This window comes from Lutra lutra, chromosome 12 (assembly GCF_902655055.1).
Source record: "Lutra lutra chromosome 12, mLutLut1.2, whole genome shotgun sequence".
In the NCBI taxonomy this organism is placed as follows: domain Eukaryota; kingdom Metazoa; phylum Chordata; class Mammalia; order Carnivora; family Mustelidae; genus Lutra; species Lutra lutra.
Window position 1 is genome coordinate 85,700,112 of NC_062289.1, and position 286,445 is coordinate 85,986,556.

Below are 286,445 nucleotides of genomic sequence, written 5' to 3' on the forward strand. Positions count from 1 at the left end.
TCATGAAAATTAAATGGTAAATTTTGAGTAATTTTTAAATTTTTATTTATTTATTTTTAAAGATTTTATTTATTTGAGAGCAAGAGTGAGAGATTACAAGCAGTGGGGAGCAGCAGGGGGAGAGGGAGAAGTAGGCTCCTTACCAAGCAGGGAGCCCAATGTGGGGCTCAAGCCCAGGACCCTGAGATCATGACTGGAGCTGAAGGCAGACGCCTAACTGACTGAGCCACCCAGGCACCTCTAGAACAATTTTTTTTTTTAAAGATTTTATTTATTTGAGTGTGAGAGCATGAGAGGGAAGAGGGCAAGAGGGAAAAGCAGACTCTCTGCTGAAGAGGGAGCCCAAAGCGGGACTCGATCCCAGGACTCCAGGATCATGACCAGAAGCTGAAGGCAGTCACTTAGCCAATTGAGCCACCCAGGTGCCCTTGAGCAATTTTTAGAATATTTTTATTTATTTAAGTAACCTCTACACCCCACGCGGGGCTCAAACTCAATAGCCCTGAGATCAAGAGTTGCATGTTCTTCCACCTGAGCCTGGCAGGTGCCCCAAATTTTGAGGAATTTTGACAAATTTTGAGGCAAGCTGGTTGTTAAATGCAACCATTACTAAAAATTAAATTATATAAACTTGCAACTAAGTAGATTATATTAAAAACATGGTAATAAATACCCAAAATCCATTATCTCATTTTATTTTTATTTATTTTTTTTTTAAAGATTTTATTTTTATTTATTTGACAGAGAGATCACAAGCGGGCAGAGAGGCAGGCAGAGAGAGAGGAGGAAGCAGGCTCCCCGCTGAGCAGAGAGCCCGACGTGGGGCTCGATCCCAGGACCCTGAGATCATGACCTGAGCCGAAGGCAGCGACTTAACCCACTGAGCCACCCAGGCGCCCCCCCCCCTTTTTTTAAAGATTTTATTTTTAAATGATGTACCAAAGCTAAGGCAATTTTTTTTTTTTTTTTTTTTGACAGATCACAAGTGGGCAGAGAGGCAGGCAGAGAGAGACAGGAGGAGGAGGCAGGCTCCCTGCTGAGCAGAGAGCCCGATGTGGGACTCGATCCCAGGACCCTGAGATCATGACCTGAGCTGAAGGCAGAGGCTTTAACCACTGAGCCACCCAGGCGCCCCCCATTATCTCCTATTTTAAAAAATTACTTCATATCATTTATGATCTTAAGGTTACTTATCACTTTTGTATCTTTGTGCCAAAAATACTATGTAGGGGTGTGCTACTGTGCATCTTCCAATTTCATGTTCAGTGACATCACATTGGTAACTGGTGGGAGTTATTTATGCTACAAAAATAAGCAGACACCATATTCATCAGGGGTATACCGCCCCCCCCAAGCTATTGTTACGCCAGAACCCAAGCACTAGATTTTCAGTTTTGCCACTTCCTGGCTGTGTTTGACCAAGACATCACTTTTCTTCTCTTAGCCTGTTTCCAATTTTATAAAATGAAGAGGTATCTATTGCTCTTAGTGGGTAGGTGTGAGTTAAAGGGGCAGGGGAAATCACATTTATGAGAGCAATTTGTATGTGGATTCCTAGTTCTGCTTTTTATAAGATGTCTGGCTTTTAGTAACACATGAAGCATATCTGTGCTTCTTTCATATATTCATATACATATATATATTCACATACTCATTCACCCACCAAACAATTAGCAAGCACCTTCTCTGTGCAAGGCATGGTGATAGAATGGTATGCAAGACCAGTATGATCACTGCCCTTGAAGAACCTTCAAGCTAATGGAAGAGGCAGGTATTAAACAAGAAATCACAGGGAAGTCCAGGAATGAGTCCAGAACTTTTTTAAAATCTAGCTTAAAATCTGGCTTTACTTACCACGAGTTACTGAAACCTTGGGTAAGTTACTATACTTCCCTGAGCCTCAACTTCCTCCTCTGCAAAATGGGAACAATAAGTATCTACTTCACAGGGTCACTGTGAGGATTAAATGGGATAATTCACATGCAGTGTGTATACAGCTCAGGGCCTGTCTGGCAGACAGCAGGAACTGAACGGTACCGACAGGATTCATCAAGTAAGCATCTCTATCTAGGGCTTGGTCCTTTTGGTCACAGGAATGCTTCATCTAAAGCAGCCTCCGCCTGCCCCTTCGCCAGCTGTCTTGATATCCATCTATTTCCTCCATCGCATTTGCCACTATCTGAAACTATCTTCTGGGAGCCTGGGTGGTTCAGACTCTTGATTTCAGCTCAGGTCATGATCCCAGGGTCCTGGGATGGAGGGAGTCCGGCATCATGCTCCTTGCTCAGCGGGGAGCCTCCTTCTCTCTCCACCTCTGCCTGCCACTCTGCTTGCTTGTGCTCTCTCTCTCTCTGACAAATAAATAAATAAATCTTAAAAAACAAACAAACAAACCTCTTTCTTTCTTTTTTTTTTTTTTAAAGATTTTATTCATTTATTTGACAGAGAGAGATCACAAACAGGCAGAGAGAGAGGAGGAAGCAGGCTCCCTGCTGAGCAGAGAGCCCGATGCGGGGCTCGATCCCAGGACCCTGAGATCATGACCTGAGCCGAAGGCAGCGGCTTAACCCACTGAGCCACCCAGGCGCCCCAACAAACCTCTTTCTTTATTTACATTTACATGTTTGTCTCCCGGTTAGAAGGTAAGCTCCTTGAGTATAGGGATGTGTTGGCCTTATTCATTGCTGTAACAGTACTTGGCATGCAGCAGGCGCTCAGTAATGTTTTTTGTGTGTGAGTAATCACGTTATTGAACCTCTTTTCCTCATCTGCAAAATGGAGACCATGATGGCGATAACGACAGCCACCAGACTGGCTGTCAGAAATGAAGGACAACCAGACCACCACCAATTTTACTCCTACCCTGAGGCACACGAAAACAGAAACACCTGGAAACCAGGAGCGGACCCTGCGTCTGCTCTGACGGCCCTACACCCGGCAGCTAAGGGTAGCCACCACTGCCGGGGCGACAAAGGAGTCCGGGAAGTGGGGTATGACAGTGAAAAGCAGCGGGAGGGACCCGCCCCCTAGGGCTGAAGAGGAAGTGGGCCTGCCAGAGGGAGAAAAAGAAGTCGGACCCTACCTAGACTTGAGAAATGAAAAATAAAAAGCACAGCCCTTCGCTTCTCGGCTTTACTGAATCTTTAGGGATCCCGCCGGAGTCGGGGAGTACAGAAAGAGCAAGAGAAGGGGTCGGCACTGGAGCGAAGGGGGCGAGAGGGGCCGAGACAGCCTCCTCTGCACATTCAGGGTCTCTGGCCCACTCTGCTGCGGCCCCGTCCCCCCTGCCCTACACCTCCCCCCGCCAACTCATTCCTACAGCGACCGGCCCCCTTTTGTCGCTTCTTCCCCACTCAAGCCCCGCTTTTTCTTTGCCCTCCTCGGCCCGCTTCTCTCAGCTCATGCACGATTTCTCGCCGCTCTCCCCCCAAGCTCTCGCCATCTTCCCACACCGCGAACTGTTTCCCCTACCGGCATCTTGAAGGCGCCCGGGTTTCAAGCTAGACGAGGAGGATGGGGTTCGAGCTCGGCGCTTCCGGTTCGGCGGCCCGGGCGGGGTAAGCGGAAGTTAGCCGGAAGGGGAGGGTGAGGGGAGGACGCTGCACTTCCGGTCTTGCTGTCCCGCCGCAGGCTGCTGCGGCTGTGCGCGGTCGAAGGGACACTAGAGGGCGCCCGAGGATAGGGGGCTGTGAGTGCTGCGCATGCGTAAAGTGTGCGCGCGAAGTGGGGCTAGATCTTGGGTTCCAGAAGCCTTGGTTTTTTTCTGAGTTCATCTTTTCAGTGAAGCATTCCCTGGATCACAATATTTTAAATTCAACCCACTCCAGTCCCCTGTGTCATCCTTATTTCCCTCTTCCTTCCTTATGATTCTTTTATTATTTAGCTTGTTTTGCTATTTGTTTTCCCGTTCATGTGAATGTCAAAAAGGCTGGGTTTTTGTCTGTTTGGTACACTATTGCATCCCCTGCACCTGTAATAGTGACGTACATAGTAAGCGTCAATAAGTATTTGATAAGTGAATAAATGTACCCAACTGGTTTGTTCTGCATTTAACAATGCATAAAGAGGCGTGCTCTAGAAGGAATTTATGTATTACTCTGTCTCCAATTTTTCTTGTGTAAAAACTATGAAAGTGGACTCTGGGTTTGAATCCCAGCTCCAACATTTCCTAGCAGTGTAATTCTGGGCAACTTAATTAACCTCTCTGTGCCTCTATTTCCCGAAAATGGAAATACTACTTACCTCATAGATTCCTGAGGATAAAATGAACTACATGTAAAATGCTTAAAACTCACAAGCCTGGAACATCCTAAAAGTGCAGTTTTTTACCTATTGCTAGAAAGCACTTCATGTGTTAGTTTGCAAACTGGCCCCTGTACAGAGGGTAAGGACAGACTGAAGAGGCAGACCAATCCAATGTACAGGTGGTGGTTTTAGTAAGCGAGGGAACTTACTTGTGAGGCTTACTGTAAAAGGATTTTGTGTCCCCTTAGTGCCTGCAGTTCTTGGTCATGCTACTTCAAAGAATGAAGAGGTAGATCAGATGAAGAGTGGTGGGCAGCAAAGCAAAGTTTATTGAGCAAGACAGTACAAAGCTCCTGGAGAGGGAGGGGGATGCAAGTGGGTTACCCTCAGAGTTTCTAAGTTTAGGGGTTTTTACGAGCTCTTTTGCATCTGCCTATTAGTTGATGTCTACGTGTTGATGGTCTTTTTATTTTTTGCTGACATTTGGGAGCTTATGTCTTACTTGCCCCTTGCCTATGGTATTGACAAATGCTTTTGTGGTTAATTGTCTTATTTTAGGATGCTTTGCATAAGTCATTTCTGCAAAGGCTGCAAAGCAGAATGTCAGTGCGGTCCTGTCTAAGCTGCAAACAGGATGTCCGTGCTGTTTTATTTTAGCTGTCCTGACTGCATCATATTTTCTTGTTAGGGACCCTAGCCCTGACTACCTAACTGGCCAGCTAACTCCTTAACATTATCTCTGGAGAGACAAGAGTAGATCTCTTCACCCACCTACTGCCAGAATATTTTAAGTTTGTACAGAGGCCTTAACTGGGTTCAGTCACGTCCAATGGTCTCAACACCTTATTCCCTCCAGTCTTTGTCTCTAGAACATCTCTCATAGTGAAGGGTAGGAGGGGTGAAGAATCTCCCATTGTCTGGGCCCAGTTCAAAGGTCAACCAGTGGTCACATCCTCTTGATTATCTTCTTCAACATCACCTTAAGAGCCAAGTTCATTGCTGTCTCAGGCTATTTCTTCAGCTAGTCCCTCAGACGGAATACTCTGTTCAATGTTCCTACAATTGATTTCTCATTCAGGTTTCTGGGCAAATAGTACCATTCAGGAACCTTCGTTGACAATGAGCTCAAAGAAGTCCCTTAGTCACTATCCATTTCATTACTGTTTTCATTTCTACCCACATTCCTTATCAAGGTTTCCTTGATTATGGTCTCAAGAGCCCCTCATGTCAGCTCCAAAAGAGTAAGGCCTTGTCTGCCCTGAGTGTTCCCATTTTATCCCCAGTGCCTAGCACCCACCAGTAAATTTTTCCACAGAATCACATTAGGCTCTCTGCCAAGACAATGAAATCCTTGAGGACGGAATGGACATACTTGTCTTTGAAACCTGTGTCCAGAGGGGAAGGAAATTCAATCTGGCCCTTCACTTCTTGCTCAGAGGCACACACTGGATTCTCCAAAGCCTGAACCATGAAGAATAGCTCAAGGAGCAGTGAGGGCAAATGAAGTTGCCTTTCCTTTCTTCCATAAAAATAAAATTTCTAAGAATTAGCAACACCAGTACTCGGCCATAGGGAGAAGCCCCAAGCGGGACAGCACATTCTCAAGATGCCCACTCATGTTCTCTCTTGACTGCCCCCATGACAATAGCTTGTACCAATGGACCATGATGTAAACACCTAACTTTTGCCCTTAGCCTAAGCTCCCACAATACAAGTTACCACTAATAGCTATGACTCCTCACACTTGGCACCATCTTTAATTAAAATGTGATCAGTGACACTATAGGTGTACTCCTGCTATCTAGTCCAAGAGTGATTAAAAATTTAACCTCAGTTGTGGGTTTTTTTAAGGGCTTAATTTGTATTAGCTGGACCATCCAGGGCCAAATGGCCAATGAAGCCGGTCCCATTATTAAATGGAAGAGATTATGTAAAATGTTTCTTAGCATAAGGTCTGGCAGAACTCAGATTCTACTTTGCTTTAGTAGGGCCTGGCCATGGCATGCTAGAGAAATATCTGTTGACTTTCCATGCTTTCACACCCAACGCTACTGAACTTAAAAACACTGAAAACAAAACACTTCAACCAATGCGCACATTTAAAAGAAAAAAATGTCTTTTGCATTTTTTGTGTGCATCTGTTATTATTCCAAGAAAGTATAAATTTTTAAATGCTCAGCAACTACAAACTGTATTTTTAAAGAAATCATGAACTATGTTTTGAAACTAGGGCAAATTTATTCATTCAAAAACTTGCCCAGGCTGAGTGTTTCAAATTCTGACTGGAAAACAAAAGTATAGTAAAAGGTTAGTGCTACCTTTCTATTTCTTTTATTTATATACATATATATATATTTTAAAACATTTACTTTTCATTTTTTAATTACATAAACTATACATTTTCAATGTAGGAAAACTAAGACCTACAGATAAGCAATGGTCTTAACTATATCCTTCCAGATTTTTTCCTTGGGACACAGATGTGTGTATTTTGTTATAGTAATTCCTGCCTCTCCAAATAAACCTTCAAAAACAATAAAAATCAAATTGTAAAAGTAAAGGTAGACTGGGTCCTAACTGTATCACAAATGCTCATTTATATTATATACAAATCTATGTGCATTCATGTCAATTTCAACATTTAAGATCTAAATTGATGCTGTTAAAATAATACTAAAAGATTCCACTTGAAACACCAGCCATTTCAGAATAACTAGAATTTGATTCAGGCATGCTGCTGAGAAAGAGCCAAGTATTACTTTTTTCATTAAAGCAAGTAGCCTTCTGGTATTGCATCCTTTGAAGAGAAGAATGTCTTGCTGATTCAGTCGCAGGTGCTTCACATATATATAGTTACTCATAAATTTTTCACTCATTCTGGTGTCCTTGAAAATATTCATCAAACATAGAAGAAGAGTCATCTTCATGTTCCTGACACAAAGGAAACACAAAACAGAAAATATTCATTTCCCCTAAGTTAAACCGAGTATGTGCTGACCTATTTTTCAGATAATGCTCTCCCAGGAGATAATGCCCAGCTGCAATGTAGGTGTCTCTTAACAGTGGCAAAAGGCATGATTGATAGAATTTTTCCAGCTTCGTGGTAAATTAAAGCACTTATATCTCATTGGAAGCATTTTTACTTGAGTTTACACTTGCTCTTGGCTAATGTGCTTGAGATAGTCGTGTATGACAGCCACCATCAGGCTTTGCGCAGACAAATGTGAGGGCGGCCCAAGTTCAACGGGCCTTCATCTACTCTCTGCACATACCCCCAAGCCCTGAGCACAAAGAAACTGGGTAACAGTGCCTCAATAACAGGTAGAATAAAACTGATACTGCTTGTTGAGGACAGATGTCAATTTCAGACACCCCCTCAACATGCCCAGGTTACTACTGCTGCTAAGACAAAATCTGAGGAGTTGCTGGGATTACGCAGGAGGCCACTGAGTGCTGGTAAACACGGTTACCAAAAATCAATGATTAAAAATTACCTTTGGTTCTTTGAATTCTAAGTCTTCTCCATACTGAATGGCAAAATCAATATGCTGTAACACAATGTTCATGCTTTCTTCGTCCGACTGATCGTAAGGCAAAAATCGAACCATGCTGTAGTCATCAATCTGCACGTTGGGAATTTCATAAAGGGTCATTCTGAAGCTGTACAAAATACTTAATTTTCAACTTACATTTTAGTTTATAACCAGTTGTACTTCTGATTAAAAACATTTGTGTGTGGAAGGAGGAGGGAGGCGGGAGAGAGAACAAAACCAAGTCATCATTGATTTTCCTGACCTCTAACCTCCCAGTACACTCATTAACTTATTACTTAACTAGACACCTACTCTTTCATAGATATTTATCTGAATTCAACAACCATTGGAAGTTTCAAAAGGGTACAGACAGTTCTGAACTCCCCAAATGGTCTGGAATAATAGACATGTCAGTTAACTTATCAGCTACCAATAATAACCGCTTCTAAATTAAACTACTGACACGCCAGTCCATAGCCTGCCCCCACCTTCCTCCCCTCTTCAAGGAAATAGGATTGGACTGTGCTTTCCATAACGGTGGCCACTGTCTGGCTATGGGTAAACAGCTGACCAGGCCATTGAAAAAAACTTGAAAAACTTACCAGTCCACATATAGCTTTAGTCAATTTTTTGAATTTTTTGCTTCGTAAGCCACTTGCGGAATCATCTAATAAAGAATACATGTCTGGGTCTAGAAACCTTCGAAAGTGAGAAAGAAGACTGATGAATAAAAGGAAGAATAAATCAGGAAACTAGTATTTGTAGACTAATAGATAATAGATAATCACATCTCTGCAATTAAGATTTGATGATAATGGAAGACGTGAACTCACTTTTCAATTTCCTTTTTAGCTTTCTTGCTCAGCAGATCCATTTTTGTCATGATGTTAACTTGTGGAATTTCTAGAGAGATCATAGCACTCAGCGCTGCCAAAATGCCAGAAATAAACTGAAGGAGGGAACAAAAAAGGAAAGAGGAACTGTTGCGAAGAAAATTCGCTGGTCTCCACATAAAAGAGAGGCTTTTGCTCCTCACAGAAACAAAACTGGCCTTAGTAAAAGAAATGCTCATCCTAAAGAAAAGCAGTCTACTAATCAGATGGTTGACCCTTGGCTTCCAAAGGTAGTTACTGAATAAGGAGGGAAGAGGTAGATTTAATTTACAGTAATCATGGGGCACCAGAATGGCTTGGTTGGCAGAGCAAATGACTCTTGATCTCTGGGTTGTAAGTTCGAGCCCCATGTTAGATATAGAGATTACTAAAAAATAAAATCTTTTAAGCAGGGGTAGGGGGGTAGGGGGAATGCCTGGGTGGTTTAGTCGTTTAAGTGCCCAACTCTTGATTTCAACTCAGGTCATGATCTCAGGGTTGTGGGTTGGAACCCCACATCGGGCTCCGTGCTGGGAATGGGGCTGGCTTAAGATTCTTTCTCTCCTTTTCCCTCGGCTTCTCCCTTCACTCTAAAATAAAAAATTTTACAGTGATCACAAATCTCAATTTAGATGGTATCTTAACCTCTTTTCCACTGAATATTCCTTAAGGGCAATTAATGGGAAATAGAGTTCATAAACTAGACAAAAGGCTCTCAGAGAATTAAAAATACTTATAAAATATGCATCTGCCTCATTTTTCTTGGTAAGTAGTTCCCCCAAATCTATATGATATCATAACATCATTTTTGAGATAAAAATGTGTCATTGTAATAATTGAATAATAAAGGATACTAAATTATTCTGGAATATAGTTTCTGAAATGTCCAGAGTGCTGCAATCACAGAGTCCTTAAAGGAGACCATCACCTCCTTGTACCCACAACTAAAAAAATCAATAAGACTGATCTTCAAACCTTGAATGACTCCACCATGAACTGAGAATCAACGAGAAAAACTCCGCAGACTCGGAACTCCCATTGTTCCAGCTGCTGGACCAGCTGTTTCATCACAGGCAGGTGTGTATACAACTCAATCTGACCTACATGAAGAACATGACAAGACTAATACAAACAGGAAATAGGTAGTCGTCAAACTACACGAAAAGAATTTTCCTATAAGATGGTTAAAAAAAAGGGAACCAAAAGCGAATGCTACAAAGGTGTTGTGTTTTTTGGGAATATTCATCAAGCTGTATGCTTAGGATGTATGTGCTTTTCTATGGGTTCAACTAAAATCAAGGGAAAATATTCTCTCTTCTCTAAAACAAAGGGGGGACACCGGGTAGTTCAGTCGGTTAAGTGTCCGACTCTTCATTTTGGCTGAGGTCATGATCTCAGGGTCGTGAGAACGAGACCCATGTTGGGCTCCAATGGAGCCTGCTGAAGATTCTCTCTCTCTCTCCCTCTATCTCCCCCAACCCTTGTACACACATACACTTTCTCTCTAAAAATAAAAAAAATAAAAAATAAGGTGAAGTGAAATACTAAGTGAGGGAAAATAAAGTGAGGGCCATAAATGATCACAGCTAGGTCAGCTCAAGTCTAAAACCCACAAGCTGGCTTAAGAGGTTGTGTGTGTGCGGGGGCCTGGGTGGCTCAGTGGGTTAAAGCCTCTGCCTTCGGCTCAGGTCATGATCCCAGGGTCCTGGGACCAAGCCCTGCATCGGGCTCTCTGCTCGGTAGGGAGCCTGCTTCTCCCCTCTCTCTCTCTGCCTGCCTCTCTGCCTACTTGTGATCTCTGTCTGTCAAATAAATAAAATCTTAAAAAAAAAAAAAAAAAAAGAAGTTTTGTGTGTGATTATCTGTCCCCTGCAAGCCTCACCGCATGACATTTCCCTGGGTTTCCAGCACTCGGGCCACACTGGCCTTCTTGGGGCCCTAAACCTGCCTTACTCCTTCCTGCGTCAAGGTTTCTGGCACGCTGTGCCTCTGCCTGGACCACGGACTCCTTCACCTTCACCCCACAGCCCAGCTTACAGGCCACGTGATCAGAAGCCTCCTAACCTTGTTGCTATGTGATGCTCCTCCTACTCCTGGGGAGCACCTGTCACAAATTAATATTAAGTGATAATCTGGGTGATTTTGTTCATTCTGTCTAGCACTCCCACTTGACCGTGAGCTCTGCGAGGGCAAAGACCATGGCTGCCTGGGTCTCTGTGGTATTCCCAGCATACAAAATGAGCACTCAGTAAACTCAGTGGAATGAGTGAGAGCCAGTAAATAAGAGCTTTGCATCTCACTGTAGTGTAGTTAAGAGCTACGAAGGCTCAGTCCACTTTCTCTCATTCGGGACAGAATTAGCACAACTTCAAGGAACATGGCACATTCAAATTGCTGACTTACCTGGACAGTCAAAAAGAATATAGTCATCCTCTACGTGGCCAAGACAGCTCTCGAGCCAGTCAAAATTATTGGCAAAGTACTCCATGCAAAATACCAATCCTCCGTTGGGACCAAACCGCAGAGAGTCATCCTCCATGACGTCATCCACCTCAATCAGTTCCCGGATGTCTGCAAAAGATAGACAGGGCCCAGAATATAAGACTATCCATTCTACCCCAGGATATATATCCTTCAACCCCAGGATATATGATTTGTCCCTCATTTTTTAAATAAAGTGAGGTGTGAAGAGGTTAAGTAGCTTCCCTGAGGTCGTGTTAAGAAACAGCAATTGGGGGGGGGGGCGCCTGGGTGGCTCAGTGGGTTAAAGCCTCTGCCTTCAGCTCAGGTCATGATCTCAGAGTCCTGGGATCAAGCCCCATGTCGGGCTCTCTGCTTGGTGGGGAGCCTGCTTCCCTTCCTCTCCCTCTGCCTGCCTCTCTGCCTACCTGTGATCTCTGTCTGTCAAATAAACAAATAAAATCTTTAAAACAAACAAACAAAAAACAGCAATTGGGGGAATGCCTAGGTATTACCCTTGTTAGTGATAGTTAATAATTATATAAAAACTCACATGTGTAAAACTATTCCTGTATATGATTATTCACTGTAGTAGTGTTTGTGGGAACCAATTAAATTACTGTACAGCCAGACAATGGAATCCTATGTAACCATTAAAAGGAGAGGCTCTTTTTTTTATTTTTTAAAGATTTTATTTATTTATTTGACAGACAGAGATCACAAGTAGGCAGAGAGGCAGGCAGAGAGATAGAGGAGGAAGCAGGCTCCCCGCCGAGCAGACAGCCTGTATGGGGCTCAATCGAGGACCCTGAGATCATGACCTGAGCCACAGGCAGAGGCTTTAACCCACAGAGCCACCTAGGCTCCCCAAGAAGCTCTTTAAATATGGATGTGATAGGGGTGTCTGGGTGGCTCAGTGGGTTAAGCCTGTACCTTCAGCTCAGGTCACGATCCCAGGGTCCTGGGATCGAGCCCCGCATCGGGCTCCCTGCTCAGCAGGGAGCCTGCTTCCCCCTCTCTCTCTCTGCCTGTCTCTCTGTCTACTTGTGATCTCTCTCTGTCAAACAAATAAATAAAAATCTTTTTTAAAAAAGCCATCACTTGTATTAACAACAGCAGCAACAACAAAATATATATATAATATATATTACTATATATATATTATATATATCAGATATATAATAATACATATATCTGATTTTATATTCATAGATTCTCTATGGAAAGACACCCTAGAAACTGGCAACACTGGGTGCCTGCAGGGAGGGGAGGCAGTTACTGGGACATAGACCTAGATATAGACATAGACCTGTATACTTACTCTTCTGTACCTTTTGCATTTTAAACCACATCAATATACACTACCTATTCTAAAATAATTAAAACCAAACCAAACCAAGAAAACCAATTGCTGTTTTTTGGTTTGTTTGTTTGTTTTTTTTTTTTTTTTTTTTTTTTAGGATTTTATTTGTCAGAGAGAGAGTACAAGCAGGGGGAACAAAAGAGCGAGAGACAGAGAAAGAAGCAGACTCCCTGCTGAGCAAGGAGCCAGATGTGGGACTCAATCCCAGGACTCTGGAATCATAACCTGAGCCAAAGGCAGATGCTTAACCCACTGAGCCTCCTAGGCATTCCCCCAATTGCTGTTTCTTAACACGACCTCAGGGAAGCTACTTAACCTCTTCACACCTCACTTTATTTATAAAATGAGGGACAAATCATATATCCTGGGGTCGAAGGATGAAGGCTCTATGAGATAACGTAGCTTAATCACCTACAGCAGGGGCTTAAAGATTCAGGTATATGCATAGTTCTCTTCTACTATTAATTTTGGAAATCTGTATTTACAACGTTCTCCCATAGGTTTTTAATGTTTGTGCACAAACCTACAATATCTGTTCACAGAGAACTGCCTCACTCATAGCCACATTTAGGTGGCTAATACCTTATGCACTTCCTCTCCCTATCTGAGGGGTAAATCTCTGACTCAAGTGGGGACGATGAAACTGGATTTTCTAAAAGGATGACTCAAGGACACAAGTCAGTCATTAAGACATCTGGACCAGAAAGTGATGGGAACCTGAGGTTCGTGGCACCTTGCTGGGGCCCCGGAAGCCGAGAAGGCTGGTCTGTAAGAGGGAGAAAAAGGCAGAGACAGTGAAAGCCAGCTTCAGTTTGTTAGTTGTTTTTTGTTTTTTTTTAATTTTTGTTTATAAAAAAAGATTTTATTTATTTATTTGACAGAGAGAGACACAGCAAGAGAGGGAACACAAGCGGGAGGAGTGGGAGAGGGAGAAGCAGACTTCCCGCTGAGCAGGGAGACTGACATGGGGCTTGATCCCAGGAGCCTGGAATCACGACCGGAGCAGAAGGCAGACACTAAACAACTGAGCCACCAGGTGCCCCAGTTTGTTAGTTTTTGTTTTGGGTTTTAGTCTCTCATTAAGCCTTGTTCTTGGGTTTTGGGAGATCCTTCTTTTTTTTAAAGATTTTATTTATTAATTTAACAGAGAGAGACACAGCGAGAGAGGGAACATAGCAGGGGGAGCAGGACACAAGGCAGGGGCGGGGAATGGGAGAGGGAGAAGCAGGCTTCCCATGGAGCAGGGAGCCTGATGGGGGGCTCGATCTCAGGACCCTGGGATCATGACCTGAGCCCAAGGCAGATACTAAATGACTGAGCCACCCAGCACCCGCCCCCAATTCCTTCTAAAAAAAAAAAAAATCCTCCTTGGGGCGCCTGTGTGGCTCAGTCACTAAGCACCTGCCTTCAGCTCAGGTCATGATCCTGGGGTCCTGGGATGGAGTACCACGTTGGGCTTCCTGCTCAGTGGGAAGTGTGCTTCTCCTTCTCCCCTAGCTTGTGTTCCCTCTCTTGCTGCAACTCTGTCAATTAATAAATAAATAAAATCTTCAATAAATAAATAAAAATCAGTCAATCAATCAATGAATATCCTCACTTTACATAAGCTGGCTTCAGTGCTTTTTGTTGGGTGCGACCAAATGATCCCAAAGAAAAGCAAAGCTTTTTTTTTTTTGAGAGGCAGAGGGTGAGGGAGAGAGAATTTTAAGCAGACTCTATGCTTGGTGTGGAGCCCAACACGGGGCTCAATTTCCCGGCCCTGAGATCATGACCTGACCCAAAATCAAGAGTTGGATGCTTAACTGACTGAGCCACCCAGGTGCCCCAGCAATCCCTTTCCCTACAGAAGAGGACTCTTTCATACCTCCTCCTCTTCTTTTAGCCCCTGCCTCCCCAACCTCATGTGCGCCCACCTCCAGCCACTCTGATGCCCTGATGGCACACATGTCATTAACAGAAATCAGAAGCCAACAAAAGCGCGTTTCCTGTGTTCTCACCAGTATTACGGTATCACACAGTATCTTCCACCCTGCCTTCCCTTTAGTTACAAAAGAAGCATCCCACTCCTGGGGCACCTGGTGGCTCAGTCCGTGGTGCGTGCGACTCTTGATCTTAGAGCTGTGAGTTCAAGCCCCGTGCTGGGTATAGAGATTACTTAAAAATAAAACTTTGAAGAAAAAAAAAAAAAACCACCCTACTCCTAGTGAAGGGAAAACTCCTCACTTGTTTGGGATCTCCCTCCCCTTTCTCGCTCTTGAAGTTATTCCCACTGTCTGGCATTTTCAGTTTCTCTTTTTCTACCGGATCTTTCTGTTCACAAATCAAGCCCGTTCCGGTTAGCATCTCCAATGTTAAAAGGCAACCTCCCTTGACCCTCCTACCCCCTCCGGTTCTCCCTCCACTTCTCTGCTCCTTTCACACCGAAACTTCCCCATCTCCTCCGCGGATGCTGCCATCACTCTTCAAACCACTCCACGGAAACTGCTAGGCAAAGTCGCCTCCATCTCCATGCCCCCACATCTAACAGCCACTTCTCCGTCCTCATCTTCCACAACTTCACAGCCATGCCTGACATAACCAAGCCCACAAGCCATTTCTTCAGTCTCTCCTCCTGGCTTCTGCAATGCCACATGTTCCTGGCTTTCCTCCGACCTTACTGACTCCGCCACCCCCTCCAGACCTCTGATGATTAGACAACTTCAAGGCTTGGTTTTGGGTTCTCTTCTCTCAGCATATTTCCTTCTAAAATGATCTCACCCAGTCCTTGAGTGTTATGTCCTGTCTATATGCTGCTGACTCGCAAATTTATTTATTTATTTATTTTTAAAAGATTTTATTTATTTATTTGACAGACAGAGATCACAAGTAGGCAGAGAGGCAGGCAGAGAGAGAGAGAGGGAAGCAGGCTCCTTGCTGAGCAGAGAGCCCGATGAGGGACTTGATCCCAGGACCCTGAGATATGACCTGAGCCGAAGGCAGCAGCTTAACCCACTGAAACACCCAGGCGCCCCTGACTCGCAAATTTATACCTCCAAACCAGATCTTGTCCCAGACTACAGTATCCAAATGGTTCCTTGACATCACCTTTTAGATATCTATCAGACATCTCAAGCCTAGTAAGTGAAAAGAGAATGGCCCAACCCTGAACAGACTTATCTTCCCTCCTGATAAATGCTATCACACACTCTCTTTAGCAATTAAAGTCAGATATCTAGTATGACAGTCACAGTCTAGTAAGAGCCACCCTTGGTGTTTCCTCCCTTTCTTACACCCTTCTGGTTCAGTCTCCCACAAAATGCTGCTAATTCTACTTGCAAAGTAGACACTGAATCCATCTGCTTCCATCTCCACCGTGACCACACTAATCCAAGCTTCTCGGACGTGTGCAATAGCCAGCCTGCTCGTCCCTGCTTCTACTCTCGACATCCTAGAGTCCATTTTTCATTGGAGAGCCAGTTAGCTTTATTTTTTTTTTAAGTAGTTCTTTTTTTCTTTTTTTAAGATTTTACTTATTTATTAATGTCAGGTAGGGAGAGTAGCAGGCAGAGGGAGAGGGAGAAGCAGGCTCCCCGCTGGGCAAGGAGACCGATCTGGGACTTGATCCCAGGACACTGGGATCATGACCTGAGCAAAAGGCAAATACCTAACCGACTAAGCCACCTAGGCGCCCTGAGAGACGGTTATCTTTAAAATAATCAGATATCAATCTTCTCCCTGGTTTCAACCCTCCAATGGCATTCTCCTGTTCAATGCTACAGATTGAATGTCTGTGTTCCCTCAAAATTTTGATGTTTAGAACCGAATACCCAAGGTGATACTAATAGGAGGTGGGGCTTTTGGGAGGCAACTGGGTCATGAGGATGGTGCCTCATAAATGAGATTAGTGCTCTAATAAAAGAGGCCCCAGAGAGATCCCTTGCCCCCTTCCATCATGTGATGACACAGTGGGGAGTTGGCAGTCTGCCACCTAGAAGAGGACCTTCACCAGAACCTGACTATGTTGATGCCCTGGTCTTGGGCATCCAACCTCCAGGACCATGAGAAATACATTTCTGTTGTTTATAAGCTGCCCCATCTGTGGTATTTTGTTCAAACAGACTAACAAAACAGGACAGAACCCAAAATTCTCCTGTCCTACTAGCACCTACCTGCTGCTTTCCTTCACTCCTGATGCTCCAGCACATTGACATGTTTGCTTTTTCTGAAACATACCAAACCCCTTCCTATCTCAAGGCTATTTATTGACCTGATGTCCCCTCATCTTGGAAGGCCTCTCCCCAGCTTGGTGAGGACATTACTATCTTCGGGTCTGGGCCCAAATCTCTCTTCTTAAGATTTCTTCTCAACTATCCTTCCTAAAGCAACCTCCCCAATTACTCCTTCTCATCGGCCAATTTGCGGTCCTTACCACAATCTGTAATGTTTATCCCTTTGCTCATCTTCCTGCTAAAAAGTCCATGAAAGCCAGGATAATGACTGCCTTGTTCTCTGCTAGAACCCTGGTGTCTGGCAAAAAGTAGGTGTTCAAAAGACATCTGAATGAATAAATTAAAAGAATTTTATTTGAGGGACGCCTGAGTGGCTCAGTCAGCTAAGTGTCCAACTATTGAATTTTGGCTCAGGACATGATCTCACAGTTGTGAGATCAAGCCCCAAGGTGGGCTCTGCACTAGGCGTGGACCCTGCTTAAGATTCTCTCTCTCTCTCTCCCTCTGCCCCTCTAAAAAAATTAAATAAATAAAATTCTTTTTTTTTTAGGGACGCCTGGGTGGCTCAGTTGGTTGAGCGGCTGCCTTCGGCTCAGGTCATGATCCCAGCGTCCTGGGATCGAGTCCCACATTGGGCTCCTTGCTCGGCAAGGAGCCTGCTTCTCGCTCTGCCTCTGCCTGCCACTCTGTCTGCCTGTGCTCGCTCTCTCTCTCTCTCTCTCTGACAAATAAATAAATAAAAAATCTTTTTAAAAAAATTCTTTTAAAAAATTTTTTATTTTTTATTTTTTTAAAGATTTTAATTTATTTATTTGACAGAGAGATCACAAGTAGACAGACAGAGACAGGCAGAGACAGAGAGTGGGGAAGCAGGCTCCCCAGTGGAGCAGAGAGCCCGATGTGGGGCTCGATCCCAGGACCCTGAGATCATGACCTGAGCCAAAGGCTGAGGCTTTAACCCACTGAGCCACCTAGGTCCCTTCTTTTTTTTTAGAGAGAAAGAGCAGGAGGTGCCCCTAAAAGAATTTTTAAAAACTTGAAAGAGTTAAGCTGCTCACTTATACTACAATTTGCAGTAAACCCGATTCACCACAGCAGAACTAAGCATGGAAGGGGATAGAAGGGAAGTATGATGAGGGAGGAGGGAGGAGTCTACTCACTTAATTCCTAATCTAAAAACCAAGAAAGGATACTGTCACACATGTCATCATGAGTGGATGTCACCAAATGACATTCTGCCTCATATTGTTCACCATGGAATAGGGCAGCAGACTATAATAATTAAGTTTTCAGCTTCTGTGCCAAGCAGCCAGCACTCATGGCCTCTCCACACCCTTCTCCTGAAGGAGTGGGGAGACTCTGCTCAGGACTCACCAGCCATCACGGAGTAGTTGAAGTGTTCTGCTGCAGGATCTAGGTTCACAACTTGCACGGACCGATTGAGGGCTTCACAGTGCTGGACCATGGTGGCACAGTAGGTGCTCTGTAATGTCACAAGGCACGAGGGGGTCAAAGCGACAGGCAGTGTAGTGCTACCCCCTGCATCCCCAAAGGGATACCCTATCCCTTGGTCAGGGTCCACAAAGGCCAAAACTATGCCTTCACTGACCAAGAAGCGGACTGAAAACAGGAAAGGTACCAGGCTGGGAGTCGGGACACCTAACTGGGCTGCAGATCCTGACGTGGCTGGGACTCACGAGTAACTTTAGCCAAAGTGCTTCTCTACTTTGCCCCTCAGTTTCCTCTTCTTTCTTTTTTTTTTAAAAAGATTTTATTTTTAAGTAATCTCTACACCCAACGTGGGGCTCACACGTAACCCCAAGATCAAGGATCAGTCATGGGATCCACCAAATGAACCAGCCAGGTGCTGCACAACCCCCCTCCGCCCCCGCACTTTTCTTGTCTCTAACTGGGATGGCCTCCACGACCACTAAGGTTCCTTGCTGCTCTAACGTGCAACACATGGAATTTAAAGGGAAGACTTCTGATCATACCATGCAGCACCTAACACACAATGTCTCCACCAAGATGATTACAGTCCAAACAAAGCTTTAAGTAGGATAGTCAGGGACGTTTCAGTGGGTGCAGAGAGAGGGGGGTATGTTTAAGCCAAGAGATGTGAATGTGCTTGCCAAGCAAGGGGAGGTATTTCCAAATGAGAGCACACTGAGGTCAATAAATAGTCTAGAGGTGGGCTATCAGTTTGCAACTTTTGGTTTAGCGAATTCCTTATCCCTCATTTAGTCCTTAACATACTATGTTAAAATTTCTAGGCTGTCTGTCTTTCCCACTTTCTGTTTAAAGGCAGGGCTGTCTTTTACTCAGTTTTATAAGCCTAGGACTAGCATGGTACCTGGTACATAATAAATGCTTGATAATTATTTCTAATTCACTTAATATGTTTGGATATAAACTCTACAAGAGCAGAGATTTGTGTGCGTGTGCGCTTTTTTTTTGTTGTTGTTCACTATACGATCCCTAGGGTCCAGAACAGTGACTAGCACAGAGAACACGTCAGTGATACTTCTAAAAGTAGGCATCAAAAATCTGTAGGAAAGTACTTGTCTAACACAATCAGTCTGAAAATTCATCTGGAATATAGAAAATAACTTCTATCATGCTCAGTGACCTTTTTTTTTTTTAATTTTTAATTTATTTGACAGAGAGAGATCAGAAGTAGGCAGAGAGGCAGGCAGAGAGAGAGGAGGAAGCAAGGCTCCTTGCTGAGCAGAGAGCCCGATGCGGGACTCGATCCCAGGACCCTGAGATCATGACCTGAGCTGAAGGCAGAGGCTTAACCCACTGAGCCACCCAGGTGCCCCCTCAGTGACCTTTTTGACATACTATTCTCTCTGCCGAAGAGGAGGCCCTCTCCATGCAATCACACTACGTTTTATTTATTTATTTTTAAGATTTTATTTATTTGACAGAGATCACAAGTAGGCAGAGAGGCAGGCAGAGAGAGAAGGGAAGCAGGCTCCCCACTGAGCAGAGAGCCCGACGCAGGGCTTGATCCCAGGACTCTGGGATCATGACCTGAGCTGAAGGCAGAGGCTTTAACCCACCGAGCCACCCAGGCGCCCCTCACACTATGTTTTAATTGGCAAGGCATCTATCAATCTTCCCAAGTAGACTATAGACTTTGGGTAGGCAAGGGCTAGATTAAAGTCACATGTGGATCTCCTACACTCAGAATAGGTCAAGCCTTAGAACAATGCGTTCAACACTGAAGGGAGGGGCGTCTGGGAGGCTCAGTGGGTTAAAGCCCCTGCCTTCGGCTCAGGTCATGATCCCAGGGTCCTGGAATCAAGCCCTGCATGGGGCTGTCTGCTCAGTGATTTAATGAGACCTCACTTGAACTTTCTATGAGGGGGACAGGGACGGATTCTGGAATTACACAAAACTGGATGCAAATTCCAGCCATCACTTAGTAGCTCTGGGATCTGGGCAAAGAACTTAACCTTTCTGTGTCTCATTTTCTGTAAAATTCCCATCCGTAAAAATGAGAATAACAGGAGTTCTCTCACAGCGTTGTTCTGAAAATGAATTAGGAGTTTAAAAAGCAGTATCTGGGGCATAAGTAGAATATAAACGTTAGCACCACGGTTAGTTACTCCACTTTCAATACCACAACGACGAGCACTGAAGCCCAGACTGAAGAAGCCAAGAGCACGCATCGGTCCCCCAGTCTGGACCAGAACGTCCCTGCTTGATCCCAGGATCCCCTCCCTGCCTCCCACGAGCTCTCCGACTTTTCTCTTCTCCGACCAAATCCTCACCTTCCCGCTGCCGGCCGGGCCCATGACCAGCTGCGCATACCGAGGCATGACTGCGGGCCCGGTGGCCGGTGCCGCCCGCCGCACAACAGAAGCTGACCGCCCCACTCCCTTCAGCCTTCGCGCGGCGCTCACTGAGTTCCGGGCACCCCACGTGCGAACCAATCGCAGTCCAAAGTCCTTTTGTGCCTTCTGTTCTAGCACGTCCCTGACTACGGAGCGTCCCGCAGGTCAAATCTCGTGTGAAACGCCTTCTCAGGAAACTTCAGCGCGGGGGCGGAGGGCGAGCGGGGAGGTGGGCAGGGAAGGCGGTGTGCGCGTGCGCAGAAGTAGCTGGCGGAAATTGGCAGTTGGAATGCTAGAGACGCCTGGTTGCCTTGGTGATAACGGATAACGGCTAACATTCTGCATCCCTGCGCTGGGGACTTCGGTCCTTGATTTGCGTCCTGGTCTTTGACCTTTATGGTGACACTCAAGATTTGCAAATTTGTAGAGGGTCTGGAATACTAAAGGTCTGGAAGGCACCTCCTGTTTTAGAGGGCATGTACTAATCCCTTCCACAAACTGTGCAAGCGCGCAATCAACTAAAGAACTCCTGCCCCTCCCCCAACTTATTCCAGCGTCGTGCATCTGCCCTCCCCGCTCTCCCGAAGCTATTCGGGCAGTGTCCGAAGCACATCGGAGGGGGCTAGAATACGGCGTCCGCCTCTTCACCCCCAATATCGCCCGGCCTGACGCACGCGTGCTGACGGGGGAGGGGAGAGGGGAAAGCTGCTTCCGCACTCCGCTCGAGGTCCGGGCACCGGGGAGGAGATGCCCGGCCAGGGTCCGGTGTCCGACTGGACAGAATGCAGCTCTTCCGCAGAGCCTCCCGCAGTGGCCGGGACCGAGGGTGGCGGCGGCGGGTGAGGCTGAGGGGCCCTGAAGGGTTAGGGAGGACGATGACCGGCTCCGGGTCGTGATCCCCTGTGGAGGAGGGGGTGGGAGCTGGCTGCTCCAAAGGACTCGTCCCCGGTGGACTGAAGTGAGAGGAGGGGACAACCTTTGTTGTGCTCAGGGTAGGACAGATGGAAGCCGACTCACTGTTTAGGGGAAGGGCTTGTGAGGTAGGATTGAGTGTTGGCGCAATGACTAAACGCGGTGACTGCGACAATTGCTTGGGTGCATTTTTCTGCCTCGAGGGGGCGCTGCGAAACCTCCTGGAAAACATGCAGTCTCCCACAGGATCTCTATAAAATTATAAAGAAGGGGTTGAGGGCCCAGCAGAAACAGGTTCAACCCAGGGTTTCCAAGTCAATAAATCAGTTCCGTGTGTGCCACATTAGCCACCTTTAGGTCCAGGGAATTCATAATGCTGATGTGACATAATTATGAATATTAGAGGCACCTTGATTTGACATTTTCTATCCCCTGAAGTTTTTCTTCATAAATCCATTTTATTTTGAGCAGGTTTTTTTACTATTATTTCCTGGATGCTGATGACAACTAGTCTTCAGGACCTCATGGCTTCCATCAGTTATTCCCTAAGAGTGAAAGCTGCAGGGTGTTTCTCCAAAAGCTCACAGTCATGGCTCCTGCTGCACCCATGACCACTTTATATATATATATATATATAGTGGATCGAGGACTTTCTTAAAAACATTATTTATTTGGGAGAGAGAGTGCGGAGGCCGCGGGAGGGGGAGGGGTAGAGGGAGAGAGAGAATCTTTAAGCGGTCTTCCCACTGAGTGAGGACCCCGAGATCATCATCATGACCTGAGCCCCGATCAAGAGTCAGCTGCTTAACTAACTGAGCCACCCAGGGGCCCCTGGAAGGCTGTTAAAGATGGGGTCTTGGCTTTCTTTTCTGTTCATTATTGTGTTTGACTAAGTGCTGGATCCTCATATACCAGGAGATCAATGAACACTTGGTCACTGAATAAATTGAAGGAAGCAGGAAGGATGTGTGTTTTGTCTTAATTTGAAAGAAGAAAAAAGAACTTGTACAAAAATAGAAACATTCCAGACCAATTTATCAATTCCAGTATACCTTAATTACATACAGTAAAGAACAAGATAGTCTTTTCCATATCCAAGTTACTTTATTAAAAATAAAAAGAGCCAGGAAATACCACAGATAACACAGAAGCCCAAATTCTTTATTGAGCTCAATGCAGGAATTAGATTAAAAGGCCTTAAAAATAAGACCAAATCTGGCTTAAGGTAAATCCTTTCTAGTATAGTAAAAACCTCAGATAACCCACTTTGAAAAAGCCTGGGGCCATTAGGATAGAACCAGGGTTACAGGAGAAAATTTGCAAGATATTCCATCTGATAGAAACATGAGAAGTAAAAAGCATATGCAATACTGTCTTTTTTCATTTGAAATACTTTCTTTAATGCTTATAAAGCTGTCAATTATTACATATTATTTAAATCCTTTTTTCCTTCCAACAGATCAGCTGGACATTCTTATTATCAGAATTCCAAAGGTATTGGTAAGTAGAACATATAAAGCAGATAATACCTACCAAAAAACATGGTTCAGAGATGCTAATTTTGCTATAACTACAAACATAATGGAGTTTTAAAAATAGACTTTATTAGCATCCTGGTGACCTTAGTCATTAAGATTTTCAAAGAACAATCCAGCAGGTTCTTTCTCTCTTGTTAAGACATTTCACATCAAGCATTTTAAAAAGAGTGCTTCAAAATAGCAATGAATCTGAAAAGAACTGTATTTGAAAAGCATGGAGTATGGCCTGGGGTTTATAAATTGAAGGAAAAAATTCTAACTTGAACAACTTCAAAGAATATAAAATATTTCTCAATGCTGCTATTTTCCTCTCACTTAAAGGATAAAGCTGATGGAATTAAGAGTAAGACAAACCCCCAAAGGCAGATCACTATTTTTTTCTTTTGAGGGGGGAACAATTTCTTTTCTTTTTATTTTTTTTAAAGATTTTATTTATTTATTTGACAGACAGAGATCACAAGTAGGCAGAGAGCCAGGGCAGAGAGAGGGAGGGAAGCAGGATTCCTGCTGAGCAGAGAGCCCAATGTGGGGCTCCATCCCAGGACCCTGAGATCATGACCCAAGCCAAAGGCAGAGGCTTAACCCACTGAGCCACCCAGGTGCCCCAAGGGGGGAGCAATTTCAATTCAATGATCTATAAACCTGGATTCATTCTCTTCCTTGGAAAATGTATAGTCCTTACAGAACCTGAGAAAAACACACAGACACATATCTATGTGTATACACATACCTAAAAATGCATATAAACATATAAATACTGTGGTTTTTAAATGGAATTGTTGGACCATATGGTGATCATTGTTTAATTTTTTGAGGAACCACCACACTGTTTCCACAGTAGCTGTACCATTTTACATTCTTACCAGCAATGCACACAGTCTGAGTTTCTCCACATGCTAGCTTACACTTGTTTTCATTTTTCTTAAATGATAGTTATCCTTATGAGTATGAAATGGGACTTCATCGTTGTTTTATTTATATTTCCCTAATGAGTGGCGATAGTGAGCATCTTTTCATGTGCTTATTGGCCATTTGTACTTTCTCCCTTGGAGACATCCAAAGTCTATTCAAGTCCTTTGCCCATTTTTCAGTTGGGTGTTTCTCTTTAACTATTATTTTTTTTAAAGATTTATTTATTTGAGAGGGGGAGGGGCAGAGGGAAAGAGAATCTCCAGGAGGCCCCCTGCTGCTGCTGGGATGTGGGGCTCACTCTCAAGACCCCGAGATCAGGACCTGATCCTAAATCAAGAGTCAGCTGCTTACCTGACTGAATCACCCAGGAGCCCTTAATACTTTTAAATGTTTCATGTTCTGTAAAGAAATGCTATCAAGGTTTTGAGAAGTTGAATTTCAGTCCAGGCTTCAATAACGCATCTCAGAAATATTGATTTGCAGGGACATAAAGATATATTCTTAGATAATTAGTCCACATTTATGACTTGAAAAGGGATTTTTAAAAAAATTTAACTTTTATTATTATAGACTCCAAATTATATCTTAAAGGTTGTAATAACATAATTTCCAGATGATTTTCCATCTGTTGGCAAACGAGTTAGTCTTCAGTAAAGCACATATAACCCTTACTTATCTGAATTAACTCTCCCAATTTGTCAAAATCTGGAAGAAATAAATAAAGTTTAATATGTAAAACTGTAGTGACCTTTGCTGTCAGTACTGAAACAAAACCGTGGCTATTTAATTTGACTTCCTAAATGCAAGCTTTTAACTTAAAAATCTGTTCTGCCAGCTTTATTTGTACTAGCGTAAAACTGGAAACAATCCAGATGTCCATCAACAGGTGGATAGATAATCAAATTGTGATATATTGGAATATAACCCAACAATAAAAAGAAATGAACTATTGTTACATATCACACACTGATTGATTTCAGTATAATTATGTTGAGAGAAAGAAGCCAGACAAACAGAATATATACTGTATGTTTCCACTTATATCAAACTCAAGAAAATGCAAACTGATTTACAGTGATCCTAACCATAGTGGTAGAAAGCCGTCTGGAGGGAGGCGAGTATGTGAGAAGAACGGGAGTGTTATAGTTATTTACTAGTTAAGTTTTCCCAGATATTGTTTTTCCCCAAAGTGCTACTGAAGTTTATACCCTAAATTAAGTTCCTGGTTGGAATATCTGAAACTGAAAACTAGTTTCATTCTTCGAGATATGCCTCAACTTTTATTTTTATTAAATGACTGTTCTTCTTTCAATCTACCTACATCAGTATTAAAAACATTGAAATAACTGAAACTGTGTAAAAATAAGTTTTAGTAAAATTCTGCAAAGCCCTTTTAACACTGTCTCACTAAAGATATAAAATTTGTGTTATTCTATCTTGACTTTAATACTATATGCTCAAGTCAAATGAATGATAAAATATTGCTGTAAATCTTTACAGTGCAACTTCTGCATGTATATTCCTATTTAATGTGGTCTGACATACAGTCAGCTAACAAAAATAAGCTGCCGTCAACAGTTTGCATCTCAGCTGAGCTCAAAATAATGTAGTCTATATATAATGATATATATGTAGTAAATGTTCATAAATATCTTTAGAGTTTTGTATGCTCTAAAACCAAATGGCCATATCATACAGTCTCTTCAAATTTAATAGAATGACTCATACTCCTACTCCAGGATAATCACAGACCCGTGTAAATATATAGATATTAATAATCAGTTTATTGAGCTGATGTTTGTTCATGCAATTCACATAATATGTCCTTGCCTACAGACAGAATCAAAGATGGACACAAAGTGAACACACACATAGCCAAGCTGCAAGAGTTGTGGAAAACTCCTCAAATTCAAGCAATTCACATCCCTAAATCAATGACAGATGCGTCCTTTCTAAAGGTATGCTAACTAAATACCAATATTTTGTTGAAGTACCAAATTCTTTGTATTCAGAGATGAACTTATTATTGAAGATGAGCTACTCAGAGGGTAAGGCACTTCAGAAGATAAGGTACACTCAGCATACATCCAGGAGTCCATAACTATCTGCTGAGTAAACTCATGAAATGAATACAAGGATTTTTATCATTATAGATTCTTTTTTTTTTAAAGATTTTATTTATTTATTTGACAGGGAAAGAGATCACAAGTAGGCAGAGAGGCAGGCAGAGAGAGAGGGGGAAGCAGGCACCCCGCCGAGCAGAGAGTCCGATTCGGGGCTTGATCCCAGGACCCTGGGATCATGACCTGAGCCGAAGGCAGAGGCTTTAACCCACTGAGCCACCCAGGTGCCCCTAGATTCTTTATCCTAAGAGTTCTTTGAGGGCTTTATGATAAGGAAAGTTACATTCCAGAGATGGAAACCCAGACTCATTTTCATTCAGATTCCACTGAAGGTCTGCAAAATTAGAAGCAAGCAAATAAAGAAAATGGCTGTCAGCATTTTAAGACGGTCGAACCTCTATTACCCATTATTAAAGGTCATAACTGCCAGAAGTATCGTTGTGAGAGCAGTGCAAATGAAGATTACAATAGATCTGTGCAAATTGGTCAATTTATCTGACCAACATTTTGACTTTTCCCTGGATTTACCTATTCAGTTCAGTAAATCCTGTGTATACACACATACATATACATTTTTTTAAAAGATTTTATTTATTTATTTGACAGACGGAGATCACAAGTAGGCAGAGAGGCATGCAGAGAAAGAGAGAGAGGAGGAAGCAGGCTCCCCGCGGAGCAGAGAGCCCCATGCAGGGCTCCATCCCAGGACCCTGGGACCATGACCCAAGCCGAAGGCAGAGGCTTTAACCTCTGAGCCACCCAGGCGCCCCCATACATATACATTTTAAGTGAGTGTTACCTTCTAAAATCAGCAAGTGAAAATCTTAGTTAAAATTACTTTTACCAAAGACCCATAGACTATCCCTCAGTATGTTCAACACAGACAGTTATTCTTCTGGTGCTAGAAAAGACTGTTTCTTTAGTTAAGACCAAGTAGAGTAGTTGAGTCGCTTTCAGATGCCACAGGATACCTCAAAAATTGTATTTGAGGTAGATGCCTACACTCACTGAGGCACACAGGAACTAAGACTCATGGACAGAGCAGCATATCCCTGCTCTCCTTACTCTTCTAGGGCAGTGGTTCTCACCCCTCAGACACATCTGAATCACTTGAGTGGAAACGGCAGGCAGACCCATGTGTGCTGTTTAAATGGCCATTTCTTTCTCTTTTCGGCCAGATTAGCATAGTTGAATTTGAATAAGCAAAATGTACGCTTGGTGCAGCTCTCCTGAACATTCACCCTTTCAGATGAGGAATTTTGCCAACCTCTTGTTCTACAGTGCCTATAAATCTTGTCTTTTAGCATCCAGACCTCACCACAGGCCAGAAGCGTTATCTATGTAGCATCGCTAAGATCTATAACGCCAACTATCTGCGGACGTTAATGAAGAGGCAGTACATGCACGTGATCCAGCACAGCTCACAAAAGCCAGGCAGGTGCACCTCGTTCGTTTCTCACTAGTTCTCACAAGAAACCAGAGGGTCTTCTAACAGAGGTGATCTGTATGACAGGTATCCTCACTCATCACAGGAGCCACCTCGGTTCTCGTTACTCACAAAAGCAGCATTACCCCTGCACCACATGGCGACACCAACTGGAGAGAGTGGACTCGGGGCCCCTTGACATGGCCGCTGCACCCTCACCGGAAATGATCCTACAGCATTCCCTTTGGCGACCAGTGAGAAACAAAGAAGGGTCTGTTTCTTGTTGTTTAAAAAGAGGAAAATACACCCCAATTTTATTGGAACGGTAGCTAAATGAGATTAAAGCTTGTTTCCTAGTAGGTTCATTTGGCTAAATTCAGAAGAGGTTAGACGAAAAGCACAAAAGGATCTTATAGTCTCTTTACTGATCTCACTGGGATATGCCACTCTTTTTAGAACACATTTTGTGGAATTGTAAAAATTTCTTGATCAGCTAGAGATAGGCAAGACTGGCCTTTTCAGTAATTCCCACTTAAATTCAAAATAGTACAAACACTTCCAGAAGGAGCATATGGTTGCTTCTGCACAGGAGAAAACTATAAACAAAAAAGGAAATAAGAAAAAAGAGAAGAAGAAGACTGATTATTCAACCTGCACTAAAATAGTTAGCTTTGTGTTTCAGGGTTAATTACTCCTAGGAGACTGAAAGAGTCTTTTTGGTGATGCTGGCAGCTTAATAAAAAGAATTTGTATGGTCCTCCACATGCATTAGACAGCTGTTGATTTTGCTGATTCCAATTAAGATGCTTCTCTTTCTTATAGTTTAAAAATTGGATATGCATCTAAAACAAGATGTAAGTCACTGAAGATTTTTAGAAAACCAGGCAAACTGTTCATGCAATCAGGTAAATGTGGAATTTTAAAAATATGCATTTTGAAAGATCTTATGCTTAAAAAATATTAAGCCCATTAATTTCATTTCTATTAAATGAAGACATTAAAATTTAGAATGTGATTTGCTTATAATTCTCCAAGTGAGTATGAAATACAGTTTCTGCTTTCATTTAAAAGAACATACTCACCTCAGGGGAGTAAGATTCAAGGTACTTCTAAACAAAGGTATTTACAATATCAAGGTCAGAGACTTTAACAGAATGAGTTTGTTAGAACCCAGAGCCATAAACATGACTTTTTCAAGCCATAGCACTTTTATGAGATAGTGCCATTTTTGGATGGGACAAAGCATTTTGTATGGCATCATAGAGGGCTGTATCACCTATATAAATTTTGTTTAATATTCAACACACACCAGTGGAAGCAAGGCAACCAAGTGGTATCAAAATTTTGCAGAGCAACTCAGATAAGTCCAGAGTTGGTAAGTATCAGCATAAAGGATCCTAAAAGTTCATCAGCATTAAAAAAAAAAAAATTATTTATTTATTTGACAGATGACAAGTAGGCAAAGAGGCAGGTAGGCATAGAGGGGGGGGGGGGAAGCAGGCTCCCTGCTGAGCAGAGAGCCCGATTCGGGGCTCGATCCCAGGACCCTGAGATCATAACCTGAGCCAAAGGCAGAGGCTTAACCTACTGAGCCACCCAGGTGCCCAAGGATCCTTCAAGTTCAGAAGACCACAAAATGAAAAGGGCCAAAGGGGAAGAAAGAATGTTCAGAAGGATTCCTCAGAATTGATAAAGTGGGAAGGATGAAGTGGAAGTTAAACAATGTTGTAGTTGTTCCTACAGTGAGTAGGAAGAAAATACAAAGTAGGGAAGTTAGGCCTTCAGAACCCCTATCCCAATGCTGTGTGACAGTCCAAGAAATGAGGGTTATGGCGGGGGAAAAAGTAAGTCTAGGTCCCAAAATAATACCTGGAGGTACCCCAGGTAGGGGGAAAGTCCCTATAATCCCTGAGAGAGAAAGGAATAGGAACTTAATGCTTACAGAGAGGAGAATGCTGAAGCTATGACTTTCCTGTAACCAGAAGATTTTGACAAGTGAAGACAAAATAGGACTTAGTGACAGAAAATGTGCTATACAATAACTTTGCTGAATACAGTACTTACTGAGAAAGTAAGGGATTTGGGGGGAGGAAGTGGTTAAGTTTTGAAAATTGCAGGCCATTTGTTTTTGTGAAAGGGTTACTACTAAGGTCATTTTGAAGGTTGTTCTTATATACAAATCTGCATTTTCAGGAAATACACCTGTATTTTCAAAACAGACATTATAAACTTATTTTTCTTACAGTTTCTACAAATGATTCTGAATCATACATGAATGAAGAAAAAAAGGAAGAAGATTTACTAAATAAATGTATGCAATCGATGTCAATTGAAGAACAAGGAGAACACCTGATGTGAACTTGACAGTCTTGTGAATTGATGAGGTGCCAAAAGGGGGGGGGGGGGAGATTGTGAATTTTGTCCTCTTTCTACATTTAGGATAGTATTGTTACTCACCGTGAAGTCATAAGTAATTTTAGTTTGTTCAGAAATGTTTACAACAGTGTAATTAACTGGTTGATGTAGTTCCATGTACTAATGATATTTGTGTAACAAAAGTTATGTGTAATATATGCTTGTATTTCTAGCTAGATACAATTAAAAATTTTCTTGTCGCTTAAAACTGTATTATTTTTCTTTTAATCTGTCCAATAATTGCTAAATTCTTTTTCTCCATATAGTAAGTCCTAGAACAAAAACATGAGAATCCCCTATAACTATTTTCTTTTTTTTTAAATATTTGATTTATTTGACAGAAATCACAAGCAGGCAGACAGGCAGGCAGAAAGAGAGGGGGAAGTAGTCTCCCCGCTAAGCAGAGAGCCTGATGAGGGGTTCGATCCCAGGACCCTGGGATCATGACCCACACCGAAGGCAGAAGGTTAACCCACTAAGCCACCCAGGGGCCCCAAGTATTTTCTTGATCTGGCTAAGGAAAGCTCTGAAATAGTCTGATACAAAATAGCACTTGATATTTATTGCTTGAATATAACTTAAAAATGGGAAGTATCAACTTGCCCTATTTTATGAAAATTGCCAAACGCTTGGACTCTCAAACCAGAGTAAGTTGGAAGTAATTGTACCAAGAAGACTCTTTACATTAAATATTCACCCTACTGTGCTTCCTTTCTAAACACTGGTTTAAAAATATATATGTGTGTGTGTGTGTGTTTGTGTGTGTACATACACAATTAAAACTTGAAATACAGGAATAGGGCAATTTAAAGCAACAGTTTGAGGAATTATTGCTAATATGTCAATATAGTATATTTTTTAGAAAATCAAATCTGAGCCCAACATATGACCTCTAGAGCATTGTAAGAAATGAGAGAGCCCCAAAAGTCAACCCATCTACCTCATCACTTTAATGCTTAGGCGCAGTTTCATATGGTCTCTCGTTTTCATGATTTTTAAAAATTAAAACACAGCTTATCAAGGAAGTATAAATGAAAGGTAACTGTTTATTACTGGAGAGAAAAACGTATACAAGGAAATCTAGATTCATTTTCCTCATGCACTACTTTTGTAATAAAGTTCCAGATAATCAACTTTGAAGATATTTACAAGGATAAATTTTTCTTAACGCATGACCATTTACTGTATGATGGACATTTTTTCATAGAAATCAAATATGGAAACAGAATATATTCTTATAGTTTACAAGAAGCTTAGAACATTGTATTAACAGAAGATATATTTTACTGCAAAATATTACAAAAGTGATACAATTTTGTGGCTCATATGTTTAATTACTTGATTTGAACAGGGGAATGAAAAAAAAAAACCAGCCAGACAGGCCTGGCTTTTTAAGATTTTTTGTATTCAATTCGTTCTACTTTCACATCATCTCCAATTAGCTGATACACGTAAGTGACAACTGTAGAAGCCTGGATGTCCATCAACACAAATGAAGGAATAATGTTTCTGGAAAAAAATATAAATAATGTCAGTGTTTTGTACTAAAAAGCACCAGCACTAAAAATGTCAATTTATAACAATTTGGACTCAAGGAGAATTCTAGTTGTTATATATTGAAAATAACCCCCAAAGAAGATTGCCCAAAAGGCTGTAATTATTGAAATAGTTGCATTCCTCCTTCATGAAATGTCACACATGCAATTATTAACTTTACAAAATTCCCGAATTACTACTCACGTTTCCAAGGCATTATATGCTCCAGTGGCAGAACCTGGGTTAATGTAGAATTTATTCTCATGCTCAAATGCTTCAAATTTGTGTGTGTGTCCCGAGATAAGAATGTCCACATCAAACTGCCTCTGCAACAGGGCTAAGCTGGCCATATCTCCCCAGGGAATAACTTGATGCCCATGGATCAAACCAATTTTGAACTGCCCAACAGTCACAACTTTCTGTTCTGGATAATTCAGATTCTAGAATAAGAAACAGACATTATATACATATATACATATATATATATTTTTAAGAGATACTGATGTTTAAGAACAACCGATTTAGTACTTAACCTGGTTAAGTATTTAATCCCATGTGAATATTTTGATACAGTGCTCCACAACCAACACATTTTAAATATATGATTACTCTTCAGTCTCTAAGGGTACAACTATGCTCAAAACATACCTTATTTCAGGTAAACTGGAATTTTTTTTTTTTTAAAGATTTTATTTATTTATTTGAGAGAGAGACAGTGAGAGAGAGCATGAGTGAGGAGAAGGTCAGAGGGAGAAGCAGACTTCCCATGGAGCTGGGAGCCCGATATGGGACTCGATCCCAGGACCCCGGGATCATGACCTGAGCCGAAGGCAGTTGTCCAACCAACTGAGCCACCCAGGCGTCCCGGTAAACTGGAATTTATCACGCAATCCCTGCCTCGTGTTTATCTTTTTTTTTTTTTTTTTTAAACAGAATCTGGGTTCTTTAGGGAAAGCTATAGAGAATAATTATTCCCCTAAAGTTGTTAATGTCCTCTAAGAATCCTAGGTATATGACCTATAAGCTAGGTGTGTTCAAATTATATCCCAGACTTTAATAATTATATAGATGGCTTCAAATAATAATGACACATAACACTCATACAGCACTTAGTATGAAGCAGGCACTAAAGGTTTTATAAATATCAACCTATTTAATACTGACAATCCTAAGAGGTAGCTTCTATTTTGACTCCCACTTTATGGATGAGGAAACTGAGGCAAAGAAAGGTTAAAATAACTTGCGCAAGGTCACACATTAGTAAGTCGTTAAGCTAAATCAGAAGCAAAAAATGTTAATTCTTACTACCCAACTTGTCTTTAGCATAATATAAACAGAACCCCAAATAGGTTTTTAACAAACCAAACCTATATTGTTTATTGACAAGAAATCTGCCTTTTCCTTTCTCATCTCCCTGTCTTTCGCCCCCAGGTGAAAGGTTATCTGAATTCTTTTTTAAAATCCACTAAAGGGCGCCTGGGTGGCTCAGCGGGTTAAAGCCTCTGCCTTCGGCTCAGGTCATGATCCCAGGGTCCTGGGATCGAGCCCCACATCAGGCTCTCTGATCAGCAGGGAGCCTGCTTCCCTTCTTCTCTCTGCCTGCCTCTCTGCCTGCCTGTGATCTCTGTCTGTCGAATGAATAAATAAAATCTTTTAAAAAAATAAATAAATAAATAAAATCCACTAAAAAAAAAAAAAAGACACTATGCTTATTCAGTTTTGTATTAAGGAACACCAATAAACAGCACCAATGAAGTTAAATGATTTGTGAAAAAGCTTATATTCTCAGAAATGCAAAAAAATTCTTCACACATCAGATTTATCATGTTGAATAATATGTTAGTATGGGCTGAGGGTCTTAAAAATCATCTACTCCAATCATATTTACATAAGAGGAAACTGAGGCCAGAAAGATGTAATTTGCCTAAAATCTCATTATTAACTAATGAACAAAGCTGCAATCTCAGAACTTCTGTTCTTTAAAGTCAGGTTTAGGGGCGCCTGGGTGGCTCAGTGGGTTAAAGCCTCTGCCTTCTGCTCAGGTCATGATCCTGAGGTCCTGGGATCGAGCTCCGCAGCGGAAGCAGGGAAGCCTGCTTCCCCCCTCTCTCTCTGCCTGCCTCTCTGCCTACTTGTGATCTCTGTCAAATAAATAAATAAAATCTTAAAAAAAAAAAAAAATAAAGTCAGGTTTATTGTGGTATAATTCATATATACTAAAATTACTCTTTTTAGTGTATAATTTAAGGGGTTTTGACAAATGCATACAATTATGTAAGCTCTGCCACAACCAAGACCCAGAACAGTTTTATCACCTTCTCAAACTTCCTCATGCCCTTTCGTAATTAACCCTGGAGTTAGAGACCCACAGCAGGGTTTTCAGCATAGTCGTGATGTGATCTTACTTCACCTAAAAAGGATCACACTGGTTGCTACTTGGAGAACTAACTATGAAGGGAGGAAGGGTAGAATGAGGAAGCTGGAACACAGGAAAGTGATATGGTGGCTTGGAACAGGGTAGTAAAGGCAGTGGTGAAAAGTCTGAAATAAAAACTTTATGAACTAAGTGATAGTACTATAAAAAAGTGACAAAATCACTTTTAGTCCCTATCAATCAGTTTAGAACAAGTATGGTAATATGTTTAGTCTAACGTGGTGATTTTTAAAGAGTAAGGAAAAAGTAGTGTAAGTAAATTTGTATTGGGGAAGTTAACAACAACAAAAAGACCATGACAGGGCGCCTGGGTGGCTCAGTGGGTTAAAGCCTCTGCCTTCGGCTCAGGTCATGATCCCAGGGTCCTGGGATCGAGCCCTGCATCGGGCTCTCTGCTCTGCAGGGAGCCTGCTTCCTCCTCTCTCTCTCTGCCTGCCTCTCTGCTTACTTGTGATCTCTGTCTGTCAAATAAATAAATAAAATCTTAAAAAAAAAAAAAAAGTTAAAAAAAAAAAAAAAAAGACCATGACAGGTGAGAAACTCAGGTGTAAAGGATAAAGCTTATACATGTAGGTATCAAGAAAAGAAATATTTGTGAATGAAAAGAGAAATACATCACCTCATCGAAGTCTCCTCTCACAATATGAACATCACCGGCCAGCGTCTTGAGATAGTCATAACTCTCTTTGGTGCAAAGGTTTCCAGTACAGAGAATGTGCTGAATCTTTCCTGGCACCAGCAGTTTTTTGAATTTGGCCGGCAAACTGTTGCATCGGTGTGGGATGTGCAGGTCTCCTAGTACCAACACCAACTTTAAAGTGTCAAGGTGAGACAAGGGTAATGTCAAACATGACGTCAAAACAAGATGTCCTCCTTAACTTTAACTCCCCTTGTAAATCAAACTAAGCAGACATTCCAGAACCCAAAAGAGTAGAAGTTACCTGTATAGTTATCATGACCATTTAAACAAAGACACATATGGTATGTTACATATTGTGTTCTAATCAGCCTTATTCTGGTCATAAACAGTGTGCATACACAATACAGGTCATCATTCTACTTACCAAGAATAAAATCAGGCTTTCTTAAGCAATTCATTTAGAGACCTATAAATGACACTGAATTTTAAAAATTGCAAAATGAAAAATATACTGTGGGGTCCTATGGAATTTGGCATTTTTGAATGATATGGTCATTCATATTTCTGCAGCTATAATGTCAAACATAATGTACTGATTCCAGTGTTCCAGGAACATTAATGAAGAGAATTGTTAAAAATGTAGTGACAGAGAAAAAACTTAATTCTGTAATTTATGTTTACTAGACTGAAACTATTTAGAGGAAAAGCAGCCAAAAGTTACAATATTTGTCACTAAAAACTATTAGCTATATAGTACAAAGGAATAAAAACAGACTATGTGGGGCGCCTGGGTGGCTCAGTGGGTTAAGCCTCTGCCTTCGGCTCAGGTCATGGTCTCAGGGTTCCGAGATCGAGCCCCGCATCGGGCTCTCTGCTCAGCAGGGAGCCTGCTTCCCTTCCTCCTCTCTCTCTGCCTGCCTCTCTGCCTACTTGTGATCTCTGTCAAATAAATAAATAAAATCTTAAAAAAAAAAAAACAGCCTATGTTTCAAAGAGTTTCAATAGGACAAACACATGCTTTTGAATTATGATCTCTGTTCTCTCTTCTAATTAGAAATCCTCGCTGTCATATTTTTACTGCCTAGATTAAACGGCCTATGTATCCTCAGTTTGGTTCCCAAACTTAAAATAACATTTTAAGTCTTTCGTGTGCATTAGAGCATTAGAGAGAGAGAGAAAGAAATCAGCTAAATAAGTGATGAATTTAGCAGGAGGTGGTTTAGAGTTGCAATACAGTCTCAGATGACAAAAATAAATTTTGTACTTAAGTATAACAGAATAAAAAACTTCAATCCTGTAAAATCTTAATTATACAATTTCAAAAGTTGACACATTAACATCACTTAATTCAGTCATTTAATGGAATATTGTCAAAGGTCATTTTAAATATTTGTCATCCAAGGGACAATAATCAATTTCTTCCTGTTGATTAGTACAGACACCTTCATTCTGTAACAGGATGTTTTCCCATAAAGACATCCCATCCATAAATGTACATGCCCTTTAACTCCTTTTAAAGAAGGCATGACTATTCCTTAATATCATCCAAGAAAACATTAAATATCTAAAGTAGAATAAAAACAAAATAGTTTTGCCACCATAGACTTTGTGAACTGAAATTAATCAAAAACAAAATGTGTGAAACTATAATTATTACTAAAACAAACTTGACTCATCTTGCAACAAATATCAACATGATTACAAAGGAAAGGAACTGTTATCAGGACACAGAGTAACTGAAGTAACGCAAGATTACAAAATTAGCATACTTTAAAAAGAAATTGTTAAATAAGTTTCTTCTTTTTAAAGAGCAGTTTCAGCTAGTATTTGTTCAGTGACTTAATTATTTCAATCCAGGGGCGCCTGGGTGGCTCAGACCTTAAGCACCTGCCTTTCTGCCTTTGGTTCAGGTCATGATGCCAAGGTCCTGGGATCGAGTCCCACATCGGGCTCCCTGCTCCACAAGCAGCCTGCTTCTTCCTCTCCTACTCCCCCTGCTTGTGTTCCCTCTCTCGCTGTGTCTCTTTCTGTCAAATAAATAAGATCTTTAAAAAAAAAAATGGTTTCAATCCAGATCTTCGCGGATAAGACATCTTACTGTAAAACTAAAAACAACTACGAAGTTTCAACTCTCATGGGTAATCAATGCAAAAGTACCTGGAGAGAGAACAGTCTTCATCTTTAGAGGGGGATCCCTTCGGATATGGACTGAAGTACATAGTTAATGTGGGAAGCTGGCATTTGAGAAAAAGGTAAAAAAAATATATTTCTATAGTTTAAAAAAAAAAAAAAAAGAACCTCAAACTCATAAAGGGCGTATGTCTACCGCAGGATGAAAATCTTTGGAACTGATAATGAATGAGCTGTTCAATCTGAATGTGCTCAAAAAGATATTAGTATGACATGATACTTCATAATGATCAATGACCTCAATTCTATCATGTATTCTGGATTATGCCCAAGTGTACCCAGATTATTAGCAGTTTAAAGATATAACTATAGGAATGACCAAACAAAAATTATTTCAAACTAGTAAAGATTCTTACTAAGACTCTTGTTTCATGTAGGTGACTAAATTATAGTGTCACATAACAAATGTCATACTCTGAGGAATTTCCTCGCCCAAACTCCACACTTTGTGGACAGTTCAGGTTAGACAAAGTTTATAGTCTTTTGAGACACCAAAAGATCCTGAACTGGCAGTCTTATTAAATTCAAGTAAGAACCAACCCAATCAAAGCATAGGAAGTTGGCTACTTCCTATTGGAGAGACTGTAAAAGGGTGAAAATCCCAGTAATCAGCCACCCAACCACCGTTGTTAGTATGAGCTAAGAGAAGAAACTTACTCTGTGCCCAGCCTTAGTGGAATGAAGAAGTTGATTGCAGACAGGGGAATGAAAAAAAAGGGTGAAACATGACCAATGTTAAAAGAAAGCAACGAAAAGAAACAAACCAAAAACAGAGCAACAAAAAAGTCGTATCAAATGAATACGCAAACAATTGTTAATGATTTCTGGGTGTTATGAGAGAAAATGTTAAAAATTGGCTTTGCTCAAAACATCACCAAAAGAACCATTTGCTGTATTTTTAAACATGACACACACATACACACACTGTAAAAAAAGAAAAAGGAAAACTGCCTTGTCAATTTTTTCTGCTTCTCATCTTATTCTCTATATTGCCTTCCTCCCCTTTCATTTCCTGTTGTCTAGAATTTTATAAGACAATTTGGAAAATTCATCAGTAACAATGTAAATGAAAGCTAACATTTTGTGGATTCTTAAAGACTAATTATTCCTCAAGTATACTCATTTTAATTCTCTTATGCTCAAAATTCTAGCAGGTGGAAAATTTATGCCACAGCTAGACCCTTGTTTTGTATAGATCTAACACAGCATTTTGAATAAATTATCAGATGGTGAAGTCACCAACTAAAGATGATAAAAGAGCAAAAACATTCCTCCAGCCAAAATTGGACCCTCTCCACACCTGAATTTGCTGCCCACTGACACTGGACATTACTAAGTGTTGAACATTTCTAGTCTACTTTTCCAAGTGAAAGGTTTTTAATCATAAAAGAATCAGCTAATGCTAAATTTTGCCCAATTCTATCTCAGGTGACAAGTTATGTTCCAGTATAACTACCCTAAAAGAGTGTTCATCTTTCAAAAAAACTTTAGAAACATGAGTATGGAATCATGTCATCTTCTCAAAACTGTCTCAAAATTCCTGTAAACCAGATCACTCTGAACTGGAGTCTGTTTAGAAGCAAAAATCAAAAACGGGATTAACGCCTTTAACGTATACAGACACCAAAGAAGCATGTACCATAAATCTTTGGCTGTCACATCTATAAGCCACCTTAAAGGATATGCTTGTCATAGAACCGTGATAATCTTAAAAATACCATGGATGCGGGGCGCCTGGGTGGCTCAGTGGGTTAAGCCTCTGCCTTTGGCTCAGGTCATGATCCCGGTGTCCTGGGATCGAGCCCCGCATTGGGCTCTCTGCTCAGCAGGGAGCCTGCTTCCCTTCCTCTCTCTCTGCCTGCCTCTCTGCCTACTTGTGATCTCTGTCAAATAAATAAATGAAAATCTTAAAAAAAAAAAAATACCATGGATGCTTATCAGAAAGAGAAGTCCCTTTAGAGTTACCCTCAGCAACACAAATAGCAAAAATACTGATAATCGGAGCTCTTTTTGAACACGTTCTTAACTTTTTAGGGGGTGAAAGGCACCTCTGAAAATCTGATTACAGTTATGGGCCCTCTTCAGTAGCAGCTCCTGAGTTTTTAGGTAGGACGGTCTTAGGGGCAGAAACCTACTGGAGGTCAGCGCGTGGGGGGCCAGCCCTGAAGCTGGCTGGGCAATCTGATGAACGACTGAGGTAAAACTCCCCAAAGTACCCTCTTGGCGCCAGCACTGGCTCTTTACCTGAAAAAACATACATATTCACAAAATTTTCTAATTTCAGGGAGCTCATAAACCCTTTAGAAAACAACAGTTCCAGCCATTCTAAGAGCCAAATCCAGTCCCCTGGGGACTCACTACCACATTTCAATGGCAGTTGCACTTTATTTCAAGGGCGAAAGGGATAGTTTGTACCCCTTTTCCCCAGATGGCAAATTAAAATGGATAGGGGATTATGCTCGTTACTTCCCGTTTTGCATCCCAAAAGCCAGCTTCCAACACAGGCGGTGGCAACCAGCATACCCCAAGCAGCCGGAGGTGCCTTTTGAGGGAAAGGAGTAGGGAAACATCTGGAAACGGAGGGGATGCTATGCCCCTCTCTCGGGGACGCTGGAGGCCCAGGCCTAGAGGCCTTTCCCGGATCGGGCGTGCGGGTCTCGTGACTGGACGAGCCGCTGAGACGGGCCCTTTCCCAACCACGGACGTCCTCTGGCCCCCGGGTCGGGATGCGAGGCCAGAGCAGGCCGCACCCAGAGGCGGCTGCTCCTTATCCTCTCCTGCCCTCCCCCGGGCCTTCTCCAGGCCTGGTCCTGGGCTGCGCGCCACCAACTCCGAAATGGCCCACGCCCTCGCCTAGAGACTCCCAGTTGCTCCCAACGACGCTAGCACCGCGGCCAAGAGCTAGGCCTCGGTCGCCGCATCTGCCGTCCTCACCATCCTGTCACTGGGCTCCGCTCAGTTACCAGAACCGCCGCCGCCTTCTTCCTCCGGCTCCTCGGCGACCCGCCCACTTCGCTCTCAACCAATGACAGATGAAGTCGGCGGAAGCCGGCCTACGAAGGCCCGCAGAGGCCCTTCCCCGCCGTAAAACGTAGCTGCTCCTTGGGAAATGGTGGCGGGGTGGGGGGAGGGGAGGGGGGAAGGAGTAAGAGCTCGAAGCTTCGAAAAGAGCGGGCGACATCCGGGCATCTGGGGGCCGTCGAGCAGAGGCGTGCCTTGGAGCGCGGCTTGTTAGGGCCCGCGGCCATGCTGAAGTGCGGGATGAGCGGCAGTCAGGTGAAAGGTGGAGGACTTTTCTTGCCTTCCTGTGTAGAAAAGGGAAAGAAAAAAAAAGGGCGATTGAGAGAGAGAGAGAGACTAAGGTTCATGGTGGCGATTTCCCTTTTGTCCGTTATGCGTAGGGGTTGGCGACACAAGGCCTGACCATGAACCGCCGCCACCCACCCAGGCTCCTAGTAGCTTCCGAGGGGAGGAAGAGGGCCTGTCTGCTTTGATTAATGCATAGTATTTATTGTCTTCAGTGTCCGTGAAATGAACCTGCACCATTGGAACAGAGATTTGGAATGCGGGCCTCAAACTCAGAATGATAAGGACTGCGTGAGGAGGAGTTGGGGGGAGGGGGAAGATGTTTGAACAGTTCAAGTATTTTAGTCCCACGAGGAAAGCATCAAGGTTTTTATTTTAGCATTTTATTTTTTATTTAGCATTTAGCATAGTTTTTATTTAAAGCATCAATGGTTTTTATTCCGGATTCTACCATTTTTCGATGTAGGACCTGGGACAATTCACTGAATCACTGGGGGGCTCCGTTTCCTCGTCTGTAAAAATGAGAATAATGACAGAATTTTCGTCATAAATTCTGTGTAGGGATGTAGGGATGAAACAGAGGCATGTAAAGAGCTCAGTAATAGGATGGCGCAGGAACTGCTCTATGTTATCAATGGTACTTACACATCAGTTACTCCAGAAAGTCTCTGTTTAAGAGAAGACCGGTTTCCTACAGATTGTAACATGGAAATGACCGTAGAAGGGCGTCTTGTGTCGTGGTTAGCTTCCTCTGGGTTGAGGCCATCCGTGGAACGGTAGTAATGAACAGGAAAGGGAAGCACAAGTTCCCGGCTGTTACAGGTTCTCAGTGTTCTAGAACTTCTCTAGCAGGGTATAGCTCAGTTCTCAATAAACAAATATTTGTATGATTGTTTTGCTTTTCCTCCTGGACAGGGCTCAAGGCACTGGGAGGGCAGGATCCATTCCTGTCCTGTTCATTGCACTGCCCTCATGGCGGTAGGTTGTACTCGGAACATAGTAGGGGCTCAAAAACTATTCATTGGATGAGTGAAAGGTCTGCATCAGGTAGCTCCAGGAAAAAGTGTCGAATAGGAAGTGGTAAAAAGGGAGAAATGCCTCTAACCTCCCCCTCTCCCCCGGGCCCCCTTCATTCTACCTCAGTTTCAGGCTGGCATCCCCAATTCACACGCTTCTGATTCTTAAGCATTATAATTTGATTTTATGTTCTGGAATTTTTTCTTTTTTCTACTGTTCTGTGGATTGATGTGGCCATCCATTTTATCTATCTATTTGGGAGACAGAGAGGCAGGGTTCATGCTGAGCATAGAGCCCAACATGGGGCTTGCATAGTATCCTCTATCTGCCCCATTTTGTACTTACTCATAATTGTTAAGAATATTAAAACTGTCATATCAGATTAGACAGATATGTCACCCAGCCTAGCCTCTCTTCCTTACACGGCATCTGAGTGTGTTTGGTGGGAAGATCTGGCATCTTGCACGCTAACCTCAAATATCAGAGATGCATCTTGAATGTCTCTAATTTCTCTGTGTTGACCTTGCCACTCGTGAAGTTATAAAATTCCTTCAAATTCCTCCATGCCCTGTTTTCACACTTCTTTTTTGGGAGGGGAGAGGAGGCAGGTAATATATGTATTTAAACCAAGTCTAAAAATACGTTAGTATGGAAATTGGCTTGCCATAGTAGCTCCATGCAAATATACAGAAAGGAAGAGTGTGCAGTTTATCATTTTGCACACACTGTAAATTTATTGAGCTCTTACTATATGTCTCACATTTTGTCAAGAGTATTATTATGTATGTATGTATTTATTTATTTATTTTTAAAGATTTATTTATTTATTTATTTATTTGACAGACAGAGATTACAAGTAGGCAGAGAGTCAGGCAGAGAGTCAGGCAGAGAGAGAGGGGTAAGCAGGCTCCCTGCCGAGCAGAGAGCCCTACTCGGGGCTCAATCCCAGGACCCTGGGATCATGACCTGAGCCGAAGGCAGAGGCTTTAACCCACTGAGCCACCCAGATGCCCCTATTATTATGTATTTAAAGCAATTTTTAGCATTGGTCTATAAAACACTGTTCTTTGTGCATTAAAACTTGAGTCCTGTGAATGCTGAAGTAGTCCTATGATTTGTATTTATTGTTTGAGGAAAGAATGTAATGTAAGCATTAAGAGTGTAAGAATGTAAGCAGTACCTTTCTTTTTCTCCGTAGTATTTGGAAAAGCAATCCAAGCTCTATCACGAATCAGTGACGAGCTGTGGCTAGACCCATCTGAAAAAGGTGTAAGTAAGATATACCATCTATTAAGGCAAAAGAAGATGTTTAAAGATCCCAGTCCAGACTGAATGTTAATTTGGAAACCCAGAAATTGTAATTATTCCTTTCACTGTTCATCTTTATTTTACATATCTGAATACACTGAAAGCATATTATAAAAATCATGCGGAGAAACACACGAGATTTAAATCAGATCTTGCAAACTGATGGTCAAGAGGCTAGATATGTTTTGTGGGATTGCACTCATTTTTAAAATTTTTTATTTTTTTTTTTAAGATTTTATTTATTTGTTTGACAGACTGAGATCACAAGTAGGCAGAGAAGCAAGCAGAGAGAGGAGGAAGCGGGCTCCCTGCTGGGCAGAGGAGCCCGGGGCTCCATCCTAGGACTCTGGGATCATGACCTGAACCATAGGCAGAGGCTTAACCCACTGAGCCACCCAGGAGCCCCATGCACTCATTTTTTTTTTTTTTAAGATTTTATTTATTTATTTAACAGAGAGAGAAAGAGAGAGAGAAACAGTGAGAGAGGGAACAAAGCAAGGGGAGTGGGAGAGGGAGAAGCAGGCTTCCCGTTGAGCAGGGAGCCTGATGCCGGACTTGATCCTAGGACCCTGAGATCATGACCTGAGCCGAAGGCAGACGCTTAATGACTGAGCCACCCAGGCGCCCCAAATGAAAAAATTTCCTAAGCTTAAAAATTGGGAAGGTCCACATAAAGATCTGAGTTTCTTTCTTCTCTTTAAAACTTAGAAGATCTGACAGTTTGAGGCCAGCATTCCCAGGTGGCAGTAGTTGGCTGGCACTGACTGATGGTTTCTCACTTTAGATGAGGCAAGGGATTGTCATTTTGCTGCCATTTTTTACAATTTCAACATGCAAGATTTTAGAGTTAATACTTACATGTTTTCAATATAGATGTGTATCCATGTATGGATATGTATGCGAGTTCAATATACAATGATGACACAACCCATTTAATATTTATAATAATTCATATGTATAAAGTAGTCCATATAATGCAGTTACCATCCCACAGCCTTATGTGAACACATTTAATTGCAGTCTTAAACAAAATAGAATTTTTAAAATTAATCATTTAAAGAAAGTTTTTTCCTTAATACCTCTTATTTTTCAGCTTGCTTTAAGATCTGTGAATTCTTGTCGGTCAGCATACGGATGTGTCCTCTTCTCTCCTCTGTTTTTTCAACATTATCAATGGTCAACCTCAGTGAAAGTAAATGAGAATGATTCGACAACATCAAATTTAAATTGCAAATTGGGAATGAAGGTAAATCTAAGTGGCTGGTTTTCTCTGGTATTGTGGAAATTTTTTATTACACAGGACATAACATCTATTCTGCATTTAATACATGGTTTAAAAGGCATGCAGGACCCCCCAACGTTTATAGCAGCTATGTCCACAATAGCCCAACTACGGAAAGAGCCCAGATGTCCATTGACAGATGAATTGGTAAAGAAGATGTGGTATATATGTACAATGGAATATTGGAATATTGTTCAGCCATCAAAAAATTAAATCTGGGGTACCTCAGTGGCTCAGTGGGTTAAGCCTCTGCCTTTGGCTCAGGTCATGATCTCAGGGTCCTGGGATTGAGCCCCCCATCGGGCTCTCTGCTCAGCAGGAAGCCTGCTTCCCCCTGTCTCTCTGCCTACTCGTGATCTTTCTCTCTGCCAAAGAAATAAATAAAATCTTTAAAAAAAAATGAAATCTTGGGGCACCTGGGTGTCTCAGTGGGTTAAGCCTCTGCCTTCGGCCCAGGTCATGATCTCAGGGTCCTGGGATCGAGCCCCACATCGGGCTCTCTGCTCAGCAGGGAGCCTGCTTCCCCCCCCCCACCGCCTGCCTCCCTGCCTACTTGTGATCTCTCTCTCTCAAATAAATAAATAAATAAATAAATAAATAAAAAGAAATCTTACCATTTGCAATGACATGGATGGGACCAGAGGGTATTATGCTAAGTGAAATAAGTCAACCACAGAAAGACAATTATATGATTTCGCTCATATGTAGAATTTAAGAAATGAAACGGGATCAAAGGGGAAAGAATGAAAAAATAAAATAAGATGAAATCAGGGAGACAAACCATGGGGCGCCTGGGTGGCTCAGTGGGTTAAAGCCTCCGCCTTCAGCTCAGGTCATGATCTCAGGGTCCTGAGATCGAGCCCCGCATTGGGCTCTCTGCTCAGTAGAGAGACTGCTTCCCCCTCTCTCTCTGCCTGCCTCTCTGCCTACTTGTGATCTCTCTCTGTCAAATAAATAAATAAAATCTTTGAAAAAAAAAAAAAAGAAATCAGGGAGACAAACCATAAAGGACTCTCTCTCTCTCTTTTCTTTTAAAGATTTTATTTATTTGAGAGAGAGAGCACGAGCATGAGCAGGGTGAGGGTCAGAGGGAGAAGCAGACTCCTTGCTGAGCAGGGAGCCCAATGCAGGGCTCCACCCCAGGACCCTGGGATCATGACCTGAGGCAAAAGCAGATGCTTAACTGATGGAGCCATCCAGGCGCCCCAGGAGACTCTTAACTATAGGAAACAAATAGGGTTGATGGAGGGGAGGTGGCTGGGAGTTTGTGGTAACTGGGTGATGGGCATTAAGGAGGGCACATGATATAATGAGCACTGGGTGTTACATGTAACTAACTGATGACTCATTAAACTCTACCTCTGAAATTCATATTATACTATGTTAATTAATTGAATTTATTTAAAAATTTTTTTGAAAGATTCTATTTATTTATATGACAGAGAGAGATCACAAGTAGGCAGAGAGGCAGGCAGAGAGAGAGGGGGAAGCAGGCTCCCTGCTGAGCAGAGAGCCCGATGCGGAACTCCATCCCAGGACCCTAAGACCATGACCTGAGCCGAAGGCAGACGCTTGACCATCTGAGCCACCCAGCCACCCCTAATTAATTGAATTTAATTTAAAAAAAGAGAGAGAAAAAATACAGTGTTAAAAGAAGGGGAAAATACCTTCTTAACCCAGAAAAGAAATTAATATTGGCTATTCTCTTTTTCTTTTTTTTTTTTTTTAAAGATTTTATTTATTTATTTGACAGACAGAGATCACAAGTAGGCAGAGAGGCAGGCAGAGAGAGGAGGAAGCAGGCTCCATGCTGAGCAGAGAGCCCGATATGGGGCTTGATCCCAGGACCCTGGGATCATGACCTGAGCCGAAAGCAGAGGCTTTAACCCACTGACCCACCCAAGCCGCCCCATAGGCTATTTTATTTTTAAGGTTGACATTACATAGTCACATAGTTCAAAACAGAAATAAAAATTTAAAAATATTTTTTTTTTAAAGATTTTATTTATTTATTTGACAGAGAGAAATCACAAGTAAGCAGAGAGGCAGGCAGAGAGAGAGGAGGAAGCAGGCTCCCTGCTGAGCAGAAAGCCCGATGCGGGGCTCGAACCCAGGACCTGGGATCATGACCTGAGCCGAAGGCAGCGGCTTAACCCACTGAGCCACCCAGGCGCCCCTGAAATTTAAAAATATTTTTTAAAAAAGCACGTAGGCCAAACCTATTCACTTACGAATATACATACTCTTCTTTTGTTAGTTAAACTAACCAAAACTGTATTAAGTATGTGCTGTTCTATGTTGTATTTATGTTACAGTCAATTCTGCCCATCTTTAGATGTCTGAATTCCCTCGAAAGAAATGTAGAGAATTGCAGAATTTTCACCAGATCTGATCAATGCAAAGTCATCATTCAGTTCTTTTGCAGACATGGTAGGTGTCATTAAAGCTAGTTTAAAGCACTGTGTGTTTTTTGTTAGTATTTTTTATGTTTAGAGTATTCAAACTGCAAATTAAGATTTCTCACTGCATTCCTGCTTAGAATCTGGTTTTGTGGTAGAACCGTTGTAAGTACTTGAAAAGTATTATCTTATGTCTCCATAGAAGTATTACGAAGTAATTGGTAATAATTTTTTCCTTTTCCGACTTGTCAGCGGCACAAGCTTTGCCTGCATACAAACCACTTTTTTTTTTAATGTCTACTTTAATTCAAACAATAGGTGTTTCTAAAATTATCTGGCTGCTTGACGATATTCTGTGAGAGTGCCTTGGTGACAGTGTTCTTTGGTAAGAACAGAAAGGAATAATGGCAGCCTGTATTGGAAGTCAGATAGTCAGATAGTCCTGGATCTGGGAGGCAGATAGTCCCGTATCTGGGATCGAAAGAAGTGTGTTAACACCCCCAGGGTCACAGAACTAGTAAGTCGCCGAGCCTGGCTTTGAGTCGAGCCCCACTAATAGGAGCCAAAACCTTTATACATTCTCTCTGTCACACCAAACTGTAAAACACATTTCCTGCCTCATAGCCTTGCCAGGTAGATATTCAAATATTTTACTCACAAGACATTTACATGCTTGAGTATCTTTAGCATGATGGTTAAGAGCATGAATTCTGGAGGGCACAAGGTCTGGGGCAGAATCCTGCCCTGTCCTTTCCTTGCTGCTACTTTGGGCAGATTATTTAACCTCTGCGTGCCTCATTTGCCCCAGATGTAAAATGGGGATCATGTTAGTCTCGGCATTCTTGGGTTTTTGTAAGGATTCAGTGAGTTATAGGAAGTTAGAGTTGTACAGTGTTTAAAAAAATGCCTGGCACATTCTCTAAGTGTTCGCTCTAGTTACAACTTTTATAACTGCTGCTATTTTATTTGAAGTTAGCAAGTAGAATTAAATGCTTTAAAAAAGCCCATTCCTGGAGCGCCTTGCTGGCTCAGTCGTTAAACATCTGCCTTTGGCTTAGGTCATGGTCCCATGGTCCTGGGATTGAGCCCTGCGTTGGGCTCTCTGCTCAGTGAGAAGTTTGCTTCTCTCTCTCCCATTCCCCCTGCTTGTGTTCCCTCTCTCGTTATGTCTCTCTCTGTCAAATAAATAAAATCTTAAAAAAAAAAAAGCTCATGCTTGTGATATTATAAGTCCAAATCTTTTTTTGTATGGAACCGTCTTCTGGAAGGTTATGATAGTGTCACAATTATCTTACATCTGTTACTTTGCCTGACATTTATCTTAATATTTTAAGCTCATATTCTATTATATTCTTCAATTTTTTTCCCTGCAAAATATCAATGATTTAACATGATTTCCCCCCTTCTTTGAATTTTAGTTCACATAATAGCAGAATCACATAAAGAGCATAATTAAAAGCTCAGCAGGCCTTGACATCACAGACTTGGGTGTCGATTCGTCTATATTTCTTTCTTTTCTTTTTTTAAGATTTTATTTATTTGGGGTGCCTGGGTGGCTCAGTCATTCAGCATCTGCCTTTGGCTCAGGTCATGATCCCAGGGTCCTGGGATGGAGCCCCCCATTGGGCTCCCTGTTTGGTAGGGAGCCTGCTTCTCCCTCTACCATTCCCTTGCTTGTGTTCCCTCTCTCACTCTCTCTCTCTCTCTCTGTAAAAACAAAAACAAACAAACAAAAAAACAAAAAAATCCTTAAAAAAATAAAGATTTTATTTATTTATTTGATAGAATACAAACAAGGGAGCAGCAAGGGGAGGGAGAAGCAAGCTCCTGTGGAACAAGGAGCCCGATGTGGGGCTTGATCCCAGGAACCTGGGATCATGACCTGAGCTGAAGATAGTTGCTTGACCGACTGAGCCCCCCAGGTGCCCCTCTTCTATATTTCTTATTTGCTTGTGAAAGTACATAAGCTTTGTCAAAGCAAATTGAACAAACTTTTTAGGATCTCAGAAAGTAAGAGAGTTTTATTTGAGCCCAAGTTAGGACAACTGCTGAGGAAACACACTTTTCACAGGGAAGAAAGTGCTCCAGAGGATGAACAGTTTCTACAGGCTTATGTACATTTTTACATCTTGTAAAAGCTGAGAAGATGACAGATGAGCATGTAGGCAGGCATCACGAGTTTCCTCGTAAAGGAGTGCGGGGTGCAGGAGCATTGATTGAGATGCCACAGGGACAAGATGGTTTTCCTTGAGGTTACTCACTCACAAAGCAGATGGACTTTGCACATGTGGCGGGCAATACATCAGGCTTTTGGTTCGAACAAAGTTTACATACAGTCATGCGAACTTAGGAAGAAATCTAAGATGGCCTCCCTCGTGTATCAGGCCTTTAGAGAGTTTTTCTCTCATGAGTTCTCTGAACTCACATTTTCTTTTCTGGAAATAGGGATAATCTTACCCGCCCTCACCTTCCGGGGTTGTTGTGAACGGGAAGCAGGATTGTCAGTGCGAAGCAGAGCGTGGTGTCTGGCTCGGAGAGAGGACTACGTCATTGGTGTTTGCTGCTGTTACAGTGACCCTCATCGTTTATTTCCAGTTAGATTTTAAACAGCCCATTTTTCAGTTTCTGAAGACTCTCTCAAGTGCCTTGATGATGTCTAATGTCTGATACATATTTGTGATTGGTTGATTTTTAATAGCTTTTGTAGGCAAGCTGTAGGAGTTCGGATGCTTTGAGTTGCAAGTAACAGAAAAAAAAAAAACACAAAGGGGGGCGCCTGGGTGGCTCAGTTGGTTAGGCAACTGCCTTCAGCTCAGGTCATGATTCTGGAGTCCCGGGATCGAGTCCCACATCGGGCTCCCTGCTCAGCAGGGAGTCTGCTTCTCCCACTGACCTCTCTCCTCTCATGCTCTCTCTCAAATAATTAAATAAAATCTTAAAAAAACATGTAAAAAAAAACACACAGAAAACCCAACTCAAACTGACTTTAATAATTAGGAGGAATATCGGCTCGTGTAATGAAAAGTTCGAAATTAGGTCATAGACATGGTTTGACCCAGGCTGCCACAGCTGCTACTGCTTTTCCTCCTTCCTCTCTCTCTCTCCCTCCCTCCCTTCCAAGATTTTATTTATTTACTTGAGAGAGAGAGAGAGAGATCACAAGCAGGCAGAGAGGCAGGCAGAGAAAGAGAGAGAAGCAGACTCCCCACTGAGCAGAGAGCCCGACGCAGGGCTCGATCCCATGACCCCGGGGTCATGACCTGAGCTGAAGGCAGAGGCTTAACCGACTGAGTCATCCATGTGCCTCTTTCCTTTTCTTTTTAAAATTCACTCAGTTCTACTTTCCTCCATGTGATTTACCCTGAGGCCAGTTTCTGTTATAAACTTTCAATGCTAAGGCTTTCTGCAGCAGCAGCCAGTGGGAGTGAGAGCCTTACCTCACGTATCCAGTGAACAAAAGCACTTGGCTTTGCTCTAACTGCACCAACTTATATTAATCCTAGTGGACAGGGCATTCCCATCTCTAAGTGCAGTGTCTGGTCCAGATTTAATTGCAGGGGGGATAAGATTACCCCAATTTGATTTGCACCAATGAGGGCCTATTAGGGATGCTGGAAGTAGAGTTAGTCCCCCCCAAAACTCAGGGTTGCTACGAAATGGGGAAGGGCCAGTTCAGGAGGGAAGGGGACCAGAGGACATGGATGCTGGTATGTAATTGGTGTGGTTATAGTTTCCAAAACTGTATGCACACGGCAGATTATGCTTGTGATTTTGTATCTATAACCTGGTGGGGAAACACGGTTCAAATTTAGTTGAGAAAAATCACCTGGGTAGAGAGAGCTCATAAGCTGCTAGAAATACATGTTTGGGATTTGGGAAGGAATTAAGGACAGTGATGTAAATTTGGCACTCGTTACTGATAGAAAACAATTGAAAAAACACGAGCTACTAAAAAAGACTAACGTCTCTAAATCTGACCACGAAAAGTTTCCAGAACAGTGATTTCTTTAATTATTTAGCATCTGCGAATAGGAGACAACAATTGGTATCATCAAGAACCAAGATGGATCTGAAATATTTATTTTACTAATAATTCCACCAATTCTCCATACTTTTTTGCGCTGGCCCTAGAGTTGGTACAGATGAGTTCCTGAGCTCCTGAAGAACACTCTTGGATATAACGCCACATGCTAACGTGTCCCATGTCCTGTCCTGGCTCAAGGGGACAGCACCCCCGCAGAGGGGTGCTTCTGTAAGAGGAGAAGAGAGCCCTGGGCTACTGAGTGAAAATAAAACTTTGATTTATATGCTTGTGTTAATGAAGTGATGTCAAGAAGGCTGGCCTCCCACTTCAGGGTTTCAAGTTTTTGTCAAAGGGCCTTCTACAGATGCGCTAATGACTCTAAACTCGCTTAACAGTGAACTTAGAGGGATCGGGTCCTATTTGAATAACTTACAAGATTTTTGAAGGATCACTCACCTCCACAATTCTAAACCCTGCAAATGTCACATCTCCAAAATAATGGTTGTTCCTTAGCCGTACCCCTTCAGGTTTGCAAGAGTTCTCTGGACCCATTGAGGGAAGTTTCAAATTGAGCTCATGAAATGGCAAGTAGAATTCTCTCCTAGCATCAGGAGTCCCATGGCCGGGAGCAGATGGCGTGAGACATTACTACTCAGAATGATCCGTGACCTGGCTGCTGGGCCCCAAACTGTTGTTACCGGTCTGTGAGATGATAAGGAGCTTATGCCAGAATTTAAGCCAAACATATGACTAAGCATTTGCTTTAGTTCAGCTGTTGTTGTTTTTATCTTTTTTTCCTTCTTCTTCTTCTTTTTTTCTTTTTGAGAGGGAGGGAGGGAGAAAGAGACAATGAACAAGTGGGTAGGAGGGTCAGAGAGAGAGAGAAAGGTGGGCAGACTCTGTTGAATAGGGACTCCGATGTGGAGCTCGATCCCAGGACCCTGAGATCACAGCCTGAGCCAAAGGCAGATGCTTAACCAACTGAGCCACCCAGGCGCCCCTTTTTTTCTTCTTTTTAAAGTGGCCTCCACTCCCAGCATGGAGCCCAGTGTGGGGCTTGAACTCACAACTTTGACATCAAGATCTGAGCTGAGATCAATTTGGACGCTTAACAGACTGAGCCACCAAGCACCCCAGTTGTTGTTCTTAACAGTGAGATTTTCTCAATGAAAATCATTTCTCATTCTAACGCAAAACTCCTTATCTCATTACAATCCAGTATTTTGCACAGCACAAGATAAAGTTCATAAATGACCCGGGGAGAAAACAGGACTTCTAAATGTTTACCCCACTTGCAGCCTATCAAGGAAAATTGTTATTAAACTAGAAGACTAGAAAAACCGCAGTGAAGAGGTACATGCTTTAAAAAGAGTACAGTGGGGACACCTGGGTGGCTCAGTGGGTTAAAGCCTCTGTCTTCAGCTCAGGTCATGATTCCAGGGTTCTGGGATCGAGCCCCACATTGGGAATCTCTGCTCAGCAGGGAGCCTGCTTCCCCGCCCCCTGCCTGCCTCTCTGCCTATTTGTGATCTCTATCAAATAAATAAATAAAATATTTTTAAAAAAAAGTATAGTGGATGGCTTCTGGGGGGGCTCAGTCGGTTAAGTGTCTGACTCTTGATCTCAGCTCAGGGTCTTGATCTCAGGGTCATGAGTTCAAGCCCCATGTGGGCTCTGTGGCCAGCGTGGAACCTACTTAAAAAAATAAGATAAAATAAAGAGGGTACAGTGGATGTTCTTTGGACCAGAGATTCAAAGGAGAGAAAGGTGGAGAGGGAAGGCATTGTGGTTAGGGGCACCACAACTGGGTGAGTTTCTAGTAGGTGGAAACTCCTGTGAGGAGGGAGCAGGACAGAGCAATGTGAGCAAAGGTATAGGTTGAAAGTGTTTGGCACTTGTCTATAAGGAAAAAGGAGAAGACAGCAAGTGGCAAGAAAAGGAGCATCAGGAATGACAAAGAAATTAGATATTCTCTGCTTGGACATCTTTGACAATGCCAGTATTCACTTCAATGAAATATTTTGAGGTATGTTCTAGAGGTATGATCGTGCTGTATATACCAAGGCTGTGTTTGAAGAATACTGGAGAAACTGGTAACAGTGGTTCTCTCTGTGGAGGATACAGGGGGTGGCAGGAGTCAGGGGCTGGGGGTGACTTACTTTCCACTGTCTGCTCTTTGGTATCTTTTGAAATTTAGACCACAAGCATCTAATATCCGTTGCTCCAAAAGTAGCTTGAAAATAGTTTTTAAAACAGGGTAAGTTGTGCCAACTTTTGAGCTTTATGTCTTCCCAAAATCGAAATCACAGTAATTCCTCACAGTGCCATGCTCTTTGTAGTATATCCAAAAATTTATGGAGGAGTGCAAAGATGTAATAGGTTGGATATGTCATTCCAGTGTTCCAAATTCCTATCCCCACCCTGCAAATCCTCCCCATTTATCCAGGGTAAAAGCCAGAGATCTTACAATGGTCAGTAAGGTCCTACACGGGTTGGAAGCCCTCTGCCTAGCAAGCTTCTTCTGCAGATATCATATTGCTTGCTCCTCCTCCAAGTCTTTACTCAGATGGCTTCGTTTCCATGAGGTCTTCCTTGACCTATTTAAAATTGCTATCTATCGGGGCGCCTGGGTGGTTCAGTTGGTTGAATGACTGCCTTCAGCTCAGGTCATGATCCTGGAGTCCCATGATCGAGTCCCACATCGAGCTCCCTGCTTGGCAGGGAGCCTCCTTCTCCCTTCGACCCTCTCCCTTCTCATGCTCTCTCTCTCTCATTCTCTCTCTCTCTCTCAAATAAATAAAATAAATAGATAAATAAGAAATTTTAAAAAACTTTGCTATCTACCATGACTGGCACCCCCTAATGCCCTTTCTGCTTTGCTTTTTTCCTGTGGCCTTTATTATGACATGACCTATCAATTATTATAATTATTTATTTTCTTATTGTCCGTCTCCCCTCCCTAGAAGGTAAGCTCTGTGAGGATAGAGATTTTTGTCTAATTGGTGCTTTGCTAATCCCTAGCTCTTAAAATTGTTCCCGTGTAGTAGATTACCAAACAAGTGCTCACAAATTATTTGCTGCTCCCCACCCTTCGAAAGCCGGAGTCTGTTCCCCCAGCTGGAATCTTGGCTGGCCATGGGCTTGCTTTATCAATTAAATAGAAGCGATTTTGTGTGAGTTCCAAGCCTAGGCCTTAAGAGGCCTGGCAGCTTCCCCCGTGAAGGCAGGAGCCTTTCCCTCAGCATGAGAACAAGTGCTGCACAGTAGACTTCTGGAGAATTAAGACCATGTGGTGGGAGGCCTCAGCCTTCCCAGCAGTCTCAGCTGTGCCAGTTGTCCCACTGAGGCCCTAGACATGAAAGTGAAGCCATCCAAGATTTCCAGCCACCGCTAAGCCAGCTGAAACCAGAACTACTCAGCTGAATTGTGAGAAATAACAAATATTTGTTATTTCAAGCCACTAAGTTTTGGAGTGGGTTGTTTTCCAGCAAAAGCTAACTAATGCAGCTTTGTGCATAGTAGTTGGTGAGTAAATACTTACAAAATTAATAAATGTTGCCATTATTAATTTTGTGTCAAAAAAAATAATCCAGGAGTACCTGGGTGGCTCAGCTGCTTAGGCGTCCAACTCTTGATTTCAGCTCAGATCATGATCTTGGGGTCGTGGGATTGAGCCTTGGGTTGGGCTCATGCACTGGGCATGGAGCCTGCTTGGGATTCTCTCTCTCTCCCTCTCCTCTTCCTCCCCAAAAGAAAAAAAAAATCCAAGTTAGATGAGAAATATTTCTAGTGAGTCCTTTTGATTCCCACCACAACATTAATATGCTGTAGAAAGTTACAGCCCACTTGGATTTTATTACATGGGCTATATATTCAAACTTAGACTCACATTCTGCCGACCCTTGTTAAAATAGCTTTGTAAAAGTCAGCCTCACCGAGCTACAGGTTCCTTTTCTGAGACTAAGTGCCTACCCCATAGGGATATTGTGATGACCATAGGTAATGTGTGTAGAATGCATACTACGGTTGCTGGCACGTAGAGCCTTAGCTGCTATGACTATGCACTCTTCCCCTCATCCTCCCCTCTGAGGAAAAGAATTCACAGATCAGATGTTCGTTCATCATTACCAGAAATCCAGATATAGCAGATCTGGATGAAAGGTAGTGAAAGAGAATGATAGCTACATGAACTGTAGTGGGCAATCACTATTTTACATACAGTTTAAGAAATAACCGTATTTCAGAAGAACTTGGGAGCTCTACTGCCCGATTGGTCCAGGGATATGGCATGTTGCATGGTGTCCACTAGGGGGCGATAAACACATTTCATAAAATAGTGCTCCTTCAAGCTAAAGGCACCTGCCAGACAGGAAATGTTTCTTTAATTTTATTATTTTAACGTGGCTGTGAAACTTAGACTTTTTAAATAGTTCACATCTCACTTAAAATGATTAACGGATTGCTTTATTCTTTTTAAGGTATTAGAAGAACTCATAATGTGTGTTTTCAGGAAAGTCAGCCCTTGCAAGTTATTTTTGAAAAGAATATGTGTTCTAATACACTAGTTATTCAACCAAGGTAATGAATTTTCTGGTGTTTCTTCTTCTTTTTTTGAGTATAATGTGGGAGCAGAGTAAATAATTAATGCATTTAATTAAAATTTGAAGTCAGTTACATTTTTTTTTAAAGTTAACATTAAAAAAAAAAAGCTAACATTTGACTTGGAAAAATCTCCCTACAAGGTCAAGAGGAAACCCCGAGAAAGATAATAGTAGATAATGTAATTGATCAGTGGTAGCAATATGATTTAGTAGCAAGAAGGTTCTAAAAATATCCCATTAGTGGCTTTCTACATTAAGTGATGCCAAGAGAAAAATATATTACCTAATAATACTTTGCATTTATATATTGCCTTCTGTCTGAGTCATAAAACACACAACGCAAGGAAACATTAACATTTTTTATGTAAACTGATTTTATCCCAAGTGTTTGCATTTTTTCTTTAGAGAGTGAGTTAGGTACATTTGTCAGTAAAAGTGCACCCAATTATTTAGTTAAGCTGTAGCATTAAACATTAATTACTTTGTGAACCAAAGATATTTTATCCTTATTGTGTTTTAAGTTACATAAGCCATACATGCTCCTTGTAATACATCTAGAGGTTATAGAGGGTTGTAAAGATAAAAAATGAAAAGTTTTTCTCCTCTACCTGTCTTTCTCTATCCCACTTGGCAGAGGTAACATCAATCAGCAATTTGGTGTATATCCTTGTGGATCTTCTTCCATATATAGCCAATTTCTCTGGAACTCACCCTCTCCTATAGCTATGGGTAGCTTTCTTTCTCTCTCTTCCTTCTTCTCCCCTCTCATATTTATATTATTTATGAGACGCATACTTGTCATTTTTTCACAGAAAATGTTCTACTATTATTTGGCAACTTGCTTTTTTAAGTTTCTGTGTCAGTTCACTTAAATCAATCTTATAGTTTTTAATGGTTGCATAATTTTTCATTGTATGAACCATAATTTAGTTACCCATTATCCTATTAGTGAAAAAGTAGGTTGTTTCCAGCTTTTTGCCACACACAAAAAGTGTATTAGTTGCCTATTTTTGTGGAAAAATTTCCCCCAAACTCAGAGCTTTAAGAAACCAGACATTGATTACTTCATGGTTATATGTATGGCTTAACTGGGTATATCTGGCTCAAGGTGTCTCGTGAAGTTGAAGTCAAGCTGTCAGCCAGGCCTGTGGTCTCATCTGAAGGCTGGACTTGGTGGGGGGATTTGCTCCCACACTCACTGACATGGCTGTAGAAAGGTCTCAGAAGATTAACTTCCAAGCTCACTAGTCAGGTTGGTGGTAGGCCTCAGTTCCTCACCACACAGGCCTCTCTGTGTACTATCTGATTATCATCACAAAATGGCCACTGGATCAAAAGAGAGTTGACTGAGATGACTGATTGAGAGAGAGAATTCACAAATGGAAGCCAAAGTCTTTTTATTTATTTTTAAAGATTTTATTTATTTATTTGACAGAGAGAGAAATCACAAGTAGGCAGACAGGAGGCAGGCAGAGAGGGGGGCGGGGAGCAGGCTCCCTGCTGAGCAGAGAGGCCAATGTGGGGCTCGATCCCAGGACCCTGAGATCATGACCTGAGCCGAAGGCAGAGGCTTAACCCACTGAGCCACACAGGTGCCCCTAAGCCAAAGTCTTTTTATAACCTAATCTCGGAACTGACCTATCATCACTTCTGCCATTTTCACTGTTAGAAGTGACTTGGTAAATTAAGCCCACACTCAGGGGCAGAGGATTGTAGGAAGGCATGAGTACCAGGAGGTGGGGATCACTATGGGGTCACCTTATAGGCTTAACACAGAGTCCTAGAAATGAAATCACTGGGTCAAAGACTTACCAAATTTTCAATTTGCATACATACTGACTACCAAATTACTATCTTAAATGTGCCCATTTACATTCCCACCAGAAGTGTAGGGGAGTCCTTTCAAGTAACATACATGATCAGTCTTTAAAATTTCCGTTAACTTGATAGGTAGAAAATTGAATTATTAGATGTCCATTTTGTTGTGTTGATTCCTTGGGAGCTTGAACATCTTTTCATATATTTATTAGTGATTGTATTTTTCTTCCTTTTTGAATTGTACATTTATGTTGTAATTTTTTTGTATCAGGTTATTTGGTATCTTATAAAACACCACCTCCGTAACACTGGAAAAGCTCCTAGATGAATCTGGTAGGTGTTCCTGACATTTTGGCCTCAAGAAACACTACTGAGCTAATGTCTAGCATCAGGTTAACGTCAATATTACGTACATTCTAAGAATCTCATTTTTATCTGACAACACTTCGATTTCATAAGTAGCCCAGATCTTGTAATAAAGATAAGCTAATTAAAAATGGGCATGGGGCGCCTGTGTGGCTCAATTGTTGGGCATCTGCCTTTGGCTTGGGTTGTGATCTCAGGGTCCTGGGATCAAGACCCGCATCTGGCTCTGCACTCAGCGGGGAGCCTGCTTCTCGCTCTCCCACTCCCTTGTGTTCCCTTTCTCGCTGTGTCTCTCTCTGTCAAATAAATAAAAATAAAATCTTTTAAAAAACGGGCAAAGGATTTGAATGGATCATTTGCCAAAGAAGATATACAAATGGTTGAAAAGCACGTGAAAATGCGCTCAACTTATTTAGTAGTTAGGGAAATACAAGTTAAAAAAACTTTAAATCTGTGAAGTACAGTATGTGAATTCTTTATCAATACAACTATTTTGAAAAAGGGAGTCCAGGATAAAAGGGCATTCGGGAGGTCAAGACAACCTTGAAAGTAATAGGTAATAATCTAGGGCAAGTGACAAATGGAAAGAAAATATAAGTAGCAGGCTGCTCATAAACCTCTACCCCTCACCCGCGCCTCCAGCTTGGTTCCACCTGGTTCTCTCTGAACAGCAATGTTTTCTAGTACCTCCCTCAGGAGTGTGATTGCAGGCCATTACAAATATTTATGGGGTATATAAAACCATAGAATTGAAGACATTGCTTCCAGTGTCTGGTTTATTCCATAGCTTTCACATGTCTTACTAAGAATATATTTTGCTATTCTCTTGGCCTTCAAATGAATTTTAAAATATGCTAAAAATATTGCAGCTCACATAGAAAAAAGAAGATAGGTTTTTTGGGGGGTAAATTTTTAAAAAATCTCGGCTGATTAACCTTGTTTATTTCCAGATTAAAGATCCAAGTCCCAATTAATAAGGTTCTTTCTTCTTGTTTTTCAAGCAACATAATACTTTCATTACGTTTGTAGAGTGCTCGCTGAGGCCGTTGTTCTTTTTACATCAAGTCAAGAAGAAGTTACTCTTGCTGTTACCCCACTCAGTGTTTGCCTTAAGAGTTCCAGTGACGAACCAATGGGTAAGGACTACATCTGTTGTGGCTCTTGAATAGCATGTCACTCCCCGGGTTTCTTGATGACTGACCATACAGGGAACATTGGTGGCATAACATTTATTCTTGTCTAAAGAGCAGTAAAGGGGTGTCTGGGTGGCTCAGTGGGTTAAGCCTCTGCTTTCGGCTCAGGTCATGATCCTCAGGTCCTGGGATCGTGCCCCACATTGGGCTCTCTGCTCAGTGGGGAGCCTGCTTCCCCCTCTCTCTGCCTGCCTCTCTGTCTGCTTGTGATCTCTCTCTCTCTGTGTAAAATAAATAAGTAAAATCTTTAAAAAAAATAAAGAGCAGTAAGATGTAGAAAGATCGTTAAAATTTCTAAGAGGTCCAGGAAATGGAATATAATCAATAATTAAAATATTTAGCTTTGAAATTCAGGTTATTTTAAAATTAGGAGAATCGTTACTGAGAAAAGTATATTTTCAGTTAAGATTTTTAAGGTCTGGTTTTCATCTTTTTAAGTTTATGTATTTGTATTTTAATAATCTCTACACCGACATGGGGCTTGAACTCATGACCCCAAGATCAAGAGTTGCATGCTCTTCCAACTGAGCCAGGCAGACACCCGTTTTTCATCTTTTATCACCCTTTGTTTTTATCATAAAGAAAAATTAAGAGGCCAGCAATCCAATTGGGATTATCTTTAATTACATAAGAAAAAGTAGCTTTGAACTAGAGATGTAAGATATTCCAGATGGCAAATACACATGGCAGAAAATCCGAATACTTCTTAAGTCAGCTCTTCCAAGAGTTACCTAGATTGAGTGGAGATAAGACATGATTAAATTTTTTAACTTTTTAAAAGGAGCTTTATTTTGAGAGAGAAGGAGAGAGTGAGCAGGGGGATGGGCAGAAGGAGATGGGGAGAGAGAGAATTTCAGGCAGACTCCCGACTGACTGGGGAGTCTGATGCAGGGCTCGATCCCAGGACCCCAAGATCATGACCCAAACCAAAATCAAGAGTTGACTTTTCAACCAACTGAACCGTCCGGGTGTCCCTCCATGTTTTGTTTGTTCTTTTCTAAATGGTTTCCATTTATGAATTCATGTGATCTTTGTAACAACTCTGCGATTTAGGTACTATTATTATGACCAGTTTCTGTGTGAGGCACGAAGAGACTCAGTGACTTGTCTGGTGTCACACACTAAGTGTGGATTATCTGAACATAGGCTCCAAGGCACAGGCTCATTACCACTGTGCCGTTATTGCTTCTTTCTGGTCTTATCTAACATTGTATTTTAACACTGAGAAGTGCATGATCTAGAAAATATATACATGGCTAGTGAAAGGGTCTGTTTTGTGTTCCATAATGCCATCTCTGAATAAAGATGGCCATTTAGTAACCAGAAGACATTGTCCCTTGTGAGCAGCTTTTTTTTTTTTTTTTTTTTTTAGATTTTATTTATTTGACAGAGATCACAAGTAGGCAGAAAGGCAGGCAGAGAGAGAAAGGGGAAAGCAGGGTCCCTGCCTAACAGAGAGGCCGATGCAGGGCTTGATCCCAGGACCCTGAGATCATGACCTGAGCTGAAGGCAGAGGCTTAACCCACTGAGCCACCCAGGCGCCCCTGTGAGCAGCTTTCTAATGAGTAGTTATAGTTATGGTTGACTGGGGACCCAATGTTTATTTTTGAAACTCCTCTATGACAGTACACTAGAAGTGACATGAGCCTCCTTGTTTGATAGGAATGATTTCTGGGGTAGTGTTTGGTCCTTAAAAAATATATACTGCTTATCTTTTTTTTATTTGACACAGAGAGAGAGATCACAAGTAGGCAGAGAGGCAGGCAGAGAGAGAGAGAGATGGAAGCAGGCTCCCTGCTGAGCAGAGAGCCCAATGTGGGGCTCGATCTCAGGACCCTGAGATCATGACCTGAGCTGAAGGCAGAGGCTTTAACCCACTGAGCCACCCAGGCGCCCCTATACTGTTTATCCTTTGTTCTTATACTTACATTAATCCATGTTCATTGAAGAAAATAAAGACACAAAATAAGCACTAATTTTAAAAAAAGTCTCCTGAAATCCCACTATCCAGAGGTAAGGTCTTTTAATAGTTTGGGACATCTTCTGTACTTCAGATCTAGTACCAGAAGATTGGTAGAGTAAAGATAATGAAATACTATGAAGCTATTAAAAGTAATTCAGTTTTAAAAATGGGCAGATTGGGATGCCTCGGTGGTGCAGTCGGTTAGCATCTAACTCTTGATTTCGGCTCAGGTTGTAATCTCAAGGTCATGGGATTGAGACCATGTCAGGCACTCAGGGCGGAGTCTGCTTAAGATTCTCTTTCCCTCTGATCCTGCCTCCAGCTCTTTTCTCTCTCTCTCTCTCTCTCTCTCTCTCAAATCAATCAATCAATAAATTTTTTAAAATGGGCAGAGTACTTGAATATTCATTTTTCCAAAGAATGTATACAGATGGGCACAGATGCATGAAAAGATGCTCAACATCATTCAGCAGCAGGGAAATGCAAATCAAAACCACAAGGAAGATGTGAGGGCAATGTGGCTGAAACATCAGTCATCCCATAGACCACCAGGATTGATTCAGCTGATCTGGCTGCTAGGCGGGTGTCCCCCAGTGAGGGGGAACCTCACCACTTCATGTGTGTCCCTCCCAAAGCTGTGCCCTCAGAGGACAACCTTCCCAATAGGGGAGGACTGTTCTTTGGTCAAGGGTATATGAATAGCTGTGCTTTCCTGCTAGGTCTTCAAGCAAACTCTCAAGGTCCATTTGCAGGAGATTGTAGGGTAGCCAAGCATCCAAGAATCCAGACATATCCAAGTGAGGTGCTGCATGTGGTAGTCTGCCTTTCTTTAAAGAGAAAAAAAAAACCCACAACAAGATATCATCTTATACCTGTCAGAATGGCTAAGGTCAAAAACGCAAGAAATAATGAGTGTTGGCGAGAATGTGGAGAAAAAGGAACCCTTGTGTACTATTGAAGGGAATGTAAATTGGTGTAGCCACTATGGAAAACAGTATAGAGGTTCCTCAAAAAATTAAAAATAGAAATATCATATGATCCAATAATTCCACTACTGCGTGTTTACCCAGAGAAAATGAAAACACTGATTTGAAAAGATATATGCACCCCTGTGTTCACTACAGTATCATTTACAATAGACAGGATATGGAAGCAACCCAAACCCATCATAGACAAATGGATAAAGAAGATGTGGTATATATATAATGTAATATTACTCAGTCATAAAAAAGAATGAAACCTTGCCATTTGCAACAACATGGATGGACCTAAAGGACATAATGCTAGGGGCACCTGGGTGGCTCAGTTCGTCTGACTTTGGCTCAGGTCATGATCTCAGGATCCTGGGATAGAGCCTGCATCAGTCTCCCCCTGCTCAAGGGGGAGTCAGCTTGTCTTTCTCCCTCTGCCCACCCCCGCTCGTTTGCACATGCCCTCTCTTTCTCTCTCAAATAAATAAATAAAATCTTTTTTAAAAAGAATATAATGCTAAATGCAATAAGTCAATCAGAAAAAGACAGACACCTTATGATTTCACTCATATGTGGAATTTAAGAAACAAAACAAATGAACAAAGAAAAAGACAAGCATTCTCTTAAATACAGAGAACAAACTAGTGGTTGTCAGAGGGGGGATGGATGAAATAGATAAAGGGGATTAAGAGCAATTTATCTTGATGAATACTGAGAAATATAAAGAGTTGTTGAGTTTTTATATTAAATACCTGAAACCAATATAACACTGTATGTGAACTACACTTCAATCAGAAAAGAAAGAAAATGAGAAAAAGGAAGAAAAGTTAGAGTGTGTGTGTGTGTGTGTGTTTCTGAGTGTGTATACCAGACATTTTTATAGTGAAAAACTCCAAATAATTTATTCTTATCTCTTATGTTTCCGTGGGTTGATGGGGCTCAGCTAGACAGATTGTACTTGGAGTCTCATACAATTGCAGTTAGATAGTGGCTGGGTCTGGAATCATCTGAATCCATCCATGGCACACTGACATGGCTGATAATTGATGCTGGGAGCACAGCTGGGCTGTTAGCTGGAGTGACTGCACACATATGGCTTCTTCATTAACCTGGCCTTCCTATAGCATGAACTCGGCCTGGTGGCCAAGTTCTAAGGGTGAGTGTTATAGGATAGAGGAAGTGGATGGAGGGTAGAGGAAGTGGAAGTTGCCAGTCTCTTAAGGCCTGGGCTCAGAAACCAGTCCCAGGTCATTTATAGCACCATATCTTAGCAGTCAAAGAACCCAACTACCCAAATTTAAGGGGAGGGGACACAGACAAAGACCCCATTTCTCAGGGAAGGAGTGTCAAATTTTTTTTAATCTACCACTTACAGTTATATTTTCATATAAAAATTTAACAAGTACCCCTGGAACTAATTCTATTCCTTCTTTTCCTAAAATGTGGAACAGATTTGACCAATTCTGTGTACAGTGAAATGTTTGTTGGCCCGGAAGAGTTTGACTTCTTTCAAATTGGAGTTGATACTGAAATAACATTCTGCTTCAAAGAATTGAAGGTAAACAAAAATTTGTGTCACACTTTCGCTGGTAGTTTTTTAAATGAAGATTCCAACTATTTTTCTTCTTTTTCTCTTTCAGGGAATGCTGACATTTTCAGAAGCTACACATGCTCCTATAGCCATTCATTTTGATTTTCCTGGGAAGTAAGTCCTTGGGAACTTTTCTGAGTTCCTTCCTTCCTCCCTTCCTTCCTTTTGTTGTATATCAATAATAAAACCCTTTGGATCACTTTGAAATTAATTCATACCTCAAGAATTCCTTAACTTTACTAGCAACACTTACCAAATGGAAATTTTGAAGGATGCCACACGTGACATTTTTAAATTGGTAATTGAGAAAGATACATTCTGCAGAGTGAAAACATTTATAAAATTTGACATGGTGCTAAGTTAATTGCCTAATTAGAAAATTAAACATGACTTAAACGAGTCTAATTTTTATGAAACTATGATATTTCATTTCAGAACTAAAATTTCAGAGATTGGGTTAGGATAGATGCACTTTTTGAAATTGGATCTGATGATGTCTAAGGACCTTTTCAGCTCTTAGGACTATGTTACTTTGTGAAAAGACAAATAGGACTTTGACTTTTACTGTCTCTTTTTACTCCTGAAGTGTCATTTTCTAATTTTCCTAATGTCCCTCAGAAAACGTGTATGATGCTTGCTCTTACTTTGCCTGTTTTTAGACCTATGGCTTTAAGTATCGATGATATGTTATTGGAAGCTAACTTTATTTTGGCTACATTAGCTGATGAGCCAAGTAGAGCATCTTCTCCGCAATCACTGTGTCTTTCACAAAAACAAAAAAGGTAAGGCCAATATTTTAACATCTTTATTAGAGAAAGCCACTGCAATCCTATTCTGAAAGAGTTCATTGGCGTTCATATGGGAAACAATGGAGGAGTAAAACATGAGAAGATCAGAAATAGTGACTGAGTCAGGAAGAGCTGCAGTAGGACCTAACTAGCATAGGAATATCACCAGTCACACACTAGACATTTGCTTTTTCTCTTCTGATCAGAATTTGACGGGACTGTCTGGTTTATCTTTGTTATTACCCAAACCTCATTTCCAGTTTTGGCAGTCGTTTTTTAGGAGGGATACAGTGTTAAGCTTCACGGGTAAGTTTCTATTCACTGCCTAGAACTCTTTCTCGGACAAGGGGACAGCCTTTGTTTTTCCTTCTTTTGTCTCGATAACTTCTTTTTTAATAATTTTTTTTTAAAGACTTTATCCATTTACCTGACAGACAGAGATCACAAGTAGGCAGAGAGGCAGGCAGAGAGAGAGAGAGAGGAGGAAGCAGGCTCCCTGCAGAGCAGAGAGCCCGATGCGGAGCTCGATCCCAGGACCTCAGGATCATGACCTGAGCCGAAGGCAGAGGCTTTAACCCACTGAGCCACCCAGGCGCCCCTTAAATAATTTTTTAAAAGATTTTACTTATTTATTTGACAGACAGAGATCACAAGTAGACAGAGAGAGAGGAGGAAGCAGGCTCCCTGCTGAGATGGAGCAGCCTGACTTATGGGCTGTCAGTACAAGAAATATGTGCTAATATGTGCAGGGAGCCTGATGCAGGGCTTGATCCCAGGACTCAGGGATCATGACCTGAACTGAAGGCAGAGGCTTTAACCCACTGAGCCACCCAGGCACCACCCCCCTCCTTTTTTTTCTTTTGGTGCAGGGTGCTTCCCTGTAAAAGTACCTTAAAGGTACTATGGGAAATTTGGAAGACAGAGGAAAGTACAAAGGAGATAAATTGCACCACCTGGAGATAGCCACAGTTAACATTTGGCTCACTGTTTTTTCTTTCAGACTTTTTATTTTGCATAAGGTTTTAAGAAAAGATCAGGATCATATAGGATATGTAGTTTTCTATCCTGTTTGTCTCTCACAAAATATATTGTGAACATGTCCCATTATCACTGATTATGACTTAGAAACATGATTTTTAACAACTGTATAGAATTTTATCGTATAGATGTATAATGATTTGACTTTTTTTCCTAACCCAGGCCCTGTTACTATATCACAGGTTTGTCACATGCACACTGGGTTGCTTTACTGAAAAATTTGAATCTGTAGAGAAAATTTCTAAGTAATCATATATGTAAATTTTAGCTTTATTTTTTAAATTTTTTTTATTTAAATTCTAGTTAGTAAAAATAGAGTGCAATATTGGTTTCAGGAGTAGAATTCAGTGATTCATCACTTACATATAACACCTACTGCTCATCATACAAGTGCCCTTCTTAATGCCCATCCCCCATCTAGCCCACACCTCCCCCCACACCTCCCTCCATCAACCCTCAGATTGTACTCTATTGCTAAGTCTCTTATGGTTTGGGCAGAAGACATAAACAGACATTTCTGCAAAGCAGACATCCATATGGCCAACAGACACATAAAAAAGTGCTCCACGTCACTCGGCATCAGGGAAACACAAATCAAAACCACAATGAGATACCATCTCACACCAGTCAGAATGGCTAAAATTAACAAGTCAGGAAACAACAGATGTTGGCAAGGATGCGGAGAAAGGGGAACCCTCCTACACTGTTGGTGGGAATGCAAGCTGGTGCAGCCACTCTGGAGAACAGTTTGGAGGTTCCTCAAAAAGTTGAAAATAGAGCTACCCTACGACCCAGCAATCACACTACTGGGTATTTACCCTAAAGATACAAATGTAGTGATCCAAAGGGGCACCTGCAGCCCAATGTTTATAGCAGCAATGTCCATGATAGCCAAACTATGTAAAGAGCCCAGATGTCCATCAACAGATGAGTGGATAAAGGTCACACACACACACACACACACACACACACACACGCTAGAATATTGTGCAGCTATCAGAAATTGAAATCTTGCCATTTGCAATAACGTGGTTGGAACTAGAGGGTATTATGCTAAGTGAAGTAAGTTAGTCAGAGAAAGTTATCATATGATCTCACTGAAACAAGGCAGGGGCTCATAGAGGAAGAGAGGAAAAAATGAAATGAGACAAAACCAGAGAGGGAGACAAACCAGAAGAGACGCTTAGGAAACAAATTGAGGGTTGCTAGAGGGGAGGGGGTTTAGGGGATGAGATGGCTGCATCCCATCTCCTAAACATTGGGGAGGGTATGTGCTATGGTGTGTGTTCTGTACTGTGTAAGACTGATGAATCACAGATCTGTACCCCTGAAACAAATAATATATTATATGTTAATAAAAAAGTCTCTTATGGTTTGTTTCCCTCTCTCTCTCTTTTTTCCCCCTCCCATATGATCTTCTGTTTTGTTTCTTAAATTTCACATAAGAGTGAAATCATATGGCATTTATCTCTGACTGATGTATTTCGCTTAGTGTAATACACTCTAGTTCTATTTACCTGGTTGCAAATGGCAGGATTTCATTCTTCTTGATGGCTGAGTAATATTCCATTATATACACCACATCTTCTTCACTTGATCTTAGCCAAAAGGCCGAGAAGCGATACACCGCATCTTCTTTATCCATTCATCAGTCAATGGACATTGGGCTCTTTTCATGGTTTGGCTATTGTTGATAATGCTGCTATAAACATAGGGGTGCATGTACCCCTTCAAATCTGTATTTTTGTATCCTTGTGTAAATCCCTAGTAGCGCAATTGCTGGATTGTAGGGTAGTTCTATTTTCAACTTTTTTGAGGTAAATTTTAAACTTTCAACAATCAGTTCTGTGTTGTTTCAGTATCTTCTCTAAACTAGTGTTCTCATTGTCATCCCATATTGTTTCATTAGTTACATAAAAATACACATTTCCAGGCAAAAATTTCATTCATTTAATCCGTTAATACCTCAGGTCAGATCTGATGTGTTCACCAAACAACAATTCAAAGACTGGTAAAACTGTAACTAGCAAGGCCCCAGGATGTATCTTGAGAAAGACAGCACCCAAAAGGCTTTATCCTAATGAGACTCAAACAGAAGTCCCTGCGCTGGAAAACTGTGGCAGCCCTATAATGAAAAGAGTGAATGGAGACATTAGTGAAGTGCCAGAAAGCAGCGTCAGCGACACGGAGGAGATGCCAGGCTCTTCATATCTGAGGAAGGTAAAGGGAAAACGTTGAGGCATGACCACGTTTCAGTCAAGAATTATCATCTGTCTCCCTTGGCAGCCTCCCTGCCCAAGCCCACCCCAATGTCCTGAAAATAGTTTCCTTACTTTTTGATAGGTGAAACCAGTCTGAAATGGAGCAGCCTGACTTATGGGCTGTCAGTACAAGAGTTTAAATTGCTCTTTGAGCAACAAAGTATATTCAAGTAGATATTTGGGTCATTTGTATTAAAGAATAAATTATGATTGCTTACAGGATAATCTTTGAATACAAATGGTATGCTAAAGTCATATAATCCACTTTCTAAGATAAGTGCCCTCATTTTATTTTTCAAATTGGGTTGGGAAATCCTTTACTCATCGTAGTACAAATATAAATTTCATCCCAACAAGTATTACCAGTTACTTCATAGTGGAGTCCCAGTTAGTAACCTATTCTAATACCAACATTTTACTGGCTGGATGATAAGCTTTACAGAATGCTATTGTGTTAACCCTTATGATATCTATTGAACAGAAGAGAACTATGATTTATTAGAGTCTGAAGTATCTCAAATAATAAGTCCCAATTTAACATGTTTATGTTAATGTTCTATTCAAGCTTGTTTTACTGTTGCTATTATTATTGGTTTCAAAATATGTTTCTTAGAAATTTGAAGGGAGACATAGTATATATTGGGGTGCCTGAGTGGCTCAGTTGTTAAGCATCTGCCTTCAGCTCAGGTCATGATCCTGGGGTCCTAAGATCGAGCCCCACATCGGTCTCCCTGCTCAGCAGGAGGACTGCTTCTCCCTCTAACCGCCTCTCCCCCTGCTTGTGTTCCCTCTCTCACTGTGTCTCTCTCTGTGTGTCAAATAAATAAAATCTTTTAAAAAAAATGTCATTATCTTACACTGTATAAAAGACTTTTAGCCCAGTAAAATTGGGTAGTAAACGCCATTCGTTATTCAGTTTGATGCTGTTTATTGAATACCTATTATATGCCTAGCAGTTACAGCAATTTTCTCTTGTGTATTACTAGCTTGGTCATAAGGTGAAAACTGAAATTTGTCCTTCATTATACAGAAGCATTTTTCTCCTCCTGTGCTTTTGGTCACACATAATGTGCTTACTTTTTCAAAGGTAACAACACAAAAACATTTTCTGACCATTTCGCTTCCCTGAAGTTCACTAAGATTTCCATTTCCTTACTAGGGAAAGTGACATTTATAAAGAACTGGAAGCTCCATGAGCACCATTGTAGGACTCTTCTTCAACTTTCCCATCATGCCACTTCAATTCTTAAAAACAAAGCTCTATTTTTAAAAAAGATTTTATTTATTTATTAGAGAGAGAGAGCACAAGCAGGGGGAGCAGCAGGCAGAGGGAGAAGGAGAAGCAGGTTCCCCACTCTGCGCTGAGCAAGGAGCCCGGTATGGGACTCGATCCCAGGACCCTCGGATCATGATCTGAGCCGAAGGTAGACACTTGATAGACTGAGCCACCCAGGCGCCCCAACACAGTTCTATTTTAAAGGGTATTATTTACTTTAATGTGGCAAACTCCTGCAAAACCGAAATTACAATATGGTTGTTATTTAGAGCCTTATCATCTTCCACCCAAACTATTGGGAGCCTTCCCATGGCCTCCGTGCCTCCATTCCCCATTTTGTCCAAATTATATTTACAGTGAAGTACAGAGGTTTAGTACAGAGAGGGTAGCAAAGACTATTTACCCTAATAGCAAATTCAGGGCAATTTTCAAAAACCAAAGTAAATGTAAGCTTTCTAGTCTACTATATTGCACCATAAACATTATGAAGAGCTATGTGCATGTGATATACACTGAATGGACGCAGGTGCTATCTTTAGGTCATTTCCAGCCTTAGAACCTTGACCTTGGTCCAAGCTAAATTCTTTTTTTTTTTTAAGATATTATTTATTTATTAGACAGAGATCACAGGTAGGCAGAGAGGCAGGCAGAGAAAGAGGAGGAAGCAGGCTCTTCGCTGAGCAGAGAGCCCAACTAGATCCCAAGACCCTGAGGTCATGAACTAAGCTGAAGACAGAGGCTTTAACCCACTGAGCCACCCAGGCACCCCCAAGCTAATTCTTTAGATGCAAATGAGACTATGCCTCTAGTTAAAATCAAAGCCAATACTGCATTAATTTCCTATTACTGCTAGAACAAATAACCACAAATTTAGAGCCTTAAAATACGAGTTTATTGTCTTAAGGATCTGAAGGTCAGAAGTCCAAAAATGGGTCTTTATTGGGCTAAAATCTAGGTGTTGACAGGGGTATGTTCCTTTCTGGAGCTTCTAGGGAACAATGTTTTCTTGCCTTTCCTACTTTCTTGAGGTCACCTGCATTCTTTGGCTTGTGGTTTTCTTCCATCTTCAAAACCAGCAGTGGGGGCACCTGGGTGGCTCAGTCGGTTAAGCATCTGCCTTTGGCTCAGGTCATGATCCCAGAGTCCTATAATTGAGCCCCGTGTTGGGCTTTCTGCTCAGCGAGGAGCTTGCTTCTTCCTCCCCGTCTACTCCTCTCCCCTGCTCATGCTCTCTCAAATAAATAAAATCTTTTTTAAAAGTTTAATAAAATTATGAAATGTGCTCATAAAATTAAAGAAAAAAACAAATAAACAAACCCACAGGCAATGGCTGGTCAAGTCTTTTTCACATCACTTTACCATGACCTTTATTCTTCCTCTCCCTCCTTCACCTTAAGGATCCTTGTAATCCCATTGGGCCCACTTGGATGGTCCAAGTCTGCTGCTTAGCAACTTAAATTTCATCTACTATCTTTAATCTCCCTCTTCCACATGACATAACATATTCAGAAGTTCTTGGGATTAAGATGTACACACCATTGGGGGGGCATTCTATCTATCACAGCTAATTTGGGGTGTTCCATCTGAAATAGAATTCCACAACTGCTGTCAGACTGCCACTCTGCAGAGAGCATCTTCACTCTCTGATATGTGAGAATGAGCCAGAACAGGGGTCAATCATTTATTTATTCAGCCAACTACCATGGAATTCCCATAAGTATCTATTAAGGGTCATGTGTCTTAGATGTGGGGAATACAATGGAGAGCAAAATAAACAAGAATTCCTAAACTTGATTATAGACCTGGGGGGAGATACACATTAAAGAAATAGTCACATGACTAAATATGTGCTAATTTAAAAAATTGTGATGAGTTCAATAAAGGAAAAGTTCAGGGTGCTTTGAGAGGATTTAAGATGTGACTGACCGATGGGGTGCCTGGGTGGCTCAGTGGGTTAAAGCCTCTGCCTTGGGCTCAGGTCATGATCCCAGGGTCCTGGGATCGAGCTCCGCATCGGGCTCTCTGCTCAGCAGGGAGCCTGCTTCCTCCTCTTTCTCTCTCTGCCTGCCTCTCTGCCTACTTGTGATCTGTCTGTCAAATAAATAAATAAAATCTTAAAAAAAAAAAAAAAAAGATGTGACTGACCGAATTTAGGTCAGAAAGCCTTCTCCCTGAAACTGGTGTTTGGGCTGAGCTAGAAAGATTAAAGTAGTGGAATTGGGTGCATGTATGGCATGTGCAAAGGCCCTGTGCTGAAGGAAGTGTGGTGGTTTTAAGGAAGTGAAGGCTGGCTGAGCAGAGAGCAGAGAGCCAAGGGGAAACAATGGCACAGGGTGAAGTTAGAGCAGTTGTTGAGGACCAGATCATGCCTCATGAGTCCTGGAAGCTACATAAATGGCCATTTAAGTACCTTGGCATTTAAAGTTTTTGAAGAACTTTAACAGGGAGGGCTGACAAAATTGGATTTTCATTTAAAAAAAAATTTTTTTAAAGATTTTATTTATTTATTTGACAGAGAGGGGGTACAAGCAGGGGGAGTGGTGGGCAGAGAAAGAGGGAGAAGCAGACTCCCCACTGAGGAAGGGGGATGCAGGCCTTGATGCCAGGCCCCTGGGATCATGACCTGAGCTGATGGCAGACGCTTAACTGACTGAGCCACCCAGGTACCTTATTTTATTTAAATTAAAAAAAAATTTTTTTTTTAGTGTCTGTTAAATACTATTTTTTAGTCTTAGTTTTAGTTTTGCAGTGAGGTTTTCCCTTCTGCCTCTGACTTTTTTTTTTTTTTTTTTTTTAGGTTTTAATTCGTTTGTCTACAGTGTTATATTAGCTTTAGGTGTACAATAATGATTCAACACTTCCATACATCACCCTGTCTGTGGTCATCACTAAGTGTGCTTCTTAATCCCCATCACCCATTTCACTTACCCCCTGGTCCCCTTCCCTTCTGGTAACCATCAGTGTGTTCTCTGTAGTTAAGAGTCTGTTTTTTGTTGTTGTTGTTGTTTGTTTGTTTTTTGTTTTTATAGATTTGAGAGAGACAGAGAAAGAATGAGTGGGGCAAAGAGAAGCAGAGGCAGAGGGAGAAGCAGACTCCCCACTGAGCAGGGAGCCCAATGTGGGGCTTGATCCCAGGACCCTGGGATCATGACCTCAGCCAAAGGCAGACACTTAACCAACTGAGCCACCCAGATGCCCTCAGTCTATTTTTTGTTTCTCTCTCTCTCCCTTATTTTTCTCCTGTTTTGTTTCTTAAATTCCACATGAGTGAAATCATTGGGAATTTGTCTTTCTCTGACTTACTTCGTTAAGCTTTATACTCTCTACATGTATCCATGTTGTTGCAAGTAGCAAGACTTCATTCTTTGTTATGGTCAAATAATACTCCATTGTATATATATACATCTTCTTACTCCATTTATCAATTGATGGATACATGGGCTTTTCTGTATTTTGACTATTGTAAATAATGCTGCTGTAAACATAGAGGTGCATGTATCACTTTGAATTAGTGTTCTTACATTCTTTGAGTAAATATCCAGTAGTGCCATTGCTGGATCATGAGGTAATTCTATTTTAACTTTTTGGGGAAGTGGTGCACTAGTGGTTGCACTAGTTTGCATTTCCACCAGCAGTGCACAAGGGTTCCTTTTTCTCCACATCCTCACCAACACCTGTTGTTTCTTGTGTTGTTGATTTTAGCCATCCTGACAGGTGTGAAGTAATATTGTAGTTTTGATTTACAATTCCCTGATGTTAAGTGATGATGAGCATCTTCATGTGTCTGTTGGCCATCTGTAAGTCTTCTTTGGAAAAATATGTTTTCATGTCTTCTATTTTTTTTTTAAAGATTTTATTTCTTTCAGAGAGAGAGAGAGCAAGAGAGAGAGTGAGTGCCCACACAGGGGGGAGGAGCAGGGGAAGAGGGACAAGCAGACTCTGCACAGAGCCTGACTTGGGGCTTGCTCTCATGACCCCGAGATCATGTTCTGAGCTGAAATCAAGAGTGGGATGCTTTACTAACTGAGCTACCCAGGTGCCCTTTTCATCCATTTTAAAAATTGGTTTCTTTTTTGGGTGTTGGGTTCTATAAGTTCTTTATGTATGTTGGATACTAACCCTTTAATCGCTCTGTCATTTGCAAATATCTTCTCCCATTCTGTAGGTTTCCTTTCAGTTTGTTGATTGCTCCCCTTGCTGTAGAACAGTTTTTTGTTTGTTTGTTTGTTTGTTTGTTTTTTGGTGGGGGGGGATGTAGTCCCAATAGTTTATTTTTGCTTTTGTTTCCTTTGCCTCAGGAGACATACCAAGAAAGAAGTTGCTACAGCCAGTGTTGAAGAAGTTACTGCCTGTGTTTTCTTCTAGGATTTTTATGGTTTCAGGTCTCACATTTAGGTCTTTAATCCATTTTTAATCTATTTTTGTGTATGGTGTAAAAAGTGGTCCAGTTTCATTCTTCTGCATGTTGTTGTCCAGTCTTCCCAACTCCATTTGTTGAAGAGACATTCTTTTTCTCATTGGATAGTCTTCCTTGTTTTGTTAAAGATTAACTGACCATATAATTGTGGGTTATTTCTGGATTTTCTGTTTGGTTCCATTGATCTTTGTGTCTGTTTTTGTGCTAGTACCATACTGTCTTCATCACTACAGCTTTGTAATATAACTTAAAGTCTGAAATTGTGATGCCTCCAGCCTTTGCTTTTCTTTTTCAAGATGGCTTTGGCTATTTGGGTTCTTTTGTGGTTCCAGATAAATTTTAGGATTGTTTTTTCTAGTACTGCCAAAATGCTGTTGGTATTTTGATAGAGTTTGCATTAAGTGTGTAGATTGCTTTGGGTGGTAAAGATATTTTAACAATATTTGTTCTTCCAGTCCATGAGTATGGAATGTCTTTCCATTTCTTTGTGTCATCTTCAATTTCTTTCATCTTTTTTATATAGTTTTCAGAGAACAGGTCTTTCACCTCTTTAGTTAGGTTTATTCCTAGATATCTTCTTATTTTGGGTGCACTGTACAGAGTTGGATTTTTAAAAGGTAACTGTAGAACAAAGCAGCTACCATGTGAAGAATGGGATACAGTGAGACAAGAGTGGAAGCTCAGTTGTAGCATCTGAGATGGTGATCCCTTAGAGTAGAGATGGAGGGGCTTGGCCAAAGATGACAACCAACTGTGGAGGTAAAAGTAACAGGATTTGGTTATGGTTATAGAGGTTAAAGGAAAAAGGTTTCAGAAAGACTTAGGTTTGGAGAAACAGGTTCACTGCTCACTTAGATCACAAAGTCAGTTTTGGATATGTTAAGTTGCAGAAATCAAGTAAGTGGCAGGATATATGGATTGAAGTTCAAATTCTAACTTTGAGACTCCCTGGCATATATAGGTGGTAATTTCAGCCAGGGGTATGAATGGAATCTCCTAGAGAGAGGGTACAGAAGAGAGGACTACCATCACAAAAAGCAGTGGTTCTTAACCTGGGGCAATTATGCTCCCCAGGGGATATTGAGCAATGTCTGGACACATTTTTGGATGGTGCTGTTTGGGATGGGGGGTGATACTTGACGTCCAGTGAGTAGAGGCCAGGGACGCTGCTCAGGAACCCTCTGCTGGGCAGCACAGCCCCTGCAACAAAGACTCATCAGACCCAAAATGTCAGTAGTGCTGGGATGGAGAAACCTTAATTCAAAGGGTGGGCAGAAGATGGCCAGCCAGGTGAGAAGTCTAAAAGCAACCAGGAGAGTGTGGCTTGAGGAAGGGATAAGAAGAAAGTATCTGAGTAACAACTGGGATGAAGACTGAAAATGGGGGCACCTGGGTGGCTCAGTTGTTAAGTGTCTGCCTTCGGCTCTGGTCATGATCCCAAGGTCCTGGAATTGAGTCCCTCGTCTGGCTCCCTGCTCAGCAGAGAGCCTGCTTCTCCCTCTGCCTTTGCCTCTCTCTCTCTCTCATGAATAAATAAAATCTTAAAAAAAAAAAGACAGAAAATGGTCATTGCCTTAAGGATGTGGTGATTTGGGGTGACCATAAGAACAGTTTGTGAAGTGGTATTTCTTGTATCAGCAAGAAACAGGACTAAGGAATCAGAGAATGAGAAAATGGAGACAGTCAAAGTAGACAGTTTGACAGCAGAGGTAAAGCAATAGTTGAGGCAGGGGGCAGGATGGGATAAGGCTATTTGTATTTTATTTTATTTTTTTTAAAGATTTTATTTATTTATTTGACAGAGATAACAAGTAGGCAGAGAGGCAGGCAGAGAGAGAGGGGGAAGCAGGCTCCCTGCTGAGCAGAGAGCCCGATGTGGGGCTCGTTCCCAGGACCCTGGGATCGTGACATGAGCCAAAGACAGGGGCTTTAATCCACTGAGCCACCCAGGCGCCCAAGGCTATTGTATTTTAAAGATGAGAGACACTTAATTGCTGATATTCCTTTTTTTTTTTTTTTTTTTTAAGATTTTATTTATTTGACAGAGACACAGCAAGAGAGGGAACACAGCAGGGGGAGTGGGAGAAGGAGAAGCAAGGCTTCCAGGCTCGGGACCCCAGGACCATGACCTGAGCCAAAGACAGATGCCCAATGACTGAGCCACCCAGGCACCCTAAGTGCTAGTATTCCTATTCAACAGAGAAGCAGTCTGGGTAGGCCTGAGAGACGGGGAGGGAAGGATTGGCTGTAGCTGGGAGTGGTAGCTTCAGCTGCAGTAGGAGGGAAAGGGGAGAAGATGGATTAGTCAAGTAGGATTGCCTGCAGAGGGTCCCTTTGTCTATCATTCCCTTGGTGTGAGTTTTAATGGCTCCAGCAGAGGAGTCAGAAGATCACTGATCCCAAACTGTTCCTTTTAGGCAGGGAAGGGTTTTGTTTTAGGATGTGCTGTACCAGTCATGAAGGTTTGGTTCCATGAACCATGACCATCAAAGTTAGGGAGACCACATGGGCCAAGTTTCTGAAAATGGGCTTTTACCTGGAGCATCTAATGAGCACTGACTTTCACTCAAATGAGCAGTGGAGTTACTTTTTTCCCTCCAGTTTTCTTGCATGTTCTTTGGAGCAGTTTCTTCTGACCAGCAAGAACACTTCAACCACCGTTTTGACAGTCTGGCAACAGCAAGTGACACTGAAGAGGACATGAATAATGGCCGATCTTCCACATTCTAACACTTAATGATAGCTGAATTGGCCCCCAGCCCATTTGTTAGTTCACTCGCACCTCAAACATGTTTTCACATTTAGTCTATAGAGATGCTGTCTTGGACTTCCTTGAAATGGGAGGATGGGCTGCTGCTTTGCTAAACATCATCATCTTGTGTAACAGCCATATCTAGAAATAGCTGCTTGTTAAGTGTACATATTTGCTTAAAACCCATTATGCTGCTTGGAGGCAGAAGTCTTCTGTGCAGGGAAAAAGCTCATTAGAATTCTTCAATTCAACGCACGTTCACACTAGAGCTTTTAGCGTTTTCTTTGCCAGTTTTATAAAGGTATTTAGACTTTTTTCAGCGCTACTTAGAGTGCGTCAATATGGCTTATAGTTCTGTGACTCGTAGGTAGCTTTTGTATTTGATTGCAAACATTTGAGTTTTGGTGCTTTGAGACATATTTAAAAGCTATGCAGTCTTTTCCCACGTAATGCCATGACTTTCTGTCCGTCGCTTTTTATATTTTGTTAAGATTTTAAGTAAAAATAATCCCTGAAAAAAAGGTCAAGAATAAAATATATAGCTACCCCCCTCACTTTGGAGTCTTTTAATAAATTGTGAAATTTTATTTTACAGCCTTAAATTGTTCTGGTTTTCACATGTGATATATATTTCACACGTTTTATATATATATATATATATATATATATATATATATATATATATATATACACACACACACACACACACACACACTTTGCAGTGGGATGCAGAAAATAATTTAATGGAACTGCTGCTTAAATTATTTCTGTATTATCTAACAGAGCAGCAACCTCCACTGTAAAAGCCTAGGTTTGGAGTAAAATGAGGTAGATGATGAATGTCTCTGTCCTTTGCCCCTTTAAGAATTAGCTTCTTGGGCGCCTGGGTGGCTCAGTGGGTTAAGCCGCTGCCTTCAGCTCAGGTCATGATCTCAGGGTCCTGGGATCGAGTCCCGCATTGGGCTCTGCTCAGCAGGGAGCCTGCTTCCCTTCCTCTCTCTCTGCCTGCCTCTCTGCCTACTTGTGATCTCTGTCTGTCAGATAAATAAATAAAATCTTTAAAAAAAAAAAAAAAAAGAATTAGCTTCTTACCTGAACAAACAGACTAAAGAAATCTGGCACAAACCCATTATTACATAATATGATGCATGCCTCTCCCTCCCCCGAACCTGTTTACAGTCAGTTATAACCTGACAAACTCTTGACTTCCACAATGTCTTACTGTGAAGTCTTTGTGAAACCAACAAATCACAAGGAAATGTTAACTGGCAAGCAGTTGTACTTTACATTTTGTGAGGAATTCATACACAAAGGTGGCTGAGTGAATTAGTAAACTTTAGAACTGTGAATACAGTTCTAACTAAAACCAGAATGAATTTGGCTCTTGTAGCTTAGTAATGAGTCAGAGCTACCCACAATAACCTAATAAAAACTCAAGTTTGTCCCAAAATGTTCCTCAATGAATGAAAATGGCTTTCACCAAGCTTTTTGTGGAAATTGGCAATGCCCACATAATTTCAAGTCCTTTCACACTGTAGGCTAAAGATTTACATATCTTATGCTTACAGTGATGATTAACACTGAATTTCACATATTCCTGACAGATGCAGATGACGACAAAGAGAGCATTTATACTCGAGTAACTATAGAGCTTGCAGAGGGTGAAGTTTCTGGTTCACTCACCGAAACAGGCCGAGGGTTATAGGCTGTGAGGGCACCATCATCAGTAATTGCCTGGGTGCAGCACCAGTCTGGGAAAGATAGTTACACTATTAAATTATCTATAATTTGGGTTTTAGAATTTGCATACAGAATGTTAAGTTTAAATGACACCAGATTTTTTTGTGGCTTCATTCCACACCATTTGGAAGATGCAGAAGGCTTCTCAGTTGGGGAAACATCTATATTTTCATTCAATTATCAGTCCATTTTGATGGAATTTTTGAGGCAGCTAAACTGATGTAGTAAACCAGCTGGTGAAAAAGAGCTCAGGGGGATAAACTAGTAAAAGAGAGAAAATGACAGATACAAATTAAGGAGTTCCTGTTAGAATGACTAAGAGGCTTGGAAATGAGGACTTGATATAGAAACCAACAAAATGCCAAGGACTGGTGTCTTACTCTGTAACAGTTCAAATTAAGAGGAGTTACACAGGTTAGTATAAATACTATATTTATTAAATATCTTTACAGTTTATTTAAATGTATTTACAGAACTATTCCTGCATAAGTTATATTTCAGACATCCAATTCAGGTCATTGCCTCTTGGGTAAGACAAATAATGATAGTCTCAACAGAAAAAAGCAGCTCATTAGTATACACAAATTCAAATTTGTTTCAGTATTTAGCCATCTTTGCCACAAACTACCTGCTAACAGTTAAAATTTTGACATGGACACTGTCGCTTTTTAGTTGAGAAATTCAATTTTGCAAAGAATTTTTTTTTTAATGAATAGAATCCAAATGCTTTTCTGCTTCATATTTTCAATTTTATAAGCAGATTTGGGGGATTTTTTTGATCTTGTGAAATTTGTTAACTGCAAAAATGTGATAGTTTCTAGGGAAATTGGATGCTGTAGCTTCTAACAAAGATAGCTGGTATAAGGTGACAAGGAACCATGAACTTATTCAAAAGTACAAACATTTACAGTTCTAGCCAATCTTGTTTACAATCTCCAAAATGCTCAAAACTGACTCCATGAATTCCCAAAATTCTGCCTTGTTGCTCGATGTGGTAGGTTGGTGGTACTAAAGGTGGTCCTGAAGGTGACTTCTATCTGGAACAAATGCCGCTGATAGAAGAGGACACTCTCCTATCATGCAAAGCTTGAAATCTAGTTTCTACTCTAGACACAGCCCACCCCCCAGACATGCATACCTGGAATGGATTCTTCTGTGATTTAGTACCTATCAACCATGTCAAGCCAGTACAGTAATTCAGGACAAATAACGTGTTTCCCCCACCCCCATTTCTTCTTTCAGTTTTTAAGAGCCTAATGGACTCTACTGCATTATCCATTCAGTGAATTTTTTTTTGTGCGCAGGCAGCTTAAGTTCACAGGAAGAAATAAGGTTCTGATATGTTTAGAGTGCACATTTTAAAACAGAATAAAATAAAAATTTCAAGCATGTGATAAAAATATTGATTTTTATAATACAGTATTGCTTTATAAATATAGATGGAAAAGCTATAAACTTTACTGGTCTTTGGTGCATCCAGAGAGGGATAAATAATTTGCCATTTGTAAATTAGAAATCCAAATTCTCTTTGTTATAAAAGTCCATTACATGAGGCAAATGTGTGTGTTTTCTTCTGCTTGATTTTAAAATGCAATTAACACACATCAAGTTCAGAATCAGACCCACCAACTGGTATATCGCAGTCACACCCCACACAGACTTGGGTTCTGTGACCTGGAAAATTCCAGTATGGGTCCAGCAGAGCCTCTAACTACTGGGAGTGGAAGGAGTGTTACTTGTTAAGCAGCACTCCAACTGATCACCCCCCCATCACTCCCTGGCAGTCATAAAATTAACTGTGTCACACACAAAGGACAGGGCAAAAAGAAAAGAGAGAAAATATTCTGTGTCACTAATCTCTAGGCCAGGTCCAAAGTCAGCTCCATTGTGAAACTCAAATTCTTTTCCAACTATTTTCATATCACTGACACCAACATTGTCAATTTCTAATGGTCATTTCTCAAAAAAGATGAAGTTGATTAAATGAGTCATGTAAAACATCACCAATCTAGCTTTAAAGAGATTGTGTTTGATGGGTTAAATGAGAGCAGAGAAAAGCCAGTGACTTGACCAGCACCGCTCTTACAAGGAATTAAATGTAGGCATTGGAAAATTAATGCAAAATATATCCAGATCATAAGGCGACATACCTCTGACCAGAAATAATTAAAAACCCAAACAAAAGAACCGAAATTGTCAGCCCAAATGTAAATGTATTCCTTCTAACAAAACCCTTCTGGATGCAACTTTCTTTACTTTTTAAATACACAGAGACTGCAAACAGTTTGTGCAAAATAAATACCCGCCACTTGCCGCTCACGCTTCCATGTTTTATCGCAGCACGACGGGTACTCTGTATTTAAACAGAATGTAACTCCACCCACCCCTCCCTGCCCAGTCCCCTATCTTTTCTACCAAAGAATTCTGTTTCGTCAAGTTAGGGTAGTTAAGGCATTCTGACATGTAATTAAAGGTGATTCAAAATAGATATCTAACATTATGCCAATTTAGGAATAGTAGATAAATTACTGAACGGCTTACAAATGAATAACTCATTCTTATTATAAATGAAATGCCTGTTACAAGCATGATGCATTGAAATATAGTAATGACATGTACATGGTACATGTTAAACAATTTTAAATAAAACAAAAGCTTGACAGTTACTCAAATATACAGTACAAATTCACAAAACAAAATCTTTTAAAACAAGTTGAGGTAACCTCAAACGTAAGTTTTAATGCAATAAACCAGGGAATAAGTATCTCCTTTAGAGAAAGACACTTTCCGTATTCTCCTCCAGTAGATCCTCATCAGGTTTAATTGCATTCTCATCTATACACCAATGTTACCTGACTTATATATAAAACATGGCTTTAATTTAAGGATTTCTAAGTATATATATTTTTCTACCACCAAGTTAATGAAGGAAAAAAAACTGACCCAAAAATATAGATCTTTACAGCAGTTGACTTGTACACAAACCTTAAAAATAAGTTTGAGCTTGCAGATAAAGGGAAAACTGAATGCAGGGTAGTTTTATAAGGAAACTATACACTGCAAGATGGCTATTCGGAAACTGTAAACATTAAGCTTGATTCGGACCCCTAAATTTCTGTGTAGGGCAAATGCAATGTCAGATCATCACCGGGAGTTTTCCTCGTGGGCTCTTGTGCTGCTGCCACTGCCCACAGTGCTCTTGTTACACGGACTCCCTGAATTTGGTGCATGCTCTACGGAAAGCAAGGCTAGTAATGAAAGGTCTGAGAGGGAGACTAGGAGTAGCATGAACATCAAAACCCAACCAAATTCAAAGTTACAGCTGTCCACTCTCAACATATTAGGCCTGTGGGCCTAGTGCTCCCACATAGGGATCTCCTATCAGAAAGCTGGGAGGAATTTCAGCCATAACATTAAAATTCCTAGGCTTTGAGGAGTTTTATAATCTTGGGTAGTATTTCCATTGAAAAAATCTGGTAGGGAGGCTCCCCAAGGCCTCCTGCACATCAGGCCACAAGCCTATAATTTGGACTAATCAATGAACTGCCGGAACTTTCCTCATAGGAGCACAATTAAGCATCTTTTAAAAACCAGAAAAACATTTGCATCCATAGAACTAAACTAAATTTTTCTTCCAATTTTTAACGAAAAAGCTCCTGGGAAGATGACTTCATAATCCAGAGCAATGTTTTAGAGAATTCTAAGCCCCTGAAAAATAGGAGTTTATAATGAAAACATAAAGCCACACCAATCATCATAACAAAAACTGTATAGTACACATGTAACATTTCTTTTGATGACAATGTATGTTTCTAGTAGATGTACCATAACATACAATTTGTGTTAGACTTTTAAAATCCCTTTTACACATTGTAATTTTGAATTCACTTCACTAACATCACTCATTTTCAATACTTAAACCATTTTTAAAACATAATAGCCATTCTGGCATTGAAAACCTTCATTCCATCATAGAAAGGACAGTAAGAAGTGAAGGTCAATCTTCAAATCTTGATTCTCTTCAAAGTTGCTGGCAGATACAAGCTAGTGAACGACAGTAGTGGTTCTCCACAAAGATCTCAACCAGATCTCAAAAAGACAGGCAAAGGCTTACATCACTGGCCATCAAGATCAGTGGCAAAGAAACAGTCCTGCCAGCAGGATCAGCACACATGGCAGGGGAGAATTTGGGAAGATGAAAGGAAAGGCCAGTTGACACCTAGGCGAGTCAGTCTGTATACTCAGCCACTATTGAAAGAAGGACGGTGATGTCATCAGGCTTTCCACCTAAAATGAAAATGAAAATGTCTTTATAGATCTTAAAAGGAAAAGTCAATTAGAAATATAAGCCTAAGAAAGTACTAAGAGACAAATGCTTGCAATTCAGGCAGGTTTGGTTGTGTTCTAGCAAAAAAAGAAAACACTTGATAAAGAGAATTGTTTTTAAAAAATTACATGTAACTTAATTGTAGTTTTTGTTTTGTGTTTTTTTTTAAAAACAAAAACCTTCACTGCCTCTTTACAACAGGCGCTCTATTAAAATGGCCACCACATCCTCTGTTTATAGCAATCACAGTAAAGACAAAATCTGGTTAAGATAAATTCTGCCTGACGAGAAAGTTACATGCTTCTACTCACAATCCTAATTTGGACAAACATATCTAATGTTTTGAAACTAGGAATAGTCTTATATTCTAATCTGCCAAACAGCTATGGCATGTGCTTTTTTCTATTTTAATACTTCCTGGAGGGCTAAGAAATGCTTTACATGTCATAATATTGTATCAGCAAGAAACTGACCAAATCCATGAGTTCTGATATAGCAGCACCAACATGTCATCCCAGCCCTAAGACTGAGCTACTGGCCTGTTCCCAAAGTTACATATTGTTCAGTAGATAGAAGGACTCTTTAGGCAAGGACAGTTTAACATTGCTTCCCTCTTCAAAATCTGCTGTGGTAATTTGGCAGGCAAATATTGTCAACGAGTCCCACAAAGCCAGAGGGAAGGAAGAAGTGAAATGTCAGACCCGTGAAGGGCAGAATGTTAAACTGTTAGGAATGTCCAGGGCCTCTAGGCGGACTTGGAGGCCTTCTGGGCTCAGGTCCAAGCAGTGCTGTGGTGGCAATAAAGGGCTTCAGGTTCTGCCTGCCTCTACAGCCAACAAAGTGCAGTTCTGGAGGATATCCTCGGTGGGGAAGACATGATGACATGCACTTGCTCTTGACCTCCAGTGTTAGGGCCTGCTGACCTTGCTCAAAGCCATGGGCTCACAGCTGGAAAAGGACACCTCACCAGTCGCACCCCAGTGCTCTAGTTTACCTCACCCCACAGCCAAGAATGCTCCCATCCCACTATGTCCTCAGTCAGTCCCTATGACCTTCCTAAAGAATGCTTACCTCTCACATTCAATCCGTTGTCACATGCAAACTGTGCAAAAGGTGACATATAATTTGGGTCATAGGCCAGCTCATGGGCTTGCTCAGCAATGCTTCTTGCCGTCTGCTGTATACTTTCATAATTTGAATTCTAAGATGAAAGGATGATGGAATTATTTTTACCATAATGCCTCACATGATTTCAGCGTGCAAGTGTACTACTTGCAAATATCACTTCTTGAGACAGTAACATTTATCTAACCACAGTTTACACCATTTAAGTTTTATCACAGTTAGAGAAGACTTTACAACATTACATCTTCAGTAAATGAACAGGACCACTAGTGAGTCTGCACAAGATGTCAATCAGATGTCACCCTTTGCTAGGGTGGCCTTGGGCTCTAAAGTCTGGATTTTCATTTTTGCGGTTTTTCTCATTTGGAATTCTTAAGGTATTCTTGCTAAAATTGGATGGGACTAAAAAGGCAGATTTTGATAGCACTTTAGGTTGACCTCAAAAGACTCCTTGCTTAGGAATGCAACCCTGGCCAACCACGGTTTGCTCTCCCAGTAAGAGCTGCCAGTTGTCCTACTGAAAATACCTTTAGAATTTTATATCATGATGAAAGATTCTTGTTTAGCTGTGTAATCTTGAGTCATACCCTTATCCTTGCTGCTTCAACTTCCTCATCTGTAAAATGGGGGTGGGAAACAAGGTCCATTTTAGCTCGACCATTCTAAGATTTGGAATAGTTTCAGTATAAATAATAAAAGGCCTCTGCTTCAATGTCCCCTCCTCAAAGAGGCCTTCTCTGACCAATCTTTCTTAAAAAGTAGCCCTCTTTATTCTCTATTCCTTTACCCCGCTTTATTTTTCTTATCTACCACCAACATTTATCATATATTTTTCTTTGTATTATCTGTCTTCCTCCACTAGAAATATAAGCTCCATATGGGGAGGGAATGTGACGTTTCTGCTACTCCCCCCTTACCACACAGAGCACAGTGCTAGCTAGCACCATCTAAGCACCTGACCTTTACTGCACCCCACAGATGAGGCATGGCACTAAGGATTTTGTACACATGGTCTTAGGTAATCCTCACGACTCTATAAAATAGGACCTTTGGTACCCCCCACTTTAAAGGTGAGGAAAATACTGCTTAAAAAGTTTAGAAACTTACTCACAGTTAATACTGCTTAGTGTTAAGAACATATAGGAAAAGACTAATTTCCCCCAGAGTTAGTGCTTTTTCAAAGCCAGGAAAATATGGAAAAACTGGTTTTCACTTCCTTCTAATTTCTGTATGGGCCAAATCTGAACTGTTTCGTTACTGGTGACAGGTCAGGTGATATTAAGGCCCCTAGCTGCCTGCTGCCCTCATCTGGCTCTAGTACCGCGATTTCCTGTCTTTCCCAACTTTAACACCTGCTGGGTTTGTTAAAAGAATAAGAGGATTAAGGCAGCCAGGAGCTAAAACCATTAAAAATACAAGAAATTTCTCATCTGGGCTTTCCAGCCTTTACCACTTTACTAAAGGTGTGGATGAGAAACTTCTTTTTCCCTCAAGTTCTGCAATTGTGAAAATTCCCCTTACAATTGCTTGAAAGACCAGAACCATTGTCTTCCTAAATTTTCAATATAGCTTTTCCCAAAAACTACAAAAAGAGATAATACAATTGGACCAGTAAAACTTAGCTGCCCAGAGAGGGCCAGTGTTTCCATCAACCAACCTTTGAGTTAATTACCTTTAATTTTTTTAGCTCCTGAAGAATCATATAATCAGGCATGTTGTCAAAAAGTCCATCTGTTGCCGTCAGAATAATGTCTCCTAACTGGACATCAAAAGATGTGCTATCAGCAGCATCCGGGCTGTGACAAGGACAGGGTAGGGGCAAAGTTACGAGAGGCCTTCAGAGATAAGGTTCAAAGTTTTCAACAGGCACTATGTTATAATGCAATGAGCCTTTAAGAAAAACTAATTTATAATAACAGAATCAATAATAAAAACCATTTTGAAATTTCCTAACCTTGAAAAAAATTAATTGAAAAATCTGATATAACTATTTCAAAAGCTTAACTGACTCTACCAAGTAAAACTGAGTTTGATGATTAGTCACAGATGGTTTAAAAGAAAGGGTTATTTTCTGAGTCAGAACTAACATGCAAACTCCTAGTAGAAATGAGTCTTTATTTCCTAAATCTTTATAGCCAAATTCCATCCTCTCTTACTCATTTTCTACTCATCAGTTCCCTGCAGGCTTGACTCTGGCTCTCAGGAGGCTGCCGTACAGTGGAACACAGAGCACTATGGATAAGAACGTGCAAATCCCGTAAGAATTAATTCACACGAAATACCTACAATGGTATTTCTTACTACAATGGTATTCCGTACATGCTAGCAAGCTGTCCATACTAGTATGGACTACTATGGACTAGTAAGGCAGAGTAAGAACTGTGTGTCTCTCAGGGCTTAAAGAGTGCTCACCACAGTAAGTATTTAATTATTAATGTGTCTGGCACATAGCAGGTCTTCAAGAAATATCTAATAAATGAAGAAACAAAGTAACTTACCCTCCGAATGGGGGAGGGGTGGGGTGGGTGGGATCTCCTTAATATATTGCTAATGAAGGAAGGAACCTACAGAGAGTGGTGTGTGGGTGTGTTTGGCGGGGAGGGGTGGGCAGGGGGAAGACCCATAGATACAGATGCTTCTATATGCAGAGAATAAATCTGGAAGGACGCAAAGAAACAGATAATAGTGGCTGTCTCTGAGGAGAGAAACTGTGTTGGGATGGGATAGGAGGTAGATTTTTCGCTACATCTTTTTGTATAAAACTTTAAAAAGGATAGAAGGAAGGCTTTTTTTCTGATAACACCTGATGAAAACATACAAGAACTGGGTGTAGGGGATGTACACCCAGTGGGGAGAAAAGATCATACAGTCAAAGAATTAATGGCCCTCTCAAAGGCTGGTTTGCAGCCATTTCCAGAGGCCAGCTTCACTGAATCCAAGCCTCCAAGGTGAGGGAATGGTGAAATGCCTAATAGTCTGCCTTAACCTGTAATTAGGGAACAAGTACAAAGAAAAAATTTACACACTGACCCAGAAAGGAGGAGCCAGAACCAAAGCACCCTAAGCTTGACAGAAAGACCCCAAAACTTGTGTCACTGACGTGTTATAAAATATGTAAAATATGTGAAGAGAAAACATAAAAACAAACAGCCCACCAATGCCTGCTGGGGATTTACACAAAGTACATTGAGAAAATTTCAGGTTCATCCTCTCCTGACTGAGCAAAGAAGGGGCACGTTTAACAGTGCTGTGATGGGCTTTGGCCAGGAACTTCCACTTACACATTTACACCACAAACACTTTATATAAAAGGCTACTAAAGGAAAACCTGTAATTTAAGGTTAAAATTCTATTTTATAGATAAGAGGAACTAAGTAAAAAAGGAAGTAAATACTTTCATGCAGCAGGGGAAAAAAGCTAAAACTGGTGGAAACCAGGTCGATTCCCTCTGCGGAATAAAGAAAAACAATACAAGACACTTCACAGTTGCTCAGACTTTGGAAACAAATCAGATTCTAGAAGTTTAGATTAATGACCAGACTGGCAGCAAAGCTCTATTTTATGCTGAGGTTTTTCTTCCTCAGGAGTGTCCTTTGCTATCCTGCCCGTGCGAGACTCACTACCATTGGACAGTTCGTCCTCTTCTCCCAACACTCCCACCCATGAGCTTGGTGTTCCGCCAGCTGCAGATTTGCCCATTTTGATTGAACATACTGTGCCGTTGGAAACTTTTGACTGCACTGAAACACGAGCTGAAGTCACATGCTAGCAAACTGTCTGTGGGCTCCAGGGGAAGCAACCTCTACCTCGCTGGCAGGCCAGGCAGAGTGCTGCCCTAACCACACAGTCCCAAAGATAGGGTGTGAGATATGGCAGAGCAGCTCTAGCAGTTAGACGCCAAAACAAGAATCAAATAAAAGAAAATTAAAACACTGCTCTCTACAACTGTTAGCTGAGCTTGCTATCTACCAAGCCCTTGGGGTTTTGCTTTCTCCTCACTCCAGTGTAGCTAATATGGATAGATATATATTACGGCCAACTGGAGAAGGGCCTATAATGAAATATTGTTCCAATTATGGTAACATACCTAATCTGACAGTAAAAAATGCTTCCCTCTAGCTAAGAGTCAGCAATAGACTTTAGATGGACAATCCTGAATAACTAATTATATAATATACTTATTTCAGTTTAAAAATGGCAGTAATAATCATTTTATCTTAGTTTGTACTCAAGATCTGGCTTAATGAGAACTATTAAGTAGAGACAATAGACACTTGCAAGACTACTTCTATTTTTACAAAAGGTTCATTACGCATTTAACGACACTTATGAATCACCAGCACTGTTTGTGCCAGGTCCTATAAAATTGTTACAGGCAGAGGAATCTGAAACTGCTTAGCCTCACTCTGTATTTTCATCTTAGAAAAAATAAACTGTAAAAGTTGATTAAAAAAAAGTAGTTATTGTCTTGGAAAGGTCTTGACAATTTAAAAGTTCTGTTTGATGCATATAATAGAAGGCCCCGAGAATCAAGAAGTTATTCTGATAAATAAAGCAGATGTCTGTTTGAACTTTTCCCTAACATATGCAAAATCTTGTACAGGCGGTGGCATGCATGGATAATGACTCATTTCTGCAGCACAATTTAACAACTATAACCATATGTACCATGTTGGTCTTGGTATGAAAAACTGATATTCTATAAGCTTGAAGAGTGTTTTCAGTCTTGTCAAATTATTGGGTATTTGAATTGAACTTGGCTGCAAGAGCCAGCAAAATATCTTCTGAAGTCAAACTAAGAGGTCCTTTTGATAAGAATATTCTCTTTGGACCTATGACAACTGAAAATGCCTATCTTTACTGTAGTTAAAGGGGACAGGAGGAGGAGCAGCCATGCCCCGCTCACTCATAATGGCCAAGAGGGGAGATTACCTGTCACTCAGGACGACTCCTTCGGCTTCAGGTGGTGCAATTGAGAGCTGGAATGGAGTGTTGAAGTAATGCTGCTGCTCATCTGATCGGTGCACAACCTCACCACCCCTGACAACCAGAAAGCCTGAATCACCCAGGTTTGCTGTGTGTAAGCGGTGGCTAGTTCTGTCCAGCACCACGATGCAGGCTGTACTGCTACCTAGAACCAAAAATGATCTCCCATTTATTTTTTCTTCCAAGACTATCTTTGCATCCACATTTTTTATCCCATCACTTCAAAAAGCCACATCGGAATCTCCTTTGCTTATCTTATTCATGCTGGTACCTCTAACAACTAGCAATAGTAAACTGATCAGGGTCAACATGATGGGGAAAGAAAAAGGGATTTATATTACATATAGGAAGCAGGCCCCTGAAATCTGAATTCTTCCGTTTGCAGAGATAGAAAACAATAAAAATGGCTGGTATTTAATCACACTATTTCATTTCAGTAGTACTATAATCTATGCCAAATGCTCAAAAGCATGTTGTTGAGATATTAAGTTTTAATACTTAAATGCCAGAATAAGAATGTTATGTTTTCCTGACATTTCTCATTAGTCATTGGCAGGAAGCCTTCTCCATGAAATTCACTAAAATTTAAGACAGGGCACATAACTACAATTTTTAACCAGATTTCCATCTGTTGAGGTCATGAAGAACCTTCACTGGAGACTGAGTCACTATTGACAAAACCAATTTTCCCAGGTAGCCTGTGCAATCATCCTGTTCAATTTACAGAGACTATTAATGTTCAGAGGGAAGAGACCACATTCCACGCAGAGAGCAAAAAGCTTCTGTGTACCTTTGCAGCCCACAACTCACGTGACCTTCCTGAGACTGAAAAGCTGATGTACACAACCTGTAACACTACTTTCAAGTACTAAAATTTAAACCTATACCTACAGAGAAAAAAAAAGGCAAAATAGAAAAATAAACAGTTCACTACAAAGTAAATGTAAACAATCTGTAAATATATGAAAAAATCATCATCGAACTAGTAGCCATTTTGCCCATTAGTTTAACAAGATTCAAAAAAAGATACCGCATGGTATTGGCAAGAATGCAGGGAACATGGTCATTCTTATTCCATGGTGACAACATAGTAAAACTACACAACTTTTTTTCTTTTCTTTTTTTTTAAGATTTTATTTATTTATTTGACACAGAGACACAGAGAGAGAGATCACAAGTAGACAGAGAGGCTGGCAGAGAGAGTGGGTGAAGCAGGCTCCCTGCTGAGCAGAGAGCCCAATGCGGGGCTCAATCCCAGGACCCTGGGATCATGACCTGAGCTGAAGGCAGAGGCTTAAATCACTGGGCCACCCAGGCGCCCCACTACACAACTTTCTAAAGGGCAACATAACCTTAAAAAATGTGCTTACCCTTTGATTTAGCAATTCCTAAGAAACAACTAGAGATGTAAACAAAATAAGTACAGAAACATTGTTTAAGATCAAAAGATCAAGAACTAGAAACAACCTCACTCCTAAAATTAAGGAATCAGCTAAATAAATTACAGTACATCCATATAGTAGAAAGCTACACATTGTCATATAATAAATACTTAGGAGTACAGACCTCTGCAGTCAGCCTCCCTGCCTCTGAATGCTGGCCTGTTACTTACTAACTGTGTGACCTGGGCAAATTACTTAACCTCTTTGGACCTGTTTCCTCATTTACAAAATAGGGAGATCATAACTACCTCTTAGTGTTGTGAGGATAAAATTAGTTAAATCATATCAAACACTTATATCACATAGTAAGTGTTAGCTATTTGGTGGCCACTAAGATTATTAGAGAAATATATTTGAAAATGAAAGATAATGGGGCGCCTGGGTGGCTCAGTGGGTTAAGCCGCTGCCTTCGGCTCAGGTCATGATCCCAGGTCCTGGGTTCGAGCCCCGCATCGGGCTTTCTGCTCAGCGGGGAGCCTGCTTCCTCCTCTCTCTCTGCCTGCCTCTCTGCCTACTTGTGATTTCTCTCTGTCGGATAAATAAATAAAATCTTTAAAAAAAAGAAAAAAAAGAAAATGAAAGATAAGTGAAACAAGTAGATTTCAAGCTAGTATTTAAGTTTTTAAGTATTTAAGTCTCCTTCAATAAAAAATGTTATCAAACTTAAATTATACATCAAAAAAAGTGAAATTAATGTAATTAAAAAATAAACCAATAGTAGGCCAAAAAGCTAAACTGTTAAGATGACGGTTAAAAGCAAAACAAAAGAAAAAGGCTGTGGAGCCAGCTGTGCTAAATCCCAGGGTCCCATTGTTTTCTAGCTGTGTGACTGTGGGAAAGTCACTTATTCTCTCTATGCCACAGTTTTTTCCTAACAAAATAGGAAATAAAAGCAAAAGAACCTACCCCATGGGGCTGCTGTAAGCACACAGTATATTCACAATTCCTATTACCATTATTCTACACACAAACATACATAGAAAAAAATCAGGGCGCATAATCACTAAAATAATAATAGTTTTCTGGGTGGGATTATGGATAATTTAATTTCTGATATTCTTCCATGATGAAAATGTATAACATAATATAAAAAACCTGAAATTTAAGCATTTATCTCATCATAATGTTCAGAAATTCCATTTCCTTGTTATCTAACCTGACGCCCTAACGCTAAGCTATCTAGTCTCCACCCATCAAACATCAGAGGAGGGCTGCCCGGGTGGCTCACTGGGTTGAGCCTTTGCCTTCCGCTCAGGTCATATCTCAGGGTCTTGGGATCGAGTCCCAGCGTTGCGCTCCCTGCTGGGCGGGGAGCCTGCTTCCTCCTCCCTCTCTCTGTCTCCCTCTTTGCCTACTTGTGATCTCTCTCTGTTAAATAAATAAAATCTTTAAAAAAAAAAATCAGAGGAAAAAGGCGCTGTAACTAACTGGCAGTTCTGCCAGATAACCTACTGCACAGCTTATGGTACAGTTACAATCACCAATTACCCTTCCTCCTTAACTCAGTGCACACTTCAATAGAATCACCACACAAAAGATCTTCTTTTTTTTTTTTTTTTTTTTTTTTTTTTTTAAAGTTTTGTTTTTTTTTTTAATTTTTATTTATTTATTTGACAGACAGAGGTCACAAGTGGGCAGAGAAGCAGGCAGAGAGACAGGAGGAAGCAGGCTCCCTGCTGAGCAGAGAGCCCCGATGTGGGGCTCGATCCCAGGACCCTGGGATCATGACCTGAGCCGAAGGCAGAGGCTTTAACCCACTGAGCCACCCAGGCGCCCCCACAAAAGATCTTCTGAAAGCTGATGGGATTAATCTGAGAAGGAAAAATGACAGATGAGTAGTAGAGCCTTGAAAATCCTGGGGCAGGAAGGACTCGTGTTGACTCATTATTACTCACTGACAGACCCAGGCTATCATTTTGCTACCTTGGTGGCTGTCACCCGCTGAGTTAGAGTCAAAATGGTCCTTGTGAGTGACAGAGCTTTAATATGCAAAGCAGCACCAACGAAGACAAGCCCAGCCTTACAGAATCATGTAGGCTTGGAGTGTATACTCCTCCTCTGCCTCTTCATATAACTGATGTGTGCACATGGCTCAGGCCCTGAGAACCTAATACTGGGAGAAGAGCTCATTATTCGTATGTATTTGGAGAGGAACAAGCAGGAAAAGAAGAAAAGAAGTGCTGAGAACAACAGCATCCCATGTTCAGACCACCGACAAACCCAGACAGGCACCCAAACAAATCATTCATGCTAAAACGGAAATATTTTTATCCTAATAATATATATCCCCTAATTTTGTAAACTACTATGAAACATTTTGTGCAGCAAAGAAAGAACCTTTTTAGGACTGATCCCTCAAAAAAAATTTTTTTTAATTTGTTTATTTGACAGATGGAGATCACAAGTAGGCAGAGAGGCAGGCAGAGAGAGAGGGGGAAGCAGACTCCCCGCTGAGCAGAGAGCCTGATACGGGGCTCGATCCCAGGACCCTGAGATCATGACCCAAGCCGAAGGCAGAGGCTTAACCCACTGAGCCACCCAGGCGCCCCACTGACCCCTCAAATTCTTAAGATATGCTGGCTCCCTAAGACTTAACTCCACTTAAGAGTTTCTGAGGAAATACATATTAACAATTAGCCTGTGATGTCAACCCAGATCTAAAAGCAGCTAGAAATTCTCAAGAAATAGGTGTTTGACCTTTATATTGGATTGTGTTATAGGCTTTTTAGCAATTACTGGATTAAAAAAGAAAAAGGATTGGGATGCCTGGGCGGCTCAGTTTTTCAAGTGTCTGCCTTCACCTCAGGTCATGATTCCAGGGTCCTGGGGTCAAGCCCCGCATCAGACTCCCTGCTCAGTGGAAGTCTGCTTCTTCCTCTCCCACTTCCCCTGCTTGTGTTCCCTCTCTTGCTGTCTCTCTGTCAAATAAATAAAATCTTAAAAAAAAAAAAAAAAAAAAGATTACCTAATCTTGTAAAGTTATCATTATTTGCAATGATATCTGAGGTTCAGTAAAATTCAGTAGGCTGTCTTTGCCAAAAAATGCTTGAGCTTAGTTACAAAAGCTTAGAGGTATGTATGTAGATTAGGTGAGAGAAGTATCTATGTGTCAAACATAGTAATGAAGGATTATTTCAACATGTCTTTTACGAGAAAAGTGATTATAATATTCAGTGTAAGAAAACTTCTAAGAAGTCCTTAAATTTATTTTAAGATCTTCAAACTGTATGACAGTAAACAGGAAAGGAAGGAGGGATAAGGAAGAAACACAGCAAAAAACCCCGAAGCTTTCAAAGTACAAAATCAGGGCAGGTGTTTTCCAAATGCTTATTCTAAGTCATAGTAAATGGATAGGGGGATGTTGGCAGAGGACTCACGGGAACAGGCAGGAGTTGGGACCTGGAATCTCTATCTATAGGCTCTTTGTTAGATGTCAGACTATCAGATAGTATTCTGCAATGTCCCCTTTCCCTCAACATGTTTCTGAGTATTGCATGAAGCTTTGAGCCATTCCTTTTCACAAAAAAAGATCTCTCCATTTAACAAACGAAGCAAGAGGGTCAGAGGTTGAGTAGTTTGCCCAAAGTTATATGGCAAGTTGACAGAGAGGTGCTAGAAACAGAATCTAGGATGTTTCACTGTGCCAGGCAAGCTCCAGATTGCATGTCCAAAATAGCGGATTAAGACAAAGCAGTATATTGAAACCTCAAGACAAGGTTTCTCTTCAGTTAGAAGGAAAACAAGCTGATTAGTCACAGCACAAAGACAGAAGATGGCAGCGTGATGAAAAGAACCACTTCTTATAAAAGATTTAAATTGAAGGCAAAGGGCGCCTGGGTGGCTCAGTGGGTTAAGCCGCTGCCTTCGGCTCAGGTCATGATCTCAGGGTCCTGGGATCGAGTCCTGCATCGGACTCTCTGCTCAGCGGAAAGCCTGCTTCCCTCTCTCTCTCTCTGCCTGCCTCTCTGTCTACTTGTGACCTCTCTCTGTCAAATAAATAAATAAAATCTTAAAAAAAAAAAAATTGAAGGCAAAATTTTACAATATGGAAAACTCCGTAACAGAGGTTGATTTTTAATATGGACAGTGACTTGGGGGGAGGCTACTTCTAGTAATCAGAAAGATCCTGGCAACTAGCAGAAACTTAATAACACCCTTCTGAGAGCTTGCTCAGAAAGCTGGGTAAGTTGTTGGGTTAAGTTCCCAGGAAACCATTTAACAAACAAATGTAGAAGCTTGGCCAAAAGATGCTCCATTAGCATATCAGATAAACACACACTAGGTATTTGTTAACTTTTCTTTCTTTTTTTTTTTTAGATTTTATTTATTTATTTGATAGAGACAGCAAGAGAGGGAACAGGAGCGGGAGAGGGAGAAGCAGGCCTTCTGCTGAGCAAGGAGCCCGATGTGGGACTCGATCCCAGGACTCTGGGATCACGACCTGAGCTGAAGGCAGACGCTTAACAACTGAGCCACCCAGGCACCCTGGAAGTTTTCTAGTACAAGATTAATGGGGATTTATTTTGTGCCATGCTATTTCACAGACTAATCAGCTACCTGCTAGTAGTCTGGGGTGCCAATCTGCAACTTGAACTCCCCAACTTAATTTTACATACCAGATCCCATTCCCTTTCTTCCACCCCTGAAGAGAACCACTATCCTAAATTATACAATCACTTACTTTTCTTTCTTCTTTTATCCTATTTTGGAGTCCCTGAACAAAATGGTTTTACTTTTTTATGTTTTTGAATTTGAAATATGGAATCAGACTGTTAGGTGGTATTCTGCAATGTTCTATTTTCCCTCAACAACATGTTCCTGAGTATTGAATGCAGCTTTAAGTTGCTCCTTTTCTTTCTGTATTTGAGAGAGAGGGAGAAAGAACACAAGCTGCGGGGAGGAGCAGAAGGAGAGAAGCAGACTCTCCACCGAACAGGAAGCCCGACACAGGGCTCAATCCCAGGACCCCAAGATCATGAACTGAGCGGAAGACAGATGCTTAACTGACTGAGCCACTAGCACCCCAAGCTGTTCCTTTTTAAAATGCATTTTTCTACAATAAGTGGACTTTTAGGTCGTTCTCAGTTTTCTGCTATTATAAGCAATGTTACCATGAACATTCTTATACCCATCTCTTAATACACAGATGTGAAAGAGTTTCTTTAATCTAAGGTGTAGACCTAGAAGTGGAATTGCTAGGGCATACCACCTTTTTACATTTAACTTTATTCCATAATTCCAAACTGTTTTCCAAAATGGCCATACCTATTTATATTCCCTCGGAGCAGTAGTATATATTCTGGTGAGCTCATAGCTTCTCTATCAAACTCTGCTGAGTAAAGAACTTCAGAAAAAAAGCTGGGCTGCTAAGTGGTTTTCTTAGTTTTGTTAACCATCTGATGTGCTTCTTTACTGAGGAAAACACAGTATATCTACTTACCAAGCAAAGGTACTTTATTTTGCAGCAACTCACAGTAGCTTGTGGTGAGGATTCCGATGGGATTACTTGGGACGAACCGTCCTTCTTTTACTAACCGTTCACACGTCCGCATTAAAGTCCCTGAGAACTGGGATGGATCAACTCCATAGTCTCTCCACCCTCCTACACCATCTGCAACCCCTAAAAACAAAACAGAACAAAAATTATATTGAAAGAATATTCTTACCAACTTCTCAAATTCTTATCCCTGTCTCCTCTTAACAGTTCATTTTATTACATACTAGTACATACATCTACCCTGAAATTCAGAATGAAAAGTGTTGAAATTTAACTACACACTAATACTCTTATTCCCCATTTTCTTCTTTGAATCTGATCTTTCATATATTGATAAATAAATACGTGAGCTACCACAGGGTGGCATTGCAGGATTATCATCTTCGTGTGGAAGTGTTTATATTATTCATCTTTGTTCTATAAGAATGAAAATTGTTTTTTTAAAAATGTGCTGAAAGTAGTGACAATAAAACGGAGCCAGAGCTGGCAATCATTCAGAATATCAAAAACAGCAAACTCTAACTTCAAATTTTGGTCAGTAACTATGAAATAAAGAAAGAAAATTAAGAACATACATCATCCTCTTTCCTCCTCCCTCAGAGACAACCACTATTCTTTCTGTACAGGCCTGTACTGTCTAATACAACAGCCACTACCAAACTTGACGACTGAGCCTTTGAAATGGTGCTGATTCAAAGTGAGAAGTCCTCAAAGAGTAAAATACACACTGGATTTTGAAAACTTAGTACAAAATATTTTGGATGTAATGTGCTAAAGATTAAAATTAATTTTACCTGTTTATTTTTAACTAATGCAAATACTAGGAAATTTAAAATGACATGTGTAGTTCATATTATATTTCTATTGGAGAGCAATGATATAGAGATTTTCATGGGTCCCTAGAGCTGTTGATGAGTTCAGAGTCTCTACAAGACTCCTTCATCAAGAGGAAACTAGTGTTCAAGAAAGTCAGTAAGAGGGGCGCCTTGGTCGCTCAGTGGTTAGACCTCTGCCTTCGGCTCAGGTTATGATCTCAGGGTCCTGGGATAGAGCCCTGCATCGGGCTCTCTGCTCAGTGGGGACCCTGCTTCCCCCACTCCTGGCTTGCCTCTCTGTCCACTTGTGATCTCTGTCAAATAAATAAAATCTAAAAAAAAAAAAAAAAAAAAGTCAATAAGACACCAAAGTCAAAATCATACTATATCCTATTCAACTCCTTGCAAAACACTAATTGTTCAACATTAAAATAAATTTCTGTCTACCAAATTCTAACAAACTGAGGGAAGAGCTCCTGGGTGGCTCAGTCAGTTGGGCAGCTGCCTTCGGCTCAGGTCATGATCCCAGGGTCCTGGGATCGAGTCCCACATCGGGCTTCCTGCTCCATGGGGAGCCTACTCCTCCCTCTCCCTCTGCCTGCTGCTCTGCCTGCTTGTAGGCTCTCTCTCTTTCAAATAAACAAAATCTTAAAAAAAAAAAAACAAAACTGAGGGAACTAAAGATCATATATATATATATATATATATATATATATGTAATATTAAGGATTTAAGTGACTATAAATGAGCCTTTCTGGAAGGATCTGTAAGAAGTATTAATGGTAGTTTTAGAAATAAGAGACTGCAAGTGATCAGTGGACAAACAGGGAGATTTTAGCTTTTTCCCTCATACTATTCTATAGTTTGAAATCTAATGTTATAATGATCATGTATTGATTTCATAATAAAAATATTTAGGAATTTTATAATTTTTAAGGCTTGCTGAGCATTAAACATCCTCCCTACATACATATTTGCATTTTTTATATGTTCAACTTTCATACACATTTTATTAAATTTTTTTCACACACATTTTAAAGAACATATATGGTACAAAAGTAGGAGAATGCCTATATAATGCATCCCAGAAAAACATGAAAGGAACACATGAAACATGTTTTCTGGTGATGGCATTTCTCAGCAGAAATAGAATATATTCTGAAAAACATGAGAGAACATAATTGGCAAAAAGTATAAAGAAGGTGACAGACAACATCACTGTTGGGGCAGCAACTTTCCCTACCTTTTGTGACCAACCAGTAAGCAAAATTTCATTATGGGGCAGTTCCAAATCAGTTGATTAAATGATATGATGTCTGGGGACACCTGGGTGGCACAGTTGGTTAAGCACCCCACTCTCGGTTTCAGCTCTGGTCATGATCTGAGGGTCGTGAAATTGAGCCCTGAGTGGGACTCTGTGCTCAACATGAAGTCTGTTTTAAACTTGTTCTCCCTCTCCCTTTGCAAGAACCCCCTCACCGGGCACTTGCACTTCGCTCTAAAATAAATCTAGGGGCACCTGGGTGGCTCAGTGGGGTAAAGCCTTCAACTCAGGTCATGATCCCAGAGTCCTGGGATCGAGCGCCCCTAGGGTTCTCTCTCTGCTCGGTGGGGAGCCCACTTCCCTTCCTCTCTCTCTGCCTGCCTCTCTGCCTACTTGTGATCTCTCTGCCAAATAAATAAATAAAATCTTTAAAAATAAATAAATAGGGGCGCCTGGGTGGCTCAGTGGGTTAAAGCCTCTGCCTTCGGCTCGGGTCGTGGTCCCGGGGTCCTAGGATCGAGCCCCATATCGGGTTCTCTGCTCAACAGGGAGCCTGCTTCCTCCTCTCTCTCTTGTCTGCCACTCTGCCTACTTGTGATCTCTGTCTGTCAGAAAAATTAAATCTTTAAAATAAATAAATAAATAAATATAAATAAATAAATCTTTTTAAAAAATGATACGATGCCTGGGATTTATTGCAAAATAGCGGGGAGGAGTGATGGAGGAGTGGATAAAACAAGATTGGCCATGAATGGAACTGAAGTGGAATGAGAAGTGCTACATATTTGAAATTTGCCATTACACAAAGTTTAAACAGAACTAATAATAATAAGAAAGAAAAAAGATTCTTCTGCTGGCTGTGTGGAGAGCAAGAGCAGAAAAAGGGGACGAGTCAGGAGTCTATCTTAGTAGCTTGGTCATGAAATGGTGGCAGTACAGTCAGAGTGCAGGGATTTGAGATCCTGTGAAACAGAAGGACTAACTGGCATACTGGACAGGGGTGTAGCAGTGGTGGGGAGAGAGAAGTATAAGGAATGACTAAGGTCTACCCTACCAGGAAGAAGCATTACTTTTTTCTGTTTTTCAAGCAGTTTTGAGGATATCTGGAAATTTTAAGAGAATTTAAGGTAGTTTAATAGGAGGTTCTTTACCCCTTTCATTAGGGGTAAGAGCTCACCATTATTTATTTTATTTTTTAAAGATTTAATTTTTAAGTAATTTCTACACCCAATGTGGGGCTTGAACTCACAATCAAGAGCCTCATGCTTCACCAACTGAGCCAGCCAAGCAACTAGTCCCCACCATTATTTTAAATGCAACAATTTGTGTTAAAATACAGAATGCAATTATAAACCTTGCAATTCCATGTGATGAATCATTCATTCTTTCCAAATTACTGCCTGCTTGAGAAAAGAATTTCTCTTTAACCAGTGTCTGATCTAAGAGCCACAATTAATTTTAAATACAAAGTGGTTTCACCTACAAATGCCCTTCACAAGAAAACCATTAAAATCTGAGATAACGTTGAGAGTTGATCCTGGCACTCACTAAATAATCTGTCAGCAGGTTATAGAGTCTGACCTGACACAGCCCTTCAACATTAATCAGATTTCTCCCAGAATAGAGTGCAACCTTTCAAGCACCTGTTTGCTTTTCTATGGGAAAAAGATACCATGCAAAGCTCCACTGGTGAAATCTCTTTAGGGAAAAAAGGAGATTCAAAAAGCACATAAAGTGTTCAATAAAGCTGTGGGGTAAAAAGGCCTTAGTATACATAAATAATTTACTTACAAAGAACAAGTTATGTAAGAGGAAGAGTCATATTTGGGATTAGAATCAGGCTAAAACCAGAATAACCTACCACAGGTACATGTGAAACCTAGTTTAATTCATATTAGTTGGTTATTTCTACAAGGAAATGAGTATTTCCTCTCATGAACAAGCAAAAACTTCCATCCACAAAGGGAGAACACCTTTTAAACAGTGGAATTAATCCAGATACAAAGAGAAATTTCACTCAGAATACATTTCAAAGGGAAAGAAAACTGTTAAAGGAGAGATTGCTTAAGATACCAAAGATACGAAACAGCAAAGAATAAGAACATCTCTAAGAGCAAATGGAGGGTAGAGTAAATATTAGGAAATAGAGAACTGAGGGAGACACATCCTGCCTATGAAAAGCTCGCCTTCTACTGGGCAGCGACTACTCACTCGCACAGAACTAGACAAACAGCTCCCAGAAATGCTGCTATGGGGGGTGGGAGGTTAAGAGCAAATGGTTAATGCTCACGGGGCACTGTGGGGATGGAGCAAGCCTTTGCTTAGGAAATAGCATTCACATTAGGCCCTGCAAGATAAGTCAGATTTCCACAGGCAAGGGAGAATAGTAACAGGAAACAAATGGAGGGCAATTAGGTGTGCCTGGGGGTTTGGGTTAAGTGCTGAGAAGCTGAAAAATGCAGGGCAGGAGCTGAAGCTGTGGAGGGCCAAGAATTGTTATCCAAGAATTTTTTTTTCTTTTTTAGATTTTATTTATTTATTTGACAGAGACCACAGGTAGGCAGAGAGGCAGGCAGAAAGGCGGGGGGGGGGGGGGGAGCAGGCTCCCTGCTAAGCAGAGAGCCCGATGCCGGGCTTGATCCCAGGACCCTGAGATCATGACCTGAGCCGAAGGCAGAGGCTTTAACCCACTGAGCCACCCAGGCGCCCCCAAGAGCTTAATTTTTTAAAAAAAGATTTACTTATTTTAGAGAAAGAGAGCATGAACAGGGGGAGGGGCAGAGGGAGAGGGAAATCTTCAAACCGACTCCCTGCTAAGCACGTGAGCCCAATTGTGGGGGAATCAATCCCAGGACCCTGAGATCATGACCTGAGCCGAAATCAAGAGTCTGAAGCTCAACCGACTGAGCCACCCAAGCGCCCCTATAATCTGTACTTTGGAAAAATAATCCTGATAGCAATGGAGAGAATGGGTTGGGAAGAGGTTGGAGGTCAGGCATCAGCTGCAAGATTTTAGGTTAGAGGTAAGAAGAAAAATAAAATAATCACTGGAAATACAAAGGAATGAATACATAAAGGCACCTGGACTCGTTATCAATGTATTTTATATCAGTAGATTTCTGGACTTAGGAACGAGTATTGATTAGATGATTCCCCAGTTGGGAAAGGGGTGGAAATGCCTTTGGAAGACATTTAATTTTGTCTCGCGGTATGCGGAGTTTTAGGTGCCAGGAGGACATTTTTAGGGAAATGTTCTGTATGAAGTCAGGAACTATGAGTCTGCAACTGGGAAGGCAATCAGGGCCACCAAATCTTTGACAAAGATCGGGAACTGAAACCACTGGGGTAGATGACATGGTCAAAGAAAGCATAGACAGTAATAAATTCAAGTGGGGATCTTAGGAATGAGAATTCCTGGCCAAAGAGCTCACTTGTGAATTGCACCTTACTCTAGACATCAAATTACAATCACAAATATGATAGCTGATTAAGTTCAAGGAAGTATCCAGTTTGGCAGAATGATAGAATTTCTTTAGAGATGAAAAGAGGTGAAGCTGAAAAGGTAGGCGGAGTTTATAACTGGGAAGTCTTTGAACGCCAAGAGTTTATACTGAATATAGAAGTTATTTCCTTTAACTCACTGTAATCATCTTATGTCTCCATTAATGACATTCTGTCAGCATACCTTTAGCTTAAGTGTTTCCTTTGACCCAAAAATCCAATTAAAACCATTATTAGATTAAGATAATGGTTATATATCTGAAATAGCCAAGCAGAAGGCTGAGAGGAGACTACAGAATGTAGATAATTCCTTTAGGTACTATTTGCATGGAAATATCAGTTTTGTGAAGTCAGAGATAATCAATTAGAAAATATATATGATAATTACAATTTTTCACAGAATATTTTGGTTAAGCTTCCCAGAGACTGTTTTTCTAAAGTGAAGACTTAAGAGAAAAGGAGAAAGGGTAATTCTGGTGTGTTTCCCATCATTTAAGTCTATCTTTCTATTAAAAAATTCTTAAAGGAGGGGCGCCTGGGTGGCTCAGTGGGTTAAGCCTCTGCCTTCAGCTCAGGTCATGATCTCAGGGTCCTGGGATCGAGTCCTGCATCAGGCTCTCTGCTCAGCAGGGAGCCTGCTTCCCCCCCCCCTCTCTCTGCCTGCCTATTTGTGATCTCTCTCTGTCAAATAAATCTTTAAAAAAAAAATTCTTAAAGGAATACCAATTTTCATTTTTCTAACACATTTTTGTCTTTGCTTTAGTTATAAACATCCAAAAACAAAATTTTACTGTACTTTAAAAATCATTCAACTTTTTATTAAACGGAGAATTTTAATTAATACCTTTGTTCTATGCCAAAAAGTGAAGGAAAATAGATTCGGTAAGCTGAAATTGTGGAACCTTAAAAACCCCAATTTTCCAATTACTTATGGTCACCTAACTGTGTAGCTGCAAAAGGCTCAACTCACCCTGAAAAAGACTTTGAACTAAGCCCGTTTCTCTCTAGCACTGTCCTCCATTATTAGCCATGGTCATGAGGTTGCTATTCTTCTTAAGCCCTTCTACTACAATCATCTTCAGACTGACATGCAATTAGTTACAAAGCAAACATTTTCCACAAGATAGTGATGCCTAGAGAATAAACACTAAATTTCAATTTTAATGCAGGTATCAGTGAAAAAAAAAAGGCAATTTTATTTTATCCAAAAAAAGACTGGCAGAATTTCAAATATTAAATAGTACCCAAAGGTTAGAGCTTTATTTCTTGCATCTTTGATGATCTCGAGGCATTTAACATTGAGCCTCACACTCTAATAAAGTAAGACAGTTCTATAGGGATTGTTTTTCCATTAGCAAAACATCTCCTATCTACTAGGATGGGTACTTGATAGTGAACTGAAATTCCAGAACAGAAACTGAGTAAGAATCTGGCTCAATCACAAGAGTTGAATAAGGAGGGATAATGATATCTGGTTTTATATTTTCTGCAGCAAGTAGTCATCTAATGAGGCACTGGTGAGGTGGTATTTATTGCAGTACTATAGCCAGCTTCTTTTCAGATCAAGAGGTTTTTCTTCAAATACTATAATCTAGTATTCTCAGAGCCAAACTTCTTTGTCTAGAGACATCACAACATGAAGCATTATAACTAAAGAAAAATGAGATCAGAGTATAAGCTTAATATCTATCAAATAGAACAGATCATATTTGTATCAACATTGCTGAAGCCTCAACTATTTGGGCATTAAGAACACTCCCCTGTGATTCAGGACTGTGAAATGTTGTATCTGCAAATAATTATCCCAAAGGGAACAAAAAGGATTACTGGAAAAAAAAATTCAACAGTTGAGTTATTCAGAAAAGTACAATTTGCTTTGACTAATAGTCCTTTCAGTTCTCTAGAGGTGAAATCATATAGATTATGATGTTCTTCCTGCTTTAACAAGCAAGTGATATATTCCCATTGCAAAAAGTTTCCCCAAAGCAACCACTCTGCATTAATCACAACGAAACCTGCTTCTTCTGATTCTCCAGAGACAAGTCTACGTCAAGAACTCAAGATCTCTAAGCAGAACAGATAACTCAAAAGCTGAGGCAACGAAGCTGAAAGAATGAAAAGGAAGAAAGGTTCAATCCCATAATAAAACGTGCTAAAGTGGAACCTATAAGCAAAACTCAAATTCTGCTAAAGAAATGAAACTGTCTGAGGCAGTTAACAGAACTCCAATAAGGACCCCAACGCAGGAATAAATGGTCCATTTTATGTTTTAGAATTCCAAACAAAATAGCTATTCCTTTCCAGTTTAGTAAACACAAAATTACTTCATAATTAATCAAATTAAAATGTACACACACATATTCATACTTACTGCCCAGAATACTTCATTATCTAGAGAAAGCAACTTCCAGACTATTCTGGGCAGCTACCTTGCCTTAAAAAAGCAGTGAAAAATGCTGGAAAGAAGTTAAGGAAATGACAGTGTGAAGGCAAAGAAACTCAAGAAACTCAGTCAAACTTTTTTTTTTTTTTTTTTTAAGATTTTATTTTAGAGAGAGGAGTATTTTAGAGCAGGGGGAGGAGTAGAGTGGGCGAGGGGGAGGGGGAAGGAATCCCAAACAGATTCCAAGCTAAGCACTGAGCCCAATGCAGGGCTCAAACTCACAACCCCAAGGTAATGACCTAAACCAAAACCAAGAGTCAGATGCTTAACTGACTGAGCCACCCAGGTGCCCCTAAAGCCAACCTTTTTAAAATAAAATATTCTTCCTTTAACTTTAGCTCTTCTGTTTAAATACCAAACACTTAATGTGGAATATTTGGCTCCATGTGGCCTGGGGACCTTGGGTATCTTACAGACTTGGGTAGGAATCACTACCTTCTCACCACACAAACTGAAGAGTTGAAGGTGAAGTCACAGAAAAGGTAATTGCACTCCTCTATGAGCTGCAACATATGTTTCCCAAATGCTAAATGCTGTTAGCAATACTTTCGAAATAGAAAAAAGCAACAGGCAAATCACAGGCTCACACTTAGAGTGAACTATGGACGGTATGGGCAGGGCTCTTACTGTGTTATTGAATTAAGGGCTTCTATTAAAGCTGAGACTCCTGTTAGTTTCTAGATATTAGAAAATGTTATATAACACCTAATAATTTGACATTTAAATAAGAAAATAGCAGCAATTAAAGTCTACCTATTTGATGTGTGCCTACTTGTACTGGCCTGTTAGGCTAAGAATTTTTCCTTCTGTTTATAATTTATAAGATTAGATCTAGAATTCTGGTCTTAGAGGTTAACCTAATGTTTATGACAATTAAGCTATATGTCCTTGACCTAACCCCAAAGAGGTTACTACTTACCTCCCTGGTTTTCTCACCCCTCTATAAAAGTAAGAGCTGGCCTTTACTGAAATACTACCCTCTGGGAGAGGTCAAGAGTCACATGTAGCTCTGGCACAAACACTCTTTTATAAAAAAAATGAGAACATAATTCCTGTGAAAAACCCTGCCAAGTGGAGAACTGTCCCTTAATTTCTAAACACTAATTCATTTTTTTTCCCCTACATGCTGTTTAATTAAGTAATGATCTTTGGGTGATAGGACCAGTAATTGTTTTTCTTCTTTTTTATTTTCCACATTTTCCAATGAGTATGTATATTACCGTTATGGGAGGGATCAAGAAAACTATATAAATCCAGTTAGAGCTACATTTTACACTTACACACAATATTAAAGTTACTCAACACTTTTTTACTGAAAAATTTTGTTTAAAAAATTTTTATTGTGGGGCGCCTGGGTGGCTCAGTGGGTTAAGCCGCTGCCTTCGGCTCAGGTCATGATCCCAGGTCCTGGGTTCGAGCCCCACATAGGGCTTTCTGCTCAGCAGGGAGCCTGCTTCCTCCTCTCTCTCTGCCTGCCTCTCTGCTTACTTGTGATTTCTCTCTGTCAAATAAATAAATAAAATCTTTAAAAAAAAATTTTTTTATTGAAAGGTTTATTGAACTTTTTCTATATACATGACATTGTACTGAAAAACAGCTAAAGGAATTTACATATAACAAAAGATTTCCTCCCCACGGAGCTTAAAATCAAATGGTAGTGACTATGGCAGGGGAGAGGGGTTTGGAGAGGTTTATTTGTATTTGTATGAAAGTATTGCTAAACTAAAGCAAGAAGACCAGATTACACCTAGCTAAAGGAATCAGGAAAAATATTCATGGAGAAAAGAAGTGGCTGATCGGAGCCCTGAAGGATGAAACCATGAGTCATGAGGGAGGAAGCTGAGAATAGAGGCAATTTGGTCAGTTCCTGAAGATTCTGACTAATACGGATAAAGTGCAGTAATAAAGGTGAGGTTAGAGCTCTAAGAGCAGAGAAACCTGACCTCCAGGTAAATGCCTATTACATTCCTCCAGGAACCTCTGACCAGCAATCAGCCCAAAACGACATATACTGCAGGAATTCAGGCATAAAGGAGGTACCCAGAAATCAAGGGCTGGCCTAAAGCCACCCAAGTCCCCGTGGTCCACTGAACTAGTTCAACTGAGGCCTTTATTTGCTTTAATGAAGGGGCTTTGCTCAACTGTTAGCCTACGAATAGCTAATATCAAAGTACTATTCAGACTCAGTAAAGATCACTTCAGTAAAACCAAGTTTTAAATGATCATTTGACTTGAAAAGCAGAGTATACACACTAGGCAAGGGCACAGGCTTTGGAGTCAGATTTGGGTTCAAACTGCAGCTCCAGGACTAGAGTTAAGTGTACCAAAGGTGACCTTTGGTAGCTCTCTGAGGCTTAGTATCTTCACCTGTAAATGGGTATAATAATGGAAATCACAAGGCTGATGTGAGGAACAGGGATAATGTGTTAAAGAAAACCTGCCACACTGGGGCGCCTGGGTGGCTCAGTGGGTTAAAGCCTCTGCCTTCGGCTCAGGTCATGATCTCAGGGTCCTGGGATCTAAGCCCCGCATCGGGCTCTCTGCTCAGCGGGGAGCCTGCTTCCCTCTCTCTCTGCCTGCCTCTCTGCCTACTTGTGATCTCTGTCAAATAAATAAAATCTTAAAAAAAAAGAAAACCTGCCACAATGCTCAGTTCCCAGTCAACATGCAATAAGAGAGTTATGCCTCTCTTTAAGATTAAATAACAGCACAGAGAATAGTCTGGCCTGTGGTAATCAGAAAAAACAATCTTTGATTAGGTGTTTGTAGTCTACAAAAACTGTTCTGTGGTCACAACCAAAAGATAATTCCCACTCGCAGATAATGTATAAAAGATGAGTGGTCCATTCAGTTTTTCCCATCAGACATCCACCACCATTCAATATCTCATTAAACATTTAAACATTAAACATTTAACAGTAAGAAACAAACTTGTCTAAAAAATACACAAGGAAAAACAGATCCACCTGCACTTTGAAGAAGTTAGTTTTCTTTTTTCCAGAAATGGTTATGAAATAATCTTATTTAACAAATCTCTCTCTCTTTTTTTTTTAACAAATCTCTTTTTTTAAAAAAACAATTATTTCTTAATTGCCTGCTGCCTGCTAGGTGCCAGGGTTCTGACTTAGATATTCTTTATTTTAAATGGAAAATCTTGTAACAACTAGTGATACATAAATTAGCCTAAACCACTTCCTTAGATAATTACAATAATTACAGAACCTCTATCACAGCTTTCCTATATCCTTTCCCCTTCTCTATATTGTGACTCCTCTTCAGGGCTGAGTCTCTTCCCATTGCTAACCAACCATCTTTTTCATCTCTGGAGGCTGGCCTAGTACATGGCACCAGAGTTCTCGATTCTTGCCCACGGAGATTACCCAAGCACCACCTCCTGAGTCAGTTTGTCCAGTTTGTCCAGGCCTGGACCTTCTAGCAAAGGATCAAAACCAAATTGCACAGGTGCTCCCAATGAGAATCACTGCAGAACTCAGTAAAGACCAGCTGGACTTAACCATTACATGAGCCAGATGATTCCATCTCCGAAATGCCTCTTCCACCAAGCAATCCTGTTTTTCCATTCCCAAATTTGATCCTTCTCTTGCATATCCTAACCTGAATTAATGGCAGCCAACCCACCTACACCCGTAGGCTAGAAACTTAAGGAGGCTTCCAGATGCAAAACCTCAAAAACCAACTTCAATTTCTCTTTTCTCTTTCACCCTCTTTGTCTAATTATCACTAAGTCCTATTGATTCTGCAATATTTCTGAAGCCCGACTACTCTGAACTGCCCTAGTTAAAGCCTTTTCTAGCTCAGACTATTTTAGTAGCTTCCTAACTGGTCTTTTGCTTTCCTCTTCTCCCATTACACTCTGTATCATTTTCTTTTCTTTCTTTCTTTTTTGCTTTTTATAAGATTACTATGTCCCTATTACTCTTGTCAAATACCTTCCACGTATATACACTTTTCTACTTTTATAGGTAAAAACATCCTCGGTGGGGAGAGGGGGAGGGGGGAGCGGGGTGCGCCAGAGTGGCTCAGTTGGTTAAACATCTGCCTTCGGCTCAAGTCATGATCCTAGCGTCCTGCGATCAAGCCCCACATTGGGCTCTCTGCTCAGCAGGAAGCCTGCTTCACTCTCTCTCCCTCTGCCTGCCGTTCCCTATGCTTGTACTCTCTGTCAAATAAATAAAATCTTTAAAAAAAATTCTCTGGAAGGATACACAAGAAACTGATAACATTAGTTCCTTCCCGGAGAGGAACCTGCAGCTAGAAGTCAAGAGTGAGAGACTTTTCTCAGCACCCTTTTAAATTCAGAATATACCTTTTGAATTTTGTACCATTTCAATGTGGTGCCTCTTCCAAAGCCACCAAAGCAAACCCAAAACAAAGGCAAAAACATCTTCTATAGCTTCCTAACAAACCTCCCCCCCCAAAATGAAACCTAGTTATTTAACATGGCAATTGTGACCTTCAACAGCTTGGTCTCAACCTATTTTCTAACAATTCTCAACCGTCCTCCCAAAGCCACTTGGTCAGCCCAAACTACTCTCTAGCCATAAAGCAGCTGTAGTTTGAAGAATCTTAATCTTCCGTATCTGCTGATCCCTCAACCTGGAAAGCTTGACCATTCTTCTCACTTGCCTCAATTACTGAAAAGCCTATCTATTAAGACCTGACTCCATGCTTCCACAACACCTGATGTGTGTGTATTCTTCGTACTGTTCCTGTGGCCTTCCCTGCCAGACTTCAGAGCTTAAGTCTCTCTTATTCTTGGTCTTCTTCATAGCACCCATCAGGGACTTACAGGAAACAACCAGTAAACAATGAATTCAGTTGACTGTACTGAAAAGTTAGAATACCAACACTCTGATGTACAAACTTTCATCTGAGAACTCCAAAACGAGAAAGCATCCAGTATTTCAACCTAGAGTTGCACGAGATGGTGTGCCCTGGGTTGGAGCTAGCTACAGGATGCTCCTCTCACAGAACATGTAAGAAAGTTTGATGGAAAGAACCCTGAAAAAGAGTCAGGGGATGACACCACTCCCAGCCTACTTTGCCACTAACTGGTTGTAGGACACTAGCCAAATGACTTCTCCAAGCTTTAGTTTTGACACCTGTGAACTAAGGGGCAGGAGGACAAATTCTCCCAAGAGTTCCTTTTTCTAAGATCTAAGATTCTGGGATTCTAAGTCATATGGCAAGAAAAGGGAACCTGTTTTAGAAACTATAAAATAAAGGTTAACATATAGCTATATTTTATCTTTCACACACAACATTACATTTATTACATGACCTAGTTTTAAAGGAAAGACTCCATTTTAGCCTTCCCAAATTTTCCTTTCTCCTTATTACACCAACACATGTATGTTTTCAGAGAAGTTTCAATAATGATTCAGAGAGTAAAAATATTGCCCCATATCCTTCTACTTTGGTTCTAACCACCTGAAAAGTTGGAGAATATGCTTCTTCTTTAAGCCTAACTAACTAAAGTCTAATAAACTAAGCCTAACTAACAAAAAGTCCAGCCAACCATTTTTCGATTTGAAATTCTGATAAAAGAATAAAAGATGGTTATGGATTAGCATTAATTTACTTCACTGAATTCAGATGATCTGTAAATAAATATGCGTACATGGAATGTATTCACAAAACACACTTTGTTATCCAAAGACCACTGACTGTTCAGTGCATTTAGTGTACAAGAACAAAAAAAGCAACGATAAGATCAAGGTTGTTGCTCAAGAACCAAGAGAAGTGAATTCCTTTTTTTTTTTTTTTTTTTTGGTTTGAAGATTTATTTATTTGACAGAGAGAGAGAGAGAGAGAGAAATCACAAATAGGCAGAGGGGCTGGCAGGGAGAGATGGAAGCAGGCTCCTTGCTGAGCAAAGAGCCCGATGCCAGACTTCGCACCCCGAGAAGTGAATTCTTAAAAAACAGTGTGTGCATGGGTGCCTGGGTGGCTCAGTTGGTTAAGCATCTGACTTCAGGTCAGGTCATGATCCCAGGGTCCTAGGATTGAGCCCCTCATCAATCAGGCTCCTTGCTCAGTGGGGAGCCTGCTTCTCCCTCTGCCTGCCACTCCCCCTGCTTGTGCTGTCAAATAAATACATAAAATCTTTTTTAAAAATGTATGCATAAGACATCCTTGTCTAGACTTCATTTCATAGCAACACTGATGACCATATTACCAATCAGTGGTTAACTTAGAGGCCATGAACAGTTTTCTACCTCTTATGCAAATAGCTCACATCTATTTTCTTATCCAAAAGTGCTATATCCAAACACTGATGTGAAAACAGAAGCACTTTTTGTTTCATTCAGCACAGCTAATCTTTTTCATCTACATCAAATGACAGCAGAGACTAATTCTGATAAGCCAAAAAACTTCCTGGATGATAGCATCCTTGAAAGGTCAAAATGTACAGTCAAAGCAGCACACATACACACACACAAAGAAATTCCCTTTCTTTTCAAAATAGTCTGTTAATGAGTAAAAGAAAAACCGGTACAAAAATGTGTTGGAATTGGCCTGAGTCAAAATAATACTGGGTCTTTCAACAGAAAGCACTCTTTGTAGTAAGTCACTTTTGTAGTCTCTGGCAAAGTTTTTGCAGTCATTTTGTAGTCCGTGGGATTCATACCAACAATCCAATCAATTCTAGAACTATTCACCAAACTTATTCACCACAAAAACAACTATTTAAGAACCTGGTAAATTTATAAAATTGTTAAATGTGACAGACTCAAGATCAACAATAAGCTTTTGATGACAGCGATTTCATAACAACTGGAAGGTATAAATTAGCATAACCTTTCTGGAGAGATCCATGCTAATAGTCCTATCAGAGGCCTTGCAAATGTTCACAGCCTTTGACTCAAGAACTCTTTGAGGAATTTATTCTAAGGAAGTAATCAGGTGCAGAGATACTCATTCACTCTAATGTTACTCAAAACAAAAAAAAACTGGAAATTGGGGCACCTGGCTGGCCCAGTAGGTAAAGCATGTGTTTGTTTGTTTGTGTTTTTTAAGATTTTATTTATTTACTTGAGAGAGAGAGAGAGAGACAGAGAGAGAGCATAAGAGGGTAGAAGGTCAGAGATAGAAGCAGACTCCCTGCTGAGCTGGGAGCCTGATGCAGGACATGATCCCGGGACTCCAGGATGATGACCCTAGCGAAGGCAGCTGTTTACCCAGCTGAGCCATCCAGGTGCCCAAGCACGCAGTTCTTGATCTTGGGGTTGTGAGTTCAAGCTCCACACTGGGTGTAGAGATTAGTTAAATAAGCAAGACTTTAAAAAAATAAATAAAGGGACGCCTGGGTGGCTCAGTCGGTTAAGCCGCTGCCTTCAGCTCAGGTCATGCTCCTGGGGTCCTGGGATTGAGTCCCGCATCGGGCTCCTTGCTCAGCAGGAAGCCTGCTTTTCTCTCTGCCTCTGCCTGCCACACTGCCTGGTTGTATGTGCTCTCTCTCTCTCACAAATAAATAAATAAATAAATAAAATCTTTTAAATAAATAAATCTTAAAAAGAAAAAGAAAACTGGAAATAATCTAAATAACTAAAAATAGAGAACTGGTTATTAAACAAATCATGGGTTATATGTGCAGAAAAATACTATGCAGTTATGCATGGAAATATGCTCAGTTTTCATTAAATAAAAATAACACTATAGAGCAGAATATATATATTAACTCAACTTCATTTAATAGTATGTATACATGCAATTCTATATACACAAAAGCTGAAGGAAACCACACTGACTATAGCTCAGTTATGAGTTACAGGTGTTTTATACTGCGCTCTTCTGAACATGTGTTATTTTTACAACCAAAAAACAAAAGCATTTACTTAAAACACTAGACACACAAGCAGGAAACTTAGGTCCAAGTTCCAGCTATGATACTAGCTATACTGACTTATACATAAAGAAACAGATGCAAATTAAGTGGAGATAAATAAGCAGCTATTCATAATTAAAAGATTAAACAATGTAAAACACAAAACACACTGTTAAATCTAAATCACTATATACAAAGCACTGATAAGATGAATCATATTTTAGGTCAAGATGCTGAATAAATGCTCAGGAAAAAAAGTGAAGCACTTTCACTCTTTAAGGAAAAGTTTTATACACCCACCTCTCAATCCACCCAAAATTATATTCAGGATCTTATTCAAAAGAACTAAGCATCTTTTTTTCCTCAAAATTTTAAACTAAATTGAAAGAGCTATACCACTCGCCAAGTCAAATTTAGATGATTAAGTATGTGTTTTCAGTCCAATGCCCTCTGCAGTGAGTCAGTTTTTGCAAAAAGTCTTGATTTATGATGCAATTCTATAAAATTGTGTGTATTGTTTAATAGGAAACAAATGATTTTAGCTCCCAAGGAGATTGAAAACTACTGTATTTTTTAAATATTTGACAACTCCCAAACAGATCACTAAATTTTATTACTAATGACAAAAATTAGGATTCAGTACTTTGTTATTATTTTACTACTTTATTTATTATTTTACTATTATTTATTATTTATTTACTTGAGAGAGACAGAGAGAGAGAGACAGAGAGACAGAGAGAGCACCACTTCTTAAAATGAGACCAAGAATTAACACTAATTTTGAAAGACAAACTCACAAGGTACACTGTTTTCAATTAACTAGAACTTCTTGTTTGAAAAGTCAAATTTCTTCAGGAACGAAATACTAATGTTAACTTACTTTTCTAAAGCATTTTTCTGAAAATTCTGAACCTGAAGTCCCAAGTAAGACCTCTCTAAAAGGCACGGGGACCTACATAAAGTGCATTTGGCATTTAGCTTGAACTTGACATAAGCGTCTACTCAAAGAACACAGTAGTAAGTCAAATACTGTGGCCTGAGTATAATGCTTCCTGAGTCACACTTGAGTACAAACTCCATTTGGATACTGTTGCAGCTATTCAAGTTTTGGTATTGCCCAGTTTCATAAGGCAATGCTAAAGATAAAGTTCAGGGAAGAGCTTCCTCTGATCCAGTCCCTCCCCGCCCCCCAATAAAACCCCACTACAACCAACTAAAGCGTTGTCTCTTACCTCCTGCTACAATTTAAAACCTTTTAACAAAAAAGTATTTTCGAGAAAGTATAAACAGTCATGCTTTCAAAGTTCAATTCCTTGCTCTACAAAAAATTCATTCAAAATTCTTTAAAAAGATTAACACACTGAGAAGCTGAAAATTAGGGAAATTTAAAACTAAGCTTGAGAATTTCTAAAGACTAAAAAAAGGAAAACAAGTTTTGACAGTTTAACAAATGAGGAAATGACTTTAAAAATATTGTGCCTTATAAGAACCTCTGAAAAGTATAATATATCTGTATAGCAAAATGAGAAAAATATCAGGGAGCAAGAATTCAAAAATCAAACAGCAAAATTCCTCTAACCATCAACCTTGTAATCTTATTTATTACACAATGACAGAACACTCAGAAAAGTCAGATAGCAGCTAGTCAAATTTGTGGCTTTTTCTTTCTTTTTTTGAGGCGGGGGGGAGTTAGTGGCTTCTTAGGCTTTGCTGTTTCTATGAGACCTAGAAAGCTCTTTCACTGAACCCACAACCCTCCATTTCCTTTAATAGTCCACAATTTTCTCTTGAAAGCACATAGATTATGAAATCAGGCATAGTTAAAGTACTGAAAAGGACACCTGGGTGGCTCAGTAGGTTAAATGTCTGCCTTCAGCTCAGGTCATGATCCCAGGGTCCGTGGATGAGTCAAGCATCAAGACCCTCGCTTAGTGGGGAGGCTGCTTCTCCTCCTCCCTCTGCCTGCTACTCCCATTGCTTGTGCTTACTCACTAATGGTGCTCTCTCTTTCTCTGACAAATAAAATCTTTAGAAAGTAAAAAAAATTAAAAAAAAAAATTAAGTACTGGGCGCCTGGGTGGCTCAGTTGTTAAACGTCTGCCTTCCACTCAGGTCATGATCCAGCGGCTGAGCCCCATATCGCATTCCCTGCTCCTCGGGAAGCCTGCTTCTCCCTCTGCTGCTTCCCCTGCTTGTATTCCCTCTCTGTCTCTCACTCTGTGTCAAATAAATAAAATCTTTAAAAAAAATAATAACAAAGTACTGATTAATCTTAGAACTTACATTTGTTACCTTTAAAAAAATATTTTCGTTGCTCGATTATAAGTATATAAAAATAATTATATAAAAAACAGCTATATTCCTCATAAAGTTATAGTAAGACCCAACAATTCCATTTTTGGGTATATATCCAAGAAAATGAAAAATATATGTTCCACCAAAGCCTGTACATGGATATGTCATAACAGCACTATTCCAACAGCTAAAAGTACCTGCGGAAACAACCCAATATCATAGATGAATGGATAAGAAACATGGTATATCCATACAATTGGAATATTATTCAGCCACAAAAAGGAGCAAAGCACTGAGACAAACTACAATGTGGGTCGACCTTAAAATATATTAAGTGAAAAAACCCAGATACAAAAGACCACATTTTATATGATTCCATTTATATGAAATGTCCATAATAGGCAAATCTCTAGTCAGCCTATACTCTCTCTTGCCAGCGGTTGAGGGAGGGAAGACTGAGAGTGACTGCTAGTGCATAGGGGTTTCTTCTGAGGTGGTGAATATGTTCTGGAACTAGTCAGTGGTGGTGGCTGGACAACCCTGTGAACATACTAAATGCCACCATTTTTTTTTTTTTTTAACTTTAAAAGCTAAATGTTCTGAAAGATGAATTCTGTATCTCATTTTTTTTTTCCTGTATCTCAATTTTTAAAAATTCAACCAGGGTCATGTCTGCTGTCAAGAGGTAAAGCCGGCTAAAATTTGACTTTCAGAAAATTATTACTATATAAAAATGAAACTAGTTTCCTGACACAGCTTAAAATCTAGCTGAGGGACATTCCAAAGATGACTTCTTCAAAGGCTTAAATTAGCACACATAAACACTCTCCCAATGTGACTACTTTGTTATTAAAAGGATAATTCACTTTCAGCTACTGAGGTTCTACCAAATATGTTAAAATTATCATGACTGTTGGAAAATATAAAATTCTAAATAATCTACTCACTTCCTAAATAAACTTTTAATCCTTATATTGTTCACATAATTCTTATACCTTAAGACAACTACTTTTAAGACTAGCATTACTCACAAAAACACTTCAAAAATCCTGGCCACAATCAAAATCATATCCAAAGGCTAGAATATGAAATTGTTTTCATTTCTTTTTAAGGTTTCAAGTTAAATCAAGCTTCAATAAACACCGGCAGTTTTATAAGAATTACTTTACAACTCTATTCCGAGGTTAGATTTTACATGGCATAGATCATGCTGCCATTTCTTAAAGAAGTGGTTTCAGTAAACTGTGGTTTAGCATGCAGAGGAACTTTTGTTGCATTTTAATTATGAGTCATTGTGTGAACACAGAAGTTGTAAATATATACACACACACACCCTCAAGCAGGAAAAGCAGTAGAAGGACAAACTGTACCTGAAGAGACTGGTTTTGAATTCACCCAAGTTATCAGGAAAACTTAACTAGTGATGCTACAGAAAGTGGACTGTACGTAATGGGCACTCTTGGTGCTGGTCCTAGTTCGGCCATACTAGTGGAATAACCTTAGCAAAATCATTTGACCCTCTGGGGCGCCTGGGTAGCTCAGTGGGTTAAAGCCTCTGCCTTCGGCTCAGGTCATGATCCCAGGGTCCTGGGATCGAGCCCCACATCAGGCTCTCTGCTCAGCAGGGAGCCTGCTTCCTTCCTCTCTATCTCTGCCTGCCTCTCTGCCTACTTGTGATCTCTGTCAAATAAATAAATAAAATCTTAAAAAAAAAAAATCATTTGATCCTCTGTAGGCCTCCATTTCCTCACTGGCGTCCAGGGTGAAACGTCTTACAACTCTCACCAGCCTTTGATTCTGCTGTTAAGCAGCTTAGAGCTGTGGGAGGCCTAGCAATTACACACTAGGCAGCTCTCATATTTTTGTGTACTTAGGCATCCATGCCATATAGAGTAATGAGAGAACTCGGGGTTAGCCACAATGAAGAAGAAAAAAAGAAAAGTGCACATAGCTCCTGATGGTATTGGTTTACTCCAGTTGGACCTAATAAAGAGAAAGCACCTTTGCCAGTTTCCCAGGGGATAGGAGTGGTGCCTATGTCTCACCACACCCACTATAGTCGGTTTTTCCTAAAAGAAATCCAGTGGGGATGCTACAAAAATGCTGTAAAGCACCAAGTACTTTTAGTCACTGTATACTAATAGAACAGATCAATTCTAAATTAAAGAAATAAAACAGCTTTCTCTTTCTCAGAAAAAAGAAATAAACAGCTTTTGTTCCAAACATTCAAGGAATTGTAGATGAGCACAGTGAGTTGTACATATATTTAGCAACAAACACAGTGTTAACCCAAAGAAAATGAATTATCTGTAGAACTAGGAGGTTCAAAGCACTGAAGTTCAACATAACATTATTCAACACAGTCCTTTAATGCTTTTCAGTTTACAACTCCAGCTTCCAGAGGAAAAGCTTCACTAAGGACTTGCTGAGATGCTACACCTCTTTCATAGCAAGAAATAATCAGATCTGCCTGTGATGGGGTAGTGTCAATAAAATAGAAGTCACTATCACACAAACTGGTTTATAGAAGCCAAAGTTCAAATGAGGCCTACTCAAAAGTTGTTTCAGGTGGACCCCAAGATGACTTTCTGGAAGAGCTCCTCCAAAACAGGACAGTCCTAGAGAACCTGTCACCCCTGATTTGTACATCATACACACACATACACACATTCTCCCTTTCTCTCTCTCAAAATGGATCTTTGTCAAATATGGCCAAAGACCAACCCTAGGTCACCTAAGCAATACCTGTCTGGTTACGTCTGGCAGTATTCCTTTCGGAGGGGTTACAGAGCTGTGGTTCCTAATCTAGTCCCTGTGGAGGGACCACTAAGTGGTACACAGATGGACTTTGTTGGGGGGGGGGGTGGAGTGAAGTTCCTGAATGCCTATGGAAAATTTTGTCTCTGTGCACATTTTTCCGGGGAGAGAGCCCTTGGGCAGTCAAAACTCCTGGGGCTGTGAACCAAGGAAAGTTAAGAACCACTGGTTTGGCGCCAAATATAAAAGAGGAGAAATACACTGAAGGTACCCATGTGAATACAATAGGAAGTAATGCCTGCTATTTGAGGTGCAAAATAACAAAGGGTGAGGTTTTTTCAAAACACAAAGAAAATATGATATGATGGTCAGAAGTCCCTAAGGGTCAGTCCACTCCCTTCATCCTCTAGTCTAGATGAGGAAAATGAGCCGAGAGGCTCTTGCCCAAAACCACGTATCATAGAGACAGGTTGACAAAGCTGAGAACCAGGTTTGGCAGGGTTTCTGCCAAGATGGTAGGTTTATACTTTTTTCAAAATGGGTTTGACCAAAATTCCCCATATCCTTATAAATACCCTACTTTATTAAGAAGGTAGCCTTCAGAAAATTTAAAATCAAGCTTAAGCATAGGGATTTGATTCATTAAAATGTCCCCAAATCATTAATCAAATTGCAAATCTTTCACAAAAGCCAGCACACAGATTTGTAAGGGGGAATGTTAGTGGCTCATTATCACCTATTCTGTTGCACTGACTCCAATTTTGAAAAAGCAGCACAGGTCCCAAGCTCATTAAATGAAGCTTCTAAATGTAATGGGAAAAGACAGCTATTGACAGCCTCTTAAAAAAGATACTAAGTCAGGGTCAAGCTGACTTCAAAGTGAATTTGTATGATTTCTATGTACAAGCTCCTTCTGAATCCTACTGAACTCCTACTGAATCCTCCCCTACCCTCTTAAGGTTAACATCAAGAGTGCTGCCTAAACACTAAATGATTTTTTTCAACACAGCTAATGGGGTCATTCATAAACTGAGAACAACATTTCCAGTGACCATGTTCACAAACACTACATGTAGTAGAAACAAAGATAATAGGCAGTTATTCCGAAATCAAATTAAAAAATAATTATTGTCATAAAAAGTTACAGGACCATTTGTTCCAATGCCAAACTGTGCCTCAGCATATGAAATTTAAAGCAGTCAAAAACTCAACCTCACCTGAGAAGTGCAACCAAAGTGACATTTGAACCCAAGTTCAATGACAGCATGCCCTTCAATTTCAAAGGAAGTGCTTTACTCATTAAAAGAGATTTAATGGCATATGCTTCTAAGGCATACACACAGTCTCCAAAGACATGCATTATGATAAACTTTCTGACTGCTTGTGAATTATATTTAGCCCTTTCTATAAGCTCATACGCAAGTCTCCCAGCCAAAGGTGTAACTGGCATAGGCCTCTGGAAGCACCTGTGGCCTGAAAACGCTTTTTTTAAAAAGATTTTATTTATTTATTTGACAGAGAGAGATCACAATAGGCAGAGAGGCAGGCAGAGAGAGAGAGGGAAGCAGGCTCCCCACCGAGCAGAGAACCCAATGCGGGGCTCGATGCGGGGCTCAATCCCAGTACCCTGAGATCATGACCTGAGCCGAAGGCAGAGGCTTAATCCACTGAGCCATCCAGGCGCCCCGGCCTGAAAACGCTTTAACCAATTCTCAAGGTTTTCTTTGCGGCAGTTTGAAGAAGGTTCGACCATTCTATTTTGGGTCAAGGAGACTCCCTTCCACCCCAAGTGACCTCAAGTGGGCCAGAGCAGTTTGGGAGAGTGCACTGCGAGTGCTTTTTCACCAGGCCACCGCCTGCGAGACTCCGAAAAGGATGGAGATCTGGTCACCATCGAGGCGGCGAAAGAATGCGGCTGGGCTGTCTGGGGCTCACGACAGTCAGTCCGCTCTGGATCCCGCAGCCTGTGGTCAGGCTGTGGCGTCAGGAGCACGCGAAGAATCAGATCTCCGGGGCACGCAGAGGGAGGAGGCGGGGAGGGAACAAGTGCGAGGTTAGGTGTCTGCAGGTGTCTCCGGGGGGAGGGACGAGGTCGTCGGGACCGGCACAGCCGAGTGACTAACAGTGCGGTTTTGGACTCGGACAAACTGGTCACATTGTCAGGCTGTGTGACCTTGAGCACAAAGCTCGACCGCTCTGCGGCTCAGTTTCCTCATCTCTAAAATGGGGGTTGTTGCAACGGAAAACGCACCTTGGAGCGCTTGGCACGGCGCCTGGCACATAGTAAGCGCTCCCTCCCTACAGCTACTACTGGCTCTCGGGCTCCTCTCACCGCCAGGAGGAACTGGGGAAAACTGGGGAAGCCCCGAGCAGGGGAGTCCCCAGGAGGCGGATCCGGGGCTGGGGCGGGGGGACCCGGGCCGGGGACTCACCGAGCACGTCTGCCGAGCGGTGCCGGGCCACGAAGCACGCGTCGTCCCCGTAGCACGCGCCCTTCTTGAGAAGGCCCTTGCGGAAGTCTTTGCCGAACCCGCAGCCGGCCGTCACCAGCCCGTAGTCACCGCCACCGCCGCCACCGGCCCTGGGGTCGGTCTGCGAGAGGCCGCCGAGCACAGCGCGGGCCACCAGCCGCCCGTACGAGAGGACCGAGAACATCGCCGCCGCCGCCCCCCCGAGGAGGCGGGGGGCCCGGGGAACAGGAGGACGCGGAGGCCCGGAGCCGGCTCTCTCCTCAGCCGCAGCAGCGCCGCCGCCGGGGCGCTCCTCAGGGCGGCGCAGAGTCGCCGCCGCCGCCCTTGCCCGACGCGCGGGGCCTCGCACACGCTCCGCCGCGCGCACCGGAGCCAGAGCGAGGTCAGAGCCGGCGGCTCCTCCACCTCAGCCCAAGTGGGGTCCCGGCTGCAGCCACCGCTGCCGCCGCCATCTTCCGCTCCACTAGCGTGTTCCGGGCCGCGCCGGCAGCACCGCCCCCTCTATGGCCACGCCTGTGACTCCGCCCACAGTTCGCGGCTCAGGCCCAAGCCACGCCCCCTCAGGCTCGTGCCTTATATAGCCTCCGAGGTCGAGCGTGCGCAGAGGGTGTGGACGCAATTTCGCCTGGGAGTTGTAGTTTCTTCACTTCACGGTTTAGCATCCAGAACCTGGGAGGATTCCCCGCACACGGAACCTAAATTAAGTTATTGAAAATCACAGACGGGCTGTTTGAAAGTTTCCTCCCAGTTTTAGCCATATATTTTAAAGGCTATTGTTTTAAATAACCCCACCATCCCTTCAAAGAAAAACCCAAAAGAAACCAGGGTCAGGTCATGTAGTATTACTCCAGAGTACATACCTTGAGAAACTGAAGTACACAACTTTAGAGACATCTCCAGAATTTATATACTGGAAGGGTTTAGAGGGGGCAATCTGGAAAGAAGAGCCATTTTACATAATATTTAGGAGAATTTGAGGAACTATTACTGTCCGTATTAGACTGGGGGGTGAACAGGCAGATAGTGATGGAGATAAAGAAATGGCCACTATAGATATATCATATAGAAGTGTTTCAGACTTTGCAAATGATTCTGACAATCTGGGGATAAACAATTCCAGAACCCAAATTTCTTTGCCCTAAATCTTAAATTTCCTGAGGGTCCACCTGTCTAAGCAGGTTTTCTGACTTCTGGCTTGAGTGCCCAGACAAGTCATGCAGTGGCAAAGACTTGAAAAGATGAGGCCCCTGGTTCTCTCCTTCCATGGCTGACACCTCTTCTTTTCAGAAGGACAGCCGCTGACAAGAAAGGCAGTTCCTTTGCTTTTTTGTTCAGCTCTCATCCCACCCCTAACAAAGACATCACAATAGCCTTCTCCAGATTTTGATTGTTATTAACACACTTTCTCTGAAATTACTTAGGTTAAATAGCTAAATTTAACAAGGAGTTTGTATTCTAATGGAAAGATTAGTTCACCAAATATGTGTAATATGTTTGTATGTGTGTATGAATGTACAGATTGCATACCATCCCTGATGGGGCTTTACATAATCTAGCCCCTGCATACCTCTCCATCTCATCTGGTGCCATGTCCTTTCACTAACTGGGCTCCAGCCATGTTCACAGATGCTTCAGGGCCTATCTTCTCGCTCTTCCTTCTACTCACTAGAAAGTAATTTTGTTACCTCAGGGTCCTATGTTCTTTGTTGCTGTATCCCCAGAACGCATGGGCCCACATAAATACTTTACTAAATGAATGAAAGAATGAATGAATAGTTCACTAGATCCTAAACTCCCTAAGGGCAAAACATCATTTGCCATTGTATTATTAGAATCCAGTGTACTGTCTGGCACATGGTAAGGGAGTTAGTAAGTGCATGTTGAATAAAAGAAGGAATAACTGAATAAGAACAATAAATAATATTAAAAAATCACATTTGTTGGATAAAAGAATGATTGGATGAAGAGTAGTTACAAATAAAAGAAAACTGAGATTTGAGACAAGTGATCCAATTTGGAATAATTTTTAGTTTTTTTTAAAACAAACATTTATAACCCAGATGTGTTGGTCCTTTTCCAGTTCACTATCTTTTTAAAGATTTTATTTAGTTGTTTAAGCGAGAGAGAGAGAGAGAGAGAGAGAGAGAGCTAAAGAGCACGAGATGGGGAGGGTCAGAGCAGGGTGCCTGATACCGGGCTCCATCCCAGGAGTCCGGAATCATGACCTGAGTCAAAGGCAGTTGCTTAACCAACTGAGCCACCCAGGCGCCCTCCAGTTCACTTTTGACATTAGTGTAGCTACTCTGGGGATTCCCATTTCATTCTTCAAATGATTCTTTCTTATACCTTTCTTAATATATCGGAAGTCCTGCCAAACATTCACTCAAAGTGCATTGTTCCATTATCCTAATTACTATCATCATCAAACACTTCTGTGTTTCACAGTGTGCTAAGTGCTCTATATGTTTCTATCCCTAAGGATTTTCATAAAAATTGGATGGAATAAATCACTTTGCATAGTGAGCGGCATTTTGTCAAGTATGTGGACTAAGAAAAAGTTCACTTATGGTTGATTCCAAGATCGCAGCCACACCTTGCTATTTTTTATGACCCACAAGAATTGGGAGCACGCCCAGAAGAGGGGGCGGAGGCTTGCGGATCCTCTGCTTGGCATTTATGTCTATGCCAGCTGTGCTAAAGGTTGTTCTTTTAAGCACACACACCACTACCAAATCCCAGCCAGGACGTCAGGTAATTCTACCCCAAGGACAAACTTTTTAAAATAGCATGTCAACCCCTATTCCTTGCCTTGTCAAACTTCTTCAGACTGCTCCTACCTTTCATTTTCAGGGCATATATTATTTAATTTCCATGTCATTCATAAGAACTGGTCGGATGAGACGAGCAGGAATCTAAGATGTGACTCTGAAGTTGGTAACCTCTGCTCTAATGGGGCTGCTGTTTCCAGTTAAATGATACCGGTGCCTTGAGTTTCCTGCAAATGAGTTGTTCACCCACAGCACAATGTGAACAGAATCCTTTCTTAAAGCTCCTTTGCAGTTTTTGGAAAGAAGAGGAGACAGGGCCTCAGGTTCCCTTGAATCATTTATTCCAGAGACAGATCTGAAAAGTTTCACCATCCGTGGGGAAGTAAGAAGAGGGTACTTTGGGGAAAAAAAGCACCTTCTCCTGCCCTCCCCCAGAAGCACAAATCCCTTTTGACATTTGGATAGATTTAAAAAGCCCCAAGAGTTTTCTTCCTTAACAGAATTACATTCCTAGCACTTCAAAGATTCCTGGGAGGTCAGTTGTCACTCTCAAAGGCGAACAAGTGGTGAAAATACCATCTGTGCTCCCAGGGCACCTCTGTGGCATTAGGAAAGAGCTTTGCACTGGAGTCACCCCCAGCTCCTAAAAAAAGAAGAAAAAAAAATTCCCTAATATGATTTTCTGCCAGAGTGGTGCACTGATCTCTCCTAATTTCTTTTTGCTAACCTATTCAAAAGGAGCACTAATTAGTTTATGGCAATGTTTCTCAACCTTGGCACTATTGACATTTGAGGCCAGATAATTTTTTATCATAAAGCCCTGTTCTGTGCGTTGGAGGGGGCTTAGCCAGTTTCTCTGGCTTCTACCTACTAGATGCCAGTAGCACACCTCACCCCCTAGTTAGGACAACCAAAAATGTCTCCAGATATTGCTAAATGGCCCCTGGGGAACAAAATTGCCCCCCCCCTTTAGAACTACTGGGTAGATGGGATGCCTGGATGGCTCAATCGGTTAAGGTTAAGTGTTTGCCTTTGGCTAAGGTCATGATGGATTGAGACCCGCATTGGGCTCCCTGCTCAGCAGGAAGCCTGCTTCTCCCTCTCCCTCTGTCTGCAGCTCCCTCCTTGTGATCTCTCTCTCTCTTTGTCTCTCTGACAAAACAAAAAACAAACAAACAAACAAACAAAAAAACCCCAAACCCCCCAAATACTACTGACTGGGTGATAACAATGCAATGCAAGTTAGCAAATACTTGAAGAGCACTTTGTGATGTCTGAGGCTGTGGGATAAGGACAAAAGACATTGGTACCTTCATGGCAATTACAGTGGAGCAGGAGGGTTAAAGTTAAGTAAATATATAGAAAAAATAAGCATCATCGGTTGAAATAAAAAAGGAGCATGAGGAGGAGAAATGGGACCCGTTGGGGTGGGAGAAGTACTAAGCGTACTTTACGAAGAGGTGACATTTAGAAGAGACCTGAATGCACAGATAGAGGTCTGAGGCAGGGGGACAAGGGGATGGCCAGTGTGAGAGGAAGATATAGAAACTAAACAAACGCAGAGTGTGACCGGAGAAGAACAAGGATGTACTGTTCCACATTAGAGTCTGAATGAAGAATAATGAGGGACAGGGCTAGGAAAGTAGTCTAGGAGCTATTTGGCCATAAAAAGGAGTGAAGCAGTGACACATGCCTCAACATGGATGACCCTCGAAAACGTGATGCTCGATTAAAGAAACCAGTCCCCAAAGACCACATGTTGTATGCTTCTATTTTTATATAAAATGTCTGGAATAGGCAAACCCATAGAGACAGAAAGCAGATTAGGGGTTGCCAGAAGTTGGGTGTGGGGGGATGGAAAGTGACTCTTAGTGGGTGTGGAGTTTCTTCTTGGGGTAATAAAAACGTTCTGGAATTAGATAGTGGAGAGGGTTGCACAACCTTATACAAAAAATATTAAGCTGTGCACTTTAAAGGGCAAATGTTATAGTGCATGAATTGCATCTAAGGTTAAAAAATAGTTGAAGGGGCGCCTAGGTGACTCAGTGGGTTAAAGCCTCTGCCTTCTGCTCAGGTCATGATCCCAGGGACCCAGGATCGAGCCCCGCATTCGGCTCTCTGTTCAGCAGGGAGTCTGCTTCCCCCACCCTCTCTCTGCCTGCCTCTCGGCCTGCTTGTGATCGCTGTCAAATAAATAAATAAATAATCTTTTAATAAAATAAATAAATAAAAATAGTTGAGGACCTACTGCAGAGATCATTATTTGCTAAGCTTACCTGCACTAAGCTGGAAACACGAAGGGGTCACCAAATGCTTTTAATATGCCAGTGACAATAATAAAGTAATAAGTTTTAATACAATTATAATAAAATAATAAACAATAGCAATGAGAAGAAGAATGAGAGTGAGAACGATGGATACCATAGACTGGGCACTTGCCACCTGCTTTACCTGTTCCATCCGCTCTGACCACCTAATCATGTGACTACCCAACAGTCCCACCTGCTGTTTCCTTCACAGCCTGTAGGACTCATCTATTTTGTCAATTGTTTGGCTCCTCCCTGGCTAAAACTTAAGTTCTACGAGAGCAGGGAATTTTTGTCTATTTTATTCACTACTTTATCTCAAGTCTCCAGAACACTTCATGGCAAGTCTAGGCGCTGAATAAATCTAGGACATGAGTGCTGTTGAACAAAAGAACTTTAGAGATCACACAGAACAAGTAATTTATTCTACAGCTGAAGAAACATGTTCATCCCCTACAAAGTTCATGGGTGGAGCTGGGCTGAACTGGAGAGGTCTCTAGGAAGCTCCTGGTGCCTGCCCGGCCAATCCCTTTTGAAGGAACTAGCCACAGGTTGTTCTTTTCATCCAACTTATCTTGCTTTGCATTGTGTGTGATGGTCACGTTTTTTCCCACCTAGCATCCATTTCCCCCCATTGTCTGATAATAGTATTTTGATTTTCCTTGCAGGTGTAATCCAACACCCGAGGTGGACACATGGCCCTGGTCTGACCAATCAGAGCACGGCATTCTCTTCGTCACCGTGATTGGTCCAGAGTGAGGGCACGTGACCCAAGGTAGGCCAGTGAAACTCCACCATGCAATTTGCTAAAAGCATTAAGAATTTCTTCTCACCAGGGTTTGTAAGCTGGTAGACTACAAGCCTGGAGCTGCTGATGGCGATTTTTGCCAGTACTCGGGAAGAGCTGGCCTGAGAATAAAGGCAATACAAAGAGAAGCAGAGCCTACAGAGGGTAAGAAAGAGAGGCCTGGTGACACCGACCACACGCCTGAAACCAACTTTACCTGCAAAAGGAACAGTCCCTGAAGGTCGATTATTTCCCTTTTTTGCTCAAGTCTGTTTGAGTTTGGCTTGCAATACTGTGAATCCTGACAAACACGTCATGTGACCCAGGTACCATGGTTACATTTATTGAACCAAGAATAAGTCCCCAAACCAAAGGCAGCTGTGAGGAGGGAAATTATCCTCTGCTTATTCACATAGGGGAGGAGGAGCTCCCAATCCTCATTAGAAAAACAAGTGAAGGCAAACTTCTGGGCTCTTCCTTTTGTACCTCCATGAGATGAGGAGTGCTTTGTCTGATTCGTGGGTTTGGGACAAGATTCTAAACATGTTGCCCAGTCCCTTTCTCTTTTTTTTTCTCGCTGTGGTCTGACCATGGGGTACTCATGTTTCCTCCTCCAACTTGGGGAGCCTGTCCCTATGGAGGAGGCTTGCAGTAACCCAGCCGACATGAGGATCTCTGTAATCCAGAAGGGGGAACTGAGAGCACACAGAAGCCATGATCTCCAAGCAGCCTTATCCATAAAGCTGATACTTTTGAGCCCCGGCTGCCCGATTCATACATCAACTTCTCAGTGGGTTTAGAATTTGGAAAGACTGAGGAGGGTGTAATTAATGATCACCCCATACCTTTACCCCCAACGTGTTCATTTTCTCTTCAGAAAGCTTTGAGAGGCAGGCAGGAGGACTGACATTTGGGGGCTAAAATAGCACAGGGAGATCCAGTTTCTGTCGCAGTCAGGGCCCTAGGCTCAAAGGTAATTGTGGGTCAAGTGGGCTTTGACCTGCATTTTGTTACAGCTACAGTTGTTTGGCGGGATTTGAACTGGCAGTGGCCTGAGTACAAGGGCCTCTTGGGCAGGCCTTGACCTTACCCCTGTGAGCACAGCTTTGACCTCAGCAGGTGGTGGGGGCAGGGATTAGGTTATTGGGGGAAAAAAAATCTTTTTGTCCCAGGAAAGCCTTACTCTAAAGAGGGCAGAATTTTGGTCTCCAAATATTTAGGCTCTGGAGGACAGGTTTTTTGCTTCTTGTGGAATGTCTTTCAGCAAAACTTTAGGCTAGACTTTAAAACAGCCACGGCAGCTAAATTATACAGGGTCTGCAGAGCTCTTTGTGAGATTGTAGCCTCTTTGCAGCAGGAACACAGAGTGTAGGTGGATGCCACAAAGTTAACAACCTCAAATCCATTCTTCTGTGGACTATTCTGAGCTTCCTTTGGGGCCGTGAGCCAGACCCATGGAGGGGCTGATTTCTTAACATTTATTTGGTCTGTCACATGCTGGTAAGGCTCATTTCACCACTGCGATCCCAGGATGGCTTTGTTCTGCTAACTGAGTAAACCTTGATCATGGCTTTGGATTTAGGGAGCTCAGACTCTGACTTTACTCACAGAATGAGGTATATTTTATTAATGAAAACAAAGGAAAAGAATAGAACCCTTTTATACAGGAGGCAGTGTTTCTTTATGAGTTGAGGTAGAGAAATCTAAGAGGGCAGTTAATGATGCTTATACCCAGAAGACTTTGTCTCTGGAAAACATGTTTGCTGAGGAAATCAGAGAGGGATGAAGATTTTTTTTATTTTTTATTTTTAAAATATGCTTCTGCCATGCTACAGAACAGAACCAGCGGAAAGATGGAAGACAAAGAAGGGATTGGCTTACTAAACTGGAGGGGAGGAGGCAGGGTTTTTTTGTTTTTTGTTTTTTCTTTTTTAAAAGCTAGAACTGTGATATTAGTAGACCAACCAGACAGATAGGACAAGGGAAATAAATGAGTTTCTGAAAGCTCAGCTAGGCAGATATTAAGAGGGAGAAGAGACACATGCATCTATGGAAACTTGAGAGGAATCCAAGGTAATATTACAGATTAATGGAAACAATTATTATTAATTATTATTTTTTAAAGATTTATTCATTCAGAGTACAAGCAGGAGAGGAGCAGAGGGAGAGGGAGAGAATCTTGAGACGACTCTGAGCTGAGTGTGGAGTCCGATGCAAGACCACTACCTGAGCTGCAACCAAGAGTTGGATGCTCAACCAACTAAGACATCCAGGTGCCCCTATTATTATTATTTTTAAAGATTTTATTTTTAAGTAATCTTTTAAGTAATTTTAAGTAATCAGCATGGGTCTCAAACCCATAACCCCAAGATCAAGAGTTGCATGCTCCTCCTACCTAGCCAGCCAGTCACCCTGGGGAAAAAATTATTTTTGAATGGTGTGAGGACATTGGTTATCCCTCTGGAGAAAAAACCTAAACTGAACCCCTAACTCACACAATATACAAGAGTACATTCCAGGGGTCAAAAACATTGGGAAGAGAAATGATGGCTTCAATTATAAAAGAGTACATGTTGTTAAGAATAATTTTGATCTTGGGGTGCCTGGGTGGCTCAGTGGGTTAAAGCCTCTGCCTTCGGCTCAAGTCATGATCTCAGGGTCCTGGGATCAAGCCCCACATTGGGCTCTCTGCTCAGCGGGGAGCCTGCTTCCCCCTCTCTCTCTGCTTGCCTCTCTGCCTACTTGTGATCTCTCACTCTCTGTCCAATAAATAAATAAAATCTTTTTTAAAAAAAGAATCATTTTGATCAATTTGATTACATTTAAAGCTCCTCAAAATAAATCAAAGGACTGCATATGAGAGCTAAAACTATAAACCTCTTAGAAGAAAATACAGAGAAGAAGCTTCATGACATAGGATTTGGCAATAATTTTTGGTCATGACTGCAAAAACACATGCAACAGAAGAAAAAAATAGATAAGTCAGACTAAATCAAAACTTAAAACTTCTGTTCATCCAAGATTATAATCAACAGAGTGAAAAGGCAATCATGAAATGGGAGAAAATGTATGGAAATGATATATCTGATACGGAATTAATATCAGAATATGTTAAAAAAAAAACCCTCACAACTCAACAACAGGAAAAAAAAAAGGATAAAAAATAAGCAAAGGACTTGAATAGAAATTTCCAAAGAAGATACACAAATGGCCAATAAGCACAGGCAAAGATACTCAACATCACTAATCATTAGGGATATGAAAATCAAAACCACACAGATGGCACCTCACATACATTAGGATGGTTACTGTATAATATAATAAGTATCATTTTTATTATAGTAATAATAATAATAAACCAGAAAATAACAAATGTTACCAAGGATGTGGAGAACTTGGAACCCTTGTGCACTGTTGGTGGGAATGTAAACTGGTGGAGCTGCTGTGGAAATTGGTATGATGGTTCCTCCAAAATTAAACGTATGATCCAGCAATTCCACTTCTGGGCATACACCCAAAAAAACTGAAAGCTGGAACTTGAACTGTTATTTGTTCATGGCGGTATTAGTCACAATAGCCAAAAGGAGGAAGCAACACCAGTGTTCAGCTATGGGTGAATAGATACATAAAATGTGGGATCTACTATCCATGCAATAAAAATATTAGCCTTAGAAAGGAAGGATATTCTGATGCCTCCTCAAACATGGATGAATTTTTTTTTAAAGATTTTATTTGTTTATTTGACAGACAGAGATCACAAGTAGACAGAGAGGCAGGCAGAGAGAGAGAGAGAGAGAGAGGAAGGGAAGCAGGCTCCCTGCTGAGCAGAGAGCCAGATACGGAACTCAATCCCAGGACCCTGAGATCATGACCTGAGCCGAAGGCAGCGGCTTAACCCACTGAGCCACCCAGGTGTGTCATGGATGAATTTTGAAGATATTATGCTAAATGAAATAAGCCAGACACAAAAAGGTAAATACTATAGGATTCCACTTGTATGAGGTACGTAGAGTAGTCACCTTTATAGAGACAGAAAGCAGAATGGTGGTTACTGTGGACTGAAGGGTAGAGGGAATGCAGAGTTATTTTTTTCATGTGTATGGAGTTTCAGTTTTGGAAGACAAAAAGAGTTCTAGAGATGGACGGGGTGATGGCTGCAGAGCAATATGAATGTACTTAATGCCACTGAACTGGGGAGTCTGGGTGGCTCAATCCTTAAGCATCTGCCTTCTGCTCAGGTCATGATCCCAGGGTCCTGGGATAGAGCCCCCTATCAGACTCCCTGCTCGGCAGGAAGCCTGCTTTCTCCCGCTCCTACTCCCCCTGCTTGTGTTCCCTCTCTCGTTTTGTCTCTCTGTCAAATAAATAAATAAAATCTTTTTTTAAAATGCCGCTGAACTCAAAAAGGGCATCTTAAATTTTATGTTATGCATATTTTACCACAGGTAACATTTTTAAAAGCTTCTGCACAACAAAAGGCATCATAAAAATAGTTTTTTAGGGGCGCCTGGGTGGCTCAGTGGGTTAAGCCGCTGCCTTTGGCTCAGGTCATGATCCCAGGTCCTGGGTTCGAGCCCCACATTGGGCTTTCTGCTCAGCGGGGAGCCTGCTTCCTCCTCTCTCTCTGCCTGACTCTCTGCTTACTTGTGATTTCTCTCTGTCAAATAAATAAATAAAATCTTTAAAAAAAATAGTTTTTTAAAAAAAGATAATCTATAGACCAAGAGAAGATATTTATAATGCATAAAGTCGAAAAGGATTAGTATCCAGAGTACATAAAGAACTTCTTCACAATAGTAAAGAAAATGAGCTCAATAGAAAAGTAGAAAAATATGACAAATGACCAACAGGGTATTAAATTAATTATACATAGAGGCTGTTAGAGTGAGGTGGCTTAGTGCCCTAACAGCCTACATAAGCAAACCCAAAGATAAGCCTGTAGGTGCCTCAAGGTTATGAAATTCAAACCTAAGGACAACCTGTCACAAAGAGCCAACTGGGCTCTCTCACATAAGGCAATCACTTATCATAGAGCTGATCAAGTGATTTCCTTGCTTTGCCTCCTGGTCTTCCTGGAACTCTTGCTCTTAGTTCCTGTTGGTGCTCCTAACCACTTCTGGTTTGGCACTACCTCAAATGATTTGTGCTCAAGGAAACTCCTAAAATTTTTAATATGCCTCAGTTTAGCTGTTAACGAGGGCATTTCTGAAGAGAAACCCAGTTGTCCAACAGACATGTGAAGAGATAGGTGATCTCACTAGTGATCAGGTACATGACTACAGTGAGAGGCTCCATTAGGGTAAGCAGAGAAGGACTCTGAAAGATGTCATTTGATCTGAAACCTAAATGAAAAGTTGAGAAAAAAAACCGCTAGCCATTTATAGTTCTGGAAGAAGGACATTCCACACACAGGGAACAGCCAGTGCAAATGCCCTGGGGTGGGAATAGGTTTGGCCTTGTCTTAGCTTGGGCTGTCATAACAAAATACCATAACTGGGCGGCTTAAACAACAGAAATTTATTTTCTCATAGTTCTGGAAGTCTGAGATCAGGGTGTCAGTGTGGCTGGGTTCTTCTGACGCCTCTCTTTCTGGCTTGCCTATTTTACCTCATCCATAATCCCCTTCCTTATGATCTCATTGAACTTTAATTATCTCCTAAAACTCCTGTTTCCAATTATGGTCACTGAGAATTAGGGCTTTGACATATGAATTTTGAGGAATGTCAACATTTAATTTATAACACTTTGGTGAGGTGCTTATTTTAAAAAAGTGGATTTAAGGAGGCCAGGATTTGGGGACTAAAATGTGGAAGTGAGAGCCCAGAGAGTGCCTGAGACTGGATAAGATGAATGACTCTTCCTGTAGTGTATTGTTTAGAAATATAAAGAATTGTAACTTATTCGTGCCAAGGGACTTGTGGGAGAAATGATATGGGCTTTAAAAAAAATTCCTTGCCAAAAGCACAAAATCTCTGTCCCTACTACAGGGGGTTTCTGTCCTCTGAGTTTGACAACAGATTGGAATGCAATTCCTAAGTTCTTTTTTTTTTTTTTTTTGCTACCTCCATGGTAACACAGGGTTCGAAGGTAATGGGTTTTACTAATTACTGGGGAACAATAAAAGTATAACAAACAATGTCAAAAGTTACAACATGACTCATTCAAACAGAGGATAAACATGTGAAAAATTTATTCCACTTGTTAAAAAGGAAACAGCTGGGTCAGAGAGCATTTTGAGAAGTAGGAAACGTAAATAAAAAACTGATTAATCTCCACAGGGTAATAAAGACTATACATTTCAGGGTTCTTCCCCCCGCCACCACCACTGGACAGGAATGATTTGAAACTCTCTCAGACAAAAAACCTGAGCTTTTAACCAATAGTAGATAACTTGGCAAACAAAGGTACATTCCTTGGCTTGTATCTACACCAGGGGGCCAAATCTGGCCCTGATGCTTACATTTGTAATAAAGTTTTATTGGAACACAGTCACAGCCATTTGTTTACATGTTGTCTAAGGCTGCGTTTGCTCTACAACAAGAGAAAGTGCTAAGACAACAGAGTTGAATAGTTGAGCATATAGCCTGAGAGCCTGAAATATTTTGCTATATGGACCTTTACAGGAAAAGTTTCCAGACCCCTGCCAGAGAATTCATCCTTAGGTGGGCTTGTTCGACAATGTCTTAGATAACATTGAAAGAACTATGCTGCCCTCTCTTGGTCTTATTTCCAAATTCTGGATAAGTTTTCTTCAAAAGGAGATATATGGCTTAAAAATTGGGGGGACATTTGAGAATTGTTATCTATGGCCTGTAATTCCTAAATCCTCCCATCCACCCACTCCAACACCCCAATGCCCCTTTCTATGTTGGTAACTATCTCAATGTCCCTTAGCCTCCCAACCCTTTCCTTGGAGGGTGGGGCGTATGAAAATCTTTAAGTACCAGTAGGCCTGAAAAATTATTGGTGATAAGTAATGTCCTTTATAGCATCATTTTCGTTCAAGAGGGCCTTCTGTTTCTTAGTAGGACTCCAGTTAGGGCTTGTGCCTCATACTTGCATAGTCACGTGGAAGGTTTTTTTGGGGAGAGGAATGTGGGAGAAGAAGGGTCCTTTCAGCTTCTTTGAATTGAATTCCACAGCTGTTGCAAACTCTTAAGTTCTGAGAAGGCAGCGATGGTATGTACTTGACCACTGTTGTTTCCGTGGTTCCTGGCACACAGTAGGTACTCAGTAAATACTGAGTAAATGATTAAACCAAAGGAGGAATGAAGATAGAGGGTATGTTTTTCCCCTCAGGGTCAGCTCTGGCTGAGAACAAAGTTTTGGTGACAAAGGTTGCCACCTGCAGGACAAATATGAAACTGCAAGATTCACAGCTGCTAAACCTTGAGAATACAGTCAACTTGAGGACAAGATGATCAGAGAATCAAGTGTTCTTCCTTAGCTTTTGGCAGAGTTAATCAATATCACTTTGTCCTCTCCTTTTTTTTTTAAGATTTTATTTATTTATTTGACAGAGAGAGATCACAAGCAGGCAGAGAGGCAGGCAGAGAGGCAGGCAGAGAGAGAGGAGGAAGCAGGCTCCCTGCGGAGCAGAGAGCCCGATGTGGGGCTCGATCCCAGGACCCTGGGATCATGACCCGAGCCAAAGGCAGAGGCTTAACCCACCGAGCCACCCAGGTGCCCCCCCCCCCCTTTTAAAGTAAGCTGTACATCAAACGTGGGTTTTTTCATGACCTAGAGATTCATAAATTCATGACCTAGAGATCAGGAGTTGCATGTGACCTAGGAAAGAATGTTAGGGTTTGAGGCCAACAGCCAAGAGAGCATTCTTGAGACATCTTTGGTGCAAAAAGGTGGTTTTATTAAAGCATGGGGACAAGACCTGTGGGCAGAAAGAGTTGCACTGTGGTCAAGAGGAGTGACCCATTATATCCTTTCAAGTTGGGAGGGGGTTAGGGATAGCATAAGTCTCTAAGGAATTTTGGAAGCAAGGTTTCCAGGACCTTGAGGGGGCTAGCTATTGTTGAGGGAAGGTCATTTATTACCGGCTAATAAAACCTGAGTCATGAGACCGTTCAGATGTATATCGGTGAGTGATATGCTTGGGGAGATGATTACCAACATGTATCTTGGGGATTTAGAGATAAAGGAAATTCCTAAAGGAATTTTTATATGTTAAAGTAGACTTACAGGATCCTGGGTGGGGGGCGGTGCGGGGCGGTGGCTAGGATTGCCTTTTGCCCTTAGCAAACGGTCAACATTGAGGCAGTTGAGTCCCTAGAAGAATGTCACTCTGTTTCAAAGACTTGTCAGAGGGCTCTAGGTAGTAAGGAAATTTAATAATTTTTCTTCTGCCTTTGTTTCCCACATCAGTATGCTTTACTGACTGAGCCCACTAGGCACTCCATTTTTGTCCTTTCCAGTTAAGGAACCCTACACCCTTTCTTTAATAACATTTTTTTTTTAAAGATTTTTTTTTTTTTTAATTTGACAGAGAGATCACAAGCAGGCAGAGAGGCAGGCAGAGAGAGAGGAGGAAGCAGGCTCCCCGAGAGAGCAGAGAGCCCGATGCGGGGCTCGATCCCAGGACTCCGAGATCATGACCTGAGCCGAAGGCAGCGGCTTAACCCACTGAGCCACCCAGGCGCCCCTCTTTAATAACATTTTTAAACCTTCAGAGTGCTTAGTAAGTGTCTAGTACCATGTCACACACTCACACAATTTTGCGACCAGTGTCGCTATTATCCCCATTTTATATATGAGGAATGTGAGCACAGGACACATGCCCAAGATTACATAGCTTGCAAGTAGCAGAACCAGAGATCTGGACCCAAACACCGTGAGTGTACTTTTCATCATTCAGTCTGCTACCTCTATACTCCTGATATGGAACACATTTACATGAAACAGAGAAACATGGTGGATAAGACCCGTCCACTTACCTCTGCACTTTCCCGAAACACTACTAACATGATGGAAGAGGGAGGGAAAAGGTCCAAACCCACACGGAACGGGAGAGATGATGACTGCTCCTGAGAGTTGTCAAATCCTTTTTGGAGGCTAGAAAGTGGATGGATGATTTGGGTGAATGGAGAAGCCCTAGATCTTGCAGAAGGAGTTGCCTGGGAGAAGCAAGCCGATTGCAGCTGCAGAGCCCCAGAAAGGCTCAGGGATTGAAGGTCTCAGGTACTGGTGTTCAGGGGGAGGGGTGGGGTGCAGAGACGGGGAAAGGTGAGAGTCAAAGCAGACCATTAATTGTACCAGTAACATATCCTAGGATTCCAATAGCATAACCTCAGACTCTCCTCCTGTGACACCTTGCCTTGATCCTTGCAGAAGATTAGCTGTTTATTCTCTGGAGAACATCAAACAAAACAGCTCTAAGTTCAGAGATAGCATCCAGAGAAAAGAGTGGAGGCAACATGATAAAAACAGAGGAATTAAATGAAAGCGTGCAGCTACAAAGAAGTCTCTTGTTTCTTTTTTCCTTTCTTTTTTTTTTTTTAAGATTTTATTTATTTATTTGACAGAGAGAGAGGAACACAAGCACAGGGAGTGGGAGAGGGAGAAGCAGGCTTCTCAGGATCGATCCCAGGACCCTGGGGTCATGACCTGAGCCAGAGGCAGATGCTTAACCACTGAGCCACCCAGGCGTCCCTCCTGTCTTTTCAATACCCATGCGTTTGCTGATAGTGATGACATTGTTATTCTGAGACTTAGCCCTGTGCTAAATGTGTATTTTGGGATAAATCAAGTAATAAATTATGTTGGCGTTATCGAGAACTGACCTTTATGGTGTGGGAGAAAAGAAATACATATATAAAATCAATATGTTTAAGTAAAACCCCTCTAGTCTTGGGGCACTTGGGTGGCTCAGTCATTAAGCCTCTGCCTTGGGCTCAGGTCATGATCTCAGGGTGTTGGGAATGAGTCCCACATTGGGCTCCCTGCTTCGGTCATAATCTCAGGGTCCTTGGCTGGAGCCCCACATTGGGCTCCCTGCTCAGCAGAGAGTCTGCTTCTCCCTCTGACCCTTCTCCCTACTTGTGCTCTTTCTGTCTGTCTCAAATAAATAAAATCTCTTTTAAAAAACCCTCTAGTCTTGATTTTATTTATTTATTTATTTATTTTATATTTTATTTATTTATTTGACAGACAGAGATCACAAGTAGGCAGAGAGGCAGGCAGAGAGAGAGAGAGAGAGAGAGAGGAGGAAGCAGGCTTCCTGCCGAGCAGAGAGCCCGATGCGGGGCCCGATCCCAGGACCCTGGGATCATGACCTGAGCCGAAGGCAGAGGCTTTAACCCACTGAGCCACCCAGGCGCCCCTTATTTTTATTTTTTAAGTAGATTTTATTTATTTATTTTTTTAAAGATTTTATTTATTTGTCAGAGAGAGAGAGAGAGGGAGAGAGAACACAAGCAGGCAGAGAGGCAGGCAGAGGCAGAGAGAGAAGCAGGCTCCCCGCTGAACAAGGAGCCTGATGTAGGACTCGATCCCAGGACCCTGGGATCATGACCTGAGCCAAAGGCAGCGGCTTAACCAACTGAGCGACCCAGGCGTCCCAAAGTAGATTTTATTTTTAAGTAATCTCTACACTCAACATGGGGCTCGAACTCACAACATGGCCACTGATTGAGCCAGCTGGGTGCCCCATAATCTTGATTTTTTTTTTTTTAGATTTTTTATTTATTTATTTGACAGAGAGAGAGCATAAGTAGGCAGAGAGACAGGCAGAGAGAGAGAGGAGGAAGCAGGCTGCTTGCCAAGCAGAGAGCCCGATGTGGGGCTCGATCCCAGGATCCTGAGATCATGACCTGAGCCGAAGGCAGCGGGCTTAACCCACTGAGCCACCCAGGTGCCCCCCCATAATCTTGATTTTAATTGGAACTGTCAGTATGGTAGATCTCATCAGAAAAGTTAAGTACCCAGTTAATAAGAGATGGAACTAGATTAACTGAGACTGGCCTTGCTCTGAAATTTGTGAGACTCTGTTTCTTTGGTAGGTCAGGGCCGAGGGCCTCCTGGAGGAGGTGAAATCTGGAGGATAAATAGGAGTAATAAATGGACAATTCTTCTCCTGATGAGCTCTGGAAGATCTGCTTATCATGGCCCAGTAATGCTGAGCTAATCTGGAAAGATTTGGTTTCTGAAATGTCAGAATGGAGAGCCAACCTGCAAATCATGATGACCAGTGACCGACAGAAGGTATGTGGGGCAGCCAAATGGTCTCCCTTTGTGCCGTCCTTAAAAAAAAATTTAAGAGTGACATATATTTTTGATAATTCCTGAAAGTAAACATTTCTTATGGTACAATCACAGAAGCCTACAGTACTTGTTTAGGTCTAATTTTTTTTAGACTTATAAAATGTTCACAACCTTTAAAATTTGTTTTCAAGTGTACTTTAAGCAGTAGACGTTGGGCAAAGCTGGGAGGAAGGAAGGATTTTTGCCCTATTTTCTAATTGTTTTCCCTAATGGAATATAAGAATGATGATTAAGAGGAGAAGCATAGGGGTGCCTGGGTGGCTCAGTCAATTAAACATCTGCTTTTGGCTCAGGTCATGATCCTGGGGTCCTGGGGTCAAGCCTGTATCAGGCTCCCTGCGGAGTGGGGAGTCTGATTCTCCCTCCACCCCCCACCATCCTCAAATAAATAAAATCTTAAAAAAAAAAGTCGAGGGGTGCCTGGGTGGCTCAGTGGGTTAAAGCCTCTGCCTTCAGCTCAGGTCATGATCCCAGGGTCCTGGGATCGAGCCCTGCATGTCATGATCCCAGGGTCCTGGGATCAAGCCCTGCATCAGGCTCTCTGCTCAGCAGGGAGCCTGCTTCCCTTCCTCTCTCTGCCTGCCTCTCAGCCTACTTGTGATCTCTGTCTGTCAAATAAATAAATAAAATCTTAAAAAAAAAAAAGTCGAGGAACATATGTCTTAAAAATTTATTTTGTTTTCACGTTCACTTAAACACCAAATTTATTTTTTAAGTAAGCTCTATGCCCAACATGGGGCTTGAAATCAACCCTGAGGGGCACCTGGGTAGCTCAGTAGTTAAGTGTCTGCCTTTGGCTCAGGTCATGGTCCCAGGGTCCTGGGATCAAGCCCTTCACCAGGCTTTCTGTTTGATGGGAAGCCTGCTTCTCCCTCTCCCACACCCTGTGCTTGTGTTCTCTCTCTTGCGTGCTCTCTGTCAAATAAATAAACAAAATCTTTTAAAAAAAGAAAGAAATCAACCCTGAGATCAGGAGTCACATGCTCCACAGACTGAGCCAACCAGGTACCTCAAGAAAAATCAATTTGATCTTAAATGAAAAATAATACAGGCACAATGGATTGAAGAGTGACTCACCTTCCTTCCTTCTCCCCAGAAACTGTTAAAATTACCAGCTTTTTAAAAAATATTTTATTTATTTGACAGAAATCACAGCTAGGCAGAGAGGCAGGCAAAGAGGGAGGAGGAAGCAGGCTCCCTGCTGAGCAGAGAGACCGATGTGGGGCTCAATCCCAGGACCCTGGGATCATGACCAGAGCCAAAGGCAGAGGCTTTAACCCACTGAGCTACCCAGGTGCCCCAAAATTACCAGCTTCTTAGGTCTTGAAGAGAACATTTTAAAAGGAAACTTTTAGGCCTGTTCATGATTCTTGTTGGAAGGGATAGAAGTTAAAATATGACTGATATTTTATTATCCCATGGAGTAAGAAGCTGTCTTTGAGGGAGAATTTATAGCTAGACTCAGATCGGAAGGCCATTTATTCTTTCTTTTAAGGAATTAACAAATGATCTAGATAAAAAAGAGATAGCAGTTTGCGTGTTTGTCCAAAGAGACCTAGATAAAAACAAAATCTTTTCTCATCAGACCATTTTTCCCCCTAATAAATTAACAATAATGTAGAGATGGGGATTCTGGAGTTTGGAATTAGTGTTGATTCCATCCAGATTTTTTTTTTTTTTTAAAGAGAGAGCACGGGGCGCCTGGGTGGCTCAGTGGGTTAAAGCCTCTGCCTTTGGCTCAGGTCATGGTCTCAGGGTCCTGGGATCGAGCCCTGCATCAGGCTCTCTGCTCAGCGGGGAGCCTACTTTCCCCTCTATCTCTCTGCCTGCCTCTCTGCCTACTTGTGATCTCTGCCTGTCAAATGAATAATTAAAAAGTCTTAAAAAAAAGAGAGCGAGAGAGAAAGAGCATACCAGTGGAGGGGAGAGGCAGGGGGAGAGGGAGAAGCAGGTTCCTCTAGGGAGCCCTATACAGGGCTTGATCCTGGGGATCTGGGATCAGGACCTGAGCCGAAGGCAGATGCCCAACCGACTGAGTCACCCAGGCACCCTTCCGTCCAGATTTTTTATAACCATGGCCATGATAGCTCTGAAGTTTCCAGGACATTCCTACTTTTTCACTGTCGTCACAATGATACGCAGACTTGTCAGATCATGGGTCCTGGTTTTGGGTCAGGAAAGCATACTTCAAAAGTGTGAGGCTGAGGCTTTTGACACAGGCTTACCCAACCTTGTGTTTGCTCACTTTGGTCTCCACATTCTTTCCAACGAATTTAGGTTAACAAAAGGTACCTGCTTTGAAAGAAGCTGTAATAGAAATGACTGACCCCATGACAGGGCAAAATGAAGCAGGTTCAGGCCTCAGGAAGAATTCACTAACAGGCTTCCAGTCAAGGGTGAATAAAAGCAGAACTACAAGCAGGTCCTGAGGACAATGATGAAAACATGTTTACCACAGAGAAATAGAAATAGAAGTGGGGGAGGGGAGAGCAGGGCCCTTCAGGGGCACGGAGAGGACAACTCACTTCCATTTTTTTTTTGAGGCTCTTTGTCTATAGAAAAACGAAGAATTGGTTTCTTCATTTGATATTTAACAAATGCTTTTGGCACCCCAAGATTAAAATGCAGTGTAAGAGTGCTGTCACAAGATGACAGAATTTATTAAAAGCCCACTAATAAAGCCACAATGAGACACCGCCACACACTTATTAGAATAGCTAAAAATGAAGATGAAAACAAAACTGACCATACCAAGTTTTTATGTGTGAAGCATGTGAAGCAACTAGAAATCTCTTACCTTGTTGGTGGGAATGCAAAATGTACAGTCACTTTGGAAAAAAGTTGGGCAGTTTCTTGTAAAATTAAACAGACACCTGCCATACAACACAGAAATCTTACTCCTAGGTGTACAGTCCCAAGAGAAATGAAGATGGATGTTCATACAAAATCTGTATATGAATGTTTATAGGGATTTATTTGTAATTGTCCAAAACTAGAAAGACCCAAATACCTTCAACTGGTGAATGAAGAAATTGGCATATATCCATCATGGAAAACTTGTCAGCAAGAAAAAGGAGTGGAGGGACGCCTGGGTGGCTCAGTGGGTTAAGCCTCTGCCTTCGGCTCAGGTCATGGTCTTGAGGTCCTGGGATCGAGCCCTGCATCAGGCTCCCTGCTCAGGGTGGAGGCTGCTTCCTCTTTCTCTCTGCCTGCCTCTCCTCCTATTGTGATCTCTCTCTCTCTCTCTCTCTCTCTGTCAAATAAATAAATAAAATCTTAAAAAAAAAAAAGAAAAGAAAAAGGAGTGGACTGAAATAAACTCTTGCATATATAGCCAAATGTTTTTCTTTTCTTTTTTTTTTTAAAGATTTTATTTATTTATTTGACAGAGAGAGATCACAAGTAGATGGAGAGGAAGGCAGAGAGAGAGAGAGAGAGGGAAGCAGGCTTCCCGCTGAGCAGAGAGCCCGATGTGGGACTCCATCCCAGGACCCTGAGATCATGACCTGAGCCGAAGGCAGCGGCTTAACCCACTGAGCCACCCAGGCGCCCCTAGCCAAATGCTTTTCAACAAGGGTGCCAAGGCTACACAATATTATAATAGTGTTACATGGTGACAGATGGGAGCTACACTTGTGGGGCATGTAGCATCATATATACACTTAGGGAAACACTATGATGTACACCTGAAACTAATGTAACATTGTGTCAACTACACTCAGATGAATTTTTTAAAAAGTTTTATGTGTGTGTGTGTGTGTTTATACACACACACACACACACACACACATATGAAATATTATGCAGCCTTAAAGAGAAGGAAATCCTGTCACATGCCATAACCTGCATGAACCTCAAAGATATTACAGAGTGTAATAAGACAGTCACAAAAGGAACCACTGGGGGCGCCTGGGTGTCTCAGTCCTTAAGCGGCTGCCTTAGCTTCAGGCATGATTTCAGGGTCTTAGGATCAAGCCCCACATAGGTCTTCCTGCTCAACGGGAACTGCTCAACTCCCCCTGCTTGTGACCCCTCTCTTGCTGTCTCTCTCTGTCAAATAAATACATAAAATCATAAATACGAAAACAAAAGGAACCACCGGATGGTTCCACCTGGATAAATCTCAAAGGCATCAGGCTAAGTGAAAAGCCAGGCTCAAATAGCTACACACTGTATGATTCCATTGATGTGACAGTCTGGAGAATGGAAAATCTTAAGGACAGAAAATAGATCACTGCCCTAAAGAGCTGGACCAGGGAGAAGGGGCTGGGCGTGGTAAAATTGTTCTGTATCTTGACTGTAATTGTAGTTACATGATCGTATGTGTTTAACTGTACACAAAGAAATTTATACTGTATATATATTATCCCTCATGAAAATGACTAAAAAGAAATATGGAGTAAATGTGGGAAAATGTCAAATCTGGTCACAGTGCAGTGTATAGTGGTATTTTTTGTAACTCTGATTGTGATTGTGTTTCAGTATGCAAATAACAAAACCAAAAATGATTCTTTTTTTTTTTAAGATTTTATTTATTTATTTGAGAGAGAGACAATGAGAGAGAGCATGAGTGAGGAGAAGGTCAGAGGGAGAAGCAGACTCCCCATGGAGCTGGGAGCCCGATGTGGGACTCGATCCCAGGACTCCGGGATCATGACCTGAGCCGAAGGCAGTCATCCAACCAACTGAGCCACCCAGGCGTCCCAAAACCAAAAATGATTCTTAAAAACCCAACTAGTTTATTCAAACTGCAGTGTAGCCCATTAATAGGATGCAGTTTTAAAGTTATTTGGTAAGCAAGAAATTCTTATTTCATTCCTGTGAGTGTATGTCTGTGACCATATTTCTTACCTCATTTTCAGGAAAGGTCAAACTCGTAAATTTGGGAACTTCCAAGAATGTGAAGTCTGCTCAAACAGTCCTCCTGTCCCCATAATGTTTCAGAACAAGAACGATGCCTGGTGGTTGATTTGGCACATGAAGAATGGGAGGAGGAGAGAAGCTGGGGATTATTTTCTTCTGGGTGTTGATTTAGAAATCAATTACTGGACTGCTCACTTCAACCAAAGTGGTAGAGTCAATCCTTTGTCCTCAGACAGCCTTGATCTTCTTGTAGTGCGAAGCAATTCTTTTATAAAGCTTGATGGTTCTGCCTCTCTATCTGTAAAATATTTGGCTAAGTCGAATAAAGATAGGAAAAACTGGATACCTAATTTTAGATAGGTTAGAAACCAGTTCACCCCAAACCATGCCAAAGATCAAGTCAGAATAGTTAATGCTGCGTTAAAAAGTCAGCCTTAGCTGTTTTTCCACCTAGCCACTCCTGTCTTTGGTTTTTCAGGCTCCTCATATAAGGCAGCTTCCAAATGCAGAATTCCGAAAAGCTGAATTGTCTCGATTCCTCCCAATGTGGCATAGACTATAAGGAATTGAGAACGCCAATAATCCTAGAGAAACAGATGGACATTTTATTATTTTTTTTAAGATTTTATTTATTTATTTGACAGAGAGAGATCACAAGCAGGCAGAGAGGCAGGCAGAGAGAGAGGAGGAAGCAGGCTCCCCGCTGAGCAGAGAGCCCGATGCGGGGCTCGATCCCAGGACCCTGAGATCATGACCTGAGCTGAAGGCAGCGGTTTAACCCACTGAGCCACCCAGGCACCCCCGGATGGACATTTTAAATCACAAACATTTATGCACAACCCAAATGATGCAGTTTTGGATAAGATACAGAAATTGATCTTGGTCTTCCTTGTGCCCTTCCATCCTCATGAGGGAACTTGCCAAGGGCAGGAGAAAAGGAAGGGAGGAAGGATCCTCTGGGTTGAAAGATGAAAAAAGCCTGGCAGAAATGGGTCACCTGTGAAAGGAAAAGTCTCAGTGTTCCCAAGATTTGCAAAATGGATCTGAGCTGATGTAGCCCTCATTTCAACCTTGCAAGATGTCATAAAATTACCTTTGGGCAACCTACCAAGTATTTGAGATTGGACAAAAAGGGGTTTTGAGATGATTTCCCGAACCATAACATGAAAATGTTATGGCCAAAGGACTCTTCATCAAAGTTTAATCTAGCAACCTACAACTTTAAAACAGAAAACAAGACAAAGTGATTCACAGATATTAAGGAATAGAAAAGAAAGTAGTACCTGGAGGTAAAGAGTAAAGAGAAGTTTAAAAACAAAACAAAACAGAAACAAGACCTGGGTTTAGAAGTTATGAAATAAAGGTTGGGAAAATACAGTTTTGTTTTGTTTTGTTTTTAAAGGAAAGCATTACATCAGTTGTTAAAAATGGCCCAGAATTTCAGTCAAATGTTAAAGCAATCCTTTGGGGCGGGGAGGAAATATCTGCAGTACACCTTTGATCCAATTATATTTTTCTACACTTTCTGTGGTATGCCAGAGAAAGGTGCTCAAGGCGCCTCTTTGATGATTAGCTTTGTTATATAAACTTAATAATCTGCGTATATGTACTGTTTGGGCATTTTTTCCCTTAATTGGTAAATGTGTTTGAGTAAATACCATGACATTTTAATTTGACATTTACTTCTGAATGGTAAGAAAATTAAGTGTCAACCATATAGCCAACATCCCTGGGCTGGGGTATCTTTATAAATAAGTCAGTTGATTGGAGGGGCCTTACTGAAGTAAGTCTTGTGGTCTCCATGTCATTTTGTAGAGTTTTTTCAATTTGTTTTTGCTTGTTTCGTTTAAAACTAACACGTCATTCTACTTAATTTTTGTCAATTTTTTTTTGTTTGTAAAAAGTTAAGTGCTCATTTGCCCCCACCCCCCTATTACAACAAGGGTGAAGGGAAGTTACTTGGCGACCTCCTTAGATCCGGCGATCTAAAACAAAAAACACGAAGCTAATGTCACGGTGTGTGACAGAGAAAATTCAAGGACGATGAAGTGGTCACTGTGCTCCTTCGTTATTTAGTAGCTTTCGGAGATAGGATCCCAAATTTCCGTCCCCTCACTGGTTACGTCAGGACCTTTGTTAAAAATACTGATTCCTGGGAACGCCTGGGTGGCTCAGTTGGTTAAGCAGCTGCCTTTGGCTCAGGTCATGATCCCAGCGTTCTGGGATCGAGTCCCGCATCGGGCTCCTTGCTCGTCAGGGAACCTGCTTCTCCCTCTGCCTCTGCCTGCCTTTCTGTCTGCCTGTGCTCGCTCTCTCTCCCTCGCTCTCTCTGACAAATAAATAAATAAAATCTTTAAAAAAAAATACTGATTCCTGGACACTGCCCTAGACTTACTGAGTCTGAATCCAGGGTCAGACCTTGGAAATATGCATTTTTTTTTAAAGATTTTATTTATTTATTTGACAGAGACAGATTACAAGTAGGCAGAGAGGCAGGCAGAGAAAGAGAGGAGGAAGCAGGCTCCCGGCCAAGCAGAGAGCCCGATGCGGGGCTCGATCCCAGGACCCTGAGATCATGACCTGAGCCGAAGGCAGAGGCTTTAACCACTGAGCCACCCAGGCGCCCCGGAAATATGCATTTTTTTAAACAAGAGCCGCAGTCCGCTTGGAAACCACCACGGTCATTCTCAAGTCCTCTGCCCCCACTAGCCTCACACAGCCCCGCGTCTGTGCGTTTCCCTGGTCCCGCCCTCTTTCCGTCCCCGTCCCCGCCCCTCCGTGGCAGGCCTTGTCCAGGCCCCGCCCTCCGCCCCCGCGGTCTCGCGCGGCCTCGCGGGACCCTTCCCGTAATGCCCCGCGCCGAGCCGCCGCGGTTGCCAGGCAACGCGCGGTCCCTGCCGCGGTTGGCGCGGCGTTCAGCCTGGCCATGGGGCTGCAGGGCGTCCGGCCGCTCCTGCTTCTGCTTCTGGATTGCTGGGCCTCCGTGAGCGCCCAGACCAGGGCTACTCCGCCTGTGCCGACGGAGGGCCTCAACTCTACGGAGGCAGCCCGGACGACTCCCCGACCGGCCTTGTCTCCTAGGCCCTCTGGAACTCCCAAGGCCCCCGTCCCCACCTCTGGCCCCAGGCCCACCCCGGTCACGGACGGTGGGTACTAAATGGTAGTTCCTGGGGATCTAGAGTGATCCAACCTGGAGCGGGTAGCCCGGATGAGGCTGTCCTAATGGTAGTGAACGTTTATTGAACACTTGCTGTGTACAGGCATTGCCGAGTATTTCATAGGCGTTAATTGTCTCAGGAACCCGTAGGGTAGATCTCATTGTCCTTCTTGGAAGAGGAAACCGAGACTCCCCGTAAGTGGGACAGTCTAAACTCTTTGAAATTACTTGCAGTTGTCTTGAACAACATTAATGCTAAAGGTAGTGGGGAACGAGTCGTTGCACCTTAGCAGCAGAGATGAAATTAAGTAAATCCGAAGTTTCTGGGCAGTTGTGGAAACTGAATGCATAGGATGTGTTGGAACTTTTCATTTATGAAAAAGAAACGCCAGAAGTCTAGTTTACTAAATGTGACTATGCCCCTGTCTGAGGACTTGAATTATGAAACCCCAGAATTCCTCCTGTGTTAAGAGATCCCGAGAGGGAAGAGAGGCAGGCAGAGAGGCAGAGGGGGGAGCAGGCTCCCTGCTGAGCAGAGAGCCCGATGTGGGGCTCAATCCCAGGACCCTGGGATCATGACCTGAGCCAAAGGCAGAGACTTTAACCCACTGAGCCATCCAGGCGCCCCTAAAGCTTTTTTTAAAATAAAGCTTTTATATCAAAACTGTTGATTTACCGAATTAGTAGGGAAGGTAAATAAGTGATAGATGGGGACAGACTGCAGCATAGTGTTCAATATCCAAAATTCTCTACGGTTTTTGGACTGGGTTTTCTTTTATCCATCTAAGTATTCCATCTGTTTATGTGATTTCTCCCCAGAATGAAGCTATTCTTGAACCATCATTATTAGGGCATGTGTTCAGGGCTGTTTTCCAGCATGGCGGGGGATGAATTTGCACTTCCGTCTTTTTTTTTTTTTTTTAAAGATTTTATTTATTTATTTGACAGAGAGAAATCACAAGTAGGCAGAGAGGCAGGCAGAGAGAGAGGAGGAAGCAGGCTCCCTGCTGAGCAGAAAGCCCGACTCGGGGCCTGAACCCAGGACCTGGGATCATGACCTGAGCCGAAGGCAGCGGCTTAACCCACTGAGCCACCCAGGCGCCCCTGCACTTCCGTCTTCTTAAAGGGCCCAGCTTTAGACCTGGAAAGTAATAATAGATGACAGCTGGCATTTATTCACTGCTTACGGTGTAGCAGGCCCTGTACTAAGCCTTTTGTCTGTAATGTATCTCATTTAATCCCCTGTGATGTGTGTCATCCCCATTTTTCAGGTATATTTAGGTAATACCACTGACAGGAGCAGGGGCTGACTGTGAGTGAAAACTGGACACCATGTGTGGGGTAGATTACAGGTGGAAGAGAAAAGTGATAACTTTCATCTTGATCTGAGCTCTGTTCCTTAGTATCTTGCTCTAGAGCCAAGCATGTTGCTGTTAAGAGGTGTAGAAGAGCAGCTGAGAGCTACTCAGACCTTGGGAGTGCTCAGCGGATACTTGTTAGCTGATTAAGGACACTCACATCCTGGATAGAGACCTTCCCCACTCCCAGTGGAGTTATTAAACACTATTGCTCTGTCCTTACTAGTCTTAGTCTTACTAGAGCTACTTAAAAGCGCTTTGAGTTCTGGAAAATCAAGATTGTAATTTTAAACACATAAGGCAGGGAGCCTAAACACTATATTTTATATTAGCATGTGTGAATTGCATTTTCATTTTACTAAGCACATGGAAGAGTGGTTGGCTGGAGGGGAGTATATAAACTTACAGGGGAAGACTTCTGTGTCTCAGATTAAAGGATTGTGTATTTATTGGCAAAACCTTCCTCTTCTTAGTCATACACTTCTTTCCAGAGTGTGTTATTTTACCCTTTTGGAGCTATATTTCTCTAAAGCTCATTTTTTGTTGTGAAATAGTTCATACATGCAAGTCAAAATGTTGTGTGGACTCTCTACCGCCATTTCCTTGAGATCCTTGTTTGTTATGAATGAGATTTTTTTGAAAAAATGAAATACTACAGGTAAGACAAGCGCGATCTTATTCTCCCCTTCCCAGCATTAATTACTACCATGAATTCAGTGTTTTTCATTCTTATGCTCTGCCATCTTTAAACAGGTGTTTTTCTCCCCTGTTTGACAGAATAAAATAGGGAATTAAAAATCCAGAGAGTCATTATTATTAAAAATGTTGTGAGGGTGCCTGGGTGGCTTAGTCTGTTAAGTTTCCAGGTCTAGGTTTGGGCTCAGGTCATGATCTCGGGGTTGTGAGATCGAGCCTTTCATGGAGGCTCCTCAGTGGGTGTGGATTCTCACTCACCCTGAGTCTCTTTCTCCCCACTCCTCCTCATGTGCTGTCTCAAAAAAGAAAAATGTTCTGAAGGGAGATTTCTATCCCCCTCATGCTTTATTGTTTAAATTACCAAAGACAGGAGCACCTCGGTGGCTCAGTTGGTTAAGTGTCTGCCTTTGGCTCAGGTCATGGTCCTGGAGTCCCAGGATCAAGCCTCACATCGGGCTCCCTGTTTAACGGGGAGTCTGCTTCTCCCTCTGCCCCTCACCTCGCTTATGTTCTCTCTCTCTCTCTCTCAAATAAAATCTTAAAAACAAATTACCGAAGATATTTCCAGAACCCCAAGTACAAAGCACCCGAATCAGCTTGATTCTTGATCAATAGTTTGTGAATGTGGGCTCAGCTTCAAAGCCACAGGTGACATATGGAGAGAGATAGAAGTTTGAGAACCTTGATTCCTGGTGCCCTTCTTTGGGCTCCTCCTCTGAATCAGAATCTCCAGAGAAGGGGCAGGGGAATCTGTACTATTACACCAGTAGTACTTATGGTCCGGCAAGTGATTTAGCATGCTGGTTCTTAAATTATCTGCATCATCTGGAAAGTTTTTGAAAAACATGTCTGGGTTTCCTAGCTGACCAACTGGTGTTTCTGAAGGGCAGAGAAGTGATTTAGCATGCTAGTTCTTTTTTTTTTTTCTTTTTTTTTTTCTTTTTTTTTTTTTTAAAGATTTTATTTATTTATTTGACAGAGAGATCACAAGCAGGCAGAGAGGCAGGCAGAGAGAGGAGGAAGCAGGCTCCCCGCTGAGCAGAGAGCCCGATGCGGGGCTCGATCCCAGGACTCGGAGATCATGACCTGAGCCGAAGGCAGCGGCTTAACCCACTGAGCCACCCAGGCGCCCCAGCATGCTAGTTCTTAAACCTATTTTAATTATCAGCATTACCCGGATACTTTTTGAAAAACACCAATGCCTGGGTTTCATAGTCCGCTTACCAAATCAGAGTCTTTGTAGGTGGAGCACAAACAGCATTTTCCAAGTGAGTCAGATGATTAGCTAGCTACTTGGGGGAAACCTCAGATTGAGAAGCATTCAAAATGACTAATTTTCACTTCACAGATCGCCCCCAAAGTACAATAGGGAAAATAAAATGGACCTTTTGTATGAAATGGACTTTCAACACTTTGCAGTGGCAGGGGGCAGTCACTCCCTGCTGGTGGTGAAGTTCTGCGGCCCACCTCTTTTGTTTCCGTAGTTGCTGCTCTGTGCGTCTGTGACCTGACTCCTGCGCAATGTGACGTCAACTGCTGCTGTGATCCTGATTGCAGCTCCACAGATGTCAGTGTCTTTTCTGCCTGTTCAGTTCCAGTTGTCATGTAAGTTGGTGTCCCATGCAGTTTTGATGACATTGGTCCAAGATTATAAAATCTGGGGACAGAAAGTGAAAAATCTTCTAGGTGGAAACACCCAAACTTGGGTTTCTTGAATTTCGCATCATTCGGAAGCGGTGCTATCCAGACCATTCTGCAGAAGAGTATCTCTCCCCGATTTGCATCCCGCCAGATGATAGGGCAGGCAAAAGACAGAGCCTCCTTCGTTAAGAGTATAAGGAAATCTTTGTATTCAGAGATTGAATTACATTTCACTCTGATTTGCAAACAGATAATGCATACAGCTTTGTATAAGTGAATTTGTCTCATGTAAGTGGACTAGGGTGGAAAGTGCAGTTGAATTTATAGCTTTTGTTGTGGACATAGTACTTGTAACAAAAAATTAGACGGGAAAGCTTTGTTTGTACTTTTCTGATACGTAAATCTACCAGGAATTCTCACAATTCACATTGTATAGGAGAACAATGGAAAATTATATTCTCAGTCGATTACAAGGTAAAGAAACAATCTCCTCTGAATGATTTGTTTCTTGTAATTCAGACTTCAAAGGTCTTTGAAAAATACAGCACTTAAAAGAGGTTAATTTATTCAGGATGGGACCAATTATTATTCAGAGATAGTTAAATTTAGTCTTGTAGCAATTGATACTTGATAGATTGAATGCTTTTGGAAATGCAATGTGTTTTTCCCATGAAAAACTGTCTTTTTTTAAAAAAGATTTTAATTAGGCACCTGGGTGGCTCAGTCATTAGGCATCTGCCTTCAGCTCAGGTCGTAATCCCAGGGTCCTGGGATCGAGCCCCACATCAGGCTACCTGCTCAATGGGGAGCCTGCTTCTCCCATTCCCCTTGCTTGTGTTCCCTTTCTCACTGTCTCTCTCTCTGTCAAATAAATAAATAAAATCTTTAAAAAAATTAAAAAAAAAAGATTTTTTTTTAAAAATTAAACACTTTATTTATTTGGCAGAGCTCACAAGTAGCAGAGAGGCAGGCAGAGAGAGAGAGCAGGGAAGCAGGCTCTCTGCTCAGAGCCTGATGCGGGGCTCGATCCCAGGACCCTGAGATCATGACCTGAGCTGAAGGCAGAGGCTTAACCCAAGGCACCCCCCAAAAATATAAGATTTTTTTTTTTAAAGATTTTATTTATTTATTTGACTGACAGAGATCACAGATAGGCAGAGCCACGCAGAGAGAGGAAGGGAAGCAGGCTCCTTGCTGAGTAGAGAGCCTGATGCGGGGCTCGATCCCAGGACCCTGGGATCAGGACCTGAGCCGAAGGCAGAGGCTTTAATCCACTGAGCCACCCAGATGCCCCAAAATAAAAGATTTTAATCAATTTGAGAGAGAGTGTACCCATGGCACAAGGGGGAGCAGAGGCAGAGGGAGAGAGAATCTCAAGCAGACTCCATGGCAGCCTTGCGGCTCCATCTCATGACCCATGAGATCATGACCTGAGCCTAAATCAAGAGTCAGACACTTAACCAACTAAGCCACCCAGGTGCCCCTCATGAGAAAAAGTATATTACTGACCAATGGGAAATTGAATCTGCTTCTAATGTTCTAAAAATGTTTGGAGAATGGTATATTGTTGTAGTCAGATTATTTTTTGGGTATCTGGTTCAGACTTTGTTAGAAATCATTCTGCTTTTCTGCCTTAATAAGTATCAAAAGCCTGAGAGTGAGATTTTGGCTCTATTATTTTAGATGACATTTTTTCTTTCATTAGGCAATACTGAATTTTAGATATAGACTATTTAGTATGTGGGTTAGCAAGCTTTTTCTGTAAAAGGGCACATTGTAAATATTTTAAGCTTCAGAGGCCAGTGGTCTCTGTTGCAGCTTCTTCACCTCTACCACTGATGAGCAAAAGCTGCCATGTAAATGAATGGGCATGACGATGTTTCAGTAAAACATCATTTATAACATTAGGTATGGTTTGTGGACCCCTGGTATAGAAGTTAGAGCTGAATCCATAGTGCCCTCAGGAAAGGACCTCAGAATTTTTTTGAGTTAGTTTTGCTTATGACTTTCTCCTAAATAAGAAGTGGAGAAATAATGAAATAAAAATTGATAATCCCAACTAGTTGATTATCTCCATTATGTAGGTTCTGATTCATAAAAGGCTTGTTTACATCTGCTAAACAGTTAACAGCTAATCCTATCATCTAATGATTTGTAAATTTATTGTTAAGGTTATTGGATTAATATCTGTTTTCCTCACTAGATGTAAACTTCACTTGAGATCAAGAATACTATCCCTTGAGCGCCTGGGTGGCTCAGTGGGTTAAGCCGCTGCCTTCGGCTCAGGTCATGATCTCAGGGTCCTGGGATCGAGTCCCGCATCGGGCTCTCTGCTCAGCAAGAAGCCTGCTTCCCTCTCTCTCTCTCTCTCTGCCTTCCTCTCCGTCTGCTTGTGATCTCTCTCTGTCAAATAAATAAAAATAAAATCTTTAAAAAAAAAAAAAAAGAATACTATCCCTTATGCCACTAGTGCCTAGCGCAACTCCAGCCACGTAGTTGGCCCTTGTGAGAAGTGAGTTGAATCAGTGAATGAATTTCTCCCCTCTACCCCTAACACACCCTCTAGTATTCTCTTGACTTCTCTACCATTGTTCTCTTAGGCAGACACCTAAGCCAGAACCTGGGGGCTACCCTGACTCCTGCCTCCCCTTTGCCTTCTCACATCTGGCCTCCTTTCACACCATGCCGTACCTTTCACGAACACCAGGGATGTAGGGTGAGCTGGATGTGGCCTTGCCCTCCTGGAGCCCATTGAGTGGAGAGATAAGGAGTGGGTGGCAGTTCTGCCCCAGGCACTGAGATAACTCAGAGGAGTAGGATCTAACCTAGGCTGTTGGACTAGTTAACGCTTTCTAGAAAAGACAGTCTGAGCTGGGTTCTGAAGGACGAGTGGAAACTGGTCAGCATGGAATCAGTGGAAGGCATTCCTAGGTCAAGGGAGCCACGTGGCGGAGTCTTGGGGGTGAAGGAGAATGGCTGTTGCCTTAACTACAGTTAGCTCAGTGTGGCTGGAGAAGGGGGCTGAGAAGAGTGTGCCACAATGACAGGGGTCCGATCTCGAGGCTTGTGTGTATGCTGAGGGAATTGGATTTTTGTCCTGAATTCTGCAGGGCTGCAGGGAGTGAGGGGATTGGATTTCCATCTTAAGCAGTTCTCCCGCAGCATGGATGATGGGTCACAGGGACTAAGCCTGGTGCCAGGGAACTGAGGAAGAAACTGTTGCAGATATGAATGAATAGGTACCCTCCCCGCCATGCTGAAGGTCATGACTAGAGAAATATGCAGAACTGAAACGGATCCACTCTGTGAGACTAGAAGGGGGAGAGTAAGGAGTTCCATGCTGTGTTCCTTCACACTAGCCATTGTGTCTGTCCCTTCCTCCTCCTTCTGTGTAAGCTCACACCTCATCTTGTCATTCAGTTGCTAAAAGCCTTCAGAAGCTCTCATTCCCTACAGACTCCTTAGCCTGGATTTAGATCCATTCCCAAACTCTTTCAGATCCTGTTTCCTACTAACCCCATCTTGAATCCTCCGTGCCGCCTAACTTTGGTACTCAGAGTTTTCTAGACCACACCAGTACATTACCCATCCTTGGCAATGCCACTCTTACCCTTGGATTAGCCATTTCTTCTCTGTCTGACTCCTGCGCATCCTTTAAGACCCAGTAGGCCTTGTAAATTTTTCAGTGTTAGATGTTGTCTCATATATACTACTTATATTTTTTTCAAAAATATTCTTTATGTCCACGGTAATGGCTGATATACCATTAGAACTGTACAAAGCTTTTGGAAAAGTGGCCACTTATAAAATGATAGCTTCCTTATACTTCAGCAGTAACCATCAAAAAATATAATGGAAATGGATCCTATTCATAACACCCAATAGAAATGTCATATGAGGGGCGCCTGGGTGGCTCAGTGGGTTAAAGCCTCTGCCTTCAGCTCAGGTCATGATCTCAGGGTCCTGGGATCAAGCCCCGCATCCGGCTCTCTGCTCAGCAGGGAGCCTGCTTCCTCCTCTCTCTCTGCCTGCCTCTCTGCCTACTTGTGGTCTCTGTCAAACAAATAAATAAAATGTTAAAAAAAAATGTCATATAAGAAAAAAAAAACTTAAGGGACACCTGGGTAGCTCAGTTGGTTAAGTGTCTGCCTTCAGCTCAGGTCATGATCCCAGGGTCCTGGGATCGAGTTCCACATTGGGCTCCTTGCTCAGCGGGGAGCCTGCTTTTCCCTCTGTCTGCTGCTCCCCCCGCCTTGTGCTCTCTCGTTGACAAACAAATAAAATTAAAAAAAAAAGAAAAAACTTAAGTACTCAGGATTTATGTGAAGAAAACTTGAAATATAGTGACAGAACATTTGATTAAATGGAGAAATAGTTTATGTAGTGGGATAGGAAGAATCATTATGTAAACGTGTAAACTAACGTATAAAAGCTTAATTTATAAGTGTTATTCCAGTCAGATGGGGGAAGGATAATGCATCAAAATGATTCAGGGCACCCAAGTGGCTCATCGTTAAGTGTCTGCCTTCGGCTCAGGTCATGATCCCAGGGTTCTGGGATCGAACCCCGAATTAGGCTCCCTGCTCAGCGGGAAGCCTGCTTCTCCCTCTCCCACTCCCCCTGCTTGTGTTCCCTCTCTCGCTGTCTCTCCATCAAATAAATAAATAGAATTGTAAAAAAAAAAAAAAAAAAAGGAATGATTCTATATAACAAAAAACACTTAAAATTGAAAGGTCACAAACAGGGAAAAAATATTTATAACACATGATACTCAGAAGAGATTCTTAAAGATATGGATTCTCACAAACCAATGAGAAGATATTCCTTTTTTTTTTTTTTTTGAGAAGACAAACATTTTAATAAAAAATGGTCAAGAGATATGAAGAAGCACCATACTGAAGAAGAGATACCAATGAGCAATAACCATATGGAAAAATGTTTAAGCTCCCTAGTAAATGAGAAAATTCAAATTAAAATGAGGTAACAGATTTTTGCCCTTGAAATTGGCAAGGGGGAGAAACTGGATAGTATCTATTATTGGCAAGAGCACAGGGACCTATGCACTCTTACTGTGGTATTGGTGAGTGAGCATCTTCCCTTTTTGGAGGGAGATCTGGCTGTATGTCTCAGAAGCCTTGAACAACACACCTAGCTTTTGACCCAGCAATTCTACTTCAGCGAGAATAGCCCAAGAAAATAGCTGGAGACATTCATAAAGATATATGTGCAAGGATGATGTTATAGTATTATATTAATCTGGGAAAACTAGAAATAGCCCAAATCGACAGCAGAGATTTGGCTAAAAAAATTGGAGTATCTTAGTAAGTTGGTATACAGTGAAGCCATTTCGTATAATATTGCAAAAACTTATCAATGACATGGGAAATATTGGGGCAATACATATTGAGAAAAGGCTTTAAAGTAGTGGGTAAATTAGGATCCTTTTTTGTTGCATCTCTATCTCCACACCATATCTGTATCAAATTGGTTAGAGTTTCTCAAGTCTGGGACTGGTTGAAGTCTTGACTGTACCCTAACTTCTAAGCCCCCAGACTTCTAGAAGACTTCACATTTTCTGATTTTCACAGTCCTTTAAAGATCACTTTATGCTAAAGACAAGGAATTTTGAATCCATTTTGGGTACTAACAATCTGAAGTTGTGTAAAATTTTATGTGATTGATTGTGTCAGAGTTTACAGGATTCCTTTATATCAAATTATACCCTGATCTGTATTCCATACTTGACAAGGTTTCCTTTAAGGTTATTCTACCTGTCTTAATATTTTCCCTGTTAGAGGAAAAAATTTCAAATGCCAGACCCTTTAACACTCAACTAAATAAAAGTGGATTCAGTTCTAACATCATGCTTTCATGAATATCTTCTGTGGAGTTGTTAACACAGTACGGTACAGGCATCTGACAGTTTTAAAATAATCTAGCTAAGATTGTGTGCGAATGCCTTAACATTTTGTATTATTATTTTTTTAATTTTCAGGGGCGATAGTCAGTTTTGTAGTCAAAAAGCAGCCATCTATTCATTGAATTTTACAGCAAATCCACCTCAAAGGATATTTAAACTTGTTGACCAGATTAATCCATCTATTTTCTGCATTCATATTACAAACTGTAAGTATTTGATGGTGACATGCTTTAAGAAGCCCTGGAAGTTTTCTCTTTAAAAAGTTGTTTTATGGAGGGGCACCTGGGTGGCTCAGTGGGTTAAGCATCTGCCTTCTGCTCAGGTCATGATCCCAGGGTCCTGGGATCAAGCCCCAAGTTGGGCTCTCTGTTCAGCAGGAAGCCTGCTTCTCTCTCTCTCTCTGCCTGCCTCTCTGCCTACTTGTGTTCACTCTCTATCTCTCTGTCAAATAAATAAATAAAATCTGAAAAGTGCTTTTATGGAAATACGTCTCATTCAGTTAGATTTAAAGCAATAATTTTACTGTTTGGCTAAGGTGCATCTTCTGAGGCTGTTTCACAGGCCACTGCAAGTAACTTTTTTTTTTTTTTTTAAAGATTTTATTTATTTTATTTGACAGACAGAGATCACAAGTAGGCAGAGAGGCAGGCAGAGAGAGAGAGGAAGAAGCACGCTCCCTGCTGAGCAGAGAGTCCGATGTGGGGCTCGATCCCAGGACCCTGGGATCATGACCTGAGCCCAAGGCAGAGGCTTTAACCCACTGAGCCACCCAGGCGCCCCTGCAAGTAACTTTATAGACCTTTGGGCATGAGCATTTTCTTTAAAACTAATGTGCTTATGTAATGGTCTTTTGAAATCTCATACTTTATTTCACTGGAGTTTATAATATGTAGACACGTATAGGAATCTAGGTTTATTTAGGTTATGTATGTGTGTGTGTTTTTTTTTTTTTTAATTTCCTCATGGTTTAATGTTTGAAAATCAGGTTCAGCTTTGGTTTCAATTTCCTATTTTCTCTTTTATTTTTACTAAGAATATTTGCATGAAAACAGGATCTTTATTTTTATCTGAGCATTTAGCTCAAATAGGTGTTTAGATCCAAAGGACATGTAAGTTTAAAATGTTAACAAGATGTCTAAGATCAGAGATGTATTTGTGGTTTTATCAATTAAGTTTCATCATCTTTTCAGAACATCTTTATATTTTGAATTTGTTCCCTTGCAGTTTAAAACTAGGCGAATGCTCTGGGATTTTTTTTTTTTTTCTTTTTTTTTTAGAGAAGGGAAGAGAAAGGAGTGGGAGGGGCAGAAGGGGAGAGAGAGAGAGAATCTTAAGCAGGTTCCACCCCAGGATGGACACGGAGCTCAAGCTCACAATCCGGAGATCATGACCTGAGATGAAATTAACAGTCGGACACCTAACCGACTGAGCCACCCAGAGCCACCCAGTGTTCTGGGATTTGTAATCTAAAGTAATGACTGCTCAGTCATTGTCAGATTCTGTGACATAACCCAGGCAAGTGAACATACCAGCCCATTTCCTCCTTCTCCCAAGATATCCTATACACAGCACATTATTCTCCTGGGCTTTGGTTTGGAGGTAGCTGTGTGAGGGTAGAAAAAAATCATTTGTCCCTTGGCCATCTGCAGAGAGCTTTGCCTTAGAGGTAAATGCAGCAGGCTCCTCAGTCCATGGGCTGGAGAAAGATTGGTTATTATTGGCTTCTGTTGTGCTGTTTGCCTGCAGGCTTTAAAAACCGTTACTTACACACGATTAGAGAAGCAGGCTGAGTCTGAAGATCCTGTTTATTTTATAAGACTCAAGAAATTCTGGGTAAAGTAAATATGGAAAGAGAGGCTACTTTTTACACATCAACCTTAATGCGACTAAAAACTGTCTCCAAAATACTATGTTATATATATCATGTACATATTGTATGCTGATTTAGAATACGTTTTCTAAAAACAGATAAACCTGCGTTATCCTTTATTAATCCAGAAGTGCCTGATGAAAATAATTTTGATAAACTGATGAAAACATCTGATGGTTTTTCCTTCAATTCCGAAGCAGAGATTTCTTTCTCAACCCGGTCGGACACTCCAGCTCCCGCTAAGTATAAGGTGAGCCACGAGCTCGAGCAAGGCCGCTCATCTTCTGGCAAATATCCCGTCCTTGTTGGTTAATTTTTCAGTATGTTCTTAGCAAAATTGGCTTCCTCAGACAGAATTCACATTTTAGAGGTAAAGACGTAATGTTCATGCCTAGAAATCAAAGATCACAAAATTAAAAATGAGTAGTTGAGTTTTAACATAGGGTTTAAAGTTATTTATTCATTAGTAAGCCTGCATTTGTCTCTGCAGAAATCTTTGTACTTCTCCATCTTAAAAGACGCAGCAGAGTCCTTGAGTCATATTGCTAGGGGCACGGAGTGGAATGGTTGGGTGCCTGGGTCCTCTTCTCAAAGCTCTATTTAGTTTTGCAGACTTTAGGAAGATATGTGCTATTTTTTATCCATTCATTAGTAAACCTTTAAATGCTGTATATATTAACTTTGAATAAGTTTCAGATTTTTGGGGAGCATCTTTATTTATTTTTTTTTTAAAGATTTTGTTTATTTATTTGACAGAGATCACAACTAGGCAGAGAGGCAGGCAGAGAGAGAAAGGGGGAAGCAGGCTCCCCGCTGAGCAGAGAGCCCGATGCGGGGCTCGATCCCAGGACCCTGCGATCGTGACCTAAGCTGAAGGCAGAGGCTTAACCCACTGAGCCACCCAGGTGCCCCTGGAAGCATCTTTAAAGAGAAATACAGAAGCATCATGTGCTAGTTCTAAAAGTTAAAAATATGGAGGTACCTGGGATGGAAAGGCCCCCGTGTCCACTAAAATGCACATTGCAAATCACTGTTTACAGATTGGTTTATATTCTGATTGAAATGTACCTATAAAAATATATGTATAGTATTGTACAGAAGTAAGATTTATAGTTATCTACCTTGTTCTGTAAGCATGCTTTCTTTTTTTAAAAGATTTTATTTATTTATGACCTGAGCTGAAGGCAGTTGCTTAACCAACTGAGCCACACAGGCGCCCTGTAAGCTTGCTTTGTTATTCAGTGATAAATCTTATGCAGATTCTCATATCGGTGTAAAAGTTAACATTTCTTGCAGAGCTTTCAGATATTAATTCACACAACCCTGAAAGGGATAAGTCATTGTTCCATTTAACTGATAAGAAAAACTTCTATATAGGAAAGTAACTTGGTAGAGCCACTGTTGAAGCTACATGTATTAGTGATAAAAAGTATCCCTTCTGTGTATGTATCAGCTTTTATTATTGACCCATTAACAGACATTTGTTTCCAGTTTTTCTATTATAAATAATCCAGAATGAACATTCTTATAGATACTTATGTCTTTGATTTAATCCTTAGGATACCTTCCTATAACTGGATCAACTTAGTCAAAATGAATGGAAATTTTAAATATCCATGTCAGATTGCCTTCTAGAAAGATTACAGGAGTTTAAACTTCCAGGTCCAGTGAAGGAGAGGATTTGTTTCCCCATATCCTTGTTGGTGCCAAAGCATTTGGATACTTTTAAATTCAAGAAAATTGGTTGTATGCACAATAGCTGTAAATTTTGTTCTGAATATTGGGGAAAGGTTTTATGGTTTGGTTTGGTTTGGGGAAGGAAGGCCCATCATTGTTACGATTTTAATGTGTACTATGTCTATTATTTAAATAATTACTGCTAGTAGAAAATAATTACCTTGGGGCGCCTGGGTGGCTGCTCAGTCTGTTGGGCATCTGGCTTCAGCTCATGTCATGATCCCAGGGTCCTGGTGTCGAGCTCCATGTTGGGCTCACTGCTCAGTGCAGACCTGCTTCTCCCTCTCCCTCTGCAGCTCCCCCTGCTTGTAAACTCTCTCTCTGTCAAGTAAATAAATAAAATAAAATAAAAAACTACCTCTCTCACCCCTGTTCCTGGCCACCCAGTTCCTGTCTGCAGAGGCAGACACTATGTCAGTTTCTTATATACCTTTCTAGAGGAATTCTGTAACAAAAAAGCCTGCCGGGGCGCCTGGGTGGCTCAGTCGGTTAAGCATCTGACTCTTGATTTCAGCTCAGATCATGATCTCAGGGTTGTGAGATGGAGCCTGATACAGGGTTCTGCACTCTGCCTGGGAGTCTGCTTGAGATTCCATCTCCCTCTGTCCCCTCCCTGCTTGCGTATGCACCCTTGCGTGTGTGTGTGTACACATGCATGCACATGCGTGCACACACACACACACGCTCTTTCTAAAATAAATAAATGAATCTTAAAAAAAGAAAGCCTGCAAATAAAATAACATGCACATACACAGAAACACATATCCTTGAAAGAAAGGGGTGGAGCAGCCAGGTGTAAGCTCCACATAGGCAAAAACCGCATCTGGTTTTTTTGCTCATGACTGTGTTCCTGATGCCCGTAACGCTGCCTGGCACAAGGTAGGTGTCCGGTGTGTATTGCATGAATGCTTTCATAGCGCCGTAACACCTACTGGTTGATCTCTTTGCAGTATGGGGCTCCTCTGCAGACTTCAGATTCATTCTTGAGATTTCCCTCTCCCCTTATGTCATCTCTGTGCACTGATAATAACCCTGCAGGTAAGACACTGGGTATTTTTCATTCTCTCTCTAAGTAGTTTGCTCTAAGCTTAAATTTATAGTAGTCATAATTAAACAGGCTTCAAAACTGGAACAGTCTTAGAGTTGAAAGAGGCCTCAAAGGTTATGCAGGTCAGATTTCCAACCATATCTTTCAGTCACTGCTTGAGCACTTGTAGTGATGGGGAACTCACTACCTGAAGCCAGCCTGCTCAGTTGTTTAACCCTTCTAGTTTTTGGAGCGTTCTTTCTCCACTGGAGCTAAAGTTTGTCAATAACTAGTATTTATTAAGCACTTACTGTGCGCTTGCTTGTGTTTTCCCATTTGATTGCCGCAGTAATCCATGAAGGTTGGGCTATTCATTCTTTAGACAAGGAAACTGAGAAACATTCAGTCTCTTATTCAGGCTTAGACAGTGGTGGAGCAGGGATACAGCCCACGCAGCTGCCTCCCACAGGACATGCTTGTCCTTTCAGGAGCCTCATAGAATCTCTTGGCAGTGGGAGGCAGCAGGTGTGGCTCTCCAATCCTTAAGGCAGCACCCCTGCGAAGAAGCTAGCTAAGTAGCGTATGGTGGCATGTGGCCCTAATGAAACATCATTTCGTATAGGAACAGAAATGGATTCTGTTGAAAAGACACTCAACCTTGCTCACGATAGGAACAGTGTAATTTGAAACCAAACTGAGGTACCATTTCCATGTAATGACCTGGCAAAGCTTAAGAAATTTAAGGCTCTGGAGAAGTAGGCACTTATCTACACTGCTGGCAGGACTGTAAATTGTTACAATCTCTGTGAAGAGCATTTTAGCAATATGTGTCAAAATTGCAAATGAATATGCCCTTTGACCCATTGTTCTGCTTCTAGGAGTTGGTCCTACAGAATCTGGCCCGCTTACAAAATAGTACATTGCAGCATTGTTTGTGATGGCAAAGCTAGAGACAACTTAAGTGTCTGTTAATGCGGAACTTGGTGAATAAATTATGACATATCTATTATAGAATACTAATTATCCCTTAAAAAAAAAAAAAAAAAGAGGAGGAGGAAGCTCTTAATGTTCTAAGATAGCCTGAACTCCAGGATACATTGTTCAGTAAAAAAAGCAAAGGGTAGAATATATAGCATTTGTTTTTTTACCAAAAGGGGAAAGAAATACTAAAAATATATGTATACATACACACTTTTATTTGCATAGAATATTTCCAGAAAGATACACAATAAACTTGATGCTGATTGTCTCTGGGGACAAGCAGTTGTCTCTGGTGGTGGCTGGGGGGATGGGTGGGAGGGGACAAGCATTAGAGGGACAGTCTCTCAGTATCTTTTTGTGCCCTTTGAATTTTGAATCGTGTGAGAGCATTGCCTATTAAAAATATAATTTTAAAAAAAGATTTTATTTATTTATTTGACACAGAGAGAGAGAGACAGCAAGAGAGGGAACACAGCAGGGGAAGTGGCAGAGGGAGAGGCAGGTCTCCCAATGAGCAGGGAGCCCAGTCCAGGGCTCAATCCCAGAACCCTGGGATCATGACCTGAGCCGAAGGCAGATGCTCAATGACTGAGCCACCCAGGCACCCCTAAAAATATAATTTTTAAGCCCTTTTAAGCATGTTGTATATCTCTGTTATAACTTATTTTATGGTTTTACTTAGACTACAATTTTTTAATTACCATTGAACAGTTGAAAAATTTATTCTCTCTTTTTTTTTTCCTTGGGAATATTATGATTTCTAGCATTTCTGGTGAACCAAGCTGTTAAGTGCACCAGAAGAATAAATTTGGAACAGTGTGAAGAAATTGAAGCCCTGGGCATGGCTTATTACAGCAGTCCTAAAATTCTGAGGGTAAGAATTATTTTGAAATGAAACTTATTCGTCAGATTTGTTTTCTGTTCTTTTCACCCTTTTGAAGTATGACAAGTATAGAATAATTGCAGTACATGATTGACAACTCAAGTTAAAATTTTTCTTCTCTAGTTCTTTGGTATGCTGATACCAAAGATATTGAAATAATCACTTAAATGATTTTTATTTTTATATAATTCATATTTTGCTTTTGTTCATTGTTTTGTTTTTGGCTTTCAATCATTTTGATGGTAACCAATAATTCTTTCTCCTAAATTAAAAAAAAAAAAGACATGGGGCGCCTGGGTGGCTCAGTGGGTTAAGCCGCTGCCTTCGGCTCAGGTCATGATCTCAGGGTCCTGGGATCGAGTCCCACATCGGGCTCTCTGCTCAGCAAGAAGCCTGCTTCCCTCTCTCTCTCTCTGCCTTCCTCTCCGTCTACTTGTGATCTCTCTCTGTCAAATAAATAAATAAAATCTTTAAAAAAAAAAAAAAGACTTTATTTAATAACACAAAACTTCAGAAATTATAAAAACATCTTAATGTCTGTGACAGAAATGATCACAGTAGCACCAAGAAGATACCTGAGAGGCCAGAAAAGATAGAAAAATCCACTTTCTGTTGGCAGATGAGATCAGCAGGAAAGAACAGGCAGGAAATAGGATTGCTGGCAAAGAAGAGGTCATGGGAGGTCAAGGCAGTATAGAGGCCCTTTCTTTCTGGTTGTAGTGACTGAAGCCTAGAGGGATAGGAGAGGCCACTGGGCCTCTTATTTGGGGCATGCCATGGAGGGTTGTAAGAGGTGAAGATTTTGTTCAATGATGAAAAAAAATCATATGATTATTGTGAATTTCCACCACCTGATTTCCTTATTTTGGAGGGAACGGGAAAGGAAGTAGGGTGGTCCATGACATCAATATTCATCTGGACTGCAGTCTTCAGAATTGAGTTGAAGATTTTCTTCTCCTTTCCCATTCCGTTTTCCCCTCTTCTCATAAGTCAGCTACGTAGGCCTGTGAATTCTTCCAGTTATATGCCTTCTCCTGGTGGTCCTGGCAGTAGCCTGTCAGGTGTGCAGGCAAAACTCTCTCAGCACAGGCCTCCCCAAACATGTCTACTCTGCCCCCTCCCTTTGACCCTGTAGGGTGTCTTGTGATGAGAAGTGGCGGGGGCGGGGCTGGGAAGTGAAGAGAGTACTCGTTTAGAAGGAGTCCTTGGCTCTGTTGGGGAGGGAGGACCTCACTGTTGAGGGGCTTGGGTTGTAGGTGGGAAGAGCAGTTAGGAGGCATTGGAAATTGTCTGGGCCAGCGATGGTAGCCTTTTGGTGTGGACAGGCACAGCAGGGTGACCAGAAGGCTAAGAGCCACATCTTCCCCACAGCGCTGTGTCACTGGTGACCATGTGGAAAGTACCGAATGATTACGCTGAAGCAGGGAGACTTCCTGAGACCAGCTCTGTGGGACTGCTGTATTCTATAAGCTTCCAATATGAAGGAAATGAATATAGAAGGAAGATAAAGCTACCTCTTTGATTATGACATAGATTTGAAAATATGTGGGTTGTAAGTCTTGATTAAGGAAATTCCATTTTCCTCCTTATGAAGTCTTTAATAAGGTGATTATGCCCTTTAACCGGTAGTCTGAAAAAGCAATAAAAATGCTTTTCATTGTACTTAACAAATTTGTTGTTTCTTTTTGTTTAGGTGCCTGGTTTAAGAACAGAGGCAGAGGTAAGAGTATTTCTTGATGGAAAGTAAGCTAGTTTATAATACGTTGTCTTTTTTTTTTTTTTTTAAAGATTTTATTTATTTATTTGACAGAGATCACAAGTAGGCAGAGAGGCAGGCAGAGAGAGAGGAAGGGAAGCAGGCTCCCTGCCGAGCAGAGAGCCCGATGCGGGACTCGATCCCAGGACCCTGAGATCATGACCTGAGCCGAAGGCAGCGGCTTAACCCACTGAGCCACCCAGGCGCCCCTATTTATCTGACAGACAGAGATCACAAGTAGGCAGAGAGGCAGGCAGAGAGAGAGGGGGAAGCAGGCTCCCCGCTGAGCAGAGAGCCCAATGAGGGGCTCGATCCCAGGACCCTGGGATCATGACCTGAGCCGAAGGCAGAGGCCCAACCCACCGAGCCACCCAGGCGCCCCAGTGTGAAGGTGTTTTTCAAACTTGTTTTAGTTACAAAGTTTTTTCAAATGTGATCTCAAGCAGAACTCTCCCAGTGTGTAACTTGGATTGAATCCAAAGCCTCTAGTTGGAGCAGGGGTGGGGGCCAGAGCCCTCCACCTGCCCAGTCTCCCCGTCTCTCTTCTTTTTGGTCCTTCTTTTTTTTTTTTTTTTTTTTTTTTAAAGATTCTACCCATTCATTTGACAGAGAGAGATCACAAGCAGGCAGAGAGGCAGGCAGAGAGAGAGGAGGAAGCAGGCTCCCTGCCGAGCAGAGAGCCCGATGCGGGGCTCGATCCCAGGACCCTGAGATCATGACCTGAGCCGAAGGCAGCGGCTTAACCCACTGAGCCACCCAGGCGCCCCCTTTTTGGTCCTTCTGAGGAATCTTTTGTTTTGTTTTGTTTTGTTTGTTTTTTCTATTTTTTTTTTTCCTTCTGAGGAACCTTGTGGCTCCCAGGAACACAGGGTGAAAACCATATAATAGACTAGCTCTCAAATACCTCCAGCCTCTAGAAAGTGCTTTGATTCTACCATTCAGACCTTGAACTGTCTATGGGGGCAGCAAGCCCATCAGCCTTGTTCATGACATATCTGTAGTGCTAAGGTGGGGCCTAGTATGTATTGGGCACTCAGTGGGTTATGTGTTCATTGAGTAAATGCCTAGGAGATCGATTCAATTAAGCAGGGAAGACCTACTGTGAGGATGATGGGATGTTACGGGAAGGCACGTACTGTGTGCCATATTCTGTTCTAAGTCCTGTGCATGTTTGAAGTCTGTTGTCTCAGCAAGCCTAGGAGGCAGGTCCTGTTCTTGTCCCTCCCTGGGACAGGAGTTACAGAGCAGGGTTAGCTTGATCAAGGCTGTGAGGAAGTGGCAGACCTGGAACAGGAATCCCCAAAGACCTTACTCTCAACCGCGACCCTGGATGAGCTGTACTGTGTGCCAGGCCCCAAGTTACAAGCTTCACGCATATTCTTTCTGTGCACCCCATAGCCATGCAGTCCGGAAGTGGTGGATGGGGGCTTATAACTCAGATCTGTGTGATACCAGAGCTCTAACGGACAAACATGTCAACTCATATCAGAGATTTGCTTGAAGTTCTTTTAAAAGGCAACTTCCAAGATTTGTTAGTTGATGAATATAAATATTGGATCCAGGCTTCTCATTAAATGCAGCCTGTTAGGATTGCCTGGAATAGTTAATATCTATTGAATCTATTGAATCTACCTATTGAATATCTATTAAACCATGACAGATGAAGTTATGGCTCTATAGTTTCATTGTTAAGTATCCGTTATGGGGCGCCTGGGTGGCTCAGTGGGTTATCGGCTCAGGTCATGATCCCAGGGTCCTGGGATCGAGCCCCACATCGGGCTCTCTGCTCAGCAGGGAGCCTGCTTCCCTTCTTCTCTCTCTCTCTGCCTGCTTGTGATCTCTGTCTGTCAAATAAATAAATAAATAATCTTTAAAAAAAAAAAAGTATCCATTAGTCCTTTGCCACAGGGTAGTGTGGGAATGGGATACGGCCGAATAGGACATTCAGGAAACCAGAGTAGCCCTACCATTTTCATTCTGTGACCGTTCCAGTGGCTCTTGATAGACCAGGGCAGCTCTTGTCATCTACACTCGTCCCTCCGTCTTTCCAAAGCTTGTCTAACTTGGTCCCTTTGATTTCTGCCAACCGCGCCCACATACCACTGGAACGGCTCTGTCAGAGGCTGGTGTGGAAGGGTGTGCATTTTCTTGGAAGCCTGCATTATTGCGGAACCAGGGATCAGTAGGTTTGGATAAAGGACTCCAGGGTTGTCTTTTGAGGACATAAGCTGAAGAGCTCATGACCTGGTAGCAAGGGACTGCCTCCATAGCTCTCACACTCATCCACAGGGCTTGTTGCACAGACGGTGTTGTGGGGATTGGTGTTGCCCTCTGGCCACCCTTGTCACATGCAGCTTGTCTTTGCCTCTGAACCATGTCACGTTCTTAGAGGTTTGACTTACAAGGACAGTCACAGGTCTTCTTGGTCATGGGAGCAGACAGCTAAGGACTATTTATTTATCTATAAAATGACAGCTTAAATACTTAGTGATTTTGAATTATAAACAGCATGGTACACAATTGAGGGCACAGTTCAAAGCAATGTAAATGACTAGATACAAGGTAGATTCCTTCCCGAACAGTGGTTTCTAGGTGCTGACATTTAGTGCAGACATCAGATTTGTCACACAGTATGAAGAGGCCCAACTCCTTAGAAGGCTGAGCCATATAAAGGATTGCTTGCTGCTTGTCACTCTGCTGCCAGTGGCCATAAATGAAAGATGTCCTTTAATAGCGTTGGGTTATTCAGGACTTCCTGATTCTGCGTGAAAGATTTGTCTCTGTTTTCTCTTCCCATGATCCCACCACCCAGTATGTACATGTAAGGGTGTGTGTAGAGGTTGTGCATGAATTGAGTCAAGCTGTGTATAGGGAGGGTATGGGGATTAGGGGGATGTGTCCTGGGACTGTGGAGCACGTGCACGTGTGTGTACAGAGCGACTGCGCTGACTGGTAGGAGCTGTGCTGTGGTGGGGAGCACATGCACGCGTTGGGTGGTGTGATGGAGCTGTGAGTGTGTGTGAATGAGCTATAATTCACATACCATAAAACTCACCATTTTTAAGTGTACAATTCAGTGTTTTTTTGTGCATTCACAAGGTTGTGCAACCATCACTACCACCTACTTCCAGAACATTTTCATCACCTCAGAAAGAATGCCTGTGCTCATTAGCCAGCTCTCCTCATTCTTCTCCACTCCTCTCCCTCAGCCCCTGGGCAGCCACTAATCTACTTTCTGTCTCTACGAGTTTGCCTGTTCTAGACATTTCCTATAAATGGGCTCATGTAATATGTGACCTTTTTTGTATCTGGCTTCTTTCACTTAGTATGTTTTCAAGATTCATCTATGTGGTGGAATGAATCAGCCCTTTATTCTATTTTATGGATATACGATATTTTATTTTTCCATTTATCAGTTGATGGACATTTGCATTGTTTTCGGTTTCTGGCTGTATGACTGCTGCTGAGAACATTTGTGTACAAGTTTTTGTGTGAACGTAGGTTTTCGGAGAGAACCACTTTTCAAGTTTGGGTTATATTCTCTAGTATTTCTATGTACAGGCATGTACGTGTAAACATCTGCATTTTTGCGAGTGTACAGTTGGAGTATGCGTGTTGTGCTGTTGCGTGTTTTTCCCTGCTCGGCAGTGTGTTCGCGGAGGTTTATCTTCAGGCTCTTGTCACTGTGACCCATTCATCTCTGCGGGGCAGTGTCCTCCGTGAGCCAGCTCTCCTTCACTTCGCAGATCCCTGTCACTGTTCAGTCCGTCCTCGTGCAATCTCTGAATAAAACACTGACCCGGCTGGAGGACACGGTCAGATTGAACCAGATTCTGGTCGAGGCTGGGGATGTTAAAATCTGCACTAACGTCGTTCTCGAGGTAGGTGCCCGATTTGGCGCGGAAAGCTGAGTCTGTGTGTGGCAGACTCCAGCCGCGTGGTCCTGAGGGGTCACTGGATGCCCTCCGCAGAAGGTTCTGGCTCATCCTGGGATATTGGTTCTTGACTTGCCCTCCTGCTTGCCGGCCCGCTGTACCATTAGAGGATGCTTCTTTAGGTAAGGGCTCTGAAACAGTCACGTGTGATTTTCCTCCACAAACCTAGGAACTTTCAAGAATATGTCAGAATGTGTTTTCTTTTTTTTTTTTTAAAGATTTTATTTCTTTGACAGATCACAAGTAGGCAGAGAGGCAGGTAGAGAGAGAGAGAGAGGGAAGCAGGCTCCCCGCTGAGCAGAGAACCCGATGCAGGACTCGATCCCAGGACCCCGAGATCATGACCTGAGCCGAAGGCAGAGGCCTAACCCACTGAGCCACCCAGGCGCCCCAGAATGTGTTCTTGTTGCTGTTGTTTTAACACATTTCCCCTGCAGAGATCGATCACGTTCTGTTCAAACCTGCTGATTGGGAATTCCTGTAACTAGGTAGAGAGAGGCTCAAATGGCCCTGGCAGCGGGGGTGGTGCTGAGGCGTTACCTCCCGAAAGCTGAGGGGACAGGAGAGACAAGCTTCCATGAGTGGAGAAATGGGAAAGGACTTGCCCGCTCTATGTACTTTGAGGTCCCGATGCAGCTACCGAAACGCAGCAGGCACAGGTGTGTGTGGAGTTCCCTCTTGTTTTCAGGTGAAGTACAGCATCACGTACACAGACGCAGGGGAGGTAGCCCAGGCTGGCCTCGCTCTCCTCCTGGGGACGGTGAGCCGGGCAGTGGTTGCACTCGAGCAGAAGTTTGAAATTTATTTCATTCAGGTGAGTTTGATCAATGTTGTACATGTATTTAATTGCAAGTCAAAAAATCATATCTTCTTAGTGAAAAAAAAAATCTGTTGCGAAGTCTTACCGTCTTTCCACCTCTACTAAACAAAGGGCTTTATGTAGCCTGTGTTTGTAACAAAATCAGGCAGAGTCCTTGTATCTTTTTCCTTTCCTGGAATAAGATTCTCTTCCACGGGAGCTCCTTCTTTTATAGAACGATGCACTCCTACACTCAGCAGATATATTTATAGGTCTGAGTAGGGGGAGAAATTCTTTTATTGGTTAGAAATCCCAGATTTGACTGTGAGAAGTGTTTTATTTTCACCCTATTTCCTTATTAAAATGAGGATTATGGGGGGGCATTTCTCCATTGTCTTTCAGCAAAATACAAAGCCAGTTCCTCTCAGCGGAAACCCTGGTTATGTTGTGGGGCTCCCATTAGCTGCCGGATTTCGGCCTCAGAAGGGATATCCTTTTTGGTTCTGTGGAGAAGGCTGATTTCCCGGTCTATGTGTGTGTGGTGCTCTTCCCTTTATTGCTGAGGGTCCTGGGGGCTGGAGGTTAGTTTTGGCCTGGACTCCTTGGAGGGGGGTGCTCTAGGGGTGGTGGGTCTGCTGCACAGCAGACAGGGCCATGTGGACACTGGTGGTTGGAGGTGGAACAGCATGGCCCAGGGAAATGTGTTTTATAATGAAAATCTTAGGACGGAAAAGTTGACAGACTTTTAGATATATTTAATTACACACGCAAGCAGAAACTCTTAAATTTAGTCATTTGGAAAACTTGGAATGATTTTGGAGGAACAGCTTCTGAGGATTTTTCTTCTGAGAATCTACTCAAGGAAAATAGAACTATTTTTTGCTCTGCCCCGGGAAATAACTGTCAAGATCACAGAGGCCCAGAGAAGGGATATTTGGGTTTCAGTCATGTCTCATGTCACACACCTGTCACCATGGTCTGAGAATCAGACTGCTTTAGTCCTGGGTGATAGTCCCTTAACTTTCTGTGAATATCTGGGATTATTCAGACCACGAACAGATTCGGACAACTTACTATTCTTCGTAGCCTAGCCGAGCAAGATTGCTTCGCAGTGGAGGGGATCCGGGCCCCAGTATTATTTGGTTACGACATGCAGTCTGGCTGTAAACTAAGGTAAGAGAAGAACTTGCTGCTTTTGGAACTTGTCTGAGTTGATCAAATCTCCGTATAAGCCAGCGAGCACCTGTGAAAGCTGCGGTGTGACCCGTTAGCACTAGTGACTGTACTTGTGTTTTCTAATTGTAATTTTCACAACCATAAACCATTTGTCGTGATTCAGAGGAAAACTGTTGCAGTCATTTTTCCGGTCACGTGTGGCAGGGTACAAATCCCAAGGCTTTTGTAGGTTTTAAGGTTGCACAGCACTTGAGGTCACAGTAAAAATACTTTGCTTGAAAGTCCTTCCAGTATTTCTGAATCTTAATATACGTATTGCAACAAACCCAAGGAGAAGAAGCCTGAATGTGACCTCTGTTTTTATCTTTTTACTATCAAACGTATATATAGTGTCAAATGTTAAACAGTCCTGCATGGCTTATAAAGACGCCAGCTCCTACCCTCATTTCTCCCACTCTGCAGGCAATCACTTGCAGCTCTTATAGCTGATTTTTTGGAAATTTACTGCCAAATCTGTCGATAACCTATATGTAAAAACCTAACACTTTGGTTTTATGAATTGTTGAGTTCCCACTATGGAAGACAAGATTTGTCTCCCCTTTCTTCCCCTACCCTACCATACAGTCACTTACCATCCCTACGTCCCCCTAAGGTAATTACATCATTGTTTTGTTAGACTAACAGACACCATTTACATTATTCGTTCTGATCCGTTTAGACCAGTATTTCTCAAAAGGTGTTCCTTGGATTACATTTCCAAAGAGGCAGTAGGGATATGTCTGTGGCCCAGTTAATGTGTTTGAGGAACACCAGATTGAAGTTAAAAACAACAATTCCTTACTATAAGGACTTCTCAGAGCCTTTAATATGGTGAGCCTTTAATATAAGAGCCTTTAATACGGTGTGCTCCAGGAGGGACATAGGAATGCAATATTTCCCAAACTTTTGGTCACAGAACTCTCCTTGTACAGAGCCTCTCAATGGAACGCAGTTTGGGAAACATTGTTTTGTTTCTCCCTGGCCATTGTTTTGTTTCTCCCTGGGCAAGGCCAGAAGAGATTTGGCTTCTGTCAAATAATCCGTTTGGCGAGAGAGAATAAGGCAACTGGTGAGGGCATGCGTGCTGTTGAGGCCTGTGAGAACTGTTGGAATGAACGACAGCCCCATTCCACTGACCTCTTTCTCCTTCCCAAAAGACTGCCCAAAGCCATGACGTGCCAGCTCGCAGTGCGGAGAGTGAAGAGCCTCCTGCAGGGCCAAGGCTTCCCGGACTATGTGGCCCCTTTTGGAAATTCCCAGGCCCAGGATGTGCTGGACTGGGTACCGGTCCACTTCATCACCCAGGCATCCCACATGAAGGTAAAGGGGAAGTTGAAGGCCACCTGTGAGTTGTGTCTCTTCCTCCCACTGCTCCTCGGCCCCCGGGGTTGGGGGGGGGTAGAGGCAGCTGGGGGAGCCACCTGTTGAGGCAGCCGGTGGCTCTGGGCAGGAACCCCGGCTTTGTTATCAGCTGGGCCTGGGGCTTGAAAACGGATTTTGCCCTTTGTTAGCTCTCTTGCCTTTGAGGCTTCGAGCTGTTTCTTCGTCTGTGAAATAGGGAGTGAGATCTATAGTATCAGCCTCATATGGTTGTTGAGTTCAATGAGGTAACATCCGCGGGGCCTCGGGGTAGCTCCAAACATAGGGATTCACCACCGTCCTGACTGTTCCCGTGATCATTGGTGTGACATGAGGCATCGTCCTGGGACGGAGGAGTGTGAGGACTGTGGCAAGAAGGGAGACTGCTCCTTGGGCGCCGCTGTCCCGGCCGTTGTTCCCTGGTCTATGAAGGCGGCCCACACGTGAGGGCTTTCCATTCCAAAGTGCCCCGGAGAGTTTCATGGAAGTCGACACCCTACAAAGAGGTTCCTGATCACACGTGATTCCTCTGCCCACCTTTCTCTTTTGTCTCAGCCGTCAGAGTGTGGGCGGCTGCTCTCCTGCTTATCCTTTAATCGCCCAGCTTTTGCTGGTGGCGGCTTCTCAGGCCTCTCATTATCTGCTTAGCATATTTATAGCCGGGGGACAATGGGGTGAGCACTCGCTCTCCAGCTCCCATCCGGCCCTCCTCCTGAGCCCCCGGCAGAGCCCGCTGATGACTCAGTCCCTGCTGTTCAGCGGCTCAGTCTTGGCTCAGTTCTGCGGCCTCAGTGAAGCAGGCGCCTGGCTTCTGGCTTCTCAGAGATGGGTGAAGACATTGTTGCTGCCCCCTCAGAAGGGAAAACAGGTTGGGAGGAGAGGCAGCGCAGACATGTGCACTGTCGGGGTCTGTGCTGGTGCAGGGAGCTCAGAGGCCTAGAGCAGGTTTTGCACCTACCTTGCAGGAAACTCAGGGGGCAGCGGCCCCCGAGCCTGCGCCAGGCCTGCGTCTGCTGGCTGCGTGTTGCCTCTTCTAATAACAGATCCTCACAGACTTTTCCAGCCTGCAACCTTCCTAAAAGGCAGTTCCCAGCTAAGGAGTTCCATTCGTGCCTTTTTGGCAGGAACCAAATTTAGCAGGCTTGCTAGCTTTTCATGCCCTGAAGAGGCATATTTTAAAAAGCTTGTTTTTGTGGGAAAATTTAAAACATACACAGAAGTAGAATATTACAGTAGAATTCCTTCTACCTGTCATGCAGCTTCAGTGGTTATCACATTTGCCAACAAACACGATGTAAAGGCCCGGGACAAGGTTGGGAAGGCCCTGGCCCCCATGGCCACTCTTCCCGGGGCAGAGGCCTCAGGCCTGCTCCCACATCTCCAACCTACTTGGGTCACACGGAGAATTCAGAGTTCGTATCTTTTACGGCTCATGGACTCCACTGTGTGTCATCCACCCCCAACCCCGTGTAACAACAGCTTAATCGCCAAGTGATGAGGTTAAATAAAGGAAAGCATTTATATTTCTTCTGGATAGCAATTGGGTTTAACTTCTATGACTAATGCCATCCTCTCCCTCCTCCCCACCCAATGCCAGCTTCTCCCCTCAGGAATCTCTGAGCCGGATGAAGTCGGGCCGTTAAGGCCCAAGGTTCCATGGTTTGGTGTTGGGAGCTCCACAACTTCCAAGTAATACTGGCTTCTTCCAAAACAGGAGAGGATGGAAAAATGATGCTTTAGGTGTTAAAATATTTTTGGAGCATTGAGTACTTGAAAATATGTGCTCTCAGCTGTTTTTAACTGAACTTCGAGTCTCTTCACTCTCTTGTTCAGAACATTTTGTAATATGTGAAACATTTTATAATTAAAACTCTGAACTGCAGATTAAGTTTGACATGGGGTTGTGTAATGTTCAGATTGATTAATGGCATTTTGTTGTGTAGGACTCTTGCCAGCTCCCTGTTGCTTTGGTGATAGAAGTGAAGTGGACTAAATACGGGTCCTTACTAAACCCACAAGCTAAAATAGTAAATGTGACTGCAAGTCTCCTCTCATCCTCCTTTCCTGAGGTAGGTCTAACTTGGGTTTTAAGGTCTGGGTAAAGATGTGAGTCCAGACAAAACTCAAGTGTGATAATGAAATTTATTTTGTGAGAGAATTATTGAACTTTAATCTGAATTCTTAAAACAATTCAGCAATCATTTTATTAGAGAAAAAAATCCCACTGACAACAGTTGACACTAGCATTCTTGTTCAGATTTGATCTTTAAAGTTCTTTGAAAATGGAGTTGTGACTGACACTGGTGGGTTAGGACAACCTAGGGAAAAACTCTCTCACCCAAGTGAGCAGCCAAGGAGCCCTCCGCATGCCTCGGAGAGGCACCGACCCTGCTGGGCCGAAGGGAATGCAGCCTGTCCCTGCTTTGTTATCCTGAGCACGTGAGCGCATGCCGAAAGGCAGGGCTTGCGACACTCTTTTCATTACAGACCAACTCAGGAAATGAGAGGACGGTTCTCATTTCCACTGCGGTTACTTTTGTGGACGCATCTGCACCTGCCGAGGCAGGCTTCAGAGCTCGGCCAACCATCAACGCCAAGCTGCCGTTTAATTTCTTCTTTCCGTTTGTTTGACGTAAGTTGCTAATCGCCTCTAGAATCGCATGCTGTAGGGCCTGGACTCCTTGGAGACATCCTGGTATTCTACCTCTGACCCATGGGGTTACCCTCCGACCACACACTACCCCTCTGCCCTCACTCCCCTCCTTTTGGAAGTTTTATTCTCCTCGGTTGGATCTTAGAACGGGGCACCGTCTGGTCTTGGTGATTTCCAGTCCCATCAGCACGTAGGTCACGTGCGGAAACCAAACTGCACCTTTGGGAAGATGGTAAAGGGCACAGACCCGGAAGTAGAGCAGGTGTCGAGGGTTTGTCCAGCTTATGCGTCCTCTGCTTCAGTGTGAGTTATTTTTAAAATACTCATTGTTTGTAGTTCAGGTTTTCTTTTCAGGTCCCACGGAAATGAGTACAAAAATAGCAAAATACTGTATATAAAATCATGCAAGTAGCGGACTCGGCCTCATGAGGGGATCTTCCCCCCAGTGTCTTCATTCTGTGGAGTCTTGGGTCTAATTGCTGTTTCAGTGGCAGGCACCGGAGCTCTACATGTGGTGGGCTGCACGGGATGCCACAGAGCAGTTCCAAGCAGTGGATGCTGGAAAGGATAGAGTAGGAGGGCCCAAGGGAAGGAGTTTCTTTTATATGTTAATTGTACAGTAATTGAGAAAAATGTTGTCAGGAGGTAGAACAAGGTAGAGCCAGTTAGAAGATGGAGGCTGCAGAGGAGGGGGCTGGGTACCAGAGAACAGCTCTCTGGCGGAATCTGCACGGAGAGGAGTTGTTTAGAACAGCTTAAGATGGTAAGACTTTTCTAGAATGGGCTGGTAGCTAAGGTAGCTTCCTTTCCTCTTTTGTCTTTCAGAATGCTCATATGAAAGGATGCCTTGGTTCCTCATACATGTGAAATGTGAAAAAGTATATTTGATGAGATTAAATTTTATATACAACTTCGTACTTTTCCAGCTTTGTCGTTCATTTCATTGTCGTTCATTTCAACGTGGGAAGATATAGTTTGTGGTACATTGTGATACGGGGTGAGAATGGGATGGGAAGCTCTTGGTCATGCCAAGACAGAGCAAGCCTTCCCACAGACTTTCCCTCCCAGCCCCCCAAACCCGAGCTGGGTGGGGTGAGGCAAAAGCATCAAACCAAACCTCTCCCTGAAATGGCCCCAGGAGGGACAGCTGTCTTTGTTATCAGAGGTACACACCCCTGAGGCAGGGGTCTTCTCTTTGGGATGGAGCAGGCAGGCACACGTCTAGTTGACCTCAGGAAGGAGTCCGTTCTGTCTCAATAGCTTGTTCAGTCTTTCAATTTCTCGTTCCTATCATTACAAAAGCAGATAATAACTCAGTTTACCTGCCGCACCTCACCAGGGATGTGACAACCATTCAGTGGGCCCCAAGGACGCAAAACTGAATGACTGCTACGCTCCTGGTGGGGTCTGCTAGCGGACCTGCCACAGTCAGCTGGGGTCCACTGGGGGACAGCAGTGACGAGAGGTCCTCAGGGAGGGGCACCTGGCACAGCTCTGGGGAAGGAGGCGATGCCTAATCTGAAAGGACAAGGAAGACTGAGCCAAGGGCAGTGTCCAAGCAAGGACCTGGCAGGGAGAAGCACCGTGCTAAAGGCAGACAGATGGCATTTTCCCAAAAGTGTCTTCTTACCTTTTCAGAGCAGCTGAATTCAAGGTGTTGGATCTTGGCGGCCAACTGTATATTTATCTGTTTTAACCTCAGCAGCTGCCGTTCTGAACGTGTCTTAACTGAGATAATTATTCCTGTAAAATAATTGAGGGTCTCAGTGACACAGGTTTGTGATTTAACCACTTGAAAAGAAACCTCTGTCCTCCTTCCGAGTGTGTACAGTTGGGCAGAACGGTGGCAGACAAAACAGTCCGTCGCTTAAAGGCATTAGAACCAGGAAGGTCAGATTTTTCATTTCTGAGCTCCTCACTAACCAGTAGGGAAATATTTCCCTCCAGCTCACACGGGCCAAGAAATCCTTTATTGGTCGCTTGGCCAGATGAGTGTTAAACAACCTCACACAGAGCTTGTTGACGACAGCGCCGCTGCCCAGCCGTCAGACCGCCGCTTCTGGTTTCCCGCCTCCCACAGGCACAGCCAGTCGGGTTTAGCTGTCAGGTGAACAACTAAGGCTTGGCCAACAGAGGGGACATCAGCCTTGTCTGATGGCTCCCACATGCCCACGTCACAGTGGGGACGTGGCCTCAAAAGAATGTGTAGCAACTGGGGATGCTCCGTGCCTTCCAAGTGAGAGCGACTATGTCTGGACTTGGTAGGCGTGAGGCCCGGGAGCACTGGCTCCTTGTCACTGGCATTCTTGGTTGTCTGAGTCCAACTGAAGCCTGTGTTGCTTTTTTAGACCTCTCATGTCCTGCCACAAAATTTGATGGCAGTGCAACAGTGGGCATTAGGCAGTCCTGTGGCCTGCCACCATCCAGACCAAGAAAATGAACAAATCTCAGGGATTTGGTTTTATCTGCAAAAGCAAATCTCACCATGGTGTGATACGAGAGTAAAGGGTAGTAACTGTGTTCATGAGTCGTTCACCGTAATGGTTTATCTACCTCCGTGATATATAACCTTTGCACAGAGCGTTCTTCTATTAAATGAGTAATCAATTAGCATAAGCATATTCAATAGTAAGTGAAAAACTTCCTTTATTTCCCTTGACAGAGCCCAAATGAATATTCTTAATGGGCTTTCATGAGTAGATCCACACTGGCTCCTAAAGCCAGGGGGAGCCCCCGGTGCCCACGGGCAGAGCCCCTTACCCAGTCCTGCGTCGGAGACGTGACACTCCTGCCAGCAGGCGAGGCTGGGACAGGACCCACCGCGCTGCCCAGTGAAGGAGCGCCGTGTCAGAGGACAGGCCTGCCTCACTCGCTCACTGGCGATGACTGAGCCTGTCGTGCTGGGCCCTCGTCTAGGGACTCCCAAGCCAGCTGGACACCCAAATCACCGGGTAGCGCTTCAAAAATAGACACCCTGTGAACAGTCTACACCAGACTTCAAGAAGCACTGGAGGTGACTGTCATGGGGTGGGTTCACAGCATTTGGGCACCTCTGACTAGGGTTCGTTCCCCAAGAGCTGAGCAGTTAACGGCAGGAACATAGGTGTGTGTGAGGAACAGGACCTCCACCATTTCCCCAAGAGTGTTCCCTACAGCCAAAGTCTACGACAGGCTAACAGGTGTTACTTCCCCGGAAGTGTCTACTTGGTCAATTTGGGGAACTCGGCGTTCTGTCTTCCTCATGCCCACAAGTGCTCCGACTTCCTCGAAAGAGCAGAATCTAGTGTCCAGCATTTCTCAGCTTGCTTCATCCTTTCTGGATGGTGCCCTTCCGAGGGGGATGGGATTCGGTAGAACATTCTTTAGGAAACACCAAATTAAAAACAAAGGTGTTCTCAGAATCAAGCTGGAGGGACTTAATCAAAGCTTAGTCTGACCCTGTCTACAAATACCTTCTAATAATCATGAAAACGAGGCCTAATGGAGAAACGTGGTTCCTCTTAAAGCACCTGTAACTTGATATAAATTTGTAGCCACAGAGGCAGTGGTGGGACACCGAATCAGACCACTTCATTTTTCTCTAGAAAACACCAGCCAGGAAGAGGAGGAACCATGACCTCTGGGTCCAGTCCCAGGCTCCGCCCAGCCAGCTGTCCCTCTGTGGCCTGGGAGGACAGGGGACATACCGTTGATGATCCGGGCCACCCGCCACAGCCGGAGCAGAATCAGCAGGCCAAGAGCCTCAAACTGGTGCTTCTGGAACAGGAGGATAAAGTCGAGGATGAAGGAAACCACCACCACAAGGGCGTCCAGAATTTCAAACTTGTGGTGAAAGAACTCCATGCGGAAGACAAATAATTTAAAAAAAATCTCCATCATAAAGAAGGTCAGGATGGCAAAGCTCATGTAGTGGAAGACCTGGAGAGGACAGAAGAGGCACAGTGAGAACAGGTCCAGGGCTAACCACAGGCCGGGGCAGGGCACACATACACACACGCTGGGCTGCAGAGCACCTGCCTGGGCACCACAGAGCGAACGCACTTGACCCGTCCCAAACGCCCCAGGGGCTGTTCTCTGACTGGGGCCACAGCTGCGACACCACAGACAAGGGCAGTTGGGCAATGGCAGGTTTGAAAACCACCATGCCCTTCGGCCCAGTAATTCCAAATGCTAGTATTTCATCCCATAGCTCTGCTCACACGGGCACAAAGGCATGTTGTAGGGATCTTTGCTGTAGCATCATTTGGAGACATAAGATTTTCTACCTTGTTCATAGAATAGAAATTCTATTGGAGGGCACTTGTCAAATGCATTATAGTCCCTCCATATGGAGCGCTATGCAACTGTTAAAGACCAAGGCTGACTCCTAGGTATTGACTAAAAATGATTACTTAGGTAGATGGTAATTGAGGAGGGTTCCTGGATCTTGATTTAGAAATACTAGCTCTTGGGGCGCCTGGGTGGCTCAGTAGGTTAAGCCTCTGCCTTCGGCTCGGGTCGTGATCTCAGGGTCCTGGGATCGAGCCCCCCATCGCGTTCTCTGCTCGGCAGGGAGCCTGCTTCCCCCCTCTCTCTCTGCCTGCCTCTCTGCCTACTTGTGTTCTCTGTCAAATAAATAAAATCTTTATAAAAAAAGAAATACTAGCTCTCAGTAAAGTAACCATTTCCATTCTAGGACAGGGAAAGTACAAAGGCAGCTGGGACATTATTTGGGGCCAGAAAGCAAGAAAATGCTCAAAGACTACATAGTCATCTTAAAAGGATAGAGCAGTTAGTCTGAAGAGACAGTGACAAAATTTAGTAGGACAATTTGGACCCTGAACAGAATGACTATGATTGTAATACAATGAATAAAAAAAAAAATTCATGAGTCCTTGGTGATACATACACATATGGGAAAAAAGGAAAGCTCTTCTATATATGTATAAAACCAACAAAACCACCCACCTACCAGATGTAGAATGAATGCCAGAAATCCCAGTTCGCATCCCCCAGTGTACTCACTGTCAGGTGGATGTGAACTGGGGAAGAGGATCTTTGCACAGCAAATTCTAACTGCAAAGGGAAAGTGGCCCTGGACAGTGGAAGAGCTCACACTTTCTGCCTTTGGTGATGCCAGCGAGTATCCCTGTAGTGACATGCCATGCTGTAAAGGAAACAGCCCACTAGCTAAACGCTCTTGCTTACAGAGCCTCTGGACCCAACCTCTGATGCACGGGGATTAAGAGAACAAGTTGAAGGACCTCTGGAGAAACAGACAAATCCAGAACGTGGGACACACTACGAGATGACTGGCTGGACTCGGGGGGGCGGAAAGAAGGTGAGAGAGTGATGCCTGGGTCAGTCGGTTAAGCATCTGCCCTTGGCTCAGGTCCATGATCCCAGGCTCCTGGGGATCGAGTCCCAATCAGGCTCCTTGCTCAGCAGGGAGTCCACCTCTCCCTCTGCGGGCTGCTCCCCCTGTTTGTGCTCTCTGACAAATAAATAAAACTGTAAAAGAAAAAAAAGAAAAAAAAGGTGGGAGGACTCTTCTAAATTAAAAGAGCCTGAGGAGATATAACCAAGTATCGTATTAGAAGTCTGGATTCTAGTTTGGGGAAAAAAAAAAAGCATTAGAACATATTTTTGGGACAAATGAGGAAATTTGAATATAAGCTGCTCATTATGGAATTACTGATAATTTTTTAGGGGTGATAATTTTTTAGGGGCAATTATGGTTCTGTAGGAGAAAGACCTTATTCTTAGGCATTTTGAAGTATTTGTGTCCTGATGTCTAACTTACCTTCAAATGGTTGAAAATACATGGGTGTGTTTATGGATATACAGAGGATAAAATAAATGTAGCGAAAAGTATATTTGTCATTTTTCATAATAAAAAGTTGAGGAAAAAGGCACAAGACAGCCACCTGAGTAGCTCAGTTGGTTAAATGTCTGCCTTTGGCTCATGATCCTGGGCTGTGGGGGGGTGGGGGGGGTCCCTGCTCAGCAGGGAGCCTACTTCTCCCTCTGACCCTCCCCTCTGCTTGTGCTCTCTCTCTCTCTCTCAAAAGAAAAAATCTTAAAAGATAGTACAGCAGGTATGTCACTGATCATGTTAAAAGTAGAGGGAGAGGAAAAATATTCACCCATCCGTGGAAGGCCTCGGGCCGGCCACAGAGGAAGAGCCAGCAGCTGCCTTGGGAAGCCTGCGCAAATGTCTGGGATGGGCTCAGGCAGAAGCTGTGAATTGGGGAATAAACAGCGGGCAGATCTCCAGCATAGGGACCACGTCAGAATATTGACAGGCCAAGAAATAGCTCATCTGCCATTAAAGATGGGACAGTATCCCTTTCCTGGTCAGACCCTCCCTCTAGAAGCAGTGACGATGCCTCAGCTCAGCGGTCTAGCACCACTCGAGATTCGAGCCTTTGAGTGAAATGAGGTTTCCTGCTTATAGTAAATGCTTGTCTATAATTTGGAAAGAAGACATTTTCTCTGCTCTTTGATTAGAAGCACCCAATCAACTCTGTTAAGGACTTGGTACTCCCAGAAGGGTGCTCTCTGTCCCCCTCTGCCCACCTCCGGAAAGACACAAGTGAATGGTATTTTTTTTTTTTTTAAGATTTTATTTATTTATTTGACAGACAGAGATCACAAGTAGGTAGAGAGGCAGGCAGAGAGAGAGGAAGGGAGGCAGGCTCCCTGCTGAGCAGAGAGCCCCATGTGGGGCTTGATCCCAGGATCCTGGGACCATGACCTGAGCCAAAGGCAGAGGCTTAACCCACTGAGCCACCCAGGCGCCCATAAGTGAATGGTATTAACGGGCCGCTGGCCCCCTACCTTGGCAGCGTAGTCATTCTTATCAAGCTCGATGATCTTTAGGTCCAGAATGAGCTCAGCAAGGACCAGGAGGGCATCCAGAATGACCAGGCAGATGATGATAACCTGTAGACGAAGGGAAGGAGCGAGAAACCGTGAGACCTAAAAAGGGACCCTCCTTCCATCTTTAAGGGCCAGAAACATCTAGGGAAAACCACTGGGTGAAGATGCCAGGGATGGAAGGCCGCTGCCCACAGCTGCACACCTTCCAGGCCTGTGGGACCCCCGGGGCAGTGCCTGTCATCCCAGATCTGCTCTGCCTGGCTCACTGAGTGACAGTCACCACTGGTCCTCCGTATTCATTCATTGTTTCTCAGCATCTCTCAAGCCAAACTGCTAATTCCTAGATGGCAAAAAAAATTTTTTTAAGTTTTAATTTTCCTATTTCTGGAGGTTTTCTTGCCAGGGTACACCCAGAACAGATGCTCAATAGATAATTAAAAAGATCCGCCTCAGAGATCTGAGTCATGGAAGTCCCTCCAGGGACTGCCATCCTTGAGGCAGTTGGATTAAGTGACGTCCACCGTCCACATAACAGGCTCGTGGGGGGGGGGGGTGATGGGCAGATGGTGGGGACAGGGTGCCGGGAGTGTGCACTCTCACCGACAGTGGGGAACCCAGCGCGACAGGTGGTGAAGACACTGCTGGGGGCCCTAATGGCAGGGTGGTAGAAACAGCAATGGAAGAAGCCCAACAGACAGTGTGTGACCCCTCTCTTCCCTTGGGAATTCTGGACAACCCCCCCCCCCCCCCCCGCCACTGCCTTCCTCGGGACCCTGCTTCCTCCATCTGACACGCTCAGGTGGATTCAATGGGATCATCTGCCATTTTCTCGCCAGTGCCGGCACCTTCAGGTGAACCGAACAGGCCTTGGCAAAAATGGACTAGTAAACCTCCTGACCACTTCAGCCCCTAGCTAATCACTTCAGTAATTAAAGCGTTCGAGCATGTGGTTTACTGTGAAAACTGCACGGCAAAGTAATGACGTTTTCACACATATCCAAATTCCATAGCTCAATAAAGATTCAAGCCTCTGGCGGGTGGTTTTTCCTTTTTCTTTCTTCCTTCATCCTTGGTTTTATTTTAAAGCTAACAGGACATGAGAGCTCATCTGGTCTAAAACCAAGGCACAGAGACATCAAAAACAGAGTGAATTTTTAGCCATAAAAAGGAAGGAGCCCTGGGCGCCTGGGTGGCTCAGTGGGTTAAAGCCTCTGCCTTCGGCTCAGGTCATGATCTCAGGGTCCTGGGATCGAGCCCCGAATTGGGCTCTCTGCTCAGCGGGGAGTCTGCCTAACCCCCATCCTGCCTGCCTCTCTGTCTACTTGTTATCTCTGTCAAATAAATAAATAAAATCTTAAAAAAAAAAAAAAAAAAAAAAGGAGCCCCTGCCACACACCACCGTGGGAGTGTGCAGCAAAGCCACAAGTCCGAGAGCAGCAGCTAGACCCAGAACAGGCCAATCCGTACCCGCAGCAGATCAGCGGTATCTGAGGTCTACTGTTTGATGGGTACCGGATCTCCTTTTGGGATGATGGAAACATGATGGAAAAGATAGTGGTGCTGGCTGCACGGCATGTGGAAGTGCCACATAAATGCCACTGAATGAATTACTGACTACAATGACCAACTTTATGTGAGTTCCTCAGTTAAGAAGAGCCAGACAGACTGACCCAAGGTCACAAAACTACAATGCCTGGGTCCCGGTGCTGGCCTCTGTTAACTAATCCCCAGACCCTGAATGGGTCACTTCACAAGGCAGTGCTGTTTCAGAGGGGAATCACGTCACAAAGAGAAACGCCAAGAATTCAGGGAAGCTGGTTAATTCCGCATCCAGAAGGGGCGAAGGGGGCCGGGCCCAGCAGGAGCAGGCAGTGGTGTGGCGCGCTGGCCCTGGGCCCGCTCCCGTGTTAGCCTCCCCCAACCCTGGCCCACCTCTCAAGGCGAATGAGCCTCCCATGGGAATGCTAATGTCCTCTTGGGGAAAATGGGGCTGACCACATTTTTCTCCCTCGAATGACAGCAGGAGCATGACCTTATAAGGTAACGTGTGATGGGTGCTTAGTACAGGGCCCCCCAGTAGTGAGCAGATAATGAAGTGAAGCTCCTTGACCTTCACGACTGTCCTCCCCTGGCTCAGCTACGCTGTCCACCCACGGATTCTACAGAGGCCCAACACGCCCCGTATTCCCTCCCGTGCTTGTACCATCCTGTGTGAGAAGTGACAGCAATTAACTGTACACCAGGCCACTTAGGCTGCTTTGAACCATGGGAACAGGTAGAGAGAATGTATCCCAGAAAGGGATTCCAGAATCCTCTTGTGTGCTGATTCTACTGGCTGAGATCAAAGCCCTGAACTGGTGTCCCCACTCCATGCTGGTCTCCCTGAGCCCCTCCACAAATCCAGTCATGTCACTCCCTCCACCCACACACTGAGACTTTCCATGGCCGCCCAGTGCCCACAGAAGACCTTCTAGCACCTCCTCTCTTACCAAGTTCTCCCTCTACTCGCTACACGTAAGCCATATGGACCCTTCTCGATTCTAGGAGTGCGGCAGATCCTTTCCTATCTTGGGCCCTTTGCAAACACAGTCTCTCTGCCTGGAAAGTTCCTCCCTTCACCATTCACAGGGCTATAGGTGTAGATGAAATGTTGCCTCCTCCACCACATGTCCTCTGACACCCAGTCCTAGGTCACGTGCTCAGGATCTCTCAGAGGTCTCAGGATCTCTCAGAGCCTCCTTCTGTCTCCCTACAGAGGGCTTCTCTTCACTTGCAACCAGCGTCAGTCCAGGTGATGGTTCCTGGAGTGCCTGCCTCTCCACAGACCATCGGTCCTCTGAGAGTAAGGACAGGGGCGTACCCCATGCTTGCTGCTCTGTGCTCCACCGCCTCCCCCCAGCAAAAGTGTTCAAGAAGGAACTGTCCAGTGAATGACTAAGCATCTCTGCTTATGTTTCAACGGTCAGGCTGCTGCTTCTCCAGTAGGACTGTCCTTAGAGGTCCCGGCTCAGCAGGCAGCCCTGTGGCCCAGTCAGGAGCCGAAGGACCTCCCAGAGCAGGGAGACCCAAGGTTCCCCTTGCAGCTGGAAGGAAACTGGCTCCTTCTGCTTCTGAAATTGAGGGTTTGGGATTTCAACCCCAACAACTTAATATCATGTTTCCTCTCCTGTCACAGCCACAGAGGAACGCACTGAGCTGTGAGGCCTGCTGGGGAGTTTGGCCTGTTTCATTTCTCTAAGCTACACGAAAGCGAGAAAAAGACCAAAATAAAGGAAAAAAATTTTTTTTTCTATTTTACCCTGGAACAAAGGCAGCCATGGGAGAGGCAAGGGCTGTTTCTGTTTCCAGAGGGGAAGTCAGCTCTAGGGAGGGACTAGTTTATTTCGGTTTAGGACACCTGCCACAGGGTCCCCAGAATGGCTCCATTACGGGACCTGGGCTGACAAGGCGCCACGTGCTTCCCTAGTGTCCTGGGCCTCCTGTCTTCTCCTGGGGCCCTCAGAACAGGCTTCCAGACACCTGCCTGCCCACTTCAGGGCTGGGGTCTGAGACAGGACCCACCAGACTCAGCCTGCGTTTGTCCTTCAAAGTCAGAAGATGCTGACAGACACTGAACCCTTTGCTGTTCTTTGAAGTCCGTGTGTCCCTCCCGTGTTCTCCCCTCAGCGCACCTGGAGGTCAGCGGTGGGCTACACCAGGCAGATCACTCCACAAAATAGGAGATCGAAGCCCCCATAGTGATAAGTCTGGGAGGTGCAGGACCCTTTGGCTTTGTTCAACTCAGAGCGGACACTCAGTATTGGCCGAATGAACGCAGGAACGTTTTCTCTGCCTCCAATGTCTACCTTTTCATTGACTTTTTGTGTAGGTAGTAAAACCTGCATAACCTAAAGCTACTGTGACAAAATGTGAACCATTCTGAAGTTGGCATATGGTTCAAGGGCACCAAGCACCCTCACAAGGTGTGCAAGCATCACCATTACATCGTTCTGGAACGTCTCGATGACCCCACGCGGAAACCTGTATCCATTAAGCAGGCCCTTGCCATTCTGCCCTCCCTCCAACTTGGAACCCCCAGTCTGCCGTCTGTCTCTGCGGGTTTGCCTGTGGTGGACATTTCGCATCAACGGACTCAGACAACAGGTGGTCCTGTGTGTCTGGCTTCTCTGAGTGTCCTCTTGTCAACGCTCATCCCCTCATGGCAGGTGTCACTGCCTCCTTCCTCCTCACGGCCGAGTATGGACAGCCTACATTTTGTTCCTTCACTTGTCAGGGGACAGAGCTCGCACTGACTCTGGACCATGACTTTACCCCTGACGGCACGGGGTCTGCCCAGCGCTGGACGGGGCGCCTGACCCAGGGTAAGGGCTCAGGAGACCGACGTCACAGGAACAGGGCGTTGGCAGAGACGGGCCCCCACCCCGGCCTCATGACTCTTGGCTGGCTGCTCTGCCCCACCCCAGGCATCCTGGGCCTCTGCCCGCCTACCTGAAACCTGTGCGAACTGAAGAGCTTCCTCAATGTGGCCCTGAAGTCGAGGGGGGGCCGGGGTGCTGGGCCGGGGGCCGCCGCTGGGTCGGGGGCTCTGCCCTCCTCCCCGGAGGCGGTTGCCTGTGGCGTCTGCTCCTCGTCCTCCTCGTCCTCCTCATTCTCCCACTTCTTGTAGTTGATGTTCCAGGCGTGGTAGTCATCCCCGACAACGGTGAAGTGCTTTAAGAACTTGCTCATCCTCCGGGCTGGGGCTGCCCTGGCCCTGCGGGAGCTGGCCTGCCGGAAGGGGAAACAGAGGCAGTGCTGAGGCGGGGAGGCCTCTGAGCCCGTCCACACAGCTCGGACCTCACGCTGCTCTGGCAGGGAGCAGGGCCCAGGCTGGGCCAGGCCGCAGAGGGGAAGACAGCCCTGTGGCCCTCAGAGCACCAGGCAAGCAGGGACTGTGAGGTCACGGTGGTTTCTCGTGCATTTATTTTTGGAATCCAGGGCCCCAGTGCCAGTGAGGCAACAGGAAACCCCAGAACCCATCAGGCCTGTCACTATGGTCGGGTTGGCAATAACCAATGAAATTGGTACCACAACCCGGTCACAAAATACCCACCACGTGTAAATACCGGAAGAGCGGCCCCATGGTTCAGAGACATCACAACCTGAAAAACCGGAGGTGAGAGTTGGCGGGGCAGGGGTGTGGAAAGCCAAAAGTAAAAGTACCCAGAGTTTCACAGAAAAGGGAGGGCTGCCGCCCCCTTCATGCCGCAGATCAGTTCTTGAAATGTGAGCGGCAAATACATTTTCCTAAGTGCAACCACTGCAGTTTGAAGTGCGTGATGGACAGAGGTTTAAAGACAACTGCCTTCAAAGCAGAAAGCAAATAATCTTCCCTTTGCCCAAATGACCCTACTGGATATCAAATTTCCTATAAAGTTCAATAATGAAAACTTTGGGGTAAGGGTCCAAGAATGGGGACTATGATCAGCGGAACAGGAAAAAAGAGCCCAATCAGACCCATACCCCAATAGGGCACTGGGTGTGATGGAGGTGGCGTACAGATCAGTGGGAAAAGGCTAGAGAGGCCAGGACACCTGACCTTCATGACAGGAAACAAACAAAACACATGAAAGAGCCCTACCTCACACCCTACACAGAATAAATTTCAGATGCATTAACTGTAACATATATAAATTTTTTTTTATAAATTAAAAAAAATTTAGAAGTCTTAGAACAAAATATAAGCAAGTACCATCATGACCTTCAAATAGGGAAAGTTGCTTAAATAAGACACAAAACAAATGGACAGACTTCATTCATCAAAACTAAAAGCTTTTATATTTCTCTCTTTCTCCCTCTCTCTCTCTCACATACACATACACAGATACCATACACAACCCTAGAATGACATACCATAGCATGGGTGGGACACACACATATTTGCAATGTACTTAATAGGCACTGTTTAGTTCCGTGTCCAGAATATATAAAGAAATCATACAAATTTAAAAAAAAAAAAGACAACTCCTTTAAAAACTAGGCAACTGTATTGATAGGTCACCTACAAGGAAACCCAAATGGAAGAGACACAACCTCACTAGGACTCAGGAAAATGTGAATGGTAAGAATTCTAAAGTCTGCGATAGCAAATACTGGCAAAGATGTGACACAGTGGGGGCTCTTGAACACTGAACATAGGAACTGACACTGGCACCACCATTTTGGGAAGCAACCTGGCACTGCTTTGTCAAGTCGAAGCTGTGCATCTCTCTCTTCATAATCTAGTGATTCCATCCCTAGAAAGGCGCCAGAGAGAAACACCCCCACACGTGCTCGAATCAGTGGTTTGTTCAAGAATGATCACTGCAAATGTTCACCGAAATGGTGGGAGATGGAGGAAGGAGGGACTGCTACAGAGTCGCTAAAATGAATGAACTGCATTACTAAACGTCACCGATGACATCCACAGCTACCCACTTAGCAGCACTGAACACAGCAGGTCACTCCTGCCTTTGCTGGCTTCTAGGATCCCTTACTCTCCTGGTTTTCCTCCCACCCCGATGGTTACTTCTTACCAGTCTCTTTTGCTGGATTCCCTAAGAGGAAGACCTTACATTTAAGTATCAACATACCGGGGCCTCAGGTGTCTCTTCTCCATACTCAGTTCTGGTGGCTTGCCATTCAGAAGCATAGCTTTAAAAGCCATCTGTACATGGATTATACAGAAACACTATCTCCAATCCCAGTCTCAACTAAGGACATCCACCCTTAGTTATCTAAAAGGTATCTTATACCTAGCATGCATGTTCAAAGCAGAATTATTCATTTGACACCCAAAACATCCCCATCTCAGTTTAGGGCATTTCATTTGTCTAGTTCCTTAGGCCAATGACTTTGGCATCATTCTTTAAATGTCTCTCTCTTCATTCAGTACTGACCTAGCAGGCGTGCCTGGATGGCTCAGTGGGTTAAAGCCTCTGCCTTCGGCTCAGGTTGTGATCCCGGGTCCTAGGATCGAGCCCCGCATCAGGCTCTCTGCTCAGCGGAAAGCCTGCTTCCTTCTCTCTGCCTGCTTCTTTGCCTACTTGTGATCTCTGTCCATCATATAAATAAATAAAATCTTTAAAAAAAAATTCTGATCTAGCAGTAAATTTCGTTGGCCCTGCCTGTTAACTCCAAGTAAGACCACTTCTCCCCATTATTTCCTGCTGTCTCTTGCCTGAATTACTACAGGAGACTCCCACCTCCTCCCAATATCCATTCTCCATCCAGCAACTTGAAAGAACTTTCTCAAATAGAAATGAGATCATGTCATGCCCTTCCTTAAAACTTTCACATGTGGTGTTTTTTTTTCCCTTCCCCAGTATACTCAGGCCTTCCTCCCGGAAATGCTTCCCCTCCCCAGACAACTGCACGGTTCACACCTTCACTTGGATCAGGCTTCTGCTCAAATATCACCTCCGCTGAAACCTGGTCTGGTTGTGCTTCCCCACACCATATCCCCTTACCCTGCTTCACTTTTTTTTTTTTTTTTTAAGATTTTATTTTTAAGTAATCTATATCCAGCATGGGGCTCGAATTCACAACCCTGAGATCAAGAGTCTCATGCTGTAAGCCAGCCAGGCGCACCTCATTTTTCTTTATTGCATTTATTGGTGACATTACATATGAACTTATTTATCTGTTTATTATCTGCCTACACCCACCCACCCCAAGACTCTAAGCTCCATGAGAGAACTTTTTCCATTTTGGGCAAATGGCCTGTCCAGTGTCTGGCACTTAATACACACTCAAAAACACCCAAATATTTAAGTGACTAAATGAATACATAAATGTGGATACGTCTTTACAAATACATTAAGGGGCACCTGGCTTGCTCAGTCAGTGAATGTCCGACTCTTGGTTTCAGGTCAGGTCATGATCTCATGGGTCATGAGATCGAGCCTTGCGTCTGGCTTTTCACTTAGCAGGGAGTCTACTTAAAGATTCTATCCCTCTGCCCCCTCCTGCACATGGGCACACATGTTCTCTCTCTCTCATTCTCTCTCAAATAAATAAATCTTTTTCTTTATTGCACTTATTAGTGACATTATATAAGAAAATATATTTGAAAAATATTTTTTAAAATATATATTATATAATATTATTAGACTATACATTAGAAAAATACTTTTCTAATATTTCTAAATTAGAAAAATTAAAAATATGTTGAGTTTAGGGGCACCTGGGTGGCTCAGTTAGTTAAGTGTCTGACTTGATTCTGGCTCAGGTCATGATCTTAGGGTTGTGAGGCTGAGCCCCATCTTGGGGTCTGTGCTAGGTGTGGGGACTGCTTAATATTCTCTCTCTCTTCCTCTCCCTCTGCCTCTGCCCATCATCCCCCAAAAAAACATATATGTTGAATTGAAAAGGAAGACATAGAAGAATATGAACATAATACCACTTATGTAAAAATTTAAAAATACATGCAAAGTATTACTATATGCTGTTTTGGGAATGTGTAAAATGGAAGTGTAAACATACAAAAGAAGGGGATTTCTGCTTCTGGTCATGATAGAGTAACTGGTAGCAGATTAAGGCTCTTGCCATAAAAAAACTATAGAACTGGATACAATGAATGAAATTTAAAGTGATCTCTGAGAAAAGAGAAACATACAAGGTGAACCCCCACAATCACCCTGGCTTTCTGCCTAGAGGTACTTTCTGGACTATGGCAGCAAGACTATTGAGCCTTCCTCCCTCAAGAATGTGCATGGCAAAGTACCTGAGAGTAGGAAGCTCTACAGAGAAGGAAATCCAAAAAAATCCAACGTTGGCTGAATTCTAAACAGCTGAGAAACTGCCAGAGATGACACAAGGCTGGGTTGGGAGATGTGTGAGTTCCAAACATCCAGAGTAGAGATATCTTGTTGAACACCCTGAGAATTTAGTTGAAATTCCAGAAAGGTCATGCCTTATTAGTATGCATAATCTAGCCCTGTAGTAAGAATTACCTTAGACCTGTCCCAAATATACTTAAAAAGAAGCCTTGAAAAGATCAAGCAGATCCCCAGGTAAACTGACTTCCTGTTGGAACAAAATTCAAATTCTACTAGGGAGGACAACAAAATATACTCAACAATGTAGCATTTATAAATGTATAGCACACAATAAAAAATCACTAGACAGGGGCATCTGGGTGGCTCAGTTGTTGAGCGTCTGCCTTTGACTCAGGCCATGATCCCAGGGTCTGAAATCAAGCCCCACATCAGGCTCCCTGCTCCACAGGAAGCCTGTTCTCCCTCTTCCACTCCCCTTGCTTGTTCCCTCTCTTGCTGTGTCTGTCAAAAAAATAAAATCTTTAAAAAAAAATTACTAGACAAGTGAGGCAGAAAACCATAGCCCATAATGAGAAGAAACACTAGCTTACCAAAATGGACGGATAATAGAATTGCCCAACAAAGACTTGTAAATAGCTATTATAATATGTTCAAGGATTTCAAAGAAAATATGAGCTTAATGAAGGAACATATAGAGACTCTAAAAAGAGAAATGGAAACTGTAAAAAATAAAAATCCAGAGGGGCTCAAAGCTGATTAGATACTGTAAAAGAAAAGATCAGTGAACTTAATGACAGAGCAATAGAAAATATCAAGTGGAAACATGGTGAGAAAAAAAGGTAGGGGAAAAAAACCCAGAGCCTTAGGGATAACATCAAGTGGTCTAATATACATATACCCAGGGTATCAAAAGATGAGAGAGACTGGGGCAGAAAAACTTTGGAGAAATAATGGGCTGAAAACATTTTGAAGTCTGATGGAAAAATATAAATATGTAGATCCAAGAAGCACAATGAACACCAGGGAGGACAAACATGAAAACAAATAGACTGAAAGGAGACACCAAATACAAGATGGTGTTTGCCCTTAGGGAGGGGCCAGGGCTCAGAACCAAAGGAGTCAAAAAGTACTTAAATGCTAGGGCACCTGGGTGGCTCAGTCATTGGGCATCTGCCTTCGGCTCAGGTCATGATCCCAGGGTCTTGGGCTCCCTGCTCAGTGGGGAGTCTGTTTCTCCCTCTCTCACTCCCCCTGCTTGAGCTCCCTCTCACTGTGTCTCTCTGTGTCAAATAAATTAATAAAATCTTAAAAAAAAAAAAAGTACTTGAATGCTATTGACAAACTTTTTTTTTTTTTTAATTTATTTGACAGATGGAGATCACAAGTAGGCAGAGAAGCAGGCAGAGAGTGAGGAGAAAGCAGGCTCCCCACCGAGCAGAGAGCCCGACGCGGGGCTCGATCCCAGGACCCTGGGATCATGACCTGAGCCAAAGGCAGAGGCTTTAACCCACTGAGCCACCCAGGCACCCTGACAAACATCTTTTTAAATCACACAAAGATTTGAGGAAAATAGGACAAAATGTTAATAGTTGTTCATTTAGGGTGGTGATTATATAGTACTTCTTTATATCTGTATTTTTTTTCCCTAAAAGATTGTATTTACTTATTTGAGAAAGAGAGAGCATGAGAAGGGGAGGTTCAGAGGGAGGGAGAGGAGAGGGAGAAGCAGACACCCGCTGAGCCATGAGCCAGACTTGGGGCTTGACCCAGGGATCATGACCTGAGCCAAAGGCAGATGTTCAACTGACTGAACCACCCAGGTGCCCAGTATTTGTATTCTTTTATATTTTTACACCTTCCAAAGTAAAATAAAATTATCTCTCTCCAACAGAACGCCTTTGATGCGTACTCAGATTTTTTTCATAATAGGTTTCATGAGCTCAGGAAAGGTTAGAGTCCAAAGAGATGACCTGGTCTGATCTCCCCACTTTCAGAGATGGGAGCACTTCTGAGACCGGCACCCCGGGCTTGCTCAAGGTCTCAGTGCACCTGGGAGTACAGAACTCGAACTCTTTTGCCCTCAGTCCACTGTCCTTTCATCTACTCTATGATGCTTGGACATTTCCAAGCTCCCAGTTTGGACAAAGGATACCACCTCTCTCAGAAGCCTCCCTGAGCCCCAACATTTTCTTGTTAAGTGCCCTGGGGAAGTCCACACTCCAAAGACTGCAGGGCGAGGCTGGAGTTGATGAGTTTGGAGAAGGTAGTGCCTGAAATGCTCCATCTAGGAATCCCACAGTTTGGATTCTAGATGGCCTCCTCTGCCCTGTCTTCTGTAGAGTTCAAGTGCATTAGGAGCTCCTGATTTGAGGCTTCCTCAGATACTAAGAGGTCCAAGGAGAACTTATAACCACTGCATAACCTCCTGAGTGTGAACCTTCTGGTTCCTCCTGCATCCATGATCCTGGAGCCTGTCTGGCTCTCCTCTCCCCACAAATGCTATTCATTTCTTCCACTTCTACCAACCCAGCCCAAGCCTTCATCCTGTCACCCTGCAGACTGCAATGGCCTCGGGGCGCCTGGGTGGACAAGTGGGTTAAGCATCTGCCCTTGGCTCAGGTCCGGATCCCAAGGTCCTGGGATCGAGCCCTGCATCAGGCTCCCCAGTCAGCGGGGAGCCTACTTCTCCATCTCCCCCCTACTTGTGCGTGTGCTCTGTCAAATAGATAAATACAACCTTTATTTTAAAAAAAGAAAAGACTGCAAAAGCTTCCTTGTGGATTTCTCTCCCTGGACCCAGTTCTTCCAGTGTGTTGTCCAACCAGTAGCCCAAGCAGGCCTACTAAAACCTCACCCCTGATCTCAGCACCTGATCATATCACTGCCCCCTGATTTTTGGATAAAAATCCAAGATTCTTCCTATGATGTGCATGGCCCTGTGGGATCTGGCCTCATCTCCTTCCATGACCTGCTCACCACACTCCAGCCACGCTGCTTGTCCTCTGTCCCTCCAAGCTCTGCATTCTCCCCAGGCTCTGCCCTCAGCCTGGACTACTCTTCTTCCAACTCTGAGCGTGGCTCACTTTTACTCATGCCTGAAGGCTCAGCTGACAGCTCAGCCTCTTCAGAGAGGCCCTCCCTGACCCCTAAAATCTAAATCAGAACGCTTCTCAATTTTATAACCTCTCTCTGTATTTTTTACAGTTTCCAATCAGAAGTTTTTGGTGTATGTGGCCATTTGTTTATGACTCCTCTTTCCACACTAGCAGTTAAGCTCCAAGAAAACAAGGCCTGTGTCCCCAGAGTCTCATGGGACGCCTGACCTAGAGCAGAAGCCCATCAAGCATCCGTTGGCTGAGGGCAGTGGTCCGCTGTCTCCCATGCTGGGTGACCCCTTGTCTCGGGTTGGACCCCCCTGCTAGGGTCCCACGGGTGACCAAGAGCCAGGTCTGCAGCTATCCTGAAGCCCTCTGAGCAGATCCTGGCCATAATTTCCCCCCTAAAACACTTTACCTGTCAGATGGAAACTTCCGGTGCTAGTTCTCAGCATGGTAGCAGCCTTGGGGTGCTTTGCAAAAACCACATTTATATTTTACAGGAGAGGAAAATTTTCTTTCTGAAACCATGCGACTAGTAAAAAGCAACTTTCAGTAATTTGGGATGAAAATACTTATGGCACCCAGCAGAGCAGAAAACAACTCTGGTTTTAAGTCAAAAATGTGACATACCAAGAGCAGAGAAGTTTCAGAAAAGGTCAAAGATATAACTGCTCATGAAAATGTCGTGGGCCTCCACAACCTCACCACCCACTTTGGGCTCTCGGGTTCCTCCCGGGAGTCCTTCCACCTGCCTGGGCGGGTGGAAGGACTGACTCAGTGAGCTACACAGAGAGAGCACCACCCTCTGGGCCTGGCCTGGACCAGCCCCCCATGGGTGCCCACCGTTCTTCTTCAGCAACACAAACTCTCATTCCCAGTCCTCCAGCTTCATCGCCGTCCGGGGATATCCCACTCCTCTGCTTACCGTCCGGCCGCCTGCTTCTGCAGGACCCCCCACCGCCCCCGGCTCCTCAGTCTCAGGAACTGACAGAGTCCCTTTGTGGCTTACGCCAGACCGAACTGTTTCTGTCACTTGCCACCCCAAGAATCAAGACCAGTACATTCCCTGGCACTGGACAGCTCCCATCTCCATGTCCCCCGCATTAACCCTCGCTACCCCACTACAACCTGACACCACTCTCTCCAGGATCAGGCTTCCGTATCAAAGTCCACAATGAGGTTCCCACCCTGACTGTCCCGCTTCCTCTCAGTGTTAACTTGGTTCTGTTTGACCATCTTCCTCTTGATTTCTCTCCTGTCTCCATGCCTTGCGCCCACACCCCTGGAAGTCCCCTAGACCCCAATCCTGACCCCGTGCTCATGCTGGGCAACTCTCCCCTTTTGGTGGTCGCAGCACACCTGTGTTCTCAACCCTGCGAACATTTGCAAATCAGTCTCATGTGCAAATCAGTCTCCAGCCTGATGTCTGGCATCCTTCCAGGTCATTAGTTCGGCTAGGACCAAAACTGAATCGATTTCTTATCTTTCCCCCATACCCATTCTTTTTCTTTTCCTTTCTTTATTTCTTTAAGATTTATTTATTTGTCAGAGAAGCAGTCTCCCCGCTAAGCAAAGAGTCTGGTGGGGGACTCGAACCCAGGAACCTGGGATCATGACCTGAGCCGAAGGCAGACGCTTAACTGACGAAGCCACCCACGCACCCCTCCCTGTATCCCCTCTTCCTTCTGTGTTTCCCTAGGGCACAGCATCACCTTCACCCTGCTGCCCAAGCCAGGAGCCAAAGCTCATCTCAGGCTCCTCTGTCTCCCTCTAGGCTTGTCAGTCTAACCTCCTAGACATGGCCACTCACTCCCGCCTTCTCTTCACCCTCGTCCCCTCTCCTGCTGCCAGCGCTGCTTGCCTGGACGCCTGCACTGGCCTCCTTCCTTAACTGGCCTCCTGCCTGGTCCTTTATCCACACGAGAAAGGGGGACCAGGGTCCCCCTTCTGCAGGGACAACGGGGCTGTGTCCCTGCTCTCTCACCTGCCCCCTCTCCCAGGACCTTTGGCCTCCCACCATGCCCCCTGCCAACCACTGCCTTCAGGACAAAGCAAAGCTCTCTTGGTCTCTCCAGCCTCTGGGCGCCTCCCCAAGCTCCCTGCCTCTGCCACACCCCAGCTGCACCCAGTACCTCACTCCCTCTTGCTCTAGGACGCGGCACAACTGTGCCTACTGGCTGCTGGATCTTTTGCCTTTTGCACGCTCTTGCTCTTTCAGATCTTACAGACCTCAAGATTCTACCTCCCCGGGGAGGCCTTCCCTAGTGGCCACCTGCTGCGTGAGCCTCCTTCCTCTATTTCCCTGTCTTGCTACTGACTAACAAGTGCTGTGGCATCTCAGTGTTGTCTGTCTCCTGCCCTGGTCTGCAAACTCTGGGGCGGCAGGGGCCCCTCCCCCCTCAGTCACACAGGCTTGGTCAGAAGCTATCCCCTGTAGGAGGGGGAAAGTCCCTATTTTGTGGTCATCCAACAATCACAGAAAAAGGTATTTTTAAAGAAATTGGGCAGACTCTTGATGTCCCTTAAGTCCCCATGTCCCTGCTCCCTCCCAGAGCCTACTTCTGGGGACCTGATTTGCTTATCATTCAGCATCTCCTGCCCCAAAACTCCAGGAAGACGCAAGAGCTGTGACCTCTACTATTCCTCATTGTTCGTTCCGTTATTTGTTTCAGTATATTAACATACCACTAAAATTCCTTAAATGCATGATTTAATTTTGTCCCTAACAAACCCCTGAGGTTGAGGCCATCATTTTGAGTCTTGGTGAGGCTGGTGGCTTGTCCCAAGTCATGTGCTTGGAAAATGGCAGAGCCAGGATCTGCTCCTGGGCTGCTGTGACTGGGAGCCCATGTTTCAGAGCACAGGGCTGTGGGGCCAGGGACAGGGATCTGTCTTCTAGGGCCGTATCGTGGGTTGAATGTGGCTGCCCCCAAATTCATGGAATTCCACCTGGAACCTGAGAACATGACCTTACTTGGAACATGGGTCTTTGCAGGTGTAACTAGTTAAAAGGTCTTGAGATGAAATCATCCTGAATATAGGGTGGGCCGTAAGTCCAAAGACGGACGTCCTTACGAGAAGGGGACCATGTGCAGATGGAGGCAGAGACTAGGGTGCTGCTTCTGCAAGCCAAAGGTGCCAAAGCTTGCCAGCAACCACCAGAAGCTGGGAGAGAGGGACAGAACAGATGCTCCTGCAAAGCCTCCAGAAGGAATGGACCCTTCCAAAACCTTGATTTTAGACTTCAAGGCTTCAGAACTGACAGAATACATTTCTGTTGTTTTAAGCCACCTGGTTTGTGGTTATTTGTTATAGAAGCTCCAGGAAATTAAGGCAGAGAGCACGCACCCAAGTCAGCCTATGATGGGTGGCCGCTCCCTCCCTTTACCTTCGTGGGCCACACGTCCATCCTGGGCTCCGAGGAGAAAGCAGCCTCCTTCAGAGGTTGCAAAACCACTGGGAAAGGCCTGTTCCTGCCACCCATCCTAGCAGCAACTTCTTCCTTTTGGTCACAGCTTACAGGCCACCTCCGCCCGCCTCTACTCTCACTTGATGCTTCTAACAATCCTGAGAGGTAGACAGGGCAGACTCTCCACTCCAGAGGGGGAAAGTGAGGTGCAGAGAGGAGAGACCCACTGCCCAGAGTCACATGGTATGGCAGGATGACAGAGGTTAGGGAAGGGGTACTCGTCTTAGGAGGGCAATGGGACAGTTTCTTTCATTTTTGAAAAGATGTTTGGGGGCAGCTGGGTGGCTCAGTCAGTTAAGTGTCTGCCTTTGGGGCTCAGGTCATGATCCCGGGGTCCTGGGATTGAGCCCCACATCGGATTCTCTGCCCAGTGAGGAGCCTGTTTCTCCCTCTCCCTCTGTCTGGGGCTCTCCCTGCTTGTGCACACACTGTCAAATAAATAAAATCTTAAAAAAAAAAAAAAAAAAGAGTCTCTCCAATGAGTCAGGCATGGGAGCAAAGAAGGAGGTCGGCCTTAACCAGTTTCTATCAAAATCTAAAATGTCCCTATCATTTGACCTGACAAGGAACTCACATGTAAGCACATGGATGGTCCCTAGAGTGCTGCTACGACAGCCCAAACCTGGAAATGACCTTGAAGTCCATCATTACACGTGCCGCGGCAGACCTGCGCTAGAGAACCCCAGGGAGCTGTTCAGAGGGTGGCCAGGGGGTGTAGGCACGGACACAGAGAGGCATCCTTGATCTAAACAGACGCTAAGTGGACCAGACTGCATCATATGCCATCTTTGTCAACAACAGACAAAATCAGGGCGCCTGGGTGGCTCAGTGAGTTAGGCATCTGACTTTGGTTTCAGCTCAGGTCATGATCTCAGGGTCCTGGGATTGAGCCCTGTGTCAGGCTCTGCTGAAGAATCTCTCTCTCTCTCTCTCAGCTCCTCCCCCTGTTCTCTCTCTAAAATAAATAAAATCTAAAAAAAAACAAAAAACAAAAAAAAAACAAAAATAGACAAAATCGATGACCCAAATCAAACAGTTCCCTCTGAGAAGGGCATGAGGTTGGGTTGGAGGGTGAAGAAAAACTTTCAGATTTTATTCTATCAAATTTAAGCCTAAGAAATAGCCATTTTTGGAGGGAGATCCCGCCTACAGAGAACTGAATGGTGAATGAAGTATTTGGGGGTCAGGCAGGAAAGAGAATGAATCAATACATCCATTACTGGAATCCCTGGGTAAGAAAACCAAAACAATGGAACAGAACAAACACCTAAAAACAAAGAAACATAAGTGGTAAAGTCAGCCAATATGAACTCAAGTCTACCAGCTTTGTTCTTGCTAAAATGCTCTGCCAATGAGGGGAAAATACCAGATACCAGAAAAGCTGACTTTTTGAGGCCACAGAAGATTTTGTGAGATGCAGAATCAAGGTTCTGAGGTGCAATCTTCCCTCCCGTAGCAGATGGGGAAACTGAAGCCCTATAACACAGCAAATGCCTCCAGTCAGCAGACAATCCTGGACATGTGCCTGGATCTCTTGTCTTCTAGTCCAGGGCACTTAAAACATACTCAGAGAAGCTGTCCCCCTGCACTCACTTTCCTTCCCCTCCCCCTACAGCCTATTCATCATGAAGCCCAGGGCCACCTGCTTCTCCCACCCTCTGTCACCACCCAGCCTCAACCCCCACCTCTCACATGGAGGACGCAGCAACTCCATCAGTAGCTAGAAAGCACGTCTCAAGACAATCCCATCACTCCCGGAGCAGACCAGGCTTGAGGCTTCTGTCCTTTGAAAGGCCTGCTTGGCCCTTGGCTAGTATCTGGAGGGTTCCATCACTCACTGATATGAACAGCTCACAGGGCCTAGACTGTGTAGGCAACGGGGCTTACTGGGAACACTTGCTTTCCTTCAGGGAGTCTGCAAGGGCTGGACAGAAGGTACCCCTGTGCCCGGCGCCCTGCAGAAATTGTGGGCACCGCGTCTCTCACAAGCTTCCCAGGAGACACCTGACCCACAGAGTCACCACTGGCTCCTGGAGGAACTGAGTGAGTCCTGTGTTTGGGACTGTCCCCCACCATCAGGGCCCGTCCTGCAGTTTCCTGCTGAACATAGCCTGGATGGTGGAACGAACACTCCCCCCCCCAAGCAAACTCTCCTCTGTGGGGAGGCAGGATGACCTCCAGGAGCAAGGTGACCTGCCCCCAGGGCTGCTGCCCCCACCCCCAGCCCCCCGGGAATTTGTGTTCTGAGGAATGCCTATTTTTAAAATCAGGGAAGTCTTTAAATAAGCGTGGCAGCTTTTCCTTCTCTAGGGCGGGGAGGAAGTCTGAGGTTGACAAAAACCACCGCCACTGGTGGCTGACCAGCTTGTGGGGGCTGCTGCTTACGGGCTAAGGCACCCAACTGAGGCCCAGGTACCCCCGGGGATGCTGCAACATTTCTCTCCTTTTCCCGCTGGGTCAGGATCCCTCCCATCTTGAAAGAGTCATCTGCCAGCCTTGGAAGGCAAGAGGATGGCGAGGCCGGGGTGGGGGGGGAGATGATGGGGGAAAGAACATTCCGTCATAGCAGGAGCCTGGCGGTTAACCACCCCCCTTACCCCCTACCCCAGAGCTCCGGCTCCCCGCCCTCCCGCCCAGAACACACTGCACCAACCCCAGGAGGAGGAGACCGAAACACTTCTGTCCGGGGGAAGCCAAACAATCTGCCCCAGGGCCCAGAGCCAGTGAGAGAGAATTCTGAGGGAAGCTGCCTGGCCCAAAGCCCCCTCTTCTTGCAACGACCTCTTTGAACACCACCCTGGGCGGACCCGGCTGGGCGCTGGGCAGGGAGCTCAGCCCAGTGTTACTCAATGAGAAAAACAAATTTTAATCCTGCCTTTTAATACACACTGACACACATGTGTTCTACGACCAAGTTTCTCTGTGCGAGCACTCTGGTGGTTTCCATATTATTCTATTCCGTTGCTTAAATGACAGATAGCAGCCCTTTAAAAGACTCGGGGAGTCACCAATGAGCTGAGTTTGAAAGGGACACAAGTATTCGGAGGACAGGCCTGGTCTATTTCCCTGGGGTCGGGAAGGGATTGCCAGAGAGGAGACAGCCCTGCTCAAAGTATGTGATATCAGCTGTGTTAATTGGGAAGCGTAAGTCATGTTATTTTATTATGAAGGCATAAAGAAAATGAAAACATACCAAGAAAAAAACAGTCATTCAGCCAGAAACGAAGACCTATCACCATTTTGACCGAGTCATCCGGGCATCTCCCAGCCCCAGCATCTTAGCAATGCTTTGGCCAGGAAAAGATGGGAAGAACCGAATTCAGGACGCCCCTCTCCCCTGCCTCACTGTAAAGCAGCCCACGGAGAGAGGCCCTCCCCAGCCACAGTCTAACCAGTGCCTCTCAGCCATGGCTACACTTTGGAACCACCTGCAAGCTTTTAAAAAACCCAAGGCCAGGGTCCCAGGCCCCAAGATCATGATTCAGTTGGTCTGGGGGTGGCCTGGGTGCTGGGACCTCCCATGTGCAGCCACGGGTGAGCACCAGCCCTGCAAGTAAACCCTGAGCCTCACGAGAAATGAGCAAAGGACTACCACGATGGCTAAGCACACTGGCTCTCAGGTTCCCCAGATGTGGCTGGTAACACGTGTCATCCAAGAGGAGGACAAGGCGAGCTGATGGCCAAGAACCCAGAGAAAAACCTTGCAGTTGTTCCAGGTGGCAACTTTACTGTAGCCTGGCCCTGGTTCAGTGAGCAGCTCTGATCACCACAATCCGAGAAGGAGTATCACTGTTCCCATTTCACAGAAGAGGAACTCTGAGGCACAAGGAGATGGGCTCTGCAGAGCTGCCTACAGGTGAGACAGGTCTGAAAAACCCCACCAGTTCCTCCTACGACACCATCATTTTCCCCTCAGACACCAGGGCAGCTGGACAATTCAAAAGCTCCTAAAAGCAATTGATTAAAACAATTTTTTTAAAACACAATTAACTCCAGAAGGGTAAATTGCTAAAAGGAACTTGTCCTTTAACTCAATAGAAGTTCAACTGCTACAAGTGGTCCTGGCCCAATATTCCCCAGCTCTTGCCAGCTCCTGGTACTGGCGGGCCTCTGTGCCCCTCCCCTGTCCAGGGAGTTATTCCCCCTCCACCCCTCCTTGGCTCTGCACCCCCATTCTGTGATTCTGCGGTTTCTGTGTGTTCAACCTCTCCCCCCACCCCACCAGCTCCCTGGCTTCAGTCAGACCCCCTGCAGAGCCCCCATTCCCCAGCTTGTCATTCACCCCAGTGAATAGACCTTTACCCTAGATCTATTTCTTTCAGCTTCATGAAAACATGAGCAAAAGCAAAGGAATTCATGATAATCCCAACATACCAGACTTCTTATCCACCTAAGGTCTCTTTCTCTCTAATTATAATCAAAGACGGCAGACAATTCTGTATTTTATTTCTCCTACTAGTTATGTGCATAGATTTATGCCTTTTTAATGGCCAAGAAACTGCACCAAGAAGTTAATGCTCTCACTATGGAATCTGATTTCTCCTCATTTTTAGCACGTTTATCACCAATTTCAAGACCACATTTCTCCATAGGACAAAATAATGGCACATCTCCTATCAATGGCACCTGACGGGCTATGGAATAGGGTGCTAGCAATTAGTCTCCTTTTTATGGGTCATTTCCTTTTAAGAGAGATGACCAAGTTTGATGAGGAACACTGTCATGATTCTGGACACACAGTATTGAATTTTTGTCCAGAACAACTGTAGGGGTGATCCTGCCCCTCACTAGGTATGAGCTGGTTTCACCACAGAATAACCAGCACCGAGTGTTTCGGCTTTTTTGGTTTGCCTGCTTTCACAGAGAACTACAAATGACAGAAAATAGGAATTGTGTTTCCTTTGGCCTTTGATGAATGACAATCGCTGGAACTCCTGGAGTTCCTCACTCCGCGGTGGCAGGCACCATACGTCCAATACCCAAGTACACGGGGAGGACTGTTGACCCCACTCATGGCCAAGCACAAGGAGGCTCAGGGAGGTTCAGAAACTGGTCTGAGGTCAGGCAGTCCACCATGGGCGGAGGCAGGATTGGAATCCAGGCCGTCCACCCACTGGAGCCACAGAGCAGTAGGTGGTCTACTAGCGTCTCCCAGATTGGCAGAGAGTCCGCTCTGGCACTAGAGTTCTCCCTCCTCCATCACTGCCCCTACCCATCCTGCTCTGCTCTGTGGAGCTCTACAGGAGAGCCTGCTTCCTGATGTTTGTCTATCCTGTTCCTGCCGCTAGAAATGCCCTTTCCTTGGATCCCATGAGTTCAAATCCCAAGGCCCCAGCTAAAAGGCTGCCTCTTCTGCAGAACTTTCTGTGACCCTCCAAAGGAAAGCGGACTTTCTCCTCTGAACATCAGTCCCCCATTCTGCATACACTCCAGGGCCATTGTCGCCCCAGGTTCTGGGCACTTCACTCACAAATCCCTCCCACCCTGTTGGTCCCTGCCAGTTTCCTGCCATGCCCCTACTCCCTCCCCACCTTGCCCTGCTCCAGGCTCCCTTCTGGCCTCTGCATGGGCCCCTTCTTGTGCTACAACACCCTCTCGGTCATCCCTCAGCACCTGGTTACCTACTCCAGCCCTCCAGGTGTCAGACAGAGAGGCCTGTAATCTGATGAGGTCTGGAGGCCCTTCTGATCTCAGTGGTCCCAGGGAGGGACCCACATGAACCATGGCCACTCCTTAATGGCTCTGCAAACGTGCCCCTTCACATGCACCGTTTTGTGACTTGACAGGGGTCTTTCGCTCAGCCGGAGAGGAAGCCACAGGCAGGCAGGGACCAGGGTCTGCTGTACTGCTGGTACAGTCTGCCAGCTGGGGTTGGTGCCAGGACACAGCTGGCACTGATAAACATCTGTCAGGTGAAGGAATGGCCAAGGGAAGGAATCTGCCCCAGAGAGCCCTTGCTGCCCCTGCAATCCCTCTCTGCTCCCTTCTTGCCGGGAGCTCTTTGCCCGGGAGACCTAGCCTATCTTTGGGATAGACTGTGTCTGAAAAGCATACAGGGCACCATCACTAGTCCGTACTTAGGGCGTGGAAGGCAGGCAGCATGGTCTGGGCCTCTGGCTAGCTGTGTGACCTTGGGCAAATCGATAACCCTTGCTGTGCTTCGATCTCCCTATCTGTAAGAGTGGGAAAGAAGTAACAGCACTTAATGCACTGGGTTGTTGAGAGGCTTAAACAACCAAACATACAGAAAGCGCTGAGCACACACCTGGCACAGAGTGGGTGCTCAGCGGGTGTTCTTGCTACGATTGCTAATGCTTCTCCTGCTATATTTCATTGAATTCCAAGAGGAACATTTTCCCCAGATTCCAACTTTTCTGCAATCAGAATTGGTAGCACACAGCATGGGCCACTTCCCCTGCCACACTCTAAACAGCCTTAAAATCCAAATGATTCTTACCATTAAAAGGGCATCACTATCAACCCATGACCCTGCTTCTTGGACCCCTCCCTGATCACCCCGCTGCTACCCTGAGCCCCCAGCTCTACCTGCTAGGCCCCCCAGAACCTCCCAGGGAACAACTAAAATGGAAGCCACATTTCCTTTCCACCTTGTCCTCACCCTTCATAACAGATGTCCCCCCAAACCCAACAACCCTGCATCCCAGAGTTTAATAGTTCTGCTTGGGATGATCACATGATACAGGAGGCAAAGCCAGGGTGAAATCCTATTTCTGCCACTTCCTACCTGTGTGATCTTGAGCAAGTGGCTTTACGTCTCTGTGCCCAAGTGTCTTTCTCTGTAAAATGGGCAAGAGGGAAAAGCCACTTAGGGCCTCAGTATCAGCCTAGCATTTTGAGATCACGGTCTCCTCAGCTCTTCCCAACAAGCCTTTGGGAACAAGGGTAATTTTCTCTTCCTTTTCCAGATAAGGAGAAAGAGGTCTCAGCAAGGTGAAGGTCCGGGTCTCATGACACAGGGTTATTATTAAAATGCAGAGGTGGGATTTGAAGGATCTGATTCAGATTACTGGGGTATCTTGAGGTTTGTGAATTCCTGCTATAGTTTTCACTTTTGTGACTGAACGCTTCGGGATAGCAAAAGCATCCCAAACAGGTATTTTCCCTTTATCCTGTTTGAAACACCAAACAGAATGGTCTTCAAGCCTGGGGAGGTCCTTTAACACTGCTGGGCCATCGGAAATAATTTACCTTTTCATCCCAAGCAGCCATCTTCGTGTCCTCTCTGGATCTGGAAAATAAGAAAACGTTTGTCTAGATCTGACATCCTGCTATCATTTATCTTAGTGTGTGCTTTGCGACACTTTGTTACAAATTATTTTTAACCTGCTTACGTTAACAGTGTCTGAAAATAGCATAAAGCTCAAAGTTTATGTAGAAGGATGCACATCCTTGGTATATATCCAAAAGAATTGAAAACAGGCACTCAGACAAATGCATATACAAAAATACTCTTAGCCAAAAGGTGGAAGTAACCCAAGTGTCCATTAGGGGATGAATGGATGAATGAAAGATGTTGCATCCATACAATGGCATGTTATCCAATCTTAAAAAGAAATGAAGTCCTGACCCATGCTATAGCATGTATGAACTCCTAGAACAGGACACTAAATCAAAGGAGCCACATACAAAACTTCACATATGACATGATTCTACTGATATGTAACACCCAGAATATGCAAAGCCACAGAGACAGAAAGCAGACTGGTGGATGCTAGGGACTAGGAGGTGGGGGGGGGGAATGGTGATTGACTGCTTAACAGAGGCAGGGTTTCCTTTTGGTTTGATGAAAATGTTCTGAAACTGGATAGAGGTGGTCGTTACGTGACATCAGGAACGCACTAAACGCCACTGAACTGTTCAGAGTTGTAAAATGGTTAATTTCATGTTATGTGAATTTCACTCCAGTTTAAACTTAAAAAAAAAAAAAGACCCATAGACATACATTAAAGTTTATATGTAGGGGCGCCTGGGTGGCTCAGTGGGTTAAAGCCTCTGACTTCAGCTGAGGTCATGATCCCAGGGTCCTGGGATCAAGCCTTGCATCAGGCTCTCTGCTCAGTGGGGAGCCTGCTTCCCGCTCTCTCTCTGCTTGCCTCTCTGCCTACTTGTGATCTCTCTGTCAAAAAAAAAAAAGTGTATATGTAAATACATATTACAGCATAATATATACAGTATGACCCAATCTGTGAAAAATTACATATGCATTTTTAAAAATAAGTCCGTAAAGATATAGCCAAACTGTTTACAGTGGTTATTGTTGGACAAAAAGGGAGAGGTTGAGGGGACTGATTTTTGTAGGTATTTTCCTTCACTTCCTGGAAGGTCTGACCCTTTACAATGAGTATGTATTAGTTCTTAAAATTTATTTTTAATGTAGGTGACACAGGTATGTACCAAAAAACTGAACAATTCAAAAAGATACACTGTGACTAGTAAGCTTCCTTTCTACCCATTCTTCCCAGAAGCAGCCACTCTTAGCAGTTTCCTGTGTGGTCTTTAGGGGTATTCTATGCCTTTGCAAGCACATCCATATCTACTCCTTTTCTCTTCTTTAAACTTCAACAAATGTGGGACACCTGGGTGGATCAGTTGGTTGAGCAGCTGCCTTTGGCTCAGGTCATGATCCCAGCGTCCTGGGATCGAGTCCCACATCGGGCTCCTTGCTCGGCGGGGAGCCTGCTTCTCCCTCTGCCTCTGCTGCCACTCGGCCTGCCTGTGCTCGCTCTCGCTCTCTCTCTCTCTGGCAAATAAATAAAATCTTAAAAATAAATAAATAAATAAATAAACTTCAACAAATGTGAGCCGACACACACACTGCTCCAAACCTTGCTTACTTCCCTTTAGGGTGTGGTAAGCTCCATAATGAACTCCCTTCCTCCAAAGGTGTACCTGTCCTACTCCCCAGAACCCGTGAATATGTCACTGTACATGGCAAAGGGGACTTTGCAGATATGATTCAATTAAGGCTCCCAAGATGGGGATTAGCCAGGTGGCCCCAATGTCATCAGAAGGGTCTTTTTGAATAGAGCAGGAGCATCAGAGACAGAAGGACATGTGAGTGCAGGAGCAGAAACTGGAGTCTGAGATTTGAAGATGTTACTCAAATACGCTACTGGCTTGAAGACCGAGGGAAGGGACAGCAATCCAAGGAATGTGGACAGCCTCCAAAAGTTGGAAAGGAAACAGGTTCTCCCTTTGAGTGTCCAAAAGAAATGCAGCTTGGGGGCGCCTGGGTGGCTCAGTGGGTTAAGCCTCTGCCTTCGGCTCAGGTCATGATCTCAGGGTCCTGGGATCGAGTCCTGCATGGGGCTCTCTGCTCAACAGAGAGCCTGTTTTCCCCTCTCTCTCTGCCTGCCTCTCTGCCTATTTGTGATTTCTCTCTCTGTGTGTCAAATAAATAAATAAAATCTTAAAAAAAAAAAAAAAGAAAGAAAGAAATGCAACCTGGCCACACAACACCTCAATGTTGGCCCACTGAGACAGAGTGTGGACGTCAGATCCCCAGCTCTGTAAGGTAATACATTTATGTTGCTTTAAGCCATCCAATATGTGGTAATTTGTTATAGCGGCTATTGGAGACTAATACAGTATTTCCGATTGTTCTAGATCAGTACGTGCTAGACTGAATGCACTCCTTGGAATGACTCCACAAGGTTTCCCTGGAGGAATGTGTGTAGTAGTCCCACTAATGATCAGAATTTGGATTACTTCCCAATCTTTTGCTGCCCCAATGTTGTAATGAATAAGCCTGTGCACCGTGTGCTTTGATAATTTAAGAAAAAATTATCAATTGGAAAAAATTTTCATAAAGACTTAAACAAAAAAATGAAGTTCTTTCTCTCCTCAGTAGCATGGGTTGCAGGCACAAGGGCCCCTCAGAGGGTTTCTTGCTGGTCGACTGGCAGGATGCCTTCTGCAACCAGCAGAGTTCAGCTAGCTCAGTGTGTTCCTGTTCTAGCCCCTGGGGGCCCTCACCCTGCTCTCATGAGACGGGCTCAAGTGGAACCTTTAGCACAGGCAAAGGTGAAGGGAGCTGTTAAGGTGCCCTGGAGATTTCCTTCCTTCACAAGACAGGAAATAGAAAGAGCACATTTATAGAAAAACAACCAGCTTCACTAATTCAAGCAACAGAAAATTTAAAGATACATACATGACCTCTCCATTAAACTAGACAAAACAAAAGTGATAAAACTCAGTGCTTGTGGGGCTGTAGGGAAACTTGCACACGCTGCCAGGCATTGTTTTTCCTTAACAGCCCTCTGGTGATAAGTGGCAAGTGCCTTCAAAATAATCATACTCTTGACTTGAACACATCAGTTTGGAAACTATTATTTCAAATCGTTGGGTACCAAAACACAGGTGCAGTGTGGACAAACTACTTTGGATATGACGGCTAGAACCTGGAAAGACCCCACAAGCCCCACTTTAGAGAACAGCTGAGAAAGGCAGTGGGTTGTTAGAAGGAATAACAATTCTGAGGTCTATGTAGAAATACAGAAAGAAGTCTGTTAAGCAATGACAAGTAGAACTCTGATGGTTGCGCACATGACTGGCAATTGTACAACAAAATTGTAACATTTACTACATGCCAGGCACTGTGCCGGGTTCTGAGTGGGAATCCGAAGTGATGAAGAAAAAGGTCAAGGCACTGGGAGAGAGATACTTTAGCTGGGTAGACAAACAGGGAACCAGGGAAACACGTAAGCAAGGTAAGATCCCCTGAGGCTAAGCATGGGAAGAAAGAGAAGGAGTAATGGTAATGCAGGAAGAGAGCGGGCGAGTGGGGCTCCTGCAGATGCAGTGGTCAGGGAGGACGTGAGAAAGCGAGAAGGCGACTTGGACAGCGGTCCCTGAGTTGCAAAGCGGTAAGTCACAAGAAGATGGCCGGGAAGAATATTCCCTGGAGAAGGAAGACCGTGTGCACAGGCCCCAAGGGGACAAAAACAAAGAAACAAAACAAAACCCCGGCAAGTCCAAGGAAGAAAGAGGAGGTCAGTGGGTCTGCAGGGAACATGAGGTGGGAGAACCCAGGCAGGACACAAGACTCTGACCTTGCAGAGGGCTTGGGAGGCAATGCTGAGGATCTAGCGGTCAAGAGTAGTGGCTGGGAGGCCAAGAGGAGGCAAAAGATGATGCAGAGGGATGGCCAGATTCAGAACATGCTGAGGAGCAGAACCTGCTGCAGGCTCAGATGTGGGGGGAGGAGATGAGGAGCAGGTTTGGGGCAACAAGAGTCTGGGCTTCCTCCTTCTCTCTAAACCTGTGATCACAGAGGGCTTGGGAACCTCGGAGTGGTTCTGGAATTGTGCAAGCGTCAGCCCAAAGATTTTCAAAATGCTGCCCCTACTAGTCTTTCCCCCAGGGACTCAAGAGTGCGAGAAGTTGCCTCTGGCAGCCTTGGCTTACTCAAGAAGCTGTCCGGAAATAGTGCAGATCTCGAAGAGCCCTGACTGACCCGAGGTTAAAGGTGTCAGGCACAGAGGGGTGCTTTCAGAGGAACAGGGAAGAAGCTGGAGGGTGTGTGTGGGGGGGGTGGGGTGGGCATAGCTCTGTGGTAGCCTTGGGCAAGGTGCTGGGCTAATCCTTTATACCAAGTGTCTCACTTCATCTCAGCAGTGCTGTGCGGTAAGTACCATGCTTAGCCCCAGGGACAGTCAAGGGAACCGAGTGATGGAGAGATGAAGCCCCCCGGCTGCTGGGGCTATAAGGGCCCCTGCTCCCAGCAGAGGTGGTGGGGAGAGGTATGTAAGTTCCTGTGAGGGGCAGCACCTCTGCGACCCCGGAGTTTAACCTGTCTCCAACCCACCATTCTCTTTCCTCAGCACACCTTGCCCCAAGACAGGAGTGGTTAAAAGTATTCCCAGGTGGGGCACCTGGGAGGCTTAGTCAGTTAAGCAGCTGCCTTCTGCTCAGGTCCTGATCTCCAGGTCCTGGGATGGAGCCTCACGACGGGCTCCCTGCTCAGCGGGGAGTCTGCTTCTCCCTCGGCCTGTCGCCCTGCTCATGCTCTCTCTCTCAAATGAATAAATAAAATCTTGGAAAAAAGATTTTATCTCAGCCTCCTCCTGGGATACCCAGGACTACCTTCATCCTCACTTCTCCCCCGAAGTCTTCCTGGGTAGGGAGGGGCAGGGATGGTCAATAAAAGGATTTAGGGGTTCACACAGACCTGGGTGTAAGTTCTGACTCTGCCTGCTTCGGCCAGGTGACCCAAGGCAAGTGGCTTGGCCCGAGATTCCGCGTCTTCACCTGTAAGACCGAGACAAGCATGGTACTCACCGCACCTGTTGCTGCCCTCAGCGGGTGATGAAGGCACCTGTCTCCAGGGTAAGCCCGGGACGAAAGGGTAGTTCTTACCAATGCTCCCGTTTTCAAGGGGTGGTAACTGAGGCCAAGAGGGGCTTCCCTCCCAGGTCCCGTGGCACCAGGCCTCCTGCCCTGTTCCTCCAGCTGACTCTAGTACTCTCTGAACAGAGCAGGGGGTCCCCGGGGGAGTGCCAGTCCGCCCGCGCCGGCCGGCGCTGTTACACGCTGGAACAGAGGGCAACTGGGGGCGGGGTCCCAGGCAGGCTGGTGGGGGGCCGAGGTGCGGGTGAGGGTCCGCTCCTCCGAGGGCTCTGGCTGGGAGGGCTTGGGAGAGCGCCTACAGCCGGCGCGGCCCCGTCCCAGCCGCGGAGCACTTACCCCGCGCCCCTCCCGACGGCGGCCACCGCAGCAACTGCGAGCTCCGCGCCCGCGGAGCCGCCCGGCCCCTCCCTCCTTCCCTTCTCGCCCCTCCTCCTGACCCCCTCCCCTCCCCCCAGCCCGCCCTCTAACCCTGCGCCGCCCCGCTCCGGGGCTCTTGCCCGAGTCTCAGGGCCCTTGCCCTGGCCCGTCTGTCTCACGGTTGGTCTCCGGCTCGCCCCCCTCCCCCGCCCCCTGCCGCTCCGTAGGCCCGGGCGTGGCGGGGCCTCCTGCGCTCCTGCAGATGGACAAAGGTCCCGCCCGTGGGAGCCAATCGCGAATCACGAGAATCCGGTCCCAGGCTAGCCAGAGGGAAGGGGTGGGAGGAGGGAACCACTTCCTTCCTCCTTCGGGATGGAGTGGGGGCGGGTCCACTCCCCTCCCCACCACACACACTCCGGGAGGCTGGGCCTGATGTCCAGTGGCACCCCTGTCCTGTTTACTTAGGGGTGGCTCTGAGTGGCTTTGCTTGTCCCCTGCACTGTATCTGCCATGCAGAGGTTGGAGAGTGGGCAGAATGTCCTGAAGGCATGTCCAACCTTGAAGCTGGCAGGCCCGGCCACTCCTGAATGGGGGAAGGAGGTCTCCGCGCCAGAGGAAGGTGCCTTCCTGCCTGGAGGCTGAGCCTCCTTGCTCAGGCTGACTCCTCCTCACCTTCCGGGCCCAGCTTCAATATCCCTCTCCTCCGGAGGTGCTCCAGCACTCTGCTCGCACTTCATTCCTGGCACTGTCCTGGAATCAGTTTCCATTAATTTCTGTCTTCCTAAAAAGATCATTTGTCCCAAACCTCAGGGTGGAGGAGGCCCTCTCCTTCACATCTCCCTGCTTCTGGTTTAGTTGGGGGCAGAAGGAGTCTCAGTCCTGGGAGCTGTATTAGTTTCCCATTGCTGCTGTGACAGGTTACCACACACACAGTGGCTTAAAACACAGATTTGTTATCTTAGGGCTCTGGAGGTCAGTAGTGCGAATGGTCTTAATAGAGCTAAAATCAAAGGTGATGGCAGGGCTATATTCCTTCTGGAGGCTCTAGGGGGGGATTCTCGCCTTTTGGAGCTGCCAGAGCTGGCCTGCATTCCTCAGCTGCTGGCGGCGGCCCTCTGACCTCTGCTATCATCCGTCCTTCTCCACTAGATCCGACCCTTCTCCCTCCCTCCTGAAAGGACCTTGTGATGACATTGGGCCCACTTGGATAATCCAGGCTCCTCTCCCCTTCGCTACATCCTTGATTAATCACACCTGCAAAGTCCCTTCCACCAGGTGTGGTAGCGCATTCACGGGTCCTGGGGAGTGGGATGGAGACATCTCTGGGGGGGCCTGTGGTCTGCCTATCAGGGTGGTATTGTTTCCATTGGCTTCCATGGAGTCTGCTTTTCCCAATCCTGTCCCCCCCGACCTGTAGGGCAGTAGGCTCTCTTAAAAACATCTCCGTCTGGGGGAGCCTGGGTGGCTCAGTTGATTGTGTGTCAGACTCTTGATTTTTGGCTCAGGTCATGATCTCAGGCTCCTGGGATTAAGCCCCGAGTCAGGCTCCACACGCAGTGGGGAGTCTGCTTGAGGATTCTCTCTCTCTCTCTCCTTCCCTCTCTGCCTCTCCCCCATCCTCCTCCCACCCACGCTCTCTCCCCTCTTAAAAACAAAAACAACTCAGTCTCATCTGACTCCTCGGTCACATTTTCTTATTGCAACATTCCTATTCCATTCCTTAACCCCAGTCTGGCCCATTTTATTTTTTTAAATATTTATCTGGGGGGCGGGAGGGCCAGAGTCTGAAGCAGACTCTGGATCTCACAACCCTGAGATCACAACCCGAGCCAAAACCAAGAGTCAGACGTTTATCCGACTTTGCCACCCAGGAGCCCCCTATTCTGGTCCATTTTACACATCAATCTTGTTTTTAATTAACAATGTCCCTCCCATGGGGCGCCTGGGTGGCTCAGTGGGTTAAGCCGCTGCCTTCAGCTCAGGTCATGATCTCAGGGTCCTGGGATCGAGCCCCGCATCGGGCTCTCTGCTCAGCAGGGAGCCTGCTTCCTCCTCTCTCTCTGACTGCCTCTCTGCCTGCTTGTGATCTCTCTCTATCAAATAAATAAATAAAATCTTTAAAAAAACAACAACAACAATGTCCCTCCCCTACCAGTGCCTGCTGGACAGAGTGGAGGGTGTGTGCACTGGCCTGGTCTCTGCATTCACTCCCTCAGGACTGGGAAGAGGTGGAGAGAACAGGTATCAGGTATCTTCTCACCTAACTGCCCACCCCAGGGCTGCATTCCTCTTTCCATTGGCTCTAACAATTGCTTCTGCAGTTACAAGCTTAGTGTAGACAGCTGGTGGCCTCAGCCGTGCCCCTGGCTTGATCTCTCATCATCCTTCCCAAGTGCTGCCTCCCTGCCCGCTCTGCTGTGGTCCTGGGGAAGCCCACAGCTGCCAGCCTTAGCTGTGCCCTGAGCCTGCGACCACCAGCAGGGACTTATTTCCATATTCTTGAGGAATCAGGCTCCTAAGAGAGCAGGTTAGCAAGTAGGGAGAATTTGGTCATGTTCTCAATATTTCCGTCCACAGAATGCCTCAGTCTCCTCAGTGGGACGGGAAAAGAGCTCAATTTTGTCACATCGGGCACATGGTAATTGCTTTACATCTCTACGGCATGAATTAATACATGGATATTGAGGATAAGGCTGCTCAGTGTCACCTGTTCTATTCAACATCGTAGGGAAGACCCCAGCTAATGCAGTGAGACAAGAAAGGAGGCGAGAAAAGGGGGAATCTCCCACCTGTGATCTATGTGATTATCTGCCTAGAAGATCCAAGAGGCTCAACAGAGCCATGTTGGATGCCTGCCGTGTGGTAGGCAGGCCCTTTCCAGACACTTAATATAAGATAAGCAGCTCCATCCTCAGAGAGCTCCCGTGTGAGTTGGGGAGGCAAGGCTCGGGCACGTTTCTCTACGGTCCAGAGAGTCTAAGAGGCTGGTCATTTAGGATAGGAAAAAATTACTTTACTTTCATCAGCTGAAATTGAACATTTCCTGCCATGATGAATGCAGGTAACAGCCCACACTTGTATTAGCAGTACCCACGGCTTTGTCGTCAATGAGATCACAGATGTCTTCAAATCACAAGACAGTTATTGCAGATATCCTAAAATCTAGGTTATATTCACCACTGCTTCAAAATTCCTGTAATTACTAAACCAGCTGTCAGTTCTCATATATTTATCACAATTTAAAAAATAATTCAGGGGCACCTGGGTGGCTCAGTGGGTTAAAGCTTCTGCCTTCGGCTCAGGTGGTGATCTCAGGGTCCTGGGATCAAGCCCTGCATCAGACTCTCTGTTCAGCAGGGAGGCTGCTTCCCCCTCTCTCTCTGGCTGCCTCTCTGCCTACTTGTGATCTCTGTCTGTCAAATAAATAAAATCTAAAAAAAAAAAAAAAAATTCAATAACAGCATTTCAAGATAATGGGTCGTTTGTAATGCAAGGCATTCTATATTACATAGTTAAAAACATTACCCCAGAGAAGAGGACCCATGTTGCAAAAAAGGATTAGGAACTCCCGCTTTAGAGGAAGGACTTGTCCTCTGGTTTGAGCAATGCCAACGCAGTCCTCTTGCACAAGGGAGTCCCTGCCCCCCACTGCACATTTCTTATCAAGCAGTAAGCCCAGCTTGCTCAAGGACGAGTCTGTCACTGTTCCAGGAGCTCTCTGGGAGCCCGCCTTTTGATGTTCGGGGAACATTCTGAGGAAGGTCAGAGCATGGGCCCTAGGTCTGGCCTGCTTGTGCCCCAGGAGAGCTGGCACTGGGCCAGGGCATGGGCTCACTCTGGCTTGACGCAGTGGGAGAGAGGGCTGCCTCTGCTGGTTTTGTTTCCTCTGGGCCAGTTTTCAGCTGCTGCAGTTGACTACTTCCCTTTCTAGGGCAAAACCCTGGTTCTGGCTCTAGGAGAATTCGAGGAAAGAGAAAGGAGGAGAGAGAAGTCCATGAGATCTCAGCCGGGGCCCTGTTTGGAATTTTCCAGAGTTACATCTGCTGTCTGGGTCCAGAGGCTGCTTTGCCAGCAAGTGTGATTCATCTAGAGCAGGTGACAGCCACACAAGCCTGGTGTACCTGTACATGATCACGTTGCTACATTAAAAGGTCATGGCTAACTCTGACCCCCTCCTCTGGTACTTGGTTCAAGCTTCTGCTTTATAAATAGTTCAGAATCACGTGGAGGAGTAGAAAGGAGTCGGCATCAAAGAGATCTGGCTTTAAATCCTGCCTCCATCCCTTCCCTTGCTAGCTGATGTTCTTTCCTTAATTGAGCAAGTAGCGTCCGAGTGCCAACTATGAGCTAAGCACTGAGAACACAGAGGTGAATGAGACAGAGCCCACCTCCTCTCAAGGAATTTACTCTCTGTAGGGAGGCACACAAAGACCCAGTGGTGGTATTATGAAAGAAACAACCAGGGGGTTATGGCAGAGAATTACAGTGCTGGGGAGAGAGAGGGGGTCCCACTGAGGTAGGAGGGTTGGGGAAGGCCTCTCTGTGGCATTTAAATTAACACTGAAAACTGAGGGAGAGCTGATCATGAAGGGAGAGGAAAGCCTTCTACCTAGTGGGAACAGTATGTGCAAAGGCCCTGAGGTGGGAAAGAGCCTGGCTTGGTGAAAAACCAAAAGGAAGCCAGAATTATCCCAACATGGTGGGAGGGGCAGAGAGTGGGGAGAAGTAGGTCAGAGAGGAGAGCAGGGGACGACAGGAAGCATTGGAGTTCATGCGAAGTGCAAGAAGCCATGGGAATTTTAAGCAGGGGAGGGACAAGATAAGATAAATTATTATTGTGGTGAAATACACATAACATAAACTTTACTACTTGAACCGTCATATACGGTCAGTACATGCATAATATGGGACAGCGCTCATCACTACTCCGTTCCAGAACTTCTCTGTTATCTCAAAAGGACACCTGGTACCCATTCAGGAGCTGGTCTGCATTCCCACTCCCCTCCAGCCCAAGCACCCACTGACCTGCTTCCTGTCTCTGTGGATTTGTCTGTTCTGGACATTTCCATCACACAGAGTCCTACAATATGCGGCCTTTTGCGACTGGCTTCTTTCACTCGGCATGTTTTCGAGATTCCTTCATGCACCTCATTCCTGCTGTGGCTGAATATTCCCTTGTGTGGCTTGGTCTGCCTGGTCTTGGTGCCATGGTCTGCTTATATCTTCATCCACTGAACAGTTTGCTTTTCCTGAGGTAACTCTGGTGGCTGACTAGGGAGCTGATCTCAGGGAAGGCACAAGTGGGAGAGCAGGCCAGGTAGTGGCTGGGAGTAGGAACAGAAAAATGGGCATGGATTCGGGGGGTAGAACGGATACAAGACCGGACGGCGTGTGGACCAGATATGGAGGGGGAAGGCGAGGAGGAGCGCCCGAGTGTGGCGTGGTGCCACCCCTGGGACAGAAAAGCCCGGGAGGGGACATCCCAGTTCTTGGTGACTATATCTGAATTATCGAAGTGGAGGGGTCACGTGTGCAGTAGGATTTGAGTCTGGAACTTGGGAGAGGGGTTCGGGGTGCGATGTTGTGATAGAAGAAATAGATATTTTGGTCTTTGCCCATGGCTCCTGACCAGAGCCGCCTAAAATCCTTATAATTTCCTAAGTGATAAGAGCACTAGGAGCATCTTATAATACTTGTTTTTTGCCCCCAGCTCTTGAAAAGGCTCCAGAAGTGATAAAGATGAAAGGAGCATGTGCTGTAATTCATAACAAGTCCCTTTCCAACACACCTGAGTGTATGTGAATGAGGTCACTTTTGGAAAACCCTGAAGGATGGGGGGAGCTGGTTGTCAGGGGCAGGAACTTTCCGTCCCACCTCTACTCCCCTTCCTCCCACTCACTCCCCAGCCTCCGGGGGAGGGGAGGGGTCTGGAGGCTGCTGTGAGTGCACCATGGAGTCTCCCATCAAAACTCTTAAGTGTCGGGGGCACCTGGGTGGCTCAGTGGGTTAGAGCCTCTGCCTTCGGCTCAGGTCATGATCTCAGGGTCCTGGGATCGAGCCCCACATTGGGGTCTCTGCTCAGCAGGGAGCCTGCTTCCTCCTCTCTCTCTCTCTGTGCCTGCCTCTCTGCCTACCTGCGATCTCTGTCAAATAAATAAATAAAATCTTTAAAAAACAACAACAACAACAACTCTTAAGTGGAAGAGTTGAGAGACTTTCCTGGCTGGTGAGCAGGTGGAGGGAGGTGCTGGGAAGGTAACGTGCCTGGAGAGGGCCCCAAGGTATTGGGCCCAAAACCTTGCCTCATGCATGGCTCCCACCTGGCTGTTTATGCGTCCTAGGATAAATCCTTAATTATAAGAAAACCATTTTCCTGAGTCCTGTGAGCCATCCTAGCAAGTTATCGAACCCGCGGAGGGATCATGGGAACGTCTAGTTTATGAAAGAGGCACAGGTGACGACCTGGACTTTCAAATGGCGTCTGAAGTAGCGGGGGGCAGGGTGCGGGGTCTCATGGGACAGCACTTAACCTGTGGGGTCTGCGCTAACTCCAGGGCGTTAGTGTCGGAACTCCTGGGTATGGAAAACCCACACATTTGTTGACACAAAAGTACAGGACGTGGAGAAACACGTGGGGTTTTTCTCTGAGGGGATCATCAGCACAGAGCTGGTATCGAAAACCCTGAAGCAGGCTGAGAGCCTCCTCCCGAGGTGTGGACAAAGGGCCCAGCGCTGAGCTAGAGGCTGAGCAGGGAGGAGAGTCTGCAGAGGAGCCACAGAGGGTAACTGGAGGTAGAAGGAAAAGCCAAAGGTGTGTGGGTCCTGGAGGCCAAGGGCCCAGTGGTCCAGGAAGACAGAAGTGTGAGTGTGTCAGAAGCTGAGGCGAGTGGGCTGACAGGGAGGGACGGTGCAGAGAAGGAGGGACACAGAGAAGAGACTCAGGAACCACCCGGAGCAGTGGCCGCTCACAAAACCAAGCCGAGAGAGGGGACAACAGAGGGAGGACTGGCAGGGCCCACGCAGAGCCCCCAGCCTAGATGGTCCCTAGAATAGAAGAATGTCGGGCAAATGTGTGCTGAGTATTTGTCCCCACTTTCATGCAGAAAACAGAGACTCTGAAAGTTAGGTACAAGGCCACACAGCAAGTCAGCAGCAGAGCCGGGGCGGTACGCATGCTCTGAGTTGGGGTTCTCAACGGACTCCTTACCTGTCTGTGGCAGGAGCAGCGGGTGCTAATGCTTGGGAGCCGAATTCTCCAGTTCTCTGGAATCTTTCCTGCGTTGACATGGGTGAGGCTTAACGTTGGGGCGATGAGGGCAGAAGACCCTGGAAGTATCTTCGGACTCATGTTGATGAGCAGGACCTCGAACTCAAGGACTGGGCCCCACTGCCTTGTTCCACCTGCTGGTTATTCATGGAAAATACTCAACCATGTGGTTCAGCCTTCCTGGCCAGCTGGAGAAGTTTCCACCACTTGGGTCCCTCATCTGCCCAGAAGTGGACCTGGGATTAACCCCTCAACTTCCTTCCACTCAGGAGATTAGTCCAAACCTGTTTTGGTGATTCCATCTGTCCATTGCCATTATGCTTCCAGAAAGGGCTTCCCAGGAGTGGCACAGGAGGGGCCTTCCTCTCTTCTTCCTCCTCAGGTCTGGAGCTCCTGCAGGCATCCGTTTTTGAGAGGTGATGGAGTTCACTCTTGTGTGGGTTGGGGTCTTTGTTGCTCACTTCCAGGAGCATCCAGACCCCATCCATACTTGGGACATTCGCTGCTCAGTGACCATTTCACTTTCCTTTTGGGGGATGAACTTATTCCTGTTGGGTCTGGTCTGGTGGAAGTGTTCACCAAGGTGTCCCCTCTTCTGGAAGGGGCCTGGGGGAGAGACGCAAGGAGACCCTGCACCGTGGGCATCTGCTCACATCTGGGTGGGATCAGCAGTGTGGCAGCCCAGCGGCGGTGACGTCTGTCCGTGCCAAGCCTGGGTCTTGGCCTCCCCTGCCATCCTGTGGGGGCCTCGCGGTCTTCCGATAATTGGCCGGAGTTGGTTTCTCTCGTTGGCATCCAAGGGACCCCGCAAGAGCTGAGGGAGAGAGGAGACAGAGACACCAGTGTGAAGGTGCTTGCCCCAGTGCAGGAGGCAGCCGGCCAACAGCCCACTCGTACACATGAGGCCCACGGAGCAGAGGGCTAGGATAACTGGGAGCGGAGAAGAGCCACCTGCCCGAGGGAGCGCCCACTGCGCACTGGGCCCCGGGCCAGGCATCTTGACCACATCTTCTCTAATCTGCACAACCAACCCCGGGAGGCAGGGGCTCTGAGTTCGGGTGATGTTCTGCTGCAACAGAGGGCCCCAAATTATCATGGCTTCAGCAAACCCGAAGTTACTTCTCCTGCCAAAGCTGGGAGGCCTGACTTGCAGAGCAGGTAAGGTGGCTCCGTTCTAGGGAGCGGCTTCTGGATCACTGCTCTGCCACTCCTGGGGCCTTCCTCCTGGTCAAAGGTGGCAGTGCGTGCATCTCAGGGAGCAAGACTGAGGGTGTGAGCCAGCAAGAGACAACAGATGCATGCCAGCCGTCCCTTCAGACCAGGCTCCGATGCTGCTGCTCGCATCCCATGGGGAGCCCTCGGTCCCGGGACACCTCGCTCCAAGGGACCATGAGAAGTATGCCTTTATTCAGAGCATCATGCACACAGCTAGAAGTCGATGATGGCTGAGGAGGGGCAGGGAGAACTTCGGGAAATGGCCAGGTACTAGATGGATGAGAGAAACAGGGCTCAGAGAATGAAGGCCCTTGTCCAAGGTCACCCAGCTATGAAGGGGCAGGGCAGGACTCGAGCCCACTCTGCCTCTGGGAGCTACAGTTACAGTCACACAGAAGGCAAAGCCACAGGGTGGCTGGGGCAGGAGGCTTCTTGGGGAAAGTGATAGTGAAGTTGGGTCTCCTGGGTTAGGAAAAGGCAGAGGAAGGACATTCTAGGAGCTGAGGTCTAGAGGCTGGAGAAGTATTTGCAAGAAAACGTCCTTTCTTGGGGCAGCACCTTACAAAGTGCTCTCTGGCAGGGCGCCTGGGCGGCTCAGTGGGTTAAAGCCTCTGCCTTGGGCTCAGGTCATGATCCCGGGGTCCTGGGATCGAGCCCCGCATTGCGCTCTCTGCTCCTCGGGGAGCCTGCTTCCTCCTCTCTCTCTGCCTGCCTCTCTGCCTACTTGTGATCTCTGTCAAATAAATAGATAAAATCTTTAAAACAAAAGAAAACAAAATGCTCTCTGGCTACAGCCTGGCCATCTCTGGCGACTGGGGGCTCACGCCTGCCAGAGCTCACTGTTTGCAGGGATAGTTCTCATCGGAGCTCTCCTTTGGAGTGTGGTGGCCGTCTTCAGTTTTTTCCTGCTCGGCATCTGTCCCCCTTCTCCTGGTAACATCAGCTGTCCCCTAGTTTCAGCTCAAGTGGTTCGAGAGTGGCTGACCCAACAAGGCCAGGGGGGTTCCATGGGAGCCTCTGGCTGGGACCCTTTGCTGACAGCTCCTCTGCTGGGACTGCCATTTGCAAGGATGGCTGCACCTGGGCCTGGGGGGCAGCATGTGGAGAAGGCTTGCCCGGGGGTCAGGCCAACACAGACAGGGGCAGAGGCATCTCATGGCTAGAGGGAGGCTACACCATGCGGTGCTCACAGCTGCCTTGTTCACGTGAGTTGCACAGGCCAACGAATTCCCTTTCTGCTGCGGCAGGTTTGATTGGTGCTGCTGTCACTGCCCCCGAAGAGTGACCGACAGAGGCAGAGAGGTCAGGCCTCTTTTCACCACCACCTGGGCAGTGGTGGTGGTGGGGAGGTGGGGGAGTGTCAGTGTGTCTTATTATAGTAGGGTCTGGAGCAGGGTCTCTATGAGTGTGGTCCGTGGACACCAGGATCTGCATCACTCTGGGACGGAACTCGATGAAACCACACGTTCCCAGGCCCCAACTTCCTAATCAGACTCTCTGGAGATGAGGCCAGATCACTGTATTTCTGTCAAGCACTGCAGGGGAGTCCCATGGCACCTAATCTGAGAACCAGTGGATGAACCTGGTGACCTGGGATCCAAACCAGATCCTGCCGCCAACTCGGATGTTAAAAAATCTAGATTTTGGGGCGCCTGGGTGGCTCAGTGGGTTAAGCCTCTGCCTTTGGCTCAGGTCATGATCTCAGGGTCCTGGGATCGAGCCCTGCATCAGGCTCTCTGCTCGGCGGGGAGCCTGCTTCCCCCCTACCCCTGGCCTGCCTCTCTGTCTACTTGTGATCTCTGTCTGTCGAATAAGTAAATAAAATCTTAAAAAAAAAAAAAAAAATCTAGATTTTCCGTAACAACCAGACAGAACCCTTCCACTGACTGGTTGTTGTGCCTGACACCGTGTGAGGAAAGGTTCTCTGTGCCCGCCCTTATGTAATCCTCGCAACCACTGAGCATCTTTTTTTTTTTTTTAAAGATTTTATTTATTTAACAGAGAGAGAGAGATCACAAGTAGGTAGAGAGGCAGACAGAGAGAGAGGAGGAAGCAGGCTCCCTGCTGAGCAGAGAGCCTGATGCGGGGCTCGATCCTAGGACCCTTGGATCATGACCTGAGCCTAGGACCCTTGGATCATGACCTGAGCCGAAGGCAGAGGCTTTAATCCACTGAGCCACCCAGGCACCCCACCACTGAGCATCTTAAAGGAAAGAAATGGAGGCTCAGGGAGGCCGACGGACTTGCCTCATGACACTGCTGGTGAATCTGAAGCCAGTTTTGTCTGTCCCAGAGTCCCCACTAGGCAGCACCATGCGCTAGTGCCTGTTGTCTTTAGAATGGAAATAGAACTTCTTGTTAGGCATGTGGCTTTTCCTCTTAGAGGAGGATCCTGAGGGGTCCCTGGAAGGCTCCATTGGTGAAGCGGTTAAGTGTCTGCCTTTGGCTCAGGTCATGACCCCCCAGTCCCAGGATCGAACCCTGCATTGGGCTCCCTGGTCAGTGGGGAGTCTGCTTCTTCCTCTCTCTGCTGAACCCTCTGCTTGTTGTGGTTGCATGATCTCTCTCTGTCAAATAAATAAATAAAATCTTAAAAAAAGAAAAGAAAGAAAAGGATCTTGATTCTTCCCTACTCCCCTACCACCACCCCATGATTCACATGAAGCCCTACAATTCTGCCTCCCAATGTCATGGGGGTACATCCTCTCTTGTCTTCACAACGACTACCCTGGGCCATGTCACCACTGTCTTGCTTGTAACTGTCTCCGCACACCCGCTCTTACCTTCCTCAGACCTGCTTCCCACCCTGTACTGAGAGCGGTTTTGACACAGTCTCATCCCTTTGTTAGGAAATATCACAGACATTCAAATAATTATGCAGAATACTATAAAACTAAAAAACATGTCTTTACCACCGGTTAAGGAATAAAGTACTTATTTCTTGAATCACAATGTTCAGCAAACTTCTCTGGCTTCCCCTGGCTCTTGGGATCAAAATGCAGGAGGCCCGGCCTGTCTGGAGCCTGCTCCTCTATGCCCGGCGCACACTCCTTTACTCTGCTCCTGCTTGGCCAGCCTCGATTTTTCTCTCATAGGCCAGGCTCCTCCTCCAGGGCTGGCACATCTGCTGTTCCTCCTTCTGAAATGCTTTGCCCACCAGCTGGGTCCAGCCGTTCCTTCTCATGCTCAGCTCTGTCACAATGGTGTTTCCTCAGCAGGGTCTCTCAACACCCCCAGACCAGGCACACCCAGGTGCCTGCCTCATGCACACCTGCCCACAACACTCAGTTCGTGCCTTACTGCCCAATCCTCCCACCAGACTAAATCCACGAGGGCAGGACCTCTGTCTTCCCAGGGCCTGGTGCAAAGTAGCTGCTATAAATAGTCCCTGAATGAAGAAAGCTACTAACGAGTTAACAGCTTTTGCAACCCCGGTAAAATACGCACCATTCATTTACTTGGTGCATGTTTAGGGAGTGCCTACTGGGCTGGGCTACTGTTTAATTTTTTAAAAAAGTGTCGTTTGCTTAGTAAGAACAATCTGCCTCAGTTTCCTCATTACTCAGTCAAACGGGGATCAGAGTACCTACCTTGTGCTCAGTGAGGAGCCTGGCACTCACAATGAGGTGGGAGGGATGGGGGCCGACACCAGGACAGCCACCGGGTTTGGCACCGAACAGCACATGGGCATTACCCAGCTTGTTCTGGGTCTTTTCTTGGGCTGTCACCAACAATGTCCACTTTCTTGAGCCACACCAGTTCGTGCTGGTGGCAACGTTTCTTCTCTACACCCTACAACTTTAGGCTATGACTGCTCATCTAGAGGGATTACGAAAGCACTGGTAGGTGCTCAATGCTTTCCCATCAGCATGGGAGGAATTCACTCCTCTGCTGTTGGAGAAGGAAGCAGAGGGAGAAAGAGCACAAAAAACGACCTCTCACACAATTCCACCCCATTTGCCACCAGAAGGTGTGGGCTGGGCTGGTCCACGAAGGTGATCTGTGAAGTTTTTTCCTGGAAAACAGAAATATACGAACTTGAATGATACAACCATTGATATTTGATAGTAATTTTAAACCATTTTATGGAGAAGCTCCTTTTTTCCCCATCACTCACCAAGTTGATGGAAAACATAAGAAGCTGATCTTGGCTATAAGTAACAGAAAACTTAATTCAAACTGACCTATACAATAAAGGAAATTTGTCTCTTTACTGAACTAAGTCTGGTAGTAGGATAGGTTTCAGGTAGGGTCTGATCAAGACTGGCTGTCTGTCTGCTGTTCTCTTGGCCCTGTTATTCCCCTTGTGTTGGTTTTCTCCTCAGACTAGTGTCCTCCCTTGTTGCAAAACGTAGCAGCTCTAGGCTTCACATTGGCATACCGTGACTTCTAGAGGAGACGGTCCTTCTTGGTGCTGCCCCTCACTCCCCACTCAAAGGATGGTCCTGGGCTTCCTTCTGTTGTTGGAAGGCAGGTTGGCAAGTTAATATATCGAACTTAACAAAAAGCATATACATTTACCCTTTGAGCTAGCAATACCTCTTCTGTGCACCTATCTTAAAGACACTGGGCCAGAAACTCGGAAGGAGGAACTTGCCAGTGGCTTACCATCACACTGCCATGAGGGCATGGGCTGGGAACTGCCCCAGCGTCCACTGGCAGAGAACTGGTTCAATAAGGTATGTACATCCCACCCTGTAGGATCACGGAGCCAGAGAAGGGCAAGAGGAACTCAAATACTGCCATGGAATGGGCGCCAAGAGATTCTGTTAAAGAAAAATGCAAAGTGCCAGCAAGTGTGATAGGCTTCCATTCTCCAAGAAACAGGGGACCGAGGAATATACAGATGTCGTTACTTTCATTAGGCATGCACATGTGCACACACACATGCACGCACACACGCACATGCCCTTAGGAGGATAAACAGAGTGAGGTAAGGACAGGGTGGAGAGGGCAGAGGGATAAGCTAGACTTCTCTGAATGTACCTTGCTTTGTGTACTTGACTTTGGGACCAGGTAATTATTTTATCCTTAAATGCAAAAGCAAAATTAAATACACATAACTTAAAAAGAACTTTAAAACAGTAATTGGTGCATCCCAGTACTAAAAATGAAATCTAAGGACAAAAAGAACTGTAAAAAAAAATTAGTAGTCATATTGTTAATAATATTCTTATTATCAGGGTGCCTGGGAGGCTCAGTCGGTTGAGTGTTCAACTCTTGATTTCAGCTCAGGTCATGATCTCAGGGTCTTGGGATCAAGTCCCATGTGCGTGTCTGGCCCCATGCTCTGCAGGCACTCTGCTTCCCCTTTTCCTGCCTCTCCCCCTCCACAAATAAATAAATACATCTTTTTTTTTTTTTTAAGATTTATTTATTTGAGAGAGAGAGCACAAACAGGGGCAGCAGCAGCGGGAGAGGAAGAAGCAGGCTTTCCACCAAGCAGGGAGTCCAATGCGGGGCTCAATTCCGGGACACCGGGATCATGACCTGAGCTGAAGGCAGACCCCCAACAGACTGAGCCACCCAGGCACCCCAATAAATAAATCTTTAATAATTATGCTGATATGTCCAGTCCAGATTCAGGACTACACAATTTTTACTTTTTTGATATTACATTGTTTTATCTCTTCTCTTAGTAAAAATCTTAGTTCCTAGCAATAGTAACACAATCATGCTTCATCCTACAGTATATATAATGGTTTCAGAATAATTACGAATATTATTTTGTGGCTTTTGAGACTTTTTTTTCTTTTTTATTGTAAAGATTTTATTTATTGATTTGACAGAGAGAGAAAGCACAAGCAGGGGGAGCAGCAGGTAGAGGGAGAGGGAGAAGCTTCCTGCTTAGCAGGGAGTCTGATGCGGGACTCGATCCCAGGACTCTGGGACTATGATCTGAGCCTAAAGCAGATGTTTGACTGAGCCACCCAGGTGTCCCTATTTTGTGTATATGTGTGTGTTTTTAAGGATCTGTTTATTTATTTTAGAGAGAGAGGGGGGCATGAGCAGGGGAAGGGCAGAGGGAGAGTGAGGGGGAAGCAGATTCCCTACTAAGCGAGGAGCCAGACACTCAGGCACACGGGCTTGATCCCAGGGCCCTGAGGTCGTGACCTGAGCTGAAATCAAGAGATGAACACTCAACCGACTCAGTCACCCAGGAGCCCCAATAATATGAATATTATTAACAACATGACTACTAACATTATATAATTCAGGATAATCAAGTAGCAGGGAAACTTCAGGGAAGTTTCTCTGCAGAGACATATTCTAGTTAACAAATGAAGAAGGCATGACAGAGTATGGACACTGCGCAACTAATATTTTTGTGTCATTATGAACTCATGGATTTCAGTATTTTGCTGACTGGATATTAGGTAGGATAATGGTATTACAGTTACGGTTTTAAAAATCATCTTTTAGAGGTACAAACTGAAGTGTCTATAGGTATAGCGATAGCTCAGGCATCTTCCCCAACGATTGTGTCAGTGAGGGAAGGAGAGCACACAGGCTCGGCTCTGAGCTGGCGACTGCTGGGGCTTCGGTACTCTTCTGTCTACTGGGATGTATATGTGACATTTTTCCAGAGTGAATAGTTAAAAAAAAATCCACCTCCCTTTTGATTCACAATTTCACTTCATGGAATTTATTCAACTCGCAGCACCTGAATTAAACACGTGCATACCTCAGTATGGGCAACAATCTTTATTCCAGCATGATTTATAGTTGCAAATAACCTAAAAGCCCATCCATATGCAGCTAATAAGTAACAGGAGAGCTATGTAAAGGAATCCTGGGCAGTTTCTAAAAGGAATAAGGCATGGCTATGTACACATAATATAGGAGGATCCCCAAGATTTACTACTCAGTATAGGTTAGTAGACTTATGTAAAGCAAGATGTAGAAGAGTGCAAAAAATTAGGAAAAAAGGATCAATTTATCTTTATGAACGTACGGAATTAGGGATTCCTTGTTTCTGGGGAAGAAAACTGAGGCTCAGGAGACCTTCCGCTGCCTATCCTTCCCTTTCCCACCCTTGAAAACAACTTTTTGATCACATGCACGACCACTAGCTACTACGTAGAAACAGTAAAAAACATCTCCCCTTGCTCTAGCACCCGGGTTCCATGCACACTGGAGTAGCTCATGCTACTCTAGAGTGAGCGGCTGCCCCCCGCAGGCCCACCAGGGCCCTCAAGGTCCAGTCCTCACTTCATTTCGGGGGTGTGGCCCTTTCTGCTTCCTTCTGGCACGATCACAGAGCTGTAAGAGAGCCCACTGAGCTCATTTCCCTCTTTTGGCAACAAATCAGTAGGTACTCCTCAACCCACACTTGAGGAACCCGGGCTGGGAATGTGGCTTGTTATAAGAACAAATGTTTTTAGGCAGATACTGACAGTTCTGTGCTTTTCACAAATTCTACTTTTGGTTATCAAGTACCTGATGGTGAGGAAGTGAATTTTTTCTTGTTTGTTTTTCATGATGAAAGCAGCTTAGGTTTCATTGATCCAAAGTCTTTAAGAATTTCTTAAAGAAATTTATTTATTTATTTATTTATTTTAGAGAGACAGAGATAGTGCGTGAGTGTGCAAGCTGGGGGAGGAGCAGAGGGAGAGGGATAAGCAGACTCCGTGCTGAGTGCAGAGCCCAATGTGGGGTTTGATCCCATGACCTCGAGATCATGACCTGAGCTGAAATCAAGAGTTAGACGCTTAACTGACTGACCCACCCAGACACCACTGTTTTTTTTGTTTTTAAACTGTTTTACACCATTCATTTAATGCTACCTGGATTTGGTGGCAGGAAATAGTTACAATAATAATGCCTCATAGTTGGGGCGCCTGGGTGGCTCAGTGGGTTAAGCCTCTGCCTTCAGCTCAGGTCATGATCTCAGGGTCCTGGGATTGAGCCCCACATTGGGCTGTCTGCTTAGCAGGGAGCCTGCGTCCCCCTCTCTCTGCCTACTTGTGGTCTCTCTCTCTCTGTCAAATACATAAATAAAATCCTAAAAAAAAATGCCTTCTAGTCACTGCACAGCTATAATAGGGCTAGGTCTCAGTTCTTTGTATTGGCTTTTAGTTTAATCTCACAGCATTCACTGATGTAGATGTTAGTTTAGCATCCCTGTTCTAAGGGAAGCACTGAGGGGCTAAATGACTCACCCAAGGCCACACAGCCAGAAGCGGTGGTGACAATCCCCACCCTGACCCAAGCCCGCAAAGCCGATGCCCTAACTGCTGCCCAGCATGACCCTCAGGAGGAGCCCCTGCCGCCCACGTGGGCTTCTGCAGACTTGGGAGCTACTGTAACCAGCCAGAGGCCACATGGATCCACAAACTCATTACAAAAATGAGTTTGTTCTCTGTTCATGTAGGAACTAGCTGGAGCAGCATACTTTTGCAGAAAACCTTATAATACTGAATTTGCATGCCTACTTCTTTGTAACAAATGATTCCTAAAGGAATAGAAAGCTTAAACTGAATCTCACCCATCTATATTGTTGAGAAACTATTAACAACTCAGACAATTCCCTTATGGCTGGAAGATGTATGATTCTATTTGTTTCCTCAAAATGAACACAAACGCGCACAATGTAAGTACCAGTTATTACCAACGGGATCTCTGTTACTCTTGGCAAAGGAACCACAAGTGAGATAATTACCAAGCAGAGTGCATAAATATCATTTTAAAACATGAGACCATAGAGGGGGAAGGGAGAGAGAGAATTCAATTCTCGGCTTAAGAATTTATCTTTGTATTTTAGAAACTCTTTAGAATTATAGTAATTATAAGAATAGCCACTTTCAAGTCAAATGAAGTTTGAGGTAGGACCCAAGCACACTCATTTTAAACCACCACTTAAATGCTCTCTAATTAATCAAACTTGATGAAACTGTAAATCCTCTCCGTAGAAAGATTCACACGTGCACTCAGAGGTAATACACTGCATACAATTTCAGGGCGCTCACGGACCCAGCTCAATAACCCCGGAGCTGAACTGTGGAACTGTGGGGTGAGGAGCCTCCACTGTCTGGCCTGTTGTGCGGCTTCCCTCAGTCCTGATAATTAATCTCTCCACGACAGCAGCTTCACTTCCTGGTTTGGAAGCCAAGTGGTCGATAAATTCTTATAGGAGGAAAACTGCACTGCGAATCAACAGGAGTTTTTAAAATAACCGCAACAATATACACCTACCCAGTAAACTATTTTCTGTATCACATTCTGACCTTAAAAGGATTTGCAGGTGGAACTTCAAACAATTTAAGTATAAAGTAAAAACTAATTCCCATTTGAAGTGAGATCCAGGATCAAAGGATGAGAGACTATTAAAGAGAAATCTGACAGGCACCTTGGATTCTAAAGTCTGGGTGTTAGTGGTGGTATGTTGGGTTCCTCCAACAGCAGTAAAAACAATGCCAAGGATTCCACTTAATTAGATCAACTATAGAAATAGAAGTGAGCTAAGAGACTTGGAGAGACCAAAGTATGGAGAGAGACCCTGAGAGACACTCCTGATGAAAACTACTGAAATGTTAAATCGAATATAAAGAGTATGTTTGTTTAAAAAAAGGTTTTATTTATTTGAGAGAGAGCAATAGTGACAGAGAGAGCACAAGCGGGGAGGAGAGAAATTGGCACAGGCCCTGGGATCATGACTCAAGCCTTCGGAAGGCGGGCGCTTAACTGACTGAGTCACCCAGGCATCCCATAAGAAGTCCGTTTTTATCAAGTAGACTACGGGGCTGGCATTAACAGATTGATCCCTACACAAAGTGGAGACAGGAGCCTTGAGCTTGGGAGGCAGGAGAACACCAAAATGGTTTCTGTCTTCAAGGCTTCTACAAAACCCCATGGATCCTCTGCTTCAGTTTTTATGAATTTCTGCGGCTCCTGGGGAAGAGGATAAAGGCCAGGACCTACTCCAGGTCTATTAAAAGTTGCCTTTTTTTTTTTTTTTAAACTCCAAACTTTAGGACACTGCTGAAGTTCGTAGGCATCTCCTGGTTCAACCTAATTAGAGCGGACCCTGAATCGTTAGGAATACGGCATAAAGCTGAAGAAGAAACAACTCTGCCACACACAAGGAGACAGCAAAGAAACCTGCCTATCTTGGCCCTGGCACTCAGTGGAGGGAAATAAAAAGCTTTCTCCTGAGAATTCACAACTAGGACGTATAGGTTTGAGGCCTAATTTCACGATACCTGTATGATCTGAAAAATTTCAAGTGAGGAATTTAAAGTTTCTGTATTATCAGTGTCCCAGTCTACCTGTGGAGGCAAACTCAATCTTGACTGACAGAACTCAACCTCCATCCAGGCCAGAGACTGACTATGGGTAAAGATGCAAGGAAAAAAATGGGCATCTCCCACTTAAAGGTCACAAACACACGGAAACAATGAAAAACCAGAGGAATAACAAATGAAAGAAACAGACCCCCAGAGATTCAGATATTGGAATAATCAGATGGAATATAAAATAACCATGGTTATTATACTTAGAGGAATATACATAAATACTGTCTCTAACTACACATAAAATGGTAACATACCTTGATATACATACAGTGAAATACATTTAATGAAATTATACAAATACACAATCAGGAAACAAAGACAGTGGCACTGGAATCCCCAACAGAAAACTGTGGATGTTCTGTTCAATCTACAGGATGCTTTCCTGATCTGTGTCCCGTAATGCGATGCTAAGAAAGGAAAGCCACCTAAATAACCCTCAAGTGATTACCTATTTGATTTTCTATCGGGAGAGTCCTTGGATTACATTTCTTAGCCAGTTAGCTATCGGACAAGGCATCACAGAACTTTCTCAGCTCTGTGATGCCTTGTCCGATAAAGCTCTAACAGTTTAAGGCCGTACTGATGTCTTACCAAAGCTGGTCTACAAACCCAGGCCTGTAAGCAGAGTAGTTCTCTTAAAGCAGTGGTTTCAAGCCTTGGGAACTGAAGCTGGCAGGGCCTGAGCCCTGAGCCTCTCCTTTTAGAGCCATTCTGATTTTTAATTCACTTTATGGATATCTTTGATAGAATTTTGTTTGAAGGGTTCCATCTGTCAAGAGTATGAACAGCATTGTCTTAGAGGAATCCTAGCTCTCTGGAGTTGGCAACTATAAATGTAAAAGCGGGTGACCAAAATGTGCACCCAACAAGTAATTCGCACTGCAGTGACTCTTTAGTTGGCCTTCCTTCCTCTTTTGTCCTTATTCCAGTCTTGAGAAATACCCCATGGCCCTAGAACAGAAAGAGAAGGCAGACTGGAAACCAATCTGAGCCAAGCTAGTGAAAATCCAGCCAGCCCCTCATCCACGGATCCATGCATCTTCTCATTCACGTTCACGGCCTCCCAACTAAGAGATTGAGTCAACTCCAGCTATCCCTTAATTATTAGGGTTAGCGCTAAACAGGAGCAGGGAGATAGTGGTGTTTGTGAGTGGGTCATCAAAACTCGGAAAGATGCAATTTCATTTTGGTCACTAACAGGTAAAGAACTGGACTCCTCTGAAGGCTCCTAGAGTTGGTGGATGGAACCAATCTCCCAGCAGATAGCAAATGAACTTCTGCCAAGCTCAGCAGAAACATCTTTATCCCACCTGCTCTCCTACCACACCTACCTAACTTGCCAGGGTTTTGTGGAAAGGTCAAGCAGCCAGTCTGTCCCAGAACATAATGACTGGTTACTGTTCTCTTATACACCAGCCCTGAACAACTGGTGTGTGGGCTGGTCCTCTCTGGGAGACATGGTATTTGATACTGTGCTAATTGGGTGGCTAGAAGAGAAAAGGAATACATTTTAAAATGGATCCTTAGAATTTTTTCTACAGCTGCCCCAAATATACATCTTGGCTGAATGATTATTAAAATTCTGCATTTGGTTGCAGCCAAATGTCACTGTTAGAGAACTGCTTGGTTGGGACACAAGAAGGAATGTGAAATCTAGACCAAAAAAATATTTTGAACTGTCAGAATGTTCCCAAGCTTGACCTCAGGCAGGAACGAAACTTTCTTAGCACCATCAGTTGCTTTATTGCTCCTGGGCCATCTGCACGTTTGTCATAGTAAGTGGACAGCTAGCTCACTTTTACCTGAGGTTGGTGGAAGAGCAAGGTGTCTTGTGGCCGGCCCTACCACCAACCTGAGTGCTGTGTCCTAGTAACTTTAAGACAAGGACTTCCATCTTCCCCGGTACTTAGACTTTAAAAAATCTGGTTGAGGATTTAATTGTACACAATCCCTCCACCTCAAGCCTTGTGCACACCAAGATGCTTCTGAGTATCTTCAGAAGCACTTAAAAGATTTTCGCCATGCTGATCAATTTCTTATCGTTTTCATGCCTCGTATTTAATGCTTAGAAATTTTTGTTAAAGTTCTTCCTAAACTTCTCTAGATAACATCTATTTTCCTATTTATTGCATTCTTAATCTTTGATTACAATAGTGTTCACAATTAACTGAAGTGCTCTCATCCTCTAACATACATTTTCTTTTTTTTTTTTTTAAAGATTTTATTTATTTATTTGACAGAGAGGTCACAAGCAGGCAGAGAGGCAGGCAGAGAGAGAGGAGGAAGCAGGCTCCCTGCTGAGCAGAGAGCCCGATGCGGGGCTCGATCCCAGGACTCTGAGATCATGACCTGAGCCGAAAGCAGCGGCTTAACCCACTGAGCCACCCAGGCGCCCCTAACATACATTTTCAATGACTGACCAAAAAATGACATAACCTGCACAACTAACTTACCTGTATTTAAAATTACTGACCTAGGCAATACATCCAAATGCTGTGTCTGTTCAAGCTTCTGCAGCCATTGCACTGATAAGCAGTAGTCCTCTCTGTGGCCACCCAACTGTTAATCATGTACTAATTTGGGGATGCCAGGAACTCTAGTCATCTCACTTGGTTTTGGGATGAGGCTGAAAGCAATGATACCAGGTCTTCATTTTCACTCTTCATCTGAAGCTCACATATATAATCCAGCATGGATGAATGAAAATTGATTTTTGCCTATGCCTGGACAAGTTTTCCCAACTAAGTTCCTTTTTTTCGGGGGGCGGGGGGCACTTATGTAAATCTTAGAAACAATCTTTAGTTGGTGTCTTATAGCTGCTCACTGAATGCTCATTATGTGTAAGCCAAATATTAGGTACTTTTTGTGGGTTTTCCATCTTCACGATCCCTCAGTATTCTGGTTCTCTTACACACAAGGAAAGCAAAGCCTGGGGTGTCCCATTCTTCCGCTCTAGGCTGATGCGTGCATCTGATTCACAGAGCTGAGAGAAGCCAATCAGGATCCCTGCCGATTCCGGCTCGCTGGTTTGCAAGGCTGAAGGAGCCTTGGGTCTGTCTTTTCGTAGGAGATGGGGAAATGGGCATATAGAACTTCAAACCTTTTAACCTTTTTTAAAGTGCTCTTGCCCATTCTGCCTCACTTTGCCAGCTATTATTTTATCGTCACTTCCCAGCAGTTTCCTTTTAACCTCCCATCATGGTCCCACAAGGGAAATCTCAGGTGATTTCTCTTCTCTTCCCCTTGAAAAGTATGTCATGTTAGCATCTGTGCTGTTCACTGGAGCTAGACATGGGCAGGCCTAGTCAAGTAGGTACAAACCAGTGATTTCAAATGATGGGTTTCAACTATATCATACAGACTATTTAGCTACATAAGAACAGCTATCACCCTTCTGAATGGTCATGTACAGGTGCAGTCATCTTGAGAACAAGAATACTTAAAAAAAAATCACATAAGGAAACTAGAATTCTAAATATTATACTAATAATTTCAACAACTTCATGTTTCCTGGTTCTTTTGTATTTGGTGAATACATCAGCTCTTTTGTGTGTAGTCAGTGCTCACAGTTGCTTGGCTGTCCACGGCTTAGTATCAGGTCATTAGAGGGCTCTATGTAATAGGCAGATGCTATATAGGCCCCGGCCAGCTGAGTTTTCAACCACGTGAAACGGAGATTAATTATGAAGCAACAAATAGTGAATAATACTATTATGAGTCAAGCATTACTCTGAGCATATCATATCATTTCATTCAAGATTCACAATAAGGCAAGTACATTCACTGTTTTACAAGAGACACTGTGGCTCAGCATTTAAGTCACTCACTCAAATCACACAGGTAGGAAAGGAGCCAGAACCTGGACAGAATTTAACCAATGGTTTACAAAGGCAGATGTGACTTCAGACGCACATGAAGAGAAATAACAAATGAGAAAGTAAGGTTAATGAAGATTAGGATTTGTAAGGGAAGAACTCAAGTTTTATTGCAACATACTACTTTCGAATTATGAACCTCTCCTAAGATCTCAAGTCCTAAAACAAAGACTGATTTTCTCACTTACCTGGTGCTATGTAATCTTCCTGAAAGAATTTTTAGTTTTATTTTTCTAAAGATTTTATTTATTTGAGATAGAACCAGAGTGAGAGAGAGCGAGCGAGCATGCACGTAAGGATGGGAAACAGCAGGCTGAGGGAGAAGCAGACTACTCCCTGCCTGAGCAGGGAGCCTGATGTGGGGCTTGATCCCGGGACTCCATGATCATGACCTGAGCTGAAGGCAGACACTTAACCAACTGAGATACTCAGGAGCCCCTTTTCTGAAAGAATTTTAAGCAAGCTACCACACTCCATGCTCTATCACCTGAGTAGAGTAGCCCAATTTTATAACTAAAGAATTTCAAAATCCTCAAAGTGACACAATTGATAATGTCCAGGGCAAAGATTAATGACACATGAAATTTGCCTTTGCCATAATCAATCACCGCTCATCTTCCTTCCTATAGTTAAAGAGGGAGGTGGGAGACTATGACAATAAAGTAAAATAAAACAAGTTTGGATTTGTCACAGAATGTGGAATAAGGCACTAGAGGTCAGGAGATCCAATCTCCCTCCCTGACAGAGGAGCATGCTTAAGGGGGAAGACGTTGCCAATGTCTCAGAACCAGAGACCATTAGTGTGGACAGGAGACTGGACCCCAGCAGCCCTGTGCTTTTCCCTCCACGCACCACCACTGGCTCCAACAGTCTCTTACTAGGAGGCTCTCCTCCCAACTCCCTGAGAGAAGCCAGTTTTTGATAGAAGAAAGTGCTTTGCAAGCAACATGTCTTCACTCACTTTTAATGTACCTCAAGAAATTAATATCCACTTGACACATTCGTGACACACGTAATATGACACAACGCTGTGTTCCATATGAATCAGGGAAGCGAGAAGAAAGCAGAGACCTATGCATGCAAACACTGGTGGTTGAGTCTGGGAAAGAAAGCCGTTGTTCATCCGAGCCCGGACAAACAGAATACTACGGATACAGAGACCTTGCAGCGCACAAGGCCCACACCTCCCACCAGCAGCAGGGGCGGAAGAGAGCGCTGTTTCATCACCCAGCTTCAGAAACGCAGTTACGTCGGGTCAGAACTCCACAAACATGAGCATCCCTATTACAATCCATCTTTGGAAAACAGACTATTTGAAGGAAAACAAATCCAAATTGAAACTGTGTGGTTTCCAGAGCAATTTATTCATTAAAATCTATTCAATATGCCATCAACAGTTCTCCTGTGTGTATTGTGCTGATAAATAGACACTGAGAGGATTTAACAAGTTCGTCGTTTAATAAGTCTGAATTCATTTTCACCACATGGTATTGTACACGGTCATCTGTTGAAACAGATTTCTTTTTAACAGATCTTAGTTTAAAAAAGTCATAGATACTGTGAGTTCTGTATAAACTGGTGGATATTTAGTTAGTTCCTTTGTTTTGACTTATAAGCCTCAACTTCACCGCAGAATAAAGAATGTAGGCCAAAGAAAGCATAATCGGTCACTCGTATAGAACAGTATTGTTTCTATAATTTGAAGCTTTCTGAATGGACGGGTTCAGGCCTGATGTAACTGTAAAAAGATTACTTAATGAATAGACTATATGGAAATTGTACAAAATGTTATTAACTTTAATCATTAATAGCTTAAACAGCACTATGTTACTAACTGCTATTCAAAACCAAAAACCTGTTCTTGAATCCCCAACAAGGTGGCAGGCGTATACCACGCCGCCTTGTACTTAAGGGTGTGTCAATACATATTTCAACAGAAACTTTGGCTTTAGGAAAGAGTCACAAACATTTAAAATAATGGCTTTAATTGTCATTTTCAGTATACGGTAGGGGAAAGTGTGCTTTAATTAAATATACATCATACCAGTGATGCTGGCAAGGTTGAGTTAATCCTAATGTTGATAGCTATAAAAACTAGTTTGTACATGACAAGACAATGAGAAAAAAGCAATCCCTTTGAAACAAAATTAAAAAAAAAAAAATGTTCACAGTGGTCTGTATCAACAGTATGCATTTTATGACAATAACATGTACAGATTGAGCACCCTAGGGCTCTCTTTATATCCTAAAGAAAACGAGCATTTACATTATTCATGGGCTGAACTGAATTTTAAAAAGATCAATTGTACACTTACCCCTTAGACAGGATAAACTGTTCTGGGGTGTACAGCTTTAACACCATCATTAAAGTTGTTTGCAAAAGGAATACAGAGTTAAAAAAACAAACAAACAAACACATTTTTTCTTGGGAATGGAGTCTTTCATTTGCTGTTATAACTCAGCAAATGCCATTCATTAACTCAAAAAATGGAAGGGGGGCCCCACAAACACACTATTTGAGCAAGCTGACCAATACACATTACAGTTTTAAAAATGAAGGTTATATACTCTATGTTACAAGTCCCAACTAGGCAGTGTCAAAATGACATCTATTTCTTTGCTTGCTTTGTGATCATACCCCTTGGAGGTGTTACAGGTCTCGTGGCATTCGGCTTCTTTTTCTCTGCAGGCTTTAAAATCTGCAAAGATTCAAAGGTAAATCCATTTTAGGAAATATTCGTAACCCCAAATCTTAAGATTTCTTAAATCTCACTCAAATCTTTTGTTCAGAAAGGTTTCTGACCATTTAAAACTGACCCAACAACTCTGAAAGCCCCACTACCATATTAACATAAACATGTTAATAGCTAATATGTAAACATTTTGATAATAAATGCTATGATGAACAGATGAAATACAGGGACAAAGTATTTTGCCTCTGGATAAAATGACAATTTTCTGAAGTCAGATCCTGTAGCATCTCCAGGTTGGAGAGCTCCCCACACCAGTGCTTCTCAAACCCACAGGGGGCCCTCTCATAATCTCGGGGAGCTGCAAATTCTCCCCAATAGTTGGTGAGACATTTAACTGATGACTGCCACTTGACCTCAGTAGCTTTATTTATGATTATGACTGGGCTAGCTTAAAATTGTGTAAGTTTAATTGTAGTGAGAGAGTGAGAAAAAGACTCAGGCTTTAAGTATAAATGATACTTCTACACCAAGTGAAGGCCAAATGATGTCCTGGTGAATCAGTCTTGTGGAAATTAGAGAAAAGTGGTGGGAGAAGGGAGTAATCACACAGCACATCTGGCACATGGCAGTTCGTTCTATTCTCACATACAAGCGGGGATTTAATTTTAGCTGAACATTATACTGACATAAGTTTTAGATTTATAGTAAAGGAACTATAAGCATGAGGAGCCAATTAATTGTTTTTTTTTTACCCCATTTAAATAATGTAAAAACAGTTAAATTCAACATGGCAGGAAAAGCCGACAATTTTTTTCCCCTTAAAAGGGGTTCACTGATTGCTGAATTACATGGGAAAATAAAAATTCAGTCTACTCAACATAAATGAACAGTAGGCAGAAAACAGTCATTTTTTTTAAAAAAAGAAGTAAAATTCAGACATAATAGAGGAAAACAATGTTGAAAGCATTCTCTACCTGAAAAGAACACATTAGAGTTTCGTCCACACTCATCATGGCACCTGCATTGTCAAACTCTCCACAATAATTGGGTGCAGAAAACAGAGTGACCAACTGCCTCTTTGCAAAAAATTCATATCCATCTTCAACCACCTTGGAGAGAAAATGTTTTTAGTGTAAGTAGATATAAACTGCAGGTGAGTATAACCACTTTTCAGTTTCCCATTGAGCCTGATATCCTACAGGTCATCTGCAGAGACATTTTGTAGAATAAGCAATACCTACCCACTAAAATCAACAAGGAGAATCTGTGCTCACACACATGCTCTTAAGTGTACATGTAAAATTCAAAATCAATACCTGGTGGGCTCTACATATAAGATCCAAATCATGCTTATGGAGAAATTTTGCAACCACTTCTGCACCAAATGTGAAGGACACTCCTCTGTCATTTTCACCCCAGCCTAAGACATCTTTATCGGGGTCAGACCACAAAAGATCACAAAGAAGACCTTGATCTGGTACATCGGTTGGTCGCATAATTCGCCGAATCTGCTCCATAGATTGAAGATCTGGTGATAAACCTGTCACATGAAAAAAAATGGAAAGAAAACAGAACTTCACTTTAACAGTTCCATCTGCTTAGAGAGACTAAATGACGCTAACTTGGAAGGCTTAAATTAAATCTATGGCTATGATTTTTTTTTTATGGCTATTTTTTTTTTAGTTAGTTTTGGTTAAAAACAAAAAAAACAAAACAAAACACCAAAAACCCCAACTGAAAAAGCACTGAATTTATCATATGCACCAATCTGCCAGGCGTAGTATGTCTAAATGGTATTTGGAATCCGTTACCTCAACATACAGAGCCCTATAAAATTAATTATAGACAACTACTCCTCAACTCCTTTGATGATAATAATGAACAATGTACATTCTAGATTTTATTATTGACCATTTGTAATGACTGAGTGTAGAGGGTGCAGATGCTCAGGTGTGATGCAGCTTTCCAGGAAACCTGTGCTGTCCAAGGTCCATCAAATCCATCAGACCAGCTAAGATGTAGCTGACTTTCATCTGAGTTTAAAATCACATGCCCAGGGGCACCTCACTGGCTCAGTGGGTGGAGCATGTAACTCCTGATCTCGGGGTTGTATGTTCAAGCCCCATGTTGGGGGTAGAGTTTACTTTAAAACAAAACAAAACAAAACAAAAACAAAAACAGAAACAAAAAACTAAAAAATTAAAAAAAAAAAAAAAAAAAATCCCTTGCCCAGCTCTACCAAATCCATCTGAAGTATAGGAGGGCAGGGATAATGGCTTTATTAAAATACCTTGTATTGGCTCTTCCACAGTTGTCTAACTTCTGACCACGGGTGAAAAGAAATCCTTTTCGTAATTACTATTTTAATTATGTTATATAAAGCGCAATCATGGAGAAAAATAATATTGCTTTTAAAATCCAAGTCAGAAAAATTTCTAAAAGGAGAGGATCAAAAACAGACCAAGGAAAGTCTACTCACATTTTCAGTATTCTGGAGGATTTATGATACAGCATATTAATCACTCTTCATTGTATACTTAAAAAATACTTTCTGCTCTATTTTCAAGTCAAACTGTTACAGAGCCTAGAATTCCCTGTAACAAATCAAGTCCTTACTTTAGATTTCTATCCAAATGATCCTGGATGCGCCAGAGTGGACCCATGGTAAACACATCAATAAAGGAGAGTCACCTGACAGAGAAGTCATCCCAATGACAACTCGAATGTCAAAGTGTACCCCCTTCAGAAGGGAACAAAATCTATTTGCAACTAAAATTAGCCCACATACCTCCATGACAGCAGAATATCTTCTCATCCACGATGGCTGCTATCGGTAAACAGTTAAAGCAGTCTGTGAAAGTTTTCCATAGTTTAATGTTATATCTTCTTTTACCTGTGAAAATTTTAGGATGGTTAAAATAAGAGACTGGTGTTCTACAGGTTCACTGTCTCAGGACAATTTCTCCCAAAGTAAGGTGCTAATTACTTTTTAAGTAAACAAGAATTATGATTTATTAAAAATTCCCTAGAGGACAGGTTTAGAACTAGATATACTTTAAAATCCCACAGAAGTTTGAAATCAGAATCCCAGATGTAATGATTAAGGGTTATCACTAACCCTCAATAATAATGTGGCAGCTCTGACTATTTGGAATCTAGCCAGTTTTGTCCCAATTCCAATCCCAACCCAGAGGCAATTATGAACAGCTTACACATGTGCCATTACCATCTTCTTTCTGAGGAAGCTTCTGAGAGTTAACACCCATCCCATCTACCACTATCATTAAGAGCTTACTGGTACCAGAGAACTCCCAGCCCTACAGACTCGAGTTAGCAGGCATAAACAAATAGAGGGGAATACAGACTCTTTACTGTAGGTGCTCCAGGATAACTATTACTAACACTCCAGAAATGCTCAGAACGTTCCCCCCAGAAACAATGTTATAGGGTGGTTATATTCCCCTCACCAGCACCTGTATGCCATGCATTCTGGAGTCACAGTGTGATTTGGACATAAGCACGACTTTAGGGCACTGGTCCTGCAAGCAAATTATGTTCTGAGTTAAAAACCTACTTATAAATTCTGGAAGCACAAATCTGTCTGAATTGGGTTGAGAATGGCCCAGTTGTGAGGTGCCTTGTCTCCTGTACCTCCATATCAGAAAACCCAAAGATCAAAGCACAATCTTCATTCCTAAAGCCAAGTCTGTCCTTCGTCTCCTCTCCTTTCTTATTCTAGGGACATCTACAGGTTTAAAGCTGAACATTTTTGAAAAGTTAGAGTGGCCCAAGCAGCAGGTCCCCGAACCACACCTTCCACTCCACTGTAAAGTCAGTCAGGTATGGAATTCAGCACAGGGTTTGGAATGTAATACAAATTCAACAAATACTTGACTTCTCCCTTTGCACAGGACTATCGTCTTTCCTCCTAATAGTTTGTTGTTCTAGGACTGGGTATAACTCTCACCATGGTTCACCCTGTTTCGTATTTCTTTGGAGGTCACTAATTCCCTATCCCTGATCTTCCTTCACTGGAGGGTTCTGGAAGCCAAACAGAAGGCTGAAAGGGAACCTTTTACTTAGAAAGTAAAATAACAGAAGAACAAGGCTGGGCTGGTCCTAACCTCCATTCATAAAAGTGATTTGGTTCTGTCTCCTATTTTCTACCGAAGTCTATCTCTGAATGACCGTCCAATGGCTCACTTGGATTTTCTCTTTGTCCGTAGGCTGCATTTGCCAGTCCCGACGAAACCTCTTCCTTCTTGAAGTCTGCTTTGCTCCCCGTTTCTTTATTCATGAAACACACTCCAGCTTGTCTTGCAGACTCCCTTGCTATCTCCGCTGGCTCCTTCAACAGAAATTAGGATTCTTCTTCCTGTTGCCTCGGAGAATCTTAAGTCCTAGGACCCTTTCTGTCCTCTCTATTTCCTCCCTAAGGCCACTCTAGACCAGTAGGAACATCTGGCTCCAGAAATGTTTAGCCTGGATAACTGCCACGTCTCTTCCAGCTTCCAAATCCAGGGATTCTGAGCCAGAACCCCTAAGGCAGTTTCCTCTTACTACAGATCAGACAGCTCTGGTATCAGAAAAGGATAACACACATTTGCATTTTACCTAACAACGTATACCAGCTTTTCCAGGACTGCACTCCTTACAAAAAAAATTGGGGTGGGGGTCGGAGGGAGAAACAGTAGCACATAAGAGTGCTTGTTGTGGGGCGCCTGGGTGGCTCAGTGGTTAAGCCGCTGCCTTCGGCTCAGGTCATGATCTCAGGGTCCTGGGATCGAGCCCCGCATCGGGCTCTCTGCTCTGCGGGGAGCCTGCTTCCTCCCCTCTCTCTGCCTGCCTCTCTGCCTGCTTGTGATCTCTCTCTCTCTGTCAAATAAATAAATAAAATCTTAAAAAAAAAAAAAAAAAGAGTGCCTGTTGTACTTGTGAAATAAGCCTATCACTTAAAGCAGTGGTTTTAAACTATTCCATGAAGTCTGCATTTTAATAAAGCTTTTCACTGTAACTTGAAAACTTTAATAAAATTATCATCAGTTTTTTTTAAAAGTCTGCAAACCATCAATCAAAAGCCACCTATGTCAAGGACACTTTTCTGCTCACAAGTAGACTGGATGGCAAGTTATACCTGCCTGATGGGGGATGAGGGGAGCTTGAGCACAAGGTTAATCGGTAAGTCTTGAGGACCAAACAAGAATCGACCAATGCTGACCATCTAAAATAATTTTTAAAGTCTTCGGCATTAAATAGAATCTGAAAACAATGTAGCTAATATCCTCACATTTGGATATATGTCACAACAAAGAGATTATCTGGATTTGAACTTCATCAATGAAAACATCAAAGTACTTGCTGAACAGCAAACAAAAGGAAACTTTCCTTAACCTGTTCTAAGTATCAGTTGTAACAAATATCCAAAACACAACTGATAAAACTTGCTGCCTCTCATCTCACTATCTTAGGAATAAGCTCTACTAGTATTTCTTTCATTGTCAAAATCGAATCTTTCTTGGGGCGTCTGGCTGGCTCAGTTGGTAGAACATCTGACTCTTGATCTCGGGTGGTGAGTTCAATCCCCACGTTGTGTGTAGAGATTACTTAAAAAAAAAAAACAACAACAACCTTTCTGGCCACAGACTCAGTTGCCCTAGTCAGTTCAGAACCCCGAAGATTTTTCTTTGGTGATCCCTCCCCACCTCATCTTACCAGCTAGGTCTCAGGGCCTCAGACTAGACAAACATACAATTATGGGAGAGGGTGAGAGTAGGAGAGCTAAGTCTAGAAATATAATCTTTCTAGCAGTGCACTTCTAACAAATGAGCTAGCTGCACACATCTGTGTGGAACTGAGATGGAGAAACACCACACTATCAGTTACGACTACAGTTTAGGGGAGGGACACAGTGACAATTCTTTACTGGCCTTGTTATCATCACTGGCAAATGTAGTGAATTCCTTAATGACCTCTCTCCTCCCTGTCTGAAGCCTCTCCTGGCAGAAATTAATAAGCACAAAAGGAGGATGGGGTAAGGACCCAAACTCCCCTTAAACATTTTATTCTTACTGAACAACAGTACAACAACAAAAATTCCACCAAACCTGGCAATTTTTAAGGCTTTAAGAATCTTGTTTTTTGTCAATTAACAACTCAAAGTATACCTTCAACTAAACAATCCAAAATGGGTCACAGCATGTATAAAATATTACACAAATAATTTTTTTGTTTTTAATTTTGCTTTCTCCTTTCAGCACATTTTAGGATAACTGCTGTTTGTCCTGGGTGCACATGTGCCACATGGGGGGGGGGGGGGGGGGGGAGGAATCACACACAAAAAAGCAATTATTTGTATATTTCTAGATACCATTTACGTGAACTAGAAAAGGCAAATCTACAGAGAAGGAAAGCAGATTAGTGCTTGCCTGGGGCTGTGGTGACAGTTATACAACTCCATAAATTTATTAAAAATCACTGAACTGTATACTTAGATTTTATGGAAAGAAATTATATCTCAATGAAGTTGTTAAAAACAAAACCATTTGGAAAGGTCCTCAGAGGTGTACTAAGGATTAAGTTCAACGATGATCTTAAAGAAGCCAGCACTGCGACCACTACTTCTTAATCTAATCTAATAGTCACATCACAAAAGAATCTAGGACATTATTATACTGCAGTGGGAGTGTTATTTTTTTTTACCTTAAGAAAAAACTAAGGTAAGAGCAAGTTAATGAAATAGAAAACGAGAGATTATAACACTTCATCTAAATGTTCACAAATCATAACAGATGTATATGCAGTTTATGGCCAAGTATCTCAGTTTAAAAGTCTTCTTAGATGTAGAAAGTACTTACATTCATCATAAAATCCATAAATTCTATTGATGCTGGCACATTCATGGTTTCCTCTGAGAAGAAAAAAATTCTCGGGATATTTGATTTTGTAAGCCAGTAAGAGGCAGATAGTCTCCAATGACTGCTTCCCCCTGTCCACATAGTCCCCAAGAAACAGGTAGTTGCTTTCTGGTGGGAAACCACCATACTCGAAAAGTCGAAGCAAATCATAGTATTGCCCATGGATATCACCTAGAAGCAAATATTTAGTTATACAGTGCCCTCATACTTATGGTTCAATCCACTAAAAAAGTTTTGGAGAGACATCCTTTAAACATGCATTGCATAATGGGATTGACCCCTAATAATAAGAGATAAATTTGATGGCTAACATTAAATTCCAATCTTGTATCATGTTAGTTCAATTGAGCTTAATAACAATTTTAAGCGTATACTTAGGTCTAGAATCTCACACAAAGTCAACTAATTAAGAATTAATTTTGTGGAAAGGATTATTAATGCCCAGGCAGGCCTTCTTGCCAAGTAACATGGCTTTCCTTTCAGGTCCGCTGACCACTATCAGATCTCCGGCAGCTCAGCCTGTGGGTTACTGTGTCAGCAAAACTGCTGCGTTGCTAGTGAGCCCCAGACCTGTGTGAACAAAGGTACACACACACACACACACACACACACACCCACCCAATTCATTCAGCTCTCAATTCCTGCTAGATAATGCCAAAGAACATTTTACTTTAAAAACATACATATAAGCTTTATCAATGTAGTAAAAAACGCTAGAATATTTAGAATTACTCAGATTATCTTCAGTTTTTATACAGATTATCTGCATCTATCCTGAAGAAACAGACTACAAAATGGTATCAAGGAAAAGTCTGTGTTAAGCATAACCAGTCTCGCTTTAAGCTTAATTGTAATTCCTATGTATTCATATAGCACAGACCTTTTCTTAGCTGTTTGGTGTCATTTCTTTCCTTTCTGCTGCGATGCTTATATTCCTTTAGTGAAATAATTTTTAGAAAATCTGAAGCACACCTAAATAAACTAAGTCCATTAGTGGTATTAATTCTAAAAGTAAAGTTATTTAATTTTAAGTAGTTACCGATTATCCATAAGCAGCAAACGATTCTGCCGGCTAACACAAGGGCACCTGTATATTCTCGAGTCACTCAATCAATGGCATAATCAAAGGCAACTGTTCACGTGCCAAAACCTACCACATATTTTGAGTGGTGCTTCAAGTTCTAGTAGGATAGGCTGACTGAGAAAGATCTCTCGGGACTTTAAGCACAGTCCTCGAATTTCATTCTCCTGTAGCTGGACATTCTTACCAGGCTTGGACCCTCTCACTGTGGGGGAGAAAAACTCCAGTTAGTCAAATGAAGTAAAAATACAATTTAACATACAAATTAAAAATACCTGAGAAGGCAAAAATATAGTTTAAATGGCTTTCTGGTCGACTTTATTTTCACAACCCTTCTAAAGAACATGGTTTTAATTCCTAATTATAACTGTAAAATCTCAGATTTTCATCAATTATTTAGTTGCATCTTCTATACTAAGTTAAGACTTGTTAGAGTATCTTGAACAAGGAGCCACATTCTGTGTATGAACACTGTTAGAAAAGTATTCGTTTGCTACTTACTGAAATCAGACTCGCTGTGGCACAGCCCACAGCCTCAGTTCTGTATCCAAGCCAGAAAACTAGCCTTGTTCACCTACAACCTGTCCACCAGGCTATCTCTTTTTGCCTCCTGTCTTCTCCTCTCCAACCTTATAAATGAACTAGTCTTTGTACAGATGTCAGAGACTGTCACATTACTGAGCTGGTTCTAAGGATTCTTGTTTTAAAGTGTGAGATTAGGGGCACCTGGGTGGCTCAGTGGGTTAAAGCCTCTGCCTTTGTCTTGGGTCATGATCCCAGGGTCCTGGGATCAAGCCCGGCATAGGGCTCTCTGCTCAGCAGGGAGCCTGCTTCCTCCTCTCTCTCTGCCTACTTGTGATCTCTGTAAAAAAAAAAAAAAAAAAAAAAAAAAAAAACAAAACACACAAAAACAAAAAACAAAACAAACCACAAAAAAAACCCCAAACTTTAAAAATGTGAGATTGGAGAGGCACATGGGTGGCTCAATCGGTTAAGTGTCCAACTCTTGATTTCACCTCAGGTTGTAATCTTGGGGTTGTGAGATCGAGCCCTGTGTTGGGCTCTGGGCTCAGCGAGGGAGTCTGCTTGAGATTCCCTCTCTTCCTCTCCCTCTGCGCCACCCCCCTACTCCCTTGCATACAAATGCTCTAAATAAGTATTTTTTTTTTGGTGAGCATCTTTTCATATATATTTTTAAAGATTTTATTTATTTATTTATTTGACAGACAGAGATCACAAGCAGGCAGAGAGGCAGGCAGAGAGAGAGGAGGAAGCAGGCTCCCTGCTGAGCAGAGAGCCCGATGCGGGGCTCGATCCCAGGACCCTGAGATCATGACCTAAGCCGAAGGCAGCGGCTTAACCCACTGAGCCACCCAGGCGCCCCTAAATAAATATTTTTAAACAAACAAACAAACAAACAAATAAATAAATAAATAAAGGTGAGACTGGAAAAGCTCAGAACTCTCCCACCATCAGTGTTTTTCAAAGGATGATCGGTATTTCCTCAAGAGTTCTATGAAAAAATTTAAGTGTTGTTTGTATTTCACTGTATCACTTTAGGCTCGTTGTACATATTTTGCTGCGCAATCTCTGGGACTGCATCTGTGAATACGATTATGCCCTTACAGGGCAAAGGATGTCAGAGATGCTGTAAAGAAGGCTTCCTAGTAATCTGAACAGATGCAAAACAAGAAAAGGGAGAAAGAAGTATTGGTACAGCACTGTGTGTTGCCCATATCTGAGCACCCTTGAGTTCTACTCACTATCAAAGTAAAGCACTCCAGCCCTGTAAGAGTTCATTTATCGGCAGGTAGGCAGGAAATGAAATTTTCTGTTTTGATTCCAGTTATAACAGGTTAGACAGTCATTAAGTACAGATTAAAGAGTACTGAATTGCTAATTTTACCTTAACCTTACAGTTAGGAAGTGGCCTGCTTGCTGGTAAGGTATGGTTAAATACAGGGACTGATTCTTCTCAACTTGCAGTCTTAATACTTGTTTTGTACAAAAAATTTATAAAAGCATTCTGTGAATTAGAACTGAACCAAAATCACAGGACCAGACTAAATACAGACTGTTTGGTTACATCCTTCCACCATTAAACCCAATATAAAGTGATTTAGTTTTAGCAAAACCACAATATCCATCAGATTAAATTATTGTTGCGAATTTAAATTTTATCAGTTTTGGAGACCTTGTACTCAACTTTCAAAGTCATTCAGCCTAATAAGTGAATAAAAACAGTAAGTTTAACTGGTTTGTATCTAGCTTTGTTCTGTAAGTATTTAATGTTAGAGTGTCAAAAATTACAGGTAAAAAACCTGATGTCTGTTGAGAAATTTTTTCCATCAAAAATGGCTGAGAGGGGCGCCTGGGTGGCTCAGGTCATGATCTCAGGGTCCTGGGATTGAGCCCCGCGTTGGCTCTCTGCTCAGCAGGGAGCCTGCTTCCCTTCCTCTCTCTCTGCCTGCCTCTCTGCCTAGTTGTGATCTCTGTCAAATGAATAAATAAAATCTTAAAAAAAAATGGCTGAGAAATACTGTCTGACAGAATACTGTCTTAGGCAAAGCCATTCTTCAGTCTGAATAGCACTGAATCCCTGAGTTCTCTGAAGAACAAGTTCTGAACAGAAACCCAACACTGTGTAGAGGAGGTTTTGCTTTTTCAATGAAAGAAAGTACACAAGAAAAGATGACAAGAGGGAACGGCCAAACTCTTGAAGCACACAATGAAGAGAAAATGCTGAGAGCAGTGAACTACAGCCTTAAGTTTCTTTACTGGTTCTATAGCCTTGAGCAAATTACTACTTTGGACCCCAAAATATGTAACTGAAGTAAACCAATACCAGTCTCCTTCTGATCAAAATATTATGAAATGAGAAGTAATGAAGAGGAAAGTGCAGTAATGATAATTTGAGGGAAGATATGAAACAGACACATCTATAATACTACAGCAAGTGAGCAATGAAAAATGGTTTTCCAGAACCACAATAATTTTCTCTCCTGAGACACACAGTAGGGATCTCAAGAAACACTCCTGATGGAAAGACGGTGGGATTTCTGCTTCACTGGCCAGAAAACCCCAATCATTAGCAATTATACCACAAGTCAGCCAGAAGCTTGGGCAGACTGCCCAGCAGGAAACTTTTATTTTTGGCTAGGAAGTGACTCCTAGAAGGTTCTGGTTTTCAACCTCAATCTTTTTCAGCAGAGCCGCACACTTGTGAATGAATGGTCCACTTTTAAGTCTTTCAAGAGTGTGTAATAATTATTCTACATCTGTATGGAATGAAGGCTGTACTGTTAATATAAACGCTACCATTAAATCAATGCCACCAGATTAAGTTAATGTTGCTAATATAAATTTTACTGCTTTTGGAGGGTTTCCCACTACCACCTTTAGACATAGTTTATGATAGCTTCCTTACTCTGTTTTCCTGTTTGTCCTCTGAGTGGAGTATACAGATTAAGTAAAAAGCAATACTGCTAACAATCTAAAAAATTTTTTAAAAAAGATTTTATTTATTTGACAGACAGAGATCACAAGTAGGCAGAGAGGCAGGCAGAGAGAGAGGGAAGCAGGCTCCCTGCTGAGCAGAGTGCCCGACGCGGGGCTCCTCGATCCCAGGACCCTGAGATCATGACCCAAGCTGAAGGCAGCGGCTTAACCCACTGAGCCACGCAGGCGCCCCTAAAAATTATTCTTCATGTGCAATAAGGATTAAATGCAGTTTTTCCAGAACAAACAAAGATTTTCTACCTAGAGAACAGTGCTCATTAAAAACAACATGGTCCCAAAGCATCTTAAATTCCCTACAATTAGCTCAAGCAATAAGATTATGAAAATAGAAACTGCGAAAACTATCATTTACCAACTGGCAAATACCTGCTCACCCTTCAAGACTGCTTATACATTATTACCTTGCCCTGGAGAGCCTCTCCTATCCACCTCCTCTCCTCTCTTAAGCCTAGTTTATGCTTTCTGAAATGCTCTCACAACACTTGGCTACCACTCAATACACATCATACTTTGTACCATAAATGCCTCCTTGCTTCCACCTATTCATCTGGACCCTCTGGTAGGCTGTAAACCCCAAGACCACACGACTGGCTCTGCAGTGTACATGCCCATGGCTAGACGTGGCAGGGGCTCAAACTGCTGTGTGAACGAAATCTGGATAAATCTCTTGAGTACTGATGACATGTGGTATTAGAATTAAACATGCATTCCAGACTACATGCTTTTGATTAGCAAAAAACCTGTGTCTTTGCTTTAAAATTAAAAAAGCAACAGTGTCATTTTCCTATCAGCCTTTAACAGAACATTTTTCTAGTTGCAAAAATTTAGGATTACTCTTAAATTTCATATTGAAGATGATCTAACAATTAAAAGATAAAGATTTGGGGGCACCTACGTGGCTCAGTGGGTTAAAGCCTCTGCCTTCGGCTCAGGTCATGATCCCAGAGTCCTGGAATCGAGCCCTGCATTGGGCTCTCCGCTCCATGGGGAGCCTGCTTCCTCCTCTCTCTCTGCCTGCCTCTCTGCCTACTTGTGATCCTTGTCTGTCAAATAAATAAAATCTTTTTTTTTTTAGTATATGTGCTGCCGAAGCGAGCACAAATAAATAAAATCTTTAAAAAAAAAAAAAAAGATTTCAAAATGGGTTTTAGCAGTTCAAATAAACACTAGCTATTTCTTAAAAATAGCCGTATTGGCCACTAGTGCATAAATCTACTTCACTATTTTCAATGTCCATCAAGTAATCACTCACTAGTAGCTGCAGCTAACATTTACCAAGCACTTACCACGTGCTGGGCACCACACTAGCATGCTTTACGTTGCCCCTTAATCCTCACAACAATCCCACGAAATTATGCTCTGTCACTTCTGTTACAGTCTGGGATTTAAGAGGTTCAGTGACTTGGTCCAAGGTCACAGAGCTTATAACAACACCAGGCCCCTATGAACTCTAGGTCTGGTGGTGCTGCTACCATACTACTCCCCTCCCAACTAAGGATTTGTTCGTCTTTAACTTCCAAACCAAGGAGTTTTTACAGGACAAACTACCAAAACCCTAATATATGGTGGTCTCCGCTTCCTAAGAAAATTATGAGACAGAATATAAAATCATTAAGCATCCTTACAACTGAGAAGTATTAAATCAGAACGAATTTAGGCAATCTGTTTGTTAAGACTATCAATACTTACTAACCACGCTTCAAACACTCAAGAGAATAGTTGTGGAGTATCTACTATGTGCCAGACCCTCTGATGGTTGCTGGGGATACCCTGGTAAACAGGATGGACAAGAACCTTGTCCTTTCTTTGTGGAGGACACAGAAAACAAGACTAGTAACTGCAGCTCATTAGAAAGGCTAAGACTAGAACTATCCCTTCATAAAGATTATAAAACTAAAAGTTCACCTTAAGGATATTATCTTCAGTACCATTAAAAAGACAAAGGTTTTTTTTAAAAATAAAAACATCTCTATTTTAAATAAAAACCTCTCTAATTACAAACAGTGCAGCTCTACTTAATAAACATCAACCAATACTTACCTTGAGGTTTAAAGCCCTTACTGTGCTGTGTGTGCAATGGGAGAAACATGCACAAAAACAAGACCCTTGGTAGGAAATTCAAGAGCTGTCATGTCACCTTCCTAAGTAGCTATGGTAGTTCAAATAGTAAACAGCAAATTATTTCAACAATCTCCAAAGGAATCCAAAATATTCCAACAAATAAGAATTTCATTTTCCAGATGGGAGTGTTTCTTACAAACCCAGATGCTAGGCATTGCGTGGAAATCAGCAGGCATCGCAAACATGTGTGGGTTAGTGATCAATACATTAATATACCAATTTAGATCCTAAACTTATGACTTTTGAGTAAAAACCTTTATCTGGCTAGAATGATTCAGAAAAATGCATTATGGCTGTTAACAGCAAGGATGGTCTATAGAAACTTAGCTATTTATCTGGCAAATCACTAAAATGAGTGTATGATAAAAACTTCCATGCAATTGTATCAAAACCAAATTGACAAAAACTCAAAATAGTAAAAGAATGTAATCGGTGAGTATTTGCAATGACCGCTTTTTCTCACAAGCAACACTAACTTTTCTGACAGCCTGGCTGCAAGCAAAGCAGAAATGAAAACCACACAAGGGAATTTAAGACTACTTTGGGATTATCTAGGAATGATAAAAAAGTATTCTTCTTGCTCTTTAATTAAAAGTCCCTTAATTGTTGAAAGTAAGTCTAATTAAAAGAAACAGCATACACAAAGAGAGCACCTAAGAATGGCATAACCAGCATAAAAATAAGCTGCCGCAGATTTTGCTGTTTTAAGATAATCTTTAAAGTTGGTGGTCATCTTAAAACTACTGCACATCACAAGTTCACTTCAGCGACAGAATATCAGTAACCTCACACTACATGATAGATTTAGGAGAGGGAGACCTCAAACCAAGACGAACAGCAGCAAATATGTGCAACATTAAAACTTTCCCACAAACAACTACACAAAATAGAAACCACAAAAATGTTATTAAGAATCATTTGGTTTCATCACAGTCACCAGCAGGAAGACTTGCTACTTTTAGACCACCTGAATTGTTTCTGCACAGCACACGCACTCCTTCTTGACTTTCCTAACTGCTACTGTTATACTTTGTGCATTTTTTTTTTTTTTTTGACACACAATGCTACAACAGTATATACTTTGGACATTTAGAGGTGATACCAATTTTCTTAAGACAAATACTCAGGATATAGTTGGAAAACACTACTGCTCTCTTGAGTATCTTGAATTTTCTACACCTAATGTGAAACCAGTTTATTGAAAGATGTTTATCTTTTCAGCCTAACAACCCATTTTGATAAAACACCACTAATTAGACTTGAGGTCTGACCCTGTATTTTATGAATAATTTACATTTTCATAAGGCTTAATACCAGTGACACCCACTCTGGGTGCCAGCAAACCCTGGAGGAATGGAGACATTGGAAGTTCAAGGTGCATAATCAAGACCTGTTAGGTAAATCATCTGTTCTTACATGCTTGGAAACAGGGGGCTGATCCTAAATCTTAATAATTCATCTCAGAATTCCATAAACCCCCAAAATATGAAAATTTTCCTTATTCATCTTGAATAAGACTTCAGTTTTAAAGCAATTCACATCAGAATATTGTCTCCTTCACATTTCCATCTTTAAGGTCTTCTAATTGCAGTGACTGTAAATGAAGTGGAACCGCCAAGCTGGTATAACCGTCATCAACCACTGCCCAGCTTCAGGATCAGTAATCCTCACCTACCTCAAGTAAACGCACTGGCACAGGCACATATCTGCAGAACAGGTCAAAGATTACAGGACCGCAATATCAAAGACATAAAACAATCTCACCGGCCAACCTCTATCTTTGAAAACGGATTACTAATGCGCAGCCCCACACCGCCTCCATTTCACCGGCGAGGGAGAAGGAAAGGCTGGCCTCTGCTCTGGTGGCTCACATTCCCTCAAGCACTTTGGGACACACGCCATCCTGTTAGATTTCACCGATGCCTCCTGCTACTGACAAACACGGGGGCACTCTGGACACAAGGAGAGTAATCCTTTCCACGCTGTGGTTTAGAACTGGTGTAAGCTGCAGATCATGTCTCCAAGAGATCCTTCCTCTCCCACCTCATGGGAGAGGATGAGGCCTACTACTGACATGCTGCAAGGGGAGGGAAGGACAGTGGGTCTCTCAAAACAGACTTCTTGTAAATTAGGGAATTAGTAACACAAGCTTTGATATTACTGTCTTTATCAACAAAACGCCCTATAATTGTTTCCAAGAAAAGCCTCCAATTGTTAAATTATCTGACCAATTAAAAAATAGCAATTGCAGAGGTCTCATTAGAAGATTACTTTGTTTTCTTTGATCAAAATTTAAAGAACTTTTTTTTTGTCCTTTGTATGATCCTCAAGACCAGGCACTACTGCCTTTTTAAGATTAGAATATAAACATGTTTCATATTACACCAAAAAGCTAAATACATGGGCCACTTAATTTTATAGTTTCAGAGTATCTGAACACTCCCTACTTTCAGATGAACTCTTACACATCAGAGGATTTAAGTACTAGACGTGTTCTGAGGGCCAAGGAAGAAGTCATATTTAAATCACTTAAATAGGACAATTATGCAGAGCCTGACAAGGTCTTGTAGTTTGACAATCGTCATCTTCAGACCACAGATGCTTTTTTTGCAAATCTGGATGTGAAGTAAGTTATACCACCTGCTACGTAAGGAAAGTACTGGCCATCTCTGCTCCCCAAACTAGGTCACTTACAAAGTAAAACTCTGCCCTCTCACTTTTCTCCAACATGGGGTCTATCAGTCCAAATCAACAGCTGGCTTATTTTCTCTCTAAATCTAACAAGTTTTACTATACAGTCCTTCAAATTATTGAATGTTAAACTAAGGAGTTTCAAGTTTTATCATTAGCAAGGCAGAGCCTGAAAAAGCTTCCAAGGTAGGTCACCTAAGTGATGCCTCACTTAAGGAAAAACTACTTAAAATTTAGACTAGAAAACAACTGCAAAGCTGTAGTCCAAACCAACATGATGGCTTTCTTAAAGAAGACCTCACTTTGACTTGCCTTTTTAGTACTATTACTGAGCCATTTCTCAACTAAACTTCAGTCTTAAAAAGACAATTCTGAACATATAAAAAAGATCACAGGGGCGCCTGGGTGGCTCAGTGGGTTAAAGCCTCTGCTTTCGGCGCAGGTCATGATCCCAGGGTCCTGGGATCGAGCCCCTGAGCTCTGCTCAGTGGGGAGCCTGCTTCCTCCTCTCTCTCTGCCTGCTTTTCTGCCTACTTGTAATCTCTGTCTGTCAAATAAATAAAATCTTAAATAAAAAATCACAAAGTTCATATAACATATTCAGATATACTTACATCTTAATTAAAATTCTTAGGGAAAGGACACCTGGGTGGCTCAGTAAGTTAAGAGTCCACCTTTAGCTCAGGTCATGATCCCAGGGTCCTGGGATGGAGCCCCGCATCAGGCATCAGGCTCCCTGCTTGGTGGGAAGGCTGTTTCTCCCTCTTCCACTCCCCCTGCTTGTGTTCCCTCTCTCACCATTGGTCAAATAAATTAAAAAACAAAACAAAACAAAACAAAAACAACTTAGGAAAAAAGGTTTTGGGGACAGTACAAAAAAAAAATCAGAAAATTTATTATCAACATTTTCTAACATGGACATGTATGCGTGCGCGTCTCTGTTTAATCTGTATCCTCAATGGATCATCTTCAATCGTTCCTCTGCCAAATTAACACTGATAAGAAAAAAGTAAATCTGAAGTATACAGTATTGTGCAATTAGACCATTCCAGAGACACTAAAATGCAATGCTTTATTAATTTCAATAAAAAAATGATAAAATAAAAAAATCTGGTTTTCAGTGCAACATAACATGTAAAGAGGAACTATTAAGAAACAATCTCATTTTAGATGATCCAAGTTTATCAAGGTAAATTTCTTAGCATGATTGAAAAAATAAGACTAAATGAACAAATCTGTTACATGAATAGAGTTATAAGCAACGAAGGTCTTAACAAGACTTAAATGGTTTTAAAGTTCTGACTCTAATCAACACGGATTCCAATTTTTTGTTTCCTCAGTGAAAGAAAGCCCAGCTAATCTGCCCTGTATAGATACGCAAAAGTTAAAGGGTTAAAATGAAAATATTTAATAAAAAGGTCCTTTCTTATTGCAAACTGTTTTAATCGGTTTCTGGCTGTCTGTGGCCTCACAGAAATCAAAGGACTGTATTAACTATCATGAAAACATATGAAAAATACAGTTCTTATAATAAATGCCAAGTCCTGAATGAGTGACAAGGTTTTCACCCACAAATGCCACCGACATCTCAAGAGCATTTCAGGGGACTTTATAGACATATTTCTTTTTTTTTTTTTTTTTAAGATTTTATTTATTTGACAGAGATCACAAGTAGGCAGAGAGGCAGGCAGAGAGAGGGGGAGGAAGCAGGCTCCCTGCCGAGCAGAGAGCCCCATGCGGGGCTCGATCCCAGGAGCCTGAGACCATGACCTGAACCTAGGGCAGAGGCTTTAACCCACTGAGCCACCCAGGCGCCCCTAGACATATTTCTTTTAAGAAAATATACAAGTTAAAAAAAAAAAATCCAAGATGGATTAAGATATTTTCAGAAATTTAATTTTAATGACTTAATTTAAAAGATCTGCAAATTCTAGTACCAGAGCTGCCCCAAGTGTTCTTGCTCTGGACTCCATCTCTCAAGCACTTCCAGTACAACATTTTAGGAGCACAGTATAAAGGCAAAAAGCGGTTAAAACTCAGCCAACTCTTCATTATCCAGTGCCCAAATCAAGAGATCCGAATTCTTCCAAATCTCAGAAAACGAGATTTAGTACACAGGCTTGGAAATTCGGGTGGGGGACGCTCACTTCAACTACCCTGTTTAAAATCCAAACTTCATCTGTATCCGCCATCAATGTGAATCGACTGTCAGGCACTTCAGGAGTCTTAGGTCAGCCAAAATTAAAGCTTTCTTTTAACCTAAGCTTAACCTCCTTCCTTCAAACATAAGATGGGTGGCATGTAGCAAGTTCTAGCTCCCCGCTGGCTTTGAAACCTGCCACTAATGTGTGACCTTGGTCAAGTGACTTAACCTCTGTCTTAGCTTCTTCTGAAAACCGGGAAAAAAATAATAGCACCCATCTCTCAAGATTGTTGGGATAATTTATGATATGTGTGTAAACTGCTCTAAGAATGTTTGACACACAGTAAGCGCTTTAGAAACGCTGAGTATTGCTATGAATGTAATCATGAGAGGAACGCAAAGCGCTTAATACAGAGCCTGGCACACTGGAAAGATAACCCAACTGTTATCATCGCTGGTTTCATGTTAGAGGCACGTTCAGAAAAGAGCGCGGAGTCCTCTTCAAGATAGGGTAACTTAAGAATTAAGTATTTGGGAAGGCAGGAGGGGATGGATTCCCATACCCTCAGCAGATAGGAACGTTCGCCACCAAGTAACAAGAAATGGGCCGTCCGACCCCAGCCCCACACAAAAAATAAGCATGATAGGAAAAAAGTCCCCAAAGCCCCATCAAATTGCTTTCCGAGAGGACGGGTACCAGAAAGTAAGGAACACGCCGTCCTGTAGGGCGGACTGGGGCCCCCAGCCCTCTCTCCTCCAAGGGCTGGTCCCGCTTCTGGGGCGCAAGGGGAGTACGGACCGGAAACGTGGGGGTGGGGAGCGGAGTTTTCAAATCTCCGGGAAGAAGGCTGCACCTCCGAGCAATGAATGAGCGGAGCCGGCAGGGTCCGCGGGCTGGGCCAAGTGCGGGACCCCGGCCGGCCTCCCTCCGGCTGCAGCGCCTGGCTCCACGAGCCAACTCGCGGAGCTCACTCCCGTCGGCGCTGTAAGCCCAACCGGCCTCCCAACTCCCCCCTCCCCCGCGAGCTCCCGGGACCGCCCGCCCTCCCACCCGCAGCGCGTCCGCCGACCCCTTCACCTTCCAGCAGCCGTTGGATGATGCTGTCGATGTTGAGTTTATCTATATCCGCCATCGCCTTCCCACCGCCGACCCTCCCGCAGCGGCGCCGCCGCCGGCTCGCGCCCGGGACTCACACCTCCTTTCCCACGCCTCGAGCACAGAGGCGGTGGTGGCGGCGGTGGCAGCAGCCGCGGCGGGTCCCCCCCAACCGCCCCGCTCCCTGCTTCCTCCTTCTCTCCCCACTGGAACCACGAGAAGAACAAAATGGCCGCCGACTCCTTAGCCAGTCTCGGTCGGCGCACGGATGCGCGCGGGGGAGTGCAGCGGCCCGGCCGGGACTTCTTTATGGGGCAAAAGGCACGCGGGAGGGGGCGGGACCAGAGCGAGGGGGAGGGGGCGGGGCCAGAGCGCGGGAATGAGGGAAGACGGTTGAGCGTAACTGCGATCGCGCGCGGGATCCCTCCGCCAAACCGGCCGGGCAAATAGGCCCCCTGGCGGGAGCGGGAGCTGCAAAATTGCACGCGGGAGTTAGAGATGAGCGGAAGATGCAGCTGTACGATCGTGGGATTGCAGCCTCCGCCAGATACAGTTCATTAGGCCGGATGTTTGCAGGCTTGGCCATGTGAAAGCCCAACGAAAGAATTCGGGGGTTCTCTAATTTAGCCCCTAATAGAAATATGCAATAGAGGTGGCGACGGAGTATTGAAGAGAAGTAGGTTGATTTATTTTGGATTCAGACTTCAGATTTGCTGGGATTTGGGGGTAGGGGAAGGTTTATTTGGTCACTAATTTAAAAAGTCGTCTCCCAGATAAATCAAGAGATTAGCAGTTACCCATTCTGCGTGGTGGGATTATGGGTATTTGTGTGTGTGTGTGTGTGTGTGTGTGTGTGTGTGTGTGTGTGTGTGTGTGTGTGTGTGTCCTCTGTAACTTTTACATTTGGGGAAATTTTTTTTTTTTAATCCTCTCAAAAATTTTTCATCATTCCTATCTTTGGATTATCTTTCTTGAACTCGGCAAATTATATAATCATCGGAACAGTTACCCTGATTCCAGCCAGAACGAAGGTGAACAGAACAAGCGTGTGCAAGCAGATAAAGGAAAAATCTGCAGATTTCGCGCGTCGGAGATCGAGGCCGGAAGAGAGGAGCGAGTTTGCAGGGGCCGGCAGTGCGGATAGTGCAGGCAATCCTGGCTTCTGCAGGCATCCTAGGAGACTTTGGCCCGTTCCCCTCCGCTTCCCGGTCTCCCCAAGTGCACCCCTCTCCAAGAAGCCCCCAAAATATGCCACCCCCGGGACTAGGGGGGGGGTTGCTGCACCTTGCCTTTAGCTGTGTTTGGAAATACAGCCCACATTCAGGGAAACATCTGCTCTCTTTCCTGACCTTTACATTTGTCTGTTTGCTCCTGCAGCGTTTTAGCAAAGCCCTTTCCCAACCCCCTAGAAATTAATTTTGTTTCTCAAGGCACACAGGATGCCTATCCCATCCCCAAATGCCATCGAGGTGATTGCACCATCCAGGCACCAGTCCTCCACAGGGGTGCCCTCCCTGGGCGGGCTCCTTGCACAGTGGACTGCACTTCCCCTGCTGCTGGCAGGAGGTGGGTTGGGGTGGAGCATTGAGGGATAGGGCTTCCCCCCCACACACACCTTGGCTCAGCTTCTAACTGCACTTTCCCCTTTCGAATTCATTCTCCCGTGCTGTAACTCTGTCCACCAGAAGATACACAAGTGTCGTTTGTCAGCCTAGGGCACGGGGCCCAGTTGGTGACATTCAGAGTTGATGCCCAGCACTTGTGAACAGTTGGCTGTTGAGGTCAGGGTGGCTCTCGCTGGTTTTCACGAGACTCTGGGCTCCTCCAGGGCAGGGTGCATCATCGCAGTGGCAATTAGAGCAGTAATATGAAAGACAGCGATTCATTCAGCAGACAAATATTTATGGAGCACCTACTCTGTGCCAGGCATTGTTCTAGGCTGGAAAGCAGGGGTGAGTAAGACTGACAAGGCCCTTCTCATGGAGAGTCATCTAGTAAGCCAGACAATAAACAAAGATGCAAATAAAAATATCAGCTTCTGATAAGTGCAGTGGAGAAAACAAACAAACACTACACTCGTTTTCTTGGTATGTGCCAAAAATTATCAAATCCCTAAGACAATCCTAGGAATTATGTACTATTCCTGTCATCCCCATTTTATAGATGAAGAAAGTGAGACACAGAGAGGCTAGGTTGTCTTCTGAAGGTCACACAGCTAGTAAGTTGCAGAGCCAGGCTGGTACCTAGGACAGCTAGAAATCAAAGCTCTTGTTCATATGTAACAAACCACCACTGTGAATCCCCTATACCTAGCACACCCCTGACACATGAATGTGGAACCCAGTGGAATGATCTAAACATGTCTCTAACACAAAAAGAGTGCCATGATTTTCCACATACAAAATGGCTGGTCTGTTAATATCTGTTGACATCATCAGGGCTGGAGGAAGAATTCAGACGACTGGGGCATAGGGAGGGTCTCTATCCATGTGCCATTCTTCTTTGAACAACCCCCCCCCCCCTTGAGTCCAGTTTTGGTGGCATATGTCTACAAGAATTAGCTGGCTTAGAGCCTGAGAATGGCATGGACTCACAGAGTAGGCCTGAATGGCTCCCAGAAACCAGCAAACATCTCTTGGAAGAAAGAACTGGTCCTCCAGTTCTCCCATGTGCCATTATCAATACTAATGGCCTCCCTAAGGACTAGCAGGCAAGTATTTGCCTGAAAGGCTACCGTCTAATAGGTGGTGTGTCCCCTCTCCTCTCTATGCCTCCCTTTGCCCATCTAGATAATGAGGATACTGGATTAAAATGTGCTTTTTGAATGCTCTTCCTTGGATTCACAGAGCTTTCTTAGGGGGCTGCTGGAGTTGATGGGGAACTGATGGGTTTCTTGTCCCCCATCCCTTGTGTCAACCAGAGCAGCACCATGGTACACAGTAAGAACTTAATATTAACTATTACTACTGTGATCTGTTTTATACATTGAGCTTCCATATAAGAGGGGCTGTGGCCAAATTATTTGGAAACTCTGTTGTATTTCTAGGGATACTTCAGCTTTGAGGAGGATTCAGGCACCATAAAAGAATTAAGCCAAGTGGATAGAGTAGAGACTATGGTGAGCTGGAGAGACCACACCCATCCACCCAAGGAGCCAGCCACTTTCAGTTGGAATCCATTGAGGCCATGTGAGAAACAGGCTCAATGTGGCCAGATCCTCTGAGTTTTCAGGAGAACTTGGACATTCCATTTTTTAGTGAAAAGTTCCAATTTTTGCCTGGTCATGAACTCAAATGCTTCTTCTTCTTCTTCTTCTTCTTTTTTTTTTTAAGATTTTATTTATTTATTTAACAGAGGGAGATCACAAGTAAGCAGAGAGGCAGGCAGAGAGAGGGGGAAGCAGGCTCCTCACTGAGCAGAGAGCCTGATTCGGGCTTCATCCCAGGACCCCGAGGTCATGACCTGAGCCGAAGGCAGAGGCTTAACCCACTGAGCCACCCAGATGCCCCTCAAATGCTTCTAAAACACTATATGAGACTGACAAAACATACCTGGGCTACATTTGGTCCTTAATCAAAAATTTGGAACTTTGTTCTAGAAAGTTGGGGGTGAACTCTTTTCCCTCCCTTATCTCAATTTAATGAGCATCAGGATTGTTAAATGATACAAATAAATGATGATGAGGTTTGCCAGCAAATCTGGACCTGCCTGTGTATTTTGGTGGTTTTGTACAAAGTGGAGAACCATAGGAAAAAATATGGTGAAAGCCTTTGACAAGGTCCACAGCTTTGTTTCAAAGTCCTGTGGTATTACCAGCAGACACTGGTATTCTTTTTGGCAAATGTTCATTGAGGCCTTACTCTGTGTTGGGCCCCATGTAGGAATCTGGGGACATAGCAGTAGGCAAACCAACATAGTCTCTGCCCTCATGGAATTCCCAGTCTATTAGAGGAGATAGGCAGGAACAGAGAAACCATTCAAAGAAGGTAATTTCAGAGTGATAAATTTTGTGAGAGAATTAGAAGGGGTCACATGACTACATGGAAGAAGGACTCCGAGGATTTGACCTTTGAATCAATATCTGAAGGATAAGAAAGAGAGTCATGGGAAGAACTACATAGGGGAAGAGTTTTCTTAACAGAAGGAACAGCAAGTGCAAAGGCCCAGAGGCAGGGACAATTTTCCAGCGTTGGTAGACTGAAAAAAGGCCAAAGGATAGTGTGAGGGGCAAGTGTTGGGAGGGGAGGTTGAAGAAATGGGCAAAGGCCAACCACTCAGGGCCTAGGAAGCCAAGGGAAGACATTCACATTTTAAGACTAGTGGGGAATCACTGCAGGATTTTAGTCAGATGAGTAACATGATCTGACTTGTTTTTTAAAGTTTTTTTGTTTTTTCTTGTTTGTTTGTTTGTTTTTTTAATTTGACAGATAGCACAAGTATGCAAAGCGGCAGGTAAGAGGAGAGGGAGAAGGAGGCTCCCCGCTGAGCAGGGAGTCCGATGAGGGTCTCATCCCAGGACCCTGGGATCATGACCTGAGCTGAAGGCAGTTGCCTAACCAACTGAGCCACCCAGGTGACCCCTGATTCATTTTTTTAAAATAAGCTTTTTATTTTTAAATAATTTTGGGTCTACTGAGAGTTACAAAGATGGTACAAAGAGTTCCCACATACCTTTTACTCAGTTTCCCTTTAATGTTAACATCTAACCCAACCATGGCATCACTCTTCATTTTTTAAGACATCTAAATCATAAAGAAACATTGGATCAGAAAATACTACGTAATAGGGGCACCTGGCTTGTCTCTGTTTGGTAGAGCCTGTAACCCTTGATCTTGGGGTTGTAATTCAAGCCTCACATTGGGTGTAGAGATTATTTAAAAATGAAAATTAAAAAAAAATTAGGTACATTGTTACCCAGAGAGCATTTTTTCCTAAATTAGATCTGATTTCGGGATGCCTGGGTGGCTCAGTTGGTTAAGCATCTGCCGCCTTTGGCTCAGGTCATGATTTCAGGATCCTTGGATCTAGTCCCACATAGGCCTTGTGCTCAGTGAGGGGTCCACTTCTCCCTCTGCCTGCCACTCCCCGTGCTTGTGCTGTCTCTCTCTTTCTCTGACAAATAAATTATATATATATATATAATGTATATTTATATATTTTTATATAATTATAATTTATATATATTTATATATATAATATATAATTTTTATATAATTATAATATATAATTATATATATATATATATATATATACATACATATATACACACACACACACACAGAGAGAGAGGGAGAGAGAGAGATCTGATTTCATTTGAGAAAGATCCCTTTGGGGGCGCCTGGGTGGCTCAGTTGTTGAGATCTGACTCTTGATTTCAGTTCGGGTCATGGTCTTGGGGTTGTGAGATCAAGCCCTTCATCAGGCTCCTTGCTCAGTGGGGAGTCTGCTTGGGATTTTCTCTCTCTCCCTCTCCCTCTGTGCTTCCCCACTCCATGCTCCCTCTCTCTCAAATAATTAAATAAATCTTAAAAAAAGAAAAAGAAAAAGATCCCTTTAGTGTCTGTGGGGATAATGAGTGGCATGGAGATTAGGGAGGGGACTGATGAAAAATGTGGCATGAGCCTCCATTTCCTCATCTGAAAAATGGGGACAATATCACACATCTCGGAAGGTTGTTGTGAGAACATACCTTCCAATGTACTTGGGGAGATAATAGTAACAAGGTGGCAATGGAGATGATGATAATAATAGCATTTATTGAGGGCTTACTGTGTGCCAGTCTCTGTCTTCATGGCCTCCCAGGGACAATTAAGGAGACCAGATTCTTTGGGATGTTCCCATAGGTCTCTGACAAGGAGGATTTACATGGGTCTTTCAAAATCTCTTGAACCATCATCGGCCCTCATGGAGTTTATTTATTTATTTATTATTATTTTTTTAATTGATTTTCTCACCAAAGCACATACCCTCCCCAATGTTCATCACCTGGCCTCATGGAGTTTATGTTGATGTTGGGTGTGTCTCTCTTAGAGAAGGCCTCAAACGCACTTCCATCCAGACTTACTCAACAGAGAAATTATCATGATTATCACCTTGCTTAAAGTTCCTTAGCTTCACAAAATGACTCACTGTGCAAGCTCTCCCAGTATCTGGAGAGCGGATTGCCCCATCATTTGGAACTAAGTCTGGCAATGGAAGGCTCACGCGAGAGCAGGGTCTCACAACCTGGGCGTTGTTGACACCTTGGGGCAGATGGTTGTCTGCTGGAGGGGGGCTGCCCTATGTATTGTAGGATGTTTAGCAGCATCCCTGAGGTTTACCTGTTAGACGCCGGGAACACACCCCCTCCCCAAGAGTGACATTTAGGAATATCTCCAGATACCACTGCACGTCTCCTGCAAAGTCAAAATCACTCCCTCTCCCATCCCCCTGTCAGGGACCACTGCTTTCAAGCATTTGGGGCCTGTGACAAAGTGGCTTTGAAGTTGTTTTGTTCTTCTGTCACCTTTAACCCTATGTGTTCAGTGCTTTGTCTGAGTAGCTTCTTTTCACTATTAACAGCCATCATTTTTTTTAAAAGACTTTATTTATTTATTTGACAGAGAGAAAGAGAGAGATCACAAGCAGGCAGAGAGGCAGGCAGAGAGGGAGGAGGAAGCAGACTCCCCGCCGAGCAGAGAGCCCGATGCGGGGCTCGATCCCAGGACCCTGAGATCATGACCTGAGCCAAAGGCAAAGGCTTTAACCCACTGAGCCACCCAGGCGCCCCAACAGCCATCATTTACTGATAATTTACTATGTGTTAGGCATTAACCTGACTCTTGCTTTATATATATCTATCTTTTCGATTCGTTCCCACTTAATACATAGGATAAGTCATTATTTCCATTTTATACCTGGAGAAATCAAGGGCCAGAGAGGTTAGAGGACTATCCAAAGGCACACAGCTGAGAAGAGACAGAGCCTGGATTTGAACCCAGATTTGTCCGAGTCCAGGGGCCACAGTCTCTAACCATTCTGCCATGCTGAACCTCTGAAGAAAAGCTGTTAGAAAATCACCAGGGGAAAAATATTCTACAAATAGTAAAATGCCATTCTACTATCAAGCTGGAGAAGCAGAATGGAGTGAACTTGTTCTGGACTCACAGATTGGAAAAGCCAAACTCTAGTGCAAAGTCCACACAGGTGATTCACTGTGTGGCTTTGGGCAGGTCGCTAGCTTGACTTTGTGGGTGAAACATAAGCCCCGCCCCGCCTCCCCCCATGAGGGAGAGATGGCCCTTTGAGCAATGATGGTGCTTCCCAGCCAGACAGTGCTGGGACCCTCTTCTATGTGTTCATGTGTACTTTTATCCTCAGTAACGCTAGGAGGCACAGACCTCCCCCTTTACAACTTGAGGTAAAGTTCTCATAAAATGAACCATTTTGAAGTATACCATTCAGGGGTGGCTCAGTCAGTCAAGCATCCAACTTTTAATTTTGGCTCAGGATATGATCTCAGGGTCATGAGATTGAACCCCACATATGGCTTCACACTCAGCTCGGAGTCTGCTGGAGATTCTCTCTCTCCCTCTCTTTCTCTGCCTCTGTCTTCCCGCGCATCCCCTCATGCTCTTATAGGCATTTTTCTCTTCTCTCAAAATAAGTAAATAAAATCTTTTAGAAAAGATTTGGTAGAGAGAGAGAGAGAGATCACAAGTCGGCAGAGAGGCAGGCAGAGAGAGGGGGGAAGCAGGCTTCCAGCCGAGCAGAGAGCCTGATGTGGGGCTCGATCCCAGGACCCTGGGATCATGAACCAAGCCAAAGGCAGAGGCTTAACCCACTGAGCCACCCAGGCGCCCCTTAAAAAAATAAAGTATACAATTCAATGGCCTTTTGTGCAAACATCACCTCTATCTAGTTCCAAAACATTTTCATCACCTCAAAAAGAAACCCCAAACCTGTTAGCAGTTACTCCCTATTCCTCCTTCCTCCCAACTCCTGCCTCTCACCAGTCTGTTTCCTGTCTCCCTGTATTTGCCTATCATGGACATGTCATCTAAGTGGAATCCAATACTCTGTGACCTTTTGTGTCTGGCTTCTTTCACTGAGCATGATGTTTCCGGCGTTCACTGACATTAGCAGGTATCAGTACTTCATTCCTTTTTGTAATCAATTTGTAATCAATTTGTAATCAATACAATATTCCATTGTATATGGATACGCCCCCTTTTGTTTATCCACTCATCCATGGATGGGTATTTGGGTTGTCACAGCCCCCTTTTTTTTTCAGATGGGGGTACATGAGGCCCAGGAAAGTTAAATGACTTTCCCAAGATCACAGAGTAAACAGACAAGCTAGCAGTTCTGGATTTTAAACCATGAAGACCAAACTGTCTTTTACCTGTTTTAAATGTAAGGTACATTTCCTAACTCTGGTTGGTGATGAAATTTTTTTTTTTTGAAAGACAGCAGGGAGCTGGGGGGTAGGGACAGAGGGAGAGGGAGAGAGAGAACCCCGAGCAGCAGTCTCCATGCCCAGTGTGGAGCTTGCTATGGGATCGACCCCACGACCCTGAAATCATGACCTGAGCCAAAATCAGGAGTCAGACGCTTCACCAACTGAGCCACCCAGGCACCCCGATGACGAAATATTTTCAACGAATGACTTAAAACTAAAACTTGAAACTAGAGCAAGTACAATTTGGTGATAATTTTTGAAAAATTTTTTATTCTTTAAAAATGTTTATTCTTTAAAAATTTTTTGGTGAACTATTTAAAGTTCAGAGCAAAGCTTGGATGACCCTGTTCCTGCTCCAGAATTAACAAATGTTAGCATTTGGTCATGTCTGACTCAGACTTGTTTTTAGGTAACAAAGGAAATGAGACATTATAGCTGAGGCTCCTTTGGAACCCTGGCTCCATTCTACTCCATTCTTCTCCTCCCCAGAAGTCGCTGGCCCAAGACTGTTGTGTATGTGGATGACTATGTTTTTTCCTAGTTTACAACAACATGTGAACAAGCGAATGGTCAACAAGGAAGAAAAACAACAATCTTAACTCCCAGGGGCTAATGGAATGCATTTTCATAAAGCCAGATTTATTCAATTTAAAAGATTGCCTTTGATTCCCAGGGTAGGGCTTTCCAGCTTTATTTATATTAAAATGTCGTTCCCAGTATGAAATGGTGGCGATAGTGACAGATAGCTATTTTTTGAATGTCCCATTTGGCAAAAGAAAAAAAATCCAATGGGAGGGTGGAAAGATAACTCAGGCATGTTTTTGCAGTGCTGGAAATGAATGAGAGCAAGCTACAGGGAGCAATATGGGTATATCTGGAAGCTCATGTCCAGGGGAGCAAAAGCCAGTTGGGGAAGGATGAGTGCTGTAGGAGACTATTTACATAAAAGTATAAAATGACAAAACAGTATTGTATATTTAGGACAGTATTTTTCAGACTTTTTTGGGGCCACATTGTGCTGTAAGAAAGGTATCTTATGTTCCCATCCAGTACACATACACACAGATATAAAATGGGGGCAATGGGGCGCTTGGGTGGCTCAGAGGGTTAAGCCTCTGCCTTCGGCTCAGGTCATGATCTCAGGGTCCTGGGATGGAGCCCCACGTCGGGCTCTCTGCTCGGCAGGGAGCCTGCTTCCCCATCCCCCCGCCTGCCTCTCTGCCTACTTGTGATCTCTCTCTCTCTCTCTCTCTGCCAAATAAATAAATAAAATCTTTAAAAAAAAAGAAAACCAGGGCAAAAGTTTCAGAAGACAATACTGACTTTACTATATGTGATAACACACTTATTATTTTTTTAATCTTATCTTACCCTAGTCTATCCTAATTCTTTAAAAGATTTTATTTATTTATTTAAAAAAGTTTTTAAAGATTTTATTTATTCATTTGACAGACAGAGAGCACAAGTCGGCAGAGAGGCAGGTGGGAAGCAGTCTCCCCACCAAAGCAGAGAGCCCAATGCGGGACTCCATCCCAGGATCCTGGGATCACGACCTGAGCCAAAGGCAGCGGCTTAACCCACTGAACCACCCAGGTGCCCCAGAAGATTTTATTTATTTATTTGACACACAGAGAGCAGAAGCAGGGGGAGCAGAAGGGAAAGGGAGAAGGAGAAGCCGGCTTTCCGCTGAGCAGGGAGCCTGATTTGAGGCTTGGTTCCAGGACCGTGGGATCATTACCTGAGCCGAAGGCAGATGTTTAACTGACTGAGCCACCCAGGCACCCCGCATCCTAATTTTTAAAATGCTAGTTGGGTGGGGTGCCCGGGTGGCTCAGTTGGTTGAGCTTCTTTTCTGACTCTTGATTTCATCTCAGATCATGATCTCAGTACTGTGAGATCGAATCCCAGGTCCAGCCCCGAGTCAGGCTCCATGCTCATCAGGGAGTCTGCCTGGGATTCTCTCTCTCCCTCTGCCCCTCTCCTCATTTCTCTCTCTTTCTCTCTCAAATAAACAAATGAATCTTTAGCAAATGAAATAAAAATGCTGGTGTGGCCCCTTAAATTGATTTTAAAATCTACCAAAGAGTTGCAACCTGACGTTTGAAAAATACTGGTTTAGTAATATACACGATGCAGTAAAGGCACAAAGACACATGAGAAAAATATATGTCATATTCAGGAAAGTGCATCCATGTAGTAAAAATATAAAGGCCACATCATATTCGGGGGAAAGGAGAAAGGAAGGAATTGGGGATGGGTACACACCGAGTGCAATTTTCTTTCTCATGTTTTATTTTCTAAATGGAATGGTGGTTATGTGGGATCCTGTTATATTACTGTGTTTAAAATCAACTTTATTGGGGCACCTCGGTGGCTCAGTTGGTTAAGCGTCTGCTCAGGTCCTGATCCCGGGGGTCCTGGGATCGAGCCCCATGTCAGGCTGTCTACTCAGTGGGGAGCCTGCTTTTCCTTCTGCCTGCTGCTCCCCCTGCTTGTGCTTACTCTCTGTCAAATAAATAAATAAAATCTTAAGAAAAAGAACAACTTCATATGGGTACAACTTAGGTATGATGAAATGCACCCATTTTAAGTGTACAGTTCAATGAATTTTGACCAGTGACTACAACCACGGAACCACCACCCAGTAAGATACAGAATATTTCCGTCGCCCACGAAATTTTCTCCATGCCCTTTGTAGTCAGTCTGCCTCCACCCAGTTCCTGGCAACGGCTGATTTGCTTTCTATCACGACAGATTAGATTTCTCTTTTCTAGAGTTTCAGACATGGGATCACACAGAGTGAGCCCTTCCGGCAGCTGGTTTCCTTCACTTAGCACAGTGGTCCTACGATTCATATAGGTCATGCGTGTTGATAGAATACATCTTTTTATTCCTGAGATGTATCCATAGTAGAGAAGGGTAGAGAAGAATATGTTTATGCATTCACCTTTTGGGAGGCACTTGGGTTGTGTAGTCTGGGGGCTTGATATCATTTTTTAAATACCTGAGATGGTTTATTAAAAAAATATATATGTGTGTATACACACACACACACACACCACACACACACACACACACACACACACACACACGGGCACCTGGGTGGCTCAGTTGGTTTAGTATCCGATTCTCCATCTCATCTCAGGTCTCAATCTCAGGGTCGTGAGTTCAAGCCCTGTGTTAGGCTCCTCCTGAATGCAGAGCCTACTAAAGAAACAAAAAACAAAAAACAAACAAAAAATCTAAACAATCTGAGATCGCTTTAAAAAAATAAGAAGAAAAAGGAAATGCAAAGAACAGCAATAATAATAAGCTCTGTGAGGCCCCCTGTCCCCATATTATTCTGGCAGTCTTTTTCTGGTGTCAAACCCCAAGCCAGGGCTTCCTCGCCAGCAGCAAGCCAACATTTCCTTGCCAGCATGCTGGCAAACCACGGAGGCTGCCCACTATGGAAGCTGATGGTGGGACAACAGGGCAGAGAAACCGGTGCTTCCTAGAGACCATCTTGGTTTCTGCACCGGCCTGGCCTCTTCTCCTGGGAAGTAGCGACTGCTGTGAGGGGGCTGCCGGCTTAGCTTAGAAAGCCTTCTGCGGATCTTGAATTTTGTGTGGCCTGGAATGCCTGGCCCTCCAGCTCCTTCGCTGAGAAGCTGAGCCACACGCTGATGCTTTCTGGAATAAGTGCTTTCCACTAGCCTTTCCATCTGCCCACACGCTGGCCCCCACCCAGCCTGGTCAGGAAGCTCTGTCCAGATTTCAGGGCCCTCCAGAGCCAAGTCAGAGCAGGCTCCCAGGGCCTGCCCCAGAGCGAATTGTCTTTTCTGTCTGTGAATGTTCAAAGCTTATCTCTTCTACACAGCTTGGTAGTTAGCAGAACATTGAGGCCTTGGAGCCATTTGGGAAACACAGGCTGACCCTGGGGATGCCAGGGGGGCTGCGAGGGGGCGCAGAGCAGCCAGTTTCCCCAAAATTGGTCTTCCTGTCTCTGACTTCCCCCTCCAAATGCCATTCTCTGCCACTTCCAAGTCAGCTTGGCTGGTACTTGCCTATTACCTGGACCCAAACCCCTGTGTGTCCCCTTAGTAGCTGGGTGGCCTCAGGAAAGTGACATCTCTGAGTCTCATTTGTGTCGTCTGTGAAGCGAGAATAGTGCAAGACTGAACGAGACCGTATACGTGGGCTGCTTCACATGGTACCTAAAACACAATGTCACGGCCTGTGTTTTCCAAAATTGGCCATGACAGTATTTCCAGTCCCACTTGCTCTTCTAGAACCTTACCACTCCCCTGCCAAGAGATGGAATCCAGGCTCCTGACCCATGAAACTGGGTGGGACCATGCCTACATCAGAAGTCACTACACGGCTTCCAAGGCTGCGTCTCAGAAGGTACAATAGGCCACCCCACTCTTTTCTGGCCTGAAATAAGTCAGACAGAGAAAGACAAAGACGGTACGTTCTCATTTATAAGCTGAATTTTAAAATGCCGAACTCAGAGAGAGTAAAATGGTGATTACCTGGGGCTGGGGGATGTGGGGGAAGTGGGGAGATGTTGGTCAAAAGATACAAACTCCCAGCTTCAAGATAAATCTGATCTGGGCATCAAATGCTTTGCATGGTAAGTACAGTTAGTGATGCTGTATTGTATCTTGAAAGCTGGTGGGTCTTAAATATTATCAACACACACACACAGACTTAAATGACAGAGGTGGTAACTAACCTAATTGTAATCATTTTGCAATATATACATGTATGGAATCATCACTTCTACACGTTAAACTTATGTATGTTATACATCAATAATATCTCAGTCAAGTTGGGGGAGAGAAAGGTAGCACAGCTTCCCCAGACTTTCTCTTTCCCTTGGGATGTTCACTCTGAGAAAACTGTTACTGTGCTGTGAGGAAGCCAGGCCGCGGGCAGAAGGCCCCTGAGGATGTTCTGGTCACAGGCGAGGTCCCAGTTAACAGCCAGCACCAACCATCACACATTGGAGTGAAGACTTTTTAGATGAGTCCAGCATCCAAGGAGTCCTCTGAGCTACGCCCCCTGCCCAGCTGAGGCCAAGTAGAGCAGAGATGAATAAATGACCGTGATTGTTTTAAACCACTATGTTTCAGGATGTTTTGTTACGCAGTAATAGGTAACCAGAACACACGAACAGCCACAGTAAATCTCAATATTGATGTGTCTCTTTTGATCCCACTTCATACTCCCCACCCATCAGTAAATGCAAACCCATCCCAGACTCAGCCCCTTCAAGTCCAAGCCACTATCATCCCTTGTCTGCAGGACCAAAGTTAACTATTTATTTTTTTAGGGTGGGGAGGGAGGTCCTCAGTAAGAACCTTATTGGTTGAATGACAGAAACAGAAGTTAAATGACTACTTATTAACGTTCACAAATGATCCATTGGAGAGTAGACAAGGATAAACTTCCAATCTCAGCAAAACACATAAATTAACTTTTCATCATTGTATATATTAAGTCCTGTTGCTTCCATATGTTCTGCTGAAGTTTACTATCATGCAGTTATAGTACTTAGAAGGTCCTGTCATCGTTGTGTGGATGTGAACTGTTCAAACTGTTGAAGACTACATAGCTAGCCATCTGCATCTTCAGGGTGACACACGGATCTTTCCACTGCACGATGGCTCTGTGAATATGCTTCAAAGTTAGCTATTTCTACTCTTGTCTTCCTGCCCTCTCTTTTCCACCTGGCGGGCAGGAACCAGGTCTTAGAAACAGAAATAAGCTCATGCCCCTCTCTGTTTCCAAAGACATGGATTCTTCTCAAACTTGGAGTAAGATCTAAACTCCAGATTGTGGTCTGCAAACAATGGTGTGCTGGTAAGTCCACTTTCCAAGGAAAAAAAAAAAAGAAAGCAATAAAGCCCTGATTTACACTGTTGGCCAATTTTCCTGGTGTAAAGACTCTCACCATGGTCAATTTCAAGTTACCAATGTAATGTCACCCAGCTCTTGGGAGTTGGTATGAACAGCTTTGGGCAGGCTTTGCCTCCCCACTCTAGCCTAGGTCCACACCACCTTCTCCCTTGCTTGCCACCGGCAGACACTCTGGCCTCCTTGCTATGCTTTGAACATCTCAGGCATACTCCCGTCCTAGAGCCGAGCCTTCGACAGAAATGCTTTTTCCTCCAGAGAATTGTTCTCTTGCTCCATTCAAGTCTCTACTCAACTGCCCCCTCAGCTGTCAGACAGGACTTCGCCGATCACTCTGCCTAGAATAGCCCCCCTTCCCCAACCCTTCCATCATGCTCTCTCCCCTTACCTTGCTCTCTTGTTCGCCATGTCACTCTTCGTCATCTGTCATTGTATCAGGTCTTTGTTGGCCCATTTTCTGTCGCGGTGTGGGCAGGTGTTTCATCTGCCTGGTTCACTGCTGTTTTCCCAGTGCCTGGCACATACCAGGGTCTCACTAAAAATTTGTTGAATAAACAAATGAATTGAAGCTATTAATAGTATAGGTGCAAAATGGGGACAATAATAGTCAGAGGCAGGAGTCAATAAAATGATCTCAGTAAATGCTTAACACAGTACTGGGCACCAAGGAGGTGTGCCACGTAAGGTTGCTATTTGCCTCTTGTCACAGGTCTGGCTGAGGCCTGCAGGACGGCATGTGGGGACAGTGGGGAGCAGGGACCATCTGTGGTGCATCCCATGGGGGGCAAAACAGGCCTCTGCCTGCCCCTGAAGTGTCCAATCACTGCAGGATAAGAAAGCAGCTTTTACTCTCTCTGGCCTCGCCCCTTTACAGGTTAAGGAAGTTTGAGCACCAAAGTGATATTTGGGGCTTATAAAACCTTGTCTATTTTTTTTTTTTAAGATTTCGTTTATTTATTTGACAGAGATCACAACTAGACAGACAGAGGCAGGCAGAGAGAGAGAGGGGGAAGCAGGCTCCCTGCTGAGCAGAGAGCCGGATGCAGGGCTCGATCCCAGGCGCCTGGGATCATGACCTGAGCCGAAGGCAGAGGCTTTAACCCACTGAGCCACCCAGGCGCCCCAAACCTTGTCTATTTTGATGGTAGGAATGGAAGTAGGAAACAAATGGCTCTTTATTAATCTTATATTCCAAAGTCCCCAAATCAACCTTGCAATATCAGTAACAGAAATAAAAATTAAAAGAATAATTACCCTCCTTCCCCCAAACCACCACCCATATTCTTCCTCTGGTTTTATTTTGTAGATATGCTTAAAAATAAAATCTTTTACTGATCTTTTAGTGATAGCTACTGAAATGTTTCTAGGTGAAATGACATGATGTCTGGGATTTGCTTCCAAGGAACCCCCTCGCAAGCTGGGTTCTCCCAAAGCAAGTGTTGAGGTGGAGTTTGGGGTACAAGATGTGTGTACTGTTTTGAAAATACACAATTATTTATTTATTGTTCGGTGTAAAAAGGCAAGTTGTAGAGTAATATATAAAACAATCTTATTTTTGTAAAATAAAATTATGAAAATATTGTATATCCTTGTTCAGGTAGAGAAAATTTCTAGAAGATATCAAGAAACTGTCAACAGGGAGGACTGGGATTGAGTGTGGGTGGGTGTCTATATTCCTTTCGCCACCTTTCTGCCTGATTTTGAGTTTTTAAAGCGTTAGACCCACATTACTTACGTAATAAAAAGTTTGGATTAAAATGTTTGCTACATGGGGCGCCTGGGTGGCTCAGTGGGTTAAGCCGCTGCCTTCGGCTCAGGTCATGATCTCAGGGTCCTGGGATCGAGTCCCACATCGGGCTCTCTGCTCAGCAAGAAGCCTGCTTCCCTCTCTCTCTCTCTCTGCCTGCCTCTCCGTCTACTTGTGATCTCTCTCTGTCAAATAAATAAATAAAATCTTAAAAAAAAAAAATAAAATGTTTGCTACAATTGTTAGTGTGCCTTTTAAAAATATTTAGCAATTTACTGTCCATTTTTAAACTGATTTTTATTTATTTATTTGACCCAGAGAGAGAGAGATTACAAGTAGGCAGAGAAGCAGGCAGAGGGGGAGGGGGAAGCAGCCCCCTTGCTGAGCAGAGAGTCCAACGTGGGGCTCGAAACTAGGACCCTGAGATCATGACCTGAGCTGAAGGCAGAGGCCCAATCCACTGAGCCATCCAGGCGTCCCTTACTGTCCATTCTTAAAGAATGCAAATAATATGTGCACTATGGGCTGAATTGTGTCTCTGTAAAATTCATATTTTGAAGTCCTAACCCCAACTACCTCAGTGTGGTTGCATTTGGAAATAGGGTCTTTAAATAGGTAGTTAAGGTAAAAATGATGTAATTAGGGTAAGCCCTAATCTAACACGACTGGGGTCCTAATAAAAAGAGGAGACTTGAAAAAAAAAAAAAAGAGGACATTTGGACACAGATGGGTAGAGAGGGAAGACTAGGAAAGACATGAGGAGAAGACATCCATGTATAAGCCAAGGGGAGAAATCTCAGAAGAAACAACCCACTGACACCTTGATCTTAATCTTTTAGCCTTGAACTGTGAGAAAATGAACACCTGTTGCTTAAGACACCCAGTCTGTGGTACTTTGTTATGGCAGCCTAAACAAGTAATTCAACATGTTAAATATTTGGAAAATATAGAGAAGTGAAAGGAATAAAGTCACACCCAATTCTACCACCCAACAAACCCATTCACTGGAAACAAGTGGTTCTGGCTGCTCTTCTTACCTCCCCACTCAGGATCAGGGAGGCATTTTTGGCCTGTTGCCTTCAGAAAGCTGGGAGGGATTTTGCATTTCAAGAGCCGCCTTGGGTTGCTCAGTTGTTAAGTATCTGCCTTCGGCTCAGGTCATGATCCCAGAGTCCTGCGATCAAGCCCCACATCGGGCTCCTTGCTCTGCAGGAGGCCTGCTTCTCCTTCTCCCACTCCCCCTGCTTGTGTTCCCTCTCTCGCTGTGTTTCTCTCTGTCAAATAAATAAATAAAATCTTAAAAATAAATAAATAAATAAAGAGCCTCTTTCGGGAGCCTGGGTGGCTCAGTCAGTGAAGTGGCTGCCTTCAGATCAGATCATGATCCCAGGGTCCTGGGATCAAGCCCCATGTTGGTCTCCCTGCTCAGCGGGGAGCCTGCTTCTCCCTCCCTCTGACTCTCCCCACCTTGTGCTCTCTCTCTCTCTCCTGCACAGTCTCTCAAATAAATAAAATCTTAAAAAAAAATTTTAAAAAAGAGCTTCTTTCAACACAAACAGGATGGCATCTGATGTTGGCATTTGACATTTTCAGATTGCAATGGGTTTTTGGTTAAAAGGAGGTGCTTCTCCTAGAAAGTGGTAAAAATCCACACCACAGAATTTGAATGTGACCTGATTTAGAGTAGGGGTTGGCAAACTTTCTCTATAAAGGGCTAGATAGTAAATATTTTTTACTTTATGGGCCAGTCTCTGTTGCAACTACTCAATCCTGCCACTGTAATGAAAGCAGTCAGAGACAATATGTAAATGAATGAGTGTGGTGGTGTGCCAATAAAACTTTATTTACGAAAACATTTGCCAGCCCCATGGGCCTATGCTGACAATCCTCGTTTGGAGCGGTGAGTTACTTTTAAATTTTAATTTAATATTTTAATTAGGAAGGACGAACTTAAAGAGAAAGTCTCAGTTGGTGTTGCCAAGTTTTTAACAGTGTCCTAACCCTGATAATCTCTTCTTAATAAAGAGAAATTAGACCTCAGGTCCAGTTGTTAGGTGAGAAAACATCCAGTTAGAATTTAAGGACATTGTTTTATCTTCAAAGTATACATATATACATACAATTATCCTCTACTTATGGTAAGTGACACTGGATCTTCACTTATGAAAATTTTCTTTGTAAAATAGATTTTAAATACAAGAATTATAAGTTGATTAAATATGTTCAGTACGTAATAATACAGAGGGCATAAAGATATGGCAAACGTTATGAGGAAATTTGGAAAACACTGGCCTTTGGAATACCTGGTACTTTTATTTTATTTTTTAGTTTTAAATTTCTGTTTTTTGCTTTAATATTCTGACCATGTAATATATGTCTTAGTCCCTATGGGCTCCTATAACAAAGCCATCGTAGACTGAGGGATTTATAGACAACAAATACATATTTCGAATAGATCTGGAGGCCGGAAGTCCAAGAGAAAGGTGTCAGCAGAATGGATGTCTGGTGGGAGCCTGCTTCCTGGTTCATAGATGGCTATTTCTTCGCTGTGTCCTCACCTAGCAGAAGGGTTGACAGAGCTCTGTGGAGTCTCTTATTTTTTTTTTCCCTGTGGGGTCTCTTATAAAGGCACTGATACCATTTATGAAACTCGATTTCTTTCTCTGTAAACTGGGATAATTAGTGGCATCTCCTTGGGTGGGGAGTGGAGAGTTAAGTCCCTAAGACAATTCATGCAGAGAGCTGAGTCTGCTTGGCAGCAGCAAGAGTTCAGTAAATGGTAGTTGTCATGGTGACATGGTGACTGTGTTGTTTCAGAATGATAAAGGGAACTTCAGTGCAATATAATGTAAGAGCAGCGGACTTAGAGCCAGAAAGATTTGGTGTAAATGTTAGATTGCCCATTAATTAGGCCAGTCACTCTGGACACATTAAACTTCACAGCCTTAGTTTTCCTTATCTGCAAAATGGGAACAAGGTCCAAATGAGGTTATATATAGAGAGCTCCTATCAGGACTATGCAGGACTCTTCATTTTTTCTACTGAAAAATATTCATTGAGCATCTGCTATGTGCCAAGCACCATTTTGTGATCTAGGACTATGTCAGTCAGCAAAACAGAACCCCACTCCTCCATTCCAAAAAGATAAATATTACTGCCTTTATGCAGCACTTGGGGGAAGGTTGGGGACAATAGACAGGATAAATAAGTAAACTATATAGAATATTGTAGGGTGACGTAGTGAGGGAAGGGGGATAGAAAATTGCGAATTTTATTTGCAAGAATCAGAAAACTGAAGTCCAAGTGACTTAAGCAAAGTAGTTAATTGTTTATCTGAATGAAGAGTGCATAATAATTAAGAAAACATTCAGGTGTGGCTTGATCCAGGAGCTCAAATGATGCTAACATGGCAGGCTTCCTGTGTCTCCACTCAGTTTTAGCTTCCTTTTGTGCTAACTCCACTCTCCTCATCAGATGCTGCCCTGTGGGTGGAAAGAAGGCTGCTAGCAGCTCCCTCCTCTCAGAACTCCAAGACCAGCTGAAAAGGGAGCCAACTCTTGGCTAATAGACGAAACAAAAGTCCTCGTCTGACTCTTCAGTGGTCCAACCTGGGGAAGCAATCACTGTGCCCAAGAGCATGTGAGGCTTTGATTGGCCAGGGCCGGGTCACATGACCCTTCTGGGCATAGGAAGTGGCATTGCCCTCATGCAGGAAAAGAGAACCATTGTTTCGGGGAGGGGAATGTCCCGCAGAAAATCAAGGTGTTGTTCCTTGAAGAAGGGTGAAAAGATGAGGCGTGGGTGGGTAGAGAAACAGAATAGGTGAACAAACAGTAAATGGCTGCTGAATTTGAAGATGGTGGTTGCCTTCCTTTCTCCAAATTTCTAACCTGGCTGTCCTTGGCTGAACCAGAAAATTATTTCTGAAAATTGTCCAGCAGTTCTGACATCTCCTGCCCAAAAAAAAAAAAAAAAAAAAAAAAAAAAGTATCAGTCAGGATCTAAAGGCCCAGCTGCTCTACTAATGGGTCTGGCAGGAAGATGGACAGGTGTGTTCTGAGTAGAACCGGTGCCTGGTGAGGACAGGAAAGAGAGGAGAGGGAAGATGGCCGAGCTGGTGTGGGGGTAGCTTGAACCGCTGTTCACCCTCTCCAGCCTCAGGCGTGATCTGAAAAGATGGATGTGTCTGCTGCATGTCTTTAGAGAAAGCAGGAGGCACCGGGTTGTAGCAGAACAGGGGGTGGAGGCCTCTGACGGGGATAAGAGATTAAGAGGAGGGGCTGGACTGCAAAGGCCAGGCAGGGTAGGGAAACTCTGTAGGAGTCAGCCTGGAAACTGTTTCCTCCTTGCCAGGCTTGAGAACTTTCCCTGATAACCTCCAGGTAACACCGTTCCCCCATGCCGTACCCTAAAAGAGCCTAAAAATAAGAAGATAAAAAACAAAGAGAGATGTATACCATAGGATTAATTTTGGCTGCATGTAACAGACACTCAAGCACATATTACTCTGTCTTTCTCTCATATGAAAACAGGTTCATGGGTGGGCAGCTCAGGGCTTTCGAGGGGGATCCACGAAGTCATCAGAGACCAAGATTTCCTAGCTTTTCTCTTTGCCCTCTTTTGGACTGGCTTATGATCTTAGGACCACTGGTAAGTTTACTCTGCCCACTGGAGTGAGGAACAAAGCAAAGGGCATGAATGTATGATTTTATTAAATTAGGAACAAAAATGCTCCAGTGCTCCAAAAGGGCCAAGATGGAGTGTTAACACTTCTTTCTAATAGCCCTCACTTCCCATCTTAGCATCTTACAACTTGCAGGTGTGCAGTAAATATTGCTGAGTGAATTATATTTTCCTGGCTCCTCCAACACAGCAGCAGCTTCCTGCTTGTATGGAAAATTGAACACGCAATAGTCATAACTAAGATCTTTTTTTTAAAGGTTTTATTTATTTATTTGACAAGCAGAGATCACAAGTAGGCAGAGAGGCGGGGTGTGTGTGGGGGGGGAAGCAGACTCGCTGCTGAGCAGAAAGCCTGATGCGGGGCTCAATCCCAGGACAATGGGATCTTGACCTGAGCCAAAGGCAGAGGCTTTAGCCCACTGAGCCACCCAGGTTCCCCTCATAGCTAAGACCTATCGCACATTTTACTTCAAGTCAGGCACAATGCTTACAGAAGCACCTTGCATTCATCTTTTTATTTACTAGGAAAAAATGTTTTTAGTTTTGGTAAAGTATGTTATTACTTAGTAATGATTTTAAACATCAGGGATCTGAGGCCCAGAGATGTTAAGTGACTTGTCTAAGGTCACACAGTAAATGCTGGATCAGAGACTTGAACTCTCATTTGATTGACTCGAAAGGTCCTCTTTTCGACCATTAGGTGATCTTGCTTCCTTGATTCTCAAGATCTATGTCAGGAAATATGTGCTGCAATATTCATGGTAATGTCATCAGAGCTAACACTCTGAGCTTACTTTATGCCCAGCTCTGTTCTAAGAGTTTTATGTGAATGACTCCATTGTAACCCTCCGAAACAGTCCTATGAGGTAAGGACTATAATTATCCCAGTTTACAGATGTGGAAGCTGAGTCACAGGGGAGTAAAGTATGTAGCTCTTGAGTGGCTAAGCTAGGATTCAAACTCAGGCAGCCTGGCTGCAGAGCCTGGAGCAGATGCTGTCAGCGCCTCTCTGACCTCCTTCAAGCAATCACCTTTCTGTGCAAGCCCATCTGATGCTTCAAATCTCCCACCCCATGCTTGCACAACCCCAAAACTGAGTACCTCCTTAGATTTTGTAACCTAGGCACCTCACCTGGCTCCTTCAGGTCCCAGACCTCCTGTCAGCCCTTGGACTTGGCTCTGTCCACCAGGGGCCAGCTCAGCAAGTGTGGGGGCCAATGAGAAGTGCCAGGGAGTTAGCATGGGAACCTCCCTCAGCCAATGACAGACAGAAGTCCTTGCTCTGGAGATTGTGTACTTCTCCTCCTCACTTCTGGGATAGCTCTGAGGCACGTTCTATGGTTCCCAGTGCTCCCAGAAAGAATGAGTCCCAGCGCCCACAGTGGTAATTTGCTTGGTGAAGTGCACCCTTTTATTAACTTCCTCCCTTACCTACTCCCCTTCTGATATTTCCTGGAATCACCTCTTAAATAATTTGCAGTAGAATCCTTGTCTCTGAGTCTCTTTAGAGGAAACTCAAACTAAGTAGCATCTAAAGTCCTAACCGCTACACTCTGCCTGTATATATCAATGTTGTTTGTAAGTGCAAACAAAACAAGCAACGTAGGAAAAAACCCTGGAGGTCACGTAAACAGGGGACTGGCTAAATCAAAATCAGTTCTATGGTATACAACCAACTTTGTATTTTTTAAATTATTTTTGTATGCCCTGGGTCTGGTGTGGGGGGGAACTGTGTTATCTGCCGGTTGCCAAGGAAAGTTCTCAAGTCCAAGTGTATATGTTGTCCTGTATATGTGTGTGAATGTCCACACAAGTGTGACATTCTGTCTTCTCAGACCTCTTAGATGGGCCACTTCCACACCATAAAAACTTGCCTGAAACTTCAAGGTCATCCAGTCCAGCCGAGAGCAGGCAAACTTGACTTGACTAGGGACCAGTTTCTCTTTTCAAACAGCCTAACAGGAAGGGCATCTGTTGATAAGACCAGCATAAACGAATTTGCCATTTGTTGTGAGTTTTCAGAGTTCAACCCAGAGCACCTTCAGTTGTGGGTTTTCTGTTCTTGTGGGTTTTGAGGGGGAGGGCTTCTTTCAGAGACCTGAGGCTGGGAAGAAGAGGTTGGAGGAAGGAAGCTGATGTAGCTTAAGCTAGATGCTGTTGTGGGGTTCTTGTCAACCTAAATTTTACATAATTTTTTTTCCAGGTTATTTCCAGTCAGAGTCTGATTCAGAGAGGTGACAGTCCCAGTCTGAAGCTCAGGATCAGGCATCGGTCAGGCCTGGGATCTGAAATGTCAGCCCAACTGGTCCTTCCACCTAAGAGAAAAAGACCGTGCCTCAGATTTTTCTCTCTCCTCTGAACCAGAGCCCTTTCTCAACACCAAGTCCTTTGTGTACATTATCTAATCTTCACCATAACCTATGAAGTAGAAGCACTCTTGTTATTTTCATACCATGGATGAGGAAAATGGGGCCTCGAAACGTGAAGTGACTTATTTGCTCAACGGCACCAAACATTGGATACTCGGCAGAGCTGGAATTTGAACCAAGGCCTGCCTTCCTCCAAAGGACTCAACCCTTCTCAGAAGCTGGGGGTGAATGTGTAAGTCAGCTTTGCCACATAACAAATAGCCCTAAGATTTCAATGGTTTACCACATGCACACATTTCTTGTCTCGTTAATGTCTGTGCTTCTGCTAGGCTCTGCTCAGAGCACCTTCTCATTATGTGCCCTGAGGAACGTGTCCATTCTTGTGGCAGATGGAACATACAAGAAAGAAGGAGAAAACTCTAGCAACACCCCTTAAAACTCTCTTGGATGTGATGTGCATCACTTCCCCTCAAATTCTTTTTTTTTTAATATTTTATTTATTTATTTGACAGAGAGAGAGATTATAAGTAGGCAGAGAGGCAGGCAGAGAGAGAGAGGGAGAAGCAGGTTCCCTGCTGAGCAGAGAGCCCAATGTGGGGCTCGATCCCAGGACCCTGAGATCATGACCCAGGCTGAAGGCAGAGGCTTAACCCACTGAGCCACCCAGGCGCCCTTCCCCTCAAATTCTATTGACCAAAGCACGTCATATGGCCGAGTGGGGGTGGTGACTTGCAATCCTTTTACAGGGGAAGGAGGAAGGAGTGAAAAATTGAGGAAATAATACAATCTACTATGTCTGCCCTCTTGGTCACAAATACTAAGCTCTCTCCCATCATTACTTAAAATACCACCTTATTTCTTGGGTTCTTTCAGCTCTAGTTCTTTCCTCTGTAAAATGGTCACAGTAGTGCTTATCTTATACAGCTACGTGAGGGGATGGATGAGATGACAGATTAGCCTGTTGCTTGGTCTTGAGCACTCAACACAATTTAACTATTATTACTTTTTTCCAGTAATTTAAAAGAAGTAGAGTATCTTGGGGCCAGTGCAGTGGATTGAGCATCTGACTCTTGGTTTCAGCTCTGGTTGCAATCTCCTGAGACTCTCTCTTCGTCTCCCTCTGCCTCTCTCCCACCACCCTGGAGTAAACAAATAAATCTTTTTTTATTTTTAAAAGATTATTTATTTATTTGTCAGAGGAGAAAGAGCACACATAAGCAGGCAGAGTGAGAGGCAGAGAGAGAAGCAGGCTCCCCGCGGGGCAAGGAGCCCAATGCGGGACTCGATCCCAGGACCCTGGGATCATGACCTGACCCGAAGGCAGCGGCTCAACCAGCTGAGCCACCCAAGCGTCCCAAATCTTTTTTTTTAAAAATAGAGCATCTCTTTGAGCAACTGTTTAGAAAAGTACAACCCATTAGAAATAGAATATGAGCCATAGATGGAATTTAAATTTTTCCAGTAGCTACACTAAAAAGGTGGAAATAGCAAGTGAAATTAATTTTTAAAATTATTTAAAAATTATTTATTTATTCACTTAAGTAATCTCTACACCCCATATGGGGCTTGAACTCACAACCCTGAGATCAAGAGTTGCATGCTCTTCTGACTGAGCCAGCCATGTGCCCCAAGAACAAGTGAAATTAGTTTTAATATATTTTATTTAACCCAATATATCCAAAATATTTCAACATGTAAACAGTATAAAGAAAAGTATTCCTGAAATATTTTACCCTCTTTTTTAATGCATGAGGCTTCAAAAGCTGGTGGGCATGTTACACTGACAGCAAGTCTCAGTTTGGACCAGCCACATCCAAGCCCTCAGAATTGCATGTGGGGAGTAGCTGCTGTATGAACAAGATAAACCCATCCTTCTCTGGTTCTGTCTCTGTGTAGAACCAAAGAAATGTTACTATGCATCCAAATCATTGCGACCTTGGCCAAGTCAACCTGCCAGAAGCTTTCAGAATATTTGAAGGTAACCGATTTCTGGAAAACAGAAAGTGAGATCATCTCCAGGCCCCAGCACCTTCCTTCAGTCTCAGGGTCCCTACTTCAGCTACTGTTTTCTAGAGGCTCAGCAAAAGGGGTCTGACAAGCAGCAGTAAGTGCATATGCAAACGTACAGGAAAAAGTCTGGAAGGATTCTTACCAAATGGTTAAGAGTGGAACTTAGGGGTAATATCAATGCAGAATTTATAGTTTTGCCCCCGATTTTTTCCATTGAGAATGTATTCACATGTTACTTATATAAGCAAAACGTGAGAGAGAAAGAGAATGGTAAAGGAACGTAACCATGATTTGGGGTAAATCTCTAAGAATTTGAATGGAAAATAGGACAGGTGTGGGGAGTACAAGGTGGACTCTGGTGCCAGTTGGCCCTGTCACCCACCAGCTGTGTGTCCTGGAACAAGTTTCTTAGGCTCTCTGAGCTTCAGTTTCTTAATAAAGTGGGGATGATAAGGGGACTTAGATCACTGGGATGTTTGGAGGATTAAATGACGTGAACATGTGTAAGGTGCTGTGATCATGCCTGGGACAAAGAAAGTGCTCAAAAAATGTTCTGGTTTTTGGTTGGAAGAAGGTAGCAGGAAACTCCTGGGGCAGACACACTGATGTGAGAGTTGGGGAACCCAAATGTGGAGTCTGGATCTGCGGGTAACTAGTTTGTATGAACTTGGGCCTCAGTTTTATACAAACACTAATTCTAATATTAACAGCAGCAACATACATCTATACATATACATACGTACAAGTACACTGAGTACTTGTCATCATCCAGAAACTGCCTATGTTTTAGTTCACTGGATCTTCACAATATCCCTCTGAGGCAGATGCTATTATCATTTCCCTTCTACAAATGAGGAAACAGAGGCTTGCCCAAAGCCACACAGCTTCTAAGTCCCAGAGCTGGGATTTGAGCTCAAAGCCGTCCGCCAGATGCAAGGGACTGAGGCGATGTCCATTGTACCACACAGCCCTATCCATGGGTCTTGCCCAGTTTTGCTGCTCTGTGGTGCTGGGAGGTGAGTTGCATGCTGGGAGCTGAGCATTCTGGTTTTGAGCACTTGTTCTGTTGAGATACTGGACCCCAGAGTTGGCCTATCATTTCCGTCATCAGTAAAACAGGGCCAAGAAGAACACAGTGCCCTGCCTTTAAGGGTTTTCTTGCCAGCTTTCTCTAGGGCTTCCTTTAGACCCTTACTAGCTCTTTTTATTTTACGTTCCAAACACCTCACTCGTGATATTGTGGTGAAGATCACAGGAACGGCACCAGGCTTCCAAAGCCAGACTCTCCAGTGGAAGGAAAAAGAAGGCGGTTGTAGGGAAGGAAGTCTGAATCAGATCACAGTAAAGGATACACATGGGGTTTTCGAGAGAACGGTGACTTTTGCACAGAATCTCAGGAGGGAAGACTCCAATGCAGACATGCATATGTCCCCACATAGACACATTGTCTGAGATGTCCTGGTGGCCAACATTCCAGGGAGAGGGGAACAAGGAAGTTGTTAAATTACCCAGCTGTTCTGTCTAAATATGCTGCACATCTGGTGGCCTGGAAACCTCTGGGTGACTTTTCACTTTATAGTCACGGTTTAGTCATTTGGACCCAACCTTAGTGCTCTAGAGGAGGAGAAAGGGAAAAATAAAAAGAGAAACATGGGTAGATGGGTGGCAAGGAGGGCGAGGGGGAGGCAGTGAGAGAGAGATTGAAAGGCAGGGAGAGAGACCAACAGATGGATATACTCAGAGAGAGAGACAGACACAAGCATACAGAGCTGGACAGAAAGACAAAGGGAGGGAACAGATGGGGGGTGGGGGAAGGAGAGAGAAAGAGAGTGAGGGGGCGATGAAGAGAGATAAGCACTAACAGAGATACAGAAATTCCCATAGAGACAGAGACATAAACAGGAAGAGATAGAAAGATGAGATAGAAAGACTCATGCAGCGAAAGTCAGACATGAATGGACAGAATGGAGAGAGAGAAAGAGACAGAGATTGGGAGCAGAGAGACCCACGTGCAGAGATGGAACCAAAGAAACCCAGACACACAAACACTCAGACATACTCCAAGTGACAGATTCACATAGAGAGATGGGCTCCCCATCCACTGAGGAAGAGAGGGACAGAGGTGGAAAGGGACAGAGAGACTGGGACAGGCAGAGACAAATACACATACAGAGCAGAGACTAGAAAGAGACAGAAAATGAGACAAACAGAGAAAAAGGCAAAGAAACAGATCCACAAGGAGAGGAAAATAAACCATTCAAACAAAAAGAGCCGTCAGGATTTTCTGTTCTGCCAAAATATCTTGGGAGTCAGAATGTGTTGTGTTAGGCCTTAATGCAAAACATTAGTCCCTCTAGAGGAAAGAGTGGGCTTTAAAAAATGGCCTTGATGTAAGTAATTGCTCCCCAAACGGGAAATTATTTTATTCATTTTTTTTCTTTTCTCCATAGAACATCAGGACATTCTGAGGAGCTACCAAAGACAGCATTTGAGAGTTCATCTACTTTTCACAAACATGTATCATCAGCAGCTTCTTCTTTGGAGGAGAAAAAAAAGTTTCTGGACAAGAATGAGGCCTCTTGATTAACGCTGGAAGGGACAAAGTGGACTGCCATGTAGAAAGTGCTAGAACAGGGAACGAACTTCCCTTACCCCTCTCATGCTGATGGATTAGTAGTGGCTTCCCAGAGTGCTGTGTGTGAAGGAGTACTGAGACCACACCTCAGGGAGAAGGAATGTTATGATCCATTTTTGATGTCTGCCACGGTCTGGAAGGGGATGTCATTGAGGCCATTATTTGCTATTCTTGTACCAGAATCTAGATCCTGTATGAAATATTGGACTAGGAGTTCAAATGGAGTCCACATACCATATGTCTAAATATATTACAAGTTAAAATTGAGTTGCACCCATGGCCTGGACCAGGCCACCCAGGCGCCCCTGTTTCTCCCACTCTTATGCCTACTGTTTGTGTTCCCTCTCTCTCTCTCTCTCTTTCTGTCAAAAGGCAAGACACATTCATATGCTGTCTGCAAGAAACTTATTTTAGATTCAAAGAAACCTCCAGATTGAAAGTGAGGGGGTAGACAGCCATTCATTATGCTAATGGACATCAAAAGAAAGCTGGGGGTGCCTGGGTGGCTCAGTGGGTTAAGCCGCTGCCTTCGGCTCAGGTCATGATCCCAGGTCCTGGGTTCAAGCCCCACATCGGGCTTTCTGCTCAGCAGGGAGCCTGCTTCCTCCTCTCTCTCTGCCTGCCTCTCTGCCTACTTGTGATTTCTCTCTGTCAAATAAATAAATAAAATCTTTAAAAAAAAAAAAGAAAGCTGAGGTAGCAACCCTTATATCAGACAAATTAGTTTTTAAACCAAAGACTGTAATAAGAGATGAGGAAGGACACTAGATCATAATTAAATGGTCTATCCAACAAAAAGATGTAACAACTGTAAATGTTTATGCCTCTAACATGCCCCTAATATAAATATAACAAAATTAAAGAGATACATTGATAATAATTCATAGGGTACTTTAAATGCCCCCTCACTGCAATGGACAGATTATCAAAGCAGAAGATCAACAAGGAAACAAGGGCTCTGAATGACACACCAAATGGACTTCACAGGTATTTTCAGAGCATTCCATCCTAAAGCAATGGAATACATATTCTTCTCAAGGGCACATGGAACATTCTCCAGAATAGATCACATACTGGGTCACAAATCAGGTCTCAACTGATACCAAAAGATTAGGATCATTCCCTGCACATTCCAGACCACAATTTTGTTTTGAAACTTGAACTCAATCACAAGAGGAAATTCGGAAAGAACTCAAATACATGGATGTTGAAGAGCACCCTACTAAAGAATGAATGGGTCAACCAGGAAATTAAAGAATTTTTAAAATTCATGGAAACAAATGAAAATGAAAATACAACCATTCAAAACCTTTGAGGTGCAGCAAGGGTGTTCCTAAGAGGGACGTATATAGTAAAACAAGTCTTTCTCAGGAAACAAGAAAGGGTCTCAAATACACAACCCAACCCTATACCTGGAGGGATCTGGAGAAAGAACAGCAAATAATGCCTAAACCCAGCATGAGAAGAGAATTGATAAAGATTAGAACAGAAATCAATGGAATAGAAACTAGAAGAACATTAGAACAGATCAATGAAAGTAGGAGCTGGTTCTCTGAAAGAATTAATAAGATCAATAAACCCCTGGCCACACTTACCAAAAAGAAAAGTTGAAGGACCCAAATAAATAAAATCATGAATGAAAGAGGAGAGATCACAACCAACACCAAAGAAATACAAGCAATTATAAGAACATATTATGAGCAACTATATGCCATCAAATTAGGAAAGCTGGAAGAAATAGATTCATTCCCAGGGATGTATAAACTACCAAAACTGAACCAGGAAGAAATAGAAAACCAGAACAGATCCACAACCAGCAAGGAATTTGAAGCAGTAATCAAAAATCTCCTAACAAACAAGAATCCAGGGCCAGGTGACTTCCCAGGGGAAGTCTATTGAAAATTTACTTTAAAAAAAAAATAAAGACTTTTTCCACATTTTATTATTATTTTTTATTATTTTAAGATTTTATTTATTTATTTGACAGAGAAAGACAGCAAGAGAACAAACACAAACAGGGGAAGCAGGAGAGGGAGAAGCAGGCTCCCCACTGAGCAGGGAGCCTGACACAGGGCTCATTCCCAGGATCCTGGGACCTGATCCGAAGGCAGTTGCTTAATGACTGAGCCACCCAGGTGCCCCTGTACCAAACATTAAAAGAAGAATTAATACTTACACTTATGAAGCTGTTTCAAGAAATTGAAATGGAAGGAAAACTTCCAAACTCTTTCTATGGGACCAGCATTACCTTGATCCCCAAACCAAAAAAGACCCCACCAAAAAGGAGAATTATAGACCAATATTCCTGATGAACATGGATGCCAAAATACCACTCACCAAGATAGTAGCCAATAGGATCTAGCAGTACTTTAAAAGGATTATTTACCACGACCAAGTGGGATATATTCCTGGGCTGCAAGTGTGGTTCAACATCCAAAAAGCAATCAATGTGATACACTATTTTAATAAAAGAAAGGGTATGATCCTCTCAATAGATGCAGAAAAAACATTTGACAAAGTGCAACACCCTTTCTTTGTTAAAACTCTTCACAGTGTAGGGATAAAGGGAACATAAATCAATATCATAAAAGCTATATACAAAAAGGCCATGGTGAATATCATTCTCGATGGGGAAGAACTGAGAGCTTTTCCCCTAAGCTCAGGAACACAGCAGGGATGTCCACTATCACCACTGCTGTTCAACATAGTACTAGAAGTCTTAGCCTCAGCAATAAGACAACAAAAAGAAATAAAAGGCATCCAAATTGGTAAAGAAGTCAAACTCTTACTCTTCACAGATGACATGATACTCTGTGTGGAAAATCCAAAAGACTCTGCCACAAAATTGTTAGAACTCATACAGGAATTCAGCTAAGTGGGAGGATATAATCAAAGCACAGAAATCAGTTACATTTCTGTACACTAACAATGAGACAGAAAAAAGAGAAATTAAGAAGTTGATCCTATTTACAATTGCACCAAAAACCATAAGATACCTAGGAATAAACCTAAACCTAACCAAAGAGGCAAAGGATCTCTACTCAGAAAACTATAGAACACTCATGAAAGAAATTGAGGAAGACACAAAGAAAAGGAAAAACATTCCATGCTCATGGACTGGAAGAAAAAATATTGTTAAAATGTTGATGCTACCTAGAGCAATCTATACATTCAATGCAATCCCTATCAAAACACCAGTAGCTTTTTTCGCAGAGGGAACAAATAATCCTAAAATTTGTATGGAACCAGAAAAGACCCTGAATAGCCAAAGGCTTGTAAAAGAAAACCAAAGCTGGTGGAATCACAATTCCAGACTTCAAGGTCAATCACAAAGCTATAATCATCAAAACAGCATGGCACTGGCACAAAAACACACAGAGATCAATGGAACAGAATAGAGAACCCAGAAATGGACCCTCAACTCTATGGTCAACTAATCTTCAACAAAGCAGTAAAGAATATCCAATGGAAAAATCACAGTCTCTTCAACAAAATGATGTTGGGAAAATTGGACAGCCACATGCAGAAGAATGAAACTGGATCATTTTTTTTATACCATACACAACAATAGATACTCAAAATGGGTGAAAGACCAAATGTGAGACAGGAATCCATCAAAATTCTAGAAAACACAGGGAGCAACCTCTGTGACCTTGGCCACAGCAACTTCTTGCTAGACATGTTTCCAAAGGCAAGGGAAGCAAAGGCAAAAAATGAACTATTACAACTTCCTCAAGATAAAAAGCTTTTACAAAGCAAAGGAAACAGTGGACAAAACCAAAAGACAACCAATAGGATGAGAGAAGACATTTGCAAAAGTCTTATCAGATAAAGGGCTAGTATCCAAAATGTATAAAGAATTTATCAAACTCAACACCCAAGGAACAAATAATCCAATCAAGAAATGGTTAGAGGATATGAACAGATATTTCTCCAAAGACATACAAATGGCCAATAGACACATGAAAAATTGCTCTACATCACTCAGCATCAGGGAAATACAAATGAAAAACACGATGATATACCACCTCACACCAGTCAGAATGGCTAAAATTAACAAGTCAGGAAATGACAGATGTTGGCGAGGATTCGGAGAAAGGGGAACCCTCCTACACTGTTGGTGGGAATGCAAGCTGGTGTAGCCACTCTGGAAACTACCATGGAGGTTCCCCAAAAATTTGAAAATAAAGCTACCCGACAACCAAGCAATTGTACTACTAGGAATTTACCCCAAAGATACAATGTAGTGATCTAAAGGGGCACATGCATCCCAGTGTTTATAGCAGCCAAGTCCACAATAGCCAAACTAGGGAAGAGCCCAGATGTCTACTGACAGATGAATGGATAAAGAAGATATGGTATATATACACAATGGAATACTATGCAGCCATCAAGAAAATGATATCTTGCCATTTGCAACGATGTGGATGGAACTAGAGGGTATTATGCTAAATGAAATAAATCAATCAGAGAAAGACAATTATCATAAATCTCACTGATGTGTCAAAGAAACAAAGCAAAGGATCATAGGGGAAGGGAGGAAAAAATAAAACAAGACCAAATCAGAGAGGGAGTCAAACCATAAGAGATTCAGTCATAAGAAACAAACTGAAGGTTGCTGAAGGGGAGGAGGTAACTTGGTAATGGGCATTAGGGAAGGCAGGTAAAGTAATGAGCACTGGAATTATATAAGTATTATATAAGACTGATGAATCACTAAACTCTACCTCTGAAACTAATAATACATTATATGTTGATTAATTGAATTTAAAAAAAAAACTAAGAAAACAAAAAAACCTCCCAAATATCAAGTAAGCAATATTGATTATAGGTAATATATATAAACTTTCTATTGATATATATATATATATATGCATATATATATTATATCTATATACTTTATACATATAAATTTTCTATTGTTAACTTTTAAAAAGTATTCCTTTAATAGTAAAATAAAGGCATATATGTATATATTACAAAATAGAATGTAAAATTAACCTATATGATTATGATGAAGCAGGAAATAAAAAAAATATGTGTGATACAAAAAAAAAGAGGACCCCTCTGGCTGCTGCACTGAGAATAGACCAGGTAGAAGCAGTGAGGCAGTCACAGCGTTTTCAGATGAGAGGTGATGGTGGCTAGATCAATCACACAGAGATAGAAGTGGTCAGATTCTGGATAGATGTTGAAGGCAAATGACAACAGGATTTGCTAAGGATTGGATTGGGTGTGGGATGTGAGAGAGAATAAGCGAGTTAAGGATGATCCCAAGAGGACAAGGAATCAGGATGAGCCAAAATTTTGGCCTGAGCAATGAAAGAATGGAGCTGCCACCACTTCCTGAGTCTGAGAAAGATGGTGGGAGGCACTAGTTTAGGGCAACAGATCAGGAGCTCAAGGTCAGACATGGATGCTAGGGTGAGATTATGGAATCCAACAGCAGGCAGTGCTGCCCTCAGATGACTGCCCTCTCTTTTTTGCTTCTTCCCTGGCCTATTGGCTTGTCTGTAGTTTGATTCTCCTCTTCTCTTTGCAAATAAGTCTTCTCTGATTATTTGTCAGCATGAAAACATCTGACCTTACTCTGATTTGACCAGCTCCTTTCTTAGTTTATGCTTTAAAGCAGCAATTTTCAAATTGTGTGCCAACACAGCCAGGGGCTCCGCAGCAAGCTCACGGGGGCACCACGTCATATTTTGCATTTTCAAGGCAAAACCAGGGATAGTTGACACCTCTCTGATGCCTCTTGAACTAGTAGCTCCAGGTAGCTCAAGCTAGTTTCGGTGTTAGATCGCACGACATTCCTTTCCATGATGTCATATCTTTGCAAGGTGGATTTTCTATGGCTGTTGTAATAAAAAGCAATTACTACTTGAAAATCAACCTGTAACAGGAAAGAAGGTGTAGCCCAGTCTGCTTCCAAGATTTGAGAATTCGTGCAGTGCCCCAACAGGCACATCCATCCCATTAGACAGCACTTGTAGCTATTTAAGAATGAAATAAATTTTTTTTCTTTCAATTTATCTCTTCAAAGTCTAAGTTATTAGACCATAAAGACTTACTACGTTGTTTGGCACTAGCTACTTAATGAACGGTATTTCTTTTTCACCTAAGGTTGTCATGTAAAAACAAAACAAAACGACAGAGACAGCAGGCATAGCACCCGTTGTGGAACTTAGGGAGCACCTGGGGGGGACAGCATCTCTAATTGGCTACTGGCCAGCCAATGGGTTGACTAGATTTGGGTCAGGTGACCAGGTCTGATCCAATCAGTGACCCAGTTGGTCTAGACACAGGGTCCAGAGAAGTGGGGTGGGGGCAGGTTGGTTAATTGCTGTTTGTTTTCAATGTCTGGCCACTTCTCTTAAAAGTAACCCTAACACCAACTCAAGTGTTAACTGCAGAAACCTCACTCTAAGTCTTAACCTGAGCCCTGCTAGTGAGGGGAATGCTAAAATTCTAGAATTTGGCCACCTTTAAGACCCTCTAGATCCATTCGGTTCCATCTTGGCTTCTGACCCTAGTCTCTGACGTACCTCCCAAACATCGTGGGCTTTCCATTTTTCAGCTGCTGAGCCTTTCTTTGCACGCTCATCCTGAATCGGGGACTTCCCCAGATACTGGCTCTCCTGGGGGCAGGCAGGGCCTGCTCCCAAAGAAGGTGGCCAGTACTCACTGTCAGCATCCCTGGCAGCTGGCTCGACCAGTCTGATGCACCCACTGAGGGGTTCGACCGTGGAGTCAGCAAAGCAACAGGGACAGGGCGAAATTTAGAGTGTGTGTGGAAGTGGCAATGCCATCTGGGCTCCAGGGACGGCAGTAGCAGGGAGGTTGGCAGGAGCACCCCTTGGCCTGGCCGGGCTGGGTGAGCAGCCCCAGCCGCAGTGGGAGGAGCTGTGTGTCCTCTGGAACCTGCTGCGGGCAAGCTTCTGGCCGTGGGCCCTGCTGTGAGCCTGCCTTCTGTTTGTGCCTATTTTCTGACCTCTTTCTCCAGCCTTCCTGGCAATTGTGTGAGCTCAGCGCTCTCCCTGTAATAAATTCCCTTTTTGCTGAATTTAGTCAACAGTCGGCTTCTGTATCCGGAGTTGTGACTAAAAACTGAACTGATTCTGGAACCCACCTTATTCATTCATTTGGTTGAAAAAAAAAAAGATTCTGAAATTTGTCATATAATGTATTTGTGTAGGCTGAAAAGCACTAATAAAACAAATACCCATATCCACACCAACCAGGCCATGAAAGAAAATCTTATGTGTCTCAGAGGTAGGGTGATCTTATGTTCTGGTTTGTTTGGGACAGTTTAGATTTGTACCTGTTTTCTGCCATAATTATAACTAGCACCCTCCTTTTCATCCCCCAAAGTATGCCAGGTAGGCAACAAAATACATGATCAACTTACCCAGAAGCCTCCGGTGTGTTCCCCACCCCCACCGCAGACCTTTCCTTCCCTCCAATAACCACTGTCTGGAAATTTGTTGTTGTTGTTGTTTTTAAGATTTTATTTATTTATTTGACAGACAGAGATCATAAGTAGGCAGAAAGGCAGGCAGAGAGAGAGAGAGGAGGAAGCAGGCTCCCCACTGAGCAGAGAGCTCAATGCGGGGCTCGATCCCAGGACTCTGGGACATGACCTGAGCCGAAGGCAGAGGTTTTAACCCACTGAGCCACCCAGGTGCCCCTGGAAATTTGTTTTGATTAGTCCTCTCCTTTCTTTATAGTTTAAACACCAAAACAATGTATTGTTTAGTTCTAACCTCTTTTTGAGCTGTATGTAAACGAAGTCATACCGTTCATATTTTTTGCGTGTGACTTGCTCCTTTCACTTAGCTTTAGGTATGTGAAATTTTTGCTTGTTGTCACAAACAGCTGCAGTGTGTTCATTTCCCAGCTGCGTACTCTTCCATGTGGGTATGCCACGGTGATCTGTTCTTCTGCGTGTGAGCATGTAACCTGTCCCCCAGGTTTTGTCAGTATAAACAATGCTGCAAGGAACGTGCTTACACATGTCTTCTGGTGGATGTGAACAAGTGTTTCTTCAGGGTTTATCCCAAGTAAAGTTGCTGGCTCATCATTATGCACATAACCAACTTTACAATTTGGTTTGCCAAACTGTTTTCTGGAAAGGAGGTATCAATCATGTTCGTTTCCTCAGGCTGTTGTAACAAATTTCTACAGCCTTGGTGGCTTAAAACAACAGAAATTTACTCTCTTATTCTTCTGGAAGCCAGAAGTCTGAAATCAGTGTCATGCGGCTGAAATCAAGGTGGGAGGGGG

The 286,445-nt window shown here is 43.4% G+C and overlaps 9 protein-coding genes and 2 long non-coding RNA genes across 28 annotated transcripts in view; 4 read left to right on the forward strand and 7 right to left on the reverse strand.

Annotated features, from left to right (window-relative positions):
• Nucleotides 1–3,628, reverse strand: part of ARPC3 (actin related protein 2/3 complex subunit 3) — an 11,065-nt gene extending 7,437 nt beyond the window's left edge. Inside the window, exon 1 of the mRNA XM_047697544.1 lies at nt 3,472–3,628. Coding sequence (XP_047553500.1) covers nt 3,472–3,477 — 6 coding nt within the window. The 5' untranslated portion in view covers nt 3,478–3,628. The remainder of the gene's footprint in view (nt 1–3,471) is intronic.
• A 2,835-nt stretch (nt 3,629–6,463) lies between these two features.
• Nucleotides 6,464–20,689, reverse strand: GPN3 (GPN-loop GTPase 3). The gene is made up of 8 exons (XM_047697540.1): nt 20,461–20,689; nt 18,056–18,164; nt 11,054–11,221; nt 9,626–9,750; nt 8,612–8,727; nt 8,381–8,477; nt 7,740–7,868; nt 6,464–7,176 (listed from the first exon to the last, which is right to left on the reverse strand). Exons 1-8 carry the CDS (start codon nt 20,506–20,508, stop codon nt 7,114–7,116), a joined length of 855 nt encoding a protein of 284 aa, XP_047553496.1. The 5' UTR covers nt 20,509–20,689; the 3' UTR covers nt 6,464–7,113.
• A 38-nt stretch (nt 20,690–20,727) lies between these two features.
• Nucleotides 20,728–30,057, forward strand: FAM216A (family with sequence similarity 216 member A). 2 transcript variants are annotated; one of them, XM_047697542.1, is made up of 7 exons: nt 20,728–20,748; nt 22,895–22,935; nt 25,722–25,843; nt 27,313–27,442; nt 27,522–27,705; nt 28,257–28,339; nt 29,680–30,057. In XM_047697542.1, exons 3-7 carry the CDS (start codon nt 25,820–25,822, stop codon nt 29,790–29,792), a joined length of 534 nt encoding a protein of 177 aa, XP_047553498.1. In that variant the 5' UTR covers nt 20,728–20,748; nt 22,895–22,935; nt 25,722–25,819; the 3' UTR covers nt 29,793–30,057. The 2 variants fall into 2 exon arrangements, with proteins under 2 accessions (XP_047553498.1, XP_047553497.1); XM_047697541.1 differs by lacking the exon at nt 20,728–20,748 and adding an exon at nt 21,018–21,362.
• An 818-nt stretch (nt 30,058–30,875) lies between these two features.
• VPS29 (VPS29 retromer complex component) lies at nt 30,876–39,709 on the reverse strand. Its single transcript, XM_047697543.1, has 5 exons — nt 39,584–39,709; nt 37,307–37,318; nt 34,439–34,630; nt 31,590–31,825; nt 30,876–31,358 (listed from the first exon to the last, which is right to left on the reverse strand). The coding sequence occupies exons 1-5, from the start codon at nt 39,584–39,586 to the stop codon at nt 31,241–31,243; spliced, it is 561 nt and encodes a 186-aa protein (XP_047553499.1). The 5' UTR covers nt 39,587–39,709; the 3' UTR covers nt 30,876–31,240.
• Nucleotides 31,872–32,912, reverse strand: LOC125082196 (uncharacterized). Its single transcript, XR_007121910.1, has 2 exons — nt 32,259–32,912; nt 31,872–32,048 (listed from the first exon to the last, which is right to left on the reverse strand). It is a non-coding gene; the product is annotated as an uncharacterized LOC125082196 (long non-coding RNA).
• A 41-nt stretch (nt 39,710–39,750) lies between the features above and the next one.
• Nucleotides 39,751–75,566, forward strand: RAD9B (RAD9 checkpoint clamp component B). Of its 8 annotated transcripts, XM_047697530.1 has the most exons (12): nt 39,751–39,932; nt 40,871–40,933; nt 42,171–42,241; nt 43,374–43,526; nt 45,878–45,992; nt 54,464–54,563; nt 57,800–57,906; nt 62,350–62,456; nt 62,539–62,603; nt 63,149–63,271; nt 66,286–66,535; nt 74,871–75,566. In XM_047697530.1, exons 1-12 carry the CDS (start codon nt 39,896–39,898, stop codon nt 74,997–74,999), a joined length of 1,320 nt encoding a protein of 439 aa, XP_047553486.1. In that variant the 5' UTR covers nt 39,751–39,895; the 3' UTR covers nt 75,000–75,566. The 8 variants fall into 8 exon arrangements, with proteins under 8 accessions (XP_047553486.1, XP_047553488.1, XP_047553487.1 ...); XM_047697532.1 differs by lacking the exon at nt 43,374–43,526; XM_047697531.1 differs by lacking the exon at nt 40,871–40,933.
• A 1,610-nt stretch (nt 75,567–77,176) lies between these two features.
• Nucleotides 77,177–118,044, reverse strand: PPTC7 (protein phosphatase targeting COQ7). The gene is made up of 6 exons (XM_047697539.1): nt 117,495–118,044; nt 94,082–94,261; nt 87,146–87,344; nt 83,886–84,009; nt 82,160–82,289; nt 77,177–81,048 (listed from the first exon to the last, which is right to left on the reverse strand). Exons 1-6 carry the CDS (start codon nt 117,715–117,717, stop codon nt 80,990–80,992), a joined length of 915 nt encoding a protein of 304 aa, XP_047553495.1. The 5' UTR covers nt 117,718–118,044; the 3' UTR covers nt 77,177–80,989.
• A 5,417-nt stretch (nt 118,045–123,461) lies between these two features.
• On the forward strand, nt 123,462–141,005 carry LOC125082195 (uncharacterized). Of its 3 annotated transcripts, none has more exons than XR_007121909.1 (3): nt 123,462–123,559; nt 134,407–134,608; nt 139,531–141,005. It is a non-coding gene; the product is annotated as an uncharacterized LOC125082195 (long non-coding RNA). The 3 variants fall into 3 exon arrangements; XR_007121907.1 differs by lacking the exon at nt 123,462–123,559 and adding an exon at nt 125,612–125,667; XR_007121908.1 differs by lacking the exon at nt 123,462–123,559 and adding an exon at nt 127,306–127,366.
• A 1,376-nt stretch (nt 141,006–142,381) lies between these two features.
• Nucleotides 142,382–174,239, forward strand: TCTN1 (tectonic family member 1). 4 transcript variants are annotated; one of them, XM_047696869.1, is made up of 15 exons: nt 142,382–142,677; nt 146,227–146,347; nt 152,379–152,509; nt 154,272–154,423; nt 156,861–156,948; nt 158,683–158,792; nt 160,495–160,521; nt 164,304–164,438; nt 165,181–165,306; nt 165,694–165,779; nt 166,324–166,464; nt 167,664–167,826; nt 169,809–169,934; nt 170,353–170,497; nt 174,103–174,239. In XM_047696869.1, the coding sequence occupies exons 1-14, from the start codon at nt 142,458–142,460 to the stop codon at nt 170,494–170,496; spliced, it is 1,770 nt and encodes a 589-aa protein (XP_047552825.1). In that variant the 5' UTR covers nt 142,382–142,457; the 3' UTR covers nt 170,497; nt 174,103–174,239. The 4 variants fall into 4 exon arrangements, with proteins under 4 accessions (XP_047552825.1, XP_047552823.1, XP_047552824.1 ...); XM_047696868.1 differs by lacking the exon at nt 174,103–174,239 and adding an exon at nt 171,344–171,435 and having other exon boundaries at nt 142,383–142,677; XM_047696867.1 differs by lacking the exon at nt 174,103–174,239 and having other exon boundaries at nt 170,353–171,435.
• On the reverse strand, nt 169,989–205,727 carry HVCN1 (hydrogen voltage gated channel 1). 5 transcript variants are annotated; one of them, XM_047696872.1, is made up of 8 exons: nt 205,582–205,727; nt 204,935–205,014; nt 199,954–199,993; nt 181,868–182,146; nt 177,338–177,442; nt 174,205–174,436; nt 172,149–172,261; nt 169,989–171,805 (listed from the first exon to the last, which is right to left on the reverse strand). In XM_047696872.1, the coding sequence occupies exons 3-8, from the start codon at nt 199,972–199,974 to the stop codon at nt 171,740–171,742; spliced, it is 816 nt and encodes a 271-aa protein (XP_047552828.1). In that variant the 5' UTR covers nt 199,975–199,993; nt 204,935–205,014; nt 205,582–205,727; the 3' UTR covers nt 169,989–171,739. The 5 variants fall into 5 exon arrangements, with proteins under 5 accessions (XP_047552828.1, XP_047552829.1, XP_047552827.1 ...); XM_047696873.1 differs by having other exon boundaries at nt 204,935–205,018; nt 205,615–205,716; XM_047696871.1 differs by lacking the exon at nt 205,582–205,727 and adding an exon at nt 205,450–205,532.
• A 23,740-nt stretch (nt 205,728–229,467) lies between these two features.
• PPP1CC (protein phosphatase 1 catalytic subunit gamma) lies at nt 229,468–250,636 on the reverse strand. The gene is made up of 8 exons (XM_047697286.1): nt 250,363–250,636; nt 238,884–239,015; nt 237,670–237,900; nt 233,604–233,708; nt 232,132–232,355; nt 231,790–231,924; nt 230,761–230,821; nt 229,468–229,860 (listed from the first exon to the last, which is right to left on the reverse strand). The coding sequence occupies exons 1-8, from the start codon at nt 250,415–250,417 to the stop codon at nt 229,790–229,792; spliced, it is 1,014 nt and encodes a 337-aa protein (XP_047553242.1). The 5' UTR covers nt 250,418–250,636; the 3' UTR covers nt 229,468–229,789.
• Nucleotides 250,637–286,445: the final 35,809 nt, after the last annotated feature.

Excerpts from the sequence above, each read along its gene's own strand:
- FAM216A (XM_047697541.1), top strand. The coding sequence starts at position 21,271 with ATGCCCGGCCAGGGTCCGGTGTCCGACTGGACAGAATGCAGCTCTTCC. Across the intron at positions 22,936-25,721 it reads TCAGAATTCCAAAGGTATTG|ACAGAATCAAAGATGGACAC; the intron begins GTAAGTAGAACA and ends CCTTGCCTACAG. Across the intron at positions 27,443-27,521 it reads GCACAGCTCACAAAAGCCAG|GTATCCTCACTCATCACAGG; the intron begins GCAGGTGCACCT and ends TCTGTATGACAG.
- GPN3 (XM_047697540.1), bottom strand. The coding sequence starts at position 20,508 with ATGCCTCGGTATGCGCAGCTGGTCATGGGCCCGGCCGGCAGCGGGAAG. Across the intron at positions 18,165-20,460 it reads GCCCGGCCGGCAGCGGGAAG|AGCACCTACTGTGCCACCAT; the intron begins GTGAGGATTTGG and ends GTGACATTACAG. Across the intron at positions 8,728-9,625 it reads TCATGGTGGAGTCATTCAAG|TTTATTTCTGGCATTTTGGC; the intron begins GTTTGAAGATCA and ends TCCCTCCTTCAG.
- PPP1CC (XM_047697286.1), bottom strand. The coding sequence starts at position 250,417 with ATGGCGGATATAGATAAACTCAACATCGACAGCATCATCCAACGGCTG. Across the intron at positions 230,822-231,789 it reads CTCTAATGTGTTCTTTTCAG|ATTTTAAAGCCTGCAGAGAA; the intron begins GTAGAGAATGCT and ends GAATCTTTGCAG. Across the intron at positions 229,861-230,760 it reads ACCTGTAACACCTCCAAGGG|TTACATCAGGCCTGAACCCG; the intron begins GTATGATCACAA and ends ATCTTTTTACAG.
- PPTC7 (XM_047697539.1), bottom strand. The coding sequence starts at position 117,717 with ATGTTCTCGGTCCTCTCGTACGGGCGGCTGGTGGCCCGCGCTGTGCTC. Across the intron at positions 87,345-94,081 it reads AAATAAAGTACCTTTGCTTG|GTAGCAGTACAGCCTGCATC; the intron begins GTAAGTAGATAT and ends TTTTGGTTCTAG. Across the intron at positions 81,049-82,159 it reads CAACGGATTGAATGTGAGAG|GTGGAAAGCCTGATGACATC; the intron begins GTAAGCATTCTT and ends TTTTCATTTTAG.
- RAD9B (XM_047697530.1), top strand. The coding sequence starts at position 39,896 with ATGCTGAAGTGCGGGATGAGCGGCAGTCAGGTGAAAG. Across the intron at positions 62,457-62,538 it reads TCTGCTTCAAAGAATTGAAG|GGAATGCTGACATTTTCAGA; the intron begins GTAAACAAAAAT and ends TTTCTCTTTCAG. Across the intron at positions 63,272-66,285 it reads CTTTCACAAAAACAAAAAAG|GTCAGATCTGATGTGTTCAC; the intron begins GTAAGGCCAATA and ends TTAATACCTCAG.
- TCTN1 (XM_047696869.1), top strand. The coding sequence starts at position 142,458 with ATGGGGCTGCAGGGCGTCCGGCCGCTCCTGCTTCTGCTTCTGGATTGC. Across the intron at positions 165,307-165,693 it reads TTGAAATTTATTTCATTCAG|CAAAATACAAAGCCAGTTCC; the intron begins GTGAGTTTGATC and ends ATTGTCTTTCAG. Across the intron at positions 165,780-166,323 it reads GGATTTCGGCCTCAGAAGGG|ATCTGGGATTATTCAGACCA; the intron begins ATATCCTTTTTG and ends CTTTCTGTGAAT.
- VPS29 (XM_047697543.1), bottom strand. Across the intron at positions 31,826-34,438 it reads TGAGAGGAGACTTCGATGAG|AATCTGAATTATCCAGAACA; the intron begins GTGATGTATTTC and ends TTCTTATTCTAG. Across the intron at positions 31,359-31,589 it reads GCATATAATGCCTTGGAAAC|AAACATTATTCCTTCATTTG; the intron begins GTGAGTAGTAAT and ends ATTTTTTTCCAG.
- HVCN1 (XM_047696872.1), bottom strand. The coding sequence starts at position 199,974 with ATGGCTGCTTGGGATGAAAAG. Across the intron at positions 174,437-177,337 it reads AGAATGACTACGCTGCCAAG|GTCTTCCACTACATGAGCTT; the intron begins GTAGGGGGCCAG and ends TGTCCTCTCCAG. Across the intron at positions 172,262-174,204 it reads GGTGGCCCGGATCATCAACG|GAATAATTATCTCAGTTAAG; the intron begins GTATGTCCCCTG and ends ATTATTTTACAG.